The sequence below is a fragment of the Strix uralensis genome, chromosome 18, assembly GCF_047716275.1.
Source record: "Strix uralensis isolate ZFMK-TIS-50842 chromosome 18, bStrUra1, whole genome shotgun sequence".
Lineage (NCBI taxonomy): Eukaryota > Metazoa > Chordata > Aves > Strigiformes > Strigidae > Strix > Strix uralensis.
The window spans coordinates 8,549,129-8,837,486 of NC_133989.1; the positions used below are offsets into that span (position 1 = coordinate 8,549,129).

The 288,358-nt window shown below is 42.5% G+C and overlaps 2 protein-coding genes across 4 annotated transcripts; both read left to right on the forward strand.

Moving 5' to 3' along the window:
* Positions 1-1,853: 1,853 nt before the first annotated feature.
* Positions 1,854-66,679, forward strand: ATP9A (ATPase phospholipid transporting 9A (putative)). Its single transcript, XM_074888193.1, has 28 exons — positions 1,854-1,929; positions 12,782-12,926; positions 13,214-13,327; positions 16,781-16,889; positions 23,631-23,689; positions 24,563-24,614; positions 25,190-25,284; positions 26,487-26,567; positions 27,928-28,003; positions 31,125-31,201; positions 31,794-31,954; positions 32,716-32,858; positions 33,625-33,737; positions 36,517-36,729; positions 42,076-42,237; positions 47,670-47,762; positions 48,605-48,688; positions 50,655-50,825; positions 52,758-52,856; positions 53,142-53,231; positions 53,357-53,501; positions 54,010-54,074; positions 54,846-55,001; positions 56,372-56,436; positions 57,260-57,368; positions 58,650-58,707; positions 60,634-60,837; positions 61,972-66,679. Exons 1-28 carry the CDS (start codon positions 1,862-1,864, stop codon positions 62,106-62,108), a joined length of 3,144 nt encoding a protein of 1,047 aa, XP_074744294.1. The 5' UTR covers positions 1,854-1,861; the 3' UTR covers positions 62,109-66,679.
* A 21,291-nt stretch (positions 66,680-87,970) lies between these two features.
* Positions 87,971-182,266, forward strand: NFATC2 (nuclear factor of activated T cells 2). 3 transcript variants are annotated; one of them, XM_074888231.1, is made up of 11 exons: positions 87,971-88,464; positions 96,792-97,818; positions 99,204-99,372; positions 116,476-116,678; positions 118,814-118,986; positions 129,373-129,513; positions 144,190-144,245; positions 145,175-145,301; positions 146,879-147,574; positions 171,700-171,787; positions 176,186-182,266. In XM_074888231.1, the coding sequence occupies exons 1-10, from the start codon at positions 88,320-88,322 to the stop codon at positions 171,741-171,743; spliced, it is 2,781 nt and encodes a 926-aa protein (XP_074744332.1). In that variant the 5' UTR covers positions 87,971-88,319; the 3' UTR covers positions 171,744-171,787; positions 176,186-182,266. The 3 variants fall into 3 exon arrangements, with proteins under 3 accessions (XP_074744332.1, XP_074744330.1, XP_074744333.1); XM_074888229.1 differs by lacking the exon at positions 171,700-171,787; XM_074888232.1 differs by lacking the exon at positions 171,700-171,787 and having other exon boundaries at positions 88,377-88,464; positions 97,309-97,818.
* The last annotated feature ends 106,092 nt before the right edge of the window (positions 182,267-288,358 follow it).

The window sequence follows — 288,358 nt, forward strand, 5'->3', positions numbered from 1 at the left end:
TTATTCCCCGCGAGGCAAATCTGGCTGAAGAAGCCCTTGGTCCAAGCCTGTGCCCTCCCAGGGCTGTGGCTCCCCCACTGGTGCTGCTCGGCTGTTCGAAGGCTGCGCTCGGCATCCAGCTCCTAATGGGATTGGACTGGAACAAATAAATAAAGGAACTCTCCCAGACAGATGGTTTTTGTAAAACCAGTCCTTTTGCAGAGCTGGTATAAAGCACAGCCACGCAGAGAAGAAAGTGTTAGAGGGGACCAGTGAGGCTGGAGGAAGTGATTTGAAAGGAGTTGGGGCTGGATCCCCACGGCCCAGCTGTGACACTGTGACACAGGGCCATTGCCTAACTAGTTACATAATCCAAAGCAATTTTTTCTTTGTTACTATTACTGACAGTTTTTCAATCACTTGGTGGTTTTCTCCACTGACTTTAACCAAGCTTCCACCAGGCTATCAGCACGGTTTCTGGTGGCTGACCAGATACCATTAACCCTGTTAGACTTTCCTATTTGTGGTTTTCTAGATATAATTTCACATTCACATTTTAAGAAGGATGTGTTATATCATTATTTGTCTTGACCAAGTTTTTTCATGATAGTGTCACTAGGAAAGTGTGTTTCATTTGAACAGGACCATTGCAGTACCAGTTTCTAATCCTCCTTATGAAACACATCTTTGCCACTGGGAATTTTGGTTTTCATGTTTGGATGCAGAATAAGTCAACAGCATGAAAGGTACATGGGCTAGAGGTGAGCAGGGTGTGCGGTTCTTAAAGGATTCCTTTGCTTTCCTGTTTATGGCAAAGGAGAACATGAAGATATGGAGGTGGCAGGAGGAAAATGCAGTGGAGCAGAAGAGTTGGGGTGAAACAAGATGAGTGAATGGAGAAGACGGAACAGGTGTCAGAGACACATTGGGCAGGAATATGAAGCAACCAGTGGAAAGACTGGTGGCATCCACGAACCCTGTCTGATAAAATATGAAGTTTATCAGGCTAAGCACGTATCTTAGCTTCTGTAGCCCAGTGGTTTTTTTGAATCTGAATCATATACTCGGTTTTAATGAAGATTTAGTCACTGTGATTGTAAAGAAAAGCTTGAAGTCATAAACAGAACAGAAATGCTGGAGAAATTTGTGCCCGAATTTGCAGAGGAAATCTGAATTATGCTCCAGAAACAAGTGTTGCTAGAAGTGGATGAAGGTCACGGAGCAAGAAGGGCGAGAGCAGCAGCACTGTAAAGCCCAGGCCTGTAACGTGGGTGGTGGGATGGTCCGAAGAGGGGAGATGTAACTGGTACCTCCGCACTGGCTGCAGAAGGCTGAGGGCACACGGCATGTGCCTGCGGTGAAGCACGGGAGGGAGGCGGCAGGCGCGGAAGGGCCGCGGTGCCGGTGTGGCAGCGCTGAGCCCCCAGCAGCGACCCGGGGGGGCAATGGGACGGGGTGCGTGGGGCACCGAGGGGCCGGGGCCGCGGAGCGAGGGGAGGGCAGCGGGCGCTGGCGGCCCGACAGGGCTCGGCGCGGCGCCCCAGGTGCGGGACTGAAGGCAGAGCAGGTGCTGGGGGGCAGCGGGCGGGGCTGGGCGGGGCGGGGCGGAGCGGACCCGGACCGGGCGCTCCAGCGCAGGCCGGCGGAGCAGCGCGGTGGGGACCCCGGCCGGGGCTGGAGACGAGAAGCGAACCGGGCCGGGGGGGCGGAGCGCACCGGGGCGGGCGGGGCGGGCGCGGCGGGCGCGGCACCTGCGTGCTGGGAGCCCGGCGGCGCCGAGCCCGGCCCCCTCGGCGGCGCCGCCAGACGGCGGCGGGCCGGGCCGAGGCGCTGCTGGGAAGCGCATCCCAGCCCGCCCCGCTCCGCCCCGGCAGCCGCGGCCATGACCGACAACATCCCGCTGCAGCCGGTCCGGCAGAAGAAGCGGATGGACAGCAAGCACCGCAGCGGGTGAGCCGCGGGCCCGGGGCCCCGCTCCTCGTCTGGCCGCCGCCTGTGGTGCGGGGGGCGGGCGGCGCGACCCCCGGCCCCTCGCCTCGGGGCGGCGGCGGGGCTCCCACCCGGGGGCTTTTGGGGGATGCCTGGGGCGGGTGGGAGCCGCGTCGCCCTGCGCTGCGCGGCCGCGGTCCGAGCCCGGGGGGAGGAGAAGGAGACAGAGGAGGAGGAGGAGGAGGAGGGGGAGGCAGGCAGGCGCTGACAGGTTGTTCCTGACGCCATTGCCGTGGCACGCCCGGGTGGAGGGCAGGGTCCTGCCGGGCGGTGCTGCGCTGCGGCCGGGGGCGCCGGGGCTGGGCAGAGTGGGGCCAGCCCTCAGCCGCCGGCTGGCAGCCCCTCGCGTGGGGAGAAAAACCATCCCGGCCGGCCCTCATCCTCATCGCCTTCTGCACCAGAGCCCTCCAGACAAAGCGGTGCCTGGGCAGCAGCGAGCGCGGCTGACGGTCGCCGCCGCCGGGCCCGCAGAAGCCCACGGGCGGGGGGCGGGGGTGTCACCACCGGCTGCCGGTGCCCAGCCCCGCGGCCGGTCCCGCCGGTGCCCCCCGCTGCGGCGCTCGGCGCGGCGCTGGGGAATTACAGGCCGGTGGTTGAGCGAGCGCTCGGCTTTGCTGAGGAACAGCGTTAGGCCAGACGCGGCGTTTGTAGAGCTGAGACAAAGGTCTCTCCAAAGGCAGAGGGCTCCGTTGAACTGTATCAGCTAAAGCAATACAGTATCCTTGGTGTGGGATGTTGCGATATTCTGAGAGGGGGATGTGTTCCTGAAGGAGATGTATGTGTGTATTTATACTGGTATACTCATGAGGGAAGTTAAATAAGAAAAACGATCCTGTCATACTATTTCGTTAGAAAATTCCACCGCTATCCAGACAGGTTGGTTTGTACACAGTGGGGGTGTACAGGGTATCCAAGTTACCTGGCTGTCAGTTATTGCAGTGCTTGGTTTATCCCTGGGTAATTTGTTTTCTAAGATGTGGTGAGTGATACTAGCAAAATAAACCAAAATAAACCAAGAGGAAAGTGATACTTTTTTCCCTTGTTTGTTATGGTTTTGGTTGATAGTTTTGACTCAGATTCCTCTAACTGAAATGGTTCTACACATTTAATATTAGAATTATTCCTTATTATCAACATTGTTTCTAATAATTGATGTAGCAATATCCGGGCCAGTTGATGCTGAGCTGGGAGATGTGTGTGATGCAGCAAGTAATTCCCCAGGGCCTGTGTCACGTGCATCACTGGGCAAGTTCCACCAGGTGCAGCCACCATGTCATTAAATTCGGTGACGTGATTGAAAGGGATCAGAGAGAGGTGGAGGTTTGGTAGATTTTTTTCAAAGCTTCTTGAGTGATTTATTTTCCTAAAGTTCTCTATCTCCACCAAGACCCTCTTGGGTATTACAATGTGGTTAGTAGTGTCTTAACAGAAATTGCCCTGATCTAACCTAAGCTGTGGTTTGTTGGTTGTGAACTCTACCTGATTAGCAGTCACAGAGATGATGTTTCCAGTGTTGGCAAGAAATTCTGGCAGCATGAGGTTGTGAAGAAAGATTGCTTAGGATTTTACTCAATAGCAGTCTGAGTAACTTGGATTTGGGGTTTCTGCTTGGTGCGGAAACTCTGTTTGAAAATGGGACTTATGCTGTATTAGGAACTCTTGTTTTACTGACAAGTAGCCTGTGATATGTCAGTAATTCGATCAAAGAGTGTGGATAGCAAAGCATCAAACTCAAGCGAATCCAAACCAGTATTATAAACCAAAGAAGAAACGAGCCAGCAAGTCAGGGAGGGTCCCTGGTGTGACATCCAGGACAGAGTCCAGGGAATCCTAAGCCATAAACAAGACCTTCTTTATTATGTTCCCTCTGAGAAAAACCGAAACAAAAGCCTTCCGAGTTACCTTCCTTGATACAAGTGAAATCCCAGGGATAAGCAAATCTTGGAAGGCTTCACTTCAGCATAGCCCCGACAGCAATTTCTACTGTGGGGATTTCCCCCTTCCAGTGGGAGCAGGGACCAGAAATCTGTTCCTGTACTGATTGACTTCATAGAAATCTTCAGATACATTATCAAAAAAGTAAGAAATGCCTAATTCTCACATAGGGCAGGTGTCATCCAAGCAAGGACGACGGCCTCAGCCTCTAGCATACTTTGAAGAGAAGCCAGGGAGGAACTTGCACAGCAGCCTTGCAGAGACGAATGATGGTATAGACAGCTGAGATCTGTGTTGAAGAGAAACCATGTGCTTAATAAACCAGTGGGAGAAGTGGTTATCTGTTCCTGAGCATAACTTTAATGTGGATCTTCCTTGCTGCAATCAAAGGCTAAGCTCTAAATTCTGCAGCTGTATGCCTTGAATTCAGCCATATTCTTCCAAATGCTTTGCAGCGCTCTGAAAACCACAGTGAGAGATGTGCCAATTAGGAGGGAAGGATAGCATTAACTGCAGTGGGACTGGTGGGATGGCAAGTGAGCCTGAGCTTCCCAGGGGCCGAGCTCTGCCGGGAAGGGAGCTGCAAGTTCCTGAAGCACCCCAGATGCTCCATTCGGTGCATGACACAAGTTTTTCCCTAAATAGCTTATGGTCTCAGTCCACAATCCTGCAAGGCATTTTTTCAAACCAGCAAACTGCTGTGCTAATGCTGCCTCTGCAATGTAAAAAGGCCTTGATCCAGAAATGGGGGGGGGGAGAATGGGGAAGGAGGAGCTTTACAGTAACATTTCATGTGGCCATTCCATTGTACATGCGCGTGTGCCCTGGCTCTATTTAAAATGGCAAATTCCATTTCAGAGTGAACAGAGAGAGACGGGAGCTCCTGCCCTCCGTCTGCCTGCGCGTGGGGGTGCCTCGGCGCGTGCAAGGCTGGGCTGGCTTCCCACCGCCGAGCTGTTTCGCACCGCGGCCCTTGGCGAGTGGGCTGCAGGGATGGCAGCGCTGCTGGCCCCTTCCTGAGCCACCCCAGCTGCGTCAGTGCACAGCCTGAAACAGGGAAATGTTTGACTCATGTGGAGGTGCATAAAAAGGCTAGGAGGTTGTGCATGGCTTTGGATTTTTTTTTTATCAATGGAAAATTCTTTACATGCTTTTAAAATAATGAAATGTGGAAGGTTTGTATATTAAAGATGCCAAGGACTTAACAGCACAGCCTGTGAGAAACATAGAAACATCATCCAAGAAACATGCTTGTTGTAGAAGTGATTAAATATGTTAATGAACTTCAGCAATAGTTTGACAAATGCTACCCCAGTATTAGACAAATGTGACCCTTTTTTTCCATTAAGTTTGTTTTACGTGAAAAATGCTTATGAAAGCATTTTTCATTTGCTCTCTCAAGTACTTCTCCATCAAACATTCTTCATTTATAAATCTGCTTCTTGTTAATGGCTGTTAGTTGGCATCTGACAGTCAATCTGTCATATTACTGCTTCTTACATCATCAGTAAAAATACATTTTTGTAAACAAATAGAGTCCCAAATGGAGCACACAGTAGACCTGTTCTTCAGCACCTTCAGTTCATTTAGATCCCTGTGCAGGTTAAGGGCCACATCACTTACAGGACTCAAAGTTTCAGATACGGTTCACATTGAAAGAGATGCTTTTGAGTGGTTGTGATTTTATTTGGGGATTTGTGAGTTGGTTTTTTATTTTTATTTTTGCCAAGTTACGATTTAAAATGTGAATAACACAATGCCATATAAGCTGTCTTTCATGTTCTTTCTGTAAAATAATCTTTAAAAGTTCATGCTACACAGTGACTTGCTGGTTTACTATACTTCAGGGGCTATTGCAATATGGTTCAGAATGTGTATTCCTAAACTTTTACAGAAAACCGCTCACATTTCTGTAACTTCATGATTCCAATTCCTAGAAAGTGCATACTATTTTTATCAGCATCTCTAAGCAGCAGTGCAAGCTCTCGGCTGTTTTTCTATACAATCTTTCTTTCCCTTTTAAGGGTCTAGTCTTCTGATTTCCTGATGGAAAGTATTTGATTATTCCTAATGATGCTGATAGTTCTCTGCTGCCAGAAACTGACAACTTCCTCCAGTGACACTGACCTTGCCCTGAGCAGAAAGCTTTGGGGTAATGTGATGGCCTGAGAAGCTCCTTCCCCCATCACCCAGGTCTTTAAGCTTGACACTCAAAAATAAGGATGGTATCCAAAGGAACAGTAGATCACAGAACTGTGCCATGCCTGTAGAATTATTTCAGAGAGGAGCAAGTAAGTTAACTGGAAAAAGCTGATAGCCCCAGCCAAAAGGACTTTTTATTTAATGAGCACCAGGATGATCTGAAAACACATTTGTGTACTTGCTTGTATGTGTTCAGAGTATTTTGTTGCTGGTACCCAACTGAGTGGATTTGTCAGAATGGGTTTTTCTTGAGGTTAAGATTATTCAGTTTCCAGAGGAGAAAGGGAAAAGGCAACTGTCTGAAATGTTCCTTGTTAGGTTCACTACCCATCTTTCTGCATCATCTTTCCCTTTTGCTCTCAGTATGAGTTGTGTTTTGTCATCCCAGCATTTGGACATCCCAAGTCAGATATTTAGCGGCACGGCTCAGGACTTTGCACCCGAAGCGTGGCCGTCTCTCCCCGTGTTACAAGGCCTTGGCAGCTTTGGGGGCTTTTGCTTTGGCTCCTGGGCGTGCGCAGCAGTTGTGCAGTGCCGGCGAACGCTGGGCTTTCACCAGTGTTTCGCCATGGGTTGTGCCAATGCAACCTGGTGCAGCGATAAAAGTGGCTGCAGGGACTGGTGTTTACTCACATTGCAACATGGGCACACGTAAGACAGAAAGCGTTCAGGTAGGGAAACCGTCCCGTCTGCGCGTGACCCTGCGTAGGTTAATGAAACTTGCTGTTAGTCTAGTAAAACACGATCTGCCATTGCAGCCACTCCTGTTTGTGTAAAGTGCTTTGTAAGGATCACAGGTGTCATATAGAACTAATGAGCTTAGTAATGTATTCTTCCTTAATGAAGTTTAAGACATCATTGAAAAGTTAAAAAAAATAAGAATTATGGCAATTGAGTATCTTTGGGGGTGTGTGATAAACATCTGCCTGTAAGAATGAGCACATGGTATTGTGCTTGAGAAATGTCTGTGTTCTTACCAAAAGCTCATTTTCAAACTTATTCCAACACGCCATGGGCTGGCACTTGCGCAGTTAGTGTACAGAGATAACATTCCCACTAGCCCAGGGTTTGGATCGTGGGCTTCTGCTCTGTGCCCACCTGGCAAAGCACAGGCAGCGTGCTGGGTGGTTTGTGGGACCAGAGGAAAAAATAAAGTCACAGAATAGGTAAGAGTTAAATGCCAGCACTGGGGCTGACTGGGTGCCTTCATAACAAAAATGCTCTTTAGGGATCTTTGCATGTATATGGGATAAAAATCAGCATTTGCTGATTGTCAGGATTTTCAGCCGCTGGTGCGCGAGTTCCTTGCTGAGCACTGCATGATCTGGAGGAGGCTCCAAGGCCGTGACGTAATGGGATGCTGGGTGCTGATAAACCTCCCCGCTTTAGGTGTTGCAATGTGCGACTGTTATTGCTGGTTGTAGTATTGTGTTCATTGGTTGGACTTTTTTTTTTTAATGAATTCCTTTACATTGCATAGAAGCCTCATACTGAAAAGGCTATCTAGGAGACTTAGTAGAAATGCTGGATATTCTTTGCTTGAGCACTGATGCTACTGATAATCACCTTCAAAAACTTGCTGGACAGGAAGTTGTTCTTTTGTTTGTCTAATTAGGTTTTCAGTTTGCTTTTCCTGTAATTCAGGAGATTGCAAAAACTGTGACTCTAGCCAGGCAGGAATTTCACAAAACTGTTATTTTTACACAGCAGATTCTTCCATGCCCTTTCTTCCGTATACTTGGACCTACGTTATTTTTAGATTGATTCTCAAACCTTGTAGTAACACAGCATTTGTAAATTAAAATTCTTAAAGCAGCACATATCTTAGTGGTGGGAATGCTACAAGAGGTCATGGCTTTGATTGCAGAACGTGTGTGAAATTTTGGGTAATTTCACTTTTGTGCAATTGCCTTCTACTTCCCTGCATTTGTAGGTGCTGTCAGTATTGGGGGCCGCTGTCTCATTTAGAGCCATACAAGTGTAAGCAGTTTTGCAGTGCTAGGTGTTAGCGTTCACAGACGAATGAATTCACCGTAATTTGGAAAAGACTAAAAGCAATATAATTGTATGTAAACAGTTGGGCAGAGCACACTCTTCTTAAGGTAAAACGTTCTGATTGGTTTGTGGGGTTAATTTGCCATTTTCTTATACATTCATAAAGAAAAAATGCTGATAAACTTACTAAAATGTCTGGAAGTCTGCTTTGGAGATTTAGGTATTGGTTTGAAGATCTGTCCAGATATTTGGAAAGTTTCTTGGAGTGCATTGGTGAATTTTACTTTGTAAAAAAAAAAAAAATTTCCAACACAGGTAAAAAATATATTAAATTATAGTAGTACCCTCTTTAAGCCTTATCCTGTTGTAAATATTATGATATAGGTGTGTAGGTATTTTTGCTGTTGAGTACAATCCCTAGAAGAGGCCCAACCTAAAAAATAAACAAAGGTAACTGGTTTCAGATGTCTGATTACAAAGACTGACTGACTTTCTCTGTAACTGGGAAGCACGTTGTGATGAAACCGGGTGTGCGTATACCAGGTTTGCTACCTTGGGAAAAGCCTCTTATTTAGAGAACTCACAGTCATTAAAACATGGAATCAGGCTAATCATACATGGTTTTCTCCATCATGAAAGAAGGAAAAACTTTTTTTTTTTTCTTCCCTGCAGAGTATATTTATTTTCTATTGTGATCCAAAAGCCACCATTTTCACTATTTTCCATTAAAATATATTTGGAATATAAATGACTATATGCCTTAGGTCTTCATCTGCAAACACAAAACTGCAATTAAAAGGTGTCGAGTTAATAAAATATACGACTGAAGCAAAGTTTATGAATTTGAATTTTTAACACCAACTTTACTGTTTGTTTCCCGTTGGTAACTGCCTTTCAGATGTGGGTCTTATACACAACCATATGGGGAAGAAAGATCTACTAGTTAGTTTTTCTTATCAAGGAAAAAAAGGTTTGTAAATTTGACAAAAATTGATAGTTTCAGGGGCACGTGTAACTTTTTGAAGTGGGTTACATTTAGGGTACTTAATTATGGCTTTATGATACTACCTAGGGAATAGTCAAAGATGGAACTCCATTGTCTTAGGAATGTTACAAATGCAGAGTAACAGGCAATGTCCCTGTATAAAGGTAAGCAGAGATGGCAGCAGTGGTGCTGCAAGTCTGCAGGAAGTCAGATGCCTCTTCTATATACTTGAACAGTAAAGCATCTGCAATTATTTTATTCCAGTAATCTGATCATTGCTATCAGCGTTTTGAACTGTCTCATTACCCACTGTGTTTATTTCTGTCAGATTTTCCTGCATTCTCCTAACTTTCTCTTCTTCAGCAAATGAAGGGTTTGCAAGCCAGAGCTGAGAGCTGCCGAGGCTTTGATAAAGCTGACCTCTACGTGGCCAGTGATAAATGTGTGTAGGTGAAAGCAGTAGGATAGTTAATGAAATTGGGGGACATTACAAGTACTCTGGTTTTGGAATGGAGGGTTTGACTTAACCTGGAGCTGGTAAGAGACTGTATGACACCATCCAAAACTTGTGATTTCATGTTCCCTCAGTACCAATGTGTGGGTGCTATGTAGTGCTCTGCTATCTTGTCAGCATTTTGGTCTCAAAGCTTCTTTGAGTGAGAAAATGATCTCTACTGTGTTTGGGTGGCATTTGTACACTTATGGCTTAGGTTGTTTCGAGTACAGACTAGAGAAAATCCATCTTTCAGGGCTCATCTGTCACTCTTCATGAAATATAATAATGTTGAAGTAATTTGATTATGCAAAAATCCTTTTATCTAGTTTTAAAAGCTTGTGAGAAATTATCTTGCAAGTCAGCCTTGTGAAGTTAATGTCTATGCCTGCTCATGGAGCACTGAATCACATGGTGACACCTTTTCTTTACTTCTGGAAGCAAAGTCGATCTTTATTTCTCTTCTGTACTGAAGAAACTGACTTAACTGATAACACTTCTTTCTGCTTATTTGCATCCAGCAGGGCATAAAACATTAAAAAATGGTATCTCTGTAGGAAACCACCTTCTGTGTGGTGAGTTGTAAACTGTTCATCATGCTGACTGTATCTTCTGGCAAGACGGTGACTTCCTTAAATAGTTACTTCTTTCGGTCAGGTGTGTATTTAACTGAACTTCTGTAGCAGAATGCCAATTCAAGAACAGATCTTAGCAGTGCTTTCTTGAAAGATGTTTGTAAGAGCTCTGAAGCTTTTGGTTATCAATCCGGCTGTTACTGGCTTTCCCAAATGTCAACGAAATTCAATAGGTCTGTTTTTAAAGGAACAGGGGGGATTGGGAAGAGATTGGCTTTCAATAAGAAGCAGTGACAACAGAAAAATAACCCTTTTGGGGTTTGAGAGGGTACAATGCTGCAATTTTGAACAGAGAGGCTTTTTCAAGGTACAGGGAGAATGGCTGATAAGTCCTTGCATCTCCCACAAAGTAACTGATGCTCTGTTTGATTCATTGCCTCAAGTAAGGTTTGTTCCATTGAGCAGTACATGGTTTTATTCACTAAAATTCGTGTGAGAGCCGAGTGTTTGCAGGCCTCAGCAGCCAGGTTGAAAGCCCCGTGAGGTGCCTCGAGCTGGTGGCGGGTGGGCTGGGGCAGCTGGGGGGGCTGTGGCAGGTGGGCTCCAGCCTGTGGAAGGAAAGTCCACCGTTACCATGCTTAATGCATTGCATGTTAATCCTTCACATTCTCTAGAGGAAGTGTTTGCTGTTCCCTCATCCTGGGGTCTTTTGGTTGAGAAGAGCAACATCTAGCCTGAAGTTTGTAGGCTGTGCAGTGGTTTCCAAAACGAGGAATATATTTTTGTTATGTATGACATCCAACTGTGTGCTGGAGGAGATTTTAATTTGGGTAATTTCAAATGTAGGCACCACATCCCATCCCTGGGATTTATTTATTGACTGGTGTGTCCAGAGCTCCCCAACAGCAGTGGCAAGAGGTCAGGGCATGGCCGGGCTGGGGCTGCTGGAGGGACCCTTGGGGAGGTGTTGTGTACTGGTGGTTTAAACAGGCGCTCAGGACACTAGCCTGGGTATTAAATAGTTCCCCCAGAGAGAAGAGAGGATCCTTTAGTAACCATATCAGTTTTAGTGAAGTTGGTGTGGCTTTCCTGAATTCCCACATAGCTTTTAGCAAAAACCAGAAATGATGTTAAACAAATGGCTTTAATATAAGCCTGAGTTGAAAAAGTAAAAAATCAGCATGCTGTCATGTTCATGTTACATTTATTTTGAACAATTTTTGGAAAATTGGCATTACAACGTATAAAAAGTAATTGTCGTGCTGGATAATGGATCATGGCAGTATTTAGTAGAACAAGAACAGAGATACTGCTGACAAAGTAGACAAAAATGCAGGAAAAAATTAGAGCAGAGGTTATATTGGACTAGTCTGATTCAAAATAGGATGAACTTAAATTCTGGCAGCCCTTTCTCTGACAGCTTGGGTTTGTGGCATAGGGTCCAAGTGTTGATCTGGGCTGCCCGAACATGCAGCCTCCGCAGTGGTGCTGCAGTGGGATGGTCACCTCAAGAGCTGAAAATATGAATTACTACAGCTAAACTAACAAACTCAGGCTGTGTAGCTGGATCTGTGGTCGTGTCCTCAGTCAATGAGAATGTGTTATTCATCAGTAGATAATGTATGATTCGCCATTAACATAAACAGAGCTAATGACTGTAATACTGTGTAAAAATAAAATCACTAATTATTTAGTAGCTATTTTCAGATTCCTCTTAAGGTTTAATTTTTAGAGGATTATAGATTATTATTATTCCTTGGCAAGACTGTTTTAAAGTGCAAAAATTCAAACTGCAATTATTAAACCCTTCTGTTAAAAAAAGTATAAATCTATGTGAAGTAGAGGTTGCAGGGAAGGAGAGGAGAATCTCTGCCTGTCTCCATCTCTTCTTTTCTTTAGGACATATAAGATCACTTTACATATATGCATTCCTGTTTAAGTTCAGTTTGTAAATGGGAAAACCCTTTTTTATTTGAGGGAGTTCCCATACACCAACAAGGAAAGACATGAAATAATAGAAAGCACCTGGTTCTATTTTTTTCATGGGCGCTTTCTTGCATAAAACCTGCAGTCCTGGATCACTGCAAGGGGACCTTTCCACCTGTACCCCATACCTCCTTGCTTCCTGAAACCCTTTCCTTCACAGGAGGCGGAAGCTCTCCCAGCAGCTGGCACTGACTCAGCCAGTGGTGAGCTTGGTCTGCACTTCTCCATGCATCGTTTTCTTGAAAGCAAAACAAGGACCCACCCCAGCCCTCATTGCTGCAGGCACATTTCTAGCACTACCACAGGCCTGCCCAGCTTTGAACAAACACATGGTTGCTTGATGTTTTAGTAACAGCTCCACACTGTACGAGATGTTTGCTCATAGCTCGGTGGATTGTGAGGCAGGTCAGCAATGACCCTAGCAGGCAGGGTGACTGTACTTGGTAGAAAGTCAGGCTCTGGGTTTTAAGATGCTTATAATACAGTGGATAATTGACAGATGAGAGGAGGTGAGTGACAGATCAAGAAGTGATGCTCAGCTGTTCTGCCTGGCTGGTGGACAACGTCTGAGGTGTGTGTGTGACTCAGAGAAATGTGTTAAAAATTAACTCATTAATTTAAAATGAAATGTTTCTTCCATAGGTGTTGTGAGTGCTTAAGATGCTGTGGCAGGAGAGACCCAAGGCCTCGTACTGTTTGGCTTGGCCACCCAGAGAAGAGAGACCAGCGGTATCCTCGCAATGTGATCAACAATCAGAAATACAACTTTTTTACATTTCTCCCTGGGGTAGGTGTGAAGAAAGTTGCTTTTCATCATCCCACCTGAATGCTTTCTCCAATTTCAGCGGTTTTACAGTAGACAGGGGCAGAACCTGGAGCCAGAGGAAATAATTAAAGCTGAGGTTGTGTTTGGTGGGCCTTCTGCAAAGGCTGCCCCAGAGCAGCAGCAAACCAGGCACGGATCTGTCCTGAGTGTCCAGGACTACTTTTAGACTGCCCCGAGTTAGTGGTTAGTTCAATATGCATAACTTCTGAACTCCATTAATCTCCTCCCTCCTCTTTTCTTTTTTTTAGGTGTTGTTTAACCAGTTCAAATACTTCTTCAACCTTTATTTCTTGCTTTTGGCCTGCTCTCAGTTTGTCGTTGAAATGAGGCTTGGCGCACTTTACACATATTGGGTTCCTCTGGTAGGTAATTTAAGGTTGGTTTATTCAAGAAAGTTTCATTTTGATGAAATTTCTTTTGCTGCCTTTTTGCACCTTAAATCATTTTGTTAGCTTACTTCTTCAGGCCAGCCTCGTACATGTCGTAGTGTAGATGCGTGTTCTGGCCTTAAGCTTTATTTTGTAGAGGTTTGACAAGGATGTGAGAGGACTCTGCCCCCAACTTGTTCATCTGTGGGGTGTTAACAGGCACAGAACTCTGGCCACTGGCTGCAGTGACTGCAGGGGCAGCAGGGCTTCATGAATAACATGAGAAAACAAATGGAGACTGGAGCGACATGTGTGCTGTTCACAGCTGCATCTGAACATGGGTGTGCTCATGGAGGGTCTGTGTGGGGTGTTGCACCCTCCTGGAGTGATCACACAAGGGCCAGCGCCTGCGGGAGCCCAGACCAGCCTGGCAACTGCAGTGAAGGACTGAAGGGCACCTTTCAAAAGTGACCTTAATGAGTGGCCATATGCGCAATGATGGCAAATTATGCTCCCCTGCCAAACAGTTTGACCTGTGGCCTTGGGATAGGTCAACAGGCTGCTTCATAGTTTAACCACATTGTAAAAAACAAATGAAAAAAACTGAGAAACACCCCACCACAAACCTCCCACATAGAAAATAAATATATAGAGACATATTCACACACATTCACACTCGTTCAAGGTGCAGATAGTCTTTCCTTCCTGTAAATTACTTGCTCTTTTCTTTTGATAGCCATGTGTTTCACCTGTGATCAAAGGGAATCGATAATAATCAGTTTTGAAGCAGAAACTCCAGTGCTGTCACAAGGACAGAAAGAGGAATAGTTGCATAGAATGGTGGTCTTAAATCTCTAAAATGCACTGAATGAGCCAGTTACCACCACTTCAGTGCTTAAATATAGGTACCTATATATTTTTTCTTTTATCCCAATAAAACTATTCTTTCTCTTTCTGTGTGAATAACTTCTCTGCTGCACTTCAGCTCATAGTATTGTGGAATAACTTTGGTTCAGAGGGACATCTGGTCCAACTGCTCAAAGCAGACCTATCTTTAAACTTAGGTTGGTTTGATTCATCTAACTGAGTTTTAAAAATCTCAAAGGATAGGCATCCTTTTTACTTTAAAGAAATGACACAAAACCAACTGAAAATGGGTTAGAAAAGCACAGGGCTTTTTCTAAGATGCTACTTGTGTACTGATTTGATAAACGGTGGTGGTAAAAATTTGTGGTTCTGTTGAGGGAGCTGAGAAAAGGCAAAAGTAATTTTTTCTGCCTTTTAGACTTTTGATACAGTGAAATCCCTGGTAAAAGACAGAAAGAAGTGAAGGGGGCAGCTATTGGGACACTGCTGCTAAAATTCTGTTTGTATTAAAGCCTGGATCTCACCGAATTCTCTCTCTTCTCTCCTTTGCTGTATGAATCTAACACTAGTTTCACAAGATCCTGTCATATAAAGTATACATACACACAGAGGATCTCTCTTTTGGGGTTTTGTATAGGCAGTTGTGACTTGTCTGTGCCAGGTGAGCAATTAGAATTTGTCATATTAGCTGCCAGAAAGCGGGATAAGAAAGGTCTTTGTTCATTACTGACTGCTAATATGACTGTTGGGGATGGAATGACATATGAGATGAGTGAGTCGGCACATGTGGGAATATTTTGGGGCGATTATTGGAGGACTCTTCAAACAGCTGAAACAGAAGTTGAAAGTAATGTGCTTTTTATTTTGGAAAGCAGGTAGGAATTTCTAGCTAAATGCACAAATGCCACTCGTAAATAGAAGAGAAATGTTCATTCTTTTCTTGATTTGTTGGTTATGGGAAAGAGATCTTCCACGGTGGTGCAAAACAGACTGCCGTGGTCCTGAATGCTGCAGGGTGAAACGCTTCTCTGAAAATGTTGTAATAGTGGCTTTTTACTTTCTAGGTTCATAAATATGGGATTGAACACAGGCTTTTTTTTAAAAAGTAATTGCCCATTCTTGGGTCTCTTCATGTGTCTGCATTTTTAAGTACTGCAGAAACATACTACATTGCATTTCAAGACTGATATTAATGAATCTAGATCATGCATTTAGATGTAGATGTATGTACTAGAACTAGGGACTATTTAGTTTTCTTACAGGATTGTGAGAGCTGGCAGGTTAAGTGTACCACAATATTTTAATAATTAAAGAAACTGCTCTCCTTCAGTCTTAGTAGCTGTTAGGTCATTCTTCATCTTTTTTTCTGTGTTTAAAAAAAAAAAGTGACAATTTGAATTGTTACTGTGTTGGGTAGTGTTAGCAATGCTCCACAGCATTTACGGTCGTGGACTTGAGGTTCACAGGTTCTTTGTGCCCAGATTAACAGCTCATACACACACTTTCTGGATGTGTGTGCATAGCTGTTCTTTCTAAAAATGAAGTTACTTAAAGTTGGAAATTGCAACCCACTGGCAAAGTCTCCTGTTGGGGTAGGTGGGTATTTACAGATATTTTCATGTGTTTTTCATGTAACCCTCAGTTTCTAACATTACCCGGCCCCCTTCTTAAAATAAAAGTTTTTTATTGACAGAGATAATCAGTACATGGTTGCAATTTTCAAGAATACAGGTTGTAAAAAGTACATTTTTCTTCTGTAATGGATGAAGAGTGTTTTAACTGTTTAGTGAGTCTGAGCTGAGTAGCGCTTCATAAAAATATGACTTTGTGGTCCTAGTCCCATAAAGAATTGTCTTGCATTAATTTAGTTATATTTTTATGTAGTGAAGAATGTGATGTGGGCATTTTCCTCATGACAAGAAGAAATTAAATGACTGCTCATATCCCACAGAAAAGTAGGACAAAGCCCTAATCAGACAAATGAGTAATTACACTATGAGTAGTTCACACTATATTTAGAGTGCTTATTTGTGTAGGTTGAGTGTGTGTATACATACACATGAATACACATGCATTATATATCTGTATATATAAAAAAGGAGTTATATAAATTTCTATGTAGATTTCTATATAAAGAAATCTCCCAGATTAGGTGAGCTAACCTTGATGGCTCTGTGGTGGAGGAAGTGCTGAGATGTGAGGGATCCTGTCTTATATTGGACTTTCGTGTAACCCCTCTCAGTCTTGATTACTCACCTGTGAAGTGAGATAAAATATGTTATTTACACTCTTCAGATAAACTTTACAAAGAATTACTTGGGGAGGTACTGGCAGAGCATCACAGTAAAGCTGAGAAATAACCATATTTTTTTTTTTTTAAGCAACAAGGCTTTTGGTTTGTTGTTGGGAGTTCTGCACAGCAGCACATAATATCACTATAATGATTTAGTGAGAGAAGATGGAATAAGGAAATGCAGATTGTTGGCATTGGTACTGATAAATATTGCTCTTATTAGAGGCAGATGTGATTTTTCCTGACCTTTTCATCCAGTCTGTTTTCCCCTTCCATGCTCTTTTTAGGGATTTGTGCTTGCTGTTACCGTCATCCGAGAGGCCACGGAGGAGATCAGATGTTACATGCGCGACAAGGAAGTGAACTCGCAGATCTACAGCAAGCTCACAGCGAGAGGTCGGCTCGGTGGCTCCAGCATGCCCGCTGCATCCTGGCGCGGCTGCGGCAGCACCAGGGGTTGCAACTCAATCAAACGCTGCTGACAGTCGGAGAAGCAGAGTTCAAGGAATGGGGAGGGGGTTATGGGCTCGCAGGCACGTGGCTTTGCGGCCATGCTGCTGCTGCAGAGGCCTTGGGGGTCTGGGTGGCTTCTGGTGGATGGCTCCTCGCCGGGCTGCGGTGGATGCTGGGCTTTGCTGAGGGTTTCCTAGGGAGATGCCCAGCTAATGCGAGGAGGGTGTGTGTTAATTGCCTCAGGTAACTTCAGAGCATCATCTTGGCAACTCAAGGCACGGGGAGTGGGCAGCTGGTGTGTTTACATGTGCAGGAGATTGCGTAGTGGGCTGGGAGTTCACTGCAGCCAGCACGAGGCGGGGGTGAACTTCCAAGCCGCTGATGTGGTATTTTAAAACCCTGCTTGCTCTTAACTCCAGTGTAGGCCAAAGCTGGTTTCCCAATTATTATCCCTTCTTCATGGATTAGAGTCACCAAAGAAAATGAAACTGGATCTGAATTGCTCTAGGTTGTGGAGGTGGATGTTTCCAGAAGGGAAATGTGCTTTCCTTCCTGCAAAGCTGTGATGTAAGAGAAGCGCTCCATAATGTCACATGGATGGAGGGAGGGAGAGGCAAATACAGTGAAGAGCATAGTAGGAAGAAAACAAGAATGGAACGATAGTAGATGCGATATGTTGTTTGGGGTTTTTTTGTTTGTTTTTCTTCCAATTTTGGTAATAGCGCATCTGCCTTCCCCCTGCATGTGTTTTTTGCTTGCTCACCCTGTCAGTAAGAGAGACAGATGTAAGAATTTCTATAAGCTGCCAATTCATATTCTTTAATGGAAACAGCATGCTTAGTAAAGGGAGAAGGATCCGCATAGGCAGATAGTTTGCAAAAGCACTTTACTAGAAGAATTAAATCACACAGCTTCTGTGAAATTGTCAGAAGATGGTTATGCAGAGGCAGGTTCAACGAACGAGGGTGAAGGCAGGCTGTGTTCCAGTGTCTAGGCCTGGGGACCCTTTCAGCACGGGTACCGCAGATCATCAAGTACAAGTACTCTGTGTAGTGAAGAAGCTTGTGAGTGCATGTGTTAAATTTAAGGTGACTTGCTTGACACACTGACATGTTCCATCACTTTTGGAACATGCAATACTGGTTGAGTTTCATCGTTTTTTCTGGGTTTTGCCAGACAGGGACTTATATTGTGCAAGTCCTTTGGTAAAAGAGACTGTGTGATACATTGTCATATCTTTTGTGTGTTTCTCTTAGCAGTGGCTGATGTAGTTCCTCATATTGGCAATATCTTCTCTTGTATTTTTTTTGTATACATCACCTTTAGCCCCTTCCTCCAACTGTGAGGAGTTTGGAGACCTCGTTTGTCAGTGAGCCTAGGCTGCAGCTCAGCTGTGTCTGATCCCTGGCTCTGGCCATTGTTTACAGCTGTGCCGTACTTAACAAAGACATTTAAATTCTCATTTGAAAAATCGAATGCTGCCTCACTATGGAGTTACTCCTAATACCATGACAATGATGGTGAGGCCAGGGTTTTGTTTTTAAAAAGCAAATGAACTGAATTTAAGCAACTTCTTTTTTTCATTTCCAGTGTCTTTGTTACAAAAGTTTATACCCCTGAATTAAGATGCAGTGAACTAGGTGTAGTAAAAATATCCTGCTTTCAACACTTGCACTTTTAAGAATAAGGCTGCTTTTTAAATGTAATTGCTTAAGGCTGTATATATTTCACATGCCAGGAATTACGAGGCAACTTCGAACTTAGGGAGTTTGAGTTTCTGAATATTAAATCCCCTTTTAATAACGTGTTCTTACTACAACACTTAAAATGCTTGGCAACCAACAAAAGCCTCATCCAAGAGGGGTGTACTACATCTATTTAAAGATATAAAAGAGTTGCCTTCTGGATTCTATTCAGTGATCTATAAGGGGCCTGACCTCTCCTTTAGTTCTTTTCATATTGCTATTACGTTTCCCATGAATGATTTCCCTCCCCCCAGTCCTTTAACTTTTCTAATTTTGTGAAAGAAACCAAGGAGGATTGGCAGCTGGGCACTAGCTGAAAATCTTAAGCCACTTTATTTAACACAAATTTGATGCAGAAACAGGAACAAGACTCTCTAGCAGTATAGTTTAGAGTAGGAAAAACACAAAAAATTATTTATGATTGTCTCATGGTTTGGGGAGAAACGTAATTTTCTGTCTCTCACTGAATCTCAGTACTCAAGCTTTTCAGGAGACCTGAACATCTACTTTTTCACTGATTAAAACCTTAACACCTCTGAGAATCACCTAGAAGCAGGGAAGTACCTTGTGGGGTCACCATGGCTGGGGGATGGAAGAGTCTTTGGTTTGTTTTATTATATCTGTTAGTACTGTTAGAAAAAGTAGGCAAGCTGTCAAAGCAGCCCTTCATCAGGTCAGAATTAGAAGCTTCAAAAGAAGTTGAGAACAGCTGATCTTAACCATTAATTTTCAGTGTAGCTGACAAAACTCCAGATAGGACTTGCTTTGGACTGTTTACAGGCTGGTGGGTTGTTTTGTTTTTGTTTTTGGTGGGGTTTTTTTGTTGTTGAATGGCATGGTTCATGCTTCAGGATATTGGCACAGCCTTGTACTGAAAAGAGGCAGTGCAGAAGGGTACTGATGCACAAAAGCCTTCTGAAATGTTGCTATATAATTTTTTTGAAACTTCACAATAGTTTCACCTCTAAAGTCAGTGCTTTGCAGGAGGGGGATTAGGTGAGGCTTGACACTGAGCACTGCCGTCTTGAAGATTGGCTATAATGGATCTAATGGAGCACTGTAGCTTTCTCCAAGCTATTTTTATTTCTCCTGAGTATTTGCACTAAGCTGCAGTTAAGGTGACTGGAGAGTAGTTTTTCCCATCTCCAACCTTGGCCTCCCAGTGCAAGCCCACGAATGTAGATATATACGTACTTAGGTCTGAATGAAGTCAGGGAGACTTAACCACATGCTTATATGCCGTTTTGAATAGGGATAGACGTAAGCACAGATTTAAGTGCTTTCCCAAATCGGGATCCTCTTGTCCCTTTTGTGTGCAGTTCCTCACACCCTGTGCAGAGCCACAGCGGCAGCGGTCGGCCGGGAGCTCTCCAGCTCCAGCACACCCCCCAGCCTGGTCCCCCACCCCTGGGGTGCAGGGGCGGTATTTTAGATTTGCAGCTTTGCTCCTGTAAATTAAACTTTTTTCATGCACTCTTCTTGTTAAGCTTTTTAAGATTCATCAAGCCGCTTGCTTTGTAGAGAAAAAGAAAGAATCCTCTTTGGATCACATTTTATTTTGAATATAGTTGCTGCCAGGGTCTAATCTTTTTGGAGGGCGGTGTGAGGCAGAGTAGATGGTAGTGTATTTTCTGTGTTCCTTTATTTTACATAACATGGAAAAAACTCCACCCTGAACCTCTTTCTCTTTCTACCTGTATGATCAATTTATGTTCCCAAATGATGAAACCAGCAGACTTCTGGAAGGCATTTTTTTTTTTAATAGAAACCTCTCAATTTAAAGGACAGTTGTTTGGATTGTAATAAAAAATAATCAAATTTCAATCCCCTATTCATAAACCTACAAGCCTCCTTGTGTTCAGAGGTCTGTGTGCTGACTTTCTGCTTGATAGAAAGCTAGAACTGTGCTTGCAAATTCTTGGTTTGTTTTTCTTCTCTTGCAGCCCCCCTCCCTGAGTAACACTGCATAATAGAGAGAAACTCCACAGAAAGAAACGGGAAGAGACCTCCTACTGAGGGGTGCTACTTAAGATACAGATCATTGGCATTTACCAGCCATATAAAAACAATATTTTCCCAAACCCTCTGAGTCCTGCTCCACAGTTTATACAGCATAAGGCTGCAAAAGCCAAAAGTTTGGTGCAGCACATCCAAACAACCCTCTTTTTTTCAGATGCATTTAGCTTGTTTTAATAAACCTCTGGCTTCATGTTTAGTTCCAAGTTAAGTGTTTTGATCTGTACCTTAGTGAAGTTCTGCAGATCTATGGTGAAATCTTAAGTGGTAGAAAAATGGCATCTCTTCTGGCCAATATATTTAATACTTTAAATAATCTGCTTTTTGGTACATCCATCACTCTGCAGATTTGGTTATAATTTCAAAGACCATAGCTTAAGTTAGAACTGATTGCATTTTATTATGTTTACTTTTTTTGTCTTTAAAAATAAATCAGGATACAGCAAAGAATAAACAAATACCAATCAAATTTTAAGAACAGATTTTTTTTTTAAATAAGAGATCATGACCAGTTGCTTTTTAAAATTGCGTTAATCACTGATTTGTATTCTAACTTCAGAAAATATAAACTGGGAAGTATTGTAGATGTTAAATAAACCGATGTGTATTTAAAGGAAGCACTTCTAGATGCATTTATAAAAGCAGTAATTTATTATTACAAAAATACTTTAAAAGCAGAGAAGTACTGGGAAGTGAAGCAGTTGTGTTATTAGCTAGTTTGTTAAACATACATGAGAAAGCATCTAATGTTTAGGAGGTAGTTTCCCCACAGAAAGAAAAAGGAATTACAGAATTCCCAAGATCAAAATAAAACTAATTCAAGTAAGTTGCTTTATGGGAGTCCTGAGTCAAAGGAAACATCTGGTCCTGCGCCTTCTTAGCAGGACATGTGGTACATACTGCAGAGATGTCATCCATGAGAGGCCAGGAGTATGGCTGGAAAAGCAGCATTAGCTTTGCTATCTAAAAAGGGCATCTCATTTATACAGGAGTTATAAAAATGTGTATTGGTTAGAAGGGTCCTCTTTTACCTGAAAGCAGCTGAGGTTGGGAGGGTTATTGAACAAGACAAATCTGCTCCAGCTGCTTTGATTTTTCTCAGCTTGGAAAAATTTTAAAGCAGTTGATACTGTTTTCAGAATAATGATCCAAAAAGCCTTTCATGTGCATAGCGATAGGAAATCATCATGTTGTAGCTTTGACCAGGCGTTAATTTTTCTTTTCCAGCATGAATTTACATCATTAAAGAAAGCACTACAAAAATAAGTGAATTTTTGAACCCTGCAGGTCGTGCTTTGTATACTGACAGTCACCAAATAAATCCTTTAAGAGAAATACATAAAATATGGTTAAACAAATGCACCTCTCCTTCCACGAGCTTTTCTGCACGGTGGTTTAGGAATTGCTATGCCTGTGTGGGGAGAGCACACAGGGTTTTTTCTCCTCCTTTGCACAGGAGAATATTCAAAAGCACTTTTTGTTGGTTTGTGAATAACCGTATTAAAAGGGGAGGAAGAGATGTTATCTGTCAGACCCTTTTAGTGTCATAGTACCTAACTTTGTATAGCCCATACAGAGGACTGCCAGGGATGCTTTTTTGGATCCTCTTGGAGTGCGGCTTTTCTTTTCAAGCCTCTGCGTAATGGACTCTTAATCCCCGGTATGCTTCCTGCCCCGGCAGAGATGTCTTTAGCCCAGCATTCATTTTGTTTACCCTTTTTTTAACTAAAAATCTCACAAGGCAAAACCCAGAATCCACGAAAGACCTATGAGATATTTGTGAAATGGGCCATGACTGCTTATAATTTGTAGGAATAATTACAGCATGTAAGGAAGTCTGCATTTATTAGCAGCAGTGATGAAGCATGTTGTTAAGCACACAGTGTGTCACCAAAGCAGCAGGCTGCCGGGAGCCCAGAATGGCTTTCATTGTTAATTTGGAGCAGAAACACTGAAGCATATCCTGAGAAGGATGCTAATGAAGGGACTGCCAGTAGTAAAATCCTAGTGACCTTTGTGCTTTGTGCTAATTTCTATTCCCCCTCCCTTCCCCCTTCTCCATTCCCCCTGAGCTGCTATCTGGCCAGTTAGCCCATGAATTTCGAGGTACAGTAGGAGTGTTGTCCATGCCAGGGTGAGCTCCACGTGCCTCCCCCACTTCCACTCAAATCACAGCAGATTAAAGAGGCTTTTGTTGAAATATAACAGACAGACACATAGAGCCAGGGTTCAAATTAACTCATTATAAATCACTGGTTAGTCCGAGAAGCCAAATCTAGAGTTGGCTAATGATTTGAAATTACTAGCCAATTGTTAAATTAATCCCCTGTTTTAAAGCAACTGGGAAATGTTTGACAGCTGCAAAGAAATAAATATTTATGTGTTTTCTGTAGGACCCATGCTCTGCAGGGCTTGTTCAAGATGTGTGCGTCGAGAGGCAAAGGAGAGGTGGTAGAGCTGAGCTAGGTACAAGAGCTGTGGCACAGAAGGAAATGAGCCTGGTTTTTAAGATGGGTCCATTGTACTTACAGCTTCCAGGTCTTGGCTCGAGAGTTGAACTTTAAATTTTCAACCACTGAAAGAGGAGTCAGGAGTTGATGGTTCCCTGTTGTAACTTTCCTATTCTTGCCTGATGCTGAAAGTAATGTTGAATTCCTGGGTTAAGCATTACAAAAAACAGTTTAAGGGCTTGTTTCAGAGTTGTCACTAAAGAGTGAGGAAGGAGTTTCTGCATCCAGGGCTGAAATCTGGAGCTGTTAGATGAGAGGGTAAGTATTGGGCAATGTTGCCTAATTCTTGTGATGGAAACATTACCCATTTTCTCCAGAATAGTGAAGTAGAAGGAAGGGAGGTAAGGAACATTGCACAGCGCCCACAAACTGTCCTGCTGCTGCTCTAATGCACTGGTATCTTTCCTTTGCAGGGACTGTGAAGGTGAAGAGCTCTAATATACAAGTAGGCGACCTCATCATTGTTGAAAAGGTTAGCCTTTACGTGTATCTCCTCTGTGTAAAGTACTTTTTTTTTTTTTTTTGCAAGACCGTAGAAAATGAGATATTTTAAGTCATATTTGTTTTACAGTAGGCTTAGAATGTCAAGTGTTGAACACTAGTTACAATATTTCACCACTTTTCAGGGTTCCCTCACCCCACCAAAATAGCATCATCATCTTTACAAATGAGAGCAAATCTGTAGATATGCACCTCTAACCTAATTTTTCCACTTATAATATAGCAAGATAAAAAGCCTCCCTGGTCCTGTCTCTGACTGTTGGACACAGGTTAAATACCTAATACTAATGCAACATCCAAATGTTGCTTTGGGAGATACAGTGATCCATTTGTAGGCACTGATATGTACAGGTATATTTTCCCCTTTATACAAATTTATGTGCATGTTTTTAATCCAGTGATTTTTATTTTTTTTCACATACTCTTTGTGCAAGCGGCTATGACCTCTAAAACCATTAGTATGAAAATATTCAGTACAAAAAAGAGAAAAATGGTAGCTGTAGATTCCAGATACATGCTTGCTTCTAGCATGAGACTTCTTGAAAGGAAACCAGCATTAGTTTAAAATTTCTTCATACTTCTAGAATTACTCACTAGCCCTTTTGTAAACCTACCCATTGGTGGGTCTGGTCAGTGGGAGCTGGCACCAGTTATTATTCTGCACTTGGAATTCTGCAGGGAAGTGAGTTCAGGATTCAAAGCAAAAAGAATACCAAGCTTCAGTCTGACAAAGAAATCCTCTTTCTCCTGCATATCCCCTTTGCTTGTTATGGTGGGGCTGTGGAAGGGGCTGCACACGCGTGCAAGGCTGTATGCACAATAATAGCCTTTCTTCTCCTAACAGAACCAGCGGGTCCCTGCTGACATGATCTTCCTGAGGACGTCGGAGAAGAATGGTAAACATCTGGAACCAATTGTCAAAATAGCCATTAACCTTTCTCTGGTTGTTTAGAGAAAATTATCTTTTGGAAATGTGAAAGAAATAGATAATAGTAAAATTTTAGAGAGACAGAAAATTCAAATGCTTTTATGGACCGTCACTTCTTGGGATGTTATACTCTTTTTGTTTGCTAGTCAAAGAATGTAAGTAGTTGAATCCAGGGTAAATGGATCTGGTTGCATAACAGTTTGAGTTTTAGATGTAAATTATTTTACTTGCCATTCAGGTTTGTTTTGTTAAGTGTGGGATAAGGAAATGTTTGATCAGAAGGATTAGAAAACATAAAAACTAATGAGAACATTTCAAATGTCTTAAAGATACAGTGAAGAGTCTCACTGTATTCTGGGCTAGTGGAAGGAAATGAATGCGTGATGCAAGAATATAATTCTTATGTTATTAACAAATGCTACTTGAAATCAGATACTGTCTCCAAAGAAAGAAGGGTGTCCTAGATATGAAGCCATTTCATGAGTTATCGATGTACCTAAGACAGGTCTGGAAAGAGCACTGACTGGTGTTGAAAATCCACAGGGTCTTGCTTCCTTCGCACTGACCAGCTGGATGGTGAGACAGACTGGAAATTGCGGCTGCCTGTTACCTGTACTCAGAGGCTGCCAACTGCTTCTGTAAGCTGCCTTCATACAAAATACTGTACTTGGTAAACACACGTATCTGTTTTACCTGAAAAATGTTCAGGTGCTTCAGTTAATGGGCTGTTTCGAGAAGCAGGTTAATGCAGCATTGTTCTGCACAGGGCTCAGTACATGCTACGGATTAGCTTTGGCAGTAAAGAATATAAGGGTAAACCAGCTCTTCCTGAGCCCCAGGCAAGATTTCAGGTAAGTTGAAGCTAGGTGTCTGTGCTGCACGGCTGTCACTGCAGAGCTGTGCAGACAGGCCCTGGGGTTGGCAGCTAGAGATGACCTTGCAGCAGGATGTGGCTAATGGTAGGATGCTCCTGTTTTCTTTTTCCTCTCCAGAGACCACTGCAGTAACTTACTGCAGGATAGGTACCCTTGGTGGTGGTACTTTTCAAGTGCTCCCTTTCATTCCTTGTACTGCAGTATGTTCAGAGGCACAATTGATGCGTTTTCATGAAATGGCTTCAGAAGCCATTAAGTTTTCATTGCTCACCTTTATGAAAGGAGGAGTGTCACCATGGAAGCTGTACTGTATGATCTGAAAGAAACATATAACCGCCATCAAACGTGCTGTTTCCCAGAATCTCTAGCTAAAGTAGTTCATGTGTTGTGTTGTTTTGTTTTTTTAAAAGAAAAAGGGGGAATCAGAATACCTGCCTTATTTATGTTCTATCTGTAAAAAGTGCACAAAGTTTATTTTATACAAAGGCTTTGAAGCAAGGCATTCCCTCCATGGAGTTCATGCATGTGTAGGAGTCAGCAGTGAAAACACTGCGGAATTGGTGTATCTTCTTGTCACCACAGAACTCTTCCTAGTGACACTGGCATCTTGAACTAAATATTAAGTGATAGGGTGTTCTTGGTTGCCGTGGAAGACTTGTCCAAACCTTCTTTGCTGTGAAGAAATAAGTGTCTTAGGCTGTCTTGATTATTCAGACTGAAATTTCTTTTATGGGGCACCAACATCTAAGTAACTCCCAGGAGTCTCTCAGGTATCAGTTCAAGAGATACTCTTCAGTGAAGCTGGTACACCAATTGTATTTTATCTTAGGCAGTTGGGCTCCAGTAAGTAACATGATTTAGTAATAATCTTAACTTGATAAGTAACTCTTGCTCAAAGTATTTTGGTAGAAACATTATTAAAATGTGGTTGTCTAACTGTCTGCCAAAACATATCTGTTCTATAGGACCTACTGCAAATCCGATCTTACGTATATGCAGAAGAACCCAGTATTGATATACATAACTTTGTGGGGACCTTCACAAGGGTGAGTCTTGCTGACATATGCTTGAAATCATATGTGGAGTGTTTGTTATGCAAACCTTCTGAATGCTACCAGGGTGCCAGAGTTTTTCAGGAGAAATAGTGAAGTCTGTCTTGTTATTCCTTATCTCTTCTTTCTTCTTTTTTTTTTTTTCCTTCATAAAATCCATGAAATAAATCCGAAACAAAAATACAGTTATTGAAGCTTTGACTTGGGGACAATGTCATAGGCTGTTTGGGATTAAGGACCTTACTCTGAAGCTATTAGATCTGAACATTCAGATGGAGATTGGTAGTTATGTGCCTGTTCAGAAGAAAACCTGGACCACCATGGACTCTGTAGATTAAAATCCTTTAGTTGTGAAAAGACAGGGGATCTTGGCTAGATACGGCAATAGCAGTTTTAATTCTGAGTCAGTTGTTTTTTTGGCTCCAATTGCACGCGACCTATGTGAACTCAGTTATATCTGCCCCCCTATTTCAGAGGGCAGCAGCTCAGAGCCCCTGTGAAGTATCACCATTAAAAAAATATATATCTCTTGACTTGTTGGGAAGATGCATTGCCTACTTGGAGCAAAAGGTTGGGGATTTTTCCCTTCAGTGGGATTACAAAAATTTTGAGAGATTCATCTAACACCCTTGGTGAGTTTTCAGAGGACAAATGGTTTTGTAACAAATAGAAAACAGTTATAGCTTTTTAGAAGTTGTCTGCTGGTATTTTAGTTCAAAATTGTAGGTTTTGCCCTTTTTATGTGGCATGGTTTAATCTGGTTTAGTAGTGCTGGCATGGAAGAAGAGTTTGAGTGGCTTGGGGAGACAGTTTTTGTATAAAACCTTCACTGACATTAATTTACTTTCTTATGCAAAGGTACAATTGTGTAGAATTAATCTTTTGGTGCCTAAGAGGAACCGCACTTTCTTGTAACTGTTCTCTGGTGTGTATCAGACAACTTTCCAGGCATCACTGAGCAGTCCAACCAGGTTCTCGGTGAGATCTTACAGTAGCAGGAGAAACGCTATTAATCTGCATGAGCCAAGTGAGGGAACATTTTCCTGTAGTCCCTGGAGAGCTGCTGAAAAATCCCTTTCTTGTTTATGATTCCTGGGGGATTTCAGCAGGCAGAGGTATCTTAATAGATTTTGCTTTTTTTTTTTTCCCCCCCAACCCTTCTCTCCACTGAGACAAAGTGCTCATGTTCTTAATCCAAGCAGAGATTTACCTGGGTTTATGAAAATCCCCTGTTTTATCAAGAAGCCCTTTACCAACGCTCCCGGTGTCCCTCTCCAGACGCCTCTGTGTAACTCTTTCATCCGCTGGCCTTTTACACTACTGACAAGTTTTTTTGGTTTCTATCCTGTTGTAGGAGGACAGTGACCCTCCAGTGAATGAAAGTTTAAGTATAGAAAACACCCTATGGGCTAGCACAGTGATTGCATCAGGTAAGATGGAGGCATGTGTAATTCCTTTTTTTTTAAAGGGAATATGTTAACAATTTTTAAAGGTCTTTTTGTAATGGAATAATAATCTCTGTCAGTTGGAGAAATTAGCAGTTGGAATGAGGTTTCCCACTTGTCCTAACACCTCTAGGGAGCTGAGCTGACATCTAATTGCCTCTTGGACATTCCTAGATGAGAAAGAACTGGAGTGGCCTTTGGGCACTTCTTTAGCATCTAGGACCAGAATAGCACTTAATTGCTCTCCACATTGACATCCTAATCTGTAACAGAAATGGTGTCAAATAGATTCTGGTAACAGAAGCTAAGATGAAAGATTTCCAGGCAAGTGCTTCCATTGAGTTAGTCTTATATACTTTCAAAAAGGAAAAAAATAAATTCTTTGACAGATTTTGGTTTATATATACAATAACCTCCCAAGGCCTGAGATTAATCAATGCCCTCTTGTAGAGACTTGTCAAAGTAAAAGCCTTGTTCCTCTCCTGTCCAGCGTGCATGCAGGGCTTACAGGGCAGTAGCCACAGGAGAGTGAAATTCTGTTCTGGAATTAAAGTTGTTGAATGGAGAGACTTCACAGTGCAGTACTGTGAATTAATAATAATGGGAGGGAACATGAACTTCAGAAGATTTTTTTTTTTTTCTGAAGCACTGAAAAGATTTTGATTTGCTCTTTTAAAAGCAGAAAACAATGAATAAATTTTATTCCTGTATGTTTCTATCTAATCCTGCTCTAACTCTTCTTTGAAATGTATTACAGTGTTGTCACAGTGCTGTGACCAAGGGATCATAATAAACTAGTTGTCCAGATACAATTTAATCAAGTAAATTATGTTTATAGATTAGTAATTGCCATGCAGTAGGTAATCTACCTTCCTCCCCTCCGAGTGTAGACACATGTAGTCAGTCTGGCAGCTTCAGATACCCATCAGGCTGTGTAATGCATGAGTCTCAGCTCATCCTGCTTTTGAACAAAATAGATGGAGAAATGGAAAGCTGTTTTTCTTGTGATTCTGTCCTGTATGGCTACTGTCCCCACAGCACCCTTTCCCCAGGGGACTTGCTTGCCTCTTGTGTTGAAGCTTTAATTTATACCAGCTCTTGAACCAGTGCAGATCTCAACATTGCCGTGGCTGAGCCGAACATGGGGTGGGGGGGTGTGTCACAGTGAATAGTCCTACTGAAATCAGAGGGAGATGCTCTCCTGTCCTCAGCATGCCCGCAGCCAGTGCCTTCTGAGGGTAAAGGCTCTTCCTTTGCTGTACATTCAGCTGTGTGTAGTATACATGTGGGTGCAGACATTTTTCCCCAAAGGAGGGCACAGCGCACACTCTGCTCCACCTGGTCGCTACTCCAGTGTTGTGTAGAAGTCCTGGGTGGTCTTGGTGTCTGTATCAAGGCATGCAACAACCTCCTGTCTGCCCAAATGAACCTACTGTTTGAATCTAATCCTCCTTTCTGGATAAGTTATTTGTAGATAGACATCTTTGTGAGTTCAGTTAAAAGGAATAACATTTGCAAATATTTTCATCATTTCAAATGGTTTATGCACTGGAGTCTGTTTTGAATGGCCATAAAACAGCTACAGTTAGAAACACACTTTTAATACATATCAGTCTGCCTTCAAGCTGTTTTCTAGCTCTGACAGGTTTCCACTCTCATTTTGACTGACTTGATCAATATAATACTTGGTTTTGTTTCTCCTATGGCAATAATAAATAGCATGTTGTAGGTTATTTCTGTTAGGAAAAAATGGGGATATTATTTTTCTTCCTCTGTAAGTGAAAGCTGTCAAGTTGTGGTGATGCCATCTCCCTAGGGCAGCCTTTGCTTGTAAGACAGAGCAGAGCTATGTGGCTTTCTCCATCTGCTGTGGTAGGAATAGGTCTGACTCTGTTTGTGGTTGATTTGGAGTAGCTGTGCCATCTGCTGATTTGAATTGTGATGATCTTACCACCACCTGCCATCTGGCTCCAGTGATTTGTTGTTTTTCAGTGTTTCTTTTTTTTTTTTTTTTAAAGGAATGTTTCCCAGCATATTTTTAGAAACCACCTCTTTTGAATCAGTCTTATTTAAAAATAATTCACTTGCAGCTTGTTAAAACTTTGATCGTTAATGGGAGCAGGGGAAAATCAGAGTATAAAATGGCAATGTATTTGCAGCAGTGCTATTTTTTAGTGTTGTTTTTCTCCATTTTTACAGACCCCTAAAATTTTCTAGTAAAATATTAGACCTTGGCAATAGCAGCTTTTAAACTCTTGATGGTAGATGGCTTTTTCTTTATGGCTTTTTGCAAAGTCTTTAAGAGAAATCTGTAGAAAACCAGTAATTTATGGTGCTAAACTGTATTATGCTTCCGTGAGAAGGAAAGGGAGAACTTTGTTGCTTTCAGCTCTTTAGCAACTGCAGGACATAGCATTAAAATACACTGATGGGCTCCCAGCAGCTCCATCTGTTACAGTAAGGTAGGAGTTGGTATGATTTCTCCTTTTGATGGGAACAGCAATTAGACAAATATTTAAAGTGTAGATTTTAAAATAAGGTAATTCTGTCTTTGAAAGCTGTTGGAATTAATTGGTTTTACTCTGATTGTGGCAACCTTCACCAATAAAGAACTGTAAGCCAGAGCACTGATTTGACACAATGAAGGACCACTGTCTGGTGTAAGGCAAATTTACACACACCTAAGTGGAATTCACAGTGGTGGGAGGCAAACCAAGAAATCCTCCATCCTTAGCAACTTTTATAGTGGGGCAAGACAACTGACATCAAAAGGGGGTCAGGGGAAGGTTGAGAGAGCAAAGCAGTTGACTTCTCTTTCCATGCACATTAGTTGATGCAGTTGGTGATGCTGCATCAAGTCCAACCATATCGGCAGTGTGGTTGAAGACTTACTGACTTTTTGTAGGATGTCTTCTTTCAAAGTCTGTTTTTGTAGGTTTTACATTTCAGGTACTGGCTTTTTAAATTTCTGGTTGCTATTGCTTCTGAAATTAACCTGCTAAAAATCCTTTCCAACTATCAAGTCTTTCAATCCAGCAAGTGTTTTTATAGAGAAAACAAATGGAGGTTGTTTTCCTTTGGCTGACGCGTGCTCTGTTTTGTTTAGGTACTGTTGTGGGAGTTGTCCTCTACACTGGAAGGGAACTGCGCAGTGTGATGAATACTTCAAACCCAAGAAGTAAGGTATGGTGAGGAAACGGTCTTACAATAAATAAAAAGGGGCAGAAATTTATCGTTTTTAAAGAAAACCCTTCCAAATGCTATATGTGCATGCTGTAGGGATAACCTCATAGGAATAATGATTCATGCCTTCCAGCCTACGATTTAAGATAGTTACCGTAGCAGAACCTATTTCTCCTTATGTTTTTTGTTCTTATTATACATGTGTCTTCTCACTTTAAGATAGGTAAAACCATTTTTTTGTATGGTTATAAGAAGATAGTCCCAGTTAGAATAGGAAAGCTCATTTTGCTTCATTCCTCTATTATAACAAAGCTAAGACACGGTGCGGGGATGTTTATGCTGTTAGCAGCTTTTGGCAGCATGGGTCCTCTGACACCCCTTTATGCATTGCTTAGCTTCCAAAGGATGGAATTCTTATTTAATAAGATGGCAACAGTATTGCGTATAAATTTCAATATGTTTGTAGTGTTTTAAAAGAGAAGTTGACTAGTGGGGAAATGGCAGTTTGGATAGGGCAGTTCATTCCCTTTGTGAATATTACATTGAGCTAACATCTTCATTTGTGTGCTTGAAATGTCATTTATTTCTTTAGATTGGTCTTTTTGATTTGGAAGTGAACTGTCTTACCAAGATCCTGTTTGGGGCTCTCGTGGTGGTCTCGCTTGTCATGGTGGCCCTTCAGCACTTTGCTGGCCGTTGGTATCTCCAGATCATAAGATTTCTTCTTCTGTTCTCAAACATCATTCCCATTAGGTAAGGCGATTGCTAATTCTTGCCAGCAAAATACTGCTTGCTTTGTGTCCTCCTCCATGCTTCTAGTATGAAGAAGCACGTAAACCCCTCATTTGACAACTAAGCAAATCTAGAAATGGAAATTAAATTACTGTTAGAACACAAGAATTGCTTTGTTGTTTCTGCTGAATTTGTTCAATGTGTTCACCTGTTCACTGACTCGAACTCAGGCTGTGGATTAGTCATTGAAGACCCCTTCTCTCAGTGTTTGGGCTATCTGGTTACTTTGATAAGAGTAGAGCAAAAAATGGAAAAGGAGGGTTATTTATACAGCATGGAGTGTAATAGGACCCAACTGCCTTTTAGAGGGGACTGAAACTTTAATATTTAATTGTACTGTATTAATAAGTGGATTGCTACTTTCAATGTAGGTCTGGGATTCATTTCAGTTCCATTTTTAACCTGCTGTCTGCATATCAGTCACGCTGTCCTTACTTGTCTGTGTCCATCTTCCCCGCAAATTATGTCTATTCTTCTCAGTGTAATTTTATCACTTATCTCTGAATTACAGTACCACTGCAGCAATACACAGTCCCTCTCCCAGTTTGCCACCTGACCAGTGACTTTGAATATACTTCTCCCAAAACACCTTTATTGGCAGCTCAAACTCAGTGTGGAAGATGTGTCCTTCTTTCATTGCACTGTAGCAGTTCACAATGATTTTTTCCAAAGTTTAACTGGTGATATGTTTTCTTTCTCTTTTTTCCCTTCCTCCTGCATAGTTTACGTGTGAATCTGGACATGGGGAAAATTGTCTACAGCTGGGTGATCCGCAGAGATTCCAAAATTCCTGGGACTGTGGTCCGGTCCAGCACTATTCCTGAGCAGCTGGGGAGAATATCCTATTTGCTTACAGACAAAACAGGTATTTATGTAGAAAATACAGTTTTGATTCATAGTATGTTGTTGTTTGGATTTTGTTACATTTTTGGCCAGCCAGAGAGTATAATGTAAGATTTCTTTGGACTAGAAGAAATATGCATTTCCTATCACTTTGACAATATGATTTAATCAGTTTTTGAAAAAAATTTGCCTTTTTTGTTCTGAACGCACCATAAGTAAGATAGGACAGGAGTATTACGCTAATTTAAAGAATGCTTAAAGTGTGCTATTAAACCAAAAGCTGAGGGTAAGAATAAAATTAAAAGCAACTTTTTAGAGTTAGTTTTCAAAGCCAGATGAACATAGCTTACATGTGTAGGCAGAAAAGTACCACCAGTCTGTCTGCTGCTGTCCTTACACTTTTAAAGTTGAGCTTGAATTCAGAAGACCTAAGTGGTAATGAAAAGCTTGGTCTGATGTAAAATCCTGGTCCCGCTGAAGTTGTTTCCAGTTTTCTTTGGTTCCAACAGGACCAGAATTACACTTGCAGCTCTTGCTGGCATTGATTTTGGGGTGAATCTTATTTACTGGCACAGTAACATGCACCACTAATTCCCAGGACAATCAGCCCTCAGGTTTGTTAATATTGTCTTTTGCTGGCCTCAGCCTGTACTGGGAGCCTGGTGCAGTCACTGATTCAGCTTCTGTCCCAGTTTCTCTTGAATTTGGGGTACAGCAAGGGTGAGAACGTGTGGTGGGGAATAGGCATGTTGGTTCCCACTCCATGTCTGGTGCTGCTTCTCTTACAGGAACTCTTACACAGAACGAGATGGTCTTCAAACGACTTCATCTGGGAACAGTAGCTTATGGCCTGGACTCCATGGATGAAGTGCAGAGCCACATATTCAGTATATACACGCAGGTAGAAATAAGTTGCATTACTTACCTGTTCGTTCACAAAACAGTTTTCCACATCACTGATGTAACAGTGAATTAATATGGCAGGGATCTGCTTATTAACTATTGCTTTTTGGAAAAGTCTGAAGCTCACTGGAAGCTTAATACATAACTATTATCATGATTGCTTATTACATTTGTAGATTGTTTCACATCCACCAGTCTTTAACTAACAGCACATGCATGAATCTGCAAGTGTGAGTGTATGTGCCTGTGTCTTGTTACTGAGGTCTAACTGTAAAATAGCATGCTTTTGTTTAGATGTTCACCACGTACAGTGACCACAGCATTTGCTTTGTTGAAAAATTGGGACTGGGTAATGTTTAGTGGATTAAGTTGCTGTTTGAAATGCTGTGTACTGGAGCTATAATAAAGGAAGAGGAATCATCAGTACTCAGTAAGCAGTAACAGAGAACAGTGTACCAGTATTGCTGCTTTAGGCCTGATGGTTAAAAAAGAAAATGGTAAAAGTGGGATTCTTTCACTAATACACCAGTGATCTTACATAGTGCATGACTGATGTCTGCTTTGAGAACTACTTACACCTAAAGAAGGCAGCAAAGTCAACATGTAAAGTATGGAACAGGAAAATCCTGTTTTGGGAAGTCTCTCCTTTGCATTCCTCTTTCAGTATCACTGGATAAGCCAGCATCTAAAAAGCCTTCATGTCTGTTCTTAGACTTTTATTTCAGTTTTGTATGATAACCAGGTAATGCCATGTGACTTGTCTGGGCCAGCAAACTGTATTCCTTAGCATATTACAATGGACAAGATACTTATGAATTGAAACTTCGTATAGATATGTGCACTTCCTTTGTAAAACGAGGGATGAGGTTTTAGTTAAGAGTATTACTACCTTTATGAAAAAAAAATCAACTGTCAGTGGCTGATGTTCCAGCCACTCCTCTGAGTGGTACTCATAAAAGATTTAAGAATTGGCGCTAATTATGTGATCATGGAAGCATTGTTTTTCATTTTCTGTTAATAACTGTTTTCTCAACTTCAGCTAGAAATAACTTTTTTGTGACTTAACATTAGACTTTTTTTTTTCTTTTGTAAAATGTGATTCCAGAGATGCAATCTGCAGACATTAGCAATGGGTTACTACTCCTGTGTCATATGTCAAGCATTTTCATTTCTCAATAGTTGAGGAATTGCTTCATACAGAAACCACAGAAGTTGTTTTCAAAGTGCCCCTGCTTTTCCTTGAGCATGCTCACCCAGTGCAGTGAACCGGGCTTTTCACATAACATTGTTTTTGCTTTGCTCTAGAGATTTTAGACTGAAGTACACTTTCTATACCCCCCCCCACAGAGTGAAACGTGAAGCCAGCATTCTTGCCTGGAAAAAGGCACCACATATTGTAAATGGGATTTTTATTTTTGGATTTTTTTCATGGTGGTAAAGACACACAGCATGTTTCCTTGACCTCAGTGATCCGTTTGGTGGCATAGCTCTTCCGTGGGCAGACTGTCAAGCTACAGTGTGCTTTTAACTAAGGATATGATAGTTGATAAATACCTGGTATTTTGGGCAATTACCTTTTTCACTGTCTTGTGTCTCAGGTAACTTGTAACTTCTCTAGCCATCTCTCTCTCTTTCCCTCCTCTGCTTTCACAGCTGCCTTAGCATCTAGTTCTTTTGGTGTTGAGACCCTTAAATGACTGAACTGTACTTAAACGAAAAAAAACCCCAAAACCAAACCCAAAACCCAGACTTCAGATCTATTTGCCCTCATTTTGTACTCAATCTCTAGAGAAAACTTGACTACTGGTTAATTATTTGCTAAAGTATTCAATATTTGTCAAGAACATTTGGGTGACTGACTAGTCCTGTATGTGACTGGTGCTTTATGTCAATCTAAATGCACTTCAGCTGAAGGTTTGCTGTTTGATTTGGTTAAAGCCTGTTGCAACAGTACTGATGAGCAGCAATGTTAAATTTGATGATCTTATAGAGTGTAGAAAATAGCATGTGGAATTACACTGGTAAAGGATATGTCTCATAAAATGTTTATAATTACCAAGTGAGATTCCTTGTAATGAGAAGCATTTGCTGGCAGTGATTCATTTTGAACTGTAGTTCTTATTCTTTGCTCTTATTTTTACCATGTTGTGGCCTTTGACCTGGAAGTGAAACTTTTGTCCTCTTGACACTAAAGGTTAACAGAGCAGGAAACTAGTTCACTGTGTGTCCCTTCTTCAACCAGGATAATTTAGTAATTGTGCAATTATCTGAAGACTCCCATTCTGATACTAAAAATAGTATTAAAAATTAAATGAATGTAATTAAGATTTTCTAGGTCCATACGAGTCATCTGTTTTCTGTTTTCGGCAATTATATTCTCTTGCACATGAAACCCAATTGACTCTAAGTTTTCAAAGCCACTGGTCTTTTGTGGAGCAAAAAGTGGTTTCACTGAGTCTTCTGACTTTGGTCTTTTCACCAGTTGGTCTTTGGTGGATCTGCAACAAAGGGTCTCTTTCTCAGTGTACTCTTCCAAAAACTTAGGTAAATCTTTTGGGGCGCTTTCCTCCACCAGTAACAATGATAAAGAAGTTGCATTATGCTGGGCTGTGCTCCCAGTGATTGTCTGACTTAAGGTGTATGAAGAGTGTGTCTCATTCCTGGAGACATAAGAATCTGCCCAGCTGCTACATATATGGTCTTCACTGGAGTAAGAACTTAATTTAAATCTTTTTTTCCCTGCAATAAGACTTTATTCTGCTTTCTTTTTTTATAAGCAATCTCAGGACCCACCTGCTGTGAAGGGCCTTACCTTAGCCACCAAGGTGCGTAAAACCATGAGCAGCCGAGTGCACGAGGCGGTGAAGGCAATTGCGCTGTGCCACAACGTGACACCAGTGTATGAGTCCAACGGGGTGACGGACCAGGCTGAAGCCGAGAGACACTATGAGGACTCCTGCAGGGTGTACCAGGCCTCCAGTCCTGATGAGGTTGGTATCCATTTGGGTGTAAGAAAATATAAGTATGACCTTGCTTGTTGCTGGAAAAAAAAATTGGTGAAAGTACTCCAGTCTAGTGAAGGGGATAATATTTTAATGCATTGATTGTATTGATAACCCATGAATAGACCGTAAGTGCCTTCTCAGCTGATATACTTCAGCCAAATCTGCCCCTCTGCCTGAAGCTGTAGAGCTACATGGTGGCTAGCATCTGGCTGTTGTATCAGCCTCTGCATCACAGAGTTTTGCTCATGTTTCTACGCCTTTTGTCCAGGGTATATTTTGCAATTCAATGCCATGAGTCCCTTTGACCACATTATAGGCAATCTTGTCTCGTTTGGGGGATGATCACTTGTTGGGAGGGGGTTAGAGCACTCCCACAAGTCAGCTTGTCCCTGATCTGCAAGGTGTTTGAACTTCCAGGCCAAGTGAAAAGTTGTAAATCATGCTGGGTGGCACTGCTAACCCAGGACACGTCCCTTCCCAGGCGGATGGGACAGACCTGGAGCCTGAGTTAAACCTGCAGAGTGAGTGAAGTGTGCAAGAGTTTCTCTCAGAGCAAAGCTGCGCCTTGCCAGTTCTCTGCCAGCACCCAGTCCAACCAGGGCTACGCAGGGTGGTACAGTAGAGAGAACCTTTACAGCTCTTCAGAGACTCCCTGGGACTTCTAGAACACTTGAGAGATCAGGTTCAATACAGGACTTACAATTAAAGTGCTCTTTGCCACCCTCTGCAAAATTTGGAAAATCTAATTAGAGTGTTGTTTCCTTCTGTGACAAGGACAGGAGGAATAAAATATGGTTTCATGTATTGGTTATGCTTCTTGGATACATCATCTGTAGTGCAGCCAAGGTAAAACAATTTGATTTGTATTAATTTGTACAATTACACTTGCTCTGTGCCATTGAAAGAGACTGAACCCGTAAGAATCCTACTGACGATATGAGATCATATCACCCCTTTGACTACATTCAAAGGGTTCTTCCATTTACTGCCCAAATAAAACAGATTTGCCTCTGATAATAACCTTTTCACCTTTGACATCAGAAGAGAAGCTGACTTTCCTCATTGTCAGAGGTGAGACATTGTTTGCATAGAAATAAATGTATTCGTTAGAAGCCCAGCTATGTGAGGATTTTGATCATTGCATGTGTTACTGAAAGACTGGCATACGGGGTTGGTTTCCACATTTCAGGTACATTCAAAATATTCCCTATAGTGTTTTTCTTCCCAATTCATTAATTTCATATAATGTGTTCTTGTCTGTACTATACAAAAGATGCATCTTTGCTTTATTTTCCTCCCTCGTCCATTGATGAGCCTACAGTGACAGTAAGCACTTATTGCTCCCTGGCTTTGGAGCTGGTGAGCAGAGTGCATGTGTCCTCTTCCACCACATCATCTAGATCGGTGTTTTGCTTACCTGCTTTTCTCCTCTGATGTGTGGCTCTCGCCTGGAAAGACAGCTTACAGAAAGCAACTGCCTTTGGGTTGAAACGCGTTCTGAATGATTTCCAGATGGTAATTTTTGTGATCTGCATTTAAGGGTTTTTTTTTTTTGTCCCTAAAGCATTCACTGGCTATTTTTGCACGGATCCACTGTTTATTTACATATATACTGTGGTATATAGTGAAGTCAGTGATTTTTCTTTTCGTTTTTCACTTTATACTGTTCTGTCTTTAAAATATTTATGCAGCAATTTGTCTCAAATACCCAAGAGATTATTGTTTGTTTGTTTTACTATAGCATGATAACTAATCCTTCCCAAGATTATTGTTTAAATTCTTTTTTTCCTTTTTTGTGGTATCTTAAGTAGAGAATTACAGCGGGTTCAGAAATCAGATATGCTTTGCTGCACTGAGGAAATCTTGTCTGTAGGTCTTAGATATACAAATATTGTTTAGACATGTTCTGTGTATGTCATACTAGATGGTACAAAACGCAGGATCAGCACAAGTCGAGTCCTTGAGAAGAGAGCGATGCTGTTAAATAACATTCCCTGTAGGGGAATAGCTTTGGACTCCTGTTAAAGCCAGCCTTTGAAATCCTATATCAATAAAATATTGCCATGGCAGGGAAGGTCAGTTTATGAAATGAGTACAAAAACTTGTATTCTCTTTACTTTAACAGCAAGGGTAATTTCTACCAGTTGGCATAGGATTCATTTCCTGTAACAGAAAGCAGGATTTCCTAAATTTGTTTCCTGTGCACGCTGCCATTTAGAAGTCTTGAAGTATCTTTATTCAGATATCAGTTACAGCCTTGGGGCTCTGCAAGCGTGTCAGTTGTAGCCATACAGTAACTAACAGGGGAAATGAAATAGATATAATCTGATCAGAGATAAGAGTGCCTGAGATTCCTGGGCAAACAGTCTTTAACCCTGACAACCCGCTGCAGCTGCCAGGACATGAAAGGGTGCACCGATCAATTGGTTTCTGCCTGTTGTCTGTCTGCCTAGGCAACCCTAAATGGGACATTTGTAGAGCAACTCATGGCACAGAAGGATCAATTTGTCTCTTTAGAATGAAATTTATTAGTCGATATCCACTTCAGTGGTGGCTCGGGTAATTTAATTGTCAGAAAGAGCAAAGTTTGGGCAATAGCGTGCCGAGCCGCTGTAGCTGCTCTGCTTTGTAATGCTCGGATCTGTATCTGGCTTGGCCTGGATGGAGCTGCAAACTCCTGGAGTGCAGTCAGAGACTTTATTGATTTCCCCTCATCAGTGAGCATGGGCTCTCTTGAAGGTGTTTGAGGGGTTTCAAGCCTGCTTTTAAATATTCTCCGTTTGAGCTGTAAACATATTTTTTTCATCTTGAATGTTTCTCATCTCTTCATTGTGACTGAAAGCACCTCTAGTTATCTGTTTGCCTGGTGCAGAGTAAACCTCTTCTGTCTTGCACTGAGTGGGAACATGCTCCCCATCCCAGGGTGCCCAGACTCTGCCAGAAGAGCCATTGGTGCTTTTGTTGCCATCAATGTTGTCTGCTGGTGTCGCAGCACTTCCCAGAGGCCGGACCCATTGTGTTGGCTTGTTGAATGGGGATGGTAATTTCAATGCTTTTAGTACATCTGATAGAAACACTTCAAAATTATATCACTTTCTCTCTCGGTAATTATTCATTAAGTACTGTAGAGGCTGGGAAATGGCATGTTCAAAGGGGTCGGCCCCACTTCCCCTCCGGTGCTGAATGCGGTTCACCTGGAGGGCCATTAAGGGCTGACAAGACCCATGCCTGCTCTGGAGCAGCATGGAAAAGAGGGTTTTCTTTCATTATTCTTCCCCTTCTATTGACATACCTTTTTGTGGTCTGGGGGCCATCTGAAATGACTGGCATTGCACAGTGCAATGCAGTTAGTTTGAAGCGTGTCACGTGCATGGCGTAGCACCTCTGATGTGTTGCTCATCCATTTGTTCCTCTGTGCGAAGCTTTTCTTTCAGGAGATTTGAATGCTTCCTGATGTGGGATTTAAATGAGATGCTGGCAAGGAAGGAGGGAGGAAGTGTCTGTGAAAGAAAGTAGCAAAGGAGATGCTTTAACAGGCTGAGCTGAGAGCAGAGATTTGCCTGTATCCAGACATTTGCAGCTTACCAACACGGGCAACTCAACAGCCAGTGTCGCGCACACTGAACATCATGTAACATCATGCTGTGAAAAATTCTTGATAATTATTTATTAACCAGAATATTAGAAGCCCAAGCTCCATGTCTGCTCTGGGAGACTGTTAGGAGGATTATCTATCTGCACACTTTAATGCACCAAGGATGGCTTGAAGAAACTTTTGAAAAAGATAAGCTTGAAAGAGCCTTTGATTTGTTGTAATCTTTGTGAGCAAGCCTGCAAAAACTTGCTAATACTAAACCAAATATTGATTCAAATTGGTTTAAAGGTCTTTCAAGGCAAACCCAATTCAAGTAATTTTTTTTTATCTGGAGATTTAAGACTACTTTATGAAAGGAAAAGTTTATTTTAGGTTGTCTTTTAAGCCTAATTGTGGATGAAAGGGATCTGAGTTCACAGAAGATCCTCCAATTAGACCCAGTTGTATCAATTCATCTATAAAATCTTGACTCAATACAACTATTTATAGGTTCCATTTTTATCTGTATCTTGTGCATGTTATTTCCCAAAGTAAATTCCATTTTTGTCTGAGGTATTTGTGGTCGCTTAAGGCAGTAAAGGCAGAACCTGAAAGGCACAAGGGATAATTAACCTTCAAGTCAGCAGCAAACATGTGCCCAGCACTCTCATGCCTTTGCAAATGTCACTGTAAAATACTTCCAGTATTTTGTGTCTGTTTGCAGAAAGTATCCCTTGATCCTTTCTGGAGGCCAGTGATATATGGGCTCATGTCAGCTGCTGCTCCCATCCGTTACTGCCAAGACAGCTTCTAGAGTTAAACCTCCATATCTCAGCAGGCTCGATCTTAGATGGATGTGTCAGCTGAGGTGGGGATTCTGGGGGGATTGCCAGGGAAGCAAAATAAAGGCTTGTTCTTCAGTCATGACTCTGGTTGTAATCTAGTGAAGGCTTGTAAAGAATTCAATGTTGTAGGTCCTTAAATACTGGAAGCGGCAATCAAAATGATACCCACATAACTTCAATTAAATGAGTTCTGGTGTGTACCTTGAAAAATCTAGTGTTTGTTTTGTGTTTTCTGTTTTGGTCTTTTTTAATGTTTGGGCAGAGGGGTTCTCAGCTAAGAAGTGCCTGTGAGTCAGCCTTCAGCTGTCTTGCTGATGAGTACAGAGGTTGAAAGTTGCTGAATTGTTACTACTGGAGTACAACACAGAGCTCATTTTGTTTGTTTGCTTTTTTAATATGGATTTTTAATGTGCTGTGCATTAGTATTTTTGGCTTTGATATTGTAAATCCAGGGTGAATGTGTCATTTTGAATTCTTGATTTTATAAACAGCAAACTGGGAAACAGCACATTAAAAAGTAAATGTGTGTAAAGAGATTTACCTGATGTGCCCAAGCGGGGATTTGGCAGAGGGTACCTGCCTGCCCTTGCTGAAGGGTTGTGCTGCAGGATGTGGCAGTTGAAGGCGGGGAGCCAACTCCTCCTGCTGCGAGTCTAGGCCAGCCTGGCAGCTGAACGGCACGGGAGCTGCCCAAACCCCACAAATACTGTTAGTAAACTTCTGACTTCAGGGAAAGCCCACTAGAAAGAGCCATATAGGAGCACCTGCATATATGAACGGATTCATTCTGTAGCACCATTAATGACTAATGAACTTATTTGCAGCCCCCACCCGCTATCCCTTCCCCTCTGGTGCTCCTCAGGGGAGGTGTGGCATGGGCTGGTGGCCCTCACCGTGGCCTTCTCCCCTCAGGTGGCACTGGTACAGTGGACCGAGAGCGTGGGCTTAACGCTGGTCGGCAGAGACCAGTCCTCCGTGCAGCTGAGGACACCGGGTGGCCACATCCTGAACTTCACCATCCTCCAGATCTTTCCCTTCACTTACGAGAGCAAGCGCATGGGGATAATCGTTCGGGTAAGTGGCCTCGGGTAAGCTCCCGTGTCTTTGTGAATCTCCTGCTGGCACAAGGTGAAACATATAAAACATTTGCTCTCAGCTGTGCTGTTCTTCCTGGCTGAGTTTTGCAGTTTCTTCTACCTCAGGCTGTAAGCTGGTTCTCTGTTCTGAGCTAACAGCACCTCACCGCCTGTTATGTTTGGTGTTACATCCTTTTGCTTGGCCACGTTTGGCAGTAAGTCCTGCAGTGCCCTGGGACATCTTTAGTTTATTGATCTTTGGTCCCTTGCTCGAAGTAACAAAGGAGCCCAAGCTTCAGGCACTTGGGGGGGTGTGTGTCTGTCCAGAAGTTTCTGCCCATCTGGGCCTGTCCATGCCACAGTCATGCAGGAAGAGCTGGGGGGACTATATGGTGGACTGGAGCTGTGAGTCAACCCAGGTCACAAGTGCTTTCCCCCATCGGCATCAGCCAGCAGCGGGAACCCAAGCAGGTTCGTGGGTCCAGGGCATCTCCAAAGCAGTTGTGCTGGTACAGCAGGAGGTGATGGAGATGGCAGCAAGTGGGAAGGAGGGAGGGGATCCTGGAATTATGCCACAACAAATACCTTTAGGATATTGTTAGTGGTTTTGTGAAAGTGCTCTCCAGATCTCTGGAGGCATCAAAAGTCCTCTCAGGCCCTGTGGAAGTAAAGGAGGAATCACTTGCAGCTGCAGGGGCCTGTGGAGATTTTTTTTTTTTTGGATCTGTTTAACAGAGCCCGCAGCCATGCTGAGAACACAGTGTCATGAGCAGGGTTTGAAAATAGCTGAGTTAAGGTGAAAGGGTGCATTTGTGCAAGTACTTTTATCAGCAGCAGCAGGCACTGCACACGCTAAATACGTGCCCAGCTGAAATTGTATGTGTAGCTTGTGGCTTATATACAAATACAATATAAGATTGGACTCTCAGAAAAAATTACTTTAAAAAGAAAGAAGAAAGTGTGGGTGTTAAAAACAGTTGAGATCAGTTGTCACCATTATTATCATTAGTTTTTAAGATAGTGCTAGAGATTCAGTGTTAGTGAGATAGACAAACGCAGCTATGGTGGGGCACTTCCATTTGCCTGCAAAGCAAGCAAGGTGAAGCAGTCTGAATATTTCTTTTGGAGATAATTAAAACATCCTTGTTGCTTTTTACTGAGAGTACAGACAGATAATTGGGACCAGGAATCTAAAATATGAATATGAAACCTATAATCCAGAGCAAGATATGATTTGCTGTATCATTTCATGGGATCTGCAGCTTTGTTATTTAGGGTGATGAGAATAGGTAAGATTGGTCGGTTTTTTCCTTTTTTTTTTACCCCCCTTTTGCTTTTCTTTTTCCTTCTTTTTACCCCTTCGTTTATTGTGTGGTAAAACTGGATTGCTGCATGCTTATTTTGGGGTATCTGGAAATAGGGTATAAAAGTATCTGCCTCGTGTATTTTAAGTCACAACAGTAGGAGGAGTAGCCTTTGGTTTTGATTAGAAGCACTTGGGATAAATACTGCACACGTGGGCCTCATTGATAGCAGATTCATTTGATCTGCTTTATTGGCTGATGTTTGGTAGCTTCACAAATCTCAACTTCTCTGGACCCTGGAGGAACATAGCCCCTGTCAGAAATGGCACCGTGACGGGATGATGTAAAATGGAGCAATGCGGTGTTTGTATTCAACAACAACAAATATTATGGAGAACTTCAGTATTCCTGTTAACAAGAGATTTGGTGATAAAGATGGAACTGTAATATGTGCATATGATTATTTTCTCAAACCCGTGGAGGACAAGCTGTGTTTAATGCAGATTGAAAACATTAAAGCTCATGCAAATGGTTGTATTTGTGTTATCCTACCTGAGTGTCACAGAACCATAGAAAGGTTTAGGTTGGAAGAGACCTTAAAAATCACGTAGTTCCAACCTCCCTGCCCTGGGCAGGGACACCTTCCACTAGCTCAGGTTGCTCAAAGCCCCGTCCAACCTGGCCTTGAACACTGCCAGGGAGGGGGCAGCCACAGCTTCTCTGGGCAACCTGTGCCAGTGTCTCACTGCTCTCATAGTGAGGAATTTCTTCCTTATATCTAATCTAAATCTACCCTCTTTCAGTTTAAAGCCCTCGTCCTATCGCTACATACACTTGTAAACAGTCCCTCTCCAGCTTTCTTGTAGGTCCCTTTTAGGTACTGGAAGGCTGCTATAAGGTCTGGACCTGGGTCTCCTGTTGCTCAAGGAACCGCTTTTAAGTTCTGGATCACATACCACAATATGGTGTAGGGGGGACAAATCTGTTTAAGTACAACAAATGTAAATTCTTCAGATTATTTTTATAGTGAAAATGATGTGGAGACTTCAGGCAGCCTTTTCAAGATCTAGAATGAAAATTAGACGTAAAAGCAGGAGGACTGAACAACCTTCCTCCTCATTGCTTACTTTAAGTGCAAACTTTTGGTGAGAGCCTGTTTTATGAAAGGTATAGGAAGTGGGCTAACCGTTGAAGCCAGGGTCCGCTTCATTAAATTGTGTTTATATGCTCAGAGAAGTGGATGCCCTGAAATTTTCTCATTTAAGTGGATGAGTCCTCTTTTTTTTTTCTCCTTGATTTGAAGCTTGCTCCTTTTAAATTATCTATTATCTACATTCTCCTCCATTAGGAAGAAAAAGTTTTCTATTTTGCCTTTCTGTATTTAGAATATTACTGCTGCCAAAACCAGCAAAACTCCCACTTGTGGTCAGTGGGAGCAATGTCAGGTGCAGATCCTCACTGTTAAGTACTGTTAATAGAAGCACTGGCCCCTCCCTGTTGTGCTTGTTAATTGAGTGTCTTTATTTTGCAGCTATTGAGCTGCTGCTAAGCCACTAAAATCATCTCCCTGTATACCCTGTGCAGAAGTAGGGTTTGAGTAGCAGATACTGGCTGCCTGGGTATTATTTTGCCATGTTCCTGTATACTCCAAAATAATATATTCAAGCAGTGTTTTATCTTTTTTTTTAAAAAGAAGAGTTTATAAATAGGCAGTTGTTAAGTAAAATTTTCTTTTATTAAACGTACATGTATGCATGTGTAGGCACTCCATTTAGTTTTAATCCACAACTTGCAAGGTGCTTACCTCTTCCAGTGTATCTTCTAAAACTGTGCTGCTTGTTTAAAAAACAGAAATAAGGGGAGGGAAAGTAGCAATAAGTATCCAGAAGACAACAGACAGGGTGAGCAGGATAGGAGGGAGGGAGAAACTGCAGAAGAAACTGCGCTCAAGATTGTAGTGAGTAGAATTCAAATGGTAATATTTTCTGCTCAACTATACAGATATTGCCCATTCTTATAAACTGCAGTTTTTACAGCTAGCGGGAGCCATGGCAATCGTCTTGCCAGGCTTCCTGTACAATGTGGGTATAGAGTTTCAGCGATTCATGCGTCCAGCCCAGTAATGCTGTTACTGAAGTCCTTGGCAGACACAGCCATCTCCCCTGCTGGTCCTGTCCACTCTGGCTCCAATAAAAAGGTCTCCTTCAACACATGCCTTTTAGTAAATAAAGTAGTAGTTAATATTGAAAACAAGTAGCAGATGTTGCCTCATTTGGGATAATTTTGCAATATCTGCTTGTTTACTTGTGATCAACTGTCATTTCTGCAGCTGATTATTTCAGTTCTAAGAAGTCTTGTTCTACCAAAGCAGCCACTCTTCACCGTACTGTTTACCGACTTACCTTCTTCTTGAAAGAAGGCCTGTTTGTTTGACCACAATATTTTCCATTCTTCTTTTTCTTTGCATGTTTTTCCCCTTACCCATGTGGAATTATCTTTGTTGTAAAGCAAAGATAGTACTATTGTCATATCGGGAATTGGAAGAAGCCTTTGAACCGTGGCCAGAGTCAGACCACGGTGGAAAAAGATGCCTCTCCAAAACAATATAACTGGCAAATCTCTGTGTAGATTTATAGTGTGATCTTACCATAATATGAGAACGCACTAACCTCCTATTGAACTCGGTGAGAGGAAATGACTAATGCAAGAAGATAGCTGATACAGTATTTATATTGGACAAAAAATCTAAACTATCTTAAGCCAGTTCTGCAGCACGGGAAGTGGAGTCTTTATTCAGTTTCCTACAGAGATGTTGTTAGACACTTTTTAATCAAATAATTTAATAGATAAACCTGTACCTTTGGCTACTGCCAAAAGCATGTTTTATTTAAGCAGATTCTAGTTGTTTTGGTAGAGTGACATGCATTTTTGCTTTGGGGATGTGGGCTGTGTGGGTATTGGTTCATGAAGGCTGGACATTTCAGGACATTGAAGACCGTGCTTAAGATTAATTATAAGAACCTTCCTTGTGAATATCTCTATGAGCTTGGCGAAAATGTTCAGTAAAGGAATTTCATTATCCTTGACTGCTTCTTAATTTCCCTAGCAAAGGCACTTCTTTGTGTTTTAGTATCCACATCAGGTGCTGCTTTTTGTGTGTGTGTGTGTGTGTTATGGATGTAAACTCTATTTTGCCAGTGCCACAGGACATTGGGGTTTTACCTACCGACTCAAACTCTTTGTGTGTGACAACCTTCATCACTAGTTTCTGTAATGACAGAACAGACTGACATATATATTAAATAGTGTGAGAATGAAAAGTGTCCACCGTGCTTTTCTTCAGCTTCTTTTTTTCCTAAAGTACTTTTCCCCCTTCATTCACAGCTGTCTATTTCCAGACCTTCCTGGGTTTTTTGTTTTTGCGTGTTAAGTTTATTTTCTTCCTATCCCTGGTGGCTATCTTGGTTTACAGAGCAGTTTGTTCCTTACTCATTGTTTTGTCTCCTTTGAGGAAATTGCCAGGGTTTCCATTAGCTTGTAAAGCTAATAGCTGTGACCTCCTTAGGTATCTGCCTGGTTAGAAGGGATTTTTTAATTTGTAGTGATGTAAATATGCTTTGCTTGCAGCCTACAGATTACTTGTATCAGGTAAGGCAGGCAGCAATCTAACCTTTCTGCAGCAAGCATAAACTTTAAGTATGCTTATGCCATATAATGTAACAGAGTGGGTAAATTAGAGTGATTTTTACTCTATTAAGCTTCATGCATCTGTTTTATTGTTTCAGGTAAGTATGAAATAAATTTTCAAGGTGAGGGCTAGAGGTTGTTCCGAAGGCACGCTCAGTCAGGATTGAGAGATGTCTGCATGTAGATGCCATGTTGCTGATTAAAAAGCTGATCATCCTTGTCTAAAGCATTAATTCCTGCTCTGAGTAACTAAGTTGCAATTGAATAAGCATCTCCTTTTGGCCCTGAGACAAGATGCTGAGCCAGATGGACCTTCAGTGTGACCCAGGGCAGACATTTTTGTAACTGTTATGCAGAAAACTCATCATTTAGCTTGCTGAGGCCACTCCAAATATGCTAAGATTGGTCCAACTTAGACTCTTCTGTTTCTTATCTGCAGGATGAATCAACAGGAGAGATCACCTTCTATATGAAGGGGGCTGATGTGGTGATGGCTGGAATCGTGCAGTACAATGACTGGCTGGAAGAGGAGGTACAGGGCTGTCTCTCCTGCATACAGAGGGCTTTTCATGCGAGTGCTTTTCTCCTTCCAGGGCAACGCGTGATAAAACTTGTCATTGTGGCAGAGTGGACATAACTGCTAAAGTATCTGCAAGCCAGAAGGTCACTGATCTTGGCAATTTGCTGGATTAGTCTTCAGCCAAATATATATGTAGTAACAAGGAAGTCAGGTGGCGAGTGCAACATATTTAGTGCAGAATAAGTCCTGTAAATAAAATGAATTTTGCTCAAAACTGATTGCCACTCAAGATCACCAAATTTGTCCTGGGCTTGTTCCTGTGTTTGGATTTATTTTAGATTGAAAGGTCTAATTTCAAAACTGCATTTGGCAGCTTCGTACTAGGATATGTTTGTCAGGTTAGTAGCAATGTTGACACAAGAGTTCATAGCAGTAGCTTCAGTTACTGATTCTTCCCACCCCCGAACCCTGGTGTTCAAAGAAATAGTAACACCTTGGTCTTATTTTAAAGACTCGATGGCCAAAGGTGTGAAGTCTACAAATGAAAGGCTCGTGTCCTTTTACTTCAAGACAGAGAAAATTAAATCAATGGGGTTGTTTTTGCCACACTGGCATAGCAAAGAGGACATTTTTGTCTCTGATCACTGGGATAGATTACAAACCATTGCAGATCTCCCTTTTTCCTTTCGGGTTTATCACACACTTTATCAGATGTTATAGACTCACTGGGGTTGCTCAGATGGGACGGTTATTTTCTTAACCCGCTATCTTACATTGCTATCTCTGCAATGCTGTGCATAAATCATCTTACTTGAGATGCAGTTTATGGTTTACAATGTGATACTTCTTTTCAGTGTGGTAACATGGCTCGGGAAGGCCTGAGGGTTCTTGTTGTAGCCAAGAAGTCTCTGACGGAAGAGCAGTATCAAGACTTTGAAGTAAGTTTTTATTTGGTTTTTTTTCCTTTGTTTTTAAACAAACAATCGGTAAAGTGATTCTCACAGACCTCTTGTGATAATACCGCCTCTCATCTCCCTACTCCTTCTGCTAGAGTTGTCATTCTTCAATGTCTTGCTGTTCTCTTAATCAAAGTTGCTTTTTAAGTGATATGTATGAAACTGGATCCCAGCCAGGACCCTCGAAAACAGTTCCTGAATCCTGCCTTATAATCTTTTGTGGTTATAAATTCTACTAATATTCATCATTTGTTAGACAAGTTGGGTGTTTGTGTGAGGAAATGTGTTGGCTTTTAATTTTCATTATTGCATTCCGACATCAAGGGAACCTACAAACAACCAGACTATAACCCGGGCTCATGGAAACACAGGCTTCACAGATTCAGACGGATCTCTACACACAGCACTATTTTGCTTACCCCAGGCAGGCAAAATGTGAAGGAGAACTGTTTAGTTAGGTGCAGAGATGAGATAGTGTCAAGGCTTAGGATCCTCCATTGCCATTGTATGTAGATGAATTAGTTGCAGAAACCATGGTTAGACCTGTGCTGTGAGGGAGTCACTTCCAGGCTTTCTGCAGGTGTCACTTCAGCAGCTGCTGTGCATTTGTGTGCGCAAGGACGCACTGTGCGCCGTGCTGCCCAGCTGGAACGGGACAGGCACGAAACAGCAAAAACTTCCCAGAATATTTTCTGCCTTATTCACAGAATCACAAAATCAATTGGTTGGAAAAGACCTTGAAGATCATCTAGTCCAACCATCAACCTAACACTGACAATTCCCAACTACACCATATCCCTCAGTGCTCTGTCAACCCAACTCTTAAACCCCTCCAGGGATGGGGACTCCACCACTGCCCTGGGCAGCCCATTCCAATGCCCAACAACCCCTTCTGGAAAGAAATGCTTCCAGATATCCAGTCTAAACCTTCCCTGGTGCAACTTGAGGCCATTCCCTCTTGTCCTGTTGCTTGTTACTTCATTAAAGAGACTCATCCCCAGCTCTCTGCAACCTCCTTTCAGGTAGTTGTAGAGGGCGATGAGGTCTCCCCTCAGCCTCCTCTTCTCCAGACTAAACAACCCCAGTTCCCTCAGCCACTCTTTGTACGACCTGTGCTCCAGACCCTTCACCGACTTCATTGCCCTTCTCTGGACACACTCGAGTAATTCAATGTCCTTTTTGTAGTGAGGGGCCCAAAACTGAACCCAGTAATCGAGGTGCGGCCTCACCAGTGCCGAGTACAGGGGTAAGATCACTTCCCTGTTCCTGCTGGTCACACTATTTCTGATACAAGCCAGGATACCATCGGCCTTCTTGGCCACCTGAGCACACTGCTGGCTCATGTTCAGCTGGCTGTCAATCAACACCCACAGGTCCCTCTCTGACTGGCAGCTCTCCAGCCACTCCTCCCCAAGCCTGTAGCGCTGTTGGGGGTTGTTGTGGCCCAAGTGCAGAACCCGGCATTTGGCCTTATTGAAACTCCTCCAGTTGGCCTCAGCCCATTGTTCCAGCCTGTCCAGATCCCTCTGCAGAGCCTCCCTACCCTCGAGCCGATCAACACTCCCACCCAACTTGGTGTCATCTGCAAACTGACTGAGGGTGCACTCAATCCCATTGTCTAGATTATCAATAAAGATGTTAAACAAGAGTGGCCCCAAAACCAAGCCCTGGGGGACACCACTCATGACCAGCCACCAACCGGATTTAACTCCGTTCACCACCACTCTTTGGGCCTGGCCGTCCAGCCAGTTTTTTACCCAGCAAAGCCTGTGCCCATCCAAGCTGTGAGCAGCCTGTTTCTGTAACATGCACCTCGTGTTTGCTAGTCACTACAGGTGGCATCCCTGAGTGACAGTTGACAGAGGGAAGTTAACTGGTTAACCTTGTATTCCACAAAAGTGCAAGGTGGCTGTGTGAGTGACGGTGGCTGTGTCTGCTCTGTCCTCAGGCACGCTACGTCCAGGCGAAGCTCAGTGTGCACGACCGCTCCCTGAAGGTAGCCACAGTCATCGAGAGCCTGGAAATGGAGATGGAGCTGCTGTGTCTCACCGGCGTGGAGGATCAGCTGCAGACGGACGTCAGACCCACTCTGGAGACGCTGAGAAATGCTGGCATTAAGGTCTGCTTAACCTAATGCTACTCCTAGCAGGAACACTTAGACCCTCAAGAGTATGTGGCACTGTCCTACAGATAGTAAATTAAGACAGTTTGGGGACCCTGTCAAGATAAACGTTTCACCACGTGGCCTTTGTGAGTGGAAACAGTGGGGCTGGCGGATGCATTTTAAACATCGCTTTGGGAAAAAAACAGGCTGGAAATAGTAAATGTTAACTAAACATGGGAATGCATGTCACTTTGGTGCTTTTCTTCCCCTAACATGCTCTGGCTCCTCCTGCAGAGAAACTGAACGTGTAGGCAGGAGAGTAGCTACAGGAGACTTTTGGGCAACTGTTTCCTTCAGATTTGCATGAAACAAGACTGGTTTGGACATACTTGGTGCACGAAGTCCCGTTGAGGCTGTGAATATACATGTTTTCAGTAGCCACTAGAGGGGGTCTGAGCCAAGAGAATCAGGGACTGGACGTTTTTTTTTTTCCAGCTTTCTGGGTTCCGGCATCCTAAGACTCAGACACCTATGGCCTGAGCTGTGCTCAGCGGTGAGGGAACCGGTGTGATGCCTCCATAGTTTCTCTCTCTGAAAACTTGTAAGTCAGATCCTGGACTTGCAAAAGGGGAAGGAAAAAAAAAAAAAAGACTGAAAAAATCTCAAAAACATTCAGATTTGGGCAAGAAAAGTAGGTAAGAGGTTCTCGTTGTGGTTTCTCTGCTTTAAGTAGCAAAGTGAGCAAAAATCTTGAGCCATGCTGTGAATCCAAAGCAGGGCTGTATGTTTTGGATTTAGGTAGGAAGTGGAATTCAAGGCTTAGGACAAGCTTCCAAAAGTGCTTTCTGTTTGGAGCCATCCCTGTAAACAGCAGGAACTTCAGCAGAGAGTGAGATGAGTGGAATCAGACAGAGCTTCTCAGCAGCACTGTGGGTTTCTCCCCCTGCGGCATAGTCCTGGCCAGTTATTCCAGAGCTGTTTCATTTTTTCTCTTCACCTTGGCTGGAGTTGGTGTCAGGGTGTGGAGCGTGTTGTCACACAGCGAGTGCGGCGCTTCTGAGCACTCCTTGCAATGGTATGTTCGTTAGGGTATTGCATGCAAGAAGTAAATCAAGAGTGAAGGCAGTCTTGTAATTCATTACAGGGACCATCTTGTTAAGATCAAATCTCTTTCCAACCTCAGATTATTAAACAAATAAGTGAGTCTTTGTGTGTGTTTTGGTTTTTTGTTGTTTTGTTGGGGTTTTTTTTAAAGTTTGTTAAATATTCTTGGGTGGTGTCTTGAAAGAATAAAAACACCAGTGGAAAAAACAAAACAAACTCTGATATATTTACACTGTTGAGGGAATTCCCTGACAGATTATAACTGGGTATTGCTGCTGAGTATTGTTGCTGACATTGCTTTCTAATGCCCCCCTCACCAGCACAAAATAAAAGGAGCAGTATATATTTAAAAAAAAAAAACCCAACTAAAAAAAACCCCAACCAACCAACTTACTCTGTTCCAGACGCACACATCAGCAGTGAGCTAACCCCAGTTGCATCATCCACATTTCAGGCAGGGCCATGAGGGATCTTTCTGCGGCAGGGCCTGCTTATTTCAGCGTACAAGAAATAGCTGGGGTGGGACACATTAACACACGCATACACATTCTTTAGCTTGCATTTTGTGGGTTTATCAGCAGAATCTTGAAATATTGCAGGTGGGAAAAATACTATACATAGTTTGTAACTTCTTTTGCATTTCAGCCTCTTTAAAAGCTTTGCTTCCTTTAATCTGGGGGAATTTTCTTGTATGTTTTAAAATAGGGCTTTTCTAGAAGAATAATTTATATATGTATTCTAACAGTCCTTTTATATGCCTGAACTGGCAGGTGGTACTTCTAGATGTCCTGCAGACGTGATTGTTAAGTTTTGTGTTTAATACATAAAGTATTTGGATTTTAGGTGTGGATGCTGACAGGGGATAAGTTAGAGACAGCCACATGTACAGCCAAGAACGCACATTTGGTGACACGGACACAGGACATCCATATATTCAGACTAGTGAGTAGCACCCACGTACCCCTCTCTCAAGACTTGTTCAGGACCCCAAATTCTGGGACAGGAGGGGTGCTGAGATCATAACTGTTTTCCAGCAGTAGACCCAGAATATTTTTTATTCTTTTGACCCAGCTTTCTATCCCCTGAATTTTTGTTTATCTGACTGTGTGCTCTGAATAACTCAGTGTGCTGCCTGTCCATATTACTTTTGCTCCCTCTGAGACTGTTTCTTTCTTTTTTTCACCCCCATGAAGCAAACCCTTCCTCAGTTGCCATCTTTTTCCCCAGGTGACTAACCGTGGAGAAGCCCATCTAGAGCTGAACGCCTTCCGCCGGAAACACGACTGTGCTCTTGTTATTTCTGGCGACTCGCTGGAGGTAGGTTCCAAGTGCCTCAGGCTGTTCAGGAACAGCCCCAACACACTGTGGCTGAATTCACATTTTTTTTGAAAGAAACTTTCATAGCACAGACATAGGTGACACTTCTGGCCTCTGTCAATTAGATGTGTCTGAAATACTACGAGTATGAGTTCATGGAGCTGGCTTGCCAGTGCCCTGCCGTCGTGTGCTGCAGATGCGCTCCAACGCAGAAGGCCCAGATCGTGCGATTGCTCCAGGAAAGGACTGGCAAACTCACCTGTGCAGTAGGTAAGGGACTATGAGAGGAGTTAGAGGGGAGTGACCATGAGGATAGTGTATTTACTACTGCTTTTTTTGAGTGAATAGTCCCGTGTCATAACACCTAGAGATGGTGAGTTAGGGACCAGTGGTTTTGTGGGATGATTGAGAAGATGAAATTTTGCACGTGGAAACTTCAATGACAAACTATTCATAAATATTTGGGGTGGTATCTTTGCAAAACTAAAGCTTGAACTTGATCAAGTAAAGTGCCGTTGTTAATCTGTGAACTTTGTTTCAGCATTGTAGGTATAATGGTACACCTACAAGTCAGATAAAATTATCAGTGGACCTGTGGGTCTATTAAAAGCAAAACAAAACTTCTTAAGAATTTAAATTCATGATTTCTATTTAAAATCTTGCTTTTGTTGATAGGGTTAAATGTTTCTTCTAATATTGCAGTCTGTGCAGATGCCTTCAGGGTTGCAAGTTGCCCCTGTTGCTTAACTACCAGTGTCGTTTGTGCTCTGACCTGCAGGTGATGGAGGGAATGATGTTAGCATGATTCAGGAGGCTGACTGTGGTGTTGGAGTTGAAGGAAAGGTGAGATTACCTCGTGTTTAATAAGACTTTCTATGACAATTCAGGAGCTAGTTCGCAAGTAACTCTTAAATGAATCCGCAAATTTGTGCAAGAAAGTGAGAAGCTTCCACAAGAATAATCATCAGACCAATAGCCTTATCATGAAAAATAATTTGGCTGTAAAGGAGACTACTGTTTAACAACGTTCAAGTTCATTATTTGGTTCTTGGCAGATTTCCTGAATTTGGACCCTTGTGGTTGGTTGTGGGGTTTTTGATCATGCATAAATGCTCCAAATGCTGAAGTTATAACTACTCTGATAACGCATACCCTACATGTACAATTAAGAACTGTTTATATTAGTTTAGAAAGCAAACTCTGGGTTAGAGCTCTGGTTCCTGCATGTGGAGCTGCTTGGAGCAACAAGGCTGGATTTGGCGGCAGTGGAAAGACTCTGCTTGCAGTGAGCCAAAACATTAAAACTGAACTTTTGAGACTGTAAATTTCAGTTCAAAGCTGACTTGATATGAGTGTCACGTTAACATGCGTGTTGTGAATCATAATCCAGAGGGTTGCTTAGAATTGGAGGCCAGGGTTCAAATGGGAATTCTCCTCATATTTTTGCTCTTTGCTTAAAAGCCACGGTGGAAGGCAGAAGTGCTGAGGTAATACTCTCTCCACCTAATGTATTGCAAATTCTCTTGGAAATTCTGTCAGTGATAACTAAATAACAAAACGGTATTTCTTTGTTTCCAATAATGAAATTATATTTTTACGTGCTTTTCTACACAGGAAGGAAAACAGGCATCACTTGCAGCCGATTTCTCTATCACTCAGTTTAAACATCTGGGTCGTTTACTAATGGTGCATGGAAGGAACAGTTACAAACGATCTGCAGCTCTCAGTCAGTTTGTAATCCACAGGAGCCTGTGCATCAGTACAATGCAGGTAAATGGACTGTCCTGAGGGCTTTTCCAAAGGAGAGGTGAAAAAGCCAAATGAAAAAGTAAAGGTTCTGTGTTTCATTTTGGATGCAACTATCTCTTCTGAAAATTTTCATGGATTGGAACTTGAGGTTGTTACTTTGATGTGAAAACAAATAAGAAAGTTCCTGGTATTGGACAAACAGGTTCTACCTTTGAAAACACTGCTTTCATGCTCCATGTCATCATTGCTGTCGTTTAGTAATGCTAGGAAATACTGAAAAATTTGAAGCAGAGCGATACTCTCAAGGACTCTGCTGAGTAAGTGCACATATTTTCAGGTGTGTTTTAACTTCAGTTTCACTGTTTGAAGGCCTTACTTAAGCAACTGAGGAGGACCTGGCTCAGACCCTGATGAGGTTTCCGAAAGCTGGGTCTGGCATGCTGTGGAGTGTTCGCGGGAGCTGTGCCGCGAAGGCTGCTGCAGCACGTATGAACCTTCCCAAGTACTCAGCAGCTCGCTGCAGCAACGTGGAGGCGGTCTGTTCCCCTCCATTTCAAAGGGAACCTTAGAAACAGATTTGGTATTCACAAAATTTATGTTGCTCATGTGTGCAGAGCCTCAGTGTAAGAAAAATGCAATTGCCAGTTGGCAGGGAGAATTAAAAGAGATCTTAAGAGTTCATGAGCCAAATTGTGTTCTTAGCTGTGGTGACTTGAGTAAAAGTTACAGTTAAGGACAGAGGTTACTCTTCAGGAGTTGCATTTCCACACCATAGTGTACTGATATATTCCTTAATACTAAGTATTTTTTTGGTAAGTTACTTTATATTTTTGAGAAGGCTGGTTCCGCCCTCTCCCCTTTTTAGTATAAACACGTTGGAGACGGATGCGTGGAGACGAAAGGTTCAAACTCGGGTGACAGTAGAGCTTACTGGGCAGCTGAAAACAAGAACAGAAAACAAACCTGTAACTTCTGACAAAAAGAAAATAAATAAATGAACTTACTGGAGTTTGTATGAGTGAGTGTTAACTCTTTTTATGTTATGAAGGCATCATCCAGGCATAAACAAGTATGCACCTGTTCTTCACAACATCTGGATGGCTTTGATCAAACCAGTGGGCTTTAGAGGAAACTCTTCATGTTCTTTTCTATGGAATTACATTACAAAAAGTTTTCCAAGTCCAGCTCTCCAGTGTTTGCTATTAAACATAGCTTTCATCCAAGGTTTGTGTAGGAATAAAAAGGGTTGATATTACATTCTTTTGTCTTCATTTCAGGAATTTGGAGAACCCACTGCAAGTATGTTCCAGTTTGAACAGAGTATATTTTTAAGCTGTTACTTTTACTGCAGTATCTTAATGCCTGAAAAGCTTATTTCTTTTCTTTTCTAGGCTGTTTTCTCATCAGTATTTTACTTTGCTTCAGTTCCTCTCTACCAAGGCTTTCTCATCATTGGGTAAGAGCTCACATTTTACTAATAGTGTGGAAAACCTGTGCTTAATGAATAGATTTGGACTAATTAACATGCAAGGCATGCACATCTCCACTCTGCGTGTTTCACAACACTGCTTCAGAAGATGGATGTGATCCTTGTCCCCCTTCTCCTCTGCGCTGAGCAAAGCCACTGAAGCAGTGCAAACACTTGTAGAAACCTTTCCAAAAGGACAGTTTGTCACATTCAGAACATGAGAAGCAAGCTGTCCTCCAGAACTGTTCCTTCGATCCTAGTAAAAGTCAGAGGGACAGTCGTCATGCTCTGGTGCTTGTGCAGCAGTGAGAGCCAGTGCCCAGCTCCTGACAGTGTCAGAAAGGGGGGACAAGCCAACCTTTTCAACAGGAGGAATCAGCTCCTATCTAAAATATACTGGGATTGTACTTGTAATACCATGATTTTATAGACTTTCAAGCACATAATTAAAAAACAAACAGTAAATTCATCCCCATTGCCTTCTGATGCAAACAGGATCAAGCCTGAACTGTAGAACCAACTTTGGGGTGGGGACAGGTCTGTCCTTGGCTCCACTAATAAGTCTATAACACCAGCTACAATACTTGAACCAGTCATCTGCGTATGAGTGATCCTAATCAAAAGCCATTCAAAAAGCAAATCCTAGAGGTTTTTCCTATATGCAAAACTCTGTTGTGTTCCATTTGCAAGTTTTTATAATTCATACATCATTTGGCACTTCAAGAATACTTTCTTTGCTTTCTGAAGACTAGCATTTCTGTTTGCTCATCTACACCTTTGATAATTTACTGGTCTTCTACCTTCTTCCCAGATACTCCACAATTTACACGATGTTTCCAGTGTTTTCACTAGTCCTGGACAAGGATGTTAAATCTGAAGTTGCAATGTTGTACCCAGAGCTCTACAAAGATCTTCTTAAGGTGTGGGAGACTCTTTGTTTGTCTGTTTTGGTTTAAGGCAAGATCCCCGTCTTGATTTGAAACACTCTAAATGTGTAAAGTCAAATATATGATCAGTAGATACAGAACTTTATCATGCATTTTCAAGCAAAATTGTTTTAAAGGCAAATTTAAATTAACAGATACAACCAGATTTCCTGGCAGTTTGTTATTGAATGCTACATGAAATGCAATTTATTAAAAACGGCTGGGGAAATAGAAGTTCCATTCTGTGGGAAATTCTAAGGATTTAATATTACTGATTTGTTCCAAAATAAAGGGGAAAGAGAAATTGTCGGGGATTTGGCACTATCCTGAAACCAGAAAAGAGGATGGGGGGAAGGGATATACTCATTTGATGGAGGGAGGAGGTTATCATGTAGTTTCTTGAACAGAAATTTGCCTTGAGGATGATCTAAAGAGACCTAAAGGTTTGGTTGCTGTGTCATTTTTGTAGCTTTAGCATGAAAGTCAGGTCCTTCTCCTTAAACAAAGAAAACTTTATTTGATATTTACCATAGAAATATCAGGAAGGTAAATAATTGTCTTAGGTTATTTTTTTTTTCCTGGAAAATTTTTTGAATAACTGGGGTATGCAGACTGGGAACATCTTTCTTAATTGAAGGAAGGGGTGGACTGAGTCTTCAACAGATCCTTTCCCTCAAGGATTTCTGTTAAACAGATACTCTGAGAGGCAAAGTCTGTTTTTCCAACAGCCTGAATAAGTCTCCATCTGGTTTCACTTGTATGTTGTCTCTTATGTCATAAACCACTAATTCTCCAACCATCCTTAGGCCTGGTCTAAACATAGGGGTTTTTTGTACTGGTATAGCTGTGTTGGCTGAAGATGCTTTTTTAAAAACCTATCTGCCTTCAATATGATGGTGATTTGTGTATGTGTGTGTCTAGAAATACAATATTAATATATTCATATATGTGTGTATACACACATCTTATATTTCACAGTACAGTGACTAAACTCATGAGACATCTTTGCATTGAATTAATTGTGTGTGCAGTAAGGATGAGGTTGTACTGTACTGTGCAAGCAGTGAGCTTCCACAGTCCCAGGCCTCCTTCGTGCATCATGAAAAATGAGAATAAAGAGACAGTACCTCAGGGTTGGTTGATTTGTTTTGTTTTCTCTCCAAATCGCCTTCAGCTTCTCTTTTATTAATTGCTGGGTTGATCTGTAAGTGAATGTTCATAAAAGAAAACCCCAATGGAGCTTTGTCTTTTCTTTTTTCTTCACCCCCACCCCAGGGACGACCGTTATCATACAAAACATTTTTAATATGGGTCTTAATAAGCATCTATCAAGGTAAGATATCAACTTCTGCTTGTGCATTTAGATGTTTTAATGAGTACAGAATACCTAATTTTTTGTATTGCAAGAAGTTAAGTAAGGCATGAAGTGAATTTAGCAATGCACCCTTGGGATAATAAGTAAATATTTTTTTGTCTCTGAGAATGTTGGTAGCATTACCAAAGGAAGAAAATATCTAAAACTAAATATTGGCAGCAACTGGTCAACCCTGTCATAAACAGCAATGTAGAAGTACAAAGCATCGTGTCTCTTCCCATTGGGACCATCCTTCGGAATTTTATGCAAGTTCCTTTCAGTGCTTTAATTGCTCTATCTGTAAAGTAGAGCTTGTGACTCTTCTTTCGAAAAAGGTTTTCAAACCTATAGGTTATACAGGTTATTAAGTCAGCATGCAACATATGGAGTCTGTAGCTTTGTGTATTTTATCTAAACCCTGTCTACTAGAAGCGGCAAAAGTTCTGTTTACTTCGTAGCCATCTGTAATGAAGGACTAGAGTAGAGCTCAAGTTCTTGATCATATCCCATACACTCTAATTAGGTTGCTAAAACAGTTAAGCAAATGCCTTAATTACAATGCATCCATTTTCTAAAAGTGGACATAATTGAGGTATGTGTCTAAGAAGGTCCTTTATTTTGTCCTTTTTTTTAATCAGATAACCTCAAACTAGAATACTTTATGTAAGTGTTTAATTAGGGAATCTTTGAAAACATGCAAGTAACGTGGAGCTGTAAAGCTAAAGTGGCAATATAATTTTGTGACAAATTTTCTTGTTTTCTAGAACTCCTTTATAAACAAGAGTCAGAATAAATGTTCCAAAATAAGCAGATAATTCTTACTGATTTAATTGATATTACCATCCTCGGTAGGGAGTGAATCCAAGAATATAAAATCTCTGTTAGCATTATCTTATGAAATCTAATACAGTAGAACCCTACGACAGGGATAATGGTCTTCTGGTGCTGTATAAATATGATGGCAAAGCCAAGGCATTTATAGAAAACTCACAAGTGGTGGAAAGCTAAAGCCAGAGGGTGATGCATTGAGGGAAAGATTTCTTCTTGAGCTAAGACCACTATCTGGTTACAATATTTGGTTAAAGTGACTTCACTTCTGATGTGCTAAATAACTAGAAAACAGCAGGCCAAACAATTGGGCTAGTTGCTAGCAGAGATGAGCCTGACCGAAAACTTGAGCAGTCCGAGATTTTGGAAAGTTCACAGCTGGATTTGAACTCTGTGGCTCAAGCTCTAGTCACTTGCAGGTTTTCCCTTCCGAAACTAGCCTAGTGTGATGGATGTTGGTGCGGATTACTCATGCTGCTAACATGAGTTATTTGTGCAGGTGGCCGTGCAGGGCGTTGTGAGCATTCCCTGGCTAGCCAGAATAGGAGCATGAAACAATGCATCATTAACAGAGCTTAATATGTACTCCTTTTGGGGGGAAGTGTAAAGGGGAGAAGTCTTGGCCAAAGTAGTGCAAAGAGAAGTTACCTTCTATCCACTGAGCTTTTCAACACCTTGCTTCCATCTGGGCACTGAGGCAATGCAGTAGGTCTTAGAAATATTTGATATCTTTTTGCTTCTGAGTAGTGACCAACTGCTTTTCTGGGAGGATAGAGTTTCGTGATGTTAGAAATCTCCAGTTGCCAAAATAGCGTGTATTAATTTCCAATCTCCATGTGTCTATGAATATGATAGACTGTTATAAAAGTCTGGGCACCTTTGCTGTAACTTTTCCCTGTCTTCTCATCAGTTCTGTCTCCTAAATAGTAACTGATTCATTGTCATTACATTCATCAGGTTTCATGAAAAACAGTCTCAAGGCATGACTATGTTTCAGCCTTTCCAAGACCTAGCAGTGGGTTTTAGAGCTTTGACTGGTGTTTGAATAAAATACCCAAATGTTCCGTTCCCTTGCAGGTAGCATCATCATGTATGGAGCACTTCTCCTCTTTGAATCCGAATTTGTCCACATTGTTGCCATTTCCTTCACGTCCTTGATTCTCACCGAGTTACTGATGGTGGCATTGACAATCCAGACGTGGCACTGGCTCATGATAGTGGCTGAGCTGCTCAGTCTCTCTTGCTACATAGCTTCTCTGGTCTTCTTACATGAGTTCATTGGTAAGGTTAAATGCCTTTTCTCCAGTCAGTTAGTTTATAACCTGAGTAGTCACAGGACCATAAAGAGCTGAACTGAGCTTAAAGGCTTTTGATGAAGCCAACAATAATTACAATAGCAGTGGTTATGACCAGATTAAGCTCTGTTTGATTTGAAGGTACTTGAAAGATATTTTATGGTTCCTTCTCATAGCAAAATGCTACAGGAGGTAGAGGTTGTCAGTTGACTGTGTGCTGCCCAGTAAATCTCATCTGTACTTTGAGCTCCACCACGTATCAACTGTCAAATGTAACAGAGGTCTTTATTTCTATATGGGAACTGAACTTCAGATGACAGATGGAAGCCTCTGTTGTTGGTTTGAAAGATTTCATCTTTTAACTGGGTGAAGGAGCTGCCTCCTAAAACTTCCCTTATTTTATCTGCTTCATTAGGGCCCTTCTCTTGTGGGTTTGGTTGTTGGGTTTTTTTAGTTGCCTGAAACAGAGCTAATCCTTTTCCCTAACTAAAGGAAAAAAGGCTGAGGAATTCCAGATTCCCCCAGTAGCTGTCCAGTTGCAAGTATCAGATCCTTAGGGTTTGTTTGTTCCAGTGTTCATTCAGGAGCCACAAGATGTCACTACTTCTTCCATAAAGCTCTTTGCTAACTCTGAAGACAATGAGGGTAACTTCCCAATGGGCTAGATCTGTATCTCTTGCATATGGGTATACCAGCTCCATTTTGAATGATGCTTCAACTATTTTTGCAAAGATTGTGAGGTGTTATAACTCAATCAAGAGATGTGTTTTCTGGACTGCCAGCAGCAGAGGATAGCTCCTAGAGTCAGAGGACTAGTAGTCCATTTAAAGAAAGCTTAGTATTACCAGGAGATGCCTAGCCCTGTTTCAGATGGGGTACATATGGGCACTTGCCTGTGAGGAGTTGCATGCCTTACTGAAACATGCTGTGCAGAAAGCTGTATCTTTTGTGGAAGAGAAGGGCAGAAGTATGAGGACCCAGGTATCTTATGGGCTTTGAACTTGAATGTGGAGAAGGTGAGGCAGTTCAAGAAGCGTTGGTAGGTTGAATTGCTTTTCTGCACCTCTTCCCAGAATTTACTGCCCATCTTCATTCACTTTGTGCTCTTTTCTTTATACAGATGTTTACTTTATTGCAACTTTGTCATTCTTGTGGAAAGTCACCGTCATCACTCTGGTGAGCTGCCTTCCCCTCTACGTCCTGAAGTACCTGAGACGAAGGTTTTCTCCCCCAAGCTATTCGAAGCTTACGTCCTAGGGCTGCTGTCCTTGCACATCAGAGACAAATATTGCACATGGCTGAGAGACAAAATCATGTAGTTGTTACTATAATGAATACGTCCGATATTTGCATAAGGATCATGTGGTAATCTCTTACATGCTGCTTTATTGAAAAAGACTTCACAACTACCGTGAGCGGGAACCTAACAATAAAAGGGAGGTTTTTGAGGGTGGAGGCACTTGTTAGTTCACCCGGTTCTTGTCACTTTCGTTCAACTTAACTGGGGTCAAATACACATAACTGCGATGATGATGATGGGGTTTCTCATGCATGGTTAAAAGTATCTGAAGGTTGCTAACTGACCCTGGAATTTACATTTGACAAATTTAAGTTACTTTTTGAAGTAAGTATTTAAGTTACTTTTTGAAGTAAGTGGGTGCTGTTCCTTGCATTGTCTTATGTTGGTTTATATTATTTATCTTTTTGATTCAAGTAGTTACATTCTTTTTACATCTTGGAAATCCCTTAACATAGGTGATGCACTATACTGCTGACAGCTGATTCCTGATTTATGGCATGCTGTTTCCATAATGGGGCTCCAGCATGTCGGTTCTACACACTTGAGAATCTGAGTGTATTTGAGATTTTCCTTCAGTTGAAATGTGGTCACGCTAGTGACTTTTGAGGTATCCAGCCATTGATAAACACAGAGAAATGGTAGTCCAAAATGAAGAAATTCAGTTTTGTTTACCTTTTGTGCTTCCTGTTAAAAGGAGCTGGTGACATAATAGCTTTACTCTGTATTTGTTTGTATAGGAGAAAATTATCTAAACTAAAGCAAATCCTCTTTGGGAAAGAAATTTGCAGTTGATCAGACTTGAAATGTGTCGACAACGTGAGAGGAGACTTGTAGTGTTCTGTAGACAATGTGGCAGACGTGTCTTGAATCCTTGGAGACTGAAAGGAGAGGTCATGGAGCTGCTACTCCTTACAGTTACACGAAATCTGTTTCCTGTTAGGGTGAAACTGTGAAGATGAGCTGCAAATAAGCTGAGGCACTCCTAGGTGGATGTTGTTCATGACATGCTCCTGTGGGGAGGCAGTTTTTGAAAACCTTGCACTTGCTTTGCTCTAAAACCCAAACTTGAATCACAGGAGGCATTAGGCTTCAGGCTCATGTGCAGAGCAAATTTATGTACTTATTTTTAATTTTCAAAAATTAAACTCAATGAATTCTGTTTTTAGAATAAGCATTGGCCTGCATTATAATACTGTGAGGAGAGCAACATGTACTTAGGCTGCTCAGGATAAGGACAGAGGGTTACAGGAACCTTTTACATTTGGGTTCACGCATCAAACATGGATGAGCAGTGGTAGCCATCCTCATCTAATGGCTGTTTAGTCTGTGCTAAATTAGTTGCTTGCTGTCTCATTCCCACATCATAAAAACCACTGTCGGAGCTGGCAGTGCTTGGCGCCGTTGTTGGCTGGCTGCACAGAGGGACCGGGAACACCAGAGCCTGAGCTCCCTTCTCCCCTCTCAAGGCAGCCCTTCCAGGTCAGGGCAGCCACACTGGTGTGAGGAGCAGAAGCTCCTTGGTTGTCTCTGTGCCAGTCTGAACCTCTTTAGTGGACTGCCAGCTTCTGTTGCCATTGCTACAGGCATTCCACTGTTGCAAGCAGCACAATGCTGCATTAGAAGATCTGATGTGAAAACCAGTGGAAAATGGGAGTGCTGTTTAAAAAGAGCTGGAGTCTGTGTTCACCCATAGTGGTACATCTTGAATTTTCAGATGTAAGATAGCTGTGGCTTGTGTGGCTGATGTGGTAATTGCTCCAGGGAATGTTTTGCACAACCTGACCTGCCTTCCTTGCTCTCAGTTCCTGTGAGTAAATATCAAAGAGGCGGGGAAGCAAGTTCAGAAGATGTAGGGAAAAATTGGATGTGCTTCATAATGCATGTGGCTCGAGGTGAGAGGAAGGTGCAAGTCTGTATGACCTTGTTGTTACTTCATGTGGGGGAAACCCTTTTAATTTAGAAAATTATGTTTCAAAATCCTTCAGGAATAAGAACAGCAAATGCTCTTTAACTCATTGGGCATTTTTTTATGCCAGTCTTCTGATTATGCTCTTGTCTGAAGTCTGGATACATAGCAACCACCTTCAGAAACAACCTATTGGCTAAGGAAAGCTAATTCTTAGCATTTACCTTTTCATAATATTTTGGAATTTGCCTTTTTACTTCTCTTCTAATTTTTTCTAAAAATAATAATAATAAACATTATTTGACACATGTGTTCATGTTGGGAAGGGCCCTAGAAGCCCAACATTCTCAGTGATTTGTCTCACAGAGGAAAAGCAGTGCCTGAACAGCCCGTTTGCAGGGGAGTTGGGCTAATCGCCTTTTGTGAGTTATGCCACTTTGCCAAAAAGATACTTCATGTTGTCTTTATCGTGACTTGCTACAGCTCCTGGATAGTATAGTGTTGGCCGTGCAGGTGTTCTGGAGTCCCCAGTCAGCATTTAAGTAGATTTAAATACAAGAATCAAGAATTTATTTCGGCCACTTCTTATGACTGAGAAGCCCAGTCCCTCTTGTCTGTTGGCAAACACATCGCAGTACGCATCTTTGTGAAGCGCTGTCCCTATCTAGTGTGTATTAGTAGTTGAATGTTCTGCAAGAATAACAGTGCCACGCTACTGTATGTAAATATTTGAGACGTATATATGGTAGAATTCACTGTTTCCTGAAGTCAATACAGTTTACACTGAGTGGACCATATTTGCAAAATATTAGCTTACACCGAGAAAGGGAGTGAATTGTGATTTTGGTTTTATTTATTGAGTCATAACTTTAATAAGGAAGACATATTTAGTGGAATTGATAGTAATCTATAGCTGTGGTTTGGGGTGCGAATTATGTTCCTTTGCAGCTAGTTTTTTTGCACAAGGTTGTAAATCCAGGAAGTAATTTCTGTCTGGGTATACACTGCATTTTTTTAAAACAATCAGAAAATTAAAACTGCCATCTAACAGCAGGAAAGAGGAATGATTGTTGTATTTTTCAAGTTTAGCACTTTATGTCTGCAATCTATTTCTCTTAAGTTATTTAGAAAATGTTTTTAAAAGCAAAGTTTAATACATATGTTCATACTTACTGTACATTTGAATAAATGGATTATCTGCTGGAAATTTAATTTAATCTTTTTCCTCTAGTATGCTCATAATTTGTGCTTATTGGAAGTGAAGCATTGTTTTCTTCTTCTGTGTAGTATCTTGTTTGTAGCCTTAGTGTGCTTCCTATTCTTTTTTTGTTGAGGTTTATGTACTGTAGCAGTTCATATAACTTGTGTACTTTGGGACTATGCTCCAAGTGATGCTGTAGGGTAGCGGTGTGTGTCTCTCACTGTGCTCTCGCCTCCCATGGCTGCTTTAGGGAAGCCAACGCTCTGTGCTCTGCTGCTGCAGTGGTTAGTTAACATGGAGGTTTTGTGACATGCACTGTTCTCTTCTTGCACCTCTGCAGTAATTCCAGGTGTGTCACAATCCTCTTAAATTTTTTTTTTTAAACTCTCTATTTGTTTCCTCCATAGAGCTTGTCCTGTTCATCTTAGCAAACATTTGTCTTGCTCAGCTCATAGTGCAATTGAAAAGCAACATTCTTTATTCAACAGCAGCAGCTTAAATCTGTGCAGGGTCTTATCAAAACTGGGCTGAGGAGTGATGAGTGACATCCCTGGTGTCCCCTTGGTGTTGAGAACTACATGCTGAGAGCTACAGCTGTGGCTGGACCAAACTGAGCAGCACCAAAGGCGTTTTTCTGTGGTCTACTGAACTATCACAATTAAACGCCGTGACAACCTCTCTCGTTCTCTGCCCCTGCTGAGGAAAATTTTGCTACAGTTGAGCTGAGTTTGTCAGGAAGCCCCAGAGAGTTAGATGTGTGAATCCCTAAAGCTGGTCTTTTGGCTTTATCTTTTGAAGAAAGCTGCTGCACCATCTGATGCATCATAAATCCTTGGTTTGCACAAGCTGTGCTCTAAACCAGGTATGTGAAGTACTACTGCATGCAGCTCGCCGTCACAAGGTCTTTGCACACAACTGTTTTGGATGGGGTTTAACTCATCTCCACAGTTGCTGAGGCCAGTCCAGTGCCCACTAAAATCTTCAGTGTGAGCTGGATGGGCTCTTTATTTTTTTATTTATTATTAATGATTTCAAAATCAATACAATGTTTGATTTGCATGAAATCCTGGGTTCTACAGCTTTGCCAATATGGTCCATTATTACTGCCTACTACAATTTGTGTACTTATATGCCTTTGAGAATATTTTTAATTGTTAAAATTGTTAAAAAATAAATGTTAATTTAATTTAATTTTTAATTGGGAAAATGGATTCTGGTGTCAAAATTATATTTACTGTGATGCCGATGTTTTGTACCTGTCATCTAGTTAAACAATGTGTAAATACTCTTGATTCAAGAGAAATATGAATGCCAGTTATTTATTGTTTTGTGGAGTTACATGTTGCAGATGTGTAAGAACTTAAAAGGGAATGTTGTAAAACAAGGTGGAAAAATAAATTTTATGCAACTTCTTTACTTCATCCATGTACCCATGTATGATGCACCTGAGTTAGTCCTGCCGTGATCCGTTCAAGATGTGTTTTGTCAGAATTGTAAGTATACCGGTTAAGTTGCATTGTGGCCCTTTAACTTGTCTGCGTGGGAAATGCATATCTGAGTAATGGTCAGTGCTTTATGCTGATCAGTGTAGACCTGCTTCATTAATTTTTTTGTTATAAACAGTTTTGTAACAGTCTTAACAGGAAGGGTTTTTGGGGGGGGGCAGGTTTTGATTGTTGGTTTGGGGTTTTTTTAAGGTATTGGTGTAAGCTTTTGCTGCCCTTCCCTTTTAGTGACTTCTTGCAGAGTTGTTTTCTGCAAGTCATCACTGCAGTTTAATGGTGTGGATGAGCTCGGTGGAGTGCAGAAGCTGCTGTGGGGCACAGCCGGCTGCTGACCCCGCTGCCGTCCTGCCACCGCTCCGGCCAGAGGCCCCGGCTGCTCTGACCGCCAGGTGGAACTTCAGCCCAGGCTGCCGCTTCGCTGCTGCCTTCGCTGCAACCAGGGAGTCCCAGAGTACCCAACTGTCCCAAGGACTTTTAAACAAGCCCTCTAATTTGTAAATTCAGTTTCAAGAGACTCAGTTCATTCAGGAAGGTTTTGGTCAAATTGTCTTTGCAGTTTTTGGTACAACCGCCGTTAGGGAGAAGGTCGTTGTTCCTGCTGGTACCCGCTGCTGCGAACAGGAGAAAGTCTTTCGTTTGAAACATATATGCTGCTCTTGGAAAAGCGATGATGCAATAGCATTAGGAACAGCTATTTTTGGAATGTTCTCATCACTTGAACGTTAGATTAAGTAACTGGCTCAGCACAACAGCAGTCCCAGGGCTAGGGCTCGCTGCCCCACTTCTGGGTCAGAAATGGGAGGGGGAGACAGGAGTTTAACACTGAATATTCTCCACAGCGGAAACTTCAATAACATTGATTAAGAACACAGTACAACAGTTTTCTACCAAAAATGTAACAGAGCCATAAAAATTCTCTCTCAAAAAACAAAAATTGGATAAAGTAAAACTATGACTTGGGAGACTATTTAACTGAAGCAGTGATAAGCTATTCCTCAGATCATTAAACATATATTGAAGTTTTTCTTTTAGAGTCTATCACGTGCAGATGCCAGCACCTTAAACCTTTTTCATTATTAACTTTTTTGTATAAAACAGTTAGTGCAAATATTAAATGAACAATTTTTGTGATGTTTGCACACATCAAATGAATGCTGTAGACTCCAGAAATTTCAGTAACAGACTTCACTCCCAAGTGTTACCAATTTCCCACTCTAAATGGGTTACATAAGCCCTAGTTAGTGGTTCTTTTAATTTATGGATGGTTTCTTTTTAATGGTGAAATGTGTAATTAAAAAAAGCTAGAAATAGTTTTTCTAAACTCACTCTGGAAAGGGAAGGAGAATTTCTGCAATTTTTTTTTTCACCCAAACATTGCATAATAGTAGAAATGTCAAAGATTTCCATGGGGCTTAATTTCATTCTTCATGTGGCTGTGGTCATACAAGAAGTTTGAACACTGCAGGGGTTGGCAGATTTTTGGAAGATCACGCATCCTGGGATAAGTTTTCAGCCTAGGCTTTACCAAAGAATGCCAGTGGCCTTATTTTTTGAGTTGTGGTTGTATTATACACTAGTGTCTTTTTTCCTTTTTTTTTTCTTCTGAACTAATAGGTGCTGGCTGGTAATTGGGTATCTTACTATGGCCCTGAGCCTTACATATTGCATGAAGACATACAGAAGCTTCCCTTTGCCTTAAACCTTTTGGAGAGAAGAAAACCTTGTCAATATGCCCTCTGCCTTTGCCTTCTGATGGCTCAAGTCATGGCAGCTCTGCACCTACTCTGCCTCTTCTCTGTTGCATTACTGTGGCATTAAATATCATTGTCATGGTAAATCTTCACTAGAGGAAGGTAACTGCTCCTGTTCCCATTTCACAGGTAGGAGGCAGGGGCAGAGATAACCTGTGGTCTTTGGGCTGTACCCAGAGTCCATGGCAGAGCATGGAGTGCAGAGCAATATTATTGGTTTGATTATTAGACTTTATCCCCACCTTCAACATTGGAGTCAATGCTATAGGGAAGTTACTTATTCCACAGAGTATTGAGATGTCCGTTTTTAATGTAGGAATGTGGTTGCAGGCTTCAAAAAAACCCTGTCCTTATATGCAGTATTGATAAACCCCAATCTGAAAATTTTTCTGGGTTCTTCCATCTTAAACCTGGAACTGCAGATCCAAGTTACATCTGTGCTAGATACATTGCAACTGCATGTGAAAAGGGTGAGTTGCAGAGAGTGTGAGCAGCAGCTGACTGCAGAAATAGCTTTGCTGTGACTGCAAAAAGGTAATGCAAGAAAAACCTCGCTGAGTGTGACAGCAGTTACAAGCAGCACTTAATCCTGGTCCAGCACCTATTTAAGGTCTGTATCAAAACTGATGCTGTGGTTTCCTTGGGCCACCAGTTTGCATTTCCTGGCCTTAAAACTCTCTGGGTGGTGTGGGGTTCTCTAGGTTACATGGTGAACCTCTGAATTTTTGCTGCTTGTAATTAAAGTTATAGATGATCATCATCTTGCAGGATCTGGCCTTCAGAAGAATGTCCTCCCCTCTGCTGCTCTTCCTCCCTTTGTGGCCTAAGACCTAACTGTTATTGAGTGGGTGGGTTACAAAAAAGGGCTTTAAAATCATTGCAGTCCCACTTTAAAGCCTCTCTCTCTTGGCTTGCTGTAATTGTGCACGTAAGGAGGAATATTGTGTGCTGTTCAGATTCTCTCACAGAAAGAAGTAATAACAAGAACAATCTGTGCAAAAGAATTTAGCGCATTAAAGATGGGGGTAATAGTCATTCTCATTTGTCCTTTTATGTGAAACAGATTTTATTTTAAATGTACACTCTGAGTAGCTTAACCATATCCAGAAACTTGTTTACCAGGGTAAAAGTAGAATTACCCACAATATAAATTAAGAGCATGAGCAGAGGTGAATTGATTGTACAGTGAGATTCTGCTTAGTCAGCTCAGGAGTACTCCCGGAGCACACACCTCGGCGGGCATGTGGAAGCGGGTATCTCCTGTGCTTGAGATTTCATCAGGCAGTACATGTGCCACACTCATGTGTTGCACATCTGCTCCGAAAAAACTGTGTTGTAGCTCTGCTGTAGGCGTTACATTTCTCTTCCGTTAGACAGGGTTCTGTCTTGTGCTGGCTCTTGTGTTTTTAAGACATGTCACTTCGGATTCGTTTTCTACAGTGGCAGATTTCACCAACGTGTTACTTGTCAAAAAGTGATGCAAATTGGTATTGATCAGGATTCCTGTTTAAAATGAGCACAAACCATTTATCATTGAGACCATTATACAAAATACCCTGTGATGGTCACGGTGAAGCATGTTACCTGCTCCAGCAGCAGTGGTGTAACTGCCAGGGAAAGAAATGCCTGTGAGAAAGGCAAGGGATGCTGCCTGCAGAGCAGAACTCCTCTGCACCCTTTGTCAATTCAAGAATAAGGTTTAAATAAAAGGCACGTTTATAAGGATCGGCATTCCCCCTGTCAGACAGGGTCTCTGTCCGACCCGGTGGTTTCCAGTGAATCCCTGCATCTGGACCAGCACAGGCAGAGCCATCGCTGTCACTCTGGACAGGAAGGTCCTGCCTGTGAATCGGCTCTCCTGGGCAGGCCAGGGTGCTGAGTTGGAAGCAGGAGCTCAAATGGGTCACGTTTACCACGTTCTATTACCTTTGATCTTGTTCCAAGAGTGAAAGGATAGGACCTTTGAGGCGAGACCTCTGGACCGCAGCAGACAGTGAAGCAGCTCATCATCTTGCTGCGAGGGCAGGGGCACTGCCAGCAGTCCTCCCAGCCCCGGCGAGGTAAGATCTTTGCCCTGGAGATGTTCTGGAAATGTTTATTGCTCTCCAGCTGCATCTCTATTAGGCTCCATCCTGTTCTCCTTATGTTTGACAACCAGCACACCATGAACTGTAAAATTTCAGAGCTCTAGCGAAGAGCAGCCAGTATTTTAACCACTCTCTTGCCAAGGCATCCTTGGCGTGAGGCTGTAACGCGAGCGAGGGGAGCTCTCGCTGCTGTTGCTGGTGGTTAGTGAGCCCGGGGAGAGCCGAGCACCACCCTGCCTGGCCGAGGTTCACCTCCCCAGTTCCCCCAGCAGCATCGTGGGTGTCAGCCCTCGTGGCGCTCGTGCCTGATTTCCATGTGTGTACACACATTGCCTTTGCATGTAGACAGAGTCACTTGATTTGCACATAAAATCCTTTTCTTAATTTAATTTTTAAACATAACTGGAGGAGTTACATCCTGCTGTTTATTAATGTAGCTTTAATTATTTAGTATGCAATCTTGGCTTCATTCTAGCCTGGAACAATTACTTTAAACCAAATGACAAACAGAAAAGTGACTTTAACATTGAAGGTGAATAAAACTAAACAAGAGCAAGGAAATTTTTTTGCCCAAAGTGTGAGCTAGGAACTAACACTGGTTCTTCTCCTTACCTGTATTTGTGTCCAAGGTAAGTAAAATACCTGGAGGAAGGGGAAGACCAGTTTTAAACAGGATCTACACTATCACTGTCTGCTGTGAGCTACTCCAGAGAGGCATTTATCATTTATTATTTGCACCATGGTGTAGGGACTTGGACCTTCTCCACCCTGACAGCTGAGCTGTAAAATGAAAAAGAAATTTCTAAAAGACCAAGGTTAGATGTTTGACAACACCTCATCTGGCTTTCTCCAGATACACCTCTTTCCAGTCTTTGGTATCCTTTTATTTGTTTGTCAAGATGCATTGCTGCCTTTTAGCTGCATCCAGATAAATTAACCAAAGTGACAGTTTAGATTTTAAGCTGAAACTAGTGTCAGAATTTCTCAGGCAACTGTCTATAGCCTAAAGTTTGATTCAAAGCTGCTCAGTTTTTCTTCTAGGAAGTCTCAAGTCTCCTGCTGATCAGATTTTGATATCTGACCTTTCTTATATACAAGGAGAAATGAGCCAGAAAACAAATTTTCTAAGTGAAATTGCTGTTTGCAACACTAACCCATAAGGAGAAAATCTTTCCAAAATCAGATGGAATTGCAGATGGAGTGCATTGTACTGGAAGACCCACAGCTGATGTAAACAAACAGGTCACGTTCATCCACACCCTCACACAATCCTCGGGTTTTGTTCAAGTCCGAGTTGAATTCTTGCGAGTCCTTGTTACTGAAGTGTGGAACTAATTTTTACAGGTGCAGTGTTCGCCATAAATAGTCTTCAACAGAAAGAAACATCTTGTATTCCACATGTGAACGACAGCTATTTCCTTCAACAGCCTAAGTGTCTTTTGTGATCTTTCACTGTCAGGATACCGTGCAGGGCAGTGATTTATGCGGGTTCCCACTCTTCTTTCTTTCAGGTCCTGTTGCCATTCCAGCTCCAAAGAACATAATGCCACAAAGCCTTCAGTAAAACCAGAGCCTGGAGGAAATATCAGGTGTTAACATCCAATAAAAAACTAACACGCTTGAATGACCTGGGATTGCAAGGTACCTCTTGTATGGCCCAAGCAAGGACTGACCTAATGCAGCGGTTTTATGATGGTGGCAGGTAAGGACTAATTATAGACCCTGGACTCCATCATGAATTGACTTGTCAAGTTAACTTACCAACCGAAGTACCTACAATTACATTGTGGGGGCTTTCTACTCCTTTGTATAACTGAATGCAGTTGCTCCTGAAGAAACATAGTGAGTAAATCTGAGGTGCTGAAAGAAATACTGCACTAGAAATTATGCTGTAGGGAACTTTTTATATGCTTTGGAGTAAATTAATGACTGGGTTTGGGTTTTGTAGAAAAAAAAACACAACAAACTTTGTGCACAAATACATACTTTAAAATATATGTTCTTTCAAACACCAACTATTTTAACAACAGTGTAAATCAGATTTTACAGACCACATATTTCAAGTATGAAGTTCATTAAATGTGTGAAATTCTAGATTAGCTGCCGGGTGTGGCCAGAGCCCTAGTAATGAATCGTAAATTGTGTTCAGGATATAATATCAGATTCCCTTGCCCTGGTGGTGATATTAAAGGGATAAAACCACCTTTTCAAAACAGTCATAACCTTTCTTTATTATCTTTATTTAGTTTAGCCATCATAAGATATAGCAAATGACTGCATCAGTGTTTCCATCCTGAACCTAATGTACAGGTGTCTAATTGGATTAGTTTGTTGTTGTTGTTATTAATAATGTCCTAATGTAACTGAAATTAATGCTATCTATTGATACATGCATTTTTGCCAGTGCCCTGATAGCGGGTGGTAGTCTGTCTTTAGATACAAGAATATCACTCTGAACTGCAATTCAGTCTGAACTTGTGTGGGAAAAATCAGTTTATATAGTGAGAAAGCAGTGTGACTTTGATTTGGTGTGTTTTGGAGTTATCTACCAGCATAGCTGTATTCTCCAGCTGAGCCAGGAGTTGATAGGTGTGGGTACTTGAGTCCACGTAGTCTATGACCATGGTGGGTTTCATAGTCATCTTCCTGGTCTAGGTTTACTAAGTCCTTCCTAGAGTAGCTTTCAACCATGAATGCCTTTCCCTTTCCAAAAGCTTAGCAAACACCCACCCAGCCCAGCTGGAGAGGTGCTTGCTGCTGTGTGGTACTTGGAGGAAGGTCCATGCTGAGAACTGTGAACCCACTGGTGCGTGGACATGTGTACCTGGGGGATGTTGAGCCCAGGCCCCTGAAAGAAACAGCTGGGGAAAAATGCTCATAATCACCTGCAATCAGATGGATCTCTTCAAATTCCTACCTTGGTTCTCTACGGTAATTCCTTGGAAGGAGAAGGTGAGTTGAACAGCTGGAAATAACGATTAATTCATGACACCATTCTCATTCCACAAACTCTTCTGTGAGCTGGGAGCAACGTGCAAAAGTGATCAGCTATTTCCTTCTACTGTTGTAACAACTGTAATTTAGGGAACAGGATCTCTGTTGTATCCAGCTTCCCTGAACAGAGCAGGCAGGACAGGATTCCCAGTGCTCACCTGCCCCAGGGAAGGGCACTGGACAGAGCAGCTCAAGGACTGCCTGTGAATCCACACTGCCAGCTCTTGGCCAGCACAAATAGTTTCTTCCTCTCCATTTTCTCCTGTGCTATGCAGAGGAAAGGAGGTTCATAAGCCAGCTCCAATCCTGATATGGCCAATAATGGGAATTTCCCAGGTAGCAATTTATGATGGGATTAAAAATCCAGGGTTAAGAAGTAGAAGAATTGATATTTCTCATGCATGGCTGTTTGTTGGAGATCTATTCCCAAAGTGTGGCCTGGTGGTTGCAGTACAGTGACTTAAGCTCTACAAGAAACAGGTAAATGATAACATGTTGTTTACTTGCCTTGCCCACATAGAGAAGTGCCTCTCCAATTCCCTGTGTGACTAATGTTCTTCCTAATTATTCCAGTGAGTAATTGCTCTACTTGTCTGGCTCTTCTTTTTTTCTGAACCTTAGCTTAAAATCTTGGAAAATGAAACAAAAAAACCCCACCTATGTTTTTATAATCTTAAAGAGAAAATATCTTTGGCAAGAAACTAATGTCTTTAGAGCCTCATCCAGAGTTCTTATTTGTTTAAGTAGTCTTGCTTTTAAAAAAAGGTTATACTTCAATTTTATCCTCCATGCTCATTTGCAAAAAGCCTCGGAGTTGCTAACATAGTCATTGGTGGTCGTATGTTGTAAAGCAGTGTCAATCTGGAGGGCTTAAGTGTTCCCTGGAAACAATATTGGATGTTTGGGTAAAAGCATAGATCATGGCATATAAACATCCCTCTTTGCACTCGTTTGCTAAATCAGAGTGCACTAAGCAAAATTCAGGTTGGAGTAGATCTAGTGCCATTTACAATCCATTAAACCAATGTATTGCTTTTATTTCGGAGCTGTCACATCTTAATCCTTCCTGCCAAGGGACGATCCACCTGCACCTTCCCTGTACCTGGCTGTTCCCGGCTGCCCCCCATCCCACCAGAGCAGACCCATATGAATATGGGGAACAGATGTAAACTCTCAGATTTTCATCTGAATGATCACGTTCGCCTTCTGACAAAAGCCTCCCAGGAAGGCTGATCCCTTCTGTCAAACCTAACGGGCCACCCTGCCTCATTTGCTCTCTCTCACGCAAATGAATTTCCGTGCCTCCCAAACTCCCCATCTGAGAATCAATGATGTGGGCTCTTGGCAAGTTGAAGGGGCTGGGGTATAGCTGAGCGGTGATTTCTATCCCAGAGGTGAGGTGGGAGTTGTGGTGGGATGCAGGGCTGTTTGGGGGGGGCAGGCAGCGCCCAACTATTCAGCAGGCTGAGCCATTTGGCTTTTCCCTGGATAAAGAAACCAAACAGGTCGGGTTTTTCAGGATGCTGAGGCTCAGAATAGGTTTTTCTACAGCCGCAGGTGCAGATCTGGTAATTGTTTCACATGTAACCTGACATGAGGGTGTGGGACATTTCCATATGAAAGCAGTTATGAAACTTCTGCAACTGCTTTGCAAAAGTGCTTCACTGTCTGCAATGGTACAGATTTCTAGGAGACAGACACAGTAATAGGTAAAATGGAAAATTGCAGCTAGGATGGTATCATATCAGGCCAGCTGAATTAATTACATCCTCCTGGTACCATAAGAGGACACTAATTCCAGAGCTGCCTGACTAAAGACAGTGCGAGTGGGGCTCTATTGTTCTATGAGTTGAAAGACATTTATTTTTTCCTTTACAGGAAATTTTTGAGGGGAGAGGGGAGAGAAAGAATGTTCTCTATCCTTTCTTCAATATCTTTTTTATTTGTGGTTTTGTTTTCTGAGGTTGCCTTTGTTGAGAAAAAAAGTAAAATTAAAAAAATCACTCTTCACTTATAAAAATAATTTTTAATGTTCACAATCAGAATCTGTTTACTAAAAGCCAGTTCTCAGGGGGAAAAACAAACAAACCTACTTTAACTCAAAAAATAGCCTTTCAGTTTATTGATTTTTGTTGAAAAAACAGAAAATTTCAACCAATTTTCATTTTAGATAAAAAACTATTTCTCATTTGGAAAAAATGTTTTGATGGGAAAAATTCGAGCAGTCCTAGTTCCAATCTCGGAGAGCTGCATGTGGGTGGATTCCCCGAGCCACGTGGAGCTCATTACAAGATCAGACACTCTGTTTGTAACTTAATTGAGTGAGTGAATACGTTATTTAGACAAGTGCATTGTCAGAAAGAAGTTTGAGTTGGTAACATGTAGTCACGATGCTCTAGGACTGTTATGCAAAGCAAGGGAGGTGCCAGTTCGCATTACTTAAGCAGGCCGAGCTGCAGATGTTGAATTATTTGGTCCTCGTTAGGCTCCGGTTGGGAGCCCCGGTTGGGAGCCCCGGTTAGGTGCAGCGAAGACGCAACCGGAGGGTGTAAATCCGACGTTTAGGCGCGGCTCTGCTTAACGTTTTAAACAAGTCGAGGTTGAGCTGGGGAGTGCGCTGTGTGTGATGGCAGATTCGGGGAGAACAGTATTTACTTTGGAAGGGCGAGGAGCTTTTGTCAAAAATACTTATTGTTGCTGTGAGCCTGAAATACCTTTTGCAAGTGGAAAACAGAGATGCCTCCATGAGGTCTATGATGATAAACTCCGGGCAGCTGCCCCAATGTCCTGAGAGCACATCCTCAGGAAGCCTTGATGTCTTATCTCCTGGAGAGCATGAGAAATTCTGAAAAAAAAACAACGACCACCTATTCCGTTTTTATTGCCAACTACCAGCGCGGAGCCGGCCGCGGAGCGCTCGTTCTGCAGCGGGAGAAGCCGCGGCCCTGCGCGGTGGCGGGGCGATGCTGCGGGCGGCTGCCGGGGGAAGCCAGGGACCTCCCCGGGGCCAGACCCCCCCCGGGCCGGCTGCCGGCTCTCCGCAGCCGCCCGTAGCTCTCCTCTCCCGGGCAGGGAGCTCCTTGCTCGGTCTCCTCGGCGGGGAGCCCGGCGCTGCGGAGGGGTTGAGCTGCTCACGGGGAGAAGGGCGGTTTCCAAACCTGCCCCCTGAGCCGGGGAGCGGGCCGGGGCCGGGCCGGGGGCTGCCCCCTGTCCCCAAAAGCCGGGCATCCTATTAGCAAATCCCGGAGGGTGTCTGGGTGTGTGTGTGTGTGTGTGTGTGTGTCTGTTGTTGGGGGGGTAGGGATGCGGTCCAGAACGCACCCCTGAAAGGAAGAGGAAGTATTCTCCTAAAGAGGGAATAAATAGCTAAAAATATTAGCTATTAATAGCTCCCTACCTCCAAAAATAAAATCCCTTAGTGATACCAAAATAAGAAAGCAAAGGAAAGTCGGAGGTATTTGGCCTTCCTTTGAAAAAGGAAGCTAAAAATAACTATATATATATAAAAATCTCTCGTTTCTAGGGAAAGTCTCTGCCCCCGCATCCAGCTTGCACAGTTATATAAGACTTGAACTACATCCCCCTTCTCCTCCGCGGCCGCTCACGACGCGCGGGGAGCCGGAGCCAGATGCAGGAAGGTTCCGTCAGGAAAGTTTAACTCAGCGGGGAAGCTGCAGCCAGCGGAGGACACGATTCTCTCGCTGAACTCTCCAAAAGCCTTGGAAATCTTACAGTTGTGTCATATGCTGGTTTGGGGAATGCTAGCAGTCCGGAGGCAGCCGCCAGCGCTCTTTCACTTCTTTATTTATTTTTTTTTTTTTTTCGCTTTGCACTGAGTTTAATTTGGGTAGCAGGATTCAGCATTTTTAAGTTGGAAAAAACTTGGTGGAAGAAGATATTTTAGGAAAACCCTGTCATGTGAACTAGCGGGAGCCGATCAAACTGAGCTATTAAAAGAAAGACATTGTATTTTTAAACGGTCCAGACTAGGGAAGCCAACCTGTGTGCCATAACCGCTGAGCTGTGACTGCTCCCCCGATTATAGCTCAGCGTGGGAGGAGGCGAAGCTTTCCGTCGGGGTCGCCCATTCTCCGCTCGCTCTGGGATACCCTTTGGCAGGGCTGGGTGCCCTCGGCCCCCCCAGGGGGTGTGTGTCCCCCCCGTGCACCCGGCTGCTCCCCCTCGGCCCCCCTCCAGCTCGCCCCTTCCCAGCTCTGCTTTAGTGCTCGCCCCCCCCCCCTCCCCCGTCTAAAGCCCCTTCCCCAGTTTGTCTCCTCTGCATTTCCCAGTGCAATCATAAGGAGCGATGCTGGGGTGACCGGTTAGTGCCACAGCGAGGAGTTTGGGGGGCAGAAGTCGGGAGAAATAAGTAATTTCGCTAATAGTTAATTAGCAACTGCTTTGCTCGCCATGCAAAGCAGCAAGCTCGGTTTTCCTTTAATATTTCGAAATGGAAATCAAGTGGTTCCGACTTTACTTCACCTGAGGCGAACAGTGGGTCCCAGCAGACCCGTGACAGCTCCGCGAAGCGCCGGGGGCTGCGGGGCTCCGTCCCGCCTAGGGCCGGGGCCGCTGCGGGACCGCGCCGGGCTCCGCGCAGGATCTCGCTCGTGGAGAGCGCGGCTTCAGAGCGGCCCGTCGGGAGGGGCTGATAACGGGCAGAGCATCCAGGTCGAGCCTAAGTGTCAGGCGCAGCTTTTCGGCGCTTCGCCGCCGGCCCGCGGCTCGGGCGGGAAAACCTTTGCGAGAGGGCGGCCGAGGAGCGGTGCTGGGAGAGCGGTGGGGGCCCGGCGCTCGGCCTCTGCGGGGACGGGGGGCAAAAAGGCTTCCCTCGGAGCCGGCGGGGGTGTGAGGGGGGTTACTCACTGCGGGGGCTCCGCGGGAGGCTGGCGCGGCGCCGCGGGGGGAGCCGAGGGGCGCGCGGGGTTACCGGGACGGGGCTCCCCCGCACTTCGGGGGTCGGTGGAAGCCGGTCGCAGAACGGGCCAGCGGAGCTGGGGAAGGTATTTCCGCCTCGGCGTGTCCAAAAATGACAAAGGCTAGGAAAGTGAGGTGCTCTGAGTTTCCCTGGCCTGCCTGCAGTTGCTAGCCTGCAGGACAACAAACTCGAGAAGCAGAAAGTTTGATTGTGATACCTCCTTCGAGTCGATTTTGGGACTCAGGGAGTGAAAAATGGAAATGTCGTGCGGGTGCCAGCCAGCCCTCCGTGCAGCTCCGGGCCAAGTCCCTCTGCAGTGAGTCACTCCCGCTGCTGCCCAGGGCTCCGCTGACCCCGGCAGCCACCCCGGCTCGAACGCCCAGCGCGGCGTTTGGGGGGGTTGTACACAAACACCGAGGGACTGCAGAGCTGTCGCGATCCCCGAAGAAGCGTTTGATGTATGGGAACGCTTCATCTCTTCTGGAAAAAAATCTGTGTAGAGTTCGGCTGCGTGGAGGTACAGAGCCCAGCACGGGATCGGGAGGCAGATGCTCCTTAACACACTAGTGAAAACTATACATTGTGGGACAGCACACGGTTCATGACATCTTTGACTTTATTTTCCTGTTTTCTTTTGCTTTATTTTCCTGTTTATACATAGGACGTGTAAACACACACGGGTTGTCTTGGTTTCGGAGGCTTCCTTGGCTATTTCATTCTTGCTAAGCTCCACGTGTATCAATGGAAATCCATGGGGTTGCTCCTCTCTCTTCTAAATGGATCTAAAAATAGAAACAGAGAGAGGTCTGTGAAATGCCACTAAACAAATTAACCGATTTTTTTTTTCTTTTCGTCTTCTGTATGAAGAATTGAGCCAGTGGTAATTAGAAGCCAAAACCTGTGCCAGTAACAAGATGGGTATTAATAGGGTGCTGGCAAATTTAAAAGACGTAAATATAGGCTTGGGACTTCGGTTTTCTGAATGATTTATTCAAAGGTAAAAGCAGCAGCAGTCCGAGCTTGTCTCTGCTGGGAAGAAGGAAAACTTCTGCACAGAAGCCCTGTTGCTTTGAAAGGCTTTGCAGTTCCTGCAAGTTTTGTTTAAAAAGCACACACTGGGATTTTTAACATCATCCATATTTCTTTCTTTCTCGCTCTCTAACTTTCTGCTCAACAATTAAGTGCTTGTGCTGCAGACTGAGAAAGCCGCAGAGCTGCCTTGGCCCGGAGCTGGGAGACGTCATGGATTCCTGAGTGTGAAGTTTGCAGGAAAGCCCTCAGTTTGGGAGATGGAGGCGATCCAGGGGTTTCCATGGCACTGGGATAAACAGGAGGAAACAGTGAGGGAATCCCGTTATTTTACAGCATTCAAAGACTATAAACACTCGGAGCAGGGAAGGAAGTGGCCTTTCCCTCTCTAGTAACCCTCATCTCAGAGCAGAGAACTGACTTCACTTCAGGAACAAGCTCAGCCCAGTTCGGATCCCTCTTTGCACCTCCAAACACTTACGGAGGAGGCGAACAAGAGGGGTTCCCTCTGTCTGGGCGGCACTGGTTGAACATGGTTTAAAGAAGATTTTTTTTCTTCTTTTTTTTTTTTTCTTTTTTTCTGCCTCTTTTTTTTTTTTTTTTTTTTTTAAAAAAAATTCCTGATGCAGAGAGAAACTGCCTGCAGGCTGGTACATTACCACCACATCATGAGGTCTATGGATCAAGGTAGGATCTTACTCCCGCGCTGTGTCTGTGTGCTGTGTGTGTGCCTTCCCCTCACCCGGGGCTCTCCGTAGGTCACTCCTCGGGCCGGGTGGTTCATCCCGCCGGGTGGAGCTGGCTGCCAGCACCTCGGCTGGGTCGGCAGGAGGGATCTCATGGCGAGAAGGTCCCTCGGGGAAGGGACTGGACTGGCTTTAGGTTTGGTTTGAAGCGCTCCGCGAAGGCGATACAAATCTGGCTGGAGAAACCTCCTTTAAACTTCAGCCAGAGGGACTCTCCTCTTCCAAGCCATCACCCTAGGAGTCTCGCCGAGCAACCTCCCGCCGCTTAACCCTTCCGCCGCCTGCCCAGGTCGGGGGCTCGGGGCGTCGTGGCCGCCTTCCCCGGGCCCGGCGGAGCCTGCGGCAGCGCTGGGCTGGGGCCGGCGGCTCCGCGGCCGCGCTGCCCTCGGGGGTGCCCGCGGCTCCCGTCGGGGTCGGCACCCCCGCGGGGCGGGCGGGGGCCAGCCGGGCCGGGGGTGGCGGGTCGGGGGGGGTGGTGCTCGGAGCGGCCGCCGCGCTCCCCTCCGCCGCCGCCGCGGTGTGCCGGTGCCGGTGGAGGCAAGAGTTAAGCGCGGCGAGAGGAGGAGTCTGCCCCGCTGTCAGCGCTCACAGTGCGCGCCCCCTGCGCGGCCGCTCCGCGCCGAGGGTCCGCTCCGACCCCTGTTCCCCCCCCCCCTCCGCAGCGGAGATCTCCCCGCTGCCGCCCCGGCCCCAGCGAGGCGGGGGGCAGCCGTCCAGGAGGGGCCGCGGCATCCTCCGTCCTCCCCCGCCGCGGCCAGCGAGGCGGTGGGCCCCGGGGGAGGGCGCGGCCTCGCGTGGGGACGCGGAGGGGGCCGCAGGCACGGCAGCGGCTGTGCAGTGCCGGCACGGAGCCGGGGGAAGGGGCATCTCTGCGGGCGATGTTAGCGGACAGGGAGGGGGGGCTCGGGGCACAGCTGTGCCTGGAGCTCTCGGGCTCGGCGTGGCCACCAGCGGCGGATCCGGCCGGAGGATGCTCCGCGCGAGGAAACCCCTCGCCGCCCGCAGCCCGGCTCTTGTAACGCACCCGTGGACCAGCGAGTCCGGCTGCTCCCCCCGGGCCCTGCAGCCCCCTGCCCAGGCGGCCTGCCCGCTCCCCCGGGGTGCTCGGCGCTGCACCCCGCGGGCCGGGCGGGAAGCGCAGGTGAGTTGCAATTTTTACAGGGCTACCGGTCTGGGGAGCAGCGGGGCGGGCGGGGGGGAGGGCAGGAGGTGGAGAAGGGAAGCGTTTTTTCCCTCGACTCGCTCCATTTTAGATTCCCCGAGCCTGCCCGCCGCGCTCCCCCCCCGCCCCGCCGCCCGCGCTGGCACCGCCGCTCGGCCGCTGAGTCAGAGCCGCCCCGGGCTCTCCCGGGGCCAGCGGAGGGGGTATGGGGGCTATGGGGGGGATGAGGCGGGTATGGCAGGGCTTCCTTGGAAGGGCCCTCAGTAGCGGCTATTTGTTTTCTCCTGCCGTAGCAAAGCTCCCCAGGCACCTGCCAAAACACACTCGTTACCGCGCACACCCAACGGGGATCATCCGAGCGCTCCAATTCTCGGACAAACCAATGGAAAGACTCTGAGTGGCTTTATACCGCCTTAGGATCAGGCCATTGCCCTGCCGCGTGTATCCTCGGCTTTCTCCAGACAAAACTCCCTCTCTCCTGAGCGCCGCAGCTGCTCTTAGTCACTCTCACAACACGCCGGAGAAGTTATTTTGCTGTAGAGAGAGCAGGAAAGAGAAAGATAGGAGACTTCTTGGTCTCCTCAGTGCTGGCAAGGTCCTGCTCTCACCTGCTATAGGATAGCAGTGGATCAAAACACAAGGCAGCACTGGGATGGCAGCTACCACACCTCCTTCCATTGCTGTGCAGCTCTGCTTGCCCCGAGTAGATGTTCCCTGAGCTCTGCAGTCACAGGCCAAAACGAAAGGCACTGGTTTTTTTTTTTTTCTTCCCAGAACAAATATTCGAGACCACAGTAGCCAGATGAGCAGTGCAGTCAGCTGCACGACAGAGCCCAGAGATGCTCCAGAAGGAATACACTCCTGGGCCCCAGCATGTATTTTTCCCTTATGCAAAATGCTTGCTCCTGCCAGTGGCAAGGGGGCGATGGGAGCAGATCCTGGCACCGACTTGCCTTCGTGTCACACGTCTGCTCCCAACCTTTTCACAAAGACAGAGCTGCATGATACTGCTAGGGGTTAACAGCACATGGCACTTTCGGGATCAGTCTCTGGCTTTGGGAGGATTTCTGCACCCACAGCAAAGTGCAAGAGTCTCTTTAATGCAGGGTACACACAACCAGTGATGTGCTAATAATTTTAGACCTTAGCCCCCTTTTATGATTAGAGCAGGCTCAGAAGGGGGAATGAAGACTTTGCATAGCCTAACACCCTGCTAGCAAAAAGATGCTTCACTAGCTTTGCTCCCTGAGCTGTGCTTGAGCAAGTCAGCAAGACACTAGCCACGGCAGAGATTTTCATCTGACCATGAGTCCCTGTGTCATCTTGTTGTCCCACATCTGTTAATGTTCCGTCACTCGAGGTAGCCCGTTTCTATCTGTAAGCCTGCCCTGTGGGACACAGTTACACCAGCTAACAGTCAGCAAATGATTTCAGAGTCTTTCGTACAGGGCAGGAATCACATTCACAGATGGGACACTGACATAATTGGAGCACTCCTTTATAACATTCCAATAGATATTCTAACTGAAATGTTTCATCATTCATTTTTTTTTTTAAATAGCCAAGGATAATAATATCCTAGAACTTCTTTTCCACTACTGGCTTAATCTATTTTTTTAAACCATGATATGTGCATTCCTTTGGTTTGCACAGCAGACTTCAGAACTTAATGGGAACGTGGAGATATGAGCAATTTTTCCATTGTCTTTTCTTGCCAAACCACTTTAAGCCTGAAATTGGGGGGTAATATCTCTGACTCAACCTGACCCCAAAATTGACTAGTAGCGTGTGTGCATGTGTGACTCTCAAAGGAAGTACCAGAATATTTCTCCCCCCCCTCTCTCTCCCCTTTTTTTCTCTAATAGCACTCCCCACACTCCAGACCAAGCAACTAGTCACTCACAGTCTGAGCTCATTTTAAAGAGCTTGGATTAAGTCCATGTGCAAGTTTTAGTTGCCTGTTAAATTTCTAATGCCTGCCACATACACCATTAGAACACTTAGATTTTCAAGACAGCATTGACTCATATTTTCTTTAGGTTTTAGCTGCTAAATAGACATGCAGCATTTTTAATCCACTTTATCTCTTTTTCTTTTAAAAAGTTTAAGATGAGGGTATTAGGGTATTACAGATCCAGTGTAGATTACATGTCATGTGGGCCACATAATAGTTAGCACAGTCACTGTATTTCTGGGAAGATCGTCTAAAACTTTCTTCATCTCGGAGCATCATCTGATCACTTGCATTAGTGAGGTTATTGGTACAGGGAATAAAATGGGACAGTATAAATAGAAACTGAAAATAGTAAATTATAAATTACATTTGCAGTAAATTTAAACATTGAGAAATACGTTAAGTACTTTTTAAATCATAGTTTGTATTACACTAGAAACTACTCTTTCTTAGCTTTGTTTTTGGATTCCTCATCCCCGAGTACCTAGGTAGTCCAGTATTCACATACTTTTAAAGTTTATTAAAGCAAAACCTTGCCAAAGGCAAGCGCTGATCCAACTATGTGGAAAAGGACTCCTTCCATTCTCCAGTTCCCTGAAATGGCAGCACAATGTATTTCCAGTTCTGCTCTGTGTAGAGCCTGCTGCAAGTATACGTGGCTGCAATTTTTGTTAATGCTGCCAAGGACAGACTTTGCTTAAGATCTTGAAACACCTTTTTGGCTCATGAAAACAGCCTTACAGAAAAAAAATAGGAGTTAATGCTGACTCGCAGATCTCTAATGTGGGAGCCCACGAGGAGTTGTGACCAGCAGCCGTGGGGTTGTGGCATGTCAGCCTTTTGACAGTAACAGGAGAAACAAATGGAGGATCCTTGTAGAAAGGAAGTGTTTCTGATATGAAAAAGATTGAGATTTAGGGAAACCAACTAGTATTTCCGGTCTTTGGATGCTGTATTCCAGCCTTTCACTCCAGCCTTAATGGAAAACAAGCGCTGGGAAGTGTTTGTCATGTTATTTGGGTTTTTCCTTTGATTTGGAGTGGCTGGATGCTTTTTCTGAGTGTATGTATTGAGATGAAGAGTCCACAGTCTATTTAAGTCTAGTAGTTTCCCTGCTTTTCCTTCATTGCTAATTATTAATGACAGACTGTGGGCACTATTTGTCAGTTATGTAGTTATAACAGCTAAAACTTAAACCATTTATAATGTTTTATTCTCATTGCTGGCTCGAGAGCATGTTTTGGGTCTAAACTAAACTGCACTCAGCCCTTGGAGGGCTCCAAAAACTACATCTGTCACTTGAGCTGAATTCTGCAGCTGCTTGCACCTAGTAATGGCTTCATGCATCTCCAATATTTAGGTCACATCTATATTTTGTGAATTTGCACCACTTCTGCTCAAAACAACACACTGGTAGGTTCTAACAGAGCCCACAGAGTATAGCATTATAACTTACACCTCTGTGCACTCAAAGCCTGTGGAAACTGTTATTCCTACATGTTATGCCGTAGCGGTCATATGGGACCAATGTCCTTATGTGCCCTGTGAGCTGCAGAAGGGAGCAGGGGTAATCCAGTCGATTGTATGCCTGGTGGCTATCGCTTCTTGACATCTGTCAAGTTGTCCACTGGGCAAAAGAGTTGAATCCTATAAGCTGAGCTAATTCCTACGTTTCTCCAACACTTTCCTCATTGCTGTCTTGTCACCCTAATTCCTCGCCAGTGTCAGAATTTATGATTACATATATTAGCGGTGAAACTATTTCGGATGACATGGTCATCTTGGAAAGCAAAAGGTACATTTTCCATTTGTGGAGTATTACTAATTCTAGGAGTAGCTGAGGATAAGTTTGAAACTTCACATGCTTAATGGATCGCAGGCAAGGTAGTAAATAAAGGACTGGCTAAAGATTTAGCAGAAGTTGGGGTCGTTTCCCCATGCTCTCCTGCCAGTCACCCATATCTTACTTAAAAAGGCCAATGTTATTGTTCATGTCTTTTCTTTTTGTGGCTAATACAAATGATGCTATCCAATTGTGCTCCATGTGTTGTTAGCTGCGAGGATGACAGTTCCCTTTAGTGCTAAGCCAAGATCAGCAAGTATATTTGGTTTTTCTAATGAATTTTAAATAGAAAGACCAATGATAAAAGGCTGGCGCTCCAGCAAACGCTAAGCATCAGTTTAGAACAGATATATATAAATAGGCCGATTTAATATATGTTTTCTTCACATTTAAACAATTCAGAATGAACCAAGGCCTCGGACAGCGCAGCACATGTTCCCCAAGCGGCCGGCAGCTTCCATTCCCCACTCACGTTCCTGAGGGTAAGAGCTCAACCCCATCTGCAGCTTTCTGGGGTGGCCTCATTTCTGAATGCCAGTAGCCAAGACCGCTAATCACCGGCTGCACAGGCTTCCCCGTCTGTGCCCGGCGGCAGCAGAGCCCTGTCTCTGGCTGAACCAGACACTACGAAACTGCTCAGCACAAGCGCCTCGTGTCGTATTAAGAATCGCTGCAGCAGATGAGGTAGGCTTTAACTGTGGTCTCCAGCTCAACCACAGAGCGAGCACTGGATCCTTTTCAAAATAGGCTTCAGCAGTCCCTGCACTGAGCAAGGAGCTGCAGCGGGTCGGGAAGCAGCGTCGCGTTGCCCAAGGAGGCAGACGGACCCTATGGCCTTTTCACACTGCTTACACCCGTGTGTGCACACGCACACAGGGCTGTGTGCTGACTGTGTGGAAACCCAGCAAAGTGCCATTCCTGGTTGTTTTGGCAGCACGTGCAGGAGAAAGTTCAAACAGTTAGGTCCAAGGAAGCTATTGTGTTACTATGTATAACATGAGAAAAAATACTGTCCTTTTAGTCTCTGCCGAGTTAAAGTATGGCATTGATTGCAGTGAAATGATTCATTAATCTAGTGGCTGTGAATACGGAATAATGGCTTTTCCCTCTCCATTTAAATGGCACTTCAGCGGGAAATGTAAAGAGTGAATACACCAGCAGGGCTCCCTGTATTTCCAGCTCACCATCTCCTGTAAATACTTCAGTAAAAACCCTGGCACAGTCTGTCTGCAGGACCACCTGCCCTTTCTGAAAGTCAGGTTTCCCTGTCCCTTGGCACTTCCCAGTAACATATTAATGCCATAAAGGCCTAATTCCAGCCTGATTGTTCCCCCCCGCCCTCATGCAGCCACAACAGCAGTTGTTGCAGTCCCCCTTCCTCCCCCTCCACACCCGAAAGCACTGTGCAGTGTTTGTGCTCACCAAGAGGTGCCTCTAACAGCTCCCAGTAGCTGCTGTGGGGTGACCAGCCCTACAAAGCTTGCTGCTGGGGTTCTTCAGCAGCTCAGCGTAGAAACTGATTTCAAAGCTTAGGACAAGTCTGAGTTCTTGCACTCTGGACTGGCAAAGGATGGAGCAAAAGGGTGTGATGAGAAGGTGATTTGTCATTACTTCTCTGGCCACATTAATGACAAAGGTGACAGGGTATAAGCCTAAACGTAGAGATTCTGGTTCACGTGTGCTGTAAAACAGTCTTTCTGTGACTTTAGACAAGTAACTTAGGGTCAGACTTGTAATGTAGTCAATGCTGTCGTGCTAACAGGCTTAGCAAATAAAAACAAGTTGAAGTAAACACCAAAATACATTTTAATGATCTTGGTCCCCCTGCCTTTGCCTCCCTTCCCTGTCTACAGACTGAGAGCATTTTTCAAACTCACAGACCTGGTGACAGCCATCCGTACACTAATAAAGGGGACCATACAAACAGGTAAGCGAGGGAACAGAGTCTTCTGACCACAGATGCTCTAAACACACAAATTTAGGATCTCCAGTTACCCACGAGTGAAGTCATTGCTGGTTGTAGCAGCCATTGGAGGGGTAGCAGGCTGTTGGGAGGCAGCGACCAGCACCCTGTTAAGGGCCTGGGGAAGGTGTTGATGAATAGAGCCAATGTGGCGAAGGTGGCCGAGGGTACCTGGGGAAGCTGGCAGCACTGGCAGTGTGGTCAGCAGGGACCGCGGCAAGAGCCCATTCCGTGAAACACTGTTTATGAGCAAGGCAGGAGGAGAACAGAGGCCTTGTGCACGATGGACTTAATGTTTCTAAAGGTGCTCCAGTTGAGAGAGGTTGGCCTGTGATTGCAGAACAAGATGCACCCAGAAACCTGCCTGCTGCAGCCTTAGCAGCAGCCAGTAACGGGAGGCAGGAGCACGTGGCGCAGGACACACGAAGCCTGACGAAGTCAAGGGCAGCACCTGGGCTGCGTGGAGCTGCTGGAGACCCTGGAAACCTCAACAGAAAGGGGCCCGACCGCTGGGGAGGAGGAGGCTGCGTGCAAGACAGCAAGTCATGCTCAACCGAGGCTACCAGGGCGGAGGCGGCTCACCGGCCGGGGCTGGATGGAGCTCCCATCCCTGTGCAAGGCCATTCCTTCCCTCGCAGCCCTGCTGTCCCCTTGTCCGCTCCACCTCCCCTCCTCCCCAGGCCCCTCTCTCCCACCACGACCCCCGCAGGCAGCCCCCACCCCCGGCGGCCCGGGGCCGGTGCGGTGCGGCCCGGGCCGGGCTCCTCCCCCACGGGGGCGGCCCCGGCGGCAGGTGGCTGCTCGGGAGCAGGAAGCTGCCACCGCTCGTCGCGCTGAAGCCCGTCGTGTGCCGCCGCCGAGGCCCGCCGCCCGCATCCCCCCGCCGTCGGGAGCAGCCGCGCCCGCCTCAGAGACCCCCGGGAGATCTTTTTACTTGTTTTCCCCTTTTTTTTTTTTTTTTTTTTTTTTTTTTTTTGTCCCACCCTCCCTCAACTCCTCTCCACTTGCACTTGGAAGGATACCTACGGGTTTCGCGGCAGTTACCGCACTTCGGGCTCCTTTCGGCAGCCGGCCGGCCCCGGGCGAGCCGCCCCTCCCGCCCTGCCGCGATGAGCGCCCCCGCCCCGGCTCCGGAGCCCGACCCGGAGGAGGGGAGCCCCGGGCATGGCCCCGGGCCGGCCCGGGAGGGCAGCCCGCAGGAGGAGTTTGACTTCTCCATCCTCTTCGACTACGACTACCTGAAGCCGATTGAAGGTTGGTGAGGAGCCGCTGCAGGAGGAGCCGGTGCCGCGCCCCGACGGGGCGGCGGGGCCGGCTCTGCCCGACCGAGCGGCTCCGGGGGCCGGGCCGGGCGCTGCCCGCGCCCCCCCCTCGGCAGCCCCTGGGAGGTCGGCGGAGCCCCGGGGTGCTGCCGGGCCCCCGCCCCGCCCGGGGCCGGCCCCGCCGGGCCCCTCGCTGGGCCAGCAGCCGGGCGTGTGCCCCGGCCCGAGTGGCGGGGGCCGGCGTGGCGCTGGGTGCCGGGCGCTGTGCGGCTGGCCGGGCTGTGCTCGGGGCTGGCCGGGCTCTGAGGTGCTGCTTTAGCCTGCAGGCGCTTGCGAGTGGTCACTCGCTGGCGGCAAGTGGCTTGGTCCCCATCTGGCGAGGGAGTATCTGAAAGGCACCTTCTTATTATTTACCAAGTTGTGCACCCGGGTATGAGAGTGCAGCTCTGCAAGACGAAGCAGAAGAGCTCAGCTCGGTTCGTCTCCTTGTGACCATCATCGTGATGGTAGAGGGTGTTCTGGAAACTCAAAAAGGCGCCTTGAGCACCGGGTCTGGGAGCCCCAGGGAGTTAGCTACCTGGGAAGAGGCTGACCATCCTGCTTGGATGGCAAGGAGCTGGGGAGATCCAGTTTCCAGTCCGGGTCCAAACAGTATAAGCTTAAGTCAAATTAAAAAAGAGAAAAAAGTGACAGTCTGTTTTCCTACTTTTCTGAGTTTATGCAAGTCTGTGATACTAAAAGCGCTGGGATGAGTGTTCCCTGACTTTCTAAATGATAATTCAATCAGTCGATGATACTAAAACTCAATACTTCCTATCCTGTAAAATACGAATTTCTGTAAACCAGACAAAGCCAAAAGAGACAGGACCCAGAGGAAAGAGTTGCTGGGATATTGTTTCTAAGGTACACGTGTGTTGGTTCTGCACAGTTGAGAAGTGGCATTTGAAGAAGGAGATGTGTTCCTAGGGGACGGTGCAGGAGAAGGAGACCTATTAGGCCTGAATTGTGGTATCATTAGTGAAATGGAGACTTGTTTCTGAGTTTTATTCTTTGTTTACTTGTTTAAATATACAGATGTGCACCAGCATCAAAGCTGAGTGAGGATGGTTAATATCAAATGTACAAAGCTGTATTTTTCTTTTAAGGTTTAATGTAGATCAAACCATGCTAAAATAAATCCACGATGGGGAGCGGTCAGTGATTTTAATGAAAATACTTTCAATCTCAGTGAAAGCTTCAGATGCTGGTGTTTTTTTTTTCACATCTTTATAGTAGAGAGTACTGCTGTGAAGCCTTAAGTGGGAAGTTCCACAGAATACAATAGTACGTAGGTGGGGGGTAGAAAGTTTAATCTTCAAACCACATAAATGCAGAGCAGTGTATGCTTGTAGTAGAAGTAACTTCCTCCTTGAGCCTGCTTTCTCCACATTTGAATGATTGGAAACCATAATTAGTAGTAATTTTGTTTGTTCCAAAGATGGAAATCATTAGCATAAAAAAAAAAAAGAGATCACAACCATATATACTAGCATTATAATCTGGAGAACATTCTCCCTCACTTTGAAAAGGCACCAGCTAGAGTCTGTAAGCAATCCAGTATATATCCGTGACCTTTAATGTACAAAAGATTAAAGCATGTTTACACGAGAACAGAAAATGTTCAAATTTTGAGAAAGGGCTTTATCCACATGCTGGTGGTAAATGATGCTCGTTGTTCATGTGCAATTCTGGCCTCGTCTGAACTGCAGTTGGGAAAACAAGTCCTTTTCAGTGGAGGATTCAAAATGGAACCAAAACCATAGGAGTGTCTGTGGATCCCAGCACTTCAGTCTTGTTCCTACATTCAAAGCCCGGTTGAAAGAGGCTCTGGTTTCCTCAGAGTCTGGCCTGCTCCACCCGCCGCTCACGACAAGTCCTATAATAACAAATCTCTGTAAACATGCTAAAAGTGATTTTAAAATTAAAACCCCTCTATTTTTAGGGAAAAAATGTAAATGTGGGGCTCTAGGAATGGATTGGGATGAAACTCTATTTCTGATAAACAATTTTTTAAAAAGTTCGGATTTGACAGTGTCCACCTAAGTTTGTGTGTTAAAAGTAGGATCTATATCACAACTTGTTGCCATGGAAATGCCAGAAATATCCTTACTGAAAGCAGCTGGCATTCAGTAGTGCTTATGTGTGCCTGAGACAACAGGAACATGGACTGCTATAAAAGCAACAGGGGAAAAAAGGGTAAATAAAACCCCTACAGTCAATATTATTAATATTAGATACTCCTCTCTAAGCCAACTATTTCTAAAAGCAGGAGTGCTGTACAAAGTGCCATTTTCCATGTGCCTTTTACCCTTACTTGCCAGACTTTAATTAGCTATCATCTCAGCATTTGTAAACCAGCAACATCTGCCTTCAGCAGGCTGAACTGAGAGGTGTGCCCAGGTGAACAAGCTTTGGGAAGTTTGGGCAAAGCAGGCATCCTGTGCTGTTAGGTTGAAATTGTGATTTAGCTTGGGCATTGAAGATGTTTCCTGTCTCCTTTTAAAAAAAATGTGTTAGATGCATTCCCTTGAGAGATACATGTGGAGGTATTGCTACTGGTATCCCAAGTTTTGGCTTATTTCAAACTTGAAAGGTGCTGAATATCCTTGTTTCTCAGTGAGAAGATTGACAGAAAGTCAATAGGCATTTGAACTAGCTCCTACAAATAGGAGTCCCAGATGAGTAAATTCTGGTAACTGCTTTGTGTATTATTCTTTAATACCTGTTGTTGGCCACTATGAGAGACAAAATACTGAAAAGCCAGACAACTGCTCTGCTTCAGCAGCTCCCCTCATGTATTTTTATTCTGTGTTCACTGTATGATGATCCACTGATAGGTAAATCTGCCACATAATATTTAACAGTTGAGGTTAACCCATCTGAGAACTGATCCTCTGTGGGGTGTTTTGAAACTTAAAATCCATACAAACCCCATCTTTAAATAAGATTCCAGACAAAATCCTGCCTTGAGACAAGTGAGAATGCAAATGGGAAGGAGTATTTTCTCGTAGGCTCAAGCCTTTGCTGTGGCTCAGTGGACTCTTACATCTGGTGATACGAATCTACAAGGTCTATGTATGTATAATATAGAGAGAAGAAGCAGGGAGCATCTGTAAATATTAGTATTCCTCTAAATGCTTATTTGTTTGTAGGCAGGCTTCCCAGGGACACTGCCACATCTTGTAGGTGTCAAGCCCAGTATAATTTGCCTCGTTCCTTCTTTTTCTCCCCAAAACAAAGCTATTAAAAGGGAAAAAAAAAAAAATGCTTGCAGCTCAGTCCCGGTGACTGGCTCAGTAACACAGGAGGCAGTGTTCAGTGGCAGCCCTGCAGTAAAGAAACAAATACGCACATGTAACAGAGAATACCAGATTTCACTCAGGAAACCAACTTTCACTTTGAGCTTCCAAGCAGCTAGTGTAAATAACAGACAACTCGGCTTTTGAAAAATGCAAAAAAGCTCTGGACTGGCCCTTCAAATGACAATAAGCAAATTAGTTTAAACAATTTGGGCTCTTTTACTTATGCAAATAAGGAACTCCATTTAAATCCCAGGAGCCGCACTGCAGCAAACAGATGTGAGGTCAGAACTGAACTTCTCCCCCTGCCCTCCCGTGTCCCGCACGTGACTATCGTTAGCTTTTCCTAGATGATGATTTGTATAAGCCCACCATGCAATGCAGTTGCTGGGGTGATCAGTTTTTCCCTAATTTCATGCTAATTGGCAAGGTCACATTTGGCTGACTGAATGGCTTTGAAGTTACTGACTGCCTTGTTTAAAAAACTGGAGGGGAGGCCCTTGCAGAGCCACGTGTGCACACACTGGTGTGTGTCCTCTGCAGCCCAGCAGGACCCGGTGTGGGTTTTCCTTTCTACCTTTCAGAGGGGTGTGAAAAGGAGTTTTTTAAATCAAGGGTTAAGTCCTTTGAAACTTAAATCCCTTGATCTTTTCCACCTGTGTTTTAACTCTTCTGGCTACTCAGTACTAAGGGCAGCCCTGGAGGGACCCCCCTGGGGAGGCTGCCCAGCCACCAGCTGGGTGGTGGAGCTGCTGGCAGTGCTCCCCAGTCTGCCCATGGGAGCTGGTCTGCTGTTTACAATACATAGGACGCAGAGCCCTGCTTCTATTCCCCATTGTGGGAAGAGGAGAGATGGTGTTGTGAACCAGTAACTGGGTAAAGGCTATGGAAAAAAGGGGGAAATAAGACCGGCAGTGTGGAGGCAGTTTGGGTGGCATCCTACGGGGCTCAGCGGGAGGCTGGGGTGACACAGGGGAATAGGTTGTTTGCTGACAGTAAAGCTGACTGAGAACCTGAGGAGGTGCCAGTGTTGTCTGGGTGTGAAGCTTGCTTTCTTTTTAACCCCCTTTCAAAAAGAAGGATCTTTTGGTACTGAATCAGAGGATGATTCAAGAGTGAAACCTCAGGCTGGGAAATGCTTGAGTGAAGGGAGGTGGGGAAGCACTGTAGCTGCACGTGCAGAGGGGTGTCAGAGGAGCTGTGCTGAAGCTGCTGTGCTGCTCGCTGAGGTGTCCATCAGAAAAGTGGTGGAGAGGACAGTCCTTTGCAGGAGTATTGTGGTCTGTGTTCTGGGCTGCAATATGCAGGAACAGATGAACCCTTGAAGGTGGCACAACCTTGGGTGCAAAGCTATACCTCTGGGGCATCTGCACAAAGGTTTCAAAGCTGCTTCAGTTCTTGAAAGACACCTTTGCTAGGCTGATCAGTCACATAATTATTCCCTTGTAAGGGGATGCAATGGCCACCCGGCTGGTGGGCAGCAGGGCTGCGTCCTGCCATCTCCAGTATGGCAGAGGGCCAGCAGTGTGAGGTTTGCTGTCCTCAGCTCCTGCCACTCTAACCAAGCTCACCTTGGCAGCTCAGGGAGAAGCATGGGTATTGCCGGGGCAATCTGCTTGGAGCCATTCCCATGCCCTGGGCTGCTCCAAGCAGAGGGAAAGCAGCTGGGCTGCCACAGAGCAAACTCTCCCTGTCCCCCACTGCCCCTCTCAAGCAGGAGCTTGACATCGTTTACAAAACCGAACTCGCCTGGGGAAGCTGGGATGTTGGCTTGGGTCTGCCCCTTCTTTGAGCAGATTCCAAACCCCAGCCTGCCTTAGCCAAGTTGGTCAGGATCCAGGTAGCCAGGCCCCTCCTACTGAAGCAAAAAGCAGAATTTCTCCTGATTTCGATGGAAGAGCCATTTACTTCCGGAGAGCAGCCCTTGCAGCTTCACCCAACCCTTTTCCCTCCCCCGGTGAGGTCAGAGTCTTGCGTTGTAGCATCACCGGCATTTCCATGGCAACAGACTGTGACGTCACAGGTGTGGGCAATAGCACCCGGGACAGTGATTTCATTGTGCCTCTGAAGTTATGCAGGGCTGGGACTTGGTCAGGAGATCTCCCCAAACCCCCCAAGCCCCAGGTCCTGACGAAGATGTGCCGATGAGTCAGGGCCAGCAGCCTCTCCCCTGCCCAAGACACAGCCTCAGCCTCCGGGCAGCTCTGCCCGGCACAATTCCCCAGGCACTCTTCAAACGAGCCGAGGTTTTCTTGTCTGCAGTCTTGCCCACATTCCAGTGCCGCTGCCGGCTTTATTGATAATTGGCCATGTGGGGGGAAACTAAATATTTTTGCTTTACAGAAGGCTGTGGGTGTTGTCTGCTTGGCAAAGGGCCCCTGCCTTGCTCGCTGCCCGGGAGCGCTGGGTGAGCAATCCCGGCAGAGGAGTGCTCTGCGAGAGTGCTGTTTGAAGGCAAAGGCATGTTGCAGCTTGTTGTTGTGCGTAGACATTGTTATTAATACCTGGAACATGGATCTTCATGGAGAGTGAATGCCAAGGATGAATGTGCTCATTTAAACATAATATTTCAGGGAAAAACAAATAAAATTTGGGTTATCTAAAGCCAAATTTTTAATGGGCAGAAAGTGTGAGCGGTGGTGTGTGTTTGTTATTCAGAGGACTTTAAAAATTACACATGCACATCCAAATACATTTGCTTTTCCCATACTCCTCAACACAAATCTACACACGCTAGCTTTGCTGCTCAACGTGTGTTGTGAGGAGTTTTAGTTCTTTACCTGTCATCTGTGTATCTGGAAGAAATAACACGGTTTAAAGTGTACGGTGGGGGCAACTTTTATTGTAGGTGTGTTGAATGGGGAACTGAAACGGTCGCCTGTTCCTTGATGTTCCTTGAAGCTGTTCAGCCTGGAGAGCTTTTCTGCGATTGCTGGTCACTGCATGAATCCTGCCTCAAGTCCTGGCGTCAAGCCTCGCTCTGCTTGGTGCTGATTTTACTCCCTTGCATCAGCTTAAATCAGAGTGATTCTTCTGAAAGTGGTGGGAGTGATGTTTTGTGTGACTGCGGAGGCGTGTGTTGCTCTATTGAGTCCGAAGGAGTGATGAGTTTTATTCAAAGTGAATTGCAGCATCAATATCTAGGCTTGATGCATCAGAGTTTGAGTGATGTGAATGGCACACTATTCCTGGGAATGCCAAAGCTCTGATATCCAAGATCAACGATGCTAAAAATGTGTTGGGCTCAAAATTCCGTTACTCTTTGCTGTTTTCCCCATCCCCAGAACAGCTGTGTGCTGAGATTAAAAGCCAGAGGGAACCTTAAGAAATGTGCAAGCTGGACTCTCCCAGTTGTCTCCCATCCCATCACGTAGACATTCTGTGTGTTGGTTTGTTTGGTTGGCTGTCAGGGTTTCCCGCTAAACACAAAGGCTCAGCAGTTCCTGCTACGCTTTTTCTTTTAGTGGAGTTTTCTCCAGGTTGCACAAAACATTGAACTCAAAAAGCAGTAGTCAAAAATCAGTGGAGGACTTTGCCTTCACACTAAGAAGCGTTTAAAACTGAGAATGAACAGAAACCCGCTGAGATTAAATCACAACCTTTCTGTGCGTAGAAGTTTCACTACAAACTTTTGCAGAAAGCAGTGAGCTCCTACCTGGCTTTATGTACAATATTACTTGCCATGGGAAATTCTGCCTCATGTAGTGTAGGAGTTAGAGAAAACTCTGGAACAGTTATTTAAATATTTAAATGAAACCCTCTTCGCCTGTGACACATACTGATCTGTGCCCAGGGGTGAGCAGATAGTGCGAATTAATCTCAAACTGTGGAGCTGTTTTGGATATTTCCTGCTGGACACATTGAAATCTTTAAAAACATTAAAATCCTGATAGTATTCTGCATGCTTTTGTATAATGAGAAATATTATTCAGCCCCGAGGCTGGGGAAGCTACAGGAGCTGATGTACCTCAAGGGGTCTGTGCCGGGGATACCTGTCATGACTCTGCTCTCTCGGATGCTGCTGGCATCAAGCGCCCGATGGGCTGCTGAGATGAGATCAGAACTGGGCTCAGTGATGGTGGGAATTCTGTGTTGCCTAGAATCATCCCTGTACTTTGCAACCTGGGGATAGTTTACAAGACTGAGAATCTCTGAAAATTGAGCATTTTTTGCATCAGGAGAGAGGGTTGCACTGAAAATTTCCCTCTCTGGCCAAAACATTCCTTGAGCTGAATTTGGAAAGTGATTGCCTGCAGCCGTGGGGCTGGATCCTTTCTCTCTCTCTCTTTCCTAACAAATATTTGTGAATGTGTTTTCTGATCATCTGGTGCTTTCTCATGTGAAACCTGTCACCAAAACTTGTTGACATGATATGGAGCCAAACAAATCATCACACAGAACTGACTTTAATTTAGGAACTTGAGCTCGGTTTTGGTTTCATGAAGCCTTTTCTGGCTGGACTTTTCTGTGTAAGAAAGGTTTTTCTCCCTTCGCTGAAAGCTGTTCCTCAACCTTTTGGTTTTACATAGACCTATTTGGAAGTGGTTTTGTGACGTGATGGCCTCAGTCCAGCTCCTAGTTGACCAAAGCTGACCAAAGTCATAACATTCCAATTGGCGTGAAGGGGTATATTTGGCAGAAAGAGTAGGAAGGCCAGTATTGAAATGGGCAGAGAGGCCGATGTGTTGCCGACCCTTCCAGGTGATCCCTCTAGCTCAGGGCTCAGGTAGAGGGAGCCCGGCTGGGCAGTGTGGAGGTGTTTGCAGTGCTTCTGTCCATGCTGCATCTGCTCTGAGCACTTGAGCTTCCCTGGCTGTTAATCCAGTACTTTTCACAGCATTAATTGCAGTTAAAAAGAATTAAACAAATATTTACCTAATATCAGATCACAACCAGTTTATAAATATGCATTTTTTTAATCCATGATTGCTCAGCTTCTGTAATAATATTTATAGTCTTAAAGAGACCCTTCTTTTTCCAGAAGAACCGACTCCACATAAAACCAACAGCCCACCCTCTGGAGTAACATACGCTCATGATGTCTTGGACTGTGGCCTCAAGCCATGCCCCCTGCCTTTTTCTAGCCTTTCTGCAGATCCCATGGGCAGATATGGACAGCCAGATAGCATAGGGACAACACCTACACACCCTGCCAACGCTGCAGGGGCCTCTGCTCCGAGCCCTAGGATTGAAATTACTCCATATCATGAACTGATTCATTCAGGGGGTCCCTTCCGCAGCAGAGACACAGATGTTCTTTTGGTAGAACATCAGTCAAACTCAGCTACCACTAGCCCAAGGGTTACCCTGCCTGTCCCTGGCTTTGAGGGCTACAGAGAACCACTGTGTTTGAGCCCAGCTAGTAGCGGCTCCTCTGCAAGTTTCATTTCAGAGACAAATGTATCTCCTTGCACATCACCATGTGTTTCACCAAATAATGGTCCTAGTGATGACCTTTGTCCACAGTTTCAAAACATCCATACTCATTATTCTCCTAGAACCTCTCCAATAATGTCACCACGAACAAGCATCACGGAGGAAACCTGCTTGGGACGACATTCACCATCACCCTGTCCCAACTCAAGGTCTTCATCACCAGGTGCAAAACGGAGGTACTCTTGCACTGAGCTCTACAGCACTCAGCTGCCTTCCACTTCTCCACGGCAGTCAAGGACCCCCTCTCCACAATCCTCTCCGCGCATCCCCTTGAGAGAAGACAACTCTTCAGTTACTTACACGCAGTTGCCCAGCGCTTCTCTTTCCATGGATGCTATGAACAGCCTTCCTACGGATCCTTCCTGTGGTGTTCCCACGAAAATTTGGAAAACCAGCCCTGATCCTTCATCAATGCCTTCTCACAAAAACAGCATTCCATGTCACGTCTTTCAGACTGTTGACTTCCATGGGCCTTGCGAGCAGGAGGACAGGAGAAACTCAGCCCCAGAATCAATTTTGTTGGTACCTCCATCCTGGACAAAGCAACTGGTACCTGCAATACCTATCTGCAGGTATGTAATGCTTCTTGTGGTCACATGTTTTCTGTGTTTTCTCATGGTGGGATGTCATGCATGATGATTCCTAGGGAGTGTTTCCCTGGGCAGATCCTGCTTCAGACCAGAACTAAGTGCTCAGGGACAGCACTGGTTAATGGAAACCAAATCCATTGTGATTCCAAGAGATGAAAAAATCTGTGTTTGGAAGGAACATCATCAAAGTAGTTCATTGATAACACAGCATATGATAAATCCAAATTTCCAAATTATTTGTCTAAAAAGCAGGTTGCAGACAGCCTTTGAAAAAGGCTAAACACTCGTTCCATCCTGCAGCTTTTAAAGAAAATGGTTTGATCGCTTTTCTAAATTCAGAGAATGTGTTGCTTACAAATTTCCATTGGGGATGAAAATACTTTAAATATTTCCTGATTCAAAATAGAGCATACAGCTGCAAGTCAGACTGAGCATTTGGTCAACCCCAGGTGACTTATTGTTGGTTGTTAATTTGTTAATTGTTATTTAACCCAAATTTCAGTCGTTGGCACTACCCTCATCAACTCCCTCCATTGCCTGGCACTGGCAGCATGCAAGTCTGGACCCTGAGTGGTGCATGTCTGCCAGGATGGAGGCTGCCAAATCTGTGACTCCACTTGCAGTCACCACTGGCACCCCGTCAGCCCTGCCATCCTGCTCGACGGTAAGGTTGTTCCCACGCTGACGTTATCCTGTGCTGCTCCCAACCTGCTAAACACAAATTGTGAGTGAAAGAACGCGGGGCCGTGACTTTCCCTGGCTTGTTAGATTGGTCCTGGCAGCAGTTTGTACTAACAAAATAAGAGTTGTTTAAAATCCAGTGCAAGCTCTAGTTGTACATTTCAATGGGTTAATTTCATGTTGTAAACCCTTGTGTATTTTGATAACAGGAAAACTAGTATCAGGTAAGAATATTTAGCATTTCATTTGTGTGTGTTTATGATTTCCATAAATATTAAGATATTATTAATTTACACAACTGGTAAGTAATAGTAAATGGAATTAATATTTCACAATATATGCTTTGTGATTAAAGTTTAAGATGCACAGCAAAAGCTAGATAAGAGAGGGAAATCTTTGAAAAAATATAACTGCTGCAGATGTTTCTATTTAAGAAATAGAAATAGCCTATTCTATTCTCTCCTGCAAGGAGATGGGCCCACATAAATTATTGTGTTCATCCAGAATTTCAGCAGAGTTTGTAATCAAACGTGAGCAGGACAGCATGTTCTCCTTGAAATTAATAGCAAACTCCTAAATATTTCAGCAAGAGCAGCCCCAGTGGGGCACTTGGAAGAAGAAGGGATCAGGGCTTTGAGAAATAAAGTGCTAAAGAGTTTCAGCTGGTGTGGTCTCTCTCTGCCCAGTTTGCCCGTCCAGTCGCTCCCGCCCCTCGAGTGGCCACTCTCCAGCCAGTCTGGCTCCTACGAGCTGCGGATTGAGGTACAGCCGAAGCCCCACCACCGGGCACACTACGAGACGGAGGGAAGCCGAGGGGCCGTCAAGGCGCCGACCGGAGGCCACCCCGTTGTCCAGGTAAGGGACTGGAGAACAACTCTGTAGAGGAAAAGTGGGGGGTGAGTTCATTTCTGAAAGTCTTGCTGGGGACTGACCCTGAAAGAGGAGGACCACGTGAACCTGGGTGTGCTTGTAGATGTGCATAAGTGTTTGAAGTTGAGCTGTGGTGAAGTCCTAGATGTTTGGAAGGTTGGTTTGGATTAGCTTGTGAAAGCTCAGAAACAAGAAAAAATATTTGCCGCCTTTTCTCAGATATATGTTAAACCTCCTGTGACCCAACTCTGTCGTAAGATGCCCAGCTGTCCTGAATTCCAGCTGAGCCCATTTTATCTTGACAACAGACTCTTCTGTGAAAACTAAGGATTTTTGTGAGGTTTAGAAAGTAAAAACATCAAGCCTGGCTTTCAAACTCAGTGTAGTTCAGTGACCTACCAAATTCATATTTAAAATAGCTGACAGATTGTGTTAGATCTACAGTACCATGTCCTCCTGATGGGAGTGAATGAGGGTTTTGGAGCTGTGCTCCCCCAGGTTCCCAGAGAACAAGTCCATCAGCAGAGTTGCTACCCATGTTTCTGGCTGTATCTAACCTCTGCTCCTCTCCGGTCCATCCAGCCAGACTGTAGGAGACTCATACACATTCTCTTGAAGTTTAAAAAAAAGCAAAGCAACCTTCATGAACCTTGATGGGAGGTGGATTAGGAAGGTATGGCTGTTAATCTGGAGTTTCCCCAGAGTTAACAGCTGTCTTTTGCTAGAAATGTCTTTTATGCATTTGCTTTTTCTGTAGCAATTTTACTGTTTGTTGGTTTGTTTCTTTTTTTTTCCCGTCCTTTGGTTATATGGTAGAACTTCTAATTTTAAGCCCATTTAAATTTAGGTCAGAGAATTTCACCTGTGTGTAATTCAAGCACTCAATACATCCATTTCAATCTAGTGCCTGGTTTATATGTAACTTGCTGAAACCACGTGCCACCTTGCATGCAGTTCTGCTTGTCATCTGTGGTAACGCTGCCTTTTGTTTGCCCTGGATATACACCACCAAGGGGAAACCTCTACTAGCTGTAGTAGCCATGTGATAAGGAGACAGAAGGCCAAGATAATTACATAGCAGTGGGGATGATTTCAGGTAAAAGTTTGGACTCTATAAAGCTGTAAATATAGAGAGGACATGTTTATCGGCTTTGTAATGCTGTAGAGAAGGGGTGAATGAGTTTAGGCAGGAGCTCCCTTGTGATTTGCGCTGATGTCGCTACAGAAACAAAATTTTATATCTCTTTTGAGGTATCATTTTATATTGCCCTAAAGAGTCCAGTTCTGGTCCTAGCTATGCTTGTGATAAGGGAGGTCGCTGTGCTGAAGCCAGTGAACGAAATCCAAGCTGACAGCGATGGAGGTAACAAAATTTGGCCCTTTTCAGACCTGAGAGGTGGATGAGCTGAACCTTATTCTGTTATGGAGGGTGAAGGGCTTTTCCTTCACCTTTGAAAGGGTAATGTAAAATAATGGCTGAGTAGCTGCACTGTAGCCATTTGGGGCCACATCAGTCTTTTCACTCATTTCCTCCTCATCTCAGCCAGTGCCATTCAGGAAGGAAAGCCAGGCTTTTGGTCAGGGTTGCAATGTGTCAGCACGATATTGCTGATAATGATGTATGGCAACTGTACAGATCAGCCACAGCTACAGCTTTCACTAAGCAAAGATGGGGTGCATCCTACAGATGTTCCTGTCTCGGGATTTCCTATGGCAAGCCTGAACCAGGGAAATGTTGAACTTTATGCTTAATTTTAAGCATGTGATCAATACCACTAATTTCACTGGGTTGATTTGTGCTTAACTTCAAACATATGTTAGATATTCCCCTGCAGGCTCACCCCCTTTTAAAATCAAGCATAAATTGTTAAATCAATGAATTTGTTTACTTCAGTTGAGCTGGACTTACATGTATGGACTGGATATTTGAGTAAAGGGTGCAGGGTAGCAATAAATAGCAATCACATTTGACATACCTTAATATACGCAATCTTTTTAGTTTATGAATCTGACAAACTTATAGCCTGCTGTGGTATGTTTGAACCTACATGGGTGTGTGGAGTATATGGCCAATCAGCACTTGCTCTTTTCTCAGTTTGCTTACAAATATAGTATCATTTACCTTCCCAAGATATTCCTATCAACTGGATGTTTATTGCAGTGAAGGAGTTTCTCGTGACATGGGGGAATATAAGTGCTTTGTTTCCTTCCTGTAATCAATACCAATCAAAGAGGGATTTATATTTTCTGTTGGAGACAGGAACTGATATTCCTAGTTTTATCATAATTTGCCATCAAGCTTAAGGATCTTAAACTATAAATTCAAAGATCCATGTTAGCTTCCTGAGCAGATTTGCCTCTGAACAGCTGTGCCTGCATATGGGGAAAACATGGACAGTTTCTTTATGAAGGTTTATTATAAACCTGGAAGTATTTGTTGGATTTGTGTTCACTTTAACATAACAAGGTTCATATGAGTGCTGAGCAATGAGATAGTTGCACCTGTATGGTTTATGACATCTGAAACTCAGGAGGGCTAGTAAAATCCAAAGCTTTCATGTCGTAAGTTATTTGGCTTCGAGGTTTCTTTCTGTTTTTCTTCTTTCCCGTCAGTGAATTTTGTGTTCTTGTCAGATGCAAACAGTTCAGAAACACAGAAAATGGAACAGGAGAGATTTTTAAAAGGAAGGTGCCGTGCTGAGGAAAGGTTGTATGAGTTAAAGGCAACTGGTTGCAAGGAAATGAAATTAAATTGGTTTCAACAGGTTCTATTTGTGTTCAGCCCCAGAGCAGGAATGGCAGTGTTGACCCGGGGGTGACAGGGCTGGGGTTCTCCTGCTGACTGCAGACCTGGCGCTACTTCTCAAATGACAGATGTGAACACACTACCCTTGGGATTTTTCTGGAGCACTAGGACTTGTCCGTAGCAACTTTCTTGAATCCTGTGCTGTCTCTTAGACATTTGGACTTAAACATTGAGAAGCCAAGCTTGCCCTGAGTGGGAGAAGCCCGACAGAGTGGTGGGATTTATACTAAAGCTGCAAGTCCCATTCACATTCCATACATTTTACAACCACTTTTGATATACTGCTTTTCCACTGTTTTGATTACCTTTTCTAAAATATAACTTTTTTTTTTTTAAATGATTTGGAAAAAAATTCCTATGAAATGAACCTTCCATGTGACTAATTATCCAGCTGAACCTTCTGGAGGAAGAGATGGTGGCTAGTTTTTGCAGCATGGTGTTGGTCTGCAATACTTATTTTTTGAAAACTGCGTTTTGCATGCAAGTTTCTTCTTTTGGGTGCTCTGAAGCTACAGACCAGCAGATCTCATATCCTCTAGGCCTTATCTTGTGGTTTATCTTTCTGATGCTGCTTCCTCTTCTTCACATGTCTAGCCCTGAGAGTTTGTGCACAAGACTGTGCACTAGTTGTGTACTCCAAGTATGGCAGGATAGTCTGGTTAATCAAAACCTCTGGCTAGATGGGCCACGTGGAAGAGGGCATTTGCTTCATTTGTCTAGGGGAGGAAGAGAGAAGCCATGCATGCCATGTAGTATTCACACCATCTAACTTCAGAGACCATCTAGAGTCACATGGAGAAGGGTAGGCTCCCAGTTTAGGTGTTCTGAGTCACTTTTGGGAGGAAACTACAGATTGCTGTTAGCTGCAGAGAAACTTGGGCTTCTATTTTAGGGATGTAAGTTGAATGCCATTGTGAATGTCCTCTAGATGTTAAGTCACTGAGAACAGCAAGGAAATCCTGCGCAGCAAGGTCAAAGGTGAAGTTTGCATGCACCTACCATCTTGCAGGCCCACCTGGTCACTGAGACTGCAGAGGAGGGGTAGGCATGATTGGTTTCCAACCCTTTTTCACCAAAGTTTGGGACAGCTGCTTATTTGTATCCAACTGCTTCGGTTAAGGCTCTGGAAGACACCGTCCATTAGGAAAGGCAGTGACTGCTCCTATGTAAAGAGCTTATGGATGTGACTGGGATAGAGGTGGCAACAGAAACACAAACGTAGCTCTGTCGAAGTTCACCCTGCAGCAGCACGCCCTGCCCAGAGGGGTAAAATGCCCATATTTGCATGCTCTTAGACAAACATCTGCTAGCAAGGACATGGATATATTTGAGTTCTGCTTGGGACAGGAGAGATGAACTAGATGATTCCTTGAGATCTCTCCCAGCATTGTTTTCAAGAATCCTTCTAGGAGCTCCCACCTATTAAAGAAAGTAAAATTTTTAGGTTGTTGGCATTGCTCACTCTCCTGTTGTCCAGGGGAAACAGGGCATGTGGTAGCAGTTGAGTAACACTGGATGCTGGCATAGGTGTCTTTCACCTACTGCCTACAGGAAAATGTGGTGATAAGAACCCCTCTGTTTCAGGGAGAATCAGATTTTCAGCTCTTCAGCAAAGGTTCTCCTGTTTTTGAACTGTTTAAGGCAGTGATGAGAAGGAAAGAACTTTTCAGTAGCAAAGTTTGGGTCTGGATGAGCTTCATCCCATGGTCAAGCAGAGTCTATGGTCCCTTAAAAATATTATTTTGAAGATATTCATTAAATTTAGTGGTTCTGGTTTTGTCCTACTGCTTTGCATTGAAGACAGATTTTTTTTCAAGATGGAAATGATACTTCACACAATTGTGTGATATTTCAGGGAGTTCTAAGCACAACTCTTATCCTTCCCTCAAAGGAACTAGAAGGGAAAGGATAAGCTTTTAGGGAAGATGGACAATCATTTGCATAAATCAACCGCTCAGCTGTACTCTGGATAGCTGATCTGTACTTGTTTCTTTAGAAGTGGTTGCCTTTACATGTGTTGCAGCCCAGGGGTATAAATGAGACAAATCCATTTCACATCATAATCTTCCCACATTCTGAAGTCCTCTGGGGTCCTTGGAGATGATCACTGTGAGATAAATGTGTGATTTACTGCTGCATTCACCTCACATAATTGAGAGTGGTGACACAGGGCATCGATTTCAGATGTGCATCTGCCATGGAATGTAGAGAAGCTGAGGTATACTGTTTTGTTAAAGATCTGTTTACGAGAACTCAGATAAGTCTTGGGGTCAAAAAGTAAATAATATGCTTTTTTACTTCTTTTTTGTTTTCTTACTATTTCTATTTTTTTTTCCCCAAGCACCTATGTGTTTTGGACTTACCTTGCTGTAAACAATCCTTGAGGAAGCTGGTGTTTTACATAGCTCTTCTGCACAGTAATTTATAGTTATATTCTCAAAGGAGTGTGCCTGACTCTGGCATTTTGGGTTTTTTTTATTGCCATCTTAGCAAATCTTTCCCTGATGTATTGCTTCTCTAACTTATCTTTACAAAAGGCTTAAATACTTCTGAATGAAAACCAGCACATAAGTAATCAGTAGCTCATTTGCATCTCTCACTTTGTTTCTCTCACTTCCACCACCGTTTGTTCATCAACAAACCTGCTTTTTTCCACTGCTTGTGTCAGATAATCAAATCCATTCAGCACAACCCGAGGCTGCAGTGTTCGAAAGCAGCTGAGGAGGTTGGTCACTCCGGCCCCCATTTTGCAAGGCAGCACCTTGCCCAGAGCACATCCTGCATCAATGGTCCCTGACTTGGGGTGGGGAAAGACTCCTCAGCCAGAAAGTTTGCGCCTTCCTTCAGCTGGAGGTTTCAGATGCTTGGGCAGCCTGACATGGAGCTGGCTGAACCCGTGCCTGGGATGAGCATTGTTCGGGACCTTTGCAGAGAGCAGTCTCGGTGGCTGGTGGGGCTGGTTGGGCCGCTGCCTCCCACCCTTTGGTAACAGCTCAGGTGGTTTGGGCACTTCCCCAGGAAGTGGGAGCCCCATGCTTGGTCTCTCCTTCACCGGTGGGGCTCAGCCCGCGGCTCACACAGGCTCCCCAGCCACCGTGCACTGATGGGCAGCACCTTTCTCTGCCCCCTGCAAGCTGTGGTCCCCTGCAGACAGGAAGGCAACATCCCCGTGACTTACCTTGGCTGCTGCTGGGTTCTGTGGTCTTTGGTCAAATGTGGTGGGTTAAACTGAGTAACAGGGCTGGGAGTGAGGAGGAAATATTTCCTTCAAGTCAGAGCATCAGGGCTGGCTCCTTCCCCATCTCCCACTGCAGCAAGAGGGGGAAATATCACAAGTGGACTGAGACTTCAGTCCCTGCCTGCTGCTGCTGCTATCCTAAAATCACCTGGGAGTTGTATTTATTTAACAAAAGCCCTGCTAATGCAGATGTCTTGGACATCAGTGAGGTCTTCAGTCTCTTCTGTTCTTGGCACATGTGGCATCAAAAGCTGTTGACAGTTCCTTTAACAGAGGTTCAGGAGCAGTAACCTCCAGCACGGCGGTAATGGGCAAACTGGGCACAAGTCACCTTCCACTGGCAGCAGTGAACATGGAAAAGGATGTCCCCCCATGGGCTTAATTTCAGAAGCAATGGGGAGGAGGTAATTCTGTTATCAGCTATCATCCTACTGCCATAGTTACATCTCCTTTACTGGCTTGACTGGTGAAAATTAAATATATTACCCAACTACTTAACTTGGTACAACATCCAAACATAGACCAGGTCTACAAAACCCCAGTGCTCAAGTGCAGGGCAGCAGGTCCCCTCGACCCATCATGTGCCTGTGTGTGCTAGTCTCCTCCTCACTTCTCCTCTTTAAAGCAGGAAAGCTGTATGGAGAGGGGCTCCTGTTCAGTACAGCTGACCCAACTTTCCCCTGGGTTTTAACTTGTAAAATTGTGGTGACTTTCACTGCCTTTTTTTTTTTTTTTTTAAATTCAAAAGAAGCTGGAATGGTAGAGTTGTTAATGGAGCACACAGGCGCTGCTTTACAACAACAAACGTATGTTCCACTTTTCCTTTTATATCTGAGTTTTGCCGTATGTGTTTTCTTGTGGTTTCGAAGTCAAAGGAGACATTGTTTTCTAGCCTAGGTTTCCCATGGGGCCCTGACTTTTAACTGTATGTGACTTCCAACTTTCAACTAATTCCTTTAAGCATTAGTGAAACCAGAACCTGTGATGGAAACACAAAACCAAATCACAGCTTGGTACCATGATTCACACTCTCACAGATACCGTTGGGCTGAAGACGTGCTCCTGCTGAAACCCAAACCAGCCTGCCCAGGAAGATTTACTGTTGAGGGCACATCAGAGGAGTTGAGTTTGTTCTTTTCTGCCCATCTTCCCAACTGCCCCTGTTTAGCATAAGAGGAGTCTGAGGTCCGGGATGAAGCCCTACATGTTTGCACTTCCGTGGGCAGGCTGTGCTGGACTTGTGCAGTGAAGCTGGATCGTGCTATGCAATATCTTTGTATCATTCTTGTGGCCTTCACTTCCCTTTTTTAGTGAGCGGGAGCCTCGCACAGGCTCTCAGAAGCTTTTGACTCTTGCAGGGATTTCTGCCCCCAACTCAAGAATGGCATATGACAGACTGACTGCATGTTTCATGCCTGATTTACCTGCAGGACTACTGGGCTTGTTTGCACAACTGTGATGATTGTAGGAGCCTCCTGAGCTTTGAGCTGTTGTGTTGTGCGTATGTTTACTGTTGTTATATATGCTAAGGCAGGGATAGATATGCAGTGCCGAAAATGCAGATTTTAGGTACATCTGGAAAATTTTCTTCGAAACTAATATCCCATCAAATGTAAGGGTAGGTCAGTATCCCTCACACTGTATTGCTAGTGTTCTGGTATCATGGCTGTAGGTTGAGATCTGTTTGTCTAAAAGCTCAGTGGAGCCACCAAGGAAATGAAATTGCTAGATAAATCAAAAGTAGTGTAGGAAAACACAGGTGAACCTGAAATTTGCTTTTGTTTAGATGCGATTCTGGACTGAAAAACAGTGAATATCAAATATAATATCTGATAAACCAAGATTAGAGGAAGTGCTTTCTCTAACGCAAGAAGAGAGCTGCTGAATAAGAGTGAGGATAATTAGCTACTGGGAGAATTTAACTGGAGATAAGTTGTATCCTCTGTTGCTTAAAGTCTTTAAACTGGGTCTGCATACCCCTGTGTGAAACGGATGCTGTCACCCAGATGTTACGGCTGAGTGAGTGCAGCTCACCCCAAAGAGAAGGACAGGCAGGATTGCTCCATGGTGCAGCTGGCATGCAGAGGTGCAGGGCAGATGATCAGTGAACCATGTACCTTGAGGGAGCAGTGAGATTTTCCCATGTGCCAACCTGCTTTGAGTTAGAGGTGAATGAAAAGCCCTCACTGAAACTTTTGAGCCCAATACAGAATACATTGCTTTTGATGGAAAGTAGTTTGGCGGGGGTGAGGGGAAGGAGAGCATACCAGATGGTTTGAGGGTGATGCCTGTGCTATGCAGAAGGTTTGGGTTATTCCTTGGATTAGAAATGTGCCTGGATTAGGCAGATGCAAGATTTAGGCTACTCTTTCATGTACGCTCTCATTGTAGGATTGCACATGGGGGAGTCAGTGCACAGTAAAGCAAAGTTTGAATTTATGGCTGTTTGCTGTGAATGCGGACGCTTCCAGCTCAGCAGTAACGCCAACATAACTTATCCCATTCAGGGCGCACTTGAGTATCCACAGGAGATGTTCATGCAGGGTGGATAGTGTCCTGTAAACTCACATCTGAGCTCTCTGTTCACAGCTTTCACTGTCCAGCTAAGCCTCCAGTTCCTCCCTTCCTCTCTCAAGACCAATGTCTATTGAATTGGAAGAGCCTTGCGCCAAGCGAGGACTCGCACCTGGGTCTCCCGTGTCTGGGGGGAGTGTTGTGCTACAGGGCTAATGGCTGTTTGGGGGAAAAGAGACTGGACTCCTGCCTGATGCTGCTCAGTGAAAATTTTCTAGGGTCTCTATTTCATTCTGAAACAACTGTTGAAACCCTGATGCTTCCAGCATACCTGAGTTATTCTCTCTGAGCATGCCTTGTGTTGTGGGTTTCAGCATGAGAAAGAAATTGGGGAGGAGAGAGGCTCCTGGGGTTTGCTTTTATTTCTTTTTTTTTTTTTTCCTTCCCTTTTTCATTTTCCCAAAAATGCTGTTTGGCCAAGATCCTTTCCAAAATCTGGCTGACATTCAGTCAGATAGCCAGTGCCTGAGTAAAGTCCATGGTATGGTTCCTGGACCCCAAACCTGCCTCGCAAGATGCCCAGCACTAAGCCCTGGCAGAGGGCTCAGCTCTGGGGATTTGGTTCACTGCAGTCAAATCAATCATCTCAGGCCGAACCGAGTAACTCCAAGATGCTCTTACTGCTACTGCTGTCGCATCTTCCCCCTTGTCAGCATGGTTGCTCTCAAGCTTTGTGCCACATCCCGGTTGCACAGCATCATGCTCTTGGGGCTGCACCTGAAGCATTGCTGCCTTGCCTTTCTGCTGGGAAGGATGAACTGACTGTGGCAGAGGAAGCTGCAAGGTTAGGTGATAAGAAAGCAGCTCTGCTTGCCACCCTCCGTTCTGCTCCAGCTGGGCAGAGGCTGGTTCCCACAGTGCCTCCGACAGCAGGCAAGGGAACAACTTCAGTAACTGGTGGCAGAGCCCCGTGCTGAGAAACTCCCCCAGTGAGATTCTGTCAAAATCAGCAGATTTGCACCCTCTGATTTACTTGTGGCAGAGAGAGTTTTGTCATGCTGGGGGAAGTATAAATCTTTTGTCATGAATGTACATGGAAGCTGTTTAATTACACAGCTGGCTTTCTTAGTATGAAAAAGTTCATATTTTCACACAGCTATGAAAATCTGATCTCCAAATCCCCATATCTGTACACGTGCAGTAGTCAGATGCATAGTGCCTCTTCTTTTAAGCTTTCAGCCAAAATAGTCAAAGCATCTTGAAAACAGGATCAGCAGTTCACAGGAGTAGGGAAACTAAGGCACAGGGAAGAAAGAACTTGCTTACACTGGAATGTAAGGTCAGTGTCAGGATAGTCAGGAACAAAACCAACTGCTTTCTCCTGAGAGCTGCAGTCTCTGTCCCAGACCTGTATTTTAACCTCATGTGGAAGCAGACATCCCAGTTAGACACTGGAAGTCTGGTTGTCATTTACTGTAAAGAGCAGCAGAGCAAACGAGATTCAGTCCTTGGAATTTTGACAAAATTGTCACCAAAATAAGAAACACTTAAAACTGAGTATAATAAAACTCATCATTTAGCAGAATCAGATGTTCAAAGGATTATCTTTGGAGGCCTTTTTAGACTGCTTCGGTAAGGAGCAAAAAGAACCAAGACAGAGATTTCCTTCTGGTTTGCGTTCATTTGCTATGTCCCAAGTACATTAAATTGAACAAAAACATGTGACAAGATGCAACTTTATTGCTCAATGTCAGCTCTAACTGAAGCAGGCAGGCAAGTTGCTACATGATACGGTGTCTGGATGAGGTCTTTGTCTTAATTACTGACAGCTATTGATATGCCACTCTCCCCAAGACAATACAGTGAAATTTTCCATCTTGGCAGGAGTATTGTTAAGTAAAGACCCTCCAAAAGTCCTTGAAATTGTTGCAGTCAAAGGGTATTAATGATGAGAATTAACGATCACATCCACGATGCAAAGTTGCTTCCACCAGGAAGGGAACTGAATAGGCGCGACAGAAACACTGGGCTAAGTTGGGACTATTCCGACAAGCACATCTTCATTTTGTCCGCTGTGGAGTGTCTGAAAACGCTTGCTGGCACGTAAAACAGCCTCGGAGCTGATGAAGAGTCTGAGCAGGGGAATAGTTTGTGATGTCAAAAGCTCTCGCTGTTTCTAGAGGAAGGTGGGCGTTGGGCGAGCTGGGGCTCCTTCCTAGGGCAGCCGGTGCTGCAACCGCGTGCCTCTCCTGGCGAGCTTCTCAGTGCTTTCTTATCTTCTTGTGTACAGCAGGAAAAGGGAAGCAGTAGGAGGAAGCGATTTCTCACGCGGCTTTGTATTTGCTTCTAATTAAATGTTGCTAGTTGAACTCTGTTTTCCCACTTTTCACTACCAGCCGGGGATGGTCTAGCTGAATCACCCCGGCGCTGTTCTCAAAGCTGACCACACACATGCACACCCCGTTCAGGGGGGAAGCTGGAGTGACTTCCACGGGGAGATAGCAAGTAATATGCAGCGGTTAATGGACTAAGCCTCATGTTACAGTGAGCTGAAACAAGCAAGAGAGCTGATTACTTTCAAGCAAATAAAATAACCAAGACTAGTGAATTCATTCCCCAATTTTATACTTTCCTTCTGGCAGTAGCTTGCGTTGTCTAGACAGGAAGATGTGTGCAATCAGCTTTAAAGATGCAGCTTTATACCTCCCAGGGGAGAAAGCCCTAAATTCCTGATGAGCAAAGCTCTGTTGGGATGAATGGGAAACAAATTACTCCTTTCTACTCTCTAAGGCAACTGGTGTCTGTATCACACAGGGCAATGTTCTCGCTGGGGTACTTCAACGGTGCCCGTAAGATCTTTTGTCTTGCAAAGTCCATCACTGTTGGCATGCAGCCTTTCAGATGTGCAACACCCAAACTAGAAATCCCCAAGAAAATTTGGCCTTGAAACCCGTCAATTAAAAAGGCAAAGGCTTGCAGTACTAGTGGAAACTGAGGTGTTGTGGCCAGTGAGCAGTGTTACCGCACGTTTGTGCCGTTTGCAGAACAAGGTCGGCAACCCCAGCAGTAAGGCAGAGCGTGGGGACGTGGGGACCTTGGGTTTCTCACTGCACTTTGGCTGCTTGTCCCCTGCAGGACCCAGCAAATCACTGCATCTCTCTGCCCTGGCTTCCCCATTTAAGAATAAAAAAATTATCTTACTTATCTCCTGTGAATCCTTCTTCCTCTTGCTACTAATGTAATTCCATACAAAATATAATAATATTTAATCTCAAGTAAACGTGTCCAAGATTCAAAGATCTAAATTCTGAAGGTTTCACTAAATTCCCCCTGTATATGCGTATGTTGTATCTGTAGGTGATAGATTCTACAGAATCTTTAAGGGATTCACCTTTCTTTCTGACTCTGCTGTCAATTTATCACTTGGTTACCAGACGGCATAACTAAGCAGTGTTGCAGGCTTCACTTGTGCAAAGAGAGTTGCTCTTCTTGCAGCACAGCAAAGGTGAACCTGTGTTTTTAAATCCCGCCAGCCAGAGGCAGTGCCAACTGAGGGGATGCATGCAGGGTTTGGTACATCTGAACACTAGGGTAGGGACTGATTTAGATGTAAATTTTAAACTCTGGCTTTAAATGCTTGTGTATTTGGAGCTGGAGTCTCAGCTTGTAAGAAGACCTGACTTTTGCAATAGTGCAGGAAAAAAAAAAGTGTTTCATATGCCTAATGTGTGGTCTCAATGGTGGCAGTTGCCAGTACTGCCACAGGAACTGTGTTCAGGTGGGTAGCTGGACTGCTGATACGCGGCAGCTGAAGGCACATCTGCTCATTTTTTGCATGCAGAATTACATGTGCTTTCCTGAAAATGGCACTTAAATACCTCCTTTTCCCAAATTTGACTGGTATTGATCCATGGATGGAGTGCAGAATGAATGAATTCTATTTATGCAAAGGTGAGCCGATGATTTTAATCATGCCACACATTTCCATTTTGTTAAAAAACCCAATCATAGCAGCAGACCAAACAAGAAAAGTCTCCTTGTTTTCTGAATGATGTTATTTGTTTATCTGCCAAAGTGCTTTGCATTTCCTCAGGTCACAGACCAGCCCATGTCTGGCTATGTTAATATTATAAGAGTTATGCAAAAGCAAAGTTTAAGAAAAATCTTTCAACTGAAAGAAATAGGATCTTAAAATCCCAAAATAGAGTATGGAAAGGTACACATCATGTCTGGCTTCTCTTTCCCCTTGTGGCAAATGTGACTCAAAGGAGTTGGGTTTTTTCCAGCTCGATCTGTATACAGTTTGGGGGAGTTTTATTGTGAATAGGTCACCTTATAATACACAAAAATATTTCCTCCCAGAGTTCTGTATTCATAAATCTTTCTTGATTCTCACTTTCTTGAAACTGAAATCCAGATGATTTCGTTTTCTTCGCGGAAAGAAGAGTGAAAAAGAGTAAAGGAACACCTTGGCGTGGGGCTGGTCCTCTGTTCTCGTCTCTGCTCAAACTCCCGTCGCAGGGCTTTGCGCTCTCCCCTCGGGCAGCTGCCGGGCGAGCTGCCCTCTCCTTCCCGTGAGATGAGCAGAAGAGTAGGACTGGAAAACTGAGACTTTTGAGCAGCTTGGTTGTTGCTAAGGGAGGAAAAAATGAATTTCAAAGTTATTATTTAAAAAAATGTTTTAAGTCTTCACTTCTCTGTAAGGTTCTTTAAGAGTCACTTTTGCTCCTTCTTTGCTTCGCCAAAGAAAAGATCAGCGTTATGGTTAAATACTAAAGCAGCTGCCTAGCATAGAGGAGGTGAGTGTTTATTGAGAGTGGCAGTCTCTCATACTTCAGTTTTGAGGGAGACGTATATCTGAAACATAGCTTTAATGCATTCTTTCATTCTAGCTCACAATTAATTTTTCTATATAAAAATGCAGCACAAAATACTAGCTCGTGTCTGTCCCTGCAAAGTAGGGTTAGCACCACTGTTCCCCTGTTACGGGTAAACAGAGAGGTTATATGACATGACCAAAGCTATGGTGGCAGAGCTGGGTGTAAAATGCTGATTTTAAAGTTCCTGGAGCATTTCTGTGGGCTGTCCATCTTCATTTTTTGTTCCTAAGTCATCCTGATGTGTTTTTAGCAAGTAAAAGGTAGATGGAAATGCTTATGGTAAATAATCCCCTATATTATCCTTTAAAGCATAATCAATTAACTCAAGGACACACCATTTTAAATGGAGATACTTGACTATTTTACATATATTTTTCTCTTTCTATTTGCATTTTATAATGCTATTTTTATTTTACAGTGATGTCATCCCAAAGTATTGCCATAAATTACCCAATAATTATGCTACTTTCTTCCACTGATCAAACAGTTGATTTAAAATCTGGTCCTATGAAGGACCAAAAGGCCTTTTACTATGTGTTTTATACCCTCTTGTCCAGCAGATGATACAAACATTGCCATATGAACAGGCAATCAATTCCCTTGTTCTTAAGTATGTATACATTTATACAGACACACACAGACGTACATTTTATTAGAAGACCATGAATAGTTTTACCTTGTGAGCTCATTCTACACATGTGCAAAAACACCACTTAAAATTACTTTTAAAGATGGCCAGCATTAAAAACTGTGTACGTAGCCAGTTCTGTTATAGCTGCTACTGACTGTGCTCACAGGGGGCAAATTATCTTTTGTAATTTATTATCTGTTTTCCTCTGTTCCAGAATCCCACCTATAACTCTGGGATTTTGTTCTGCCTGGACAGAGGGCAGAGGGAAAGCTGCTTTGCTGTCACTGTAATAACCGTTCCAGTCGTCCAAAGGATCCTCTTGTCATTGTAGCTGGATCCACAAAGAATTACTCTGTCAGGCATGACAATAAACATGCTCAGTACTTAAAAACTACTCCCTCTCCCCTTGTAAAGACAAGATGACTTTTGGTCATACAATGGGTTTTCATTGAAGGCCAGGAAATCTTGGGTTTTGAAAGTATCGTACTTAGGATGAGTTTCAGTGTGGCTCCCAGAGGACCTGGGCTTAATGGGCCTCCGTGGATAAACAGGGTCTGATTCCTACATTCATGCCTGTTCCCAGCAGATCTATCATTTTGACCTCTGTCGCCTTTAATCTTCTATACACTCTATACATTTCTAAATCTCCCCATGGCTGCCATGGTATTTATCACATTCTTGGCAACACTGCTCCTCCAGTACCAACCCTTGTGCTGGGAGTCCAGCTCCGCTCCTCCTCCACCTCGCTCCCAGAGCCAACTGGCATGTTTGCACAAAGTCTTGTACCCTATTTTACATCCTCACAATCTCCCGAAGCGCTTGTGCGAGTGAGCTATGGTAGGTGTCTGAGCTGCAGCTGGGCTGGATTCTGTAATTCTTTCTTGCACAAGCCCTACTTGAGGCCTGTGAACTTCAATGGAGCTATTCATACAAGTGGAGGCTGCAAATTCGGGCCCTTGGGTTGTAAGGTCTCTGGGGCATAGACCCTGTCTTTGTATGCCTTGCAAATATGTGCTAGATGAGTAATGATAGCTCAGAAGAGTGAGTGTCGCTTTACATTTGCCATACTGGAGGAAGGTTGCCAGGATTGCATTGATGCTGCATGTGGTCCCCTTCCAGGGGGGAATTAATCCTGCTATGCAAAGATACCTCCTGCTGAGTGGTGAAAAGAAAAAAGAAAAAAAAAAGGTTTGGCCATGAATACCATTAGCTTAATCTTCCTTTTCTCTGATCTTCCAGTACTATTTGCTTTGTATGGCTTCATCAAGGTTTTGTATGTGGACGAAATAATTGAAAACAAATTTAGCATGTCTCAGACCATAAAGTTCCCTTTCAGCTAGATCACTGGCTATGCGGTAGATAAATGTCTGTTTTTCATTTTTGGTTATGTGAGAATTTTAGAATGGTTTGATTTGTAATTTTGAATGTTAATAAAGAAGGAGAAATTTCCTTGTCTCCTGGCCTATGGAGGCATTCTGGCTTTCTTGCTTCTCTTGTAGCAAACGCTGTTTATAAAAATGTTATTTAGTGCAAAAGAGTCTGTTTATGTCCTTGAACTCTAGAAGCCCCAATCTCTAAGGTCAATGAAGACATCCTTGTGCCAGGTACTGTACAGTCACAGACTAAAAATGCCATCTCTACCTGTATGGATAGTATTTTAACGCAATGCAAGAGAAATGGCTGGAGTGAACAAACAGCTGGGGGAAGGATGAGTTTCAAAGAGCAGTGAATTAACACCAGTCCACAGAATTGATTTCTGGAGAACAAGAACATATTTCCTTTTAAGACTATGTAAGAATTCTGCAGGCAGGGAGATTTGTAGGGTGGAGATGTAGATATTAAAAGGGAATATCCTCCCTGGAGGAAGAGGCTGATGGGCAGAAAACACAGTGTTGTGAGTGTTTAGGAAGCTGGTGCTGGTGTTTGGGGCTGAATTTGGGAAATTTGGGAATAGATGTTGATAACTGAGTAGAAAATAAGAGCTGAGAGGGCAAAGAGAAGAGCAGAGCTTTGAAGATGAAGGCAGGCAGCTTATGTCTGGTGTGAGGGACACAGGTAAAGCTGGAGAGATGTGAAGCTTGGGGTGACTTGAGCAAAGTGAGGAGTTGGAAGGACAGTCCTTCCAGCTGGGTTTGAAATGGATGTGAGTTGGGCAAGACTGCACGTGCCAAGGCCAGAGAAAGGGATATAGCAGGGATCATTAATTTCTGAAATGTTTATACATAGTTTAGCATTTCAGTTCTCAAAATCGCAGACACGTTCACTAGATAGTTCCTGTTTAGGGGGGGGAAATTATTTTTAAACTGCAGTTGAAGTAGGAATCACAAGCTGAGCTGAGGCCAAGTCATTTTACTGAATGTTAGGCTGGACAGAAACTAGCGTTTGCAAGTTGGATGTCACATAGGGCCTAATTCAAAGCCCCTTATGTCAATGGGCATTTTCCATTGGGTTTGATAAGGTCTGGAGAAGGTGCATAAGGGAGTACCACATATATCTGCAGGAATTCAAGTGGGAGACTTTCTTCTGTCCTTGCTGTGTTTCCTGCTGGTGAGAAGCAGGAATCACTGCCCAAGGCTGCAAGTGCAGGGAGTCAATGCAGCTTTATTCACCCCACAGAGAAAAATCTTTTGAACCTCATTTAGAAATCAGTCACTGCAAATTAAACAAGTGTACTCAAAACTAGATCTTTTGAGGGGATTTATCAATCTGTTCTGAAGACAACCAACAAATTTCTGGTAATGGAGAGCTTGTCTGGATTTTTTTTCTTCCTGATATGTTTAATATTGTAACCATTAATTACATTTTTTCCATTAGCTCCCTTCCCTACGTATCATGGACACCAGCAAATACTCTTAAGAGCATGTCTGTCTCTGAGAGTAGGAAAAAGTCTGTACTACACATATTTTTATGACTACATGTATCTCCATATCTGTATATACGTTTGTAGATCTATTTGGTTTCCTGACGTAAAGGCATTGCAAGCCCTGTGTGTGATAATAGATTTTCAATGTCTTGACAGCTTCACGGTTACATGGAGAACAAACCCTTGGGTCTTCAGATCTTCATCGGGACAGCAGATGAACGGATACTTAAACCTCATGCTTTCTATCAAGTCCATCGCATTACGGGAAAAACTGTCACCACCACCAGCTATGAAAAAATCATTGGCAACACCAAAGTTTTAGAGATCCCATTGGAACCCAAAAACAACATGAAAGCAACGTAAGCATATTTCTTTTTATTAGCAAAGTTGAGGAGGATTAAATTGGCACGTGAAGTTCCTTCTCTTTGGAAAAGAGTCACTTAAATGAATAATGATGCCTGCTCTGGAGGGACTCCCTTTTCCAAAGCATCAGGATGATATATGAGTGTAAGGCCCTTTTTACAAAAGTATGAGCAGCAGTTACAAGCACCTGGGTTAAAGCTGCTTAAAGAGTTACCATTCATCAGCTGGCCATGCAGGCATTTTTGCTCTTTACCCCAGTTGCTGCGGTGACTATATTGTAATCATCTGTCATCTCCAAAGTCAGAATGGTTTTGTAGGGTACTAAGGAAAACAAGACTCGAATGTCAAGTTCTTATGCTGCAGGGATGCAATGAGAAGCAAGAAGCAGTAGACAGTGGAGGAAAGGTGTACGATTCATTTTACAACATTTAATGGAACAGAAAACATCTCTTCTGAACTCAGCCAAGTGCTCTGGCCATGAAATCGCACTCTCTTCTTCTAATAGGTTAACAGAAAAGCAAGTACAGGCACATCTTTTCTGTATTACTCCTTCCAGTTTTATGGAGGCAGAGGGATGGAGTGGGCACCAATCTGAAGCTTCAGGCTTGAATGTGTGTCAGGCAGCATGAGAGTGATTGCTCTGCAGAGGGAAGAGCTGTATCTCCATCCTTCAGAGGATACTGACAAAATTGGCAGAGAAGTTATGTTTTTAAGCCCCCCTACTTCATCGCAAAATCCACATTCTTTATATATCTTTTTTCAGAAAATAGACCTTATTCCTCCCTTTCCTTCAAGCCTCTCCTTCCCTCTGCGCCCAAGGAAATAAATAAAAGTCCACATCTCAAACTTAAGCTGCCAAGTGCTGAGTGGAACACGATTGTCTGTTCCTAACAAGTAACCCTGGAGTAATAAACCCCTGCACACATGCAATGGCAGGGAACAGTGTGGCTGTAGGAAACAGCTTGGGGTTTATGTCTCCCAAAACGTAACTTTAATTCATATCAAAAGAGGAAAAATAGTGTGTCTTTAAAACTGATACCAGAATGGGTTGGCAGTGCCTGTTTAATAACAGTGCTCACTGCAGCCTCCGAGGACTATTGCTGAGCTGAAGATCTCAGATTCTGTAAATATTAGTTGTTGCGTTCTCTTAATGTAGACAGGCGTGTTTGCTACACTGAACTCTTAAGAAGTTAACCTGCACTTACACCACTATTAAGTTGCAGTGCGGGTTTAAGCAATCCTAATCCTTTGCTGCTCAGCCCTATCCTGCTCCCTACGTTCTCTCTTTGTGCAGGGACACGGTGAATGGGAGCAGAGAACGTTTTCTGCTTTGCCAGGCTGTGGCCTTGGCTGGGAACAACATTCCAGGGCTTTGGAGGATGACATGGTGACCTGGGCCAGGGCTGGAGAGCCCAGTTCTAGTAGTAGCACCTACCTTGTCCGAAAGAAGGAAAGAGCAGTTTGGTTCCTGCTTTGGAGTTGAATTCAATGCTTGCAGTACGAACTGTGGGGAAAACGTGCTGGGATGGTGCATGCAATTAGCTGGTTCAACTGCTGTGATTCCCCATGGAGCTGAACTAATTTGCCCACGTGCAGGCAATAGCTGCTGTGTAGTCTGCGGGCACTGAGCTGTTTGGAGAGCTGGCAGAGGAGGCTTTAATGCTCTCTCTCTTAGAAGTCTGCGGCACAGGCTCAACTTATTGCCTGCCCCAGTGTGCACTTCTTGTTGTGGTTCACTCTCCCTGCCCCACTGTGCCGGGGTGGGCTCTGCCACGTGCACTCTCGTGCTTAGCACAGGAGGGGAATAAGACTCGGGGTTATAATGTTTGGAGACTGGCTTCTGCTGGCGCCAGAGTAAAGGCCACTTCTAGCCCTCGGCTGGGACATGCTGAACCATGGGCCCAGACTCTCTGGGGAGGGGCCCAGCAGCATCCCTCACTTGCTGTGTGTCTGGGGTTTCTTCTCCTATAACTGCTGAAATAGCAATATCGAGATCCTAAACAGGACAAGTATTTGGAGCTGCTCTTAACACAGAGATCGAAGCAAACCAGCTTAATCCTCTTGACTGCCACCTATTTCCAAGCTGCTTGAGAGCAGAAATGTTAAGCTAAACAGCATGTGTGTTTGGCAGCATTGACTGTGCGGGGATTTTGAAGCTGAGGAATGCAGACATTGAGCTGCGCAAGGGAGAGACGGACATCGGCAGGAAGAACACCCGCGTCCGGCTCGTCTTCCGCGTGCACATCCCCGAGTCCAATGGCAGGATCATTTCTCTGCAAGCAGCATCAAACCCCATTGAATGCTGTAAGTATTGCCTGAGATTTTCTCCTTCTCTGTCTCTTGCAACAACGATCACCTTGTCCCTCTGCTCCAGGCTAGCCCTGAGGAGAAAAATCCCAACACAAGGTGCTCTGCTCTTCCTTCACTGGCTGGATCTGTGCTGCCGTTTGAGTGACCTGCAGCTCTTGCCTATATGCACTCCCTTTCCTGAAACCAGCTTTGGTGGCTCTTTGTGGTGCTTAGAGCTTGTGAGGAGAGCGAGGGACTTCAGGGCTTTTGCAAAGTTTATTTATTAGTATGTTGCTGCTGGATCCTTCTGGCTAGCAGGTCTTTTCTGGGAGCAGGGGAGCCAGTGTAGGTGTGCGTATAGTGGCGTAGATACATCCTCCCTGTTTATGCACAAGCATGCAAGCTGCCTGCCTTCCTGGGAGTGGTTTTTGAGTAGAGATACAACCAGAATTTGTTATCTACAAGCTGGCAGGTGGTTGGAGGTTTTGAATTCAAACATGGGCTGGATCCTAGCACTGTGGCCAGTCCTGCCTGCCAAAGGAGTGACTGCAGTCCTCTGATCTGAGCTGTGGCAGGAACACAACTGAAATGGAGAAAGAGGTTTGATTTTTGAGGCCCAGGCCCATCCTGGTTATTGTTTTTTCTGGATCCTTGCTAAAGGATGTGCAGCTCAGGACGCTGCTGCTGAAGCAGGGAAAGCCCAGGTTGTTCTGGTATTCCCCTGAGGGACAAGAAAACTTGCAGTTTTGATCTCTGAGGGACAGATCCTATAAGCATGTAAGCTGAGAAGCCCGCACCTCCCACTCATTTTAACGTACTGGATCCTGAGAAAGAGAGGCCTCGATGAGGTGCCCCCTGTGTCGCAGTCATTTCTGGAAGGGCTCCACCCACTTTGCTGGTTCATGTGCATCCTGTGATGCTTTTTGTTGGTAAATGGTGCCTTTTCAGCGGTTTGGGGATTTCACAAATACATAATGAGCAGTTTTCCTCTCCCTTTGCTGAATGACTCACCCCTTTAGCAGAACCTGTCTTGCCATAAGTCATGTGAAGAAAGTCATTGAAGAGTTTCTCATGTGTGTTTTATTTATTAAGATGCAGGCTTTACTTAAATAACAACTGCTTAGAATAAGAGAGGAGCCAATTTTGGATGGGAAATCAAGAGAAGTTGTGAGTAGTGAATTATTAATGGCAGCTTTTTAAAAACCAGTAGGATTGATTAAACAAGGTAAGGCTAAGGAGATGGGTACATATGATCTCTTGGCAATGTTTTTGAGAAGATACCAACTATCCGAGCATTTTAGCAGCTGTGTGAAGTCTGCGGCACTGTGATGGGGAAGGGAGAATAGCCACCACCTTTCTCCATAGGAAATGGTTACGATCCTTTATGGGACCAGATGGCTGAAACAATAGTGGCCTCCACCCCAAACGTGTCCCCTGCTGAAACAAAGGCCCATTTGCTAAAGGAAACGTTCAGCGAACTGCAGCTTCTGTGGATAGGAAGGGAATTGCAGCAAAGGATCACCTGGCTTCTCCTTCAACTTCTTTTCTGAGTGGAAACAGCCCATTCCTGCCTGCAATGGGGAGCTACTCAAGTGGAGAAACTCCAGGTGTAACTCGTACATCCACTGTGCACAAAAACAGCACGAGTCCGGAGCAAAGGGTGGATGGTCCCTGGGTCATGCAGGGAGCCCTGCAGATCACACCCCACTTACTCAGATTCTCCTACAGGAAAAGCAAATATGAGTTAGCCAGGTATTTCTAAGACCCACAATTGCACATTGTATTTGTGCCCATGATCAAACAGCATTCAAGCAGAAATCTAGTCACGACTTACAGAATAAGACCACATTTTTCTGAATTGTTTGTGCACACCTAATTTGCCTGTGCAATGACTATTTACAATGGCTTGTTTAAGATGTCTAGGCATTTATGCTGAGATGTGTTTGCTTTGATGAGCTTTAGGGGCGTAAAAAAGCCAAGAGTGGCGATACTAGTGTAAGTGGCTTATTTTTATGGTTTTTATAATTAGAATATGAAAATTTTCTGCATAGCAGACAGCAAAGCTCCTACAAGAAAAAAAAGTATCTGTTCCCCCCCCCCCCCCCCCCCAAAAAAAAGTTTTATTTTTGGAATACTGGTTATACTGGCAATTTGGAGAGATATGTTAAGGACTGTGCTTTTCTGAACTCATGGAAGCAGAGTATAAAGTGATCTGGAGTAATAAGTCTCTTCCATTTAGTACGTAAGTTGCATATTTAGCAATGTTTTTGCATTTCAGTAGCACTTCCTGATCTCAGCCCAGTTCTGGGAAGATGGTTAAAAACATTAGTTGGTTCAGCCAGCATTAGTAATGCAGGCAAAATCACACTAGAGATGATAATCTCAGTTTCTCCCGGACAATCTGCACATGTTGCAGAGCTCACAGCCTCAGGTAAACTCAGGTGCCCTCCTGACAAGGAGCATGCTGGATTGTGTCCCACCTCCCACCTTTGTGTGCTGCTGGGATTGTCTTTTTTTTTTCTTTTCTTTTTTTTTGATATGGCCTCCTGGGAATCCTTGTCCTCAGGGACCCTCCCCTAAGATCTCTCCTGTCTGGTAGCTGTTAATAATAACCCGCTGGGAAAGCCTTAGTAAGTAGCAGCTTTAAGATAACTGGCCATTTCCCTACCAGTGGGGTTCCCCTGAGAGCCCTGTTGCTACCAACAGAATAGCTGAGTGCTCTCCTCAGCAGAAGCCGATCCCGGCTAAAAACTCCCACTGGTGTCAGCAGGTCATTAGCTGCAATGAAGCAAGAACTGTGAAGTATCTGCTTTTCACGGGGAGGTTTGGTTCCACCTCATCTGTGTCACATTCAGCACTTGACAGGTTTTAGGAGGGGATTTCACAGGTTCAAAGCATCATCCGGAGCAAGTTCCTCCCCAGGCAGCTGTGTGGGAGGACCAAAGAGGTGATATGTTGTTAAATGATCAGTTATGCCTCAAAATGGACCTCGTATCCAGACAAGCCTGCACATTCAGCAGCTTGCAGCTTTTTTTTCTCTTGTTGCCTCTTGATTAGTTCTGAAACCACTGAGGAGGCAAAGGCATTTGAAAGCTCTCCAATAATTGTAGCAACAGGCCATCACTTACTTAGAGATAAAAAACCACTGTCTTGTAGGTGTGGTGCTGGAAAGGTGAGAAAAATCCCTCTCCTGGGTGTTGCTCTGAGGCCCTGAAATGGCACCAAAGGCCCACAGGTGCTCGGTGAGATGTCCCCAGGATCCCCAGCCAACAAGTCCCCACAGCAGCGTGCTGCTTGGCCCGGCTGCCTGCCTGTGCACGTCCGCACACCTCGGAACTGTCAGTCCTGCTGCAGCTGTGCATGCCCGAACGTCCATCACTGCTGGTGGACATCTGTGTTTTAGGCATAAGCCAGCTCATGTAGGCGAGCTCTTGCTGGGCTGGGCAGGGCTACCACAGAGCTGCTATCACAGAAAGTGGTGAAATCACAGATGTGAAGGGTTACTGAGTTAACTTGTCCCTTCAAATACAGCCCTAATAACAACAAGTCACTCAGTGACTCGTCCATGGAGGGCTTTGGTATTTGCAGACCTGATAATTATTTTCAAACCATTAAGACAATTTCTGTAACATTAGTTCTATTGATTTGCTTTACTTTACCTTTCACTATAAGCTGAAACTCATTTCTTGGTGAGTGATTGATCTCTGCAGTTGTGTTTCTACTCGGCTGAAGCATCCATGGAGCAGAGCAGCAGTGTTGGAGTTCAGAGTAGCCACATAAGCACCTGTGAGGCAGCTTGTTTTACTCCATGCTGGCAGCAACCAAAACCCGCTTTATGCAAGTGTCTGCGAGATGTGAGTGTAAGGCTTAGGAGTATCACCCACGCTGTGTCACAGTTTTTATTCTAATGGATGCTGGTTAAACCTTCCCAAAGCATGTCGCAGTTCTTGTTTCATATAATCCATGTTTGCTGATACTAAGCTGTGCTCATGAATCCCTTAAAATGCAAACGATTGCACTTGGCATGAGAGAAAGAGTCTAAAATCTTGTTCTTATAATAGATATTCCAAGGTGGTAAAAAAACAAAACAAACAAAACTTATTGCTAAAGAACTGCGTGTCCATCTGAGGAATTTAAATAGTTTCTATTATTGACCGTATTTTGTTCCACTAAATTGGGTCAAATATCTTATTTCCCTTTAATCAATTTCCCTGGAAGTTTCCTTTATTTTTCTCTCCTTCTAGTAGATTTTCCCATAATATTAGACAATCTGAGCCTATGATATGTGACACATTAATAACTACAGAGGAAAGAGCTAGTCATGTAAAAGAATGTTGTCTTGGCAAAGCAGTGAGTGCTTTTCCTCGGCCGGGAGTTGTGCTGGTTGGAATATAACAGCAGGCAAGAAGGAGCACTAGTTTATTGAGATAAAAAAGCAGAAACAAATGGTCTCTTTGCACTTGGGAGATACCCGCTTAACCCGTTTAACCATAACCATAACCATGATTGTTATGAGAGTAGCGTGGTTTCCAGTTGAATTAAAGGAATTTTTCCCCCCTTTCAAGACAGTTACAGTTTGCTGTAAATACAGCTAACACAAAAACTGGTTCTTTTTCTAAAGTGTAAATTTTCTCTCTTGTAAAGCACAGAATTTAAAAGCTTATTCTGACAACATTTGCTACTTTTAATGTGCAACCAGAATATTTCAGTCTGGAAAGTCTGAGTCAGACAGAAGGAAAATGCCCGCCCTTTTTTCAGGCTGCGAGCCTTGCTATGAGGATAAACTCCTGTTTATTTTTTGTCTTTGCAATACTGCTGTTGGTAAGAGCAAGTGCCCCAGTGTATTACGTAGAGCATGGATTTCTGAGCATAATTGAAGCTCAGCAGATCTCCTGCACGAGGGATTAAAGGGAAATGCTGTGCATACCCGCAGAGATGATCGACAGAGAAGTGAACTGAGGCCATGGTTTTCCTGTCATTAATCACACGCTGGTTTGGTGAGCTGGCTGCAGTTCATAGAAAGTATCGTACTTATCTGACACTGCTGCCATCAGTGCTTGTCACTCCTCCTTCGCAAGGACATCATAAAATAAATTATGTGCAGGGAAGGAGGTGGAGAAAAGCCCTCTATTTTTGGTGCTTTTTTCTTGAATGGCTCTGCACAAACTGCTGATTAAGTCTTGCTGGCAACAAATTGGAAACTGTTGTCATTCATACTGGGTTCTTCTTTTCATAGCATTTAGATCACATTTTCAAGGTTTCCCATCTAATCACGAGGGCTGGAAATTTGCTTTATTTACATGATTCTCATTTAAGTCTTCCACTGGTCCATACTCCTAGCAGGAGGTAATTCATCCCATCCCTCCAGTTAGAAGATTGCTGCTCTCTAGGGTGCCTTACTGTTTACCTGCCTGCTAGACATGTCTCCTGCCCTTGGTCCTCCCCTGGCTCCCACACTGCAGCTCCCCAGCCTTTGCCTCTACTCCCACCAGAGAGCTTAGGGTGCTTCAGTGTGTGATGTATGGGATCAAAGTCTCCCAGGACATTAGTGCGCTGGATAAGCATTTGGCACAGGAGCTCTGCTCCTATCAATCCTACCTCGGGCAGGCAGCTCGTGGTAAATAAACACAGTGTGACAAGAGGAATGAGATATTTACTTTGGCTCGTTAAGGTTTGCACTGAGGTGGAAGAATTAATCCCACAACAAATTACGCCTCTGCTATTTCTTCTAGGGTTTGGGATTTTTTTTTAGCATCAGATATTCAGCGCTATCTGTTCTTCTCAAATCCAACAGAAATCAGTGGCTGGAGCCAAGAGCCTTTGGGGGTTTGGAAAGACATGTCAGGAGTGGCATTTTGTAAAGTAAACACTTGGCTTGTGATGGCAGTTAGAGGTAATTAGATGTAGCGCAAGCTTTGTCCTCACTGGGCTGCAGGTAAGCCCCAATCCTGTTCCTTGTGATTGCCCAGGATAAGATCTCTCCTGAACTCTGGTCAGCTGTGGGGACATCAGGTAAACCTGAGCTCTGGATCCAGTGTTGCAGGTGTCAGAAAGATGGTGTTGAGCAGATCTCACTCTATCAGCTATTCTTTGGCCTCTGTTTATACAGAGGTTGGCATAGAGGCCTCCAGTCATTCTGGAGAAGAAGGCACTGAGGTAGCGCACTGATACATGGAGACTGTGGAGTATCTGTGCTCTGGAAGCGTTGGTCAGACCTGCGCTGCTCTGCAGTGTTCACAAGCCTGTTCCTCCCAAGAGGCAGATTACATTAGTCGTTTTGCTTTGCCTACATTACTCGATACAGCCCTCGTTCTTACTGCACATGCAGGGAGAGAGGTTGCCGAGACAGTTCCTCTCCGGAGGCTGTTAAGAGACATTTAGCTTCAGTTAAGACTCCTCATAAAACGAGTCAGCTTTTGGGCAAGACAAGGCAGTGCTTGGAAGCCCTCCAAGCCGGTGGAAGGAAACACAATACTCAGACAGGGCTAGAACTGCTCGTCCCAGGAGATGCGTGCAGGAGGAGAGCTGATGGGGAGAGCTGGGAGGCATGGAGAGAAGGGGGCTTTCAGGTGGAGCTGGGATTACCTGAGGAGCATATTAGGAAATACAACTGAGGTTGTCACTTGGAACCTGCTAGCAGTGATGGGCAGCACTCTCTTGGGGGAGATCTGGAGCCACAACAGACTTATTCAGGTAATCAGTTGTCTCAGAACATCCCTTTTTTTTCCCTAGAAACCAAATAGCCTCTCTGCTGAGCCACATAGCCTCTCTACTGAAAAAGGAACAGTTATGGATGCTGTGGGCAGGTGGGGAAGCAAGAAACACCTTCACCCTGCCTTGGTACACTTCCTTATGGTCAGCCTCCAGGCTTGTACATCCCCTGTGAAGCATTTGGCCTGCCGGCCCAGATGTCTAGACCGTCTTAACCTTTCCTCCACCTCCTGGCATAGGGAAGGGGATAAAGATTCAACCCCTGAGAAACACCCTGTGCCCCTGCCGCGGGTGCATGTGAGCCTGGGTGGGCTGTGGGCTGACTGGGCAGTGCAGGCAGGGGAGGCAGTGCAGGGGCTGCTTCCCTCCCAGGCTGAGGCTCACTGGAGGTGGTGCAGCACTCCCAGACAGCAGCTCCCTTTCTCTCTTGTGTCACTGTGTGCATTGTATTTCTTGGCACCATGTATCCATGACATCTTGATTTGCAGACAGTCAAATAAAATAGAAAAATAATGTCCCCTGTTAATAGGTTGACACTCTGCTTCAGGCCAAGTGTGAGTATTTCTATAGCATTTGCTTTGCTGCCTTATGTCAGTAACTGTTGCTATTGAAAGTAAACACCCCAACTGGTTAAATCAACAGTGTTTTGTTTATTCAAAGCTCATAAACTCCAGTAGCTGTAGGTCACTTTATGAAGTGCCAACCCCTGGGGGAAGAGAAGGAATAGTGTGAAATTATTGCATGCAGTCCACCCATCATGAGCCTTAGAGGAAGGGGATTTATTGGCAATTAATATTTCTTGCAGAGGAAAAAAAAGTAATCCTATTGAGGCAGTTCCACACTGAACCTTGAGCCTCCTAACTGGTTGAAATGGGGAATGGGGTGAAACTTTCTTATAGGCCTCAGTAAAAAAAAAAACCAAACAGGTCTTGGAAAATGAAAAGCATTTTTTTTTTTTAGAAAAGGATTTGCAAACCATCTAGTGGGAGGAGAAGAGTACAGGCAAAATGGGGCAGAGAAAACACGGTGTTCAGTAGGTAACTGTATTTCTCCACTTTTCCCTTTAGCACGATATCTGCATTGAGAAACTCAACCGAAACACTTCCAAATGGTATTATTCTGCAGCACATATAAAGCACACTTGGGTTTTGTACACCTACAGGCATGACCAAATTGGGGTCAGGGCAAAAGCAGTTTTGGAGATGCCCATAGCCTGCTCATGCTGTGGCCATGCCAGAACATAGCTCTGCGTCAGCCTGGCTGCTGCTGGCCGTGGAGCCGTGGCAGCACAGAGCTGCATCGGGGTACCTGCAGAACACCTCTGCCCATCACAGGCTTCCAGACAGTGCTACTGAGACCACCCCAGCTCGGCTGAGGATGGCAGAAGGGGTTTTGGCATTTCCTAAGAGCCGGGTTGCACATTCCCGCTGCACGGGTTGTCCTCCCCAGCTCCCTGGTAGGTCGCAGCGTACACAAACACTGCGCTCTATGGAAGTTGGACAGAGGCTTGGTCTTCAGCAGTGATTTCCAACTTGCCGAGATCCAAATGTAATTAAGATGAGTCAGACGGTTATTTCCAGGCTAAAATTTGTCCTTCCTCGTCCTGAAAAAGCCTTGAGAACCACTGATCTGTGGGATGTCAGGTACAAAGCTCTCTATTAACACATTGAAGTCTGAAGGAGACATAGGTTAATCTGGAATTCTGATGATTTAGGATGCTTTGGAAGTGACATTTGGGGATTGAATAGGAATAAACAGTGTCCAGGGCAAAGCTTAAATACAATTTCTCTTGACTATTGTAGACATGTTTTTGATGATTGCTATTTACTCTTAAACCTTTGAGGTTACAAATGTGTATTTGTGATAAATCCAATTATGAACTCATCAAAAATTTGAGTATTTAGGGAAAGGAATTAATCATACAGCCATGTGAAAGCAATTAGCAGCTTCTGTGAAAATAATCTGAATATATATTCTTAATTGGCAGTATTTTAACCCAGCTGTTGTTATATATTTGAAGGGAACAATGAGTCATAAGGTTGTTTTAAATAGACTTTAAAAAATGCCTCTCAAATGTCACAAGACAGTTGTAAATATTGAATTATCTATATTTTTAACGAGCAAAAACTCTCTCATGACTGGCAGAAAGGGTTCACTTGAGCTTGTCCTTGCTGGAAAAGTTGCTCCCCTCTTCTACATACACCTGCCTAAAAGGTTTAATGCTTATGTTATCCCACCAAATACTCTAGCATTTTCTTCATGTGGTGAGAGAATCTGTACAGCTCTCGCTGTGGCCAAGAACTGTTCGGTTTTTGGCTTTCTGAAGGTTGCACAACAGTAAAAGGGTGCTGGGACCAGGTCACAAAAAGCACAGCCTTGCTTGTGTGTGAGTGGAGGCCCAGCGCTGAACATACAGGATAATATTTCCTTATTTTTGGCTCAACAGTGAACGGTGTTCAGTGAAGGGAAGACACAAGTGCTCAGGGTCTCTTGGGAGCAGGCTCTTTGTCAGAGAAAGTTAAAATCCAGCCAAGGCAGCTGTTAAATAGATGAGCGGCATCCTCTAGAGACCTTTCCAGTTGGGGTGGATGAATCTGGAGGAGTTTGAGTGCAGGTCATGAACTCGCAGTTCAGACCCAAACCTGCCCACCTGGTCTGGTCACAGGGAAGCTCATGATATTTTCCAGCTGTCTGCATTGTAGGGAACAATTCTTGTATCTTCACTTTCTTCGGCTCCTGACGCTTGTTAGCAAACAGTTGGAATGGGCTTGCAGGGATGGTGACCAGGATTCTCCAAAGCTTTTCTGACCATGCAAATGGCTGTTTTAATGGGATGAGAAGAAAGCAGGTGGAAAGATGGTGCTATCCTGGTTTTCTGGCTGGGGAATTAGAGAATAACTTGCCAAAGTCACGTTCCAAGTTCACAGCCAAGAACAGTAAAGACCTTAGAAATCCTTGATCACGTACATGCCCATCTGGATTCCACCCTACCTTTTCTTTCCTTGCCTTTTAAAATTAAATGCAGTCTGCAACACAGGGCCCTGCTCCTCAGACATTCAGGCTTCTGCAGAGCATGCTTGCAAAAAGCCCAGGCTGCAGCAGCCCTGCTGTGACCCCTCCTGCTCACAAATGCAGCTTTGTGATTGCCCCTCTTGTTGTGTGCTCAAGGCTTGGTGCCTGCACATGGAGACAGTGCTTTTGTTGGCAAACGTACTGTTCCAGGCCCAGCATAGTCCCTGTTCTGTAGGAGGCAGTGGGCTTTTGTAGAAGAGGTTTATTTTTACTTTTTTTTTCTGGAGGAATTCAGTGTTATTCAGTGGAATCCTCTCTGCAGGTGGAATTTTTGGGCTCCAGGGCTGTAGTGTGCCTGCACTTGAAAATTTGGCTATTTATTTGGAAACAGACATGGGCAAGTTCCAGCTCATTCATCCAAGCTGTCCTTTCTCAAGGACAAGAAGTAAGGCCAGCACAGCTGAAATGCTGCAGCCAGCTCCTGAATGTTTCCAAATAAAATGCCTTGAGTAAGTTTATTTTTCCCTCTCAAACCTAAATTTAGCACCCTGGAGAAGCTGCTTTGGCAGTCAACGGATGGTAACGATGACAAGATCGATCTGTGGATAGTTCTGGGAAGATTTGGAAAGTCCTGGTAAAACAGAGTTGGTTTCATTCATGTCTGCAATTTGTCCACAGCCCAAAGGTCTGCTCATGAACTTCCAATGGTTGAAAGACAAGATATTGATAGCTGTCTTGTTTATGGAGGACAACAGATGATCCTGACTGGACAGAATTTCACAGCAGAGTCCAAGGTGGTGTTCACAGAAAAAACATCAGGTAAGGCAGTTTTTTTCCTAACTTTCCCTAATGGGATAAGGCATATCCATAGTGCTGTTGTGCCTCATCCTAAGATTTGTGCTCATGAGTAACTCTACTCAAGTGAGTAATCCCATTCAAGTTCATGTAAGTAAAACCAAATCCCTTGACTTAAGCATGTGAGTAAAATTAGACTTGGGAGCAAATATTTGTGTTATTGGTCCACAAGAATACAGACACTGGGAACTGTCAGGCAGGATATGTTATCAAAGAAATGGAACGACCATTACATGTTCCTCTATGTTTGTTTAATCTCATGTTTAGTGAACGCTACTGTAGAAATCATAATTGAAGTGAACATTTTTTATTGATGTGAACTACAGGCAAAGATTGCATTTTCTTCCCTTTAGAAGTCTATGGAGGAAAATGTACATAAAGTGTATTTTTATATCAAATTAAAATAATTTTTATACACATACTGAGATACAAGAACACATCACTTCATCTTCCATATTTTTTCAGATATTTTTATATAGGCTCAGACTGTAGCAAAACAAATTAAATTCAAAGAGAAAAGCCCCCCGTTACAGCTCAATGCTACTTTTTTTCCGGTAGAGCTCCTTCTTTTAAAATGTGTTTTGCCAAAGTTTTTAGGTAATCTTGCTAGCTCTTGAGCAACCACGAAGGGGGAATGAGTGGCAGGTTGTAGATTCTCTCTCTTATTTGCTCAACTTGCACAGAGCCAGTGCAAGACAGTCCCAAGCCCTGACTGGTGTTGGATGAATATAAATAAATAATGGGAATAAAGAATGGTTACTGGGAGTTACTTAATTGCCTGGCATCACCTTTACTGCCTTTCCTGAGCTCTCTGTATTTTGTTTTCATAATGGCATGCTGTAATAAACATTACTTGATTTCTAACTCAAAGAATACCTGACCCCAGAAAATATGCTTAGTATGATCTAATGGTTAAGGTGGGCAGCAGAAATCCAGGTTTTCTTGTTTACAGGAGGAAATGCAAACAAATGCATTCTGCTGTAGTTAGTTACCTGTTTCTTCAGAGCTGAATTGTTTCTTTTATAATATCATATGCATGCAGTCATTTCATCTCACCTCACTAAGCAGTATGTGTACTTTATTGGATTTTCTAAGGCTTTTGCAAAGGGACATTTGTTTCTTTGTAAATAGTCTGGACTTGTTTAACTTACCCTTCATTAGGCTTGATTTTTGAATTCTAAATATTGTGCTCTGCAAGGATAATAATAATGTCCAGGAATCAAAAAAGCACTTTGCAAATATGAAGGGCCAAACTCTGCCATCCTTTAGTCCTGTTGATTTCAGCGAGACAAAGGACTCTGCAGTATGAAAAAGCATCGGCTTGTTTTATGTAAACTTTGTGTTCCCTTTGTGCTGTTAAGAAAACAATTTTCTGTCGGTAAACTAAGGTAGGGGCAGCTTAAGCAATATATCCAGTGACTTGCAAGGGATTTAAGAAATTGCATCACCCAAGTGAACAGCATGTGCATGATTTATAGGGTAATGCCTTTGGCAAAAAGTAAGAATCGAGCCAAAAATTAATGTATGTGGGCATCAGCTGGTGGGGGGGGGGGGGGGGGGGAAGCATGCTGTGTGTCCCAGTTTCTTCCCACACCACCAGCAAGCCACACTATTTTACAGCAAGAATGAAAGGCTCTGGGCCTCTGAACTGTGAAGTTTCAGATGAGCCTGTGCAGTCAGAGCAATTTTCTTGGCACCCTGTATTTCCTTTTAAGCCTGTGTATTAATTCCTTCCCACTGTGCTGCCACTGTTCCGTCGCTGTCAGCGAATCGTGAAGGTGCATGGGAACATGCTTGGCAGCCCGCGATGGTACCTGTCCCAAGAATGTTTTGCAGTAACTAAAGGAGATGATACACTGAAAGGAGGTAGCTCTTAATGCCATTTCGAGGAAACATCCAAAACGCCCTGCCCCTATTTCCATATAAGAGCAGAGAAGGCTCTGGCTGGAATAGATGTTAGAAAGTAAAAAGAACAACAACATTTTCCACACTAAATCTAAAGCTTTTCTTCACTGCTGGGGAAACTGCCTTTTTTTTTTTTTTTTCTCTTCTTTTTTTACCTCCTGGTAGGGAAAGGCATGACTTATCCCAGCGGCAGTGCCCAGTCTGGAGCAGGGATTTGCATGCTGGTGTTCCATATCCTGCCTCCTCCAACACTGCTCAGCCTCTGAAGGCAGTCTCAGTCTGCTAGACTTTGAATAAATGATTGGCAGAGGAGGAATTTAGAGGATGGGAGGCCCAAAGTAAAATCTTTGGTCTCGATCAGAATTCTGTGTAGTTTGCAGTGTGTTATCTGGGGGATTCTGCTCTGTGCTGAAGGCAAGCTTGTTCTCTGTGTATCCATGCACTGTTTTATAATGCTTCCCTAACGGTTGGATTAGATGATCTTCAAGGTCCTTTCCAACCTAGATGATTCTGTGTAATGCAGTGGTACCTCTTAACAGATATGCCCTGAAGTGCTTTTAAGTGAAGATTGCTTTTTTTAATAGGTATATCTTAACGTGAGGAAGGTTAAGGAGCTGAGCTGGATATGCAAATCATGCAGGAGCTGATCTGACTTTGGCTGACAGCAGCATACTGAGAATTAAGCCTTTGTGCTTGGGTTGTCAGAGGTTAATGAATGTCCCAGCCTGCCTGAAATTTAGGACCTTACACACCTGTGACTTTCAGCTTCCCTCTTTATAAGCTGTAGACAATTTTAATTATCATTACTGTGTCCATACTTAGTTGCATTGCATTAGGCTGCATGAACACAGAACAAAAAGGGCCAGTTCTGCAGCCTGATTTATCAATTAGAAATGTCACTGGGTGGAAGGAGGAGGTGGATCCTGCGCTCGCCTTGGGGAGCTTGCTCGCTGCAGATCTGATCTGCACAGCACCTTGCAAAAAGTGCTGATAAGCTGCTCAGAAGCAAAGTAAGCCACAATAAACATCCCTGTGGGTGGATAGTGCATCGCTGGCGTGACCCTGTCATTGTTGCGCCCTCTTCCAGAGTGCTACGCTTCCCCCCGGGGACCCCGTGAAAGAATCGCACCTTTGTGAAGGCAGGAAGATGCACCAAGCTCACAGGGGAAACATGGTTTTCTTCGAGTTTCATTTTAACAGCTCGCAAGCCTTGTCTGTGCTAGCAAGTGGTGTTCCATTTCCCACTTTTGCCACCAGGTTTAGCTCTACTAGTAACGACAACAGTGAGAGCAGTAGTGTAGATAACCATCTAATAGCTTTTGGCATGCTGTACTCCGCAGAGGTCTTGACTTGGCTTGTTTGTCCAGTGCTGGAGAGTAGCAACTCTTTTTTTTCCCCAAAAAACCTTTGTGCAGGTGACTTTGTGCAGTGAGATAGTCTCCTGTTAATTATTTCATGGACTCCAAAATCTGGGTGTACCTTGAATCTGGGATCTGTATCGGTATCTGCAGTGAAGCAGACGCTGAGAGGGTGGTCGGTGTGCCTTACAAAACTGAGGAAACTGGTGTTGGGGCTCACAATTGTAATTTATCCCTCAGGCAGACACTCAAAACCTATTTCAATTTCCTGTGGGTCTTGTAGGCAATTCTTCACTCAGTACTAGCAACACAGAGAAATGTAGAAGTGTTCATATTTGTGACTGAAATAGAACATGCTTCCAAGAACAATAATGAACAGTTTTTATTTCTCTGTTACACAGCTCTACAGATGTGTACTTTTTTCCCTATAAATACCTAGAAAGTAAAGAATATTCCCCAAATTATGCTGTGTTGTCATTATGAAAATAACTGCCTTTATTATGTGAACTACAGACTCTTGCAATGAGCTCGCCAGTGAGAAGTCTGTAAAAGTCTCTCATTTTAGCCTTGCGACAGGAAATGGCAGCAGGAAGTGAACTGAAGGGGCTGGAGCTCAGCGCTCTGTGTTCGAGCGAGGGGATAAAGTACTTGCATTTGAAATGTTGATGCATAAATAGCATTCATTTTCTTAATGATAAGGTTTACCAACTTGCAAGCATTATAGTTTTGAGTTCTTTTTAAGGTTATCTCTTCCTGATGAAAGATTGTAATCTGTAGCTGCTGTAAGCCAGCGGAACTCATGAATTCGGTACAGTCAGTCCAGTATACAAAAGCAGAGGTTGGGTGAAGGAGTTGGGTGAACTCAGAGACACGTAACTGAGCCCAGCTAAATAAAAATAGGTCAGGGGAAGCAACTAGATTGGATTGTGCAGATAGAAGCTTTTGAAGTGCATGTATTCTTTTACTTTTGATCTGGAAGAGAGAGCTTGAAAAGCAGTCATACAGCTATCAAGGATTTGGAATATGCTAAAGGTCAAGGGTGTTTGTTTTGGTTGGGGCCCAGATCTTACAATGCAGTTAAAAAAAGAAAAGGTTTGGAATTCCCCCTTTTATTTGTTTTAATTGTCATGTAATAATTTGCAAGTCAGATGTTGTTGGTTGCATTGTGTTTACTCCCATCTGTGTACTGGTTACTGCTGCTCCGCTGTGAGTGATAGAGGAGTTTCATGTTTCTCTGGGAGAAAAGTGCAAATGGACTGTGCTTTCCCCTGCCAGACTCTTATGGTGGCCACATGGACATCATGAATCATCGCTAGGACAATGTGGGTGGTGGAGGAACAACCCAAACAGAAAGCGTACATCTTTGGAGTAGATCCACCATAAATCTTTCAATTTGGCCATGCAGTGTAAAGAGAGGAGGTGGTGCTCTCTGTGCCCTCTGAACTGATGCAGCTGTCAAGGCCTCTGAAGCATGGACACTCAAAGCACATTTGACAAAAATAAATCTTTCCAGCTCTAGATTCAAGCAGTGGAGTTCTAGTTTCTTCTTCCCCTGAGTTTCTGCACGTCTGTCACCTCGGTGATCTTTTTGTGTCAGTGGTTTCTTAGGACACTAATAGCTAGAGCAGGTGAGCTTGAACGTACTTGAATATCTACTGGTTTCAGGAGAGCTCACCACAGGACAGGATCGGGACCACTGTGTTCAGTGTGTCGGTGGCGAGTTGAGGCTTTCATCTGCACAGTGCCCAAAATGCTGTGTCTGAATGGAGGCACTTGCCTCTGTACCCTAGAAATGAACTAGAGCCTGTGCTACTGCCCAGGATACCAAGACCCATGAGCCTTTCTTCTTCCCCCCTTCTTGTTCCATCTTGTACCTTCTCTGGCTCCATCCTGTACCCCCTTTGGCACACCTGATAGCTTTCCTAAAATATCTGAAATAAGATTCACAGAGTTCGTTGCTTCAGGTACAGCAGTGGCATTCACGCCTTCATGCACAGCAGGAGCTTGAGGTGCATCAGGCATCCAACCTGTGCCCATCCTCTTTGAGGTTGTGGGCTCTCTGCTTCTTGGGTATATATTTATGTGTTGCTGTCTGTCAGGGATCACTGTGGGAGATGGGCTCTCATTGCGCGTCCAGCTATGCTAACTGCAGTGGCTCGTGTGGTCAGAAGCACCCATAGCCTGTTTTATCCCAATATATTCATTTACATCCCTTGCAATGGCTTGCCTATCACTGGAATAACAATAATGTCAATAACTATTCTGACGATAGCTCTACTACTTCACAGTGTCTCTCTGATTTCCAGCACTTCTGTACATCTCTCATTGCCGCTGTGCTTTATTTTAATGCTGGGTAAATAATTTCAGTTCTTTGAAACATACTACTTTCACTTTTAGAAGCAAGCAAGCAAACAGGCTCTAGAGTGATTTTGCTCTCAAACTTGCACTTTTCAGTATTCCTGCTGCATCACAAGCTAGCAAATAAGCACAGCAGCACTTTCTTGTTTTGGAATTTCCACTTTCTTGAAAAAGTCATGTTTATAAAGCACAATAAGTTGGACCCAGTGATGCTATCAATCTCCCTGTACCTCTCCCTGCAAAAGTTAAAAGGAAATCACAGCTCCCTAGGAGGGTTTTGTATTCACAACCTATAGTTGCTGGTTGTGATGATTTGTTAAATATATATTTAGATATAGTTAAAATGCACAATAGATTTAAAAAATATAGAAAATTAAGAATTTATAGTTTCTTACATTACTCCCTTCTGGCCTGCAGCTGCAGCAAGAGCTCAATACTTCTGGGTGTTTGGGCATGGGACTTGCTTATGAAAAGCAGCCAGAGAGTTCAGTGAAATGGGGTAAATACTTTGTTAATGGGGTGTGAGAGTCCTCAGCAGTCAGTTCTGGAGCCCTGAACACTGCCAGGCAACAATGGGAAGAGTGGGGAAGCCTTGACAGGCAAGGAGTTAAAAGGGGTGATGTTTTACTTTGAGCAGAAGCTCCCGGGGAGGCTGAGTCCACAGTAAGTGTTGCCCCAGACCCATGAATCCCAAGGCACATGCTGGCTGACATTTTATCATAAGTAAAGCCACGATTGCAAGTGCTCTTCTATGCAGTAAATGCCTTTTACAGCCCATATGTGTTGTAATTGTGTAAGTTGATATGTATCTGCTCAAAATCAGCCAAATGACTTGAAACATGAAACAGTCTTCTGGCCAGGACAATTCACTACAGAAAACTGTGATGGGATGGCGTTATGTGTATAATGTGAATAGAAGGTGGCTTGCATATTGGTTTTGATGATAGTGAGGATCCAGGGCTGAGGATCATGGTCCTTTGAGGGAGATGTGAAAGGAAATTATATGACTGTCTACAGCAGTGTTCCCCTTTTCTGTCATGTCAAGTCTGAAATTTCTCATTGTGCCCCAAACAGGGAACTAAATGCCTGTTAGTAGACTGACAGTTTCATGAATGATCAAAAAATTCCCAGGGAATACAAAAAAGAGCAAACTATTTTCAACAATTATCTCTTTGAACTTAATGACGCAAAATTAATGATACAATTTTCTCAGGCAAATTAAAGATAAAAAAGACACCAAAAAGTTTTTAAAAAGCCTTCAATTTTTTCTCAGATCCATCCAAAAGAGATGTTTGCTATTTGACCTCAGTAAACAACTTTTAAGTATTTAATGTAAGCTCCAAGCTTTAGTTCTCTCACAGAATTCCTAAATTAATGAACTGAAATTGAGGGTTTAAATTATGCAGAATTGAGAGGAACGGGACATATCTTAGAACTAGGATCATAACTCAGTCACAGACACAATCCACTGCTGAACATGCATTTTAATGTAGATTTTTAAGGCGTCTTAACCTGAGACAAAAGCCCAGCTTATGCAGAAAAGAACCCAAACTATTGTTTGGCTTTTTTAGTGCAAAAGACTAAAGAAAAAAGCACAAATATCTGGGAATAGTTATAGAGTTAGCAAAACTAAGAGTGGTACTGTAATCTTAAATGATTCAATTTGTTTGCAACATGTGAGGTTCTACAGAGAGTATGTGAAATAAATTTGCTATCTTGCTATTTTCTTGCTAGTTTAGAAAGAGCACTTTCTCAGCTCCATGCAGTCTGTGGCTGGAGTCCAGCATTTAAAGCTGGATGCGTATCTTCTGCACTGTAAACCTGCAGAGTGATGGGATGAACCAGGGCAATAAATTACAGATGTCTCCATTGGGAGGCCCACCTGATTTTTGCATTAGCTAAAGGTGATCCCCTTCCAGGTTAATCTCCCCTCCTCATGCCTTGCAGTGCACCAAAGTAAGGCCACAGCAAATCAGAGCACAGGGCCTGCTTGGTAGTTCTCTCTGCAAAAAGATGTGAGAGTAGGGGAGGATCAGGGAGGTTTTGTTCTCTGAGTTTTCTGGTTTGTTCTTTCTAAGCAAATCCCACCATTTGTGAACACTGAAGAGTAACAAGTATTAGTCAGGAGGATTAGAGTTTACCCTTTACAAATTAGAAAGTTTCAGGGTAAATGGGACACCTTCTGCTTTTCCTTGCTATTATAGCTGCTGAAAATCCTGCAAATATTTCTGCCCACAGGTTTACTCCCTGGCTGAAATGTGCTGCCTGCTCCAGGTGTTCTTGTAATCCCACAGGCCACTTGTCAGACATTAAACTGGGGATCCCAGAAAAACACTGCAAAACAGGAAAAAATCTAAGGATCACACACACAAAAATGCAAAAGAGTGTGGCTGCAGAAATGGAGTTGCCATAGCTGTTAGAGACTCAGCGAGACAGGGTGGAATCCAGTGTTTTGGAAGGTTTCCCCATATGACACAAGATTTTGGAATTTTACAGCTGGTAAATCCTTATTAACACAGGCAGCCACTACTGGCCTGGATTCCCTGGCTCACTGTTTACTATGGGGGCGCCTAGTGGAAGTATGCCTGGTCCTGATTATTCAGCTTTGAATCTTAATTGTTTAAAGAGAATATTAAAAAATAATAATAATTCTTGGAATAAACAAAAGGCAGAGAGACAAGCTCCCATCACCTGTTGACAGAAAATTGATCATGTAGAAAGCTGGCACGGGGAGTGGAATTCCCTATTCTCCCACTTAGTCATCACATCCTGGTGTGACTCATTTTATTACATGGAGGTTCCCAGTGGTTTTATTTTGAGAGGAGCTTTTGTTTAATAATTTATACACACACACACACACAAACACACGTATAATCTTAAAAAACCAACAAATCTATTTTGATGAATTGGCGTAAGGAATCATTTGGAAGAGCTCTGGAATGACAGCCTGCCCCTGCTGCTTCACTACTCAACTACTGTATTTATGTTTTATTTTAGTGTGAATTGAATTCCTCAACAATGGATGGGGAGAAATCTCCTCTAGACTTGTTCTCACTGTGCAAAATGTCAGATTTGGGGCTGGGCTGGATGGTGGATGACTAATCCATTGGCCTTTTACCTCCCAGACCTTGACTTGTATCTTTGGCCTTGGTGACTCAAACTTATGTCCTCAGTGCAATGAAGGCACTGGCCTCAGCTCATCATAAACAGAGGTTCATTAACTGCAGTGGGCAGTCTTGCTTCAAGAAGAAAAAGAAATTCATGGAAATCAAGCTCAGTGAAAAATCCAATAACTCTGCTTTTGTGAGTTGTAAATTTATTCACGCTGTGTTTGCTCTAAAGTTTGAAAATTATTCTGAACCCCAGAAGGAGACAACTGCTTAGGACCAGGTGCTGAGCAACCTTGCACTGACATGAAGCAGAGTAACTTCCCAGCTGAAATCAGAATTCGTCCCCAAAAAGAGCAGCAGAGACTTTGTGTGAGTGTACCCTTGCCCATAAGGTTTCAGCATCCCAGAAGTGGTGTCCGTTCCACTGGAAAGTGTTCATTGTTCTTTACTTTGTTCTTGGGGTGGCTCTAAAAAACCTTGACTGTTTTCCAGAGATGCCTGTCATCTACTGATAAAAGCTGACAGAGATAATCGTTGTGCTTTTTTGGAAGACCTTCCAAGAAACACAGTGAATAGGGACAATTCATTGCAAGCCCAAAGGGAACTCTGCAGAAATGTGTAGTCAGAGCAGCTGTCCCACTAGCTACCAGGCTCAGTTTCTTTGGGGAACTAGCATGGTTTGCTGCCTGGGAAAAAGGTAACAGGTTGTTCATTAAGTAATTTGTGTAATGCTTGACTGAAAAGCAATGTACATTTTCAAGCATAAAATCACATGCAGGCACAGAATCACATACAGAATCAGCACAATAGTATACTTAGTCTTCAACTGGAGAGAACTGCAAAGAAAATTTCCTGAACCTCTCAGTCCATCAGTCATGCTTGTTCAAATAAAGCAGTAAGTTTGTTTCTCTGCTAGTTACTGACCCCAAAGTCATGAGTAAGGGATCGTGAATAATGTGTAAAGGCTGTAACTGGTTCGGAAAACCTTTAATTGGCTAATTAAAAAAAGCCCTATAAGAGGCTGCAGAGAATCACCCAAAATGTTCCTAATGCAGACTGACATTTTGATTTTCCCCAAAGTTTGAAGCAAGACTTTTGGTATGATCACAGTTTGAGTTAGAGAGGGTAGAATTACTTTCTTCCAACAACTCATTCATTCCTCCAAAGAGTGCTGACACAATCAGATCTCTCATCAGAGTTTAATGCTAAGTCTCATAGCCCTGAAGCAGCACAAAAATCTCTATTTCCTGAACATTTCACTGACCTGTGGTGTTAAAGATTTGCCAACTAAGACAAACCATTAAATGAGCAGGGAACCACAACAGTAAAAATACTGCATGAGGCAGCCATGGCTGGTAAGACCTCAGGGTCTAAATCCAAAAATATTTTATCATCTTTAATGGAACTACTGCTCCTTTCAGAGGCGCGGATTGAATTCTCCATGGTGGAGGTAGAATTAAAGACACACCACACACATGGATCTGGCACCAAATTCCCATGTGATCCACACATGTACCGGGACATCCCTGCAGTGCTCTGCCTGGCGTGTATCGCTGTCAGGACAGCCCAGCGCTGAATGCGATTTGCAGAACACACGTTCTCTGCATCTGTGAGCTCACGCTCTTACAGTACCTCAGCAAAAATGATGCTGTTGCTCTTTTGCTGTTTTCTTACCTCTCTACTGTTGACGCAGGTTTAATTGCAGCTATCTGTACTTGTAGTCTTTAGATTATTAGTCTAGCTGGGGCTTAATCTTCTTGGTTTGCAAGCAGGGAGGGGACCAGTCATTTGTCCCGTTTGTGGCATGACAGAATTACAGGGTAATTAAGGCCAGAAGGGACCTCGGGAGGTGGCTGAGCACAACTTCCTGCTGAAAGCAAAATGCATCTGTAGTGTTTAGGTACCACCTGGGCTGCAGCACTGGAGAGAAGGGCCTACTTCAGTGTACCCAGGTCGTGACACGTGTTTTGTACTGGGCGCTGTGCTCTACCATCATATCAGCACTGTGGTTTTTAGTACATCTTTACAGTAAAAATGCCATTTTTGCTGATGACTTTCTTCAAACATCCACTTTAATTTCCTCCTAAAAAAATTCTCATTTATGCACATTCTAAAAACGATAAATGTGTTGGCAGTTTGGTGCAAGTTTTCTCTGTTCAAAATTTTCCTGAATTGTCCTACAGATGGGCCTTAGACTTCTCAGTTTATTCCTCCTGCTCTCCATTAACTCTCTGAGTGTGCATAATCAAAAGATTGCTTTTCATTATCAGCAAAAAGGATAGGTTAAAGTAGAGAGAGACTTCTGAATGCAGTTGTATTTTTCATTTTATTCACAGCCTCCCTCATCCTTCTGCCAACAGCTCACCGTAATGTACCTATCTAGGGGGGTTAAAGGAAAAGCAAATATTGTCTCGAGCTAAAGTTTGTACATTCGCAACTATGAAAGTGAAGCAGTGAGACAGATGGAGCCACATCATGATATTTAAGCATAAAGGTTAGGGAGTGAGCTGCAGAGTGGTTATATTCAACAGGGCTTCAGTGCTTAAAGAAGAGGGATTGCTGCTGCTGACAGATTTGTTAGAAACCTGTTTAGCTGCCACAAGCATGAATATATCCAAACAGAAGCATCTATCATCATTAGAATGATAACCCCAAATACATTTATTTCTTATTTGGTTGGGTTTATTCTCATTCTTACTCTTAACCCCCACAGACTTTGGACTCAGCCTAAACATCATTTGATTTTTATGGTTGGCTTCATTAGCTTTTAGTGCAATTTCAGTGGCTTGGTTACTAAATCAAATCCGCTGTAATTGTGGTTGCATATGCTTCACAGGCCTCTTGAATACAGCAGATGACTTGGAGGCCCGTTTCTCCTTTATTTTATGCGTTTTGGACCAACAAATCCTTTTGATTTCCACCTTCTTTGTGAAGTTAGTGCTGTTGTATCTGCACAGACTGTTTGAATTTAGCAATACAGAAACAAAGATGAAAACATTCTGCCTGGAGGAAAACCAATGTCAAATATTCCCACTTGGCTGTCCTTGTTGTCAGGACATCTTCATATTGCATTGCTTAGACAGTTCCTGATGTGTGTGTCTATCAGAGCTCTTATTTTATGACATATTTTGTTGTTTCCTTTTCTCTTCTCTTTTCCTCAGAGAACTATAATTTTTTATCTTTTGGGTTTTTTTGGGGTGTGGGGAGGTTCCTTAACACATACTATGATGGCTTCTTTTCACAAAGATCACCTAGAAGAGGAATCCCCCCATTAAGTATTTACTGCCTTGTCATCATACAATGCATTTAGTATTTGCTGTATTAAACCCCCAGTATTTGTCGGCTTCCCCCTTTCCCGAGATGTTTACCATTTCAACAATGGGGAAGGGTTAGCTGCATTAATAGGGGTATAGATTTAACCTGCAACTGTCTAGAGCAGTGGCCAAAGTGAATGCTTATTGTTAAATAATGAAGTATTTTCCCTTCCTTTGCAGAGCGGTCCTTTGGGATGTGAGGGGTAATCAGCAAATTGGGCGAGAGCCTTGCCAGCTCTAATTACACAGCCCGCTTCGGCTGTCTCCGCTCCGGCAGTCCGTCACTAATCCACGTGTTAGTGTAGAAAAGACAACTGACTCACTGTGGGGGAACTTGAAACACTCCAAAAAAAAGAAAAAAAAGTCAGAATTGTTTAGCGTTTTCTCTTTGTGCCAGAATGCTGTGGCAGTAGTGGTGTGAGATGGTGGAGGCCTGGGCCCTCTCTCCCGCTGTGAGGCTCTTCCTCGCAGGTAATTGAGGGACGAAGCCAAACTTCCAGGTATTCCTCGGTTGCCTCCACTTTCCCAGTGAGAAGGATCGCGGGTGAGGAGGCCCAGCCAGCCCCACCACAGTCCAGGCACCCTGCCCAAGCGCCCCGGGGAGCCGGCCCACCCTGAGGAGGATGGGGCACGCTGTTGGTGATGGCCTCAGGGAAAACCTTTCTCTTCCTCGTGCGTGTTTAAGGCCCAAAACAGAGCAGAGGCATCTCAGGTGTAGGGTGCTGGCAGAGGTGAGGTCCCATCTGCTGCAGTGGGCACGCTGGGAGGGACCCCCGGCCTGGAAGGACACGGAGCTGGGGCAGGCAGGGCCCTCCGTGGGGCTGCGGCCCAGCCCAGCCATGGAGCAGCAGCTCGAGTCCCTCTCGGGGAGAGGCTGCCCAGAGAGCTGAGCACATCTGTCAGCTCATTGTCTGCGCGAGCGGAGAACAAAGAGGAAAACAACAGAAAAAATGCAAAATGCATTTAAAAATACTCTTTCATTTCCCTTTTCGCCAGAAGCAGAAGTACTTAAATAACAGAGGACAAAAGCAGCTCTTGCAGAATTTCCAAGAATTGGGAAAAATAAAAAGTCCTGTGAGAAGGACTGGTTTTAGGAGACTTCCACCCCTGTCCTGCCAGACCTGGGTGTGCAGTCTGGGGAACCCCTGCAGAGACGCGCTCGGGAGCTGCCTCCCCCTCTCTAAAGCAAACACCAGCCTTGCGGCTGCAGTATTTCAAGTCACATCCATTCATTTGGTTACGTGTCCCCTATTTATTTTAAAAATCAAACTTTCAGAAAGGTATGAGGCAATTTTTTTTTCCCATCAGTGTTTTTCTTCTGCAAATTGCTTGCCCAAAAGGCTCAGTGGAATATAAAAATCAAAGGGGTAGAGATTAAAATCTAAAAAAAAAAAAAAAAGTAATAAGGAAGGCATTGCTAAAAGGTGTTTCTGGGAAGTGTGGGCGACAGTAAATTTAAGAAATATTTGTAGCCAGATGAAGCACTCAGTCTGTGTACAAATGTCCTGTCACTACTGATGTACTCTTATAGCACGGGGGTTACTTTGATGGTATTCCATACAAGGGGATCAAATTTTATTTTCCTCTATAAATACAATTTTGTGTAACTCAGAATGGAGACAAGCTGCGTGGACGTAATTAAGAGCAGAACAACTTCCAGTGGTTCAGAAGTAGAGGCTGTCGCACATGCAATGAGGTGCTTTTACACTGAGTATGATGAATATTTGGTGCCTTATAGTGAGTTTAGGGCTGTCAGTGGCACTCTGTCACAGCCTGCAGTGGTGGCAGTGCTCAGGCAGGGGTCCACTGTCAAGAGATGTTGGGCTTGTTCCTGAATCAGAGGAGATGTATGCTGTATGTCATGGCTGAGGTTTCATATTGCATGTATAAGAAACGAGTATAAATAGTAAGAGGGCATGCATAACAGAAATCAAGCACCCTGTATAGCTGATTTCCCAATTACAGTAAGAATCTGCCCCTGTTGAACTACTTCTAGAAAAACCTACACTCCTGTGAGAATTCAGAGCATCTGCCAGTTTCACAGTTCAGCACCTCTAAAAATGAGCCCTTAAGTGACTCAGTTTGCTTGCTTAGATCTCCATGCACCCCCTATGAGACCTGGATTGTTAGCTAGTCCTTCTTCCACCTCCTTGTTCATTCCACCACAAACCACACTGGTGGGGAGCCATGTGGTCTTAGCTTAAAGTAGTGGAAAGTTTGCTGAGCTGCTGACCGAATGTGACCATTAAGTTATCCGACCTTCTGATGCCCTCCATCAGTCAAGCTGGCTGAAATCAAGTCTGGTAAAAAGCAGATGTTGCACCTGTGTTAAATATTTCATTCCTCAATTCAGCTAATTTCTACATAAACATTTAATTTTAATATGTATGTAAGCTTTTTCCTGGTGAGAGGTGTTCAATGATGTGTTTAAATTAAATGCTGTTGCTTTTGGTTAGAACTGAGAAAGTGCTTGAAACTAAGTCCAGTTTGAGAGCTTTGCTAACGATGCCCTTAATTTGTCTCTTTTTTTTTTTTAAGTCAAGCTTTATGATTTAAAAAAAATACAGTGAGGTTATTATTGTGATATTCTTCTAGATGGGCAGCAGATCTGGGAAATGGAGGCAACAGTGGACAAAGATAAGAGCCAGCCTGTAAGTATGCAAAACATGGATGTCCTCTCCTTGGGCTTCTCAGACAGCAAGTTGTATTCAAGGGTTAGTTTTCAAAGAGCGTCTCAAAAGTAGAAAGAGCAGCTATCTTACTGCTGTGATGAACAAATGTCAAATGCTTCAGTAGTAAATGTGTTGCAAAAAGAAACTATTCATTTAGCAGTAACCCACAGCAAACTGAACAACCACTAGATTTTGTGTTCTTGCAGAAGACTCTATTGTATCAGCCCAGTCCTCTGCAGGATGCTGGCTGTCCTGACTTCCTTTCGCCTGTATGGAAGTCTTGGGTGCTCTGTACTTCGCAGGCCAGGATTTGTACTATAGTATTTAAAATGAATATTGATCTTTCAAGGGAATGAGCCTCTTTGTTCACTTTGCTTAATGGGACCTTACTGTAGTTGTTCAGTGCATTTAGGAGCTAGCACTTACATTGCCATGGGCCATGTGGGCCCTTGCAGAAGAGAACAGGAGACTCACTGTTGACTTCCATGGAAGAGAGATCCGGCTATGTATAAGTAAAAAGCCTATAGAATAATCAAGTTTATTCTAACAAACAGAGGGAATTCTGCAATACATACTTGTTTATCAAGCACAGTGTGATTAACAGTGCTGCTGCATTTATCATCATTCTGTGTATTTTATTTGTAGCTGAGACTTCTCTTCCCAAGTTCAGGACAACATCAAGTACAAGAGAGGATACAGTACATAGAAACCTGCTTCATAGTACCAAAAATCTTCTAGTTTTTCACCATCTGCCCTTTTTTTCCTTTCTTCTTCTCATACCCTTCCTTATAGGCATGAACAGGAAGATTTTTCTTCCTTTATACCTGGATGCATAACAAGAGATGTATGCAAAAATCTCTGGTCAGCCTCAGTTACTAATTCTATATTGTCTCCTTTCGTTGTTTCAGAGCATGCTTTTTGTAGAAATACCAGAGTACCGTAACAAGCACATTCGCACAGCTGTGAAGGTGAATTTCTACGTCATCAATGGGAAAAGAAAAAGAAGCCAACCCCAGCATTTTACCTATCACCCAGGTAATTCTCAAGGACAGAGCAAGTTCTTGCTTAGTTCTCATGAGCAAGATTTTATTTTCTGCTATGTTGTTTTCTTGCCATTATTTGAGGATCTAATTTTACTAATTTAATTCATCTGAGTGCAGCTAAGCACTCAACAACTGTTTGGTTTAAAGGATGCATATGATTTATGATCAAGAATTTCTGTAAATTTAAGAGGACAGTTATCTTGGCAATGTGCTGATGCTGCCCCATTCACTTGATGGAGGTCTTCCAACAGCCTTAGTGGGAGCAGACTCAGTCTGTGACATGATGTGACCCTGTGAAAACCATGAGCATTGCCTTCCCCAGCTGACATGTACGACAGTAAGATAACATCAGATCTGGGAAAGTAACAAGGTCTTGGTATGGAGAAAGATGAGAAGTATATATTCTTCAGAATGAGGCTGGTTGAGAAAAATATGAATGCTTTTCTGATGTTCTTCCTCTTGGGAATTGGTGAGCCATGTCACAATAAATGCAGTAGGATTACTGATGAGATTCCCAGAATTTCTCAGCTTTGGCTGGGAGAAGAATATTGGGAGAAAATCAGAGTATTGTGTTTGTGGAAAACAGAAGGCATAAAATAACAGTACCATATTTTATGTAAGCTTCAAATGAAGTCTTAATTTGACTAGTTTCTAAGGACAGGCAAACATTCATTCTGATTCTTATTTTGGTATCCTCCAGCCTGAAAATTTCTGGTTCTTTCCTTGAATTTATGAACTGTATAGGGTATCACGAATGTGAAGGTTTTATATAGTTGTTAAATTTTTCTGCTATGGAATAGTATTGAGGAGTACAATAGTGTCTCAATACGATACCTAAAATAGACCACTTCAGAGAAGGAATCCTCACACTTCCAAAAAATAACCCTGTTGCATGACCATTATATAGTTTCCATTGTATGGTATTTCTGTACTGAGTTTTGGTGAAGATTTGACAAAAAAAAATCATTAGAGATGTGAGAATTTGTCTGTAGAGGGCCAACGTTTATCCACACCAAGATTCACACAACTCTTACTAAATCATGGTCTTTTAAATGATGGTGTCAGAAAGGTCTTCAGCTCTCAGTACTGAGGAAGTTAAATGCAGCAAAGGAACTAAAAGAAAGCTTTAAAATAGTTCAGCTCTGCCTTTGGTCACTAGTTAAATGTTTGACAGAAAAATGAGGAGTTGTATATGTTATAGGATTTCTATTTATTCAGTCTTCAAGGTACTACACAAAACACCTATTTATGGCTTCTTACTTTGCTTATGTTCCAGAATGGCTCTTAAATGAATTGAAATATGAGCTAAAGTATTGAATTTTTCAATTTTTAGAAATTTGTGGTTAAATAGTTCATTAAAGATTTTCAAGAGCCTCGTAGTACAGAATGTTTTCAAGAGAGACTCTTCCATGATTGCATATATGTGATTTATTAAACTCAGTGCCTGCGAGATATGAGCTCACACATGCAAATCTTGTAAACAGCTTAAATCTCTTCTTACTTCAAGGAAGACCTCTCTGTTTCTCATCAGCTCGTTACGAATAATGTCCTTTGCATGCTTTATTCTAGTACCATCAATCAAAACAGAGCCCATTGATGACTATGATCCAGCCTTAATCTGCAATACAGTACACAGTGGTCTGGGAACAGTAACACAGCCTTACTATTCACAGCACACAATGGTCACCGAATCCCCTTCCTGTCTTGTGGCCACTATGGCTCCTTGCCAGCAGTTGCGCTCAGGCCTTTCTTCTCCTGATTCTCGATACCATCAGCAGAATCCAGCCGCTGTAATATACCAAAGAAGCAAGAGCCTTAGCCCAAGCCAACTTGGCTACCAGCAATCCAATTTGATGGCTACACCAGTTGCTATTTCAGATGCCCATAGGTCAGTGCTGGTGCACGCTGGTTCTCCAGGCCAAACTTCAGCGGTGCTCCACCACTCTCCAGGCAATCAGCAGTCTTCTCCAGTGATTCACTATTCTCCAACCAACCAGCAGCTGCGGTGTGGAAGTCATCAAGAATTTCAGCACATCATGTGCTGTGAAAATTTTACGTCTAATGTTGCAAGATCCAGCCAGCCCCAGGTCAGTCAAGCACAAAGGTTAAGTCCGAGTTCATATCCTACCGTGATTCAGCAGCAGACAGCCTCAGGCCAGCGAGCAGCAAAAAATGGACCACCGGTTAGTGACCAGAAAGAAGTGTTACCAGCTGGAGTCACTATTAAACAGGAACAGAATCTGGACCAAGCGTATCTGGATGACGGTAAGCACCTCTCTTCTCTTGTATGGGTCAGTTTGCTGGAGAGAGGGGGGAGGTTTAGGGCTTTTAAATCCCACTTGTTCCTCGGCGCAAAACCAACGTGGCCTCCTTTTGATGGGTGTGGATATTTGCTGTTTGCTCACGCTGCATTTTGGTCTTTCATCAACTGCATTTTTGGTAGATGGCAATGCACTTCGGCAACAGAGCAAAAAACAGTGTTCTGCAGAAACCCTTTGTCTTGCTTCATGCCATGGAGTGAGCTGTCAGGTTTCAAGCTGTTGCCATTTTGTTTCCATTTGCCAAAGGTTAGTTTGGAAAATGGAGAATCTGAAACAAAATGCACTTTTAAATTATTTTTTTATTATTCATATCAGGGCAAAGTCCACTTTGTAAAATGCTTTTGTACATTTTGTACCGCAAAAAAAGCCCATTGAACAGTCTATCAAGGCCTGTAATGAATGGGGTAGTGCTGCAGGCAAAACTATTGCAGATGTTCTAGATGAACAGTAGGACATTGATAAGTAAAACAATGCTGTTTCTTTGTTGTGAGCCAGCAGATTTAGCCTTTAGGAATGAATATAAGTTAGAGTAAAGCTTTCTTTGAACATATCCTGCTTATTCTTAGGTAGGCAGCTATTGGCAATCTGGTTGATTGGTTCTTTTATTAAAGTATGTTCCTTGCAAGAGGAAATCAATGCAAAGTTAATAGCGCAGCTGGACGCTGCAATCATAAAGGCCAGTAGCAAACCCGACATTGATTTTAGTGGGAGCAGAGTGAGGTTGCTGGATATATTGCTGCAAATATAGGGCGTTCTTATGCATGAAGTACAGACCTGATTTTCACATATATTCACTGCTGCTGTCCTCTCAGTCTAGGCAATTGCATGCATGGTTTGATCGTGTGAATGTGCACCATTATGCGCTGTTTGGGATTTTTACTGCAGTTACTCACCTAGAGTTGTGAAATTGTGCCCATGAAAGTTTTACTTTCTTCAACTTAGGTACTGAGTGCTCTGTGGCTGTATCATGTAGTCTTCATTGCTGCTTTTGTGGGCAGAGTAGAGTCTGTGCCTGTCTGTGTTTGAAATGTGGTTGATAGAGGTTTGGTGTCATCACGGTAAAATCTGGAGAGTTTTTACTGGTCCCCTTGTCTGAAAAGGGGTGTTGAATTAGGGTTTAACAGTGAATTTGATTTAGGAGATTTTCTCTATCTGCAAGAAAATAGCTGAGTAAAATCCACTTCACATTCAGGGAATGGGGCATGATAACAAAGCAAGATAATCTTTCTAATAGTAAAACTGATCACTGTGTTTTAAGGTACTTTTAATATGAGAAGCTGAGAGATTCTTCCACGTTTCTAAAAATACTTGGTACAAACCTTGTAAAAGAAATAAAAAAAGAATCTTGAAGTTAAAGCTAGCAAACTTCAGAGTCAAGCCAAAGTCCACTTCAATAAACTCCCAAAATGGACTAGAAAATTAATTTTACTGGGTTTTAAATCAGGCCAGTAACATATAACTATAGCATAGTTCACAAGGGATGTGCGCTCAACCTCCGTGCTAAGAGGAGCCGTTAGGCAGAATAGCAAGTTAGTAATGAAATTCCAGGGTTCTGCTTGGCTGACTGGATCATCCTGAATTGATCTCAACTAAAGATTAATTTATCAGTTATGCCACCCAAGTCAGGCCAGGTGACATTGGTCACATTCAGTCTCTTTACTGACCTCAGTGAGTATACATTAGTTAGCAGTGTGACTTGGAGAACTGTGATTTACTTTAGGACTTTGCAAAACATTTCATTCTGAAATGTTCAGGACTTGAATTGAGCAGCCACTTTGTTTGCTGCTGGGGAAGAGTGACTCAGAACATAACAAAAGCCATATTTTTCCTGACTAGAAAGTTTATTTTTGTGCTTTATAGTATTAAAAGAAAGCAAACCCAAAGGATTATAGAGGCTTTACCCTCAAATCCCTTTTATCCAGAAAGCTCTTCTGAGATAAAGTGAGCTGTTAGGTCTTGTTGTGATTTTTCATGGATAGATACTGGGATGGTGGTTCCCCAGCCAGGCTTGACATGAGTGCATTGCACTGCCACTGATGCATAGGCTCTTAGGCAATCACTGTTTTGGTGTCTCTCGCTTCCCTTCGCTCTTCTTCCCTTTCCCCATCTTCCTCCTCCCTCTTCTTCTTCTTTCTCTGTATTTCTGCTGACAGTCCAGCTTTCGTCTCTTTCTGCAGTTGTGACCTCCTCTCATCAACTCTTGTCCTCTGCCTTTGTGGTTAACGTGCAGCCTTGGTGTTCTGGAGTTTGCTTCTATTCTGAGCTTTGCCACAAACTTCTCGAGTGACCTGGGACAAGCCCCACTCTGTCAGTTCCTCATTCCTGAAGCTGTTGTCTCTCAGAGTGGGTATGCTGTCCCAGTCTTTGAGCTCTCCTGGAAGTGACCAGAGAAGACCATGTCATAGCTAACACAATTACAATTTCTCTTTACCTCTTCCAACTTCCTGCTGCCGCTGCTGGCAGGATCCTTCGTTATTTTCTTATCTTCCCTGCTGTAAAAAAAAAGTATTTGTCTTCCCTGAAACCATGGTTTGTTATTTGTTCAGAGCCTTCACTGCTCCACAGAGCACATAATACTGAGGACTCAGCACACTTAACCTGTCTTTACCTCCTGCCCTGTAAAGATATGAGCTGGTTCCACCTCCAGAGGAGGATTACAGTCAAATGCGTGACCGTAGCTCACAAAGCTGTAAGCTCTTGAGGTTGAATAGCACCATCCCTGCAGCCAAAACAGCACAGACCTTAAGGCAGGTGTTGGCAAGTATTTACCTATCTTCTCAGTTGAGTTTTGCGAGGACCAATTTGTGCAGCAGCTGCACAACTGGTACCATCCATACTGGCTACCTTAGTGGTAACTTTAGCATATCTGTAGCTCATTTCTGACTGTACTGCAGATGTAGAGACCTGCCACGTGCTTTCTCGGAAGAAGACATTTGCCCCTATTCTCCTCTTGCTGGTGCTACCTCAGAGCAAGAGGTGCCTAGCCCAGCCTATGCAGCCCCCTTGCAACTTCTCAACTTTCCCCTCCCAGACAGAATTACGAAACACGTGGTTACTGAAAGGAAGGCTCTAGCTATCAAGTCATAGAGGTTGGATTTGGAAATGCAGCCATTAGGGAGACTGATGCAGGTTAGACATTGCCACACATATGTATACCTTCATAAACATATTCTTCCATATAACTCCACATTTTTCTGTCAAAAAAAACCCCCGTAATTTTTTGATATCAAATAGTGTAAAGATGAATCCCCAGAGAAAGGGACTATTCATGAAAAATTGTTAGAGAAAACTTTGTTACACACCTCTGCCTCAGAGATTCATTACTGTTGGAAATACTTTGGGAGTGAAGATAAGCCATGGCCAGGAGATCTTTCAGGATGCATCACGTGTCCAGGCTAATGCTGACAAGCAGTGATTAGCTTCAAAAGCAAGTGAAAGCCCTAGTTTGAGAGTGCTCAGCATGTTTCAGCCGAGGCCTCATCTTAATATTCATAACCAAACCCACCCACAATGGTAAAAGTTACACAAACAACCACAGAAATATGTTGAGAAATAGAACTTAGTCCTTCCAGGACCTTCAAAGCAATCAGATTAGCTCTTTAAAGCACAAACCCAATTAAAAATTTAGTTACAGCACCATCCAAAATCCATTGGTGGGCCAGGATCGAGAGGGAGGGGGACCCAGGGCCAGGGGCACTGGTCATGCCCTGGGCTGCCCATGCTCATGCTGCAGAGCCAGAGGTTTCCTGCATAGCCCTGGGGAAGCCGCTCAGCTGCCGTGTGCCACAGTTCCCATCTGTGACACAGAGATACGAGGATTGTGTGACAAAAGCAGTAAGAGGATAAATGCATCGCAGACTAAAGCACTTGGATGAGACACGATCTAGAAGTGCCTTGTGGAGATTGAGTGTCAAGTATAGTGTTAGGCTCTTTCCATATACGAATAATGGACATATAGCTGCTGTCTTGAATGTTATCAACTTGCCTGCCTTAGATTTAGTTCTTCTTTTCGGTTCAGCTGTCATGTTGTGTGCTTTTTACATTACAAAGAAAAAATGATTGTCATTATTCAGACAGTGACTATCTAACCACAGCTGACACTCAGAACTGTCTGCTTGATACAGCAGCTCTAAATTATTTTTGGTGCATCAGTAATCTTTAATGGGGAGGAGAAAAGCAAGGCAGATGCTTGTGTAGTGGTTTATAAGACTGCTGATCAGCAGAGATATTTTATAGTGAACTCATGTATTTCACAGAAAATTTCAGACATGGCAGATATTTCTTTAGAAAATGGATCTGCAGGGTGTGCAATGTGGTGCTTGTAAATCCACCAGCACTTTCGATCACCTTCACTATGAGCAATATGTTAATTTGTGCAGTTCTGGTCCCCACCACAGTAACCATTGCCCTAACCATGGGTCTCACCCAAGACCATTTTGAGCATGTTAGGTCCCTACATTTTCTTTTTGTGTTCTTTCATTTAGTAACAAGAAAATCCACAGTCTGTCCCCACAGTGGCATGAAATTAAATTCAAATCCCTTCTTTCCTCCACGTTCAGGAAGAATCTTTCTTTTCTGACCAGCTTTTTTCTCCTTAGGCCAGTAGCTGTTAGGCACAAGCCTGGGCAGGGTGTACCTCCAGGAAACCCCGGGTCTCCTGGGGACCCAAGAAGCAAAGCTACTGTGTCAGCCCTGAGTAAGCGGCAGCTGGGGGCTGAGCTCTTTCCTGCCAGCTTTGGTCTCTTGTCGCCCTTCCTGCAGTGCGCAGCTTGCTCTGCATCCATGCTGGTTCCCTGTGCTCCTCGGGGAGACCAGCGTGCATGTGTGAGTGAAAGGAGAGGGTCAGTACAGCCAGGAGGGGAGGCAGGACACAGGGTCCCCCCTCGCAGCCAGCGCGGTCCATAGGGCTTTGGCTCGGGTGCTGGCACATTGTGAGCATCCTGCTCACCCTTCCCAGGCCCTGCACGGTGGATGGTGGAGGGGGTGGCACGAAGCCAGCTCTGTCAGCTTGCTGCCAGGTGGGGATTTCCCTGTGCTGGGGGAACCTCAGCTGCATGGTGAAGGCAGTTTTAAGCCCTCCGTGCGTTAGCGCACTGGAGCCGCACTAGCGGGGACCCAGGGTCCGGCCGCCTGCCTGGCTGTAGAGAAGCCACTTTTCTCTCTTAACGCTGTATTGATTTCATCCCCAGAAAGCACAGAAGATGGTGGCTTTAGGAGCATGTTTTAGTTTGGTGTGTAGTTGTTTTCGTCATGTGTCCATGCACAAATAGCAATACAGGGCAGAGGGGGAAATGGTCCTGTTTCCTAGCATTTTAGACAGGAGTGAATTTGAATGTTGCAAATAAGCTGTGGTTCAGTTAGAGCAACAATTTGCATCAAAAAAGCCATGCTCTGTTTTTAATTAGAACTACTTTTCATAGAAGGTGTGGTCATTTCTGCTCAGGCAGAGTTTGACTAAGAGTGAAGCATGTACATTCTCCAAAACATTTCGCTCAAACACTCTAGCAAATCTATCTATTCATCAGACTCATTCTTGAAGCTCTGACTCACGTTATTCTAGATTTTCTGTTCTCTATTGGGATCTTACAGCACTCCGTGGGTACGCTACATACTTTATTTTTGGATTGTGGGTTTGTGTCATGGTAGGATCTGAGTGCTCCAGGCATATACCAGAGTCTTGCTCTTCTAGAGACAACATGAAAAGAGAACAAAAAGGTGGTTCTGCTCCTAAAAAACCTATAGTCTGTTGTAGGAATTAGAAGTAGATCAGGAGGAAGGTCTCCTGGGTTGTGTCTGAGATTGGCCTTTCAACAAAGTATTTAACTTCCCTGTAACTCAGTTTACCATTATTAAAAAGTATCTTGTTATCCTTCCCTTTGGTACAGTTAAGCATTTAATTCATTCATGTTACTAAATCTCACATGGATTCTAGGAAAAAAAAGCTGCGTACCTGAATAAGAACTAGGTATTTGTATTCCTATGGCAGGCTAGCATCTGATGTTGTTCTTCACCTCTAGAAACAATTTGCTATTTGAAAATTCAGACAAATCCAGCCCCTTTTCAAGACTGCTCTTTCCCCAGCAGTCTGTCTCGGTGGCTGTCCTGCTGCTTAAAAACATGCAAAACAAAACAAAGCGAGAAAAAGAAAAACCCATACATCCAAAATCAGCAGTGGAGGAAGGAAGAAAATTAATCAAGTGATTAAAACCATAGTTCCACTGGCACCTCTTTGTTCTCTAGCTCAGGAATCTTTAATTGGTGCAGTAAGTGCCCACAGGCAAGTTGTGCTACAAAGCGTTTCCTGTTCAAAAGAACATGCAGACTCCATTAGGAGACCACGGGCACCGCCGCCAAGAACTGACACTGCAGGATGGGTACGTGAACGCTCTCTCAGTGCCTTGATGGGCAGGGTCCCACCACGAACTGATGCACCGAAACAATAATCCCCAATTCTAGTGATTTGTTGGTGGAAGGCGTGCCACCGTTTGAGGGCTAAACCAGTGGACTGTTATCAGCAGAAAGCACTCAGTTTTCGGAAGGCATCAAGCAATTTTCAATGATAGTTTTGAAATACTGGCAAAGAGTTACTTGAAAAAAAGAACTTGTTCATGCAGTTGGGAATTGAAAGCTTCTAAACCACAATAAAGTCCTTTCCCAGACTTGCTGTCCATTTACTCCACGCTCATGGCATTCCTTAGACGGTCTGAATCACAGACAGCAGACAGCTCTTATAAAGAAGACCATAGACACCCATCTGTTGGAAGACATCTGCCAAAATAGACCATACATTTACTTTTATTCCTTCAATCCACTTTCAATTTAAAGGGATAACAACAATAACATTTTTCAGTCCAGTGACACTATTCATTGAGTGCAGAGAAACGGTAATGAATGAAAGTGATTCCACTGCAGAAAGAAGCAGACAGGCTTTTTCCCAGCTCTTAGAGATGGGTGAAGTGGGACACACAGGTTTTGAGTGACTTGCCCCAGCTGATGCAAAAAGTCCCTGGTAAAACTGTAACTTGCCTAGGGAATCCCAGGCTGCCAGGTTCCCCAGCTGCATCCCTCACACAGACGTGGGGGTACCAAAGGCACCCGAAGCTGTTGTCCGGGTGTGCAGGAGCTGGGTCAGCACTGACCATGCTGTAGGTTGTTAAAACACGTGTTGCACTAAAGGGAGGGATTGGCAGAGCTACTCTTCTTTTTCTGTCTTTCCATCAGACTCACTCCTTTCATACTGTATGTATCAAAGAATACTACCTGCCTTCTGGAAGTGAATGGTTGGTCGCTGGCAAGACAGATGCTACCTATCACGAAGAACAGGTGTGTCTGTTAGAAACACCCTCATTTTTTGGGGTAAAGTCTGGAGACAGAGCAAGGCTGTTGTATGAGCAAGTACAGGATCTAAGGAAAATGAATCAGTGGTCTTCCCGCCAGCTAGGGGTGACACTGGGTGTTTTACGGAGAAATTCTTTCAGTTCAGTCAAAATCATAACTTTTTTGACATTTTTTAAAAGTGAGGGCTTTGGAGATGAGAACCAAGAAATGTGCATATAGGAAATGGTTTATAACAAAACTGTGCAAAGCAGGAAAGGGGGTTAACTCCTTCTAGAGGTAAATTCACCATTTTACATTGAACCAGAGAAGCGCTCTCTGGAAACCTTTAACAGGGCTTGTTTTACACTTAGGCAGCTTACCACATAACTATGCTGGTTAAGGTGGTTGATTTTTTTTTTATTTTGCTAACACAGCTATTATGGTAAAAGCCCTTGTATAGACACAGCTCTGTTGGTGTAAAAACACTGGAATCAGCACAGCTTATGCCAAGTCAGGGAACCACCACCAGCTGTTCCACTGAAGGACTTTTGTACTGGGATGACTGTGTCTGCATTGGAAGAAGGGTTTCCACTAGCAGTGCCAGTGCTGCTAAGCAGGCTAAACTTGTAGGGGTAGCTACAGCCTATGTGGTATAAGGGCTTTTCACATGGGCAATAATTGCATGAGGTCAGGCTGCTTGCTTTGTATGTTGACCACCTCAAAATGAATCCTTGTTAGTGACTTCCAGCAAAGATGATGCAATGGGCTGGATTTATTTATTATGAAGATGCTCTGCTGAAGGGAGTTGTACCCTCCCTTACAGCTATATAAGGAACCTGTAGCAGTGTATTTGTCCTCACAGTTTATCCTGTTATCTCGCCTTTAAAATTAGCAGTGTAATTGTATAACCAGTGAACTGGCTTACATCCACATGGCAACTCGAAGATTTTGCTAATTCTTTGCAATTTAATTGTGTCTTGGAATATCTATAGCGATTTAAAAGTCCCTCTGCAGGTGACTGCAGCAAAATAGGATATTTTTTTCTTAGTGATCTTTCAAGTCCAATCCAGGAAAAACCAAAATATTGAAAATATGAACTTTGGTGTTTTGGTCTTTCAAAATTCAGGCAGACAAAAATGATGCAACTTTGGGGGCGGGGGGTTGATTGCATGATTTTAAAACCGATCTCATGATTATTAGAGGCCTGACTCATGAACCATGAACGCCTGAGTTTGGCATTGCTGCTCTTCACAGTTTCATTTGTTACAAATTATGTTAACGTTAAGAATGTGCAAAGGTGGGGAAAGGGTAGGGGTCTTTTCTCCCCTTAAAGCACGATGTAATATGTGGGAAGATACAGCTCCTCTGCGATGGCTAGCAAAAAGGCAGCTTGAGCCGTTTTGAACTGCATTTCTGAAATCTTGCAAGCAGCTGCAAAGAGCCCTGCTGCTTTGAAAAGTTTGGACAACATCTGCACATTTCTTTAACTATTGTGAAATAAAATACCTGGCAAGAATAATCATCTTAAAGATATACAGTCTGTTTATGGTGCAAACTGAAAGCCAGTTATAAAATCTACTATAGAAAAATGGCTGGATTCTCAGCATTATTCACACAAGTAGAACTTTTCCAGTTAAAGTCACATCCTGCCAGGCAGCATGGATAGCTGATGGGGGACTTTTTGTCTGTATAGATCTTTTCTCTCACAAGAATGAAGACCTATAGGTGATTAACTTAAATTCCATTTTTCTTCCACCTGCTTTTCATACTTTGTTTCTTATTGAAAAGATAATAATAATTATTATTTATAAATCCCTGGCCATTTTTAAATAAAAAATTGAGGATGAATCATCTGAATTTCCCATCAAAGTTAGTTTTCTTACGAGAACTCTAAGTAGTGAGAGCTACTTTTCTGCCCAGCAGAAGCTGGTATGGCCTTATACTCCCCAGTCATTTTATAGCGCTGCTTACTCACCAGTTCCAAGAGACTTCTGTGCTCTAGTTTGGATGCAGTATGTTTTTAGAGGAATTTTAAAAGCAGACTGGACAAATGTACAAGAAGACAATCCTGCACTGGCTACAAGAGGTAGTAGATGACCTAATAGGTCATTCCTACTTCTCTGATTTGAAAAACAAGCAGCACATCTGTAGTCGTGCCAGCAGAAGAGTCAGAGATAGGGGAAGAAGAGCAAATACTTGAAGACCATAAAACTCCCTTCCCAGCATACTAGGTCCTAATTTGAATTTTCAACCAGCTGCTGGCTTTCACATTCTTTCTTTTTCTCATTCTGTAATATAACTTTTTCTGTGTTTACCGGGAAGAAACCAGAGGAAGGTAAGAGCCAACCTAAAATGTAAAAATAATGCAGTTGTGTCTGAATCATCACTCCAAGTCCCCACGCTTCAATTTTGCAAGCACACAAGTCTGGGCGTACATCCAGCTGTGAATTTCACAGATGGATCCTCTCTCTAAAAGAGATCTGCACAAAAACCCTAAATCCCAAGTACTCTCAACTTTGCAAGCGTTCATATTCTCCACTTTAGGTGCGCATCTACTAGAAATACTACAGTCTGGTTGGCAATTAAAACTCTGATCTCTATTTGCATGACTAATGGTCTGATAACAATAACTTTGAAAACTTGGTCTTGAGTTGGATTTAACCAGCGTTAGATATAAAAGAGTTAAATCTTCAGCTACTGTTAACTAGGCTTAAAACCACTGAGGATCAAAGGGCTTCAACAGTGATGCCCGTGTGACTCAGCAGAGCAACACTAATTCACTCAGTGAGAAACTGGTCTAATACTCTCCATCTTCCTGCAGGTTCTCCTAATCCACACAGTTCCCATTTTAATCAAGCCATGTCCTTTTGTGGGTTTTTAATTTGGAAACTTTGCACTCCAAAACATAGGCTAAACTCTGCCCTCAGATGAACAAACATGATTTCTTCAGAATGAAATTGTAGTTGAACTAGATGTAGTGAGAAAAGTATTATTGACTTCTGTCCGTGGATGTTGAAGTGAGTGATAAGTTTGCATCTGAGGGAGAATTTTTCCACATGGATAATTGTCAGGTGTGGAAGTAAAGGTCAAAGCAGACTGTCCCTTGCTTCCACCCAGCTGTGTGCATGTGGGTACACTTTGACTCGTGGGTCATGGGAGGGTGCTGGCAGTGCGGTGGTTGTGTGCCAGACCTGTTTGTGCACCAAAGCAGTGCACTGCATGACCAGAAAACCTTGAGGCCTTGCAGAAATAGTCGGATGACATCACAGCAAGGTGACAGCATAGTTTAGTCCTTTTTCAATGCTTACGTGTTGACTTGCTCTGCCTTTTTGCAAGGACTCTGAACCTTCACTTTTAACGTTCGAAGAATAATTTTGGCCAGGGCAAAAGCAGCAGTAAATTAGAGGAGTGTGAGTTTGCAATCATCCCCTCTGATCATCTCTGCCAGGGGAGTCTAGTCAAAGATTCCCAAATTGTGGTGTGGTTTGGTTTGGTTTCTTAATGATGAATGACTTCATCATCCGTGAATGAATCGAGTCAAACGTAGGACAAATAGTGAGACACATGAATGACTCTTATGACATTTGCAGTGTCTCAATGGGTGCTGGTTTATTTAGGTGGTTTCTAAGTTTCTCTGGAAAGAGTGAGAATGACTAAATGAAGGGGGAGCCACTTCAGAAGTATGGGAGTCAATGGTGAAAGTATTGTGACAGTTAAACCTCCCTGGGTTAAATATCTGTCATTATGAGCAACATAGCATCATTTATTTTGTAAGAGCTTGGTTCCAGGAGACTCCGTAGCCACAAGACCAGAGGAAGCTGGATGATGTACCAGACATTGCATTCCCTTTATGGTCAAATACCTCCCAGTGCTCGTGCTGGATCTTCATCAGCCATTTTTGGGTTTCCAATTCCTACCAGGAGGCAGCAGGGCTGTTCTCTGAAAGTGTCTGTGAAGGTCCTGACTTTGAAAGGCACCTGCCCTCTGATGCTTTGTGTGGTTGTGGTGCATCCAGCTTGCCCACAGGCAGTGCCTTCGGCCGCTGTTTTCCAGGGGAAGGGACACTGCTGGGGGCACACAGGGCACTGCCATACACATGCTTTAATTGCATGTTTCACGGATCTGCCAAAGCTACTTAAAAATAAGGCCCAGCACTTCTATAGGTAAATAGTCACCAACCTAGGAAGCTGTCCTTAGGACTTGGGAAGTCCCCCACTTCAAGTCACTGAATATGAAGTAATTATAATTTTCTACAAATTGATGTTTGCAAAAGCTGGAAATAGTCTGCAAACATGGGCCACTGTAGGCACTGGACAGGTCCAGTGAGCAAACTGGCTTGGTTTAAAGCAGAACTGAGGCCAACTGGAAGAGGACTTCTAGCAGCTGTATTTTTAAATTATATTGTGTTTTATGGGTCTTTTTTTCTTAAAATTACATTTAATTTTTTCTTGTTTGGTTTCTTCTTCATTCATGTTCATTTCCTTTGAGTGGGGTGCTGCCGTTTTCCCTGGAAAGTATCCCAACATACTGGTTTCCGGCAGGCAAACCCTAGGGTGAGATTTTCATCTGGGTTACATGAGAGCTCTTCTCCTGAGGTCATCCTGCAGCTTCATGTCTTCAAATAAGTTCTACTAGGTTTTCATATGTTTCCTTTTTTAAAAAATGCCATTGATTTTAATACAAATTTTTCTTCAGTATAAATTTTATAGGCTATTATTAAAAAGTACACAGAACTATTATGTCTGTTTTAGGAATTTAGTATCTGTGGACCTTTGTTTTATACTTGATTACATTTCATAGCTCTTCCCATCTTCAAAACTAGTGCAAGTTTTAGATTAAGATAAAGACTTTCCAAAAATTCAGGCTGTTGTGATAATGGTCATGGTTTAGATGTAGCATTAAATGCTCCTTCAACTTTTTTTGTCATGCAGAAAAAAATCTCTGCTTTTCAAAGTCACTGCTGAGCATGAGTGTCTCTGTGGAAAGGCTGGAAGAAACCTCTCCCGTGTGTGACATTCCAGTGCAGCTCTCGCTCTCAGGGAGCGCACCCCAGCCGTGCAAATAATCTAGCCCTTAATCACGGTTAGACTGTAATATTTACTAGCATTTCAACAGACTGTGGTCAATATAACAAGACATTCATTTCCTCCCGTGTATGCAATGAGAGATGCACACAGTTGATGGCTGGTTTATGACAGGAAGCTCGTGTTGCCGCACACAGGCACACTGCGCTGAGGCTAGCTCAGCTGGGAGGAGCAGAGAGCAAGGAACGAGAGTGATTAGCCAAGGGCAGCCTCTCCCCCAGCCTCTGCAGCAAAGGTAACTCATTGTGCCACACAACCCAAAACCTCTCGAGGATTTTTCTTTTCAAGATGTACGCTGCGTTCAGCCGACAGGCAGATGCACTAGTTATCTGGGGAGTCCCTGTCTGTGGCACCTAGACAAAAATGCTTTGGCAGACAAATAAGTGAGGAAATTAATTTTCTTGTCTTTAGAAAACAGTGCGCTCCATCACGCCCGGATAGATCGAATTTGTTATGATAGCAAAACAAGTTCTATGGAAACCATTGTGAACCCTGGAGTGAGGCTGCCCAGGAGAGTTGGGGAAAGCCGCTTTTGTTTGTTGTGCTTGGCATCGTTTTGCTCTGGATGAAGATGCTTTAATTTTGTGGGGAGACCCAAGAGAGCATTCCTCTTTTTCCATACCAGAAAGCCTTCCAAGCTGGCATAAATGTCCTCTCTTTCCAGCTGCTCCTTTCCAAACACACTGTGCCTCCTAAAGATAGTCTTTACAGTGGCTGGGGCTGGTGGAAAACATGAAGCCTGCATGGATTAGCACAGGAATTCATTTGGGCTGACGAATTGGGTTTCCCTCTATAAACAGCACTAGTGTTTTCATCTTCTGGACAGCGCAGCAAACTTCACGTCTTCTTGCTCCTCGCCCCGCCTCTCCCGCGCTGTGAAACGCCTGCATCCAGGCCAGCCATGGTAAAAGACACACTGCGGCCTGCTTATGGGGGATGGAAAACAGCATACGTTCAATGAGGTGTTTTCAACTATCTCCCTTCTCAGACAATTTTTTTCCAACCCTTGAAAGAGGTGGTGGGGTTATTTTGTTTCTTCAGTTTATTTTTTTTTCCAGGTAAAAGGGAAATTAAAGTAATCCCTTCTCTACTGGTTTAGTGACCTTACAAGCAGCCCACATATATATTTTCTTTTCTTCTTTGTTTAACTTCAGCTACAATGTGCTTATCTGCAGGAGTTAGGGATTCTCTAAAGAGGATTTTGTCTACCCCTTTCCCCCCAGGGCTTTGAGCACACAGAGGTGGGTCACAGGAGCACGGCCCTGCACTGCATCACTGCCTCCGGGGACCATTCTACCCCTGCCAGGGAAGCACCCCCCAGCACGCCACTTGAATGCCTCTGCTGCAGCAAATACTCTTTCATATCACTTATACTTTCTTTTATAGCTTGGTAAATATAATCATCAGGGGTTATTAGTCACCCAACATTGTTACCATCATGGCTTGGGAGGGGAAAGACATGTAAAGGCCAATTACGTGATCAGGCTTCATTTAGTGGTGGTTTGTATTTAGCTGACTATTCAGTAATGGATGATTTGTCCGTGTCAGTGAGTAACTGAGCATGGAATTAGAGTTGTGTGGATAAAAATGGGGTACTTGAGATTCAGCTGTCAAAAGGAAGGATTATTTAAGTAATAAAGCCCTGTCTATTAACTTAATCACCATGTTTTCATATGTATAACCCACACCCCATTAAAAGTCTCAGCAAGCCCCCATCTACTCATAACACGCTGCAGTCTCCTGCCCTTTCAAAGCACTCTGGATCTGAGCGTTTTCCACCTCTAGCAGGGGTGTCTGCTTTGGGATAGGGGGAAAGAAGAGGGGATTATTGTGGCCTTGAGAGAGCAGGCAACTGAAATGGGCATGGGAGAAGTATACTGGAAGGAAAAGGTGTAAACTCATTCATGTATAACCTTGCCCTGTTGCTGAATCACGGTCTTTTTATAGATAACAGATTGTACTCATGACAACATTGGATTTTAAAAAACGAACTCCACAAAAAAGCAGAAAACCTGGAAGTGGATAGCAATGCCATAGTGTTTTGGAAGTTTATCGATTTATAGTGTATTTATTATGCTGCAGTTCACAGTGTAAGCATTGCCATGCATTCAGAAGTCAGGGTCAGGATGCTGTTAACTGCAACTAAAATATTTTCTCTGCCACATCAGTTGATGTAGATACCTATTTGTGAAATTTCTGAGCACCACACTCTCATCTGGTGTGGTTGTGATGGAGTCAAGCACAGTTCCCATTAGAGTGATGAGGCGGCTGCTCAAGAGGAGCCCCAAGGTGCTCCCAGGAGAGGAGGTGCTGGCCAGGACATGGACTTTCATGTATAGTTGCTTTAAGCAGGATCACTGACTGCTGAGGGTTTTGCAGCTGGAGCATCAGCCGCCCTGAACCACATGAGGAAAACAAAAACCAGCAGATTTCCAAAATACTAACAGCTGGATGCAGATGACATTTCTGAATCAAGGAAAAAAAAAAGCAGCCCAAACCAAACCAGCCTCTCTTGTGTTGCTCTCTGAGCTGCTTCCGATGCTACCCCCACACAGTGGCAGGGCCAGGCTGAGAGCCTTGCACAAGCAGGTGAAGAAGAAATACAAGTGGGGGATGTTTGTAGGGCACCTAGCATAGGTGATGAGAAGGAAGAGAGTGCCCACTGGAGATGTGACCATCTTGAACCATAAAAATTGCCTCTGTCTTTGCGGCTGAAAAGCTGCAGCCCTCTCTATCCTGATCGTCTTTCAGATCTCAGCCTGGGTCAGCAGTGACCAAATCCTCTCTGGAGACTTTGCTGGCTGTCACTATTAACAGTGGTGATTTCCAGTCCAAATATAAACTGTGCTGTTATTTTCAGTGTTGATTACAGTCATGTCAAGGGGACCCCCTGAGAGGAAAGCCCTGTTGTGTGACCTGTGGCACAGCCGGGACAGAGCGTGCTCCCACCCCACCCTCTGTATTGATGGGCCCTGCAGGAATGTTGGCTGCTGGCTTGGGCATGAGATGTAACCAATCTCTGCTTGACGGGGCTCTCCCAAGGTCACTGGTTGCTGTCAGCACAAAGTGGGGGAGTTTTCAGTTCTGCAGTGCTCCTTCTGCCCTCTCCCAGCACCCACTGTAGCATGAGCCTGCTCTGAAGTCACCATGGTTTAACCATCCACTTAAACTTGAGCCCATTTTAACCTCGTGGCTGAAAAGGGGGAAGACCCAATCTCTTGGATAGTTTATCTTTTCCTACCAGTAAATTAATTTCAGTTTTAGGTCTCTTGATGTGGCATTTTTGTAGTACCTAGAATAGGCCCTCCCCTTGACCCAGCACCGGCCTGTTTTGCTGCTGCCAGGCTCAGTGATGCCATGGCCACCGGGTAATTCCAGTGTGGTTTGAAGTGTTGCACCCACGCTCACTGCCTGGCAGTCCTGCAGTGCTGAGGAACACCGCAGGAGCCCAGAACTGGCTGGGACAGGATCTGCAGGATGTGCTACAGCCCACAGCCAAGTCACCGAGCCTCACGAGTTACAGAGCGCAGGTTAGGATGGACAGCTGTCCTGTTGCTTCAGCTGGATTTCCTCCCACCAGGGTTGCCCCGCTGTCCTTCCTTTCCATGTTGAGCCTGTGGCAAACCACAGCAGCTGGTGGTAGTCAGCCATCAGAACTGTTTCCATGTCCTAGAGAAGAGATTATGGCAGCGCTGTGCAGTGTCGCTCCATGATGGTGATGATGGTGAAGTCACATCATGGTGCTGCATAGCCACGCCATGAGCCTTTGTCACGACGATGCTGAAGGGAGTGTGCAGTCAGCATTACCTCCCCACCCATGAGTCAGCGCTTACTAGTATAAAAAACTTCTCATGTCTGCTTGGCATCCCAAAGGACAGCCCCCCGTTCCTATCACAGGACATCCTCTATTGGTGTTCCCCAACACTCACTCTGTCTCGTCTGTCAAGGAAATATTTGGTACAGTCTAGGCCAAATTCTGAGAGGTGATGCGTGCTTGTCTCTTCATGTATTTGATTTTTTCAAACATGGCCAGGTGTCTAATCCACAGTGATTTAGTTGAGAGTTAGCTACCAAAATACCTTTAAAAATCTGGCTTTGCGGAAGATACCTGGTGGCTTCGTATGGTTTCATTATGCTGGGTGTTAGCAGGGGCATTTCATTCGTGTTGGCAGTCACTCTCCTTTCAAGACCACTCAGAAAGACTTATGGTGATCTTGGCCTTCAACTTTGCTACTACTGTGCCTTCCAGCTGTCTGTGGCTAGTTCCCCAACTACAGGACAAACAGTATTCCCATTCAATCCATGTTCCTAGCTGAGGGGACGGCCTGCCAATTGCTTCTGAATGTGTTCTGTAGTCAGATGAGATCATATCAAACGTAAGCAAGTTTTATCTTTATTTTAGGCAAGAGTGTGTTTTATTATAATGTGGTTCCAAAGCCTTTGTTGTTTGGTTGGAAATCACCCAGGAACTGTAGCAATGGATGGTTAAATGCAAACTAATAGGTTCAATATGAGCAACAAATGTAGAGCTCGTGAGCTGGCTGTGCAAACTCATGTATAAAGGAGAACGTTGTTATACAGCTCATGAGAACTTGGGAGTGATTAGGATGGTCTTGCTAGGTACTTGCAGCATCCTGCAGCATGCCCCTGAGACAGAGCAATGAGCATAGTGTTTCACCTCCTGCCTGGGTTGCATGGGGATACACACAGCTCTCAGACCTCACAGTTGGAAAATTTGGGATGGCTCATCATTAAATCCTGGGAAGGATTCCCTGGGGCAGTCTCTTTGGGTGGTTGTTCCTACATCTTGATCTGGAATTGGGATGGGAGGTCTGCAAATAATTGAGGGCTAATTTCTGAACAAATGTAGGTTATTGCTATTGTGGTGAGGTTGGGAATTGCCCAACCTCAATAGTGCCGGCTGCACTTCAGCTAAAGATAGTCACCTCAACAGCTATTGGACATTGACGAGCTCTATTTCTGGTAATTTCTCTTCTCTCTTCTCTCTTCTCTTCTCTTCTCTTCTCTTCTCTTCTCTTCTCTTCTCTTCTCTTCTCTTCTCTTCTCTTCTCTTCTCTTCTCTTCTCTTCTCTTCTCTTCTCTTCTCTTCTCTTCTCTTCTCTTCTCTTCTCTTCTCTTCTCTTCTCTTCTCTTCTCTTCTCTTCTCTTCTCTTCTCTTCTCTTCTCTTCTCTCTTTCTGAGATCAAAAGTTTTCTCATTTGTGCCATTGACTCAAATTGAAAGTTTGAAGTTTTTGGATGATGCGTATACCTTTTTCTTATTCTTTAAAGCTATTTACTGTCAGACGTTCCTGGCCTTCTTGAGGTGAGATGCAAAGTCAGTTACAGTATCTGCTCCCCATAGTCTTTTGCACTCCTTTTTCTGTATAGTTTTCTCTTATAATTAGCTTGTTCTCTCGGTTCATAATGGTCTCTGATTTATACATATACTCCATAGTATTATGTAGCATTTTTATTATTACATTATTTTACATTAGAAACGCCCGCACAGATGAGAACTCCATTGTGGCAGATGCTGTGTTGACTCCAAAGGAAAAAAAGCCATTCCTGCCTCAAAGGACTTACAGTCAAAGTGCAAAATAAAAGCAAACAGATGGATGTGGGCAGACACGCAGTATCTTGTATGTGGCACCTCTTCGACATTGTTATACGTGAATTGTAACACTCTGTCAATAGCCACTTAAATATTTAATGGTCTGGATTCTTTCCAGCTAACTTGGGACTCGTAACTGTAGCCCCAAAGTTAGACACTCAGCTGTCCTGGACTCCCGTTGCCAATACCCACAGACCTCTCTAGCAGCACCTATCACTTTCCGTTGCCTGCAGAGGCAGTGTCTGATACCAGGGCTCCTAACGCAGTGCTCGCCATTCAGTGCCTAATGCAAAGGGGGGAAGAATCTGGCCTCAAACATTCATTTGCTGAAGGATGTGGAGTCATGATAGAAAAATAATCTGTGCACAAAAGTGATTTCATGTGTTTCCCTGCTCTACAAACAGTGTGCCCACTGCCCATAGTCCTCTTTAAAATAAAGCACATAAGAAACATATGCCTTCTTCGCGCTCGTTGTTCCGAAGTTGTTTGTGAAAGCAGAGTAATTGCAAGCAGAAGGTTATTTGCATGCCTGTTCCAGAGGAGAGCTTGGTTTGTCTGGCAAAATTGTTCATAGGCCACTTGTGCATCTTCCCTGTTACCTTGGGACAGTGATTTTCTGCTGGCTGTTTCTCCTGAGAACCAGGCTCAAAATTCAGTTCAGACATGTTTGGAGGGAAACCTGGTTTGCTGGAGAGGCCCAGGTTCTGCAAGAATCCACAAGCCCTTCAGCGGGGCCGCTTGCAAAGTTAAGACACAGCAGAAGATAAGATGCCAGAGAATTAGAGCCAGTAAATAGTTTTGTGGATTAACAGACATAAGCGCTAGTGCTCAAGGGAGGAAAATAGATTACATTATTGACTGTTCATCCCCTGCAAAACTGCCTAAAGGGAAGGGTAATATAGTTTCTTTCCCCATAATTAAATATTTGTTAAATGGTTTGTTTCCTCTCAATTAAATATTTGTTCTGGTAGTTCCTTTGTGACAGAAATAAAAAAGGCAGCAGCATTGCCTATTCTTGTTACTTTCTGAATCCTGAACATGCTGTAACTGTTCTTTGGTTCCTACCCCCCAATTATTTCCTGTAAAAAATAGCTTTCTCCCATCTATTCTCTTTTCTCTTTCTGTTTTTGAAACACTTCGCTCAATGACTCATATTGCCTCTTAGTAAATAGGTTAAGTCTAGGAGAATGATGAAACTGCAAAGTGACATGTGAATAAATAGTGCTATCGCTTGTGTGCTTTTCCTGCCGGCAGTTACTATTTTAGAGGCATTGTGGTATCTATTACCAGTTTCATTAGCTTTTAAACCATGAGGTGCAAGCTACTGTAGGAAAAAGTCATCACCAACCTCCTTTGGTTTTGCTGTTTTTAATGTAAAAGAAATATGTCTTAATAACACATGGCACTGCTTATCTCAGCAGTTATGTAGCAAATTCATAAGGTCCAAACCATGCACACAAAAATAGATGCAAGCACAGTTCACCCTCGTGCTTTGCAGCAGCAGCAGCAGCTGCCACAGAGTTAGATCAAGAGTTAGGAGTGGCAAAATGAAGACTCTTCCCTTGTGTTTCTTAAGCTTCAGTCCATCAGCCTAATATTTCTGTATTGGTTTAGCTAACTAATGTGGTTTAAGAGAATTAACTCCATCCCCTTCTGGTATAAGTTTTTGTGTATTTATTTATTATGTGCGTATTCTACTTGGAATATTTTACTTGGTCTCATTGCATGTTAACTAAAACTAAATACAAACTTCATCTTTTCTCAGTAACTTGCTAACTATCAACTAGAGAGAGCCAACTGCATGACTCAAAACACGTGGCCCTTCCCTTACAATTTCAGCCAAAACTATCTGGCATCAGAGTACTGCAGAATGAAAGTCATATCTAAATATATGTGAGCAGAAAGAAAGTCGGTTAAAAAAAGACTTTGTTATGGAAAGCTACTACAAACCAAATCCACAGTGGCCTGGAGTTCCTCATCACACCCAGGCTGATCTAGTTTTCCACTTTCAAGGTACGCTTCCCAAAGTGGCTGCTGACACTCATAGAAGAACTGCACAAAGTTGTCACATCTTGTTGCAGTCCTTTTATGCCTTATGTGCAGTGACTAAACAGACTTAAAGGGTTTATCTGATAAACAAACAGGATATTTGTCATTGTCTTAGTAAATTTAATAATAAAAGAGTTTTTGCTTCATATTCATATAGTTCCTGGCACTGTGAGCATTAATATTCAGAGCCAGTCCTTTGTCAGGTAACCCATGAATGGGATTGGCAGCGCCTGGCTGGTTTCAGTATGTGCACTGCTGTGAACCGGGCAGAAAAAGGGTTCAGAGAATGAGATTTAAAGAAACACCCCGGTTTGATGGGGTGCCTCTTCCCATTGTATTCATGCAGTGGCTAAGATATAACTCCTCTAAATTAAGGGTTTTTTACACCAGGGGGACTGAGCCTGCAGACGAGCTCCAGGGGCTTCCCCAGTGATATGCTGAAGCCTAAGGGGGCAGGAGGGAAGAGGTGTGACCTGGTGCCTGGAGGTGCACTTTCCAGATTGCCAACTGATGTGGATTCTTCCTCCAGTTGATGTATAAGCAGGATTTGCACCTGTCTTAGAATCTTCTGATAAAAAATTGATGGGTAAATACTGAAATCCATCAAGCAAACAGGAAATCACACTCTGGAGCAAAAATTGCTCCTTCTCTTGCCGTTCCAGTCAGCAACCCAGGATGAGAAAGCTCATGTGTGTGTGCATGTGTGTCCTGCAAATACCATGTAACTCCCATTTCCTGGTTCATGGAGAAGGTGCCTAGAAAACTCATTGATTTACAGTAGATTCAAACAGGGATCAAACAAATTAAATAACTGAAAGCTCCACAAATGGCACCCACCTGCTCAGCCTTAGAATTCCCCCATTCAGCTCACTTAGGCCAACATTTGGCACTTGTTTCTCCAGGGGAGTATGTCATTTGTAAGCAATGTAATTCTCCCATATATTGTTTGCACTTCAGATTTCAGTCTTCTTGCTACAGGGTCTCAATAAACTGGTCTTCCAGGGAATTAAACAACCAGTTAACACCCAGTTCTTTTCTTAACTGATTAACTGTGTGAAAGTCCTCTGGCCATGGAAGTGTAATGAATTTTTACTAATCACTTACAGGTTCAGGGGCAACTTATTACTGATTTACAAGATTGTAACCATTTCTGTAACAAGCCGAAGTGAAGCATGGCAAAATAGGACAGGCAACCAACAGCTCTGTGCAGGGCAGGTAGTACAGGGAGAGCAGCACAGATTTCATATTATCTCCACTACTGCAGACTTCCCTTGTAACTGGTCACTTTGCTTTGTATCACTGAGGAGAGCTTGGCTGGAGTACTTGTTACTGTAGAGTAACAACTTCTGTGTGAGGGTAATGCATGAATAAACAAAAGCAAAGGGTTGTTTGTCTAAAAGAAATTATTCAGGCTACCAACTGTCTGGGGATACCAGTCCCAGATTTTGTGCACAGTCAGTAGAGAGAGCATCTGTGCAGCTTCTCACAAGTAGTACCCCAGTGTCTCCCAGGACAAGGTATCCCCAGGGCTGAGGGATGCTCCTTAGTCTCCTGACTTTAGACAGCCAACTCAGAACAAGTCACTGTTTCAGAGTGCTCTGTTACCTATGTTGGCTCAATTTCCTAATAGAAATACTTAGGACCTAATTTTTAGAGGTATTGAACACTCCAATGTTGACTGACATAGGTTTAAAGGTTTTAGGTTGGTAACTTAATTTGTTGCCTACTAGGATTTTTAGAGTGCCTAAGTGAGATCAGCACCCCATGCCTTTGGTAGTTTGAGATCTAAACTACCTAAGGGCTTTAAAACATCCCCGTAGGGACTTTTGAAAATGATTGCTCTCTACTACATCTACAGGCTCATTCTATGAAGGTCATCATAATTTCAGGCTTTTTTCTGTTAGCTAGGCATGTATTATTTAAGTTCCCTGAGTGTGACCTTCACTTCTTTCTGCATTTTTCAGACCAAAGCAAACCTGTACTAAATCTGGTCCTTCAGGGATACTTTGGACTTGGCCAGGGCCATATGGCAAAATGATGATGATATAATAGAGGTCCAAGCTCTGGAGTCCCACTATCCAGTCTTCTGCTTTAACCGCTAGGTCATGCTTTTTCCTGACAGTTTTAATGCAGTTGTTTTGTAGTGCCAGGCTGTTGATCTTTTCTGGAAGCTCACTGGCAATAATGAATGTACTTAGAAAATCCTTAACATTTCTGGGGTAGTGTCACAGATTTGTGTTTTGAGTATTTCTTTCTTCATAGTTTTGATGTATACTGCATTTAGAACACTGATTTTTTTTTTTTTTTTAGCAGAAATGCTATCTGCATTTTCTGCTTTTTTCTTACAGGCACACCCAGCTTCCTGTTAAAGATTTTGGGTAGGATAGTACCATAGATACCGATAGTTTTATTTTTGCACCTCACTATGGAACTATATTGAAATATAAGGGAAGGATATTTAAATGTCATGAGTGAAATCCAGTTCCTGTGAATCATGAGGAGTTTAGATATTGATTTCATTTGGGACAGGCTTTAGCCAGAAATATGCATTTTATTTAGATTCTGTTTTCCATCAGATATCTATATTATGATGTTAAATTCATGGAAAGACGCCGATGAGTTTTGAGCCTATTGAAACTATTAGTAAAAATGCATCATGGGACTTGAATTACCACTTAGTCTGAGATCAGTAACTTCTTCCAAGAGTTTGCTTAATTAATGAAGATGACCTGGTTGCTGTTGGACTGGATGGCATTGGAGAGTTTGCACAGACTACATAGATTACAAACAGGACAAGGAAGAAAAGTTGCAGGGTGCATTTATTGGTATTATTTCAATTAGGAGTAAAACCTTTTTTTGACACGTGTTTAAAGTAAAGCTTTACAGCTAAGAACCTCTTAGTAGTTATACGTCCCCACTTTCAGAAAAAAGCCTTTCATTATTGTTGATTTATAAAACAACCCCCCCCCAACCACATGGTACTTTTTCCCAACATGGTTTGTTGGGTTTGGGCTCCTTGTGCCCGATACACCTAAGTTTGTATTTACCAGTCAATTACTTGCTCTGCTTGCATGTGCAAAAGCTGATTTTCCAGGATGCAGAATATAAAATGGGCTGTGTACTGGGTGGTAGGTTCCAGTGTATGATACGTGGCTGCACAATCTTAGGGAGCCAAGTAAAATATTTCTTTTCTATATATAGTCACCTGAAATCCAGCAGCAAAGTCATTTCTGAATCTTTCACTTAAAACTAACTTAGTTTTTAAGGAACACTTTTTCCTCCTTAATATTGCAATTATTTTTTTTTTTAAATTTTGATGTGGTTTTGCAGAAGTGCCAAATGCTTTCATGATGAATTAAAAAGAAATGTAAAAAGATCAGACAGAAGAAAACCCAGAAGTTTAAATATTGCCATTTTATGAGAAAAAAATTTCACCTTGTTTGTGTTTGAAGCAAAGACTGTAACTTTCATAATTTCTTTGCACATATCTTTCCTGTTCATTACAATTAAGGCAAAGTCTACTTTACACAGCCACTGTGGTTAGATCTCTTATTTAAAAGGGACTGACTTTTGATTTGACATAAATGTGTCATGTTTTATTTGGGCCACTAAGATGATAATATAACTGAATTTTGCAAAAGGCAGTGACTAGTCTTTGACCTGACTTACAAGACGCATGGACCTCCTGTGCCTCTGAACTCTCAGATCGAATTATCAGCATTTTGCATGTTTTGTGATCAATTTAGGAGTGTAATTTTTTGCATACTTATTTTTAGATAATATCAGTTGAGAAAAGAGGGGAAAAAAATAAAATCTAGTGCTGGATCTGAGCAAACAGAAAGGTCAGCGGTTAAGTTCTGCCTTATGTATTGTATATGCTGAAATGTCCTTTTAATAAATTAAACCACAAAATGAAAGAGTAGCTGAAAACTGTAACATTTGGCCTTGCAACATAGGTCAAAGGTTACCTTTTTTTCTCAAAAATGGTTTTGCAAATCTTTTTCAGAGCTGATAGATACACACCTTAGCTGGATACAAAACATTATATGAAAAAGAATGACTGTGATCTTTGATCCAAGCAATCAGAAAGAAAGGTAATTGGTATTTTTCTGCCTTTTCTCCAGCTGTGTGTTTTTCTTAACCTTTATTTATTTATTTTTTTTCAATTAAAAAGTCATGCCCCTTTTTATTTGGCTTAGAGGGTTTAAAATCTTATTTAATTTTTTTTTTCATTCTTTTTCTTCCCCACTTGTGTACCACAGAGCTGTCCTGAAGTAACTGGGGCCTGGTGGGCAGGGAAGGAGAAACGGGGTTGTGCATGCTGGGCCAAAGCATCTTGTCATTCCCAAGCAGCAGCTAGAACCACATTAGGACCATGATTTGCCTGGTCATGTTTTGAGGGCATGCTAAAAATTCAAGGTTCAACTTTCTCCCCAGTCCCTGTTATGCCATTAGTTCCTCCCTGCGTGTCTTGTGTTTGCTTTGCATGTAAAAATGCCACATGGCTGCATCAGCGGAGCAAACATGGAATATTGCAGGATACCTGCCCAGGGCAGGGAGGAGCCCACTGGAGCTGAGCTTTGCCTCCTCTGATGAGACCCTCACTCTTGCAGGATCCCCAAAGGGCACAAGACCCCAGTCACTGCCACGGGTATAGTGCTGTGACAACATGGACCTCATCGGTGTTATTCCAGACATATGCATGGAATAACGCTGGTAACGTTGTTATTCCGATGCGTGTGTGAATGTGTGCGCACGCATGCATATGAGTGTGTGTGCGTGTGTATAATCAATTACAAGGAGCCTGACTCATTGCCAGCTAAAATTGGAGACTGTTTTCTGTCTCTGGACTACTAGTTGAAGCACGGTATTTAATACAACCCACTATCATCCCGCAAGTGAATACACTCCAGATTTCTATCTGAGAGGATATGAATTAGAGTCTTAAATGTCTTTGAGGGCTGGAGCCTGAGAGACTGACTGTAACCCATCAAAGCTGAGTGATTAGAAGAACGCAGACCTTCTCCCATGATTTCAGCCAGCCTCTTGCATTCAGCTAACTTGGGGATCTCCAAGCACAGGGGCTGTTGGTAATACTTGTACATCAGCACTATCTAACAGAGGATATGCTGAAGTAATTCAAGTGTAACTAGGCATTTCCTTGATTTGGATGGCTGATGTCAGCTGTAGTTTCAATATTCTTTTTTATGATTTAATCTTTCATTATCTTTGCACATGTCCTCATGGCCCTGTTTAATCAGTTCTCTCTCATTAAATGGATCAATAGCAGTGTCCTCTGGAGATGCCACATGCCAGGCACCTTAAATAACAATATTTCATTTATTAAGCACATCATCTCCATTTCCTCTCTGCTAGAAATGAGCAAATAATGAGAACCGATACTTGAGATACATTTTAACCATGCTACCAAAAAAAAAAAAAAATAGATGGGAGTTCAGAATAGCAAGTTCAGCACACGATCTCAGCCTCCTCTGAAGTTTAGATTCAGTTTGCTGATTTTGTTCAACCTAGTATTGAAACCCAAGTCACTGAGGTTACACCTGGATCTGGATCCATGTGCTCCCAAATCTGGAGCAGATCACCAAAGATGTGTGATTTCACTAGACTCGGTCTGGAGGTGACTCCAAGCTGGGAGAGAGATACTTGCCTCAGAATCCATTCCTGTTACATTTATATATTCATTAGATTTAGGAGCTCTGGTTGTAGATTAGGACTTTTTGTGCTTTTTGATTTTACACATCGTTCCCTCAGAGCTCCCAGACTAGTGTTGCCCGGTTTAAACTGCACCTAACTCCCCTCACCACTTGGATTGAGGTGAAATTCAGGGTGACTACAGGATGTTCAGGCCAACTGGTAACAGAAAGCTCTCTTGTCATTCAGATGCTTACAACAGAAATCCAATTTGCCACCTGTAAGAGTTTGCACAAAGAGAACACAACTGTGCCCGAGGATGATCCTGCAGCCCGTCTGTGGGGTTGTTTCATACAGTTCCCCTGCAGCTTTATAGCTCTTTTCAGACTGTAGTCCCCCATAACCTCAGCCCACAAAACCCACTGCTGACCTACCATGCAGCACACAGGAGGGAAAGTGAAGTTTGCAGGCCGAGGAAGCCCTTTACCACACCATCCAACTTGCCCAGAGCTGGCGAGCAGAGGTCCCCACACTGGCCAGGCTCTGGGCTCGTGGTCTGCTGGTGCTGCACAATGGATTTCACTTTGCCTAAAGCTCAGGCTGGGAAACGGAACCACAGCCGGACCCCTCAAAAGACTGTGGGTTTAGTAAACTCCATTTAATTATCTGCTCATTTTTCACTTAATATTTAACCCTTCCTAGACAAAAATGACTGTTAGCTCCGATATTTCCACAAGTGGTGGCTGTATTAAACAAAAGGAAACTCATACATGATATTTTTGGTATGCTGGCTGCTCAAACAAACGTGTCGATAAATAAATCGGCCCACAGTCTCAGCCCACTTGTTTTTAGAAAGGAAATGACCCTGTAAGAGTGGGTGCCCACTTCTTTTACCTCACTGCTATTTTTAGCTGAGGCTGTGAAAAATTTCCATTGAAGACCTGCTCCTCTCATTTCCTGGGTAGAGCAAACAGGAAGCTCTTCTAACTGAGCTGAAGGAGGTTTTTTGCCTGAAAGTGGACCGACCTCACCTCCCACTGGTGGCTTGCTTGCACTGCAGAGCAGCAACACACCAAACACCCCACATATGTGCTTTGTTTGCAAGAATTCACCCAAAAGGCTGGTAGAAGCCAGCAGGGGATGGTGGCAGGTGCAAAGTTGGGCAGCAGCAGAGCACAAGAATTCTGCTCTCAGTGATGCTTTTTTGTTCATGTCATCTCCAAGAGACACCAATCTGGTTGAAATCAGGCATTTCCTGGCTGGAATTAGAAAGAGTTAAACTCTGGGCTGTTAACGGTGGGATTTTTGAGCACAGAGGGATGAAAACTGCCTTGTGTGGCACAGGCCATGAGGTCCCTTCAGGAGAATTTACTGTACCTGGATATGCAGAGGGCCAGCTCCCTGCTCCTCCCGTCAAGCACTTGTGCCATGCTCTGTGCAGATGCTTAGTCCTTGAGGTGTATAGCCCACCACAGCAGACATCCAGTAATAAGGCAGAGCTTTGTGGAAAACATAGATTTTATTTTCTCACAGATAAATTCCATTGCATGTAGAGTGCAGGGAGATTTCAAACTACTAGTCATAACTATTAAAAACTAATACATGTGTTCCCCTTCCCAGACACAATAAGAGATTGGGCACCATTTTTTTTAATTGTGGGAAGTGGTGAAATACTATGTTAATTAATTTTTTTTTATAAACATTTGTTAGAAATAGGCCTAAATATGGAGGAGTCTTACAGCTGCATACCTGAGGATTAATCAGTCTTGGGTGAGGGTCGTCTTTGGTTTGAGTTAGTCCTTGTCTTAGCCCTTAAATATCAACAGTGAGAAATCACTTTGATCTGGGGTCTGAAACCTCAGAAAATTTGGTGTTCTGGTTTTAAGGCAAATTTGTCAAAGTAGATAAAAAGTTTCCAAAATGTGGACCCCCTTGGTAAATACAGTGCAAAGGAGCTGCATGTGAAATGGAGCCCCAAAATAGGCAGTTCTGGAGTTTTGCACCAAAATGCTTATGTTTTAGGTCTCTACTAATGAAAATGCAGCCTAGAGAGAGAATTGTTGTTCCAGGAGGTACCAAAGGGTGCTTTAAGCAATTAAGTGTGAAGGGTAGACAGGAGAAAATGGCTGTTATATATAACGTAATATTGTTCTGATTTTTTAAGCAGAGAACAAAGTTCCTCAGTGTCTGTCTTCTCTTGAGCTTTATTAACAAGCCTGCCCCACCCTGTTAGAGTATCATAGTGGTGCATGAAAGTTTGCTTATGCTACAATCTACAAACAAACTATAATAAAAATGTAGAGCAAATAGAGTACAGTGAGATTTAAAAAACAAAATCAAACAAAACAAACACAAAAAAGCCAACACTTTTTCACCTGAATCTCTGTGTTTTCAGCACTGTCCACTATATTTTCTCCAAACCTGGCCTTTTTCTTCTCAAAGTATTCTTATTTCAGCCTAATGAAAATGTTAAAATGCTTAGATACTTACAGATTTTTCTTTTTTACCTTGGGTAAAGGAAGTGTCTCTGAAAGAGGGAAAGTGTTGCATATGTAAGGGATGTCACATGTACTAGACACATGGTACAGCTTCTGAGTTGTGTTTTTATGGTACTTGAACCATGCTGAACACAGTGTAAACCCCCTCTCTCCTCTCCTTCCCCCTTGCCTTCCAAGAATATGTAGTCTGGGTAAATAGCACTAAAAGTTTTAAGTTTTAATAAAATTATGTTATGAATACATAGGGGATGTTTTCAGCTTAACAGCAAACTGCCCAAGGATTGCTTTTGCTTCTCGTAATTTTGAAAGTGCTCTAACATTTCTTCCTCTTTTATTTCACAGTTAACGAAATTATCAGGAAGGAATTTTCTGGACTCCCTGCCAGAAATCAGACATAGAAGAAGAGATTTGTGAGACAACTTTTACCGAATCCTTCCGTAACTGACCTCTTAGATCCTTCCAGTGCCCCTGCAACCTCCTGCTTCCTTAACTGTTCATCTCAAGGCACCATTTCAATGCAAGGAACAATGTATTGGCATCAAGCTGACAGCCTTGACTAAGCAACTCGCCACCTCTCTCTGTAAACATTGAGAAGGACACCCTTCCTTTCGTCCAAAGATCGTATTGTTCTTGTATAACAGAACATCTGTCTGAGGAAACTCTTCAAGCCTGCTGCAAAATATCTATCTACGTATCGATCTATCTTAGTAATAAGGGATAAGTGATATGTCACTCCTGAACACTGCAAAAAGCAAGGGAGGTTATATATTAGTGCTTATTTGGGTGGGGTGGGAAACGGGGGAAGAAAGAGTAATATATTCCATAAAAGAATAATGACATTTTGCAGTTCACTAATAATGACTTGCCCTCCAGGTCTCAAAGCCCTTTTGAAAAGTTTTATTGTTGTAGGAAACTGAGGCAACCCAAGCTTGCTCGGCCTTTATCCGACCTGGGATCAAAAGCCATTTTTTTTTTCCTTTGAGCACTGTGATCAGTATTTCAAACAGTAGATGTCAGCTGAATCCAGGAGTTTTCTTCATTTTTCTTGTCAGACTGGATAGGAATTTGAAGGAGAGGGATGCTCACAGAGAACCAGTGAAGAGAACAATTCAGCAGTTGTAACACCTGTCCCAAGGTAAAATAAACCCAGATAAAGCAGAGATTAATATATAGGAATCACAGTAAATCCAAAGATTTTATGATTGATCCTAATTAATATTTAGGCAGTGTATGAACACATCTTAGATATTTTCTCTCTAACAAATTGTTGCTGTTTCTTTTTGTGTAGAACCTGCTATTGGCTCATAACTTGTCTCATTTAGCAGCTGTAACATTTAGCCACACAAGCTGCAGAGGAAAATAATTGCATCTTACAAAAGCCATATGTTCCAGAAAAACTATACACTCACTTATACTCACCTTGTCTTTTTAGCTTTGCAAAGCTACCAGCAATTTCTGGAAAGGTTAAATTTCCATGTGAGTTAGTATGTTTGAATGTTTTGCTTCATGTGTTAGAATATACTGTACTGACACATGCTTATCATGGTAAAAGATAACCGCTGCTATCTGCAGTTGTACAGCTAGCAAGTTTATAACATTTTGGTGTGTCATTGCTACCACAGTGTGATAAAAGGGCATCATGAGTGGATAATCAATGTACAGTAAAAGATAGCCATAATATTGTAGAAAATATGTAGTAATCTTTCATGGTTTTGTAAATGAGGAATGCTGATATTTTTAAGTGCGCAGAGCCTGAGCTCTGTTCTATAAAACACAGTGAAACTATCCTGTTTTCAGCTGTTTCACAGTAAACTTTGCTGAACACCAATGTGTCCACATGCTCACAGCAGGAATTAGGTTATTTGAATAGAGCAGACCAGCAGTTGCCTAACTGGTTCCCAATATTGCAAGAAAGATCTTGCACAAACCCTGCAGAGTATGTGCTCGGTTCAACAGAAATCTTTTCAGGAGTATTGAGAATATATTTTCTGCCACTAAAAGCTGGTGCTTAAACCCTGCAAGTTCTTCAGTTTTAGCATGGGGGTGACAGAAGCATTAGACTTTCCAGAACACCTGACCTAGGTCTCAGCTGTAATCTTGGCTCTTAATCTGAAATCTGAATTTCACAAGAGCAGCTCTAAGCTCTGGATTCAGCCAAGCCTAGATCCAGAACCAGAGCAGAGCCCTTCTTGACTGCATATCCCAAACTGGCATTAATAACACAGCTTGAGGAATTTGCTTCTTTTTCCCCTCGAAGTACTGCTCACACCCACTGGCAGCACTAGTGTGGCAGCAGGCGTTAGTCCACTTTGTGAGACTCAAATCTTTTGCCACAAAATGAGTCCCCTGTATCCCATTTCAGCAACACCAAAAAGTCACTGGATGTGTCATTGTGCCTCTCATGTTGTGAGCTCCACATGTTGCATCAGTACAAGTGTTGAGATAGCCAAGCCTCAGCCTGTTACCTGCAGAGGTGAAAATGGCCTTTTTTATTGCTGACTTTTACAGAAACAAAACTGAGGCTCAGAGTAGCTGAAATTATTTCTGCACAGGCGAATTATTGATTGTTAAACAGCACTTGTGTAGTACTTTAAGTGGCTCACATGCCTCATGTAAGCTATTTTGGATTGGTTTAAAACTGCCAGTTTGCCAGAATCTGACATATATTATGGATTTTTAATGCAGTATGATGTTTTGGACAATTTTGAAAAATTCCTCAGGCCAAAAGTTGCCTGTCAGAAGTTCTTTGCTGCAGCTGGGTACAAGAACAGACCAAATGTGTCTCCTGATTTCACGGAATTGCCATTTTCAAGCATCAAAAATGTCTGTCTAGTTTTCCCTGATCCAATCTGTAAAGTCTAGGAGAAATTTAAAAAAAACAACCCAAAAACTCATTCACAGAAAACCAAAAATCCCCAAATGACAAAAACTTTTCTCTTGCTGGTTTTTAAATAGAATATCAAAGAAGAACATGAACGTCTTTTCAAAATCTGTAGACGCACTGATGAGGTCTAAAAATATTGCTGCTTATTTGGTGATTGTCCGTAGCAACTGCTTGTCAATACTCCTCTGTATACAGATGAATGGCTGAAGTCAGATAACCACACACCAAATCCACTAGCAGCCTTCCTCCTGCAATGTGCGATTGCAGTGTGCGTGTTCATGATGCAGACTGATTTTTCTTTTTATTTTGTGCCACTATCCCCCAATGATCATTTAAACATCTTTCTCCCCTTTTTACTATAAGGCATAAATGTGTATAGCAGACAACAAAAATGTGGACTCAAAGGCTTTTCAGCGTTCAGGGGGACGCAGGCAGGCAAACCCCTGAGCCCCTGCAATGCTCCATCGAAGCTACTTTGCAGGATGCACCCATGAAACATGCGCTCTTTAACCAAAAGACAAGATTTCCACTGTTCTGTGTGTTCCTTCGGGCACTTTGCTATAGAGAGGGGAAGAGGATTTTTTTTTTTTTCTTTAAAAATGTGCTACAAGTGCTTTACTCGTGCTTGCATTAGCTGTATTTCTTCCTCATTTTTAATGCATAGATATTCATTTGTATGTGTGTTTGTGTGGGTGCATATACATGTATATTTGTATAATATAACCATATATATCTCTATATGGATATATTATATACATATAATTATATATGAACATACACACACCTCATTGCAAACTTGGGTCACGATCCTATAATTGGCTCCAGTCAGCCAGGCCTATGCTGGCACATGAAGCCAGCTACTGGATCGAGGGTTCATGTATATAATATAGACTACATTTTAGTGGTTTTATTTACAGCAACATGAGGTCAGGCTGTGCTACTCTTTCTGCTTTTACATGCAACTGTTAGTTAAATAATACAGCTTTAAACCAACTTTATATTTATTTCCGGAGAAAAGGAGCATCCTCAGACATAGCGTTACGCCTTGTTGTCTCTTTTTTAAGAAGAAAACTGATATGTTAAAATTATATAGCTAGACTGAAGAACTTCAAAATATACAGTACTAAATTATTTCCTGTTCTTGCTGAGCAGTGTTTTTCCAGTATTATTATTTTGTTGCTTAATACAACTTGCTCTCTTTCTGTAGAAGCATTAGCTTAACCTTGGAAGAGTTAATACCATTTAGTGAGTAATTTGTTCTCACTTTATCTGGAAGATAGCCATACTTGCACATGAGGAAATTCTGTCTTTCCTCAGTTATCTGAATGTTTCACCACAGTGCCTTCCTGCCATTGTACCAAAGGCCTCCAAATATATTGTCTACAGGGTGAACAACTCTAATGCATTTTCCATCAAAGTTATACCATGCGAAGTACATGGGGCTCCTTGGAACTCAAAAGTTCATCTTTCTTTTTTTGTGTGTGCGTGCATTTTTTTTTACGTGCTGTATTTGCATCCAAGCTTTGGCTGCAAATACAGGATGAGCTTCTATAAACTTCTGCATCAAATATATGAATACATAGAATAAAATCATCATTCATGATATGTAAACAGTCTGAGAGTGGAATGGGAGTGGACAGATATCAGGAAGATTTTTTTCGTCAGTTATGAGTGTTGGAAGTACAGTTTGCCAGGAGAGTAATTGCTCGTGAAGATACTTGCAATGAAACATGAAGTCCCGTTTTTGTTTTTCTCCATGAGAATGAGCAAAATGTGAGATCTGAACAACAGTGATGGAATGAAAGTGTCTAATGTATGTGTTTTTATTGGTAGAAAGAATGTAGAAGAGCCATGGGTTTTGCACTTGCTTTATTTGTATCCATGTAAATATGTATCACTTCCATTCTTCTTGTAGGAATACAGCATTTTCTGAATGTAGAATATTTCCAAAACAGCACTATGTTATTCTCTATTGTATAAAATGCTGCTGCTTAATAACATATCTAAAACAGTTCTCAAATTAGCTAGCATGTTTTTTAAAGTATATTTTGTAATCCATATCTTTACAAAAAAGTGTCTATGCTTTTTGTCTGACCAAATATGCAACAACTTTTGGATTAAGGATAGTATTTATAAAGGATCAATTTTCATTTTATGAGTGTATTAATTTTCTATGCAATTGTTGTTGAATTGTTATTGTCCTAAAAAAGATGTATTTGATAAATTTTCCAAAGACTTCGCTTTAAACACTTCAGAAATACGTTTCTAAATATTTCAATCTGACTTTTTCCCCTGCATTTCTTTCCAAATTGCTACTTAATAGGGAACAATTATCTGCCAGATGGGATTCAAGAAAATGACTGTCTTAATTTCAAATCTTAAATTGATTCAGATCTTCATAAATTTTGCACCACTTAAAATCATCTGCAATTCTGAGTGTTATTTATATTATGTATTCCTGTGCAATAGGAAGAGACACCAATGTTGGGTTTAGACTGGGTGAATTGCAAATTCTTCAGAAATCAACTGTTGTCCTCATTGTTTACACTGCAGCGATTTCTTACCCAAGGCATCTATCTATCTGCCATCACATGTGGAAAGTTATAATTCTTTATTCATCTCAGTTCAGAATGAATAATCCACCTTTTTGAATGTTTGACATAAGATTGACATCTGTCTTTTTTAATGTCTGATACTTTATTACTGCAATGGGTGACAGCTGATAGCAATTTGTTTAACTGTCAGTCAGTATCTAATCTACTATGGTCTGTTTAAGATTTGTTTAGCCATTTTCATTGTTCTGGGGGTACAAAAAAAATAAATTGGTACCTGACCCACATTGCTCTAAATTTCAAATGAAGGTGCTGGTACTGTAAAAGATCATATAGGCTGCAAATGAGTGGTTATGTGGGGAAAAGTTAGTATTTTGAGTTTCTTTTCAATAACTCTCATAAAATAACAAAATTGGGTAGAAAGTTCTAGAATGACTGAGTCACAAAAATGAATGATGATTGCAATAGCCCAGAAATCCACGGATGTGTTGTTGGAATAATAAGTCATTCCAGGATTAAACTGCCATCATTTTACTGATGCTGACTGGTACCTTACTACACAAGTAGTATGGTGAGACCTGGGAACAGCAAATCAAGGTACAGTTCAGTCTTAATAATGCTGACCTAATTGAGACTTACATATTTGTGTGTGTGAGTGTGTGTGTGTAGTTATGAAGTGATTCCCCCCGCACTGAAGTCCAAGCCTCCTTGCTGAAGCCCTACCCTGTATGTTCAGGTAAAACCATATGTTATAGATACACGAGTGAGCGGTTGTCACTCCAATCATCCTAACAGATGTCCTTTTAATCAAACTGTTTGTTCAAAAGCCTAACTTTAAGAATTGAAAAGGGGTTTATATCATTCACATTCCTACAACAACATTGTTAACCTCCAATGTAATGATTTTTTTGCTATCTGTAAAATATTTTTATATATTGCCTGTACTATGGTAGTTTAGCAATAAATGAAATGATATCTGCTGCACAAGTGTTTGGTCTATTCTTAAATACCTTTATCGCCTTTGATGATAAGCTAATACCACGTGAGTCATCCACTCGATAGTCTTCTTGTTCCTCATCACCCTCCTAAATACTCACAAATGGAACGTGCATAAGGATTTCAGAGTATGGAGTACTTCTTTGTTAATGAGATGCCCATTTGCACCAAGATCCCATTCACTTTCTGTAGATGGGATGGATTGATTCATACAGTGACAATTTTACAAACTTCATTTTCTCTTATTGTCTATTTCCCCTCATTTGATTTTCTATTCCCACCAGCACCATCCCAATAAAAGAGCACTAAATAATCCACATCAACAGGTACTCCAGAGTTTTGACCGTAATATAGCATTAATTTCCCTTTGTGTCAATGTCCTTCATCATCAGTATCTGCTTTTTAGAGACTAAAACGGGGATGTACTCCATTTAATTTTTGTTCATCTAGATCTGAATTCTGCATTTCTCTACTGGAGACACTAAAAGATACATTTTCATGGCGCTGTGCTGGAAGAATGCCCAGAGCCCATTATGTCTCAGTAAGAGTCGAGTTTATATAGCGTACAATTAAAGACATTTACCTTAACAAAATCAATATTATCCTTTGCATTTAAAAACAGAGAATTCAAACCATATTTGATGCATTTGTTGGACATAGAGCAAGCGCTTTGCTTATTCACAAAAGCCTCAGAGCAAGCGCCATGTGGAAGTTCTTAACTCCCAGTACACTGTACAAAGGCTGAGAAGCTCATAAACCAGACAGGCTTCGCCAACAAAGAAGCTGTTACTGGCTAGGAGAGAACATTTTATGATGAGCAAATATATGGCACACAGGATTTTAGCTTTATTCAGCAACAGGAAAATTTAAGTAACTTAACCTGGAAATTCCACAGCTAAGGGCTGAGAACTTGAGCACCTGACCTGATACTCTGGCTTTAATTTGTATCTTGGGTCCAAATTAAAAGACTACAACAGTACCCCAGATTTTTAGTCTTAACAGTAAATTTCCTGGATTTTGTAGACTCAACTCACTCCTTTATGCTCTGTCAATGTAGCCGACTTTTTTCCCAGTTTTGCTTTTCATGGTAGCAGCAAGGAAGAAAAAAATCATGTTTCTAATGAACATCTGGGTTTCGTATGAGAACTCGCTTGTTCGCGTGCTCCATTGTGTAAATATGCGATTTACAAGTTCTTCTTTTTTTTTTTAATACAAATGTAATTTACTCAATTTGAGAAGCTGTTTTTCAGCTTCATACCAGATTCTTTTCTAAATACATCATCACTGGCTTGCTCAGGTGGCCACGCTCAACTGGGCTGCTGCTAAGGGAGCATTGCAGGAAGGATGAGCTCCCACCCAACGCTGTCCTCGTCTTCCCTATCCCTGATCACCCCCTGTGCCTTAGTTGGACCATCTGCTCCTCTGAGCAGCTATCATCTCAGTGAACTCACGTTGTAGAGGGGCTTGAATTATTTTTATTTAGGGATGGGAAGCCCACAGCACAGGATTTGAGCTCCTACTAAACCAAGGGGCAAGACTGCTGGCACAGCAAAATTGCTGAGGTTTTGGGGAACCACTTCACCTAAAAGCCTGGGGGAAGGGGAGGTGGGAGAGGCAGGCAGGAGCTGCACTGCACACGAATCAGCCAAATCCCGGCACTAGAGGTGGCTGCAACACAAAGGCACCTCTTTATTCAGCTGGCGGTAGGACTGAATTGTAGCTGAAATCAAGCAGGAGAGCATGGAGGCAGACCAGAGCAAGAAAGGCAGGCACAGAAAATAAAAACATTCTCTATCTGTTGCTCAGATATAGGGCAATATAAATAGTAAAAAGATTTATTCTTTTTGAGCAATGCAGTCTATTAGCTGTATTACCTGTGAGAGCTCAGCTCTGCTCAGGGATTTTGGATGAAATGGATTTTCAGGCCAGGGGTGGGGTATGGGGTGCTCCCCAGCCAGTGTTCACCATACCAGCCTGGTTTTCTTCAGAAACCAAGCTAAAAAGCATAACAAAGCTTCCTCGGCCAACTGCAGCATTTGTGCACGACTATGGGAGTGTATGCAATTAAAGCCATTTCTAGGTGATATTAACTGCTCTAAGGGCTAGGCTGCACCTTGGGCTCCAGATAGTAAGAAACCAGCGTAAGAAACTGCAGCTGAGAACTCCTCGGACCTCTGGGCTTGACGCTGGACGTACCCTGGCTCTCTGCCTCCCGTGGAGGTGAGACACAGCCGGGTCAGTGCTGGCCCCGTGTGCGGAGCCCTGCTGCTGCCCCGAGCCCTCTGCTCCAGCAGCAACGCGAGGAAAGAGCAGAGGAAATATGACTCAAAGGTCCCCCCGGAGCAGTCCAGTCCATCCACCGCCTCTAGCTGAGAGCAGCAACCGAGAATGCCTATTCCAAAATACCGCTGAAGGTTTAGAGTGGATTAGGACATCAGCTTTTGGAAACCTCCCTCCAACAAAGCCGCAGTGACTGCCTGCACCGACGTGCCCTCCCGGCCCGTGGTGGGAGTCATCGGCGTAGCAGCAAGCAGCGTGGCTGAGAGGAAAATATTACAGCCTCTGTCCTTGCAGAGCAGAACAGAGACGAATGCTGTGATTTAGTGGCTGGCCTTTAATGATAGCCTAGGAGTAATCACAGAAGGAGTCAAGTTGGATTCATATTAGTTTTGACAGATAATGTCAATGATTTTTTTTGCCAGCTACGTGCTTCCCCTCCACCCTTTAATTTACTTTTTCTTTTCAATGTCACAAATATTGTCACAAACCATGTGCTTTAACTTTTCACACCAGGTGAACTTGAGGCATCAAAAGCTATCAAGGATCCAGAACCTTATGAGATCAGACCTCCTCATATCTTACTGCCTGATTCCTTGCAAAGTTTGCTCTAATCTGTACTACGGCATCTGAAGCCACTTGCTCTAACACTGCCCTTTATATACCAAAATATCTATCTGCTTCTAGCTGAAAGAAAAATTATAAACTGGCTGGGGAAGGATGAGAGTCAGTGGTGATGACTGCATGTGTGCTGCATGGCAAGTGAGTCCATAGCTGGACTGAGTTTTCATCCATTCTCTGGAAGTGTGTTCAGGAAGGATGACTGTGTGTTGCGGGCTTACTGCAACTACCAGCAAACTTTCCCCGTGCCAAATTAAAATTAAAGGGTTTCCAGCATAAGAAAAAACATCCATGGGAAATGAGGCCTTGTTGGTGTCATTTACTTACCGTGAGAGCCCTGGAGAGACTGCTAATTCCCAAAGCTTCCCAGGCTTATTTGTAAAGTGGCTTCACAGCACAGGCGTTTCTGATGGCTGCAGCCAGCTGCACGGCGATCTGCCCAGGTGTTGTACAGGGACAGCCACAGCAGCACAGCTGTTGGGCCCCACAAACTGTGACAGATTGCCTATACTAGCTCTGCGCCGAGCTAGGTAAGAGTACGTGAACATGACAGTGATGAGAATTTATGTATTTTCTATGCCACTGGCTACAATTCAGTCAAAGTGAAGCTTCATTGACTGGCAGGTTATTTTTCCTTAGATTGATACTAAGATCTCAGCTTTGACTGCTCCTGTAGACACTCTTAATATATCAAATACTTGGTAAGGCTACGTCACTGGTGAGACTAATAGTCCTGAAGGTTTAAGCTGGACTGAGTAAATTTTTCATGAACTCTTTATATAACCTTATTGAAAGAGTATTATCATGAAAGCCTTCTCAGATGCCTGATTATATCAGCACGAGCAAGCCACTGAAATCTAAGCACAACAGATGTTTAATTTCTGAGCTTTTTCATGTTAGGCTTCACTAAAGGAAAAGGGTGGGGAGACACCTTTCTTTTTTGAGTTGAAGTCTCCAGTGACTAGCTCAGTTTACCATTAGCACTGGACTGCCTTTCTTTCCTTACGCTTTTTCTTTTTCCCAGTTCTAAACTCAAACAGTTCTATAAAACAGGATTTGTGCTGGCTAGGTATACAGGGCTTTTGCAAGAAACTGTTTTGGCTTCATTTACCTTTAAAAAGGCTGTATAACATAAGAAATAAATGGAAGGAATAAACGTAATTGTACCATGCCCATGTATCTTAACATTTTCTAGGCTTTTATATGGAAATAGTCTATGTAATACTTTGCCTCACAATGGCACTGCTCCCTCTAGGCTGCAGGCTGGGGCCAAAGCAAAGCTTATAGAAAATTTGCTCTTCAGGCTGCACAGAAAGTTGGGTTTGTTTTTTTTCCCTTAGTAAGAAAAAGAGTATGGGGAAATACAGCGAAGGGTTTGCTGCAGCACAGAATATCACTGCCATCTGCAGGGGAGGTGTGCTCGCCGCTGCCGCACCGATCCTGCAGCGGTCCCCACGGCCGCTGTGGGAGCCCACCCTGCCGAGACCCCCACGCCAGCGGGGCAGAGCTGCAGCACCAGAGGGAGGTTAAATGGCCGGGCCACGGAAAAGGCTTCCCAGGTGGGTTCAGCACTCAGGGGAGAGGGAGGCAGGTCCCGCTGACAGCAGCCCCAGTGCACCATCACATGCTGCACCCTCGCACATCGCACCCTCGCGCATCACACCCTCGCACATCACACCCTCCCACATCCCAGCCTCGCACATCGCACCCTCCCACATCACACCCTCCCACATCGCACTCTCCCACATCACACCCTCGCACGTTGCACTGTTGGCCTGTGACCAGGCTGCATTTGCTGGCAGAGGAGTTTGCTGCCTCCCCTAATCCTCCCCACCCTGACAGCTGCCAGAGGAAGCAGTTACCCCCCTCAACAAAGAGACAGACAGACAGACACACACACACACACACACTTTTCCAAGCAGGGGGGGTTTGGCTGGCCTTTCTGAGATGGAGACACAGGCGGACAGACACCCCCACCCTCCCCTCTGGGGCTTCCCAGCCATCTCTCCCCAGCTCTGGCAAGGCTATGCCAAGACTAGGAAGCGCTTCATGATTGCGAAAACTGTTTTGTCTGGAAAACTGTTTTTCCAGTCTTCCATGCAGCTTGGTTCACCTTGTGCTGCTTAGTTCCCTCATAAGAAAGCAGGGAGTTTTGCTGGGCTGATCTCTGCCACCGTGTTTCATGCACCACACAGCAGATGATGATCACAGATGACACCTTTCCTATTATTTACAGCAGCTCTGTACTAAACCACTGTTTGCACAGCTGTTGCGATGGCTATGTGACTTCCCAGCCCTTTTCTTTGTTCCCTGACACTGCATACTCCCATTTTAGTCTCCAAGAGCCAATCACCCCATTTCACAGGTGGGAAAATCACACTAAGCCTACCTGGCAGGCAGCAGATGGCCCACTGCAACCAGCTGGGGACCAGCCACAGCCATCAGAGGTGTCATGGAAACCAGAGCAAGGATGGAGCCCTTGTACCCTACATAAATTGATACTCTCTGACAATTTCTCTTGTTCACACAAGAGGGAGTGGGTTTGGCAACAATTAAGCATTGCTTTAATTATTCCGCCGTTCTTTAGAAACAGGTTAAGCTGCACATGTATTTTTTATAACTAAAGAGCTACATCTAAACAAGATCCATTTTGTGTTGGTTACAGTCCAGGACTAAGCCATTTTGCTAAAGTTATATCAGACAAACCCAGATCTTGCTGGCCAACCTGAAGCCCTCTGAAATAAGACTAATGATGAAGGCTTAGTGGTTTTATTTTTCTTACCCATAGTGAGATCTCCAACAGGAGAACTAAAGGAAATAAGAGTGATCAGGTGGATGAAAAGAAAGTTTGAGGACAAGGGTGTTTTGGGCTGTTTTTGCTTGTTTTTTTTTTTTTTTTCCCAGAAATGATGCCTGATAAGCATCATGACTCAGTAGGAAAAAAATGCAGTGACAGAACACGACTTTTAGAGGCTGACACTCCAAGTTATGTCATCCAGAAGCTTTAGCTGGTTGAAAGATTTGAACCTAACCTTAACACAGATGCAGACCCATTTGTGGACTTGGAGCACATCATGTGTTTGATGAGATCTCTTCTATGTCTGTGGGGGTTTTTTAGTTTCTGAAATAAGCAGATTTGAAACAAGCCAGGACTTCTTAGAAAAAGTGTTAAGAGTCCTTTGAGACCCACACACCTCTAGTCTGCAAAGAGCAGCAGCTGATGGCGGCTCACCGGCTCCGTCTCTCAGGAAGAGGTAGGAGTTGAGGAGTAGAACTCTCTGAAGGTGATGAAGGGGCCAATTCACTTCCACACGAGATTCATCTGTCAGGTGCTTTATAAGCAATCAGAGCTGGAGGCTGACCTGGAAGGAGCTGAAAATTAGACTTACCCATTCAGCCTGGCCATCACTTTATCCGGAGCATTTTTCAGTAGCGAAGGAATCCAAGAGCAACAGAAATAGAAGAGTGCTGGAACAGTATTTGTAGATACACCAATGAGAGAATGGCTGCAGGTTAAGATATCTCCTTTGAAGAATTATGCACAGTGCTTGTGCCTATTTAGCAGGACAGTCCATCTGGTTACACTTTTGAAGACATGGTGCTTTTTTAGCCAATAAACTCCTACACATCACAGCATATCCAGTTTTCTGTGTGGGAACCTAAGCCAGAGGACCCCCTGCATTTGCTGTCAATCACAGAGAAATCAAAACATTCAAAAATATAAACATTTTTAAATTACAAAATTCCTTGGTTTTATCCAGTGTTTTTTCACCCACACAGCACAGATTTCTCAAGGAAATAGTATAACCTTGTTTGTACAGATGGTGAAACTGAGGCACAGGCAAAGGACTCATCCAAGCTCCAGCAACTGCAATGATAACTGGGGACAAAATCCAGCTATCAGAAGTCTGAGCCCAGATCAATATCCATGCTCTCGCCCCCCCAAATTCATGAAGTTTGAGGTGGCTGCCAGCACCTCTTACTGAGGAATGACCCCTGAGGAAGGCTGGGTGCTGGCAAATGAGGTCTGGCTCACTGAAAGGTAAGCAACCGCCACACTCAAGTCCTATAGAATCGTCTGGCATGGAAACCACAGATCATGTTGACATTGTTGCTGTTGGCACGGGCTATCTGGTGCTCTAGAAGGAGAAACACCACCCTGTTATTCTGCTGTCCTTTGTTTCTGATTTATGGATCCCTCTAAAGCACAAGTGAAAGGTATTCACTTCATTTATGGTATGTGGTAGAAAGTGGGATTTCAAGAATGGCCACAATACCTTCTACATTTGCTGCAAAGGCAGCAAATTCTATGTTTATTTCTTCTTCAATGGATACAAAATTTGCATACTAATAAAGAAGTCACTGAGTAGATGTTATGAGTAGAAATTCAAGGTATATTTTCCACCCTGTAATAACATTGGTTTATTGATCAATGTTCAAACCCAGGTCTCGCTATTTTAGACGCCGAGATTGCACTCCGTGTATATTGACATTATACTTGGTCGATTGAACTGCTGCTCTTGCTGCTGCCCACGGGCTTGGGGATTACTTATTTCTTCTAAATTCTCTTCTGCAGGATAGCTAGCTGAATGGAAGCATGCACTCAGTATGGGAGATGCTTTTGCAAGTCTCTGGTTTGGGTTCCATAACACAAACCAAATTTCGAAGGGAACAGTGGGTACCCCCTCACACTGGCATGCTGGAAAACACATGGTAATAGTCAACATACATCAGGGAGTAACTCTGTATTGGTGAGCTAATATGAGCAAGACATGTACTTACACAGACTTGCTGATTCTGATCCGGTCCATTTTCTTTAGCTTGCATTAGAATGTATCTCTCTTAATAATGCTCCATAACTTGGCATTTTGCTCTTTGCCCTCTGCAGTACCGCAGCTGACCAAGGTGCAGAATCTATAGATCTGGATGCTTGGGTCATATGAGTTACAGGGGCTGATGTATTAGTTTAACTGCATTGTGTCTTTTCACATGCTTAATGCCATCTCTTGGTTGCTACTTGCCTTTACACTTGTTCTAAGAGCACAGGAGTTGTTTCAGTCTCAAATTTTATCCATCCTGTTGCCATGAACTCACTCATACGGTTTTCATCTGATTTAATTTTATTTCAGGCTTAACCATAGGAATATTTTTTTTTCTCTCAAACTATATTGCAGGCATTAGTTCAGTCCTTAATGAAGAAACATCAGTGTCACCAATGCATCAGTAATCCCAGATGGCAGCAACTGCAGGAGCCTTGGCAGCAGGGAGCCGTGACACACAGAAGTGGGAGTCTCGGCATGGTGAGGCTGCATGAGCCTCTCGTTTTGTTGCAGATCCAGCTTAACACCTATCAGCACTGTAGGCAAATGGAATTTTGTCCCATTTAGGATAAGGGGCTGGGTCCAGCTGTGTTCCCCTTGTGGGAAGGAGAGGAGGAGGCTGGGGGTGAGAAGGCACGACAGGGAGAACAGCAGCAGAGCTGGCTGTGCGCCCAGGGCTCTGGCACAGGCACTGGGGCATCGGGCAACCTGCCATGCTTGGCTTTGCCCATGCCCAGGACCAGTTCTACCCAAAATCATCCATAAGAGAGCCACTGACACAGAGCCATCCACATGCCAGACAAGCTTCTCTCCCTGGCTGTCAAGCTGGGAACCCTCATCTGCACTGTGCTTACCTGGAGTATTGTTTAAAGCCTAGTTTATTAACCCATCCTATTTTTTCCTGTTTATCTTTGTGCAATTTTAAATACCCTCTCTAGAGCACTGAGATGTACAGACCCCATCTGAACAGTCAATACCATCTCCTCAGTCATGATGTTGCACATCAACAGGCACAGAATAAGCCTGCTGATAGCATCGGGCCGGTGTTTTCCCAAACTCCTTTTTTTTCCCTTAGCTGTTAAAAGAGAAAAGGGGGGAAGAGGGAGAGGAGTTCATCCCACGAAGCATATTTCCTGGTTGCTGAGAGACTTCAAATCTCCCTAATGAATAAACACAGCACACTTAATTTTGTTTATGAAAACAGACTTATTGTGATGGCAAAAAGCATGAGTCAGTGCCCTGAGTGTAGGGGAGTGCAGCAGCTGGAGACACTCACCGAAAAGCAACGCCTCGGAAACCAGAACAACTCTCATCTCAACCAGTGCCAAGAGATGCAATTTCTCCTTTAACAAAAACCACCAGGATACAGGGAGTGGGAGAAGGCTTCCTCATGGCCTGGCAATTGGCTGTTGAGCAAGTATTGCCATTGCTATGAAAAAGCTGAGAATTTGTGAATGAGCAGCAGGTGCCAGCTGGCACCACATGCCCTGCACCCAGCCCAGCAACATCCTAAGGATGCTCCTGATGAAGCTGGCCTGAGCCTGGCTTACGGGACTGGGCTCCTGAGTAACAACTTCAGAGCTGCTGCTGGTTCCTCTCTGAAATACAGCAGAGAGACACAGGGGAAGGTATGAATTTGAGTCCCTCAAGGAGCATGAATTGCTGACTCCAAGAAGCATGTTCTCCAATCATCTCTGCATCCCTTCTGATATTTGTTGGCATTTATTTTGCTTGGACTAAATGAGCAAAGCAGGAGCTGAAACTATCACTGTGGCTTCCTGGCCTGGTGAAGGTCCTGAGGCTTGAAATAAGCAAGCGCAACAGGAACACTATTTCCTTTAATTAATTTTACTGTCTGTACTCACCCTTAGACTTACTTCCCATATGCACGCCCCATCTTCTGAAGGGGAGAGTCTAGTGTGCAAAATGCACACTACGATGTGCCTGTAAGGAGCCCTGAGCTGCCAAACATGTTGTCCTCCTGTTCAGTGGTGTCACCCTGCCACCAGCACCCTTGCAGAATGAAGCTGATTAGATCTTCATCTAGTCCTCAGCACATTACTGGCACTTCATAAATAACACCAGCCCTTCCTTCAGATCATGGACCTTTTGTTTTTCTTCCTCAGTTTCACTGATGTAAATCTGCCATGTATGCACGAGGCCATGCCGTGGTGATGAATGATCTTGAATAAGGACCCACTTAGCCAATTTTCACTGTACAGAGTTTCATTGTGTGGAGGAGGGTTAACACACAGGGCTCTGTTCAAACAAAATGAGGTAAACAAAAGTTCAATGCTTTTCCTTCCTTCCTTCCAAAAAAAAAAAAAAAAGAAGAAAACCATTTTCTGAAGGCCAAGCATGGAGGAAGGAAAGAAATTTCAATTAAAAACCTAAAAGTGCTCATCCTACATTGGTGCCTAGGTCAGATATGCAGGCGAATATACTGGACATAAGCACAAACCAGATCAAGAGGAAGGTTTTTAGGTGCTGCAGGGAAGGCAGCAATAGATGGCACTATGTTCACTGCAGAAGGCAGGTCAAGCTATCCGAGCTCCCTAAAAGTGTCCCCCAAAGACTGAAATAGGTAGAGATTTAAAATTGTGTCCTACTTTCCCCATAAGGCAGCGCCTGTCACTCAGCAGGACGGTGTCAGCCCCAGGGACACACACAGACACAGCCCCTGCTCGGGGCAGCACCAGCCAGTGCATTCAACTCCCCTCAGCGTTAATACCCCGTACAAACGAGGCTGCCAAACTCCATCAGTTGGCTGGCTAAACAAAAACACTGCAAGCACGTATTCGGTCTCCAACTACTATTACATAGTTTAAAACATCCAGTCCACTGGGACTGACCCAGAAAATTGAAGGTAGGTGAGAAATTAGCAAATTTTCCATTCAGAGACTATAGTTAATACCTTTGCTGGCTAAAAGAGAACTAACCAGAAAAGAATGGTAGATTTTAGCCCTGGGCTGTCTGTTACTACAGGAACTTTCAGCTTTTGCCATACAGCAGAAGAAAGCATGGGCTCCTGAAGGCTGTACTTTGCCCTACAACCACACAGTCATTTAGTATTTTCAGCTACTTAAACCGGTTCTCTAACAAGTCAAAACTACTGCAGCACCTCACGCCTGCTAGCAGAGGAAGGCAGAGGAAGGATGGGACTCATGAATCTTCATCACTAAAGCCTACACCTTCAGTCAAAAAATCCCTGGCTATAGAAAATACACAAAAAACAATAATAAAAAAAAAAAAGGAGTATAACTTCTACAGGCTGAAAGGTCAGATACATACAATGGGAAAGAGGCCACTCTTGAGAGCAGACCCACACAGATGCCCACACAGTGTAGGGGACAGCAGGAGCTGGGGGGGGCTGTGGGCAGGCCACTCTGCTGGGGCGCATGGCAACAGCCCCCAGCTTCCTCCACTGCCTCATTCTTGATACCCTGTCACCTTACAATGTTTGCATAAGCTCAGAGGTCTCGGCAATTTTCTGAGACCCTGCAAAGTGCCTTCAGTGACATGCTGGTGTGGTCGCAGAGAGTATAATGCACAAACAGGCTGACCGGGCTAGATTTTTACACTGATTTTGCACTAGCACACATTAAAATACATGTAACAAAGCATTGAGATGTTAAGTTTTAATGGTTGACAGTACTACTGTTGTGTTATATTAGTTGCTTTTACCTTTTATGTTTTTATGTTGTCAGTAAGATTAATTTGCTCTCTTCCTCATCCAGCCAGTGCCCCCAGCCAGTGTTCCCCACATTAAGAGGAAACTGTAGTTTCAGAGGGTTATAAGTTCAGCACCTTTCAACACTAACTGTATGTTCAACTAAAAAAAATTCAGTTAAAAGTGTGTTATGTATCAAACGGAGCCTTGGATAAATAAAGGACAGCAAGCGATACTAGAAGTCCTTCTGTAGACTGTGTTAGTCACAGGTCAGTGTTTTCTATTACTGTAATTCACAGAAAAAATGCCATTAAAAAGTTGAAAACTCTGTGGTCCAAGACCCTGTCCCCTTTTTGGTACCAGATTTGTCCCCCAAAGCTCAAGATGGTTGAATCACAGATGGATCCTTTTCCAGTTCCTTTGAAATTTCTGATTAAATGGTGACTTTTCATGTATCTTCAACACAAAGCCAATTCTTCATCTACCACAACAGCAGCAAATGGAAGAGGATGTGACACCAGTCCAAACAAAATGCCAGAAGTTTAATGCTAAACCTGTGGAAATTCCTGCTCTAGGTCTCACAAAAATGAAATTTTCCTGATTCCCTGGCTCCAGAGCACAAAGCTGGAGGTACCCATCTCTCCAGCAGCATCCCTGACACCACGAGGGCCTGGGTAGCTGATCTGTCATTTTGTTGTGTGCTGTAATCACCTAGCACAGAAAGGTCTTGGCCCTTTGTAACAGTCATACACAAGATATTAATACAAAGAAATAATGGTGAATAATAATTTTCCCATAAGATCCATTTGAAGTAGTCTATCCAAAAGTACTTATAATTCAGGGGGGAAAAAAAATCTGTTAAAAACTAGTTCTGTGGTACTAAACTTGGCTCAAACCAGCCCCTTAAAAACAAACAAAAAAACCCCTAAGCACTGTAGATTACTTGGCTTTTCACCAACCAACTCTTGATTGAAAATCAAATGCAGATGTGAACACAAAAAAGCAGCAATTTCAGCTCTCCCAGCAGCCGCTTGTTGTTGGCATGCTCCAGAAAAATATCATTGCAAACTGGTACCGTCTGGACCACGCTGTAGCCTTCGTGGCAATTATGCGGCCAGAGTGTTCTTGCTGTCCCCATTAAGATAAACAGTGCTTTTTACAACAAAGAGAAAGGAGGGATTAAGGCAAACAAAAAGAAAAAAGGACTCAGATGGGAAAGCTTAGTTTTCTTACAGCTAAGGGGTATGTGTGCAACTCAGTGCTAGGCGTGAAAGCATAAGCCAAGAAATTCATCCTCTGGCTTGTCCTTGAGAATGCCTGGATGGGAAGAGTCCTCCTGCACAGGGCAAATGGGGGCTCCATCACCCCAAATTGTAACCAGAGAACAGCAACAAGCTGGAAAAGGGGAAGACAAGAACACTGAACAGTTTTAAACTCCTTTAAAAAAGAAATTAAGAAGAAAGAGAGATCATGATGATAAAAGATGTTTTGTGCTGTACTGGCAGAGGAGCAGAATTGATGATGTGATGAGTCAGTTCCCTCTCCAGCATTAACAATCCTCAACATGCATCTTCCGAAAGCAGCCTCTGTTCGGGGTCCCTGACTCTAACATCAGCAGTACTTTCCTTGGGACAAGGATCTGTCTTCTCTCAAATTTAACTCTTCTTTCGGGGGAAGAGAAAACTACCACCACATCATTACAAATTATTTTAGGGCTGGAGGGGCTGCTTGAGTAGCTGGTTGTCTTCAAGACAAGAGAGAACATTTTGTATCAAAATACATCTCATGTGAATGATCCTATTTATTGTACAAATTTCAGCCTATTCTAGCTTGCCATACCCAGAAATGCTAAGAGAATTAAACTTGAAAAATTGAAAATCGTATCCATTTCCACATGCAGAATTGAACTTTGCAGGATTCTTTTTTTTTTTTTTTAAGTTCATGCCACTGGGTACACTCCCCCAAACACTCACTGCCTTGTGCAGGATGTTTGCAGTGTCTATCATACAAATGACACATTGTCTCTTGGCAAAAAGATGCGCAAAATGAGACTTGACTCAGAGACCTGCTCACCAACAGCAACAAAAATTCCCCTCCAAGTTTCCTACAGAAGCAGAGCCAGAAGGTAACTCTCTCTTTCTTGATTAATTCTCTCTGGAGAGTGAGAACTTAGAATATCTCTGCAATATTGTGTAGCAGTGTGGTTTTTTTAAAAGAAAATAATTAAGTCTGTAATAATAGATAGCCCCAGAAGCGTTAGTTTTATTCATTTTGTCCCATTTATCTACAACAAAATAATCTGAGAACAGAAATACCATTAAAGTAGAGAGAGTGGAAATAAGATCCTTGCATTAGAAAACCATTCACCAACATGGCCATGGATAAAATATCAGCTCTGCTTCATGACTCATCTCTGAATCTATAACTATTTAAATACCAAAGTGCTTTGAATTTTATGTGGTCATGATAAATGGCAGCAGGCAATTGAATTCACGTCCTCAATGTGTAACACTTTATTAAGGAAAGTTCTCCACCTAGCCATCTGCTTTCTCTTCCCCCTTTTTCTTATTTCTGCATCATCTTGGATTCCTACCTCCTTTTTCTCCTAAGAGAGCATCGAACCCTGAAAAGCACTCACAGTGTTGCAGAATCATCTTGAAAGAAATGTGGAAATATTCTATGAACTTATACAGGAGCAGCTTTCATACTTTCTACACAGTAAGATGCTGCATAATTCTTATTACAAAGAAATTCTTTGAAGCTATCTCCATATTATTCAGCCATTACTGTTATCAGCCCCAGCAAAAGAAGAACAAAGATAGTGCTAATTAATTGCTCTGTCAGTCTGAAAATGAAGATTTTCTCTGCTTTTGATTAGTATCTTCTGGAGTATCTTCACCCAGTACAAGCAGAGCTCCATGTGGGCTGGTGCTGGTGCCTGCTGCAGCTACCAAAGCAACTCTGACCCCTCTATGCGCTTGAATCCTACCTTGAAACTTACCTTTCCACCCACAAGAGGTGAATAATAAATGAATTGTGCTATCCAAAATACTGAGTACAGTGGCTGTACCCCTGATTCTGCACTTAGAGCCACCAGGCACCTTGCAAGTAATTTGTTTAGAAATTGTCCAGCTTGAGATCGGCTTATATGCAGATCTCCTGACAAGGAGCAATTTGCTCCCTGTGCCCCAAGTGAGGGACTGCCAGAGGTCGGTTTGCTCCCTGCCTCATGGTGCCAGGGTGTCCATGCCTTCTACTGGCTGCTGTCGATGGCACAAGGGCACAGCTTTCCCCACACAGTACCTGGGAATGAGAAGGTGAAAGTGGACATGGAGATAGCTGAGATGTAACTGCCTGGTGTGGAAGAGCTACTGAGGTGGGGACAGGGCAGGGACAGTGTGCGGAGGGTGATGGGGGCAGCGCTGCCAAGGTGACCAGACATCCTTCTTTGCACCCTTCGACTCAATTTTGCCTGCAGACTTTGGGCACTGCAGGCAGAAACTCAGCACAGTATAGCCCGCACTGGTACTTCCACCAGCAAGGAAACATGCTGGCTTCACTCTTTTAATAAAAATAACTGTTCTAACATTGCACAATAAGCACAATCCTGCTGCAGAGAACAGTTGCTAAATCAGCTTCAGATCTTTACAAGCCTGCAATCTTCAAAAGAAAAAGAGAGGGAGTTCAATTTGCAGTTAGGGATCTATGAATACCCAGTTTCATTTCTGCTGGGGAGACCTGCAGGACACGGTCCCAGGGAGAAAAGCTCCGTGAGTGCAGTGAGGAGGTACTGCTGGATTGGGGTGGAGGTGGTTCACGCTGGCTGCAGTTCAAAGCAAAATGTGTCAGAATGAAAACAGAAAGGACTGGACTTTTTTATTTTCACCTGTTAACTCTTCAGTGCTGAGCTCCTTCTCCAGTTTGCACTTACAAACTTACACATATCCAATGTTAATGTAAGATTTAAGTCATCATCACTGACACCCCAAAATGTAGGCACTCTGTCAATGTTCATCTGTGGGCCAGGAAGTCCCACAGAGAAGGTATTTCACCTGCACTAACACACCTTAGTTATTTGATCTCAACAAGATAGGATGGTACTATACATTTTGAAAAGCAAACAGGTGTAGCAGCAGGCAAACCGCTAACAAGACTCATTAGCAGAAACTAATTAAAGCCAGGAATCCTGGCTCTAGTCCTTCCTCTCCCAACTGGAATCTCTGCCTCATCAGGCTCTTTCCCCCATCCTGACACCAGAGTATCACAGCTCTTTCCCAGCCCTGTAAGTAATCATTACTGCATGAAAACTGGCTTATTCTTTCCCTCCTATTTACTTTGTGTGTGTGGGGGGGGGGGGGTGGGGTGGTGTATTCAGACCACTGCAGCTGAAATATTCCAAAATCTCCCTTTCCTGCCCCACTGCATGCAGCGAAGGCCTCTCTCTGACCCATCCCTGAAGCCTGAGCTTAAAGTACCAGGGTCTCACAGGTAACCAGCCTCTCAGATAAGCAAGGGTATCTGTCATAGAAAGGACAGTCTGGATTTCTAGTCCTGTGGATTATGATAAAAATCTCCTCCCCCAAAAGGTGACCTAAGAGAACTTGATCTCAGACCTGCCTGTGTGTGATGAACACAGGCACGTGGGGACAAGCTCTGTGACACGCAAGTTTCTGTCCATTTGGCTAGCTATTGGCCTGGTGGTAATTTGGGTCTGGTATACATAAAAAGTGTTTCAATCCAACTTTGGGATTCATGCTGGAAAACTGAACCCCTGCATACACAGCCCTGCTTTTGTCTAATCCACCCAGACTGCAGTGATGAGAGCCTAGGTCTGTACAAAGACACCCATTTTGCTCAAACTCTTCCCTCAAGACAGAGCTAGAGCCGGACTTGAGCCTGTGCCAGGGTTTGTGTGAAAGCAAGCTGCTCATGGGCAAGTCTGGACTTGGAAATGGACTTGAACATATGGTCCATTAACAGCATAAGCATACCCCAAAAGCTGGGTGATCTGGCTATTCTGAACTTGATGGCTGCTGACCCTGACATTAAAGATTGACCACGATTTCAATGGCAATAACTTTAGCAGAGCCTTCCAGCTACGCTGGACCTGGATTTTCAGCCTTTCTCCTGTTGCCAGAAAGGACTTTAGCGTATGTGCTAAGCCCAAAGCCTTTCAGTTCCTTTGCTGTGTAGCTCTGTCCTGCACTGGGACAGCCTGAGCCAGAAACCACTTGCCAGCTCCTCTAGCACGGCTGGGGCCTCACCCAGAGAAATGTAGGTACTTTTCTGCAACATCTGCCAGTCCTTACCTGTTTTCTTTTAGACTCAGAGTATCTATCAATTTCTACCACTCCACTATTTATCTCCTATGTGTCAAAGTGTGCATCCAGATGGAAGCACCTGCAGTATTCCTGATATCAGGGTCACTGTGAGAGAATGTGTGTGGGAATTTGGATCAGACAAGTGCTGTTTCAGCATTAGGTCTTATCAGTCATAACCACCCAGGCTACATCCCTACCTCCTAGAGAGGTATGCAATGTATACGTTGCTCCCTTTGTCATTCTCTAAGGGAATTCACGACATCTGCAATACATTACAGTCTTTTCAAAGAAATGTTGTCTACATTAAGTAGAAGTATTTAATTAGCACTCCATTTAGAGCATGTGGTACAGCTCACAGTTCCATTTTGGGCCAGAGATGATTTTCAAGGGCGGGTGGAAAACAGCCGAAAATGCCAGGAGGCCAGTGCAGACTGCAACAGCCACTCACCGCGTATTTCTGTTTTCACATTACTGCAGACTTTGCAGGGAAGCTGCTGTAGTTTGTAGCCCTGGTGAACTCAAACAGACCCTAAAAGCAAATAGGAACAACTTTGATAAATGTCATGTGTCACCTCACTCCTGTTTCTCACCTGTGGCTGCTCTACAGGTGCAGGGTCCTTCAGGAGGGAGATTGTTCCTGGGGCTGCAGGTCTGTGGAGTTAGAAGTTCCTTCCCCCTCCATCCCCGCCGCCCGGACATGCGGCAGGGCGGTGTGCCCGAGTCCTGCCTCGCCCAGGGGAAGCCCGGATGATTCAGACACCCCTCTGAGTCATCATCCCTCCCCAGCCTCCCCAGGGAGAGGCTAATGTGTTGCTGGCCAAAGCTAGAAACAGTTTGTAAACCCTGGGCTGTGGACAACGCGTGTAAGGGTGGTGTCACCCCATCTCCAATCCAGCAGGTTGCTCGCTCACCCAGGAACCAGGTTCCTTACTCCCCTCCGGGATAACCAGCCTGAGTCCCACATGCACAACCTAGTTCTAAATAATTTTAAAAAACAAACCTCTCCAGTATCATTTAATGGAACTTGTCCATAATTTTATCAGTTCCTATGAGGACCAGGAGATTCAAGTGTCCGTATTGGCTTAAATATTCCTCCTTGGAAGGAAAGCCAAAGCCTGAAATGTGAGCTTCTTGCCAAGATCAAGAGCGAGCCGAAAGACATCTTACAGACAGACAAGAGCAAAATCATTGCACTAGAACTGCTGCAGTGATCCAGCTATATATTTTACACTTCTCAAGCTGAAGTCTTGATCTGGCCAGCCTCAGATTTTTGCATCTGCTTGAACCTCAAAATCCAGCTACCTATTTTCCTAATAACTACCAAAAAAACCCCAAAGAAACAAAAAAAAATTGGTACATGTAGTAAATACACTGTAATAGTATCAGACTAAATCTCTACCAGACTTGTTAAGTGCTATAGCAAAAGATCAAGACCAAGCAGCTGTGGTTTTATACATAAATGCACACTTATCTATTCATATAGATAGAGATATATAAATATATCTATTTTTATATATATATGATAAAAACACTTCTTTGGCTGTGTACATACAACTGCTATTAAAGTCAACGTGACTCTGTGGGGAATACACAACATACAATGATTGATCATCACTTACCTATTTTATGTGCAGTGTTTCAACAATTTTCTGTACTGTAGCAAGATACTATGCCATCTCTTTGCAAAAGTTTTCAGTGCTGCAAGCAACACTAGTAATCAATTTTTCACATTTAATTCTGTTAGCCCATTTCCTTCAAGTATCAAACTCTACAAGTATATAGCCATTATCATCCAGTTATCACTGGGGATAGTAAACAACACAATTCATGGACAAACAGGACTGCTGTCATTTTGATGAGAGATTCACACACAAAATTTAAGTGTTAATACTAGATGGAAGGCAACACACATCTCTGGAACAGATTTCTGATTTCCAAAATATAGCTAACAGAATACTAAGGCTGCTGCAAAATCTACAGTTCAGGCTATAAAACAACCTTTTGAGACTCATATTTTATACTCTGGCCCTCACTGCCAAACATCTTATAACTGTCTCCATCCTGCATATGTATAGCGTGCACTTCTGAAACCCTAGAGTTGCATTTGTAAAGTAGACACTCTATAGCCTTCCTTTTTGTGTGCACTGATGCTTGTCTATACGTAGCTAGACAGACTTTCTCTGGCAGGAAGTTCTGAACACACTATTATTATGGGCACAAACTTGGATTTCCTTTGAAAATGGAGTCTATAATGTTTCATGAGGTAGAACTTCTAATATTGTATCTAACACTGGGAAGCTTTGTTCTCTGCAGTGGTATTTGAGCTCATGCCTCTTCGAAGGCTGTTTTATTAAGGAGCTGTTCTGTGTCTTGTGGGGTTATATATCTCATAGCAGCATGTAATTTAGTGACTCTGCTCCAGCAAATTATAAAGCCCATGTCAGACTCTGGTCAGACGTGGTGCAGTGAACAATGTGTGCCACCAGGACAGCTCTCCTGGGGTCTCTTAGCAAATTAAAAGGTTGGTCTCGATTTGACAAAATGCAAATGCAAAAGGTGCTTGTCCTGATATTTGCAATTACTGTGACTATGTGTCTGCCACAGTTGGAAAAGGCTAAAGCTGCTTTTTAGAATTACATAATTCAAATTATGTACACACACTCCTGGGAAAAGCATGGCTGTTCAGCTCCAGCCGGCTCTTGCAGCAGTCACTAACCGAGTATGAATGTTAGCAGATGCAGGATCAGCACTTCAGCACCGAGCGTCTCCGTAGCTGCTTCCTTGCAACTGCAGGACAGGGAGGAGTTGAGTGTTGGGGAGAAGCAGCACATCGAGCCGTCATCTTGGGGAAGCAAGGATGAGGAAAGTGAATAGAAGGGCAAGGGGTATCATGGGGAAGAAACTTTGATTTACAGTCTCTGAAGAAATAGAGACAGAACATAACGAGGAGTGAAGAAAGACATCTTAAACCATGATTCTGCTGGCTTTCCTTCTCCTCTTTGCATATTCCCTGGAAGGTTTCCTGGTGGCACAAACTGCTTCATGTGTATCTTGTTTATTTTTGGCCTGGATAACTTCCTTTGGAGCCAGCCCAGCCCCTGTTGGGAACATAAGATAAATCTGGATTCATTTGAAACTCCCTTTTGGAATAGGCAGGGGTGTCCTTGTCAACATGTCAGATTAGGAATGCTCCATTAGGTTTAATGGAGCTGGCCTTTGGTTTAATACAAAAGACTCCATAAACTTCCATTGTCATTTATGCTCCAAAACTTGCAGTCTTCAGAATTAGATTATTTTTTCCCCCATTTTTTTTGAAGGTAGTGGCTTCCTTGTTAAATTGTATTCCTTTGCTGCAGATCAATTCAATCATATCCACCAGAGATGCTCCATTTATTCTGGCATAAGGAAATGGTTTTATCAATCTGAAGACAATATAATTTTCATGATATGCAAAGTTAAAAAATGCATCAAAGAACAGAGGAAAACTGAGGAACAAAATATTAATGAAGGATACCTGAAAATCACTGCAGTACAGAGTGGAATCAAAATTATTTCTGCTAACACAGACTTCTCAGGTGTTATTGGCAAGTCGCTTCAGATGTGCTGTAACATCCACTTCTGAAAAGATGCTCTAATTGTTATTCTCTTAAAAGGCTAAACTCATTCATTCCTAAATGAAATGAACAGGGTAGTAAAAATAGTCTTTTACATTAGTAAATTATAGGCTTCTCTGAAGTATCACTCTGACAGCCAAAATTTTCTAAATACTGAATCAATCAGACTTGCATTTTTGAGAGGATGGGTAACTATGAATATAGTGTACTGAGCTGGCACTCAGGACATCTGGGTTTAAATCCCATCTCTGGCATCTACAGCATCTGGCACCCATGCATCTATTGTGTGACTTTCAATGAGTAACTGTCTTCCATTTCCCAGTCCATGGAATAGGGATAATGACTCTTCCTCACACTCCCATTTTGTCTGTCTAATCCAGTTAGGTGAAAAATTAATCAAATTGGAGCCTGTCCTTTCATAGATGCTAACCAGCCAGTGTCGACCAGCCAAGTGGGACCTGGCTGGTCAGCTCAGGACTTGTTGTCAACATGATTTGTCCAACATAGCATGTTTTTCAGAGATTGCCCAACCCTTTTGGAGGAGGCATCTTGCTCCAGTTGGACACCCTATAAGCCAAGCTTTGTCAAGCAAAGGGCTTGCTACCAGTTGGGTGACACTGGAAAGGCAGTTTCTAATGGGAACACTGCTGCATCTCTACCAGAGTGTCAGAGTTAAGCTGCCATAATGTGAGGAAACTGGTGTTGTGAAAGTGGTTTGTACAATAGACAACACCAGTAAAATATAAAATTTTCTTAAATTTATCCAGCAACTCAGACCTATGTACAATAAACATAGAAAACAACAGGGTAAAAGGAAATTGGTCTTTTTCTATTTTCAAGTTGCAGATAGGCAGTTTTCATGACTGTCAATTTTTTAGTCCAAGCTATTTGAAATTTATAAATGCTGAGTTCTAGGTGGTCTGATGTAATTTTCAGTCACAAATAGTAGGCTCAGAGTTCCTGGGGTGCCAATTCTGTACTGCCCAGATGATGAGCTGCAAGGCAGAAATGTTTGTTTTCCTTTTGTATGTACATAAGTAATTTCTGGAAACCAAATCCAATCCAAAGAAACCTGCATCATGACGTAAAGACTTTTATAGCGTGGCTGACCACAAACACTACTTGGTAATTCAGCGTGATAGATAATGTGACCTCAGTGTGAGCTGTGCCCCAAACTCAATAACAATGTAAAAAAAGAGTAATCCCTACAGAACAATAGAATACAGAAATTGTTTCTATCTCTGTTTCTCAGTTCCTTGAGCCTGATACTTATATTGATATCAACAAAAAAAGCACACAAAAGAAAACCACCAAAAAAACCCCCCAATACAAACATGCATTTCAAATTATATTCTCATATGATGGGCTCTCCAACAGACCAATGATCATCTGATGATATTAATTTAGTCTTGACTAGTCATTTAGATGGCAAAATTATGTTTTCGTCTTATGTAAAGATCACTGCAACACAATCAAACACTGTACCCTTGTGCTAGCAAAGCAAAATATAGAAAGTAATTAGAAGGAAATAAAAAAAATAAATGGCATACTTTCACTACAATGTGAAGCTTTGCAGGCAACTTAGAATTTGTAAATTAAACACCTCATTAAGGCCAGCAAGACTGTTGATCATCTGCTTTCATTATTGCAGAGAAATCTAGAGCAAAAGGTACAAAATTAAAGGTGAAATGCAAAAGGAGTTACCAAGTCCTTCCAGCTCAAATACACAAATTCCAAAGTTACTGGTAAGATAAGAAATAGGAAGAGGTTATTAGGAAAACATTATCCTTAACTTTGGTTTTAAGAAATCCAGTTCCTAAAAATACACATACTAGAAAATTACTTGGATATTAGCTATAGCAATGAAACAAGTTATCACAGAGACCTTAAAACCCACAGTGCCTCAATGTTGTTGCTGCTGGTTTTGGAACAGGCACACGGACTGCATTGGCAGGGCACTGCACACAGGTCTGTCTGGCAGGTGCAGCCCTGCATCAGGACCAATGCCCTTTTTTCCTAGTTCAGCACTTGAATGATGCTGAGAAAGCTCAGCACATTCAGGAAAGTGTTCACCCATAATCCTCAGAGCTGGAACAAATAAAGCTGTCATACATTTTTAATATTTCTCAGCTATTTAGAATGTGAATATTCATCATTCTTGCAAACCAGAGCCTAATTAGATTCATAAATCATTATTGCTTAAGTGTAGAGCAGAAAAGAAGCATGCATTTCTGAAGCTCATTTCACCCAGAGAAGCCCTAGTTATCTTATGTATAATAAAGAAATAGCAAAAGCACACATAGTTTTTATTCTTTACAAAGCATGAAGAGGCAAATACTAAGCTGTACTGCACAAACCATGCCAGCTCAGGCCTCTCTCTGCTCCCAGGCAGCAGTTTCACTGAAGTCACAGGCACCTTGGTGTCTGTTCACCCAACTCCTGCTCAGGTTTTGGCTAACACACGGCTCACGCTGAGGCCTGAAGTGTGCTGGGAGCAGCACCACTGGGTCAAAGTGAGAACAACATGTAGGCAGCTGCCATCACTTCCTGCATCCTTGTGTATTAATTGTCTGGAAGTTTCTTCAGAACCCACTAACTTATGGAAATGGTACAGATCAAACTTAAATACATCAGTGTACCCAAAAAAAAAGCTTTTGAAGTGGATGCTGAGCAGTAGGAATGGGTGGGGAGGGATCTGCTCTGCAAGGTGTGGTCTGTCTATCAACTCTTCCCTGCACAAAGCAAGGAAAGAGCTCAACCCTCATTTTAACCTCTCACATCACCAAAGGCTGCTGCTTTCTGTTTCCAGTGGTGGTTAGAGAACTCTACAAGTTGCTTCTCAAAAAAAAAAAAAACCTGCAAAGGATCTAAAAAGGTCTTAATCTGGATGGCGGGGGATTAACATGGGAACTGCGCAGCTCTCCGTGGTGAGCTGCAAACCACACAGAGCCCTCAAGTGTCCTTCACTCCTCACGGAGTGTTTGCTCAGATCAGGCTGATAGTCCAAAGGCAACAGGCTGAAATTGCTTTCTCTGGAATATATTTGTTTATCAGAGGGAAGAATAAATAGTTGGCTACACTGTGGTTATAGCTGCATCTCCTGAGAAGCCCTCAGTGTAGCGAAGGACATGCATAATGCATGCAGACTAAACACACCATATAAATTTGGGGATATTTCCAGCTTCAAAAACTGCAGATTTTTTCTGTTTTGTAAATGAACAGGAATGCTCAGTTCCCTGGTGGCACTGCCCTGTGAAGGTACCTCAACTCCAGGAAGATACCAATGAAAGCCAAAATGATATTGATGGTACCATGGTACAAAATGGCACTGTGCAGAATGTTGCCAAAGCAGGACACAAAAATAGAGCAACCTGTATTCTCATCAGATATGAGAACTGATACACACACAAGTGCCGTGACTACTTCTGTTCTTGCCCTAACTCACAAATCAATTCCGTTTCCATCCCATTTTCAGGTCTGTTTGAATAGATCTACTCAACACAGGGAAAATGACAGGGTTTAGTGCCACAGGCTAATAATTAAAAGTGAACAGTTCTACTACATGTGTCGAAGTATTGGGCCAAATGCATCTATTTTTAAAGATAATTCATTATTATTAAAAATAATAATAGTAATAGAGATGCAGCAAATTTGAAAATCATAACATCTTCCTCAATAGAAAATCTACTTTAGAAATCAAAAAGGAATTGTTTATATTTGGATTTTCATTACATAAAAGACTTCCCATTTTAGCTTCTTTATAGTATAAAAATAGCACCGGGCTTAAAACTAAAATCTAAATCTGTTCTATTATATTTGTATTAACAATTCTAATTTCAGGCTGCCTTTTTCCTGAGCTACATTTTTCTATATTTCCTTTTGAGAGTTGTCCAAGATCATAGCCTTGAATCTAAAATTTTTACTGTTTCCTCGTATGTCCCATTCAAATCCCAGGATCAAACTATTTCCTGGAATTTAAATGTCTCTACTATAGATGAAATACAGATTGAAGAAAAAAAACCCAGATTATTTAATGTGTGCTTCTTTTAAAAATAAATTTTAAAAGTAAAAGTGAAACAATAATTTATATTAAGGCATAAATTTAATATCAGCTATTTTAATTTTTTTATAAATTATTTATATACTTTTCAAATAGCATATTATTGCTGATGGTATTGTAAAGAAAGTCAAGCAAGTGGTCTGAAGAAGCTGGACATTTAAATGAGTAAATGGGCTCTACTTTGGGTAATAATTGTTTCTTCTGTAGGAACAGAGAAAAGAAAATTTAGTGTATTTGAGTTTCAGGGTATCTGTGTTCAATAAGTTCAACATTCAGAAACCAGCTAGGAGCTGAAAAAGCAAGAAAATTTTTCTTCCAATTTATACATACAAATGAGGTGTTTGAGGCTAAGTCCTAGCTCCGAAAATTTGGCAGACACACCGACGAGAAACAAGTGCTTCAGTTTACTGACTTTGAGAAAAATTACCCTTCATTCATAAATGCATTCATTTTAATTGTCCAGCATGCCTGTGTAAACCTACTGCTTTCCTTTGTGATGCATCTAAAGTATTTAAAGACAGCTTTTAACTAATAATTTTAAGCTGCTGCTTTTTTGTCTCTTTTAAACTAAATTTCAGGTTTTATTCAAAAGCAGTTTCACTGCTTCTCACTTCACTGAAATGAAATCAGCCATCCTGTAAATAACATATGCTTTTCAGCATTTCTAATGTAATAAAAATAGAAAACTTGATAATCTGAATGCCTACTGAGTTACAGAATGGTTTAAACATTTATCTATAAGGTTTTCTCTCTGAGAGCAGACTTTTTGAGCAAAATATATCCAACACATAAAAATCAACATTTACTAAGAAAGTATTTTAAAAGTACAACACAAAACAACTTTACATCCGTTCTTTAATGTTTCTGACTGTTGCTATAGATTATGACTTCTAGTTATAATTTAAATAACTTAAGTCAGTTCCCACAAAATATTTCCTTTTACCCTGAAGCAACCACAGCAGCTATTGAAGAGACTGCTAAAACACTGCTACAGCACACAAGTGGCAAAGCTCCATGCTGTGGTGTAAGTGGAAGATGACTGGAATTTTTTAACTTATGTCTGTTTCTCAATAACTAAGAAGTGGAGAATACAGTGAAGAAAATGTCATTTTCCTTCACAGCCACAAGAGGGGAGCCTTTTCCTTCTGTAACTTAGGGAAAGTCTTAATAAACAGCACATGGAAACTATTTCAAGAGGGAAAGTCAGCTCCTTTGATTTAGCTGAAAAGTTTGGCATCGTTTTCAAAGTCAATAAATACATACATACAGTCAATTAAAAAGAAACCAGCCAATTTATAACCACACTAATTATTTATATATGCATGTTGAAGACTCATTGTTCTAGGGCTTTTACATGAAAAATTAATTTATATAGAAGTCTGCAGTGCTTTTCCTCCCTCGTGTGAGAGCGTGTGTAAAACCCATGCTGTTATTCAGCACATTATGTTCTCTGGGGGAATCCATGGGCTTCTGCTGAAAGGCCAAATAATTTGAAGTCAAATCTTCAGTGACAAAGGATGGATTTGCTGTAGACTGGGAGCTCATTAATTGTAGGCTCAAATGTCATGCCTGCTATTAAACCTCAAGCAGTTTATTGTGCATGTTGTACTTCTCTTACGTGGCCAGGTTAATTATTTGGTGAGTGAGACTTGCACTTACCTGCAGGAATGAGCAGGTGTTTTTCTCTTGTTGAGTGTTACAGAGTCAGGGTTGGATCTGTACCCACCAGGATGAGCTGAACCTTTCTGTTGACCGCAGAGAGCTTGGACCAGCCCCCAACTGACCGCCGCTGTGGAGCAGCTCCTGGATGCTAAGCTCCATCATCACTAGAGGATGCACCATGGACTTTGCTGGCAGCATTATCTGGCAAATTCTGTGCCCGTCCTGGACCCCATGAAGGTGCTGAGGTGGCCCTTTGGAGCGAAGGTGGGTGACAAAGGAAGGCTGATGTCCAGCTAAAACCAGCACAGGCTCAAACCCAACACACATGGTTCAGGTCAGAGGGAGCATTGCAAGGGTGGAAACCAGAAACATGAGTGTTATACTGCTATCATCTTCAAACTCACCTTTTTTTTTAGAAAAAAAATCCGCTTGTCGTAGGAAGTGGTAATTCCTGCTTAACTTCATGTAGCAGTCAGTGCAAGCTGTCTGTGTGAGTCTTCCCAGCTGCAGGGCCAATACCCTCATCTAGAGGGAGGTTAATGAGGATTAAACGGTGACTATCAGCTGCCCAGGAGAATGTGAAACTAAGGCCTGAGATGAAAGATGCTCCAAGGTGTGAATATAAAACATTAAGCATTAAAGATGGAAGAAAGTGTGAGCTGTATTGCTTTTCTAATTCAATAAATACACTGAAACCCAAATAACATCTTTATTTTCCAGATAGAAGAAAGACTAGCTTGACATTCATATTCCCAGAATTGTGCCTGTATCTCTGACAAGCCTAAGATCAGTCTCTCAGGATGAAGAGCAGCAAGAGTCTGATCCTGTACTGGGTAATAGTCACACTGCAAACACGTTTTCTTTCCAGCTACAAAAAAGCCATCTATTTTCCTTGAAAATTGAAGCAATCAAATCAAGCACTACTTGAACAGACTCCTGCAAGTACTGCCCTGTCACTGGTCCTTGGGAAGCACTTAAAGCTCTGCACCATCCCCAGGAGCTGGGTCAAGGGCGGGATGATCTGCCTCCTGCTGTCTGTGCACCCATCTGTCCTCCGTGGAGCCAGGCAGAGGTTAAAGTGTCAGAGCGAGGGACTGTTGTCCTCTTGAAAGGTCTAGGGAGGCTCCAGGCTTCAGGCACAAATTTGCTGTATGGGGGCTGAATTTGGCCTGTAGTGTTTTCGCTCCAGCTATGTCCCTGCAATGGGGTTATCTGCTGGCTGTTCGAGAGCTCTAGTATGTGAGTATCTGGATATTATTATATCCCTTTATTCTACTTACAATTCAATATCGTGATTTTAAGGACAGCTTTTCTCTCTCCTCCCACTTCTTCCCTCCCTCCTGAAGCTGCAGAGTCAGAGAGCAGTCATGTTACCATAACATTTGATAAGCTCAGTAAAAAAAATCAGAGAACATGCAGTACCAGAGGGATACAATGGGATTTTCATCTATCACTGCCTTTGTACAAGCCTATTATCTATAGAGCACCGAGCACTGATCTAGCACTACTAGACATCCCCACAATAGTCTGAATCAAGCTGTGACAAGTTCCAGGGGATACTGCCTCCACCATGACTATCTAATCCAGCGCCGTTAGCTTTCAATATACACTGATGGTTGCTAGAAAGACCAAGGTAAGGCAGGGCTGGCTGTCAGTGGTGAAATATCCGAGACCTCTAGTTTCACTGCCTGAAATTTCAAGAACATAAATTATCTGAAGTAGTTTAAGCAGTCTTTAGAAAGCCAACTCCTAGCAAAAGCTGACTCAGCAACCATCTCGATGGCTTTCCAACATCTCATCGGAAACCCTGTTGTCTTCTTACTGCAACATCATTTTTATATAGCAAATGGGTGTGGGACATTGTTCTGGCTGTGCACTGCACATGTACAACCCTTTGTGCAGTATAAACCGTAAGCCTGTGGATGAAGAAACAAGCCTTGATTGCTGGGGTGTTAGAATTCGTGGATTAAAACTTACCCAAAGGAAGGACTGATTTTTATTACCAGTGTACTGTGTTTTCAGAGAGGAAACTGCGTATAACAAAAAACCTTCACTTGAAACAGGTCCACAGAAGAAAATAATAATTTAGATCATGTTCTCTATTTATGACCAGAAAGGGATGAGGTTTTAAAGTGGTTTAGTTCTTCTTTACAGCTGCTATCAATTCTGACCTTCCCATATAACTCATCAGCAGCCTCTGATTCAGACTCTTATTTCTCCTTCTTTAAATAAAGGGAAAGAAGTAATGAATTTTAACAAAGACATCTTTATGCCTCAGAGTTTCTCAGAAGTCTGAGTTAAAGTAGCACTAAGAAAAAGCAAAGAGCTTCAAATAGTTTGAAAAAAGTTCTCATCCTCACCATGGATCAGCCTTTATTCACACAGTATTTCTTGCTTCATCATTCTACCAGTCATCTAGGTAGAAAGGACGTGATATAAAAAAACACAAAGAGAAGGAATTTAACAAGTTAAAATGTTTGAGGCTTCTTTAAACAAGTATCATAAAGTAATGAAATAAAAAAATAAAACAAGTTCACATGCTTTTCACCCATGTGGAGTCCACCTCACCAAGAGAAATATATTTGCTGGGAATGACTGAATCTCTTTGTTCCTCATTTTATAAATGGCATTTTTTCCTTACCATGGTACCCACTATTTCCTACAACCTTACATATGAGGTAACTGAGGAGTGATCCAGCTCCAAACTCAAACGGAAAGAACAGTTTTGAGTACAAATGTGCTGGTCACACACTCGTTTACTTCTGAGAATCAGGTCCCATTTTAGAGGCATAAGAGTGCTTTATTTAGAAGTGTTACTTTATTTAACTTCAATTATGGAAACCTTGGCCCTAAGACTTTGCCCACCTCGCAGTGCTGCAACTGATGATGACCAGATTTCAGTTGCTCTCCTGCAGCAGTTCTCTCCCCCCGTAGAAATGCTTCTGAGCATCTCCCTTAATGAGTTCCTTGGGTGAAAACAAGTTCAAGCCGTTGCCTAGTGAGAGGAGGTTAATCTGCTGTTAGATATCAATCCTTCTGCATAATTAGTGACTGTCTCTTGATGATATAAATAGTATTATTAATTACACTGATATTAATACTGCCACTAACATTATAAGGTTTCATTATGGATACAAATTGAGCTTGCTTCAGGATCACAAGTCATTAACAGAAGGAATTTGCAAATCAACCTTCTCTGCTTCCCAAAGCAGGACACAGACATGCACACAGAAATGTACACTACAGTGGGGTTTTTTCATTTTCAGTCCATCATCACTTTCCCTGGACAAAGGCTCTGGGCAGACCAACACTGAGATGTTATGCCCCACCATCACTGTAAGAGGTTATGCTGATCTGTCTGTTTTGCCTGTCGATATCAGGAAGGGTGCACTCAATGCACACTATGAGACATAAGGTAAAAACAGAGTGCCAATACCCAGTACCTGTTTACATGCATTGTTAACACAAGATTCTATTTAATTTGCCCTTAAGACACTTGTTGGTCCTACTTATTTGAGTCAGCAGGCTGGTAGGGCAGAATCTCCCTAATTTACCTCCTTCCCTTTGTCTGTTTCCATATATTTAAATTCCCCTAATAATTTGGACAAACACTGGAAAACTGTATGCCTGTCTTTCCTACCCAGGCAAAGCAATCTCAGAGTTTCAGTTTGCATAAATACGCAAAAGCAAAGCTGCCTCTCTCTCCTCTTTGGTCACCTCAAGAAAAAAAATCCTATTAAGATTACTGGTTTGTGACATTTACTGTCAGGTCAGAAATTCCTTCTTCTAACAATATTTCACTGTATTTACCAGTTTCTGCCTGCGGCTCTAGCTGGAACCAGGCACAAAGTAAACAAACTCTTTGGCACTTTTGGAGATTGGTGGGGTGGGAGAAACTGCCCACCCTCCGAGAGAAACAAAGGAAATCTCATTAATATCCATGGCTGCAGGGAGGCCGGGGTTCTGTTTCTTTGGATTTAGTCATTAATCTGTTTTTATTACTTTCATTAATATTGTCATCCATGCTTCTGCTACTTTATACTTTACCAAATTAATTAATGCTAGCAATTAAAATGCAGCTGCCTAAAACATCTTACTAGGATTCAAGGTGAAAACAAGATTCTAGAAATAAAGTTTTATGAAAGAATCAGTTCTGAAAGAACTGGTTGAGCAGCATTCTTAGATGTCAGAAGTGAGCTGATCTTCAAAAAGGACTGTGATCTCCAGAATTCGTCATTTGTGAGGCAGATTAGGCAAAACAGCAAAACCAGCAGATTTCTTTTTCTGCTTGAAAACTGTTTAAATAATATCTGTACTTGGACAATATTTTATCTGGGAACATAAAACCACAAAGGACCCCAGACCATTTTGCAATCAATGGACTGCTTTGCCTTGTGCTTAGGAATAACAGACTCCCAAAGCGAAATCCCGGGGGCCCTGCACGGCTGAGCCAGCTGGGAATTGCAGATGGAGCTTCCAGCCTCAGGTTGCTGCTGGCTCGCAGCCTGGCTGGGATTAATCAGAGGCTATCACCAACCATTCGCTGTTCCGTGACTCAGGGCTTGGTGTAAGCACAGACATTTGATTTCGTGTGGCTCATAAAATAAAATTGTACCTCTAATCACCATTTGCAAGCATGCATTTTGTCACAGGCTGTTGGGAAGTTGATCATCTCAATGCAGTGAACGTTATGGCAACAAATAATTTGGGGCTTTCAAAACCTCATAAAAACAAGGGTTTGTATTCACACTTAATAACAAAATCTTAACTTTCAGAGATCAAAAAGTGTGAGATGGGTGGTTAAATAAAGATAAATCCTTATACTGCACTTAAAAACCAGTTGTACCTAGGAAGAACCAAATGAGAATTTGTGAGGCTATTCTACTGGAAGAATTCACCAGGCATTTGAACTATTAATGAAACATTGCAACCGTGAGTTGCTTGAGAGGGTGGGGGAAAGAAGAAGAATAAAACCAAAAATGCTGGGGGAAGTGCTAAATGCATAAATTAACATATTTGTACCTATTCCCATTTTTTAAAATATTTCTGAATTAATTTGGTCTTCATAAAAAAGATAATACCAGCCTCAGAGAGAACTGCAGACATACAGAGGACTCCAGGCCACAGCATATGGTAGGGGGGTATTGCCCGGGTGGTGTCAGTTTGTGTGAACGTGGGAGGAAAGGGAGCAGAGGGACTGTCCCGCCGAGGGCTCTGTGGGAACACCAGCGTCCTGTCCTGCCCTGCCCTCCCGTCCCCACACTCCCCTCAGACAGTGAAACCACTGCACACAAAAAACATTATTATCACCTTTTTCACCCACAGGACTGCGCTGCACAGTCTGCCATCTGAAACACTCTGACTGGAAAACCACCATCCACAGAAACTGGGTGTTGCCTTTTCTTGCTCTCTTTTCACAAGTTCACATGAAGGCAAGCGTTCCTCTGATGAAAGGGAGGCAGCTTTATTTTAGCCCACTAAGAAAGCAGGGATGCAGCAAAGATGTGCACAGCAGGCTACAGGTGCCCCCATCCCGTGGACATAATGCACAGCAGCAATACAGGGCACTGACAGCATTAAAGATATTAAAGATATTTTCCATAGTAACAACCTTGTGCAATCTGGTAGGAAAAAAATGAAAACAGAATAGGGAAACAAAATAGGTGATTGAGAAAACTGTCAGAAACACCTGAACTTGATCAATTACCTACTCAGGTGAAATTGATACTGTAAAAATGATCCTTTGCCTACAGTACACTAATTCCATGCAGTGGATCTCATCCAAAGGCTCACAAGCCATGAAGTTAACAGGAGATGGGATATTTATCTTTAAAGACAGAATTTAGTCCTATCATATTAATCCTTTGGTAGAAGTACTGCATAGTTTATCTCTAATTGTGTATCAAAATGAGCAACAGTTTTTACTAATAATACACATGACTATGTGCAGGGGCATTTTGAGCTGCAAAACAGCTGAGCTGGATGACAATGTGGCAGAGTCACAACCTCAGGAGTTTAAAAAAAAAGAAAACAAAGATGATAATTATAATCTTTGCATCTTTAATTTAACACCTTATACCCTGAAATGACAATATTCCCATCTGGAGTCAAACCAGAGGTCTGTGGCATAGCCAGGCACGAAGTCCAACTAGACTTGTTTTCTTTTTCAACGTTTTACTTCTAAACACAAGAGAAGGCTCTTTGAGCTCCCTTGAGTTACGTACCCACCCTCAGGCACACAAGCCACTGCGGGGTGGGAATCTGGCACCCACAGATCTGCTGTCACTTCTAGGGTAGCAGCTTCCCTGGACACAATCCAGAGCATGTGGTGTCCCAGCCAGGCTGAACACAGGAGTTCCTCCTTAGCCATCCCAAAAACTACACCAAAATACCCCAAACAGAAGACAGCTGGCAGTCTTTGACTTCAAAACATCAAACAGCCTTGTGTTTGCTGGGATTCTAACTCAAGCTAATCAGTTAATTGGAGTTAAGTACTCTGAGACATTATACATCCCTCTTCTCCTAATGAAGAGGCCATCTCCGCCAGCCAGGCTCCACACACAGTCCACTCACGGTTCCCTGCCCCTCCGACGTGCTCAGAATTATAAGCTAAGGAACTCAAGAGGACTTCAATTGAATCCAGAGGGCTTTCAAACCCAAACACTCAAGCACTTTGGATGCATGGGGCTAGGGAATTTCAAACCTTTATTACTGAACCAAATCTTGGAGGTTTTATCCTGTTTGGTGCCTCTTGCCTATGAGCTGGAGTTTGGCAAGAGTGTGCAGCAAGTCGCCAAGATTTTCTTCATTACAGCATAACCTTGCAGAGCAGGCATTTGCATGGAAAAGGACTCTGAGTCCAAGTGGCTCTTAGTAATAACTGATGGCAAGTGCTCACTCTGGCCTGTAATTATTAATAATAAAAAATAATGCCATCTCATTGCTCATATATGAGGCTTTTCATCCATGGTTTAAAAAACTTCATGCACTAGTCACAATTATTACTAACATTTTCAAGGAGTAGGAAAATATCACTGCTAGGTGAAATAATTTGCCCCTCTAGTTGTCAGCAGCAGAGCTAAAGGCAAAGGCCCAGATTGGCATTACTAAACCATGTGTCCTCCTTTTTAGGTTGTACCTTTAACCATGATTATCCCTCTGTGGAGACACAACTGAGCTGCCTGTTGCTGCCTCCTAGGGGTTTTTCTCCTCTCCCTCCTTCTTTATCATTTCCCCCTTGCTGATCCCCAGCTGAAGCAATCTGTGCTTCAGATGGGGGCAGCCAGGTGAGCCCAGACCTGCGCATCGGCTGTACAAGCTCAACTGGCTGATGTTCCCTAGGGCTGGGCGGGGAGCGATGGGGACAGGACAGGCAGCAAGAGGCAGTGACAAGCACTAGGGACTGGCACCTCTTCCACTGGCGAGACAAGATCCAAAAGAAGACATGTCTATCTGCTGTGGGAGCCTCTGTTCTCAGACCTTCAGTACCACATTTTATAAATATTTTAAGCAGTGAGACTGTTAGCATACAGTGCACTTAAAGGCATCCAGAAGCTGTCAAGAGATTTCCTTCCCCTCACTGCCTCCTCTCAGACTTGACTGTGATCTATATCTTGCAGGAGATTTTTAGCTGCTTTGATTAAATACTCACACTATCCATAACTGCACCAGAACTGAGTCCTTGGCTAATATTTTAACTGTCAATTTTGCCTCCTATTTTTTTCTATAAAATTTACTATCTTTTTTCATTTATATACCTCATATCATATTTTCAGTTTTCTTTCCACTGTTCTTTTAGCAGCATTATTGATTCAAATGCATGCAATAAATCCTTTTCAAAGGAATATGCTTCCTGTTTAAGATCAAATCAGAATGCTGAGCCAAGTTAATTGTCTTAAAAGCTGTGGTTAGGATCACTGGACAAAAGTCTTTTTATTGAGTCAGATTCTGATCACAGATTTAATGAGGCTTGTATGCTATGAGACAGGACAAATTTGGCCTTTAACATTTACAGTTCTGCAATCAATCTTAGCAATTAGTATTTAAATAGTAGTAGCAATATGCACACTATTACTTACTGTGAAACCTTCAGGTACCCTCAAGTCTTTAACATAGGACAGTTTTCCTAGAAAAATTTTTTTGACCTTGATGGTGTGGATAAAAATACCTTTCTGTGGAGAATATTGATGTTATTTATTCCAAGACATCCTGTGTCCAAAACCCTGAAAGCTGATGTCCATGTGTTTTAGAGTTATATAATTTCCATATGCATTTGAATTTTATACACAGGATACATTAGATTGTCAATATTGAGCCCTGTGATGATAGGGATACAAGATGAACCTGTTATAGCAAAAAGTCCAGAACAGAGTCTATCCTACCTCTATAACTAACTTAGTTAGAACACACAATATCCACTGCAATGATGCAGCAAGCACTGCTGGTAGGGAAAAAGAGAATAATCTGAGGAAGATAAACAATTTCCAAAACATTCTGCTTTGATGGGAAACAAACCCATTCAGAGCTCAGAAACTGATGTTCTGGGCAACTCTGGGCAACAAATGCAACCTATAAAACAGGGGAATTGCAAATGACCCCACTCACAGCAGTGCCGTAGTGTTTCATTAATGAATGCCAGGACAGCTCCTCATTTTCCCTCTGACAGTCCCCAGAGGAAAAGTCTTCTAGAGAGGCAAAGTCAGAGTTCAGAAAAAATGTTTTTGAGAACATTCTCCTTGGAGAAACTCATTAAACCTGCTAGTACAGTCTCTGTCAAACAGTTAAAGTAGCACTTCCTTCACTGAATACCTCTTTAAGCACAAAATAACTGAAATCTACACCTCTCATCCCACATCAGGCTTGCACTGCATTAATTCTTTGGTATTACTCCCAAACTTAGAATTAGGATCCTTGATCTCCTGTGCAGTTTAAACACTAACCTACAAACCAAGTTTTACCTGGACTTACCCCAAACTAGAAAAACAATACTTTTTTTGGTAGCACACTTAATGTGCTTATTTCCTGTCTGATTTTCTCCATTTACCTATGCAAGTATGAGGTCTTATTATGTTTATAAAGATTAATGACAGTAAAGACACTCCAAAGATATTTTCTCTTCTTGTCTCATTGTGCCCAGATACATCCAAGTTAGGCATGTGCTTAAAATACTCAACACAGAGACCCACTGAAGCCAACAAACCTACCTGTATGTGTAATGAGAGGCATACAATAAATGCATTGATGAAATAGGACTGTTTGCTGGTGGGTTTGGTTTTTTTTTCTTTGCAATGAAAAAGTTACACCTTGCCATTTACCCTCTTCTAGATTGCCATAACTCATCCTGTGGCTCAGTTTTGTTTCTGGTTCCTTGTGTCCTTGTCAGGAGCTCCTGTTGAGCACCCTCAGAAAACAGGGCAAGCAAAACAACTGGCAACAGCACAGAGCAATACCTGTTATAAGGAGGAAGCTACTATTGATCGTTAATGCATCAGCAAGACACAAAGGGCCAACAATTTGTGGTTCAGTGAAAGTGTTCATTCCTTTCACTTTTATTCCCCCGTGAGCATCCTCCTTTCCCCTCCTCCACTTCCTCCTACTACCCATTGTTAAGGCTTTCAGAGCCATAAATTCAGTGGTATGTGTTTGAGCCCACCATTTATATGGGGTGATAAACTGGAGCATCATCATTTGCAGATGCAAAAGTTCACTCAGAAACGTAGTCTGGGATTCAATATTTGATACTGCTTTGCAGAACTTTGCCTAATTTCTACTTTATGTTGTACATTACTTGAAGTTACTTAGATGGTGAATCAGCCTTTAGATGTAGAATTTTATGGGTCAATGAAAGAGCCTCAGACAATTCATTTCTTTACTGCAATGTGTCTTAGCACGGATGTTCAACGCTGAAAAGTAGATGGGAGCTGGAAATCAGGACCACACAGCTCCATTTCTAGCTGAAATATTTTGTTTCAAATGCGGAGTTATTTTGTTCTTTGCTACAAAGCAATAAACGCATCGTTTCACAACCTGAGGTTGAGTAAGTGCCAAACACCAAAGATCAGGATTCGATACAAAGCTAGAGTGATGCTAAAGATTCCTAGAGGTCAGAAAAAACAGTGCAAGCTGAATCCTATGAAACCTGTTAGTGTCTCTTTTTAGTTTCCCTCTTAAGATAAAACATATAGTTTACTAACAAAGCTAAGGTTTTACTCTATTTGGAAAGACAAGTGATATACTAGTAGGAGAGCAAGTATTTCTCTTCCCTCTCAGGCAACAGCCCCAGCCCAGGTTCACTGCTGGCAGGAGTGTTACACAAAATAGAGAAAACACAGCTTGAGTTACAAGAAACAGGCTGAGCAGGAAGTCATAGAGATGGAAGAAAACCTGGTTTTGACTTGTAAACTGAATAAATTTGATATAGAAGTGGTAGCTGGAGAATAAGAGACAGAAGCCTAGTGTTGGTGCTTTTACATTCCATGTTTTGAACATAAGAAGGCTTTTTTTAAAATAGGTTTTAGATGGTCTATGATTATCTGAAACTTTGAGAAAAAGGTCTGAAGGAAAATCACTCAGAATTGCAATCAGAACTCTCAGGCCTGGACTTGCGCTATGTGGTTCAAATGCCAAGACAGATCTGAGATGTTATTATAAAAACAAGGTTTTCAAACTTTCCTTGTGGTTTTGTGGGGTCATCTGGAGATAACTGGAAAGGCAGTTTTCAAGACCACATTTTACTCCATGCTAATGCTCCTGTACCCAGAGAGATACCCCTCAGTTCTGACAGGGAGAGGAACACGGAGCTGTTTGTCTGCCACTCACTTATAAAACAACCAGTATTTTTAGAAATCTCACTCACAAAAAATGCTGCGCCTCAGCTTGTGAGAAACCAAAAGATATCAGCAGCAGGAAGCTGCTCAGAAGGAAAGGAGGAGTTGGCTTTCCTAATTCAAAGAAAAAGCTTCTTAACAATTGCATTCTGGTACAGACCAAAAGCCACTGATAAACCAGATCACATGAAATCACTGACTTTAGGGTTATGCCTGTAGGGAGTACAACACACTGACTTTGGCCTGAAAATATCAATATTTCATTTTTTTAATCTGAAGTAGACTGAGGGTAAAGGGTGTTTTGAGAAAATATTTTCCTATGCACTGGTAATCTAATTCCCTGACATGCAGATGTAGGGAGGGATGGGAAAGGTTAGGTGCAGGGAGATCTTTATCATTTCCCAGTCCTTATTCCATGCCCACCCCAGGGCATCTGAATTACAAAATCTCCCATTTGTTATAAATTTCAACCTCCTGTTTTTTCTGTCGCGCTCTGTAGCGCATAGGAGCATTTTAATGTGTGCAATTCTTAAATGTCAGTGTAATGGAAAGCAGATGAGTCTTTTATGACAGCAATTTTTCACTCGCTTTTCTTGCTAAAACTATGCAGCGGGAATAAAAAAAGATTTAGACGGTGAAAATTGTGGTTTAAACCAGATACCACACTAATTCTCCTCGCTTTAGCCACGTGAGGCACACAAGCGTATTGAGGCATCAGCCTCCTTTCAGACTGCTCTGATGCAAACAAAAATTATGAAGTTGAATGAGAATTCCTCATTAGCCTTGCCCAACCTTTCTGCTAGTCGAGCTTTGTTATGAATTTAATTATGGGGTGCTGTTACATGCTACAGCACTCCCTGGGCACTGCACAGGATACTTCAGATGAGTGACAGTGCCTGACCAGACAGTAATGCATGGCAGGGTATAACAGTGTGAAGGAAAAGCAATTTTTATCCTGTTCCTCCTCCTACCTCACTTCCAGAATTTTGTACGTGGCACTTGCACAGCCTGCAGAAGGAGCCAAAGATTTAATGAGCATTTGAAAGTTAAATAATTTGTAGATGTGAGTGTTCTGAAGCCTCTGTTTGCAGAGAGCCAAAAAAAGATACGTCTCTGTACGCAGATGAAGCTGAACCACTTTACACTTACCCAAAAATCTCTTCAGAAAGTACAGGAAATGCCAATTAAGCCAGATACGCACCACATTTAGGAAGGTCACTGTCTAAGGGTATGTTCTTGCTACATGTGCAAATGGATGGAGGTATCTGAAATTATGAGGAGAGTATAAAACAGGATTTAGAAAGTGAACTAAAGTTATTGCAAGTATACAACAAAAATAAATTAGATGATCCCTTGTCCAAATATAATATTTAAGAAGGTAAGCTAATCATCTTTCTTTGAAAATAAATCAAAGTAATTTCATTTTAGAATACCGTAATTCTTGAGTTTGTGTTAAGTTTTGTTATTTAATGTTTTCCATTGAGAAAAAAAACTGTAACCCACCACAGAGAAATTTAAATAGGTCCCTTCTTCAAGGATATGCAAAACTTGTTTTGTGTGAAAAAGTAAAAAAAAGGAAACAGCTCACACAAAATCCCCCACTTTCTTATGTGCATGCAGCAGAAATCTCAGTATGCATACATGCCTGCTTGAAACTTCAGAATATGTAAAATCTTATCTCAAACTGTCAGATGGCATCTGGACATCCAATGTGAAGGCTACCAGTATCTGAATCTCTGTATATCATCAAGTAGATGAAACATGTATTTTCTTTCTGCCTTTTGGAAAATTTCTTTTCAAATATTTAGGTACTTTATCACACTGTTATTCAACTGTATCATAGTAAAGCCTTAAGGTATTTCTCATGTTGGGCTGGAGGCAGCAGAGCTCTAACTTTAAAGCAAATGTATAAGTAATACAATTAAATCCAAAAAACCCCAACCCACAACCTAAAAAACAAATCAACCCCACAACCCTCCAGAAACATGTAAAACCTGATATTGTCAGCTTAGCTCTAATCACAGCAAAATAGAAGGGAACCTTCTCAGTAGGCCAGATGTTGATTTGTGAGCATCATCCAGGATGCTTTTCTTCTGGCTGGACTAAGGATCCACTCTTCTGGTGGATGAGAGCAACTGCCTGGGGTGGGTGCCAAGGGGAGACTTTCAGCTGTACCTTTCTCATATCCAAAGACTTCTCTAGCTCATCGCAAGAAGTGAGATGCAGAAGGTAGGTAGAATTGTCACTATTTTAAGATCTAAACTTACATCCCTGTTTTGAAAGTTCACGGAATATGCCTTGCACAGTTACATTCATTATCAGTAAAAATTGGAACTGGCTCCTAAATAACCATGAGTAACCTTTTAAAATTCAACTCTGAGACTAAGACCATTTTGCTGAGTCAAAACAAGTGACCCACAAGTATCTGCACTAGTGGGCGTTGTTTCTCTAGCTGATAAAAACTAGCTCCAGTTTTTCTGACTGTTCCAAAGCAAGACTGCTTTGGCCAAGGAACACAATGTCAGGCTAAACCTGAACTTGGGGATGTTTAACATCTGTTGGAACTAGACCCAATCTGGTAATAGGCTCTTTAGGCTTTGTCCTTCCAGAGCTCATCTGGCTTTGATCAAATGATACAAGACTACTACCTAGGAGATGTCTAGTCTGTATAAGACAAAGTCAGAGGCAACTAATCCTGATTAAAGTGTGTCTCCTAAATCTACCACTGGGGAGAATCATCTCTCCGTGATTCAGAGTGATCGTCAAGCACCAATAACACACCAAATCTCGGTTTTGTTCTCTTCTATCGACCAGGCCACTTACACTTACCACTGCTGTTTGGGTAGTAAACGACCCATAAAGGGCTTCAGCTACAGATTTCATCACTGCCACAGAAATACTGCATCCAAACATATGCATAAACACTGTAGGCCTAGAAAATATGATCTTTGGATTTCAAATCTGTTCTGAAATAAAAGCAACAGGATCAGGATTTGATCCTGGGTTTCCTACCTGTCTTTTCACCCACACTCACCTGAGATTTCACTATTTAGAAGTCATGTTTTCAAGACTTGTTACCTTCTCAGCAGCGTAAGGTGAAATGACACAAAAATGATCCTTGATTTAGTTTTCCTACATGCCTAGAAAGATATATGTCATGAATTATAATTTTTGAGAAGAACCAGAAAGGAGCTGCTTTGTCTATGCACTACAAGAGGGAAAACCTGCTCAAATGCCTCTGCCTTGCAATACATCCTGCCACACAGGGGCAAGAAGCGTTTAGAGGCCAGTTTGCAGGGCTTTCCCTGCCTCTGGACTCATGTACAAGGAAATCACATTCTAATTACAGCAGTCCTTCCTTCAAATGAACTGGACTAAACCAGGATGGGAGACACTAAGGTAGCACAGCTGTGACACGCAGCCTGGGATTCACCAGCTGCATGCAGCTCTCGTGGGGCTACAGCCTGAAATCCACAGCAAGGTGATGCTGACGTGGGGACTGCTCAGTAATCCCAGTCCCCAGCCATGCAAGGAAACATGTTCACAGTGGACATAGCTGCCAAGGTCAAACTACCCGTTTTTGCATGACCTCGTTAACCATGCAGGGACCCCAGATGGATGCTGTGGTCTCCCAGCTCTCAGATATACCTGAGCACACCCCTTGTGGCTCTCCAACGTGTAAAAGCTTCACTCTTAGATTCATAGGCTCAGCGAGGTGATAGGGACATTGTGCAATTCTCAGACTCCTGTAACGAGGTCACTGGATGTGTATGGACTCTATTCTTCAGACTGGACTAACTAAATATAGGCCTGGATGGCTGCTGTCGCTACACAAAGGTTTTCAGAAACCCTTGCCAAAGTGGTTGAAGCAATCAGGCAGCCCTGAGAGGGTTGCTATGACCCCTACACTAGTTTCCTCTAAGGCCTGCCACTTTACTTGTTGTTAATCAGTTACTAAATAAAACTCACACTTTCCTACACTCGGTTTACTCAAAAGAGCTAATGAAACCACTTTAGAAAGGTGGTTTAACCCTTTAGGTAATCATATAAGATAGTTGTAATTAAAAATCTGTCCATAACTGAACAAATCATCATCAATGCTTCAGATTTCGAGGGAGAACAGGACTCCCCTGTTGCTTCATAATTTGAAGATGGCTGACAAATGAATGTCAGAAAGTTGAATAGATGATCTGTCCAGCATGGCAAATTTTTAATTTACCCTGCCTTGTTTATGAATAAGATCTTTACAGCACTGAGCCACCTAAAGCAGCAGCATTATTCAGCTGCACAATTGGAACAAAACAACAAACAGTTCAAATTAATTCTGTATAAAGGCAGAACAAATTGTATCATTTGCAATGCAAATGTGATTTCAAGCTTCATTAGCATCTTCTTTAAGGTCTAGTGCCTTAGTAGTAGGATAGAGTGATGCTTCCCAACCTCCTAGATATGTGCCAAACACCCTACCACTCCTTAGTTCCTTCCATCAGGGAGTAAAATGGAGGAACACAAGCACCAGAAGCCAACAGTGGTAACATAACTTGCTGTGCTCCAGTTTGGAACTAAACCTGAAAGGCTAGCTTTCATTTTAGTGGAGAACATTCCTGATGAACCCAAATATTGTGATTTATTCTGCCTTTGCTTAAATAGCTTCCACAGAAGTGAATGTGGATGAAATTGGGTATTAATTTCCTCAAAAACAACATAGACCCCTATAAGCTAGCTTTCTGTTACTCTCCGGATTGCAAATGAAATCAAATACTGAGAAAAAAATTTGTAAAAATGGAAATATGAGATAAAAGCTCCAGGATTTGACTGCTTCCACACTGATCTGCTTTTCTCCTGTGCATCCTTTGTGTCACAGCGTGAAGGCCAAATTCTGCTCCATCACACGGCAATGCAGCAATTAACAGCGGGGTTATGGCCCTGGGACCTGAGCAGGGATGGGAACACCAAAATTGTACGGCAACAAAGAGCAAAGTTCATGCAGCACGGTTCATCAGTACAGGTACAGCACTGCCTTGGTCCAGACCTCTCAACATACATGGATGACTCCGTGGGAGGACACTTGATGGCTACTTAATATATAATCGTTTTAGTATTGAGTAATTACATTTAATGGAAGACATGGGAACAAACTACTGATAGGTATTTTGGAAACACAGTATTAGAGATATTTAAAGGCTACTTAGAGGGGAAACTATACTGGTTAAATTGGTTTGTGAATTCAAGATGATACGATTACACCAGAGTAGCCTTCCAAGAGGGTATGTGATGTATAAACCTCCATGTAATAGGGATATTTTCATGGACTGCTTTATTTACCTACCCGGAGAAGTCTTCCCTTGCAAGCAAGCCTTCCAGGGATGGCTGAAGAGTATGGGAATACCAGTGTTTTGACATAGCAGTCCACTAGAGGTCCTGCTCAACTCAGAATGATCTAAACCTCCCTCAGCTGAATGTGATAAAATGCAAATGAAAATATGCCCAAATTGTGCACACAGACTGGATACATAGATGCATATGCTAAATTTAGGAAATGCAAATATGCGTCTGATTCATATGCCCAATGACTGCCGGTGCAGGAATGAATCAGTTAATTGGCTCAGGCCAAAGCAGCTACAAAGTAGCCAAAACACATACTGTTGACCAGTCCATGTACATAATCACACCAGCTGCATGCACAATTGAATGAACATCTTTTATCAAATCAGGCTCTGTACTATAGAAAAAGACAGCTGAATGCCTGGTCCCATCTCCTGTCTTAAATCAAAGTCTTGGGTTCATGGAACACTTTGCCAAGGTTCAGCACCGGGCTGGTGAGAACCCATCTGGCATTCTGGAGTCTTGCGTGAAATTGGGTGCAAATAGTGCGTCTATCAGGAGTCAGACACTGGCAGGAAAGAAGATGTGAAAAATCAAGCTCTGCTGGCAATTCCTGAATAGCTCAGTGTGAGTAGAAAGATAGCTGATGCCACCAGTTACACCCAGCTAACGCAGAAGGTACCTTCGGTGAGTCTGAAGCACACAAAGAAAATGTTGGTTGCACAGCATTTCCGAGAGAACAAAAAACTCTGAGTGGGGAGATAAAACATGGATTATATGCACAGATAAATATGTGCCCTTAGATGGTGTGTTGGACATGGATCAGCAAGGCTGGAGTTCAGCCACTTTGGGAGCTGATGTGTCCCCTTTCAACCATCCATTTTTCCAAGAAGTGACCTGTGGTTGTTTTTATCACTGGGAGCTGTGAAAAACCAAGCAGGCAAGTGGGGTGAGGGCAGAGGACTGGGGTGTGAGGGCGCTGCAAATGTACGGCAGTCACTCACTGCTCTTTCACAGCCCACTTTAAATCTTGCTCTGACAGTTGTAGAGCAGAACAGCCTTACTCAGCTCCTGTTTTGCTCTTTGAGTCATATCTTTTTATTTTATTGACAAAAGCAAGTTTTCCACCTTCTCAGAACTGCAGAACCAACACAGGGAGCAGATTCCCCTGCCTGCATGCATCACGAAGACACAGCACAGCTCTTGCTGCCAGTAGCTTTTTCCGAGGAATGGCAGATGCAGACAAATAAATACCAGCTGGTAGAAAAATCAAGTCCTGATGTCTCATCTGAGGCTTGACTTTTACCTTCTCATTTGAGAGGTCTCCTTTAAATCAACACAAGAGTCCTTCCAAAGCTGCACACATGCCATTGCTCTAAAAACTTCCATAATCATATCTTGTGAACAAACATGAGTCATGAGCAAAATTCTGAAAGCCAAAAAGGCTTTAAAATTAATCTAAGTAATCATCACATTACCATCAGTGCTGCCTAAATCCCTCCTATAACTCACTTTGGCATTTTACAGATAAAGATAAGGCACATAAAGAGTCCAGCTGGCCAAGCTACCTTAGTCTATAGGTGGGGATATGGGAGGAGGAAAGCAAAACAATACTGAGGGTTAGCTGAAAATGATCCAGTGACCTGGGGGAAGGGAGAGGTGGAGAAAGCAGAGGAAACAACTGAATACTTCCTCTCTGCCCCAGATGTTTGTCTACCTTGAAACCTAAGCATCCAGGCAAGGGGACTGTGGGGAGGTTCAAATGCGCCTCCCACGATTTTCATGTCTTTTATTTCAAGTAAGCTACACCCAGAGCCGCTGAGAGTCTGCAAAGCTGTGGTTACAAATCCAGTTGCAGCCCAGGACATGGTTTTATGCAGGGCTTTGGCATGGTCTCGCTCTTCTGCGGGAACCTCTATATCGGAAACATCCACTGCCTTTCCATCTCTTGGTGATAGCATATCACATCCTCCTTACAGTCAAGACAACTTTGCATCCTGAGCAGAGGAACACTGTATGGCAGAGGCAAAACAAAAGAAAGAGCAGGAACCAAGAAGGACAGAGGCCAGAAATTTATCAGTTTTGGAGCTTTGTCTGCAATAACGCAGAAAGAAGGTCGTAGAGGGAAGAGCCCTACTAAGCTGAACTGACCTGAGCAAAGCCCAGTGTCTACGTACAGAAGACCAAGAAAGGACAGGGGAATTGTTAATACTATAGCCACAGCCCTCAGAACTGGAGGTGAGAGGATACAAGGCCTGCAGCAAATAGGGGAGCAGTTTGAGATTCGGTAGGTGCTGCTCTACCACACAAAGTCCTTGCAGTGTTTTTCTGATAGAAAACAAGGTGTCTCATATATCGCTTCTAACTTCCATAAATTATCATTGTGAACACTCCATCGCTCCATAAAGTCCTATGGAAATAGGTCACAATCTTCTTGTCAGATCATACCTAAAAGGCAGTATACATCTATTTACTTCCATCTATTTATATAACCTCCATTACCATAGTAACTTATCCTTCTGTTAATACTACATGATATCTTCCTTTATTCAAAAGAGGTAAAATACAGTTTTCCATTATCAGCACTCAAGGTTTCTGCACCATTTTCACAACTGATTTCAAGACCACATCATGGCTTGCCAAATTCTATGCTACCAGTGATGCCTGCTGACTACTTTGGCCTGGGGTAGGAGCAGGGAAAGGAAGCTCTCCTCCAGCAGGGTGTCAGAAGTAAGACTGCACTGGAGCACAGAAAAGAGCAATATTAATTCTTGCATTTCGTTCCATCCCATGCCAAATCAACCGCTCTAAATACTGGATTTTTTCTAACGCTTAAACTAAAAAAAAAAAAAAAAAGCAAGAGAGAATCTGAGTCCAAAGAGAGGCTGCAGGCACCAGTTGCTGCATATAATCACTGAAAGCTGTAGCGCTGTGAATATATTTCTGATTATGTTTCAGTTCTTCATTATTAAAAATGGGCTGCAGTTGATTCATAGTTTTGCTGCAATCAGCTGAAACGCAATTACCATCACAGCACAAACCACTTCTGATGCGGACTCTCAGACTGCCAGGAAGAAATACTGCTGTATTTCTAACGCACTAATTTTCCCCAGTGGCAAATACAGCTCATTTGTTTACACAGTTTGGGAACTTTCTGCAAAACTTTGTACAAACTAAAAACTACGTGGACTGTTATACAGGGTCTGGACTACTCAATGGAGCTAGTTTTTTCCTTTGCAAAGAACTTTAATTTGACATTGACCGTGGCACTATGTTACAGCATCACCAAAACATAAATGTTTCCACTGCGGGAGGGAGCTTGCCCATGGCCTCCTGCAGAACCACCACCCACCTGGCCCTACCCATAACCTACCTGCACCCCGCAGATCCGAGTCCTGCTCTCTCACGGATTTCTTTCATCTCTCAAGTCAAACCTGTTCTCACAAGCCCACCAATTTTCTTTAAAAACACCATGGGGTAGCAGCAGGGTGGGGAACGACGTTTATATTTTTGCCAGACATTCAGCATAAGCAGCATGAGCAATAATGGCTTGTCACTCTGCCCATCTCTTTTTCCTTCCCTCCAACCTGCCACTTTTCTTTGGGATTGCCCACGCAAAGAACTAGGAAATGACTTTCATTTTCCCTGAGTATTAGACAATTTCTCCATGCATGTACTTTCAGTGGAGTCTTTCTACAGAATTACAGCCCAAGGGGTGTTGGTAGGCAGAGACGGCAGCGCAGCTGAGATTGGGAGTGTCGCAAGAAGCAACAAATGATTACACCAGTACTGTGTCCTACCTCTAATTATAGGCAATTTGCATCTACTACAAGTATATATTTATGCCAAAATATAGCCCAGGTTAAGGAAGAAGAGAGATTTGTGCATCGGTTGAAGTTCAGGATGCAGCATACAGAAGCACGGGGAAGAGGGAATGTCAGAACAGGGTTATTAGGAAATGGGCAGCAGGAGAGAAATAAAGCCACACTGCATCTTCGTGTTTCTGTCCTTCTTCAGAGGTTGTCAGTGGAGTCATATCTCCATTGGCAACATCACAATCATCTCCACAGCAACAAATGTGATGCTGCACAACGCTGAAATATCTATTTTTAAAAAGGTAGGAGGAAAACACAAATGTGGAGCATGTAGGGGTTGAACAGCCACACAAGTCTAATGACTATAATGGGAGGTGCATAAAAATACTCACTGAAAAAGAAGCCAAGCAAAATCAGCTCCTGAGAATTTCTCCAAGCGTAACATCTCCTGGACTCCTCATTACATCTCGCAGGCAAAGGTAGCAAAAGAAGTCACAGAGGCAGCAAAATTCTCCTGCAGCTGGTATCACTGCCTCTCCTCTGAAATGCTCCCCAGTCCACAAAGCCCAGCAAGGCAGGTGCCAGGAGAGGTGCTGCACAACCACAGATGAAACAGCCATGCCTGTGACTCGCAGAGTAAGAGGGACCAGCTTATGAAAGGACAAGTTTAAACTGGTGTTTTACATTGTGTTAAAGTGCAATTATTTCTGAGAGGAAGACCACTTACCCTTAAAAAGGGGTTTGCGACCATAAAATGTAAGGGGATTAAAGTGAAAGAAAGTTTATTTTCCAAGTCTGATCTAGATGTAGCCAAAATGCTGTAAGAAGCATTGCCTTTAGGTTTGTTTAGCTGTTGCTAAAAATCCTAGGAAATTTCTGTTATGATTTGTATCATCCAAGGTTATGAAAACCTCTTCAGGTTAGCTGTTCTTGGAAACACATCTGACATTTTTTACTGAAATCTTAATAAGTCTTAAAATGCAAGGGTGCATGGATCTGAAATCTCATTGACTGGCTTTGTCTTAAATCTTTCTGCTCAGGTCAGGACTCCCAAGTGACCGAGAATCCTTAGCAGTCAGAGAGTGGGACGCTTGAGACAAAAGACACTCTCTATTCATCCTTGACAAAATAGCCTTGGTTTAAAACATGAGTTGCAAATACCATGAACGCAGTGGTCTTCTCTAAGGACACAGTACCTTTGTAATGCGCTTAATTCCTCCATTCACCCTGGTAAGCAGCAAGTCCACTGCTGGGTGGGACAGGTCCTTCCCACCACACCTGACAGCATTTACTTACAAAAAGAGGCCAAATTCTTGAAAAATAAGAGCATGGGGAAAGCACATATTTGGGCAAATGAGCAGTGGTGACCTGCAATGCCTCAAAATCCCTTATATCACATTCTAGACAACATCGCTATTCTCCACGTTTGTGAACTGCAAATTGTAATCAAATTTATGTGAAGCAGAATTCTAAAAAGATGAAAAAGCTATGTTTAAAATTTGTATAGGAAATATAGTACTGTAAATATTTTTAATTGGTGCTATGAATTATGGTTTTATGCTGCTTGTGCTGTGCACTGCGTGTTTTGAAATCAGTAGTTTATCACTGAAACTGGCTGATAGTTTCCACTAACAAGAACTGGGATATGAGAGTACAATAAATATTGTAGAATAAATGGGAATACTTTTCACTGCAGAAGTAATATATCTTTCTTCAAAATGAGTCTCTCTCCTCTGTGGCTTGACAACAGAATTTGATTGTCTTCGGCCTATCTGGAGAAAAAAACCACCAACCCTCAGAAAATGCCAGTTTCTCAAAAAACAGAGTAATGTATCAATTTTTAAAAAGGTTTCATCTGGAAACATTTTAGATCCTGGAAGGACTTTCAGAGAATCTAGGGAGTGGGAAATGTTTGCTCTGCTGGCCAGGGGAGTCTGGAACACAGGTCTAGATTCCTTTTCTTGCCAGATCAACCTAAATGAGTGCCCATGTGCTGGGAAGCTGCCTTTTGCAAAGCAGGTAGGTCTCCATCAAAGTTTTTAAAGGCTTTCAGCCTCACCCTACAGCACAGCTCAAACATTTTTTATGCCACAGTGAAAATATTTTTTCAGGACAGGAAATCAATTTCCTTCCCAACTCCATTTTTAAACAGCAAGTCAGAACAAACGCACCTACTAAATGCTTCCTTCGTGCTTTTAAAGATTTCTCTTCTTCTGCATCTTGTAATAACTGCCATTCAGATATGCCTAAAAACCAAGAAATAACAAGGTAATGGCACAGGACTGTTCTGCTTTCTCCAACAGTACAGCCAGCTTCCTACAAGAAGAGAACAAGGTAATAGATAAAGCTAAACCACCCCTCACTCCCTTGCATAGATGAACCAAGAGGGCCGTCAATCCTACCCAAACCAGGCCCATGGGCACATACAGTGGGTGCCTGGCAGTGACCTGTGCACACTATAGGGATGATTTCTGCATTCAGAATCGTGCATTAAATTTTGAAAAAATACGATCCCAAATTGTCAGATCTCCATAAACTGGAAAAAAACCATTTCTTTAAGAAAGCAAGGTTTGTGGAAGGAAGTTAACACATGCCCTTCACGCAACATCAGTGGAAGCTCAGTGAATTGTCAAATGCATTTAAATTCTCTTATATCAGGAAAGATTTTCAGTAACCCTTAAATGCCAGAAGAGTGAAATTGCTCTGCTAAAAAACAAGGGACTCTGAGCATTTCTCACATTTCTGTGTTTATAGCATTAAACTTTCAGGTAGGACTGACATGCCAGCCCACAGAGAACAGAAAAATGTCACGCTCTGCATTGTGAGTTGGTGCATGTCAAAACAGGTCCAGGGACTTTCAACAGCAAAAGTGCTTAGAAAGAAACTCCTAAACACTGATCTTGCATGGTGAACTCCACTGGGCTGCCCCAGTCTATCCCACAAAAACAATAGGTGTGCCATGATGGGTGATTAATAGTTTATGTTATTGAAACTACATACATCTGCAGGGGTTCAAAGGTATCTCCTGTGCACTTCTTACAGAAAAATGCACGATTGTTCTTGTCAGCTGAACTGGTACCTGGTAACAGCCTCCTTTCCTCTTCTCTTACTAAACTACCTCAGAATAGAAAAAACTGCAATGCACTAGCAAGGGTTTAGTCTGAGAGGTATATTTTTGACCCTCCAGTGTCCCAGTCTTCTGCTGGTGCGGTTTTACCCTCTCTGTCCACATTTGTGCCTTAGACCTGAGAAGCCTGTGTGTGTGATTGCCATCTATAAGCAGGAAGGTGTGCTTAGTCCCCCTCATTCAGATCCAGGTACAATTCTCCCTTCCTGACAATAGATATTTAGAGATCTACATCCCTGCCAGTGACATTATTTTTATATTGATAATAGAACATTAGCATGCAGAAGTGCAATTTATATTTTATTATTTTTCCTATCTCATAAAGAAATTTAAATCACTGAGGAATTAGAGGAATGAAAGGAGCATTATGTTTAAGCAGCTACAAAATGTGGTTTACATCATGTAATAGGACATGTTTAATGTGGTTTTACACAGCAGCCTTTCATCATTTACATTTGCCTCTGGCTTAATAAACTGTGTCATTCTGTTTATGTTTGTTACGGTTGGATATAAATGCTTCCTGGGCAGCATCCCCATGAATCACACCTGGAACATGGAAATTGGCAATCAACATTTTCGTACATCATTTATGTGCTTCTGCCTCTCAGCCTTAAGCTTTAATATTTTATTTAGGAGTGTGCCAAGTGCTTTCAATTAAACTTGATGGCCAGCCATGAGCACTGATATCAGACAGTGTAAAATGATGTAAGGTTTCAGCCTGCCATCCTCACTCTGAGTAACGTCTTGTTCCAGGAGTCATCGCGCTGGTGAGGGTACATACACCCTCTTAGCTACTGAAGGAGATGAAACAGGGCCTCTGACATATTTTGTCATTACTACAACAGCTAAGTGTCCTTCTCCACAAAAGATGATGAAGTCAAAGACAGAATTTCCACTAACTTCAACAGAGATGGGAACTCACCTCCAGCCTTCTGGGGGCTTTGGTTACGGATAGCAGAGATGAGCAGAGACACGTTACTGGAGACGGTTCATCTGGGAGGTCATGTTTCCCAGTACAGTAAGTAGCCTTCAACTGCTGAGGAAGTCCTCCACAAATAGCCAAGTTTGGATGCCCGTACAGCGCAGTACCTCATGGAGACATCACAGCAGCTCAGCCTACGCTAAGATCAGTTGCTCAATATGTATTTTTAAGCCTACAACCACAGTAAGATTTAATGAAAGACAGAAATTTGTTGTACATATCAGGAAACTGTCAAGAAACTGCCACCTTCACACTGCAGCTGCCCTTTGGGATGCTGGAGCTGTCAGAAGTAACAGAACTGGAAACAAGGAGGCTGGAAATGCTGCGTATGGCCCACTTCTAACCCCCAGGCTGCTGCAGGAGCAGTGTCTCTGGTGTTTTTCAGCACATGTGTACAGATTTGCTGTACACCAACTAAGGCAAAGCCTTGCTGCAGTTAGCTGCAATGTGTGTAAGAGCACAGGGACTCACTGCACAGGGATAGCCAGGGCTGCTGTGCAGCCTGCAGCAAAGGGAGGTGACCCTGGAGCTCCAGAGCCTCGAGGATAGGAAGGGAGCGAGGTATCTGGGGCCTCTGTGGGGCCGAGAGCAGCAGCAGGGAGGTTTCAGTAGGAACAGGCAGGACTTCATGGGGCCAGGGCTCTTTCCAGGGGCATCACCAAGTACCACTGATGGGGCAGTGAGGACTAAATAAACACTACTTTTCCCAATCAACAAGTGAGGAAAATACACTTATACACATTTACCACCGACTATACCACAGTCTAACTTCCCTGTCCTCTTCAAACCAACAGGCATTTGGTCACCAGTACTAGACACTAGTAGCTTTGTACCATGGACCCATTTGAAATCTGTGGAGCTCAAAGACCTGGAGTATCTCTGGCTGCAGCGCACTGTGTTATAGCTGAGTAGTATCTCAGTGCTACAGAGACACAAACTACCCGGCACAGGGAGGTAATGCCGCACTTGTAGCAGGGGGACATGACAGTGACTTGCCCACAGCAAGTCAACAGTAGTCAGAAAATGAAGATAGATGCCTTGACAATCTCTGTTTTCCAGTGTAAACATGAATCCAAGAACATCCAGAGAGTATTAGATTTAGTGGTTTCACAACCAATAAAACAAGAAAAAACATTATGGGGATTTCTTTAAAAATTGCCTCTCATAGGTATTTTTATGCAGGAGCAGCTTCTGATGTGTAGAAAACTATTCACTTTTATGAAAGAGATTACAAGTGCATAGATCACTAATCTCTTTCATCATTTTTCATTAAAAATCAGGAGTTGTGCAGGGTTGAAAGTTCTCCAAGATTTTATTAAATTGGGCAAAGCCGGAGGAGGAATAATAAATATGTTCACAGGGATAAAGTTTTGCTCTCATTATAAACTTCACACTTTCCTCTCAATGCTGGGTTTCCATTCTTTCCCTCTGGCACTTTCTGGCTCCTGTTCATTTTGGTGTTCATAGTCTTAATTTAAATCTAGATGCAGTGTATATGATACGGCATAACAAAGATTACAAATCTTGTTTGGAAGTTTCATTTTTTATAGGCATGTCAGGGAATGTCTTTTCACAAAATTTTACCTAAAATGCTCTTCACACTTAAATAATAGAGTTACAAAGTCAGCATAATAGTAGCAAAAGAGGATGAGAGGGAGAAAGAAAAAAAAGGAAATGAAACAGGTAATAAAAGAGATTTTCAAACAAGATTTGGAATCAAAAGTGGTGCCAGGAAGGCATTTCAATGAAAAGGAACTACCCTGTATGTTAGAAATTGCAGAGAGAAGGTTCTTGTATAAGTTTTACAGTAGAGGAGTGCAGGCAAACAAATCACAAGCTATACAGAAAAGCACTATGGCCAGGGTAACTCAGGGGTGAAAGGAGGGCCTAGAGGAGGATGAGGCTGCATCCCTACGGCATGCCCATAATGGAAGGGGCAACGTGAAGTGTGTGGAGAAAGGCATGTGTTTTCAATTAGGCACTAATACTCACTGGCAGTGTCCTTGGACACAACTAAATCTCTATCCAGGACACAGTGGAGGTAGGAATTTAGGACAGCAAGATGTTCAGACTCTCAGCATTACTGGCAAAGAAAAAGAAAGAAGTCAAGAACAGCAGCAAGGAATGGGCAAACAGCAAAACTGTGCTTTTAGCCTAATCATCCTCTGAAGGGGATTACACTGTACTCAGTAATTGCATGGATGGCTTCCATTCACAGCAAACTTCATATAATTCCAAATAATTATAAAAGATAGATCACAGCTGCAGTTAACACATGCATACCCTATCAAGGTATAAGAGGGAGGAGGCCAGAAAAGCAGATAGTACTTCTGTAATACTTCCACACTTGCAATCACTGAAGTTAATCCCCAAGTTCCTTAATCAAAACTCATCAAGAAAACACAGTCAATGAAATCAGAAGAAATATTGCTTGAATTACTCTTGAGACGGGATTGGAGATTTTTGCAGCACTACATTATTAAAAATGATGGGCAAATCTTCATCAGTTTCTAATAATATCAAGTATAATGATCCACATGGTTTTAGTAGCTACCTTTATCCATTTTAACTACCAAATCACTGATGACCATAAACTGTCAATCTCAAGCAGGTTTGCAATCCCTACGGAAACAGGAATCAATCGATTAAGCCTGCAAAATATCAACAGAAAACAGAAAGGAAATATTTTTGACTGGCCCTTGTCAACACTTTACAAAACAAAAAGAACCCCAAAGCAGAGCACATAATTTGAAAAGCATAATTTGACCAGCAAAGTGACAAGCGTAATCAATAAGATCTTCACTAGGCTTCCAGGTAAACAGAAAAGCACCTGGGTTAAACAAGCTGTAGTTAGAATTTAAAAAATTCTTTCTTTATTGAAGATTTGATACAAAATCCACTGCAGCATCCTCCTGTCTGAATCTTTCTATGGTATGTCAGGAGCTAAATCACATACTTTCCAACTCAATACTACAAGAAATATTATGATAAATCCATTCTATGTTGGCATTGATGCATTATATTCATGATTTGAAATGATAAAATATCCCTAATGCAACATTTTATTGCTTTCATAAATCAAATTCAAAATGACATTACATTTCTGGTAACCTACTACAAAAAATCTCACTCTTTTATTAGGCAGACCTATTTCTGTGCAAAATACAGTATACTCCTACCACAGATCTCAAGAAACACTTCCAAACATTTCCTCAATGCCTGGACTTTTCATCCTGCCTTTCTGAAGACTGGCTCATTGTGGCTGTTCCCTTTTCAAAGCAACAATAATTTGCAGTGGTCTGGAATTGCACTTTTTTCACATTGAACTCAACCCAATGACAAACTTATTGTACCATGAAGATGGAGATTTCAAACCCATCAAAATCCAGGCACATCTGAAAAGCTTAGATTTCAAATACTCGTCTTTTTTAGGCAGGCCTCAGAATTAGCTTAGGCTCATTACAAGATGAAGTTATTCAGCACGGCTATGATGTGAGCTCTTTGTTCTGAAACACGCACAATTAACCACGCCGTCCCGTGTATGCACTGCTTGAGGTCCCTCCATCTGCATTTCCACTGCCATGCCATGCATATTGTATTTAAATAAATACATTTACTTTATTTGTTAAGAACAGGGTCACTAAATGACCCAGTCCTTTTAAGAATCAACTTTTTGGCACTTCTGGGATTAAACACTTATGACAATGGATTTACACATGGAAGAGAAAAATGGACACTGGCACCTACATAAATGGAGCAGAATTCTCCTGAGAACAGACTTCTTATCAAGTTTTATGAATCTTCTGCTTCCAGCTGGATTGGGAGCACAGTTTTTGCTATGTTAAGAGACTGGGTAGGAATCGGGGTTTACAGAGAAATGTGGAAGTAATTAAACTAGGGGAAAAAGCTACTCATATTTTAATTTCATGCTTAGGTTCATTCAGAGTTTGAGATGAAGGGATGAGTCATCAGTTCTTATTTTATTCAAACCAACCCCTGGAGAGCGTTAGATTACATGAAGTTACAGCCTGTACTCTGGCAATTAACCAGTTTTGTATATTGGCTGCCATTTTTCTGATCCCTCATATCCGAGAATTAGCCTAAAATCCACCAGCCAAAAAGCAGAGCCTGTGTTTCTCACACATGGCAGCACTCGAGCACAACCACCTCGCTGTCACCGAGCTGCCGTGGCTTCATCGCCTCAGCCATTAACACTGTGCCAGAAGACTCGGCCCTGAGAAGCTCCGAACACTTTCTAGGACATGAATGACTGTGCACGGCTGTTCACAAGAGCCAAGGCTTTAGGATTATTGGTTGTGACAACTTATAGGAAGCACATCCAGGAACATTTGATGTAAACATTTGTCTGTCTCACCAGTCCCCCTTCCCCTTCCTTAATGATGCTGGTACCTCAGGGTATAGAGGAAACTGTTGGTTGTTGCTTATAACTAAGGATTAACCACAACTTCTGAAGTTCAGACAGTGACCTTTCCTAAAATACATGATGTTCTGACAAAAGCACTTACAAATTAGAAGGGGCTTGTCTATGTTTAAATGTTTTGGTAAGGGGGGGACATTGACTTTTTTCTTTGTTATACATCATTAGCTGCATCAGAGACATTTCCTCATTGTAATTCTGAATGGGAATGAGCACTATTCCTTGCAGAATTCTTTGCACAGCGTCATCTCTTTTCCTTTCATATACTCCTTCGAAAGATTATTTTTAAAATCTAGTGCAATCTGGTATCAGAAAAAAAGGAAAACAAGAAAGAGAAAGTCCATTTCAGCATAGAGAAAAAAGCCCCCCTCCCCCCAGAAAAGACAGACAATATGGCTTTAGCTAGAGAAGATGGAATGATATTTTCATAAACTCCTGAAATGCATCATGACACTTCCCAGTATAATCATACAGTAAGAGCACAAAAGTCACAGAGACCTCTTGGTCACACAGTGCATGATCATACCCCCAACTCCAGACAAACGAGATGTTAAGACTGTGACTCTGTTCTGGGTGTCCAGTGGCACCCATAAAACAGAAACTCCAAAGCAAACAGGATTTTAAAGACTTAGCTCAGCCCAATAGTTGTCTGAGATGATCTAAGGAGCCAGGGTGCACTTTTCTGTCTATGAGCTACATTCCCTTGCTGTTTGATGAATACCGATCAGCTGCACAGCCACAGGAGCATATTTCATTTGAAAGATGGAGCTGTTTGCTGTACCCGCAGAGATGAGGTTTCAATAAATGCAATATACGAGACACGGGTCTGATATATTTTTCTTCTTTGCCTACATCTCATTTTTTTTTTACATGTATATGAGTAATAACAAAGAGGATTCATTTGTTAACAATTAGACTTCTATTTCCATGAGCAACCTCAGTGTTCTTCAATTAGTTGTTTTAACAGGAATGGGAACCCCACAAAGTTAAAACTTCATTAATAATTCAGACTTATTTTTCATAGTCATACCAAATCACTTCACTTATACCTTCCATGTGCTATTCCCTCTAAAGCTTTCATTACCTTTTATACTCCAGCTGGGCTCGTAACTCTATTCTTTAAGAATGTGACTGTGGTTTTAAACCACCGCCCTCAACAGAAACACATTCCTGATGGTGGGTTGTACATAACTTGTACCTCTCTGAGGTCAGAGAGGCTTTCAGAGTCTGCGTTCCTTATGTTTTAGTAATTTTAAAAAAAATAATACATTGCATAGACTCCATGCTTGATTTGTATCTAACTTTGGTTTAAAAAAGGAAGGATCTCAGCCCTCCCATCCATTACACTTTTTTTGTAATCATCCACAAAATGCAAGATAGCCCTAGACAAGCAAATAATAAACTCCAATCTGCCAATGCCTCGGATACATCATGAGCCTGATATTTATTATCATGTCTTGGTTCATTACTATAGCACCAGCACACATTAGGTTTGTTCTTTCCAGCCTTCCCTCGGGCTATTTTGACAGGAGAAAGACTAATCGGTAGTGACTGCTGATAGGCTTCTGCCTCTGCCTGGCCTTAGGATATTCAGCGGCTACCTGAAAGCAAGAGGGCACACTCTGCTGAGAACTAGGATGGTCCAGTTGCTATTTCATTTGCAATCCCTTTTAGCCAAATATACTCAGTTCCAGTCGTAACCACTGCTCCACAGAGAACAGAAGGAATTATGCCAAAATAAATTCTCAGCTATTGAAAGTCTCTCAAAAGCAGAAGGACTGAGGTGCCTTTTCATTCAGATCTACAGGCTTCAAAAATCCTCTCTCTAAAGTATATGTTGTATGTCAGGAAACAGCAAATAATCAGATTTAGTAGTGAAAAACAGGATTTCCAAAATGGGAAACATTTTAATTCTTCATTAGAAACTTTTTTGTCAGTTTGACCAGACCACTTCACAGAATTTATGAGCACTTCATATCCATCAACACTCATTTAACTGCCAGCCTCAGACAGGCTTTTCATCTCACAGACCATTAGAGCTCTCCAGTGAAGCTCAAGCCTGATTTGACTCACTCACATATTGTTGTGTCCCCCGCCCCTTCACTCTTCCTCCAGCAGAGTTGAGAGGAAAGTGCTTTGGGCACTTTTCAGGAGGGCCTCAGCTTCAAAAAGTCAAGGCTTGGCTACATCTTACCCATCTTCAGCCTTCGACAAGTTAGACATCTCATCTAGGGCTGGCAGTGAGCCTAAGCTCCCTCTGCACTCAAAAAAGAAAAATAGGTACACCGGAAGGATAATTCTTCTTTTCCTAAGACAGGTAGATGGATCACCCTGTGGAGACCGAACTTCTCTGTGTAGCCTATAGAGGGAACTCAAACCTAGCTTAGCTAGGACAACTTGTGTCTGGAGGGTGGCTGCGGAGTTGGAGTGAGTAGTCAACTGCTTCTATGAAGATACGTGCACTGGTTTGCACGCACATCTCCAGCCACTGCGCACAAATCAAGTTGTACATTCACCGAATCCTGTGTTCCCAGAAAATGCAATCACCTGAATGTACATGCACATTTCAAGAACTAATTGTAAATCTTTCTTCACGATATGGCACCTGAGACATAGTCTAAAACATGCTTTTGAAAATCAAGATACCTCTGGCAAGAGATGAGAGGATTACCTAGTATGCTACTTTCTATTCAAGGAACTAACTAGTCATTCGTGTTGGCAACTGAATGGGACAAATATATCAGCATATACATAATTATTAGATAAATAATTCTGCACCTAAAATCTTGAAAGAATGCTTTTAAAAAATGAGACAGAAGCAAGTGAAAACACTCAGAGCATCCAGGTATGAGAAGCCCCTGAGGTTTTGGGTCTCACGAGAAGTTTTGCTGTTTTATTTAAAAGACTGGATTTTTTTGTAATCGGCTGTCCATAACCATATTTCTTAGTTTTCAAATATCATGTAATCTAAAACCAAGCAGCATCATAACTAGCATTACACAAGTCAAATGGATTACATCCAGATGACAGTCAATATAATGACAGGAGTCTGAACCACCCTCCAGGTGAGATCACTCACTTGATAGCCCGGACTCATGAACAGCAATTTTCACTTGAACGAGAAGCAGACGAGAAAGCAACCATGTATTTCAGAGTTGGAAGCTGGATTTACAATTAGAAGATTTAAAACAAAACAAACCCGAAGGAGATTGAATGTTGAGGGCTGCTGAATGAGTCATATGTCAAAAAGACTCCAATCTAGGGAGCGTGTAGGATGGAATTCAGCATGCTGATTTCAGCATCTTTAGCATTATAAACAATTTCCACTGCTCCTAGATATTCAAAGATGGTCTATAAACCTAAAAAGCCCAAAGGTTGCTGATATGTTTCCTGTTAATTTAGAGTGATCTGTTTAAGTTCACCTCCCCTAGAGCTATAGCTATACCTAGAACTGTACCGTTCCATCTGCCCAATAGAATGGGATAAACAAGTATAGATCTGATGATGCTTCATTTGCATAATCATCCCTGTATAGACTGTTAACTCCTAGGGCAGGAAGTGAATTCATTATAAATCTCTTAAAAAGCTCAGCAAGAAAAATATTCAATACTATATTAATCACAGTCATTATCTGACAGCACTAGACCCATTACATGGTATACCACAGGGCCAGTGGGCAGGATATTTCAAATTAGTCAATGCTATGGCTTTTGGTTACTATGATTAATGACATTTGCATGCTGCAGAAGGATCCAGTTCAGCTCCCACTGTCACATTCATTTCTCCAATAAAAATCATACAAGTTGCTAAACCCTGTCCTGTGGTCCTCTCTCAGTCTTTTCTTCAGGCAAAATTCCAGTAAATGCCAATGGAGACTTTTCCTGACTAAGCACTTCATTCTCTGACCCTTTAATACTATATATGAGAACTATGTGAGTAATGCAACTTACTATTGACACTTTTCAACATACGATTCCACGTAAAGTTCTGCTACTTATCTTAGTATGAATTCAGTAACAAACAGTGTGAACTGGCAGGTTTGATTCCTAGTGGGGAGCTCTGACATTTTAGTCACACAGACTTGTTCTTTGGCTTTTGACCAGTCACTTGAACAACCTTTACCTCAGTTTCTCTACCTGTGCCACATGGCATGGGAGGTGATGAAAGAATTATCTTGTATAGCAGTTTAAAAAGCAAAAAATAAATAAATGGCATAGCACCTAGTCAGGAATTAGCAGTAAATATACATTGAGTACTTCAGATTCCCAGCTGGTTCTCATCCTCAACTAGTGCAAGTGTAGTTACAGCTTGGCTTGGATGTATCAAGAAGTGAATGCTCAGGAAACAGAGAAGCAACCCAAAACCCTGTGTGTGCTGTGCAGGCTGTGTTCACTCAAATCCATCCCACCCAGCATTCAGACCTGCACTTACAGAGATGTGATGGGTTTTATCTTGCTCAGAGCAAGGACTGACCTCATGATCTTTCAAGTGAGAACTAAAAGAATCTTTATCTGGAGCTGAAAAACACAGCTCCAGAAAGAACGATGGACAGAGAACAGGCTGTACGGACACAGTTGCTGAAACAAGACAAGCACTAGCAGAAGGGACTTCATCGAAAAGTGAGGAAAAGTGTAAGAGGTAAAGGTTTCTCTTCTAAGAGAAACAGTGACATGGTCTCGAACAGACTGCACGTATGAAAGGAAGGCAAGTTTCCAGTGCTATAAGTATATAAAATATACATTTAAAAAATATATAATATATATAACCCAGCTGCATACATATACACACATAGACATAAACTGAAGAGGCAAAAGAAGTGTCTTTTTTGGCAGAAAAGATGGCAAATAATGCAGGAGCATAAGACAGAGTTGACATCGGCCTCTGTTTCCCAACAGCTTTATGAATATATAAAACAAACTCCCAGCTTTTATCTGCTTCACAAGTTCTCACAAAGATTGCTCTTAAAAGCAAATTTTGGGTTTCCTCTTCAAAGTGAATGAGGGAAGAAAATCAAATATGTCAATGACATATAGAGACAGGATCCATTAGAATTTCAGTCTAAAGCCCAGTTATGTCCCAGATAGGCCTCACAAACAAAAAAAAAAAAAAAAAAAAAAAAGAAGAAACAGAGTTTTAGAAGCAGCAATCCTGCAATGACAGCCACCTCACTAATGTGTTAATAGGATCATCACAGGCTACAGTGACATGTGAAGTATGGCAGCGTCTCGTTTTGGGGATGTTTCCTTTTTCCAAGTCAGGAGCTCACACAGTCCCTCTCATCCCACCTCTGCTGCTCTTCCTTGCTCACCTTTGTACAACCATCCTCAAAACCAGGGAAGTTTTAGTGAGTAAACCACTCAAGACAAATACCACTTCAGACAAAATACGTTCCAAAGCCTAAGGTGCCAAAGTATTACCTTTTTTTATCCGAAGCACTAGATGTCAGTGCCTTCTATTGTACTTAGCTTTGATTACTGCAGCTGGCTGACCCAGCTACATACAAATACACACACAGTTACAAGCTGAGGAGGCAAAAGAAGCTTCTTTTCTGGCAGAAAAGACAGCAAATCATGCAGGAGGATGAGACAGAGTTAACATCAGAATAATGCTGCCTCTGTTTCCCAACAGTCTTATGAATTCAGAAGTATTCAAGCATGAAAAAGGACAGCTAGAAATTCCATAGTCTGAGTCTCAATATGGCCCTTTACTAAGAAGAAAAAGGTATTAATGAAAATATATCTACAGAAAGCTACAAAAAGCTGCATTTTAGAAGCAGAGACCTTTAATTATGCTGTTGAGAAGAGTCAAGCAGACAGAGAACATGAAAAGAGGGCTTAAAACTACAGGCTTAGAAAAAAGATTGCAGCGGTCCTTGGCCTGACTGACTCCGTGACTTGGCTAAGTTGCTTCATCTTAGTAAAATGAGAATGATGTTTAGCTGTCTTAGAGAAATACTGTCAATATTTTCAAAGCACATCACAGACAGTAACATAGAAGGAGCTCCACAAGAATAAAAGTAGTAGTATCTAATTCTCCATTATCATTAATACTGTAATTCCTCTTTCTAACAAGCCAGTACGTTATTTTTTCCTGTACCAAAATTTCCAAATTCCATATTGCGAGAGAATCCTCAGAATAAAATGAAGGCTTTAAAAATTATGGCCTGTTTAATCAATTTAGAGGAAGCAGAAGAGCAGCAAAAAGGGGCAAGAAGAGGATGAGAAAGGATGAAGTCAGGGAGGAAAAAAACCCAAAAAAAAACCCAAACAAAAAAAGAGACTCACATCTCGATTATGACTCTTAATTCTCAGCTTAGAAAGCAGCTGGCTTCCATGTGTCCTAATCCCTGGCCTTTTTAAAAGCAAATGTCACCACTGATGCCTGACTGCAGATGACGGCTGTGCTCCATGAAGAGGAGTGAATTCCAGCAGTACCTCATCATTCATCCCTTCTAACTCAGTGGCACAGACAGTCCAGAGCATCAATCCACAGTGACATTTAGGCTCCAATTATATATCATTGCATTAAAAGCCCAAGAGCTGATCTTGCAACATTGTTCTTTCATATGGAACCCATTTATGAGACTCCTAAATGCTTTTTAAAACAAAGATATGAGGACAGCTCTAATAATTACAAGAAACTAACCACTTTGAAGGGTAATTTGTGGTGGTTTTTGGTGGGGACTAGCTGCTCTTGCAGTTGTGTTTCTGGGACTTTTGAAGCTTCCCGTTGAATAAGAATTTTAAATGCTACAGAGTGGAGGTACAGCCCTCTCCAGCCTACATGAAAGCTGGCAATTACACAGCTGCAGATGACATAAAAAGCCTTTAAAAAAAAAATTACGCATATACTTTAATAACACCTCTGCCTTCTTTTTGCTTTGCACACCAGGTGCTGTTTGAAAGGCTCAGCTCCTGCAGGGCCAGGGCTCGGGAGTGATGAGGGGCTGGCGAGGGCTGCTAGAAGGGACGGCTCGACGCCTCGCTCTGCATAGTGATTACGCTCAGGATGTTACAGGACGAGACAAGCATGTCAGGGCTGTTCCCCTTCCCCAGCACATGCTGCCTCCTGAAATTCCTTCTCTTCTCTAAGAAATCTAATTATCAAAAGACAGAGCTGCAGGGGACCTATGAATCGTGTGAGCGTTCTTGCGGCAGTTAACAACTGCTGTGCAGTTCCTGTTAATTAACGCTCATGATTTGCATTTACATTGGGCCTAACTTGATTACACACTTTGTTCCATCATCAGGGGACTGTAATTCCCCAGTTCAATTGCAGAGAGGGGTGTATTAGAGTCCATTGATCAGGATGAGATAATTCAGGTGCAGCACAGCACTTCATGTCAGGCCAGTGACAGATGACTTTGCTTACCCTGTGCCATGTGCCTCTTTCCAGCGGTACATAATGCACCTAAGAACTTAGGGTTTCTAATTTTTTTGTTGTCTTTCTCTCTTACCCTCTTTTCCCCACTTCTCCCCTCTAAACAGACACACTCTCTCTTCCTTCCAAGTGTGTTTACAGCAACATGAAATATGAATAAAAACCACAGAGAGTGCTAGTGAAGGGTCTTCCTCTTAACAGGTTTTCAAGACCTCTGTGCATAAACCTACCAAAAGAGCACTTCTTTATGCTTTCTTGCAGCTCTGGCCTAAAGAGATAATAACAAGAGAAGCATCCACATACCTGTTCTGCAGCTTGAAAAAACAAAGCAGAAAGCCAAGGAGACTGGGCCAACACACACCAACACCATTGCCTTTGGTCAGTATAAACTGTGAATGTGCATACTGCCATTTGCAGAGAGTCTCTACCAGGTTTAGAAGAAAACAGTCTGATTCTTCCCAGTCCCTGCCCTGGAGGCCTTCAGGACTGAAAAACCCATATTGGCACATTGCCCCAGCATGAACTTCAGCTTTGCAGTCAGCTGGAGGCAACACATTTGCCTAGACCAAGCCTAATCTCACCTCCAATTTCTTCTGTACGTCATCACTCAATCAGCATGACATCACCAGTTACACTTCAGACAATAATTTCATTTTTAGTTCTTTTTGCTGTTGCTCTTTTTTTTTGGTGAATTTCCAAAATTTCTTAGCAGTAACACTGTCAGTCTGTCCTTCATACGACAAACTTTCCTTAAAATGAAAATTCAGACATTAGGAGAGATGGACCACAGTCAAATCTCAGTACTGAATTTTCTTTCAACCAAAAATTACATTACTTACATTTTGAAGAACACAGATATGTTTTGATTTTTTTTATAGAGGATGGGAATAGTTCATACCTATGCACATATATGGACACTTAAAGATATCTCCACGCTGTTGTGTGTATTCATGTAGCCCTATAGAGAAATGCTCATTCTCCTTCCCAAGGCAGGTTAACTTTATGCCACTACAGTTCCATAAATTCTGGCATCAGTGATAGAATATTTACAACTTCACAGCTCGGTTATCTCTGCATTGAGATGCATTGTGTGGGGCAGACTTACGCTTAGAGAACTAAATCTCCACTGATTGTCAAATGGGGGGTACCAAGCAGCTATTCGTCTTGGGGCTCTTTGACCTTATATACTATCTTATCCTTATATACTAGCTACAAGCTGACCTTGCCCATAAGGTAGGTAAGAACGTCTCCAAATGTCTTTCTCCGCTTACTTGTCAGACTTCCCAGCAAGGCATCCAGTTTAGTTTGTATTTCAGGCAGACTTCATTAAAAAATAACAAATACCCACTAAATAAGCAAGTTATTTCCTATAAAGCTCTGCCTCAGAGTAATTTCTGTGATGTCTTCCATAACCCCAGCTTGCCATTCACTGCATCATTTGACAGAAACAGTCATGCCTCTGTTCAGTTTGAAATGAGAAGCACAATAAAACAGGAATTAATTTTAATGTTTTATAGATGTCCACATTAGACAGCCACTGTTTTTGAGGTCAAATATCTTCTTTTCCTTTATCCTTCCACTTGACTGAGAACCTTTAAGTAGGTTAATTCTTCAGTGCTGGGCCTAGCTTTACCCTTTAACAGCAGCGTATTTTCTTCTGCTCAGCTTGAAAGGATAGTTTTAACTGATTAACTCAGACATGCTCCAGAAAGACTTTTTTTTTAATTTAATTTTGAAATGAAGAACATCATGTTCACATTAGGAGCAGCAATAAGGAAAAAAAAAAAAGAATAATTTCTCAATAATTACTAAAAAGACCAGAATTTCAATTAAATTCATGACCAGTAACAGGAAGGGTAAGAGGATCCAATTACAGCAACTCTTACTTCCATCAGATGCCCTATGGGAATAAAGATGATCACATGTGTGAGTAAAAATTGCAATATGAGATCCATTAAGATACTGGCTCTGAACTGCAGCAAGAAGCTTTGATTTTCTGCCACTTTCACTGACCAGCAATGCACTTCTCTAACTTACACAAAATCAGTATTTATCAACAAGATTTCCTTTGGGTTAATAGATATAAAGAACCCATTACAAGTACCTTGTTCTATATCCTCTCAGTGTGCATTAAAGGTTTCTGAGCTATCAGCTTACCTAGACCATGATAAGTGGAAGCAGAATTGTGCCAACCACTCTATAAACGAAATTTTCAAGACAGAGGGGAAAAAAAAAAAAGTTATATATATATATATATGTTGTTCAATAGGATGAGAGATGGAGAAAATTCTTGGCTGTCAGAACAGCTGCTGTTGTGAGGAGAAAAAGGATGTGTGTGTCCAGCGTCCCTGGCTTCCAAAGAACAAAATAAATCTTTCCCTTTCATATTTGTCTCATTGCAGGGATATCATCTCACTGCCACAGAATTGCTGCCACAATTTGTGAATGACATCTGAATTGAAAGCCTCTGCCTATTGCAAAAGGGGAGTGCATGCCACACTGTGTAATCATGGCTGTGCAGTGATATTTACTTTAATATCCTACCCAGACAAGCAGAAAAAGCCAAACTAAAAGGGCTCCTACAAAATGAAAGTGGTGAAGTTTAAGAGGTTACAGCTCAAGAAGCAGCTGCAGTACAAATTTTTAAGGCTGGTTTTCTACAACTTGCACCTTCATATTGTCACAAATGCCCTTATGAATTGGTAAAGATATACTCCACACTTGCAAATCAACTCATCACTTGGAAAACACTGAAAAAACCTCTTTCTAGAGTTCAAATATACCATATTCCAAGAAATAGAAAGCAGAAGGTTTTAAACTACCTTTGTAAAAGCTCACTGCTGCACTGCTGGGCACCTCAGCATGTACTGCAGTTTACCCAGCTTACATATCATAAATGAGCTCCAACTCTTTTCTCCCTGTTTAATGTACTTCATCTAGATTTAGCAGCTTTCTAGTGGCAACATAGGACCCACAGAAAAAGCCAGATTTAACTATAAAAATAACACCTGGGTAACATAAGCCCAGTTCTGGAGTCTTTGCCCTAAGTGGGGACAAGTTGGGACTGCATTATCACCCAACTGGTCCAGCGTACTTTCTTTGCTGGTGTTTCCCCACCGCCAAAGAGACCCTGCAGAAGGGTCAACTGACCTGAATGCATTGTCACAAGCGTGTCTGAAAGCACAGTTTGTAACTGCAGCCCACAGCTCTCCCACACAGGCTGACTATTTGTTCATGGAGTTTAATTGATAAGCAAATGTCAGGTAGGTTTGGTTTTTAATTATTTCTCTGTTCAAGCCATCAAGAAGTTCTGGAACAGAGGAGACAGTAGCTCTTCGGAAAGGAAAAGGGCAGCTTCATATCTGTGTGATATATTTACTGCAAATAATGCATGTGTTTGAAATAAGCAATCTCTCTAGAGAGTCTAAGAGTGTCTTTCCTGAAAACAAATAGGAAAACACATTTGATGAGTTTAGTTCCTTTCAATTCAGAGCAATGGAAGAGTTGAGGACATCAGCACAAATATTTCTATATCCATGTCGGAATCCAAACACAATTTGAGTGACAAATCGTTTGAGTCAGGAGGAAAGATAATACTCTTCAAACCTTAAAGAATTAAAAGTATCTAGATCTATGCTGCACGGGAAAACAAAGTGTACACAGTTTACTGAAAGTGCAGCAAAATGCTAGGACACAGACGGCTCCATCGGCTGCTCTCCTCTCTTCTGTCACTACGGATTGCTAATCTTGAGCCCCAGAGCAGTGCTTATTTGTATGAAGTGCTTTCCATCCAGAAGATCTCAGACCATCTGGGAAACTTCATGGAGTTACTGCGAGCATGAAGGGTCGCTACTGCCGAGCCAGGCTATTCCCTGCCTGCAGGTGCTTTATCTTTGTCTCTTATATAAAACATGTATTACAAAAAGGAGGAAAGTTTATGAGCATATCACACTTCCAGATAATGAGGCTTTCTGTTTCAGACTTCACCAACACTGGCAGGTGTAAATACCCATCACCCCAAGTGGAAGAGAGCTATAAAGACGATTAAGTCTCTCCTCTCAAACCCCTGGCAGAGACAAAGCTTCCCTGAGTTTCAGACAATCTGTGTGGAAGAGCCTTATGGGACATCATTCTGGGATGTGCAGAGAAATGTGAGACAGCTAACGTAAATACGCAAAAAGAGAAGAAAGCTGCAAGGCTGCCTGGGTAGAATTACAAGGCACAGTTTTAGCCTGGGGCTTCATACTGCAGGAAAGCCAGCTAAAGGTTAAGTACTGTCAAAAGTCCTTCCCTATTTTATCTTAATTTCTTGCAGAAAGCCAATTGCTTCAGGGGGATAAACCAGCAAAAATTTCTAGTACAAAATCAGAAGTATAAAATCCCTTATTTTGGCTAACTAGTCCTGCCCAAAAAGGCAGTATTTTTAACAAAGGGAACCTCTCTGAACATGGTTGCTTACTTATGCTGCTGCTGTACTTACTGGATCTGGGAGTTTCTACACAGGACAGTCAAGCCTGATAAAATTTTCTGAAGTATTTAAAGGAACACGATTCAATTCCCAGGTGCTAAAATAGCATCACTATTAAAGTCTAAATGCTAGAACACTGAGAATAACCTTTTTCTGCGGGAAAACATAGAATATTAACTAGACAGAATTGGTTCACACTGGAATTTTACCACATTAAGATTGATGCTCTGTGCAAAAACAACCAGCCAACCATCCCCACACAGATATTTCATTTGCAAGGTCCACACTGGATGGATTTTTTACAGAGATATAAAGGATGTATTTAATTTTGAAATGGTACATTTTGAATGTTACATTTCCAATATGATGGAAACTTTTATTCAACTGTTATCCATAAATAAGCCCAGCAACTTTCTGAGAACGTGGCTACATTGAAATAATGGTGCAATTATATTTAATTTAGGATGAAAGACAAAAAACGCCCCAGTTTCGCTCCTTCAGTTTCCAGTACTTTTGTTACTTGCTGTAAGTCAGTCCACAGAGTGACAGGGCTTATTTTCTCTTTGTTTTTTTTCAGAAAGTAACATCACCAACAAACTAAACTCTGGTTTTAAATCTCATCCAGTCTGTGACAGCAATGACATGTCAGCCCTGACAAAGAGAAAAATTATTGACCACAAAAACACAGGACATTTTTTCCAAAAGGAAGCATGTTTTTTCTTCATAAGAGCAAGCCACTTATATAAAAAAAACAGGAGAAAATTATTAATATCATTTCACCCAAAATGAACACATGCAGCTGCAATAAGACTTCAACAAAATTTAAAGCATCAGTCAGAGCTTTTTACCTCCAGCCTGATGATAGCTGAGCATAAGCAACATGAATGAGTGTGCTCAGCATTGTTCCTGTCCTCACTTTAACTCGGGCACAGACTATTAGAGGTATACATGCCTTCAGAAATGTTTGGGTTTTTTTTTTTTCAGTGTACAAACACACTTCACAGTAAAATATCTAGTTCCATTTTTTAAACGTTTTAAAATGGATTTTAGACAAATAATGGCAATGCACAATTATTGTCCTCATTTTCTCACAGAGGTTCGCCCACTGATGCTAGGAGTCAAAAATAAAGTAAATAGCTGGATAAATGAGAGTCAGAAATCAACAGTGGAAAGGGAGATAACAAAAAACCATTACCTGATGGAAGATAGCTACAGAGCTCAGCATTTTTATCAGTGTTTGACTAATGGAACTGCAAAATTGGGCAAAATAGGAAGGGAAACAGGTCAAGGCCAACACCAACACTGAAAAGGATGCTTGTGAAAAAAACACTGAGCTGTCAGACACCACTCTTAGCTCTCAGCCACTTAGAAACGGCTGAACTGACACACACTTTCTTGCTCTTAGCATAACACTTCACCCAGTACCTATTCAAAATTAATGTAAACCCTCATACTGTGCTTTGATATACAAAACATACATCCAGCTTTTAGTCTCATCTCCAAGAACAGACAACACTTATGGTTAAGTGACTGGTTGCTTTTTATGTAGTATAATTGACACAGACCATGAGAGGAGCAATAGCACTGGATAACACAGATGAGGCATCTCCTTGGGAGCCTGGGTACCACTGACAGAGGCAGAGCGAGGCAGCGCAAAGGAAGGTTTTGGCTAGGAGGGCAAGTTTTGCAAGTGAGAAACAAGGTTTTATGTTCTTAAAGCGGTTTTTTAATTCAGCAATTCTAAAGTCAGTCAATTTAATACTTCATACTCCCATGGGACTGACTTGGCCTTACTCACACTGTTCCTCTTCTCATCTAACCCCTCTCCTATGGTGGCAACAACCTGCCCTCTGCAGCTGCCACTGCAGAGGGAAACTGCTTCCTATTTCCCATTTCGTTTCTAATACTTAAACAAAAATACTCTTCTCCTTTGAACACCTTTTTCCCCCTTCTCCCAGTTATGCCTTTTATTCATATTAAAATAAACATTTAGGAAACTGTTTGTCTTAAATAGAGTCTTATTTTAACTATAGCTGTATTAGAATTGAAAAATAACCAGCTCACTCATTAGTATCTCTAGTTTTTAAAAACCTGCGGTTGTCACCTGTGATCAGGGCCAGCCCTGAGACCTTCTGCACCCATGGACCACCCTGGGGGACAGTGCTTATTCCACAGTTGTTGATATCTGGTCCTTAACCAGAAGAGCCAGTGATGACTTAACAGGCCTAATGAGAAGCACAGCAGCAAACGTAGCACTGAATTTTAAACCAGATAAATCTGAGTGCTGCGATAACATTGCTAAATCACTTCTTAAACACTACTATTCCTTTTCTGGGCTCTCCATCCCTAAATTGGTATGACTGGGGAGCCTAGGATGCTTCCAAAATGCTTTGATTGTCTTCAGTTTTCCCTTTTCTTCCCTCACATAGCTATGCCCTCTTACTGAGTGAATAGAATAATGAGGAGACTGTTCTTAGGTTTTGAAGCTGAGTGAGTAAATGACATTCCTATTCATTATTTATCTGCTTTGAAATTCTCATGAATACCACCAGTGATAATCACCTAATTTCTATCAATTTCTTTCTAGATCACCATTACATACAAAGTGTACTGTAGGTAGCAGCTCAATCCAATATTTATGAAGTGAATTTTTTTTTAATGAATATATAGACTGTGTAATTACAACTGGAGCTATTCTTTGAAATTCCAGACTGGGGACACATTGAATAGAAATACATCTCAGTTTGTTGGAGCTTACACAATTGCTTGAAAACGTCATAATTTTTCCAAAAAAGCATATAGTAGATATAGTCACATTATGCTATACAGAATTAGATCTACATAAAAGGTTACTACATCTAGTAAGTTCTGCTATTTCTGTTCAGCAACATAGTAGTGTACCAACCATTACTGTCAGCATCCATCTGGGATGAGATAACGGCAACCTCTCCAACAGCCGCAGGCAGAGATTTTAGAGGTGACTGCAAACAGTTCCATGCACAACTGAGCAGTTAGGTCGGGGCGGAGGCTCATATCAGCTTAGCACAGCAGAAAGATGGCCAACTGTCACCTTGACTGTCTAAGAGATCTTCAAGGCAAGCCTGAGGCAGAGCTCACTGGAGCAGCCCGTGCTGGTGGTGCCAAGTGCATGAATAGTGTCAGAACTTTAATTGGATTAGACTTTGCTGGGAAGCTTTTCAGTGTTGAACCATGTGGCACTTCACCTGCTGCTTTCAAAACATCACAGTTAGAGGGTGTCCATTCACAGCAGTGTCAAAAATAGCCTGGGGAATTCACGCACTTTGGGATTTTTAAAACTTCCAGTAGAACGTAAGGAAGACAGTGATCTCCATGCTGGATTTTGTCAGACATCCTGGGTAACGCCATCACATTCAGCAAGTTTTAGACTATAGAACTTCATTGTTTTCATGTCCCATTTTACAAGTCTTTGTTATAGGTAGTTGAATACGTGCAATTTGGGATGTCTTGGTAAAATAAAGGGCAGTAACTAGAACTGACACATTTTAGACTGCACTTACTCATAAAGGATGATAATGAGCTCTGTTGTACAGTTAATGTGGAAAAGTGAAAAATGGTGCAAAGCCAAATGAATAGCAGCATTTAATGATTGTCATGACAACAACCTATACATTTTGCTCAAAGACTAGAAACTGTATATGACTGCAGATTAAAAAACAAATTATACTTCTTACTATAGCTTCTGTCAATGCCACTGGTCTGTGTAATCCACAATTTTTTCAGATTTTAAGAATCATCACAGATCTTCTGCAGAAGCTTGGAGGTCACAGTGCACTGTAATTCAAATGTTGAACCAAAAGGGCGCAACTGTTCCTCCAGTGGACACATTAGAATAGTCTGTTCACATTGAACAAAATTTTAATGACTCCCATGCAGGATATTTGCAGCTCTGTTCCAGCCATGTCCATTTGCCAGTTGCAGGGTCAGTCCAGAACAGCCTCTAGATCTCCTTGGGGAGCCCAGGGCACCTCCATGCACTGGCTCATGTTAGAGAGAAACCTAAAAGCCTGCTTTCTGTTCTGGGTAAGGGCCAAAGCCAGGACCTTCAAAACCTGTTGAATATCTCAGGAAGTTTTGACTTGAAGCCTTTGATAGAAACCACCATTCAGCAATCTAATGCCACCACCAATCCAAAACCCACATGTTCTTTATCTTTGGAATCTGTAAAGCCAAAGGAAGCTTATGAAGATATGTGACTAAAAGTTTTCAGGCCATCTTACACTGAAATTGTGCAAGATGATTTATGAGATTTTAATGCTACCAAATTTGAACTCTGATTCAACCTCAGACATGAAGCAAAAGCTGACATATATCTGAATGCTGACAGCCCTCTCCTACAATATATCTACTCCCTACACTGTCCCAACTATTCCCTAACCCAGTTTAGCCAGCAGTGATCAACTGCAGACCCAGGCAGTTGTGAGTTATTTTCCTCCGAATCTGACAAACTTTACTCTGACTCAGGCTGATCTTCATTCCAAACTAGAGAAGAGGAAGGCAGCCAAGCTGAGGAGAGAAGGAGGAGGAAAGGGAGGAGCAGGCAATTGCTCTGCCTTTGGAAAGGAGAGCAAAAGGAAGCTCAGATGTCACCAAGGCCCAGGCAGAACTAGTATCCCATTTTTGATCTTTTCTTCCCCATTGAATTCAACAGTCACACAGGCCTTGGAATAACTGTGGAGCAGAAAGAACAGGCCCAGCATCCATTTGGCATGAATACATAAGTAGTGAATAATTACACTAAGATATTTTTTTTGGCATGCACAGCTGCCACCCATGAAGAGAATGATCAGAAATCCTGGCGATGGGCATAGAAAAAGATCTAAAGGGGAAATTTCCACCCTAAGAATGCCCCAGTCTGTGTCAGGATCAAATGGAAAGGACATTGCAGTCCTTATTTGATGATTTGCTCTTTTCTCTCCCCCTCTGAGAGCATTACAAGAGTAAATCCTCCCTCTCTCAGAGTCATTTGTATAAGAAAATAGCCGTGCCCAGCTCTGCAGTCACTCAGCATTAAAACCTAGGGCTGCTGTGAGCCGGCTCTCTGACTGGATGTAGTCTGGTAGCTATTAGCAAGAGAAATGAACTAGAAAATATCCATAATAAGCACATGACCAAAAATAAAGTAAAAAAGGAGAATCCATCCCAATGAGAAGGCAGCCATGAAACACTGTGCATGCTTGTTAAAAACCTGCAGCAGGCACCGTGCTTGCTTTCTAGAGTTTTCCTGCATTAGGGATAATGTTAGGAAAACACTGGAAAGCTTTTTAGTCTGGCTCTCTTTTCTTTTCTTAAATATCTGCCACTCACTCCCTTCTTTGTGCCTACATGGATACCAGCCAGGCCCTTTACAAAACCCTTTAAGGACTTGTAACACATTTTTCTTCTCTAAATGCCAAAGCTACTGCCTATGTTCAGCATTTGCTCCTTTGGAGACGAGTTCTTCCAGGGACCGAGTGCCCTCAGTCTTTACAGGATTGCTTTATTGCATAATGGGAGACGTGGAAGGGTCTCTCTTGCTCCCTTTCTACCTGTGGGACCACACTCAGGGTTTGTGAGGCAACTGAGGCTTTCCTTTCAAGGGCCATGTTGTTCTCACCAAAGCAATAGAAATTCGGTCTGGTGGTCTCAGGGTCAGCAGTCAAGCCGGTGTGATTGCATTTTGGGCCAGTGTCTTCCAGAAGGATGGGTGGTAGAAAGCAGCTGTACAAAGGAGGAGAGAATGAAGAAAGGACTATCAGAAGGAAGATATCTGAGCAGAGCACAGTGTCAAGACAGCCAATATGGAGCTGAAGGAGCAAGAGGAATGTCATTGCAGAACTCTGAATTGGTGGTAGAAGGAGAAGCCATGATAAGAAGCTGGAGATGGATCTCAGGAGAGCACAAAAAATTAAATTTCCTGTTTCTCAAGTGTGAATATAAACAAATCCCACTCAAACACAGCTCATGTCAGATATTCAGCAGGAGTCCTGCCCAAAGGCCCGAAACTGTGTTGAGAGCGCCAGGTTCACGTGTTTGACACCAACATTCCCTATGGCCACAGGAGATGCAGGGAAGCAGGAGGTGCAGCACAGGGAGGACGGCGCCTTCCCTACGCTGCCCCACAAAACGGACAGCTCACTGCAGTCTTGTTACCATAACAACCATAAGAAAGGTCCATAAATAGAATATCTTCTGCCAGCAGGATATCATATTGGCAGAGAAGATTTAGCTCCAGCTTCTTACAATGCACCTGCTCCTTAAATATATATATACACACACATATATATACACTCAGAATATGTATAAATGAATACATATATATTCATAAAAGAACTACAGTCAGAGGCACTTACAACTGTGTGACTAACCAAGTTATGAGGATGACCACTCTGAGTTTTGTGGCAACCATGGAAAGAGAGCTGAGGTCCTCTGCTTCTTCTCTGTGCTAAGGACAACATTTTTTAAGGTCTGTGGCCTAGGAGCCCTGCCTATAGGTCCTGCCAACTCTGTCTAGAGAGAATATGCCAAAACTTCTTGCTTCCTCTCTTGTTCAAGTATCAAAGATAGAGAAGGGCTGTCCCACTTATTTGTAAACACACAAAATATAACCAGACCACTCAGATAAGAAAGCAATTTCTCTAGCAGGAAAGCAGCAGGGGATTCTCCACAGTACACACAGCTCCCAGACACAAACAGAATTGTCCTTTCTCGATTACTGTACGATGCAAGGGACCTTTACCACATCGTTTCAGTGAATATCAGATCTCAAACCTTCTGTGACATCTCAGGGCTTTAGAAAAAAAAGACGTTTATTACAGAGATTGCATTATTATTATTATTATTGTTTAATTTTAGTTTATTTTTTTTTACTTTTACACTTCAGTTGTCACAGCAGCAAGGGGGTTTTAAATTACACTCCCCTGACAATCATAATAGGTACATCTAGTCATTGTCATCAGGGTTCCCTGAAAGGAAGTGAATACTGTAATACAAATCCCTTCCAACATAAATGTCAGTCATTGTTTTCAAATATTATATATTGCCAGCAATAATACCTCTGCCTTCCACCGCCCAGAATGTCACACCACCAGAGATCCCTTCAGCCCTTTCATTTGCATAGCTGACATGCACACTCCAGAGGCAGCAAAATAACCTACACCATCACCAAATCACTTTATGTGTAATAAACTCCATCCATCTGTCCTCTTGTGCTCACAATCCAAGAACAAAGCAGCACTTCAGAAATCTCTGTGTAACATCCAGGTACCCCACAATTTAGTCAACCTAACACTCCCCTTAGTAAGGGGGGATAATAATGTGGCCAATTTTGGAGACAGGGATGGCAGACATAGCGCACAACTTGCCCAAGGTGCGTAGGAAGCCCTGATAAGGAAGCCATACGTGCAATAATTCGCAAATCTGGGACCATGATGGCTTGTTAAAGGATGGTGTCAGCTTTCGTAATCAAGAAACCAGCAATGCGAACAGACTCACACAAAAAATTCAGGGGTAAATGGATAAGAAAATCCATATCTGTAGTTCAAGATATCCAGGCTCAGCTAAAAGTTCAGAGCACTCCTATCAGGTTACTCTCCTACCCTAAAGTCTGGGTGTTGTTTGATGGCTCTATCAAAAACCAGTGGAAACTCTCAAGGATCACTTTATCTTCCTGTCTCTTTAAAATTACTTCATTAGGTGAAGGAAAACAGTGTCATCAATGCCCTCCCTCCCCAGCTTTCTCTCACAAACATAAAACCACCTCTTGGACAACAAGGTCCTCTATTACTGTGGTTTATTGTGGAGACAAGTGTCACAACCCACATGATGCAGAGGAGGAAACCGAGGCATGGAGACATGGCATGTCTGAAGTAAGGTCACCCAGTGGCAAAGTCATGAATGGTACTCAGGCCTATTGACCACAACACTATGTTTTACCCACTAGATCATATTGCTTACCAGCAGCGACCATATCCTAACTGGGATTATAATGATCTCTGCTATGATTAATAACTCTCTCTCCAGAGTCCTCAAGTCTCACCTGCACCAGGTAATACACTGAGATAAATAAAGATAAAGCTTCCTAAGAACCTGATTACATCCCTATTATTTATTCCTGGACTCCTGCAGCTGCTTTAATCCTACTGGTGTTGGGATAAACTTTAAAAACTTTAAAACATGGTGCATTTTCCACCACCATTAAATGTAATTAATGGATACAATTAGTCAGCCGAAGATAAAAACCCCTGGCAGAAAGTCCATAGTAATGTGAATTTTTGCTCTATTTTTTGGAAATATTTTATTTACTTGGTCTTTGGCTTTGTTTTTCATTCATCATAATCTTTTTATCCTCTGAAATCTATACTGATTTCATTTCAGACTCTGCTCTTAATCTCATCTAATAAATGTAGATGTTAGACCATTTCGTATTCCAGTTGCCTGGGAAGTTGACAAAAACAGCTTCTTAAAATCTCATTTTTCATGTAAATATTTTTCAAATTATGTTTTTGGCACATTCAGTCATCTTGTTTACTTTATTCTGAGTCTAAATAAATGTGTATTGTGTACCTGTGACTATAGGGCAGTAGATACTCAAGTTCAACCTTCAAAGAGCTGATTCCCAGAATCTGTCCACTTGATTTGGAACCTGTAAGGCATCCAAATGAGAACACAGTATTGGCACATGATAAGGTACCTCATTTGCGTGTCCAGTTCCCTTGGATGTATACAAATGGCTTTTTATTTTTTACCTACAGCAACACCATTTGCGCATGAGGTCCCATTAACTCTGCTTGCCAATTAAGCAAGCAATTATACGTACGCTTTACTGACAAAGTGCATGAAAAAAAATCAGAGTACAGGTATGTAAGGAATGAAGACTAATGCACATGAAAAATCAGAACCCTGATCTTTCAAGCAGTTGCAAGTTGCACAGAGGTTTAAAGCCAACTCAAGTCAAAGGAGCTGAAAGCATGTAAAGCAACAGCAAAATCTTTTTTCTATATACTCACATTTTCATCCCAAAGGTTGCAGAAAAGCTTTTCCAAGATATGTAATGTGAAATAAATCAACGCATCTCTAAAACGAGAATACCTCTGGGCTGAAATTTGATAAATTTTTAAGAGAAGCTTAGAAAATATGGGCAGAATATGTTGTACATTAAAATTGCAATGAAATATATTGCTAGGACATAGTGTTAATATCATAGGTCTTTCAAAAGGTGCTTGCGTTGCCACGAGATCCTCATAACGTCCAGATACATTTAAAACCTCAGCTTTAAATCAATGATAAACCAGCTCATTAGCAGTGTTGCATGGCTCACAGTTTACCAGCAGGCAACCTACCCTTGTCTGTGTGGAGGGGCTGCAGGATCCTGCCTCGATTCTCCCACACTTCTAATCAATACAACTTTTCAGTTTCAGCTAACAACTGACTCTTGGGTGAAAGGTTAGTAAAACAGTGGAAAGAAGTATCATCCCACTTCATACAATAACATTTCTGTTAACAGATAATTCTTAGACTCTTCAAAATAGAAGTTTGCATTTGAGGGCTGAAGCAACTCCACAGCATTTCAGGGACACAAGCAACAAAATTATGAGCTACTTGCTAGTGACCGTTTTAGCTAAACAAATTTTCTGCCAGTCCTCTAGCTTCATCAAAAGGCCTCCTCAAAATAGCATGGTACAAACTTGCCCTCTGCAGTTAATGTGCTGCAACAAACTCCTCCTTTCTAACTGACCTCAGTAGTGCCTTTCCCATATGAGAAACAGATTCTTGCTATCACTGCAGTGATCGATCTCTTCACCAGTGATTCTTCCTTCACACACCTACAGGTTCACTTGAAAAGCTTACATATTCTTTCACATCAATCAACAGAGGTGAAAGACAAAGTTTTAAAAAAATAGCTAAGTAATATATATTATATACACCAAGTAACTAGGTTAAATAATATATTTATCAACAAAAATTCTTGTAGAGAAAGCAAAAAAAATCATGGTCAAGTTTTGTTATAACAGTGGGATAAGTTTTCCCTGAGTAATAATAGATATGTGAACTGAAAATGGTGATAGAAAACACAGTGTGGGTAAATGCTGTCAGACCACAAACAGTGCACAAACTACAGATCACAGCTTGGAAAAAACCAAAAGCTTCCACAGATCAGTATTAGTAACACGCAAAACCAATGTCAGGTTTTGATTCTGCAAAACCACTAGTAATCAGACCGAGAGTTCTCCTGATCTCAGACCCCAAAGTTCAAATAAGTATTCTGGTATTGATTGGTCTCTAAACATCTAATTTGGAACAAGAACCCTAACAGAAGAAAGTTGAGCACATGAAACCATAAAAACAAAAGAAACTCTTTGAAGGAAAAGTTTTAACTCTTAACCAAAATGAAGACAAAGTAAAAAGAAAAAAAACAAACCCAAACCCATAGGAACACAACCATGGGACAATCGTTCTTTGAGAACATGCTAAATTAGCATGTGAAAAGTCTTGTTGCACCAACTAATTATAAAACACGTGGCTTTATCTGCCTCTTACTTTGATCCTTAGACTTTAAAGCATTCCCCTGTGATACCTACCTGTGGTCTTCACATTAGCATTCCACGCTTTGATGAGAAATTGCCCTGGAATCTCAGCAGGGCTGAGAAAGCACTAACTTAGATGAAAGCTACATCCTCTCATAGACATTTTGTACAAGTAAAAATGCACAGTGGAACCACTACTTGCTCAGCCTAATATTTGAGGGATGTTTTGAATATATAGATATATACAGTCACCCTTGGCCAACAGCCAGGGACAGTTGGGGTTCATAGAGATGGGCTGCAGAGCAGAGATGCAGTCTCGAAGTCTGTATATGTGGAGAAACATACAGTGCTGTCACCCACAGTGCATGCAAGAATAACCAGGGTCCAATCTTCACAGCCATCCCCAGAATACATCTCTCAAACCTGAACGCAACACTTGCTATGCAGTAAGTGGCTGTTCTCTTTGTACATGACCTGCTGTAGGCAACTCAGTTGTTATATCCTTTTCCAAATCATCTCTACAGCTTTATTTGAAGAGATTTTTTCCCCTAAAAGAAACCACTTTTAATGTGAAATAATTTCATAGACATTTTGCAGTTGAAATGTGCTTCTGCAAGAAATAATCCATACTCTGTTTCGAAGAGAGAGAATAAAATCAGAGGGAAACACTTATTTCTGTAACACAAATCTATAACAGCAAAAGTCAGCTGTAATTTAATTAGCGGCTATGGCAAATTAGAAAATTTGTGATTTCTTCAATAAAGAGAGATTTTTTAGGAGCAATTAACACAAGACCAGATGTGAAGCCTTGAAATTCAGAGAGAACAAAGGTGGGAGGTGGAGATGAAAGTAAAGATGCAGAAATTGGAAACAAATAAGTTGTTTTCTAATTTTTATCACAGTCCTCCTTGCCTGGGGCAGGATGTGTTACTGCTATAAGTGTATCAAATGCCTAAAAATGGTCCAAAGCTTTCTGATGTGCAGAACGTAATTCCTGTTATCAGTGTCCCTCTATTTAGAGCAAAGGTGCTTATTCATTAAAAAAAATTACTGGTAGCAGAATTATCTTTGGGGGTTCATGAACTTTTATTATTTGTTGCATTTAATAAGCACAGAGAAAGAGAAAGGTCATATTAGCTTACAAGCTTTTCCAATCAAGATATATCAGCAAAACACAAAAGCTGAAGATACAGACAATCCACTTTTAGTTGCTGTATTTGATTGTTTTCTTTATGGCTTAATAGTGTAAATTGAAAAAGAGCTTAAATGTTAACATATCTGACAAGATGGTAAATTCAAAACAATAGGAACCAAATAAAATGATTCATGTGGAATTTTGAAATATCTCAAAATATGTCAGCCACCAGATGTCACAAAACCTGCAAGTGATGATGCACTGCAATGAGAGAAGGGTGAGGCTCTGGCAATAGCACCCAACTGCACAGCGTGACAGGAAATCTTCCTAGTAATCTCCATAAATCTTAGATTCTTGGAATGAAAGAAATAAAACACATTTAAAGCAAAACAAACTGAGGTTTTCTCTGCCATCATCTACCTCAAAGTGGAAGTAGTGAGTTCAAAACTAGCATCTTGAGCATGACAGAAAATACAGGCCACCTGTGCACTAAAAAAGAGCATTTAAAAATATATAGGGCAAATCTGATCTTACATAAGCACTGAAAAAGTCAATACGTTTACCATCACATACAAATTCTACAGACCCAAGCAGTTACAAATTCCCTAATATTTATTTTTTTTCACACATATATATACAAAATGTTCATTGTATCCTCTATGCAAAAAATCCTATGTGAAAGACATAATTCATAATAACTATAATAACTGTTGGCTTTGCGGAACACATTATCATGTCCTTATGGAAACACAGAAAATACGTATGAATTAATTTATATCACATCCTGATGCTGATAGCAAAATCCTTAGTCTAAGAAGCAATAGTAAAGAACTCAACAAAACCTGACTCTTAATATTAGTTCCACAAAAGACATTGGAAATTTTAACTGAAATAAAGATTAAATCTCATTCTATACAATAATAAATCTGTTTCACAGATTGTAAAAAAAAAAAAAAAAAAAAAGTGCATTTCCCCAACCAAAATAGCAGTGTAAATCAAGAACATCTATTGAGGGAGAGATCACAATAGGTATGAGTTAGAGAGAAAGAATGACTCCTAACATTCTGCATTCAAAGAAATATTCATTCAGAGCAATAAATAACTTTGCTTTGTTAATATAAACCCCTGATGCTTTTGTGTGAAGCAGTAATCTCGAAGAGCTGCAATGATATGAAAGAAAACACATACTGAATTTGCCCAAGGAGGTAGCAATTTAGAACCTCTGATAGTGCTGTCCTGCACTTGATTCCTTTTATTTACTTCTTTTCTCTTTCAAAAATTAACTGCTGGACAGTAGAGTTATCTGCTGCCAGTACCAAAACCTTGTATACTGCCTGTCAGATGTGAAAGGTCAATATTTACACTATTATATATGCAGAGATACAAGCATGCAAATTCCCAGGATTCATTTATAGCTCAGGTTGTTCACAGAAGTGTTAAAGTCAATTCAGGAGATGCAATTGGAGACCAGAGCCAGGAGGGAGGAACTGGAATTGCTTATTCCAGCAGCACAAAATTCTTAGATTGACTTAAGCAAGTGTTCTCCCGACTATATAAAGATCCAAATCCAAGGCTGCTAAAACACAACAGTCCTGCAGGATTAGCACATTTTGAAACCTGAAGGCAAAAGGGCCACAGTCAGGGGTTGGGACTTCAAATGCACAATTAGGGCTAAAGCCTTAAATGTAGATCTGCACACAACATATAAATGGCCCTTTGGTTAGTAGTGCTTGGGTAGCACAAGTGACATGGTCAACATCAGGCTATGCCTTGCCTAGGCTTATTTGCTTGAAGGTCAGAAAGCTGTGGGAGATGCAATGCCCAGAAGCTGCAAGTGACTGAACCTAATTTAGTCAAAACTAAGGCAACAAAGGGTGTGAGCAAGCATTTAAGCTATGCAGAAAAAAGCCCCAGTAAATAAACTCTGGATTTAGGACTTTATAACATTTGAAAAGGCCCTGGAAGAGTACTATTCCATGTGACTCTGGATTTATATGGTTAGTTTGCAGCGACCAAGGAGCTCTGAGGAAGCATTACAACCAAAACAGGGCATCCAGGCAGCGATGCAGCGGGATGCTTGCTGGCAGCCAACCCTTTGGCATGGGGGTGCAGCAGAGTAACTTCAAAATGTTAGGGTAAGAATTGTTGTGTTCAAATTAATTAAGCTAATTAAAGATCAACAGTGAGAAAGGGTAATTAAAAAAAGAAAGTAAGACTGATTTTCAATTGCTTTGACCTTGAGTTGTTAATGAAGTGCAAATCCTCTCACTAGGAAATGTGGTTGCTTTGTGGAAGCATCATAGTCTGCAACTGAACCTGCAAAACAGCCATATACATCCTATTTATTTTCTTCTGGTTGAGGATGCAAGAAGGGAAATATGGGGCTTCTAATTTGAAGCAGCTTGTGACATATAGAAAGGAAACAGAAGTGTTTTTTTCAGTCAGATCACCCACTACGTCCAAAATAACAATCCACCCTATCCATTCTGACAAAATAACACATAATAGAACTAAAACTGTGCTGAGAAAAATAGTCTGTTAAGCTTCCCATTCCTCTGAGGCCTGAAGTCTATTTTTAATGTTGAGAACTGAAGTTACATACGCCCCACCGAAGCCTGCCTCGCCTCAGCCAATTGAGAGAAGCAGCCTGCAAAGCATTAATAATTCATCTGATTTAGTTTAGCTGGCATATTTCAGCAACCAAACTGCACCAAACTCTCCTGCAAGGAAAGAGAGAGGGGTTATTTCAGAAGGAGCTTTCCTCCTTCACAGCATGTTCTTTTTCTTTTTACTTTCTTTCTTTTCCATGTATATATTGGTGATGAAAAGCTTTCACAGGCAGTCTAGGAGAAAAAAGGTCTCCATATAGCATCAGAGTAGGAAAAGCAGAGACATCAGTAAGACAAAATTTCCATGTCAATCATGATCCACCAATCCAATTTATTTCTGGTGAAAAGCAGATAAATCTGTGTTCCTTGACAGTCATTTTGAGAAGTTATCCCTGGCATAGGATGAATAGCAAAGACCTTTGACTGCCATCTCTCCTATTTTCCATGAAGTCTTAAAGATGAACAAAACTTAGATGCAATTCACATGCAAAACATCCCACTATTTTTTTTACTGATGAGCCACATACAGCTTCAAAAGGAAAGTCTCTGTTGCCTTGCCACACCACCACTTCCTTAACTAAGTCCTACATTTATGTCCATGCATTTTACTTACAAAATATTTTGTAGAAAATAGGAATGAATTAAACCACTGGTTGCCTCTAGGTTTATTCACTGTATCGATTGCTCCAGAGATGAGTGGGAGTAATTATTCTGAAAAGGTTCATTCTCAAGAGTGAACATGAAGGGTGCTAAATGTATTCAAACTGGTGAATAACATACAGCCAAAAGTGAGAAAAGATGTAACTATGAATGAATGAACGAATAGGAAAGTACACCAAGGGCTGAGGTCTGCAACAGCAATTTTTGCTGACCACGACAGCATAAAGGGGAAGCTGAGAATATCCTGAATTAGAGATTTCTCTCTTCTGACTAAGCAGATGAGATCAAAAAGGTCCAACTTTATTTCTTGACAGACCTGTTCCCTTCCATGTGATGACTTTGGCAGGGGAAGAGTTGCAGTTTATTTTTACAAACAGTGCCCTGGACACCAAAAACTTGCCTCTCCCACAGCCGTGGCTCCCTGGTGTCCCCTTCTCATCTTTCCTGACCATGTGGCTTCAAAGAGCATTTGCTGCCAAAGATAACCTGTGCCTCTATTGCCAGTGTCCTTGGAGGACTCCTAGCAAGGAGGACACTGCTGCCAGTTTCTGACCAGGCTGTTGAAGATTATGCAGTCTGTGCACAGCCATCTCCACTACTCATCCAAATGCTGATCAGAAATGGGACTAATGCAACCAACATGCCTAGGGAAATCCCATCCCCACCAAGCCTCCTACAGAAGAGGACAGCATCTTCAAGAGTCACGTGGCTAGGCAGGAAACATGATCTACTGCCTCAGTTTAGTAGCAATATTAGGTTTCACAACATTTTGCAACTAACAAAAGTCCTGAGAGACCCACGATTACTTTTTATATCATTGTTTAAAGTGTATATGTCAAACCCAAGAAAGATAGATTATAATCCATAGACATTAATCATCCAAGGATCTGGGGACTCAAAGGTCTGCAAAAGAAAGGACACAGTGTCTGACAATACACCTCCAAGAGAAAATGCATGGTCTGAGACAGGCTGGGATTTCATGGAGAAGCGCTGCATCTCACAAATAAAAGTGTTAAGACTTTGTGCTTTCAGTTCTGTGCTTATATGTATAAGCTTGTACATATATACATATAAAAGCTATAGCTTGCTTAACAGATGGAAAAAAATCCATAAGTTAGGCCTCTGGCATTAATTTGTTGGTGATTTTTCATTTGCATAAAATAAACCTTAAGCAATTTATGTTCATTAAAAAAAACCCAAGACCTTTCACCATGTTGAACTTCACCCTCTCATGGAACAGGTCATTTATTGAATCATTATTGAATTATCTTTCAGCAATTAAGTTTCTTCTGTATAGCAGTTATTCATTTTAGTAGGTCTTAAAATATTACAGACCATTAGAGACCACTTTTAGAAAAGCCATTTAGTCTCAAAAAATGGAGTATCATTTGTCCTTCCCAATATCTCATTCTGGCCCACAGTAACACACAGTGCTTAGGTACTACTGGGTCAAACATGAAATGGCTTGGAAATATTTGCTCACCCACACAGAGGAGGAGACCTTCTCTTTTTTCAGAAAATTCAACATTTAACCAAAGTGCTCATTTTCCTAGTTTTTGCAACTATTTGTGCCATGCTAATAGAAAGTGAATAGCCAAATCTGTCGAACCCATATTGGTCATCACTAATATCTTTCAAACAAATAAACCATAGGGGGATTTTCTTTTGAAATATAATTACCAAATTGCCTAGGTTAGCCAATTGTGAGGCATTTAAGCATCTTCAAGCAAAACCAAGGAGTTACACATAGGAAAAGAAGGACCAATCTAATAGACTAGAGAGCTCCTGTAAGCTTTCTGGCAGCAGATTTCCCCTTGAAAGTGTGGCATAGATTAGGCCCCCCATGACATCCACCAGCCTGAGCACTGCACTGGGGATGGAGTCAGTCTTGCGATAAAAGGGGAATATGCTAGAGCGCGAAGTAAAAACCATAGTTTTCACTTTGAATTTCAATAGATTTTCCTTCTCACAAAGTTTCTTTCTGCACATGACACAGCGCTGTATGAGCATTGCAGAGACACTGCAGTGAAAAGCAGAGGAATCCACAGCAGCAGCACCTATTCCCGGGAGGCCTTAGTCTTTGGGAAGAACATCACAAAGTGAAGGTCATCCTAAGATTGCAGCTACAGACCACGCTGGTCTCGGGGGAAGCAGTGAAAAATGCTGTGGATGTGCTCAGGGCTAAGAGCACAAACTCTGGATGCAGCCTCCCCGTGGGACACACATTCAGGTGCCTGTATCGTACTTACTGGTTCCCCATCACTAGCAGCCTGCAACTCAGCATATTTCTCCTCTCACAGGGAACACTTTCAAATGTTATCGTTCTGCTTGGCTGCTGCAATTACTAAATTAATTCAAAGTAATTATAAAGATAGAACTTCCAGCTCTTGCTCACTGTTGTCTAGTGAATAATCCTTTATCTTCTAGTAAACAAGGAAAGAGAAACAGCAAAATAGAGTAATGAAATGGTACGACCGTGTAAAAAAAATAATCAAGGTAGCTTTCCTATGGATAGCTGAAAATAGTATTAATTTCCTACCTGGAACACTGATGATGTATTTGGTTCAATAGAAAACACATTTTTCCTTTATCAAAAGTTTGCATGCACAGAGACTACCAAGCTCCTTTAGGAAGAACCTCAGTAAGGCAAACTAAAGGAAGGTAAGATCATCTTTTCATTTCCTGCCCCTTGTACAGTAATGATTTATCCCCACCTCCATGGGCTCCTTTACCTGTCTCTGCAGGAAGAATTCCTGGCTAGACAGTCACTTTTCAAAACATTATTTAGTAAGAATCCCCAAGAATTTGGTTTCTGACAAAGTGCACTGATCATTAATTTCTGCATCCTTATTGCAGATATGCTTTTCCCTTTAAGACTGTTGCTTAACTCAGGGCATACAACGACAGCTCCAAAACAGGGTGGTGGTGGTTGTTTTGAAAAACCTGACAGCAAATGTCTGTCTAAAATACCAAAAGGACCATGTACTTTCTGTGACCTTTTGGTGCTAGACGATGATGAGAAACAAGAACACACTTCAGAGCCCTATCAAAAATGGTACAACTGGGAGATGGTTGGCCTTCTTCAGCATTGCTCTCCGGAGAGAAACCATAACTCAGGTGAACAGCCATTAAGGTCTGTGTGCTTAGCAGCTCTCCAGACATGGCTTTTAGGAGTCTGTCTCTTTTTTGTGACAATAAATTTCCAACAGGACAGGAAGTCCTTGAAATGATAGCAAGTGCTACATCAGGAGAAGGTAATTTTTATCTGATGGCTTCCATATATTGGGTCTGATACTTCCCATTTTTGCATCTTGCATCAGCCTTTACAACTGCAAAATGCCACCACTGCTGCATGGGAGCTTTCTGCTGTATAGAAGGAAATTACTTCATCAGGTGAAAGGCAGCACAGAACTGCATCCACATATACATTCAAAAAATGATTGCTTCCCATAGGAAGATTCCATTTTCAAGAAGAAAAGGTTAAAATGCTTAAATATTTGGTCTAAGAAACATATGTTTTGATTCAGGAATTCTGTGATCCCATTTACTTTGACAGACTGCACTTCTTGGGTGGACTATTTACCCTTTATGGGTCTTCCTCATTTTTAAAAGAGTGGATGCTGGAATGCAGCACTTCAGAGGCCCATGAACATGATCCCAGCAAAATGTCCTTTCCACAAGCACAACACAAAGAAGGCAGCTGAAATACCAAACAAGCAATGTAGCAGCATATACAAAAAGAACTGGTCTAACTCAGAGCCAAAATATTTTTAATTTTCTATCAAAAATATCAACACAATCTGGAGAAAGCTGGAAGTCTAATATTTTTTTAAAAACAGTTAGTACTGCATTTTAACAGATATATTAAAATAAATCCTCATGTAGCTTTTTTAAATGACTTGCTGAACTGAAGGTCCCCTTGCTCACCGTAGCATGTCACACTTGCACCTTCTCTTCTAAAACCAGGGTCCATGGACAGCTATTGGGCAAGCTGAGAAACAGCCATAGCATAAATAATCAGAGAAAAAAAACTGAATTTCTTGCAAATATCCAGCTGCACATGGAACCATGACAGAGCATTTTCATGTGTTCTGTCAGCATGAGAATAAGCTTGGGTCATTCAGAAATGTGTGGACCAAACCAATTTTCTAAAAACAGGCATCCAATACATTTTGACTGATTTAGACTCTTTTTCAACTGAAAAATTTGTCCATGCAGAAAGAGAGAATAATCTGATCATTTGTCTGGGGTTTTCCAGGCCTTCAACAGTGCAAATCCTAGGGCTGCAAACATCAGGATGTCCTAGACAAATTGCCACTTGAATGTGCTCAGTTTATCTAGTAGCATAGGACACATTTTGCAAGATAAAGGTGCCCTTGCAGTAAACCCAAGAGCAGAGCCACGTCATCACTCCTCTAACCCAGTGCTATTCCAGTGGCCACATCAGCCTCACTGCTCGTGGGAACACCATGTCAACTTCTGTGGGCTTTAGTGCTATAAGAGAGTGATGCACTCACAGGATGTGAATGGCTCATTTTAAAAAAGCAGATGTTTAAACACCTTTTATGTATACATAGCCAAGGATTCCAGCTCTTAAGAAAAAATTACATAGCCAGAGCAGAAATTCCATGCATGGAAAGAATAATATCAGAAAAGTCCAGGAGTAGTTGCAGCTTTTCTTTAATGAAAGCTCCCTGAAGGTCAGGCTGTCCTCTGGTAGGCTTGAACAAGAGATTCACAAGAAGACAGGCATGGTTTTCCTGCAAAGATACAGCCAGTTCTCATCAGATTTTGTCTGATTAGGACAGGGAAGCCAAATAAATAAGTATGAATTGCCAACTGACCCAAACTGAATCTTTGAGATACGTCAAATACCTCATTTGCTCCCTGTGCTTATCTGTTTGTTCCCTGCCCTCATTGCTCTTACAGAAAACAGAGACAGATGTATTTCACACTGGTGCCAAAAACCAGTCTTATTCCTGTGCAGAAGTCATTTATTAGGAAAAGAAATTCACAGTTAATGCTAAGGGACTTACTTTGCTTTTATGCTCGTAATTCAGGCTTCCTGATTTTGCTTGTTTCTGCAATTTCAGATATATATGAGGCCTGTATTAAAAAGTTGCCTGGCACGAAGCCGGCATCATTTGCCTATTCTTTGATGCCAAATGCTCTTGCTTTTTACATCTTCTTCCAGGATCTCAGACACACAGACCAGCAGCCATCTGCAGAGCTTTCCCCTCCTCCCCCCCGCCCCCCCCAGTTTTCAATTATTTTGCCATCTAAGCAGCAGTTACTCTTAACACCAAGCTGCAATTCCCATGAGACTGCAGCTCTCCTTCAATTTGACTGCATTTCTAGCTGAGCTTCTTTCTGTTTTGCGATATTATTCTAATCATCTGAACATCACTGGTGTCATGTAACTTCACAATTCCTGGACAAAGCTGTTTGGAGTCCTGCAGCTTATTTCCTTCAAGTGTTATGAATAAATTACATCTCCCAGCACTGAAAGATTTCAAACTGACAAACAAGCTCCCCACCCAAAAACTTGGGGTTTTTAACAGCTCTTCCCATCACAGCAGGATTTCCCAAGAGAGGTGGACTAGCACAGGTCTGAAATCTGCACTAACAGCAAAGAGAGCCCCAGACCAGACAGATTGAACACTTACTTCAATAGTCAGTCATTCCGGTTTTGAAGCACTGAAGAAGTCTACATTATTATTATCCAGACCTTTCCCAGATGAAATAAGGGAAATGTGTAATCCCTACACTTTTAGGGGATATTCCTTGCTGGCAGGTGGAGTTCTCAACTAATTCAGTTCTCAACTAATTCAGACAGCAGCTCCCATGCACTGCTCTGATAATATGGGCTGCTCAGAAGTCATATGGGTTGCACCCACTTTGTCTTGTCACTACTGGCCTTCAACGTGGAACTGTGTAGGGTGGCTTCCTCCCCGTGGCTCCCTGCTGTTTGATCCCGCTCTAAACTTGTACTCAGGTTGTAATGTTTCCAGTCTCCTTGCTTACACCAACCCAGCAGTAGCATGTATGGAAAGGTAAAATCAGTTTCATTATGATGATAAGCAAAAAATAATATTTTTGAGGATGAGGAATTTTCACATGTTTGGTTTTATTTCCAATATCTTCATTTTCTGGTCTGGCACTTTCTAGCTAAAGTTAAAACCTGAAGTTATAATCTGTCACATTGCAAAAAGCCAATGCTACAGAAATCACCAATTAGATATTGTGCCCACCCACACAGAGCTGTGCATACACAGACAGTCTTTTTGTAACATTTTTTTATTTACCTTAACAAGAAAAAAAATTATCGCTAACTTTTGCTGCACCTTGATTGTTGCTACCACAGACACTTGGCTATGATCCTGCTAGTTCTGTATGCAGACATGCCAAAACATCATCCATAAGAAGGCCATGCTCATGAAAATTAAGCCAACCAAACCACTGCCACTGGAAAAGACCGTCCCACTCGTCCCCAGCCACCCTCTCCCACAGCAGCTCAGCACTGGCACAGGCATTTGTCCAGCTGCACTGTGACCTGCTTAGGGAATAAATGCATCTGAAAAGCAACCTGGCAGATCAAAAATAATAATAAACCAAATTCGTTTCCACCTGGATCTGTTTCATGATCCAGGATGGCAGAAGAGAGGAGGAAGAGCAGAAAGCATATCACCCCCATGCCGCACTCCCAGAGGCGTGCTGCGATGGGCTCCATGCAGACCCACCGCTCACAGGGCTCCGAAACAGGCACCGGGAGAACAGATTAATTGTGTATATTAGCTTAGAAGGGGAAAAAGTAGGTTGCTTCCACTTGAAATCTGAAAGGAATTTTAAAATACAAAAGACTCTGATTACAGCAACTGTAGCTAAGATGCGAAAGTACCGAGAAGTCAGAGTACTGCTTTAATGCCTTCCAGTACATGGAAATAGGATCCCACAGTTTGGCATAACCCTTCTCACTGAGAGGCAGTGTCAAGATCATCACTTCCCACAGCCCTGAATTAGTGAGTAAACGTACTTCACTCATTAGCCAACTCTTCACCAATTTCAGTGTCTAGTTTTTCAGGAACTAATGTGTTTGCACTGCAGTGTTGGCACAGAATGTTTCTTTCCACAATCCCTGTAGGAGTTACACCGATCAATAATCCCTCTGCCAACACTGGCCTTTCTGCACTCATTTTCCTGCGACAGGACAAAACACGAAGCAAGTCCACACAACACCAAAATTGTTATTATCAGGAAAAAAGCCTCCTGCCCCACATGCCATTTTGCCTCTGAAATCCCCCTCTGACAGCTAAGCATGTTCATCCAGAGTACACCAAGCCTATCAAGGAACACAATGCCTCTCATTTATTCCTTTTTATTGAGAAATAATCCTAGTGATAATTCAGGACATTTTTACAGTCTTCAATTTATTTGAGCAGCTGTTGTACTTCTCTGGTTACCTGTATTCTGTTTTTCATTTATTCAGGTTTATAGCTGGTGTTTGCTGCTTTTTTTTTTTTTTTTTTTAATTCAGTGGGCTTTGGTTCCTATGTTCAGGTGACATCATTGCAAGAATTGCAGAGAGGACTGCAGCTGAGCTCATGAACGTGATCAAATGAGCAAATCCACCCACTGAGTCTTAATAACCATCATAATCCTGAAGCCTGAAAAATGCCCCTGCCTGTTAGAGTCGGATCTAAGCCTGACCTTCCTCACACTGCACATCTCTTTACAGAGATCAGAGCCAGCAGCCTTGAACTCCCTCAAAGTTCAAAGGGATGTGACCGTTTGGATAACCCCCGTCTCTACTGTACCAATAAAGATGAGCTCATGTTCAATGAAAGAAACAGAGGGAAAAATCCATCCTCTTCCTGGCAACTGTGTTGTACTAAACTGCTGAAGTGAACTTGAAAGTGTGAGCTTAAAAAAAACTTACCAATTTTGACAAACAATAAACACAAACTAGTCCTTTATCCATCATACGTACCACCTCAAACTGAAAGCAGTGCATCTGAAAGCATACATCCTGCTGTAATTACTTCTCTGTTGATTTAACTCAGTTGTAGCTATTAAAGTTCATGCTGCTTGTTATTTGAGTTACATATTTTTTCATTCATTTCAGTCTCCTTTTCCAATACGGGCTCCTCTGGCTGCAGTATGTAAGCTGATTGCCAAAGGTGCCAATAAACATAAAACAGCAGCAACAAGCACATGTAGTTAGTCTGCCTGCATAGGAAATGTGCCACAAACATGTCATGGCAGCTAAGTAGTCTCAGACACATTTGCCTAGCCTATATCTATTTTAATTGCACAATTGTAAAACTAGTGTGAATCCCGTTTATGTAAAGTGATTTTCTGTTCAGCTAGCAAGCACACGTTCTTCATTTCCACAGACACACGCGAAACCACAAGAATTGCAGAAACCTGTAATTCACCACAGACACTTGGGAGCTCCTGACCAGCCATCCTGACAGTGCTCCAGTGTCACTCAGCAAGCACTGAGGGTTGGTTTTTTTTAAACTTCATGTTATGCAAAACACATTTGCCTTCTTTCAACTCCCCGTTAAGCCTTCATTCATTCCTCTGTGATGCACAGTCTGGGTTTTGCTTTAAAAGTTTTCAAATCAGACTTTTCTATTTCTCTACCTACACAAAGACAAATATTTAACCAGCTTGTAATGGAAGAATCCCTTCAAGGTCCAAAGAAACACAAGTATTTCTATGCTCAAATACAAAATGTCATCAGAAATAGAAACAGACAGTAAACACTGCTTTGAACATGAAATGGAATAGATCAAAATATGCATGAGAGCAGCTAAAGATACATTCTCTGCCCAGATACCACCTGACAGCTTGTTAACCTACAGACAAGTGGCTTCTGTCCCTCCCAGCAATTTAGCAGATTGCCCATGCACCCAAAGGTGCTGTAACTTCAGTAACGCAGACCATGTTCTTTTTCTTTGAATTGCACAAACCCTATCTTTGTTCAGATTAAAAAGGCATTACAGTAATTTGAAGATACAATGGGGTTTTGTGTATGTTTTTAAAGTTGTCTATTGTACCTTTCACAAAGAACCTGTAACTGATGATCAAAACTTAAAAGGGCAGTTCCACATGTATTGACTGGATTTCAATTAAGTTGCAATGTGGGTCTCAGTACAGTAGTCCTTGGAAAGCAAATTTATTGCAACAGTAGCCACACTTATTCCCTTGCTGGGTAGATTCTCCAATCATCCATTACCCCACAAATGCTATTGCAGAAAGATAAAACACACACAATGATTGTAATGTTTGTTTCCTGATGGAACTTTTATGGTTTGGGTTTTTGTGGGTTTTTTGTTTGTTTGCTTGGTTTGGGGTTGTTGTGGGGGGTTTTTTTGTTTGTTGGTTTTTGTTGTTTTTTTTGTTTTTTTTTTTAAGTTGGCCAATGGCCAATCCATAGACAACAGAAATAAAGGGAGAATTCAGAACAAGCAAAAGCATCATGCTTAAAATCAATTCCAATTTAGGTTCAGCCCCTCTACTGAAAACCAGACACGTTCTTACAAACTAGGCCACCAATCACAGAAGTATATGTAACTATTATTTAGAGGCAAGGTTTTTCTGATGCCAGAATAATGCACCAAGTGCTGGAATTTAATTCCCATTTCCAATATGTTTGAAAACTAAAGAGTTCCATTTCCACAGAGGAATATTAGTTAGGTGCAGTTCCACATTACTTTCATGAGCATGTAGGCTTCTACTGGCAAGAACAACTACAAAAAAAAAAAAAAATCAGTGCCTGCAAACTGTGCAGCAGCCCTGTTGGCATTCTCTCGTAATCTCATAAGCTTGCATTATTATATCCAACATAATATGCAGTATGAGGCGTGTGTTTTATTTAACCCAGAATGTTATATAATATAACCATCAGCAGCATCTTTTCAAAGCTTAATTTCATATCTCCATAGCTTTCAGCAGTGTCCAATCCATGAAAGTATTAAGTGCACACCACCAGCTACATAATATTAAAGCTTCCTCTATTCCCCAACCCTCTCTCACTGCCTCTCTTTTAATATAGTTCCTCTGTAACAGCTTATGGAAGTGAATGGGCGCAGGCTGATGATTTGGGGAAGTTGTTGTTGGGGGGTTGCACAGAATGACCCAAAGATCCTAAAGGCAGAGTCTGACTGCAGAGTTTGCAGATAGCTTTGTCTGGTGTAGCTTTTGTCCCTCTGTGAAAAATGGAAATTGTCCCATTTTCTGTAAATTGACTAGCTATGAGGTAGTATTTACCCAGGTGTCTCTTATAGCTTAGTTACAAGTTTTATTTGTTGCAGTGCTTTGTGTCTAGCTACTTAGACTACCCCAGATTACTACTATCATTTCAGAAGAGAAGGTCTCCAGACAGAGGGAGGAAAGCAGACAGACCACTGATGAATGATGTGGATTCAGCTGTCTCCAGGTATTGTGACTTGCATTGCAAGAGAATACGGTGTTCTTACCAAAAATATCCACTTCCTAATACTATAACAAAAACAAAAAATAGCCATATTCATCTTAGCATTTCTCTATCTGAATAGCCCTTCAGAAAGCTGAAGTTCACATGCCTGTTAGTTTGAGAGTGCTTTACTATATATTTTCATATCTAAAAACTTTATTAAAAGGAGATTACCTGATGTTCCTAATGTTTTGACAAAACTGTTTTAGACCAAAATGCAAAGCCATGTCTTGCATAATGAAAAGGTATTTTTCCTTGGTCTAAATTTGCCTCCAACTTGCAGAGACTTTTTTTGGATCATGTCTTACACTTATCTATTCTGAGTTTGGGTTCATTCATTAGACCATGATCATTGCTATGGAGCTGCTTTTTAAAGACAGAAATGTGGAACTTCAGATACAAATCCCTAATTTGAATTTAATTCCCCAGTTGTGAATCCATTCCAAACATTTTCCTCTGGGTCATCCTTTAACAGACAGGAGCTCATTTTTCACACCTATATTGCACAAAAACCCTGAACACATGAAATTCTTTCCTTCACAGACTGAGACTCCATGAGGTCGCCCCCAATGGGTAAGAAAACTTCACAAAATTTTATGAAAATTCTATGGCTGATGAATCTCAAGCCTGAGACAGCATCCACATATGAGGTCCCTGGTATATTCCCTCTATGTTGAGACAAGATCAGTTATGTCTAGACTAACACCACCAAATGTCTGACCAGGAGCTCCTTGCAAATCTCCAAAGGCAAGAGATACCACAGTTTATTGCAATGCTTCACTACCCAGACTGTCAACAGGTATTCTCTCAAACCCGATGTAAATCTTCCCTTGCCTCAAATAAAACCAAATAATCGCCTTACTCTCTCCTGAAATAAAACTACTGCCGTGGTTATGGTCATATTTAGTGCGCTGTACTTGGATCGAAATCCAGCTGGTAAATGAAACCAACTTGTGTTCAAACCCTAATGTCCCTCCTCTTTACTAATGTCTAGAGAAAACAATTATTGCTGGGAAGTAGAAGCGCTTATTCACGAGGAACTCAGTTTAGCTAATAGCTGCAGTCCTCAGCCAAAACTAATCTGAGCTTTGCCTAAGGTTCAAGCAAAATCCTTTTACTATCTTGAAATTAGACCTGCCAGTCTGCAGTTTGTGGCTCCAGCCCAGAAAACATGCTTATACCTCAAGTCTTGTTTTCACACTATGAAGCCCAAATTACAAATGTTAGTGTTTAATAGCGTACTACTCTTGCTTTTAAGTACAAAACACTGCCAGACATTTAGCATGAAGCAGAAAAGAAAGAAGCATCAGGAATTACTGTAAAACATACAGATTTAACAGCCACTGTAGAGAATAATAGCAGATAGTAAAAGACTGTTTGAATGAAATAAGCAACTCGCCCATAGAATATGATATATTGTAATGAATAGATAGATAATTCAAGAAAATTCAGGCTGAAGTTCCTAAGCACTATAATTTGAAATTTGAAGTGAATAAAGGCAAGAAGTTTTCTGGAGACTAATGTAAAAGTTTTATTGAATTTTCTGTTCAAATATTTGGTGATATTTGGCAAATAAACTACAGAGCTCAGAGTATTAAAGAGACAGGAGTTATTTATAACAGACAAAAAGCGCAAAATATCAAACCATATTACTTTGCAACGGAGAGGTATGCTATGCCAGATGTTTCATGGCAGTATATATTTTCAGTCCTTAATTAAAAGGAGAAACAAGAACAAGAAGTCCCAAGTCACAAAGCTTTGGAGGAAAAAACTAAATCAAATCTCTTATGATTCTCTAGAGACTTAAATTAAGTGCCCGATAAAATGGGCAGTTAACCATATAAGCATAGATTTCTTCACTGCTTTAATTAAGCGTGACTCATTTAAGTCACCATTTTCTTGGAAACTTCAGGTACACTCTTCAAGAGGAAAAAACCCCAGACTATACAATAGGATGAAAGTGTAGTTGACTGAAAATTCACACTTTGGAGGTAAAATGTGTAGATAGATTCAATATTACAAGGAACAGATAAACAGAATTTGTGACATTCAGTACATGTTTTCTTTTTCCTTCCAAGGGGAAAATAATAGGAAGAAGATACATTGCACAGCATTTCAAGAGAATAGCAGATTTATAATGTATACAAATGGACACTGAACAACCAGCTTCAGGAAAGAATAATGCATTCGTACCTCTCCATCTTCAGTGGAGGAAGACTTTTTTGTTTTTACACAAGGTGTCCAATCTTCTGGTAACAGAGGGCAGAAATAAGGAGTGTATCTTTCAGCATCAGATGTTCTGTACTGAGACCACTTCTGCTTACAAGCAAGCAGAGAAACTGTCCTGAATCCTGCCATCTGCAAATCATACCAGAAAGTTTGGAGAGATGATCAAAATGTGATACTATTTTCATAAGAAGTTGGGACATTTTTGAAAACTTCAGGTTTTCTGTTCAGAACCAGAATTAAAGTTTTAGACATTTTCTACCAAAAGAGAATCCCAAAGGATGAATTTCAGGAAGAGCAAAATTACTTTCTGAAGTGAAACACAGGCTGTGACACCTACCACAGACCAGCTGCATTGGCACAACTCTGGAAGACTTCCCAGGCTGCTCCCAAAACTCTGAGGCCAGGGGCTCCAGCTCCCACATGGGCTCCTCGTGCACCCAGGAGCACCCCTGGAGCAGGACAGCAGCTCCCAGGGGCCAGGTAGCACTGCAGGAAGCTGTAAAAACTTTTATCTCAAAGTCCAAAAGAGAGAATGGCCAAACTTGCAACTTTGCCTCCCAAGCTAGTTTGTGTGTATGTACATACAGCTGCTCAGATGGGAATTAAGGGGGACATGAAGGTTGGAGACTGGTGAGCCACATGGGTGAAGCAAGAAGAGATTTAACTTGTCTGTCCCTTTAACTGAGTCCAACCCCAGATCCTGCCAAGGATTCAAAACACTTTAAGTGTTTTTCCGTATGACACATGACTTGCAGTCCCAGGGTTGGCACAGAAACAATTGCAAGAAGAAAGAAACACTTTCACTGGCCTGTTGGAGAAGCACAGCTAAGAGGGTTGAAAATTCTCCTGTTTGAGGAGGCTTTGCTTCATTTGCTCTCAAGGAACCTGGAGAAGTTTCCAAATTCTTGTGGCTTTTTTTTCCAAGTGGAAATTTTGAGATCCTAATCAAGAAACTCCCTCTAGCTCCCTCTTTGCCTCTCTGGCAAATCTATTTTTCTTGTTCTGTTGCAAAACAGGTATGTCTTTTCCATCCAAAATTGAGAAATGAACAAAACTACCCGGTGAAAGAGCCACAGAGGTGAAGATTCTTCACCTTGGGCACAAAGAAGAAATACCATCAGTGAGAGTGCCTTTTATGAAGAGATTTTGCATGGCGCTCTGCCTGCAGGATTTCTGATCATAGCTTTATTGCACTGTTTGATTCTCTGGCATAAGAGGAGACTATATGAAAGATTATTACAAAGCAGCTGAACAACATGAGATGTCCCAACCTCAGTTCTACATCTGCTCTTTTCATGCCATTGTCTCCACTGCTCGCTCACTCTGCACAGGATGAGATCACCTCTTTCTGCATAAACACACCATTAAGGATTGTTCTCAAGGAGCACTGTGCATGGCATCTACGACTGCAAATAAAATAAAATGGACTTTTAAGCCTGGATGGGAGACCCAAGTCTCTTCTCCTTTAACTCTCCCTGTACAGACATTACATGCTCTCAGTTATGGGGAACAGTAATAACTGCCCCAAATACCTGCAGTCAGGCTGACTGTCACATTCTTATTCTGCTGCTTTCTTATCTTGTACTGTTGGCATATCACCTGTCTGCCTGAATGAATTCCTGCTTCATTAAACGTTAATTACAGCTTTTCCTAGTGCTATATAGAGGTGTTGTGAACTATGCATTAATGTCTGCAAAGTAATTTATTGTGTGGTGGTATATTATAATCTCTTTAGGCATATCTATAACATGAGGAAAGGGGGGTGAACACTGAATTTACTAGCCTTAACTTTTGTCACAGCAATGTTGAAAATCAAGTAGCTAATTTTAAGTGGGAATTTAGATGTGAATTCAAGTTTTTAACAACAGCTAAACTGTACTTTGTCTGAGTTACTGTTGCCAACCTGAGTGAAGGACACTCCTAAAATTCTCTGTCCTAGAACAGGAACACAAGCAAACATGTCAAAGAAGCGATTGCAATAAATAATATGCAATCTAAATATCTCAAAGCTGCCAGTTTGTCTTATATTATTTGTTTTCAACTACTTACCTACCTTTACTACAACTCCCTTCCCCTGCCAGAATCTTTGTTTTTAACATAAGGCAGACAGCAATACTAATAGCATTTGTGCAACCAAGACTTACCTTGGTGGTTGTTTTACCTCTGACTGAACCACAGAGGTTGTTCTTGCCGCAGGGTAAATCTGCACTAAATGATCACCAAGTAGTGTGGGCTTCAGGAGAAGATCCATTTCACTCTAGTGACATTAAACTACATTTGAACTTTTGAAAACCTAATTTTCTTTTAGATCAATATAGTCAATACAAGTGTTAGGGGAAAAACAATTACATTTGCTGTACTTCTGCATTTCATAACAACCCACACGCAGACTGTTTGCTGGCCTACAAAAACTCTGCTCCTCGTGAATCAAGAGGAAACATTGGTGATACACTACTCACAGAGGGGAAAAACACACTGGCCATGGACACAATCTTTACAGATGTTACAACCTGTAATTATTTCCTCCAGTGACTTAAATCACTCTGCTCTCACCTTGAGATTCAGAAGGAGTCAAATGCTTTCCCCACTCCGCCCCATCTTCTGTATATGACAATTAATTTTCTGGGATTTCAAGCAATGAGTACTATTGGCACCACAGCTATCTATGGCGGCGATCTGTGGATCAACTGGAAGCTCCCTTTAACATATAATATTTTTCTATCAACCTAGCAACAACGGATTTATTGAGACAACTGTCAGCTTCTCAGTGAAGAAACTATATCTTCTTAAACATTTGTGCAGTATGTAGTAAAACATAACCTTGATCCAAATATAAAAAGTGTTTAGGTAGGAGATGAAAGGGGTGGTTTCTTGAATTAGAAATAACATCCAAGCCAGGAGATATTCATGAAAGTGGAATCTTAATATTTACTTAGGCTTTCAGCAGCACTGATTTGCACTACAATTTATTAACTTTTCAAATATTGCACAATGTACCTGGATACTACCCACAAGTTTACCAGAAATATATTATATCGGAACAGTGCTTATTTTAAGCATACATCTGGGCTTGATTCTGCTTTGCCTGAAGTCAAGGATAAAATATTAATTTTCATATTAAAAAGTAGGATTTTTTTTCCTTATACACAAGAGGTCCAGGGAAAGAAAAGAGTTATCACAGACCTCAGCTGCTACCCTAAACAAGCCCAGGAACAGAAAGGTCTGGTGGCAGCACCTGCAAACACCATGTGCCCGTTGTGGATTCCCATTTCAATGACAGCCTCGTACCCCTCTGTTACTAACCCAGGAGTTGGAGCACTGTTAGCTACAGAGGTCTCCAGCTGGTCTGCTGAAATGTGAGTGTCCACTGGCACCCCTCCCAAAAATGGAAGGGGGTCCAGGCAAGGCAGCCAATTCTATCAAATTCAGGTAACTACCTAGAAGCCATCTCTGAGACAAGGTCGAAGGGAGACTTCTCTACACGCATGCACAAAACCAACACACTATTAAGTAATCTGTTGGCACCTTCTATCTGAATGTATAACAGCCATGATAGATGGCTTCTGTTTTCAGTTGTTCATAGTATCCAAAACTCTATTCCCTGTTTTACACTACATACAATAGCTCCTATGTATTTTACATGTTTGTTCTACACAGTCTGGAAAGTCCTGACATGACATAACTCACCAAACTATTCACGGTGGCACAAAAATTTTACTAGCTTTCTCCCTGCTCACTTTGCATGTAGAATCATTTTTATTTTAATAATTTTAGTTCTTAAAATTTGAATCTAGCTGAAGATTCCTTAAAAAAAGAAGAAACATTATTTACACAACAAAAGTTGCCCGTTTTTGTATAACATCAGGCCCAGAAAGATGCTCATAAAAAGTGCAGTTGAGTGAAAGGGAATCCAAAAAGACAAAATGTATCAATACCACAGATCTGAAAGTCTTTCAAATGGAAACACAGGCCTGGCATGCTGCCTTAGAAAACGCTAGAACAGGTGTTGCAGCAAGAAACACATCGTTCTGTCTTCTGAGGTACAGTTCTCATCAATAATGGATACCTCTTAGCATTCAATTGGATTTCTTCACCATTTAAAGTTTGACACAGCTTGTTCATTTTCAGCAGATATTTTTTCCCCTGAGGAGCCCCAACACTTTGCTGTCACAGTTCCTAGAACTTCTTTGCTGGCTCTTGGCCCAGACAAGTTGTTACTGAACGCACGCCTTTATTATTCCTGAACAAGACAGAAGATTTGACAATTCTGATAACAAACAAGAGTTGGATGCTCCAAGGAACATCGACTGCTCCCCACATTCTAAATGCTTAAAATGATACCTTGAATATTTACAGGCCTCCAAATTGAACTTTTTGCAATAAGAATTTCAAGGAAAAAAATCTCACTCCTCTTTTGCAGGGAGGCTGTGACACCTACAGTCTTTAAGTTAAGTATTTCAGTGTTGCTAAAGCCCCAGGTATTCATCTGGAAATGGTCAGTGATAATGCATTTGAGTTAGTAGGTTTCTAGCAACCCAGACTAATTCCTACACTAAACTTATGCCTAGCCACCTGATATGCCTCTAGTCTTGTCTAGAAACTGTTAGTTAAGCAGCTTATTTCTCTAGTTTTTACCTATTCATGAAGTTACACAAAGTAGAGTCTCTCGCCGCTATCTTTTTGCTCAGCTGCACCAGTCATACTGAGGTGTAATGCATAAGATTGACAGATCACATTACTAGTTTCCAGATACCCCAATTTCTTCTCATCAGACTTGTCTATACCAGAAAAGCCTGCCAACCTAAAAACCATATGGTTTTCCTTAGCACACTTGGAAACCCTATTGCTTCCATGCACAAGAGCACTCCAAACAACATATGGATATGCAATAGATATGCTTTCTAGCTGGCCATAATACCAGCTTAGCATGCATGAATAAGTAGACTCCACACACCTTCATCAGACCTACCTCAGAATATTCTCCCACTATTGCCTTGCTGTGAATTTCCAGATTTCCCAGGATCCTTTGCAAAGCCAAGATCTAAGTGACATCGTAACTAAATTGAACAAAGCTAGAAGAAGCAGGGGAGAAACAGCAGTCTGAGTCAGGCAAAGGTGCTAATAAGAGTGATAACAAACACCTCCCTCTGCTAAAAGTGCATCATCACAGACTTTGTTTTCTGTCTCAGTCCTATTGTCCCCCAGCACCCCACCCCCCCATTACGCCTTACCTGGAAAATAAAAATACCAGTATGTTCTCAGAGAGCAGTATCTGCACAAAGCCACTTCTGAGCATTTCAGAAATCACACAACAGTTGCTGTCGAAAGGGACATCAGGACATACTCTAGTCCAATGCCTCAACCACAGATAGTTACTCAGGACCTTGTCCAGTTGGGGGTTTAATATCTCCCAGAATGGAGACTCCTGTGGGCAACCTGACCAGTGCATGACAAGTCACACAGTAAAAACTTTTCTTACATTCAAATGGTTCCTGTATTTCAGTCTGTGCCCGTTGCCTCTTGTCCCTTCACTGGATATCACTGAGAGGAATCCTACTTTACTCCCTCCACACACACACTCCCATCAGGTATTTGTACACATTAAGGTCCTTCTTGAGCTCTCTCTTCTCCAAGCTGAAGAGTCCCTCCCTCCTCTCAACCTTTTCACCTGCTGTATAGTTGATGGAGATATATATATATATATATATATGTATATGGTGAGCTATGGACTTTTGGTACAGAAGATGCAGAGTCCAAATGTTTGTACCAGATGACGCCTTATGTTCTTTTTGTGTATCTTTTGATTATGCAGCAGAAATTATATCGTTCAACTTGTGCAGCTGACCGCATGCTGTGAAGTTCTACAAAATAGAATGAGGGAAACCTGGACATTGTGTGGACAAACATAGAAAGGAAGATTAATATCTGTCGTAATTTGAATGATAGATCTATTCTACAAGCTATGGATTCACAGGGCAGCAGACACTGACAGCAGTTTTCAGGACATGAACCGTTAATTATACATTAATCACACTTTCCTGAGATGAACAGATTGTCTTTAGTCCACTGACTGAAGACAGCAAGAAAGTACAGACTAGCTGAAAACATCTAATAATTCTTAAGACAAATATTATTAATAATTTTTACTCACCATAAACAACGGCACAATCCATATTATAACCACCAAAGATTATAATTTGAATTAATTAATCAGTTTCTCCTTTAAGAAGCTGTTATGTAGGGGAACAACGCTTATACCCTCCTGACTTGGGGGACAGTAGGACCTACCTAGTCTTCAACTTGTTCTTTAAGGAAAGGACTGACTTGGAATTCTTCACAAATTATATTTGGGTACACCAAAGGTAGGGTGAACAAATGGTGAGCTGTGTTGCAAACCATAAATTCACTCAAGAAGGGAAAGAGATACAAATGGTATTTAAAAAAATGGTTGAGTTTCCTGCACAACCTAATGGCAGAGGCAGTATTAAAAGTGCTTGGTCTCTCCTATGTGAAGCATTCATTCTCAACACTAACAGTCTGCAGAATAGGGATTAAGCTAGTCAAAGATTAGGAATTGTCATTCATATGGCAATGTTCACTCTTTTGAAAAATACCTTTAAAGGAAACTAGGAACCTAGAGGTAAGACACCTACCTTGTATGACATTTTCAGCCAAACCAAATGGGATACAACCTGTCCATAGCTGATAAATACCTGAGGATGCAAGTCTCACGTTGTTTGCCACACATTAGGTTTACAAAATTTATCTTCTAAGGAATATAGGTCAGGAATACGGCCATTACCCAACTGTCAAAGGCAAGATTCCAAAAAGAGACAGTTCTCCAAAAGAGGTTTAAGAAATCTGTAATCTGCGTTTTTGTCTTTTAACCTAAAATGAAAAAAGATTCAGGCAGTGAAATATTGTAACCAGTCATTTGCAATGTCACTGATGAAACTCAGAACATTAAATTCTTTCCAATTCAGTTGAAAGCTCCTTATGTAAAATGAAAATAAGAAGTTAATTTGTTATGCCTTTATATTCACCTTGAAAACTAATGGCCACTGTACTAAGCTTCTAGTCACCTGACATTCATGATTTTTCTTGTGAATTATATTTACAACTGAGAGCTACATAGTGGAACATTCAAAGAGTCAATGCACAAGAGCAGCATTGCAAAGCATTTAGCACAGAATTACACCCCTGAGATCCTTAGCTGCTCTGTGCTGAAGATGCTAGAGAAACTGTTCTCCACAACAGAGGAGGAACTTGCAATATACTGTATGCTGCTGTGTTTGTAATATACCTTAATGATTTCATGTCATAGCACCGTCAAAGTTAAGCTTGTACAAACGGCATGAGGACTTAAGTAATGGGAGACTTTGAAACCAATGACAGAACCTTAAGAGAATGGATTAGAGTGAAAACACAAATGCTGCTGTGAAGAGCTTGTGCCCTGAAACAGAGCATTATTCTCTGCTTGCAAATACACTTGATGCTGAAGACAAACTTTTACTCACATTATTGGTTTTGAGGTTTGCAAGTGTTTTAGGTAGAATTCCCTACGGTAGCAGTTTGATCTCTTCAGTGCTACTACGTTCCCAGAATTGAGACAAATCCAATAACGTGGTGCAACTTGCAAATAGTATATTTGTTTCTAAGACACTTCTGAACAATTTTCATTATTACTATTGAAGATGCGAGGATCAGACAGCCATTGTACTGAATATTTAGGGGTTTTTTTCTATAAAACTGTAGGAAATTTTGTAAGAGAAGGACAGTAACTTTACACTGCCATTCTGACCACAGACCTTAAGTCTGTACCAGCACCTAATAAAAATGCAATCACATCAGCTTTTTGCAGGAGGATGAAAGTGAGAGATGTGAGTGCTGGCCAGGCTCACAAATTCAGCCTTCATGTTATCTAACCTGCAGGCAGCATCAGAGTTACTGGAGGAGTTAATATGCAGTTCCAGTAACTGCCAAGCAAGTCTATATAATCAAGGGAACCATTTAACTTGCTAAAAGTGAGGAACATTCCACACCAAAGTGCTGCCTTTCATTTATGCTCAAAGAAATCCTTCTAATAGCTTCTAATAGCAATGTTTAAAAGACTTTTCTTCAGAGCCCATTGTACCACACCTTTGTTCTTTTAATTCTTTTGCAAAGCCCACTACTGAGAGACCAAACCTATAATTTCTTCTGCTTGTAAGTGTTCCATAGGTTTAGCTGACCTTTAGAAAAGACATTCTTTTCCTTCACCAGCTCCTTTAAAGCAGCTGCTTTTTCAGAGCACAGCCTGTGGTCCAAGACCTCCTGGTACCATGGGAGAGTGACAGGCAGACACATCCTGCAGCACCAAAGAGCACACAGGATCTCCAAAGCACTGCCTTGCTTAGCGGGGTGGTGGCAAGCACGCAAGAAAACCATTACTAGACATGCAGAGCAAAGAGCACACTGAGCCTCTGACATGTAATTCTGTCACTGATTGCCCCACTCTTTTCTTGGCCAGCGCTGCATCATTCAGCAGTACCTGGAGCACAGACTCCTCCTGCCTAATGCTGGTTATTAGCCCTGTGTGGAGCCTTGAGCAAATCACAGGGACAAGCTATTACAAATGCCCCCCTCACACGTCAGCCTGGCTTGTGCATTCACTTGAGCCAACCTGTAATTTCTTTGAATTTAAAAAGACGTTGTTTAGAAGCCAGTCAAGCTCTTTGTTAGGCCAAAGCATTTGCTATTACCATGCATGTACAGATCTACACAAAATAAAGCAACTAAAAAGGGCTTGTACAGTATCATGGGCTCTACCCCAACATGCTTGCAAAAGGAGAGCACGCTTGCCATCAAGGAACACAGTTTGCTTGGGACAATAACCATGAGACAGCTCAGAAGTAGTCCAAGGGACTTGAGGGACACGGCAGTGGCTAGATTAGGTGAACAACGCTTAGCAGATCCCACCAGATGACTTGTTAACCAGGGCTCAGACTGCATGGAAAGCTGGAAACTGTCCATCATCCCCATGGATGTGATCCTACATTTGACACCTTTATGACCCTGAATATGTAAGCCAGCCACACACATCTCCTTGGCTTTTTATACACAGTAACTCTAATTTCCATGGTTATTTGTTTACTTGCTTGTTTCTCTGCAAGTCAGGCAGATAAGTAGCCTTCTCTCATCTTCAACCCCCAAAATCTACATGTCAATGTGTCTCAGCTTACCAGACTGAGAAATTGCTATTTCCTTTTCACTAATATATAAGACCTTTGTTTAATTAAATTACATAGAAGTCTACAGGATTCCCAAAATTTAAAAGTTGCCCTACAATTGCAGAGTAGAATACTGACTTAAATTCTTCCAGATAATGAAAAACACTAACTGCTGAGCCTGCCAGTCCACAGAGGAGTCAACAGAGCCTGGCATGGTAAAATGAGGTGACAAGAAATGGAGAACTCCAATTTCACAGAGCAAGGAGCTAAAAATCAGAGACCAAAGACAGCCTATGAAGCACCAGAGCTCTTCCTACACTTAACATTAAACACATAATTTGCAGTTCAAAGGTTTTACGAGGATCAGAGCACTGGATCTCTCCATTCAAGTCAGCTGTCTTTTAGCAGCGACTGCCTGTGGACTAACTTGCTGACAGAAACGAAGCAAACAGTTCCACTTCTCCTCTTCTACTGTAGGTGCTTCATAACTCACCGGCACACCAGTGGTGTCCTCCCCTGGACTCTGCCCTCTTTATCACACTCTCAAGTAGAAAAGGTGGCAACCAATTGTAAATGCTCAAGGGTTTCATACCCATCTCTTTATTCCTCAATGTTGATTTGCAGTTAAATGTTTTAAAAGCAGCATTGCTGACGGCCTGAACATTTCTGCAAACTCCACTATGAATATTGTTTTTAATTGCTTCCTCCAACAGATGAAAACAAACTATTTTTATTACCTGACATTCAAAGCCAACAGGCAAGATGACTAAGATGAAGCAGTGCATCTTTAGAGTGATATGTGAGAGAGATGTGCTAAAGTAATAGATGGGTTGGGTTTTTAGAGACCTGCTGGCCAAGAGCACAAAGAAATCGGGGCTGATGGAGGCGCCGTTCACTCAGTCATGGAATTGTAGCCCATGTGTTTTGGGGATCCAGGGACATAACGCACAGGATGTACTGTAGCAACAGCGATGCAATGAACTTTCAGAAGTAAAACAGTTTTCTCAATGATTATAAGACGATCTCTTCTGCATCATTATGACATCTTAATGCACACATGACACTACTGAGTTGCAGGCTGATGTTGTCCAGATCATTTGAGTTTCAGAAGAAAATTTTTCCATTAAGCTCAGACAGTTTAAGACAGTGAATTTTTCCCCCCACTTCGACTTCTGATAGGGAGACAGGGAAAATGACAAATTTCAGCAGCAGTAGACTTATTTTTCAGTTATTTTAAACACCATTAATTCATCGTCTTCCTCTCACAAAGTTAACTACAGCCAATAGTTTTGTTATTGAAACTTCCCACACTCAGAGTCTGACATGGTCTGGGTGCACAGAAAGGGAGGAAAGCATAGAAGAACAACTAAAACTAAACAATCTCCTCCAAAGTCTGTCACTGTGAAAGCTTTCAGCTGCCATTCTCCTTCTCAGAAAACCCTGGCTTAGCCGAGGTTCCCCTCTACCAATTATGGATCTTTGAATAAGAAAGATGGGCACTTTATATACTTACTATATAGGACATACTTAGAAATTTGTTGGTATATAAACTTCAGCTTCAACTCCACGGTCCTAACTACAGTCAAAGAGTGTATTGAGTGTCACAGCTGATATTGATACTTTACCATATTCTTTTGATATTAACAGCACCAAACATCACCTTAATAGCACAGGTTGTATTTAGCACATGCTATCCTGGGTGTATGATTTCAGTGGATTCAAATCGATATGTGATCTCCCTTTAAGAACACAATTCCAGAAGGTAATTACAATACTTCTATTTCTGTTTTAATCAGATACTGACACCACAGTCATGTACAGTATTTGAGGCCTTTGGATGAAAAAGACGTTAACAATAGGCAATTATTTGAAACACACTAACATTATATTTTGCTAGATATAGGACCTTAAACGTCTTACATTTGGATCCCAAACTTGATGCAGTCATCTGCAGAACATGTGAATCTAAGACTTTGCTTTGGACCCAGCTTTAACCATAGCTGATCCTGCTAGTTTCTCTAAAGAGAAAACATATGGAAAGTTAAATTAACCTAGGAGTGAGGTATAGTAAAACCAGACCAAACAAGCTCCAACATCAGTCTTTCATGGACATTACCATGTCACTGTAACAAAACAAAAATACTATTACAACAACAAAAGCCAAACTAATGAGAATCTGGACCATCTTCATTTATATTGTAACTCAACATCTGGTTCATTGGATGTTATTAAACTAATAAATTTGGTACAAGCCAAAAAGATGCTCTTGAGAATGCTTCTCATGTTTATTAAAGAGTTTGAGGAGGAAAGTTCTTAATTGTCATGAAACTAATCTTCTAATACAACCAAGCTCTTGTCTAGACAGATCAAAATGAATATTCTTTCAGCTAGTGTCAGACAAACTTCTGCTTTTCTTCTGACAAACTTCTGCTCAGCTTCTGACAACACACATGTTTATTTGGCAGATACTTTCCAAACAATAGAGGCATTTATGTAAACATTACTAAAAAGAAGATAGTGTAGTACAGAGTCACCTCGTCCTACCATAGGGAGAGAAAGTTCAGTACCTATTAATCACCAGTGAAATAATTTCAAGAGCCCCATATGCATGAGACCTTATTCTAGCATTACAGTTTAGTGCAACTGTAACAGTTAACTTCCCTGTAAACTGCAAAAAAGCATTAATGTTTGTAACATTTCATTAATTAGTAGTAAATACAGGTGAATCAGACCAACCAACTCAGTAGAAATTCTGGTGTTCACAACACGCTAATATGTTGCTAATTGAGACCATCAGCATTCCTTTTAATT

Bases quoted from the DNA above. Each gene is read 5' to 3' on its own strand.
- ATP9A (XM_074888193.1), top strand. From the start codon at position 1,862: ATGACCGACAACATCCCGCTGCAGCCGGTCCGGCAGAAGAAGCGGATG. The intron at 42,238-47,669 runs GTAAGTGGCCTC...TCTTATCTGCAG, and splicing joins GCATGGGGATAATCGTTCGG to GATGAATCAACAGGAGAGAT. The intron at 55,002-56,371 runs GTAAATGGACTG...TTTCTTTTCTAG, and splicing joins TGTGCATCAGTACAATGCAG to GCTGTTTTCTCATCAGTATT.
- NFATC2 (XM_074888229.1), top strand. From the start codon at position 88,320: ATGAGCGCCCCCGCCCCGGCTCCGGAGCCCGACCCGGAGGAGGGGAGC. The intron at 99,373-116,475 runs GTAAGGGACTGG...ATGTCTTGACAG, and splicing joins GAGGCCACCCCGTTGTCCAG to CTTCACGGTTACATGGAGAA. The intron at 147,575-176,185 runs GTAAGCACCTCT...TTTATTTCACAG, and splicing joins CCAAGCGTATCTGGATGACG to TTAACGAAATTATCAGGAAG.